The sequence below is a fragment of the Ochlerotatus camptorhynchus genome, unplaced genomic scaffold (genome assembly GCF_037179485.1).
Source record: "Ochlerotatus camptorhynchus isolate MF236.1 unplaced genomic scaffold, CSIRO-AGI_Acam_v1.1 ptg000135l, whole genome shotgun sequence".
Lineage (NCBI taxonomy): Eukaryota > Metazoa > Arthropoda > Insecta > Diptera > Culicidae > Ochlerotatus > Ochlerotatus camptorhynchus.
In genome coordinates this window covers 1,667,991-1,939,640 of record NW_027040625.1, presented here as the reverse complement: position 1 = coordinate 1,939,640, position 271,650 = coordinate 1,667,991, and the positions used below count along the sequence as shown (strand labels likewise).

Sequence of the window (271,650 nt, the reverse complement as noted above, 5' to 3'; positions counted from 1 at the left end):
ATGGTAATTATTGTTACGTAACTTTAAAAAGTAAGAGGTTGTATCCAAGACACGACCATAGATTTGACGCAGGATTACGAAAGGTAGTTATTGGACTGCCAATGAATGTATGGGAAAAATTTGACCATCCAATTTCGCTAACAAACCATATACAAAATGTTTATTGCCTCGAAAAATGACCCTATGCAAAATTTGAGCTCAATCGGACATGATTTAGGGGTGGCGCAAACGCGTCAAAGTTTGACTTTTTTCACTCTCGAAAATCTCCCAATGGGGGGGGGGGGTACATGACATTTCGGAAATCGATTTTTTTTTTTATGCCAAATGTCTTAAAAATGCATGAAACGTCGAGATTTGGTGTTATCTCGAATTTTTTTTTTTTTCAAAAATCGACTTTCTGGGACTTAGAATTTTTTCATGAGTTCTATATGCAATATAGAAGATTGATGAGTCGGCTTCTAAAACTGTTCACAATTGTCTCCAACCTGCTTATATAACAAATTAAACCACCATTTAGGATCTAATACGAAATAATTCACTAGGGTGGTCCAATTATTCTTCATTAGGGTGGTCCAAAAAATCAAAAATATATGAAAAACTACAACTTTTCGCCAGAAATTCCTAAAATCAATTGTAAAAATATCTTGAATTGCGTTAATCTATTTTTTTTTTTTTTGGAATAATGAGTTTTACACAAGAGGAACATTTGCCTGAAAAGATGAAAAAATACTTGTTTTATACTTTGCCATAGTAGTTATAATGTCATAGCAAAAGTATAGTAAATATTAAATTGATTTCTTAACTCGTTATCAGTGAAAAATTTCGATAGGTTGAAATTCGGAAGCCATTCAAGTGTTCTGTTTGTGAGGTATATAGCAATCGACCAAATTTTCATTGGCGACCAAAATATCCATTAGTACCGTGTCCCAATGACGCGTTCATCTAGATAAAATTGAAAATAGCAGATTTTTATCGATGGGCCCAATCTGAGATCCATAGGTCAACATTAGAGCCATTTCCAACCTACCGAAAACGTGCGTTTTTTTTTTTATTTTGGGTATGTAAACGTCATTTTGGAAAGGTAATGTCTTCAACTTTAGTTCTTTTGAAATTTCAACTATTATTAATTACAGTTTCTAGTCCTATCAGACCTACACACTTAAAAATAACTATTTTTACACGAGACGTAATCCATCTTTGACGTAAATTTTAGAACGTAAACAAATATGTCATGTAAAATTAAGTGTTCCCAAACCGAAACATGCATAACTCGACGAAAACTACGATTAATTGAATTTATTTTCTCGTTTCTTTCAACTGATTCTTATGTCATTTGGGCCGCTTGCATGTGTCGGTCTCAGGGCACGGAAATTTACATGACTTTTTGGTAGTGTGTATTTTAAAGTATGACCACCTTGGTGAGATTGGTTTGATTTTAATTGGAAAAAGGAAACTACTTATAACTACTATTTACAGCTACAACTAACCTACAACTACTATATACACTAAAGTGTTTCAATATAGGTCAAATCTGGGATTTCAAACGCTACCCTCTGGAATGGTAGTTTTGGGGGTCAAAATCACCCTGCCAAAATTTGAAGTCATTTGGTTCACGGGAACCCCTCGCTCAAACTGCTTGAAGTTTGTATGGGGAAAATCGACAAAATGTATGGGGGAGCGAGCCACTTTCACATTCGCGGCTCTAGGTGGCGCTGTAGTGGGTCGATTTTCTTCGTGTACAAAATGTAGCACCTTTGGAGTATTGGAAACATCTTGGCTCAAGACCGGATGTGAATCCGAGTTGCCCCCGAAAAGTTATTCGCGTTTCAAATGAACACCACCTGCTTTAGTTCTGGAAAGGGCCTAACGCGGTTGTGCAGTTTTTATTTTTACGAACAGGTATACGAATAGCAATGTTTGCATAGGTATAACTTTTTTGTTTAACCATGAAATTGGTTGAAATTTTCACAGTGAGTAGAAAAATGTTCGAAATTATGGTCTACTAAAAATTGGAACAGATTGGCCAAGTGGTTCCGGTTTTATTCCGGGTTTCCGAGAGGCCATCGGGGGGGGGGGGGAGAAAAGGTACCAGTCGTCTAGAACAAGGTGGTGCTGAAAATCCACAGCAACAGGCATCTATGGGTAGTGCTGATTAATATTTTAACAAAATCAACCCATAACCTGGTTCTAAATACTGAGCGTCCACCGGAAGGCCTTCCGATGACCCGGATCAACCTTAATCTGGATTATTATGTATTTTTGATCAAAGTAGGCCTTGATTATTCTCTGCAACTACATGAAATGTAGTAAATTAATGATTTTAGATATATAAGCGTTTCAATGGCTTCAAGTGGTCACCAGATGACCCACCGGAAGATCCGGAACATCCGTAAAATTTATTGCTGCGCAAATTTGATCAAAGTAGGCCTTGATTTTGCTCTGCAACAATGTGAAATGTAGTAGAATGCTGATTTTCGATATGTTAGCTGTTCAATGGCTCCAAGTTATCACAATATGGTCCGCTGGTAGATACGGAACATCCGTAAAATTGATTGCTGTGTAAATCTGATCAAAGTAGGCCTTGATTTTCCTCCGCAATTATATGGAATACAGTAAAATGGTGATTTCTGAAATATTAGCTGGTCATTGGCTCCAAATGGTCACCAGATGACCCACCGAAAGATCTGGAACATCCGTAAAATTGGTTGCTAAGTTAATTTCATCAAAGTATGCCTTGATTTTTCAATGCAACTGTATATATTGTATTAAAATTATGATTTTTTTTATATATTAGCTGTTCACTGGCTCCAAGTGGCTCGCCGAAAGATCCGGAACATCCGTAAAATGTATTGCTGCGTAAATTTGATTAAAGTAGGCCTTGATTTTGCTCTGCAACTACGTGAAATATAGTAAAATGGTGATTTTTGTTATATTAGCTGTTCAATTGTTCCGAGTGGTCACGACATAACCCGCTGGAAGATCCGGAAAATCTGATAAATTTATTGCTGTGTAAATTTGATCAAAGTAGGCCTTGATTTTACTCTGCAACTATGTGGAGTGTAGTAAAATTGTGATTTTAGATACATTAGCTGTTCAATGGCTCTGAGTAGTCACCAGATGGTCCGTGAGAAGATCTGGAACATTTGTTAAATTGATTTCTGTGTAAATTTGAACGAAGTAGGCCTTGCTTTTTCTCTGCAACTATATGGAATGTGGTAAAATGGTGATTTTTTATATATTAGCTGTTCATTGTACCATCAGTAAAATTAATTGCTTCGTATGAGGACAGCTTCAGCGTAGTCGTTAGTAAGTGTGTAGGTGTGTAAGTCACACAAACATCGCATGTATTTAAATCGATTGGCAAACAGGTTGACACACATTTTCATCATTAAATAAAATATTTCAGGATAATAAAAAAAAATCAGTATCTCTGAGCCACACATCTAACGAAGCCTTAAGTTATCCCCTTTCATTTCAGGGTAGTGTTCAAATGTAATTTCGGGGGAACATTTTGACACTACCCTTAAACTAAATGGGATAGTCTAAGATTTTGTTTGGTAAGTGTTTCAGTGATACTGTAAGTGGAGGTGACATTTAGTCAAAAAATCAATAAAAATCGTTCCCTACCTAACAACGTTCACATTTTAGCAAGGAAAACAATGTTAAGCATGTTAATATATTCATCAATAATATATTTACGACTGCCATGGAAATGGTTGATTGAAATTGACAGCTCATTTTACTAAAATTAATTAAAAAATAGACCAATGTAAAACCTTATGGCGGCTGACATTGGGCCAACACATAAATTTAATTAAAATATCTTAACATATCTTAAAATATGTAAATGTATCGTAGCTATTAGGAGTAGACTTGGTTATGATCACAATGTACTTCGTATGTATGGTTAAAGATCGCTTGTAGCCTTCGTCTATTTTCATAAAAGTGTGTTCAAACATTTGTTTGCCTGTGGACATTTAAAAAAAATCTACTACTATTTATGACATTTTAATAAAACAACTAGTTACTGTTATCTACACTTTACCCAACAAACAATTGCCTATTGAAGAAACAACTTCTTGACGATTTTATTCCACTTCATGCTTAATAATACTTGTACTATTTTCAATAATAACTTCTGTTCAGGCTTTGTTCACGCAAATCTGAAGAATTTATTCAACCACAACATCGAAATATTTGGTGTTGAATAAGGTATGTCTAGAAGCTTTTATTCGACATACAAAAGTTGTAACAGAGCTTATTTCGATCAAAGTTTTGATTATTCAGCGTTTATTAGACATCTGTACTTCCTTAAACAGCGATGGTATAAAGGTGTATGTAGACGCTTGATTCTCATGTGAAACAATGTTTAATTATTACATCATTATACATTTATTAAACGATTATTCAACTACGGGATAATTAATCCGAAAATAAGAACGCCACGAGCAGGGTTGTTCGCGTTTGTGATTGTTGTGTCACATTTTTTCTGTCGAATTTATTACATACATACATACACACACATGTCGTTAAATGGGATTCGAACCATGACCTTCCGATCACCAACCGCTTGCCTTGCCATCTGAGCTATCCTAGAATACATCATATGAGCAGCTATATAAGCAATAAAAGCTTGAATCTGAAAACCTATCAGCACTTCCAGCCGTAACTCTAGCTAATTCAAGGAGATGTGAGAATGATTAATTCATTCATAGTTGTTTAACATTAGACCAACGTTACCTCTCCATCCCTCTAATTTCGATGGAAAGGACGCTATTCTTTTCTATAGATCTATGAGTTGGTTGTCGTGAGTGATACGATTTATGATTACGATTTAAATTAATTAGGAGTAGAACATAAATAAAAAAAGGGTTGAGGCTGGGATTGAACTCGCGACCTTCTACTTGGAAAGCGGAAACGGTAACCACTATGCTACCAATTTCGTTTTGTTATTAGTCTGAAGCACTATTGTGGAATAATGAATGAATACGCCGTTTGTAAAGCATGCAATTAAAACATGGACGCATAGTGGTATAAGAGCTATTATGCTGACTGTATTCACCTTTATTCAGCAATATTGTTAAGCAATGCAATGGAATCTAGTAATGGAGCTAGAAAACAATTATTAGACGTATAATAAAGCATGTTATTAAATCAATTGAAACAGTCGGATTAAAGCGTCAATGTATGTGCAAATTACACTTATTCAGTATGTTATTAGATCAAACTTCTGGTGTTGAATCAGGAAGACAGTCATCGTTTGTATAGAATTAATAAGTATATTAATCAAACCAGAGCAATCAGCGGAATAAAGGCGCAACATCGATCTCAATGAGGTTTTCAGAGCACATAATTTGACAACCCGTTTTATTCAGCATTGTACACTGTTATAAAGCATTTATTCAATCTATATGCTTATTTGTGACTCTGAATTGTTTTGGGCAGTGTTGTGGAATAATGAATCTAATACGTCGTTTATAAAGCATTTACAAAGCATTCAACTAAAACATGGACGCATAGTAGTATAAGAGCTATTTTGCTGACTGTATTCACCTTTATACAGCAATATTGTAAAGTAATGCAATGAAATCTAATAATGGAGCTAGAAAACATTTATAAGACGTCTAATAAAGCATTTTATTAAACCAATTGAAAACAGTCGAATTAAAGCGACAATGTATGTGAAAATTACACTTATTCAGTTTGTTATTAGATCAAACTTCTGGTTCTGAATCAGAAAGACAGTCAACGTTTATAAAGCTTTTAATAAGTAAATTAATCATATCAGAGCAAACGGCGGAATAAAGGCGCATCTATCGATCTCAATGAGCTTTTTTCAGAACATAATTCGACAACTTGTTTTATTCAGCATTGTACACTGTTATACAGCATTTATTCAATGTGTATGCTTATTTGTGACTGTGAATTGTTTGTTGGGTACTCCAGAAGCTCAAGAAACATATACTAGACATCATTTTCTGTATATTCAAGATATTTGCATCAATAAACATTTTTCAATTTTGGCCCAATGTGACTTCCTAGTTTCAATGTCACCCCGTCTTACGGTACTATTTATTTAATCAGTCAGAAGACCAAGGGAGCAAAATGCATGACGATGCTGCAACACTGCATGACTGTCCCGTTATTGAGAACCATGCTTGTTCACAGCATCGTCACGCGCTTTGCATGCTTAGTACTCTGACTGTTAATTATGTTTCGAACAGAGATACCGTGTCCAAAACAAGTCACAAAATTGAGTTTTACAATCAGGTTGTAATGTGTATTAGTCCCACTAAGCATAATTTCCCAAGCAATACACTTCCGTCACTAAAGGTTGAGGCAACTTGATTGTAACCGGAGTAAATCACATAGGAGTTGCCGTTTGCGACAAGTGTGCTGCTAGGGTTACGTTTATTCAGGTAAATACAGAAATGAGGGTAAGAGCTTCGCTAGTACATACGAGGAGGAGGGAATAAATGATCAAACTTATACCTAAGATGATGGATATTTCGTAGTCTGAATCGTGGGTACTGGGCTCACGGTTATTGTGTGTGACTTAGCTTCTTTGGCTCATCCTACATAGGGTCGCGGATGGTTTGTTGGGTGTCGTCCTTCAAGGAATGAAGACTTCAAGGGTTCCGTGTATGGGGTACCGGCTCGATGAGTTTTAGAGAGTGCCCGCCGACGAAAACTAAACTCATCGGTTAGGGTTCCAATAAACGGTGGCAATCCCCCTGGACCTAACTGGGCCTTGACCTCAAAAACTTACTGACTAATAACTTCTGAACCAGTTAATCAGGATACTGGTTACACACTACACCAGTTTAGCAGGTACCTCGCATTGTGTTGATGCTGCTGCTTCGAACCTTCGTGTTCTTACGACAACAGTACTTGAAAGCATAGTGAACTTACTGTTTACTTTCGCCGTTTTCCGTCCACCGTATTTTTACCACTGCTTGAGCTTCATGGTGTTTCTGCCCGAGCAGTGTATTTCGACGCTACTGCTGTGGATTATTACTCTGGCTGCGGGAAGGATGCTGCCCGTGATGACAATGCTACTTAACCACTACCACTGCTTAATGGCGAATACTCCCATGTATGATTACTTTGACTCTGTCACTCCAGATTTGTAGTCCGTTCACCGAGAGAAATGCGTGACGACGAAAGAAATGGCCCTGTATAAGCATGGCGATTAGCTTCCAGCTATGACTAAATTAAATCTAACTGGAATGCATCTAGGTGTCTGTCAGATTCACCCCCGATGGGAGCTACAAGACAAATTATAATTAGAACATTTTCTCCCAGCAAAATTATTCATATTTCTACCTTCGAAAATGTTTGTAGGACTCGTTGTGGAATTGTTCTCCAATTCGGCGAGGTAAGGGATGGTTTAGAACTGTGCTGAAAACAACACTCAATTAGTCAGGTTTCCGTTAAGTGTGCTGGTGACATTACCTCTCCAGGCTTTGATTCTGGGGGCGGAGATCATTATCACTTCTCCGATGAGCGGTAGCGCTGTTTTGAAATGTTGAATTCAATTTGAAGAAAGCTAAGATGAATATTTACTCATGAATGAATTTTGACAGGAGGCAGTTAACTAACGACTGTAAGAAGCAACATCAATAGCATCGTTTTACTACATTTTACAAGGCCTACTTTGATCAAATTTACGCAGCAATAAATTTTACGGATATTCCGTATTTCCTGGACCACCTGCTGATAACTCGAAGCCAATGACCAGAGAATATATATAAAAAAATCAAAATTTTACTACATTCCATTAAGTTGCAGGGAACAAGCAAGGCCTGCTTTGATAAAATTTACACATAAATAAATTTTACGGATGTTCCGGATCTTCTCACGGACCATCTGGTGACTACTCAGAGCCATTGAACAGCTAATGTATCTAAAATCACCATTTTACTACACTCCCCATAGTTGCAGAGTAAAATCAAGGCCTACTTTGATCAAATTTACACAGCAATAAATTTATCAGATTTTCCGGATCTTCCAGCGGGTTATGTCGTGACCACTCGGAACAATTGAACAGCTAATATAACAAAAATCACCATTTTACTATATTTCACGTAGTTGCAGAGCAAAATCAAGGCCTACTTTAATCAAATTTACGCAGCAATACATTTTACGGATGTTCCGGATCTTTCGGCGAGCCACTTGGAGCCAGTGAACAGCTAATATATAAAAAATTATAATTTTACTACATTATATACAGTTGCAATGAAAAATCAAGGCATACTTTGATGAAATTAACTTAGCAACCAATTTTACGGATGTTCCAGATCTTTCGGTGGGTCATCTGGTGACCATTTGGAGCCAATGACCAGCTAATATTTCAGAAATCACCATTTTACTGTATTCCATATAATTGCGGAGGAAAATCAAGGCCTACTTTGATCAGATTTACACAGCAATCAATTTTACGGATGTTCCGTATCTACCAGCGGACCATATTGTGATAACTTGGAGCCATTGAACAGCTAACATATCGAAAATCAGCATTCTACTACATTTCACATTGTTGAAGAGCAAAATCAAGGCCTACTTTGATCAAATTTGCGCAGCAATAAATTTTACGGATGTTCCGGATCTTCCGGTGGGTCATCTGGTGACCACTTGGAGCCATTGAAACGCTTATATATCTAAAATCATTAATTTACTACATTTCATGTAGTTACAGAGAATAATCAAGGCCTACTTTGATCAAAAATACATAATAATCCAGATTAAGGTTGATCCGGGTCATCGGAAGGCCTTCCGGTGGACGCTCAGTATTTAGAACCAGGTTATGGGTTGATTTTGTTAAAATATTAATCAGCACTACCCATAGATGCCTGTTGCTGTGGATTTTCAGCACCACCTTGTTCTAGACGACTGGTACCTTTTCTCCCCCCCGATGGCCTCTCGGAAACCCGGAATAAAACCGGAACCACTTGGCCAATCTGTTCCAATTTTTAGTAGACCATAATTTCGAACATTTTTCTACTCACTGTGAAAATTTCAACCAATTTCATGGTTAAACAAAAAATTTATACCTATGCAAACATTGCTATTCGTATACCTGTTCGTAAAAATAAAAACTGCACAACCGCGTTAGGCCCTTTCCAGAAGTAAAGCAGGTGGTGTTCATTTGAAACGCGAATAACTTTTCGGGGGCAACTCGGATTCACATCCGGTTTTCAGCCAAGATGTTCCCAATACTCCAAAGGTGCTACATTTGGTACACGAAGAAAATCGACCCACTACAGCGCCACCTAGAGCCGCGAATGTGAAAGTGGCTCGCTCCCCCATACATTTTGTCGATTTTCGCCATACAAACTTCAAGCAGTTTGAGCGAGGGGTTCCCGTGAACCAAATGACTTCAAATTTTGGCAGGGTGATTTTGACCCCCCAAACTACCATTCCAGAGGGTAGCGTTTGAAATTCCAGACTTTGACTTTTTTCCATATAACGCTGAAACACTCTAATATACACTTAATCTACTATAGACGGATTTCACGCCAACTCATCCAGTGGTTGGCAGCACCCTCTCAGAACCTTATGGAACTTTGTGGGTGTGGAGACTTAGCAATTTTAAGCAACTTTGAGTACTTATTTTTTTCAAAATTTATCTCGCCTAACATTTGATAAGGGTCAAAGTTTTTTGTCGATTTTTTTTTCAAATCGATATAGCTTCAAAATGACAAGCCCTACAAAAAAGGTATGTATGGCGAACTTTTAGCAAATAATCTGAAATTTTATAAAATTATTAAATAAAATAAAAAATCGGTTTCTACACTCTAAAAAAATATATTTAAAAATTAAAAGTCATTTTTCCAAAAATGGTACCCCTCAGATTTGCTTGATATTTTTTCTCATGAAAGGCAATATAATTACCTAACTTTTCTTCATACATCGCAAAGTGGGCGCTTTTAAGGAAAAAAAGTTGTTCGAACAACAACTTTTTCATGTGAATTTTTTTTTAGCGTGTTTCACTCAAAGTCGAATAGTAATACGCGCACAACCTTATTAAAATTCGATTAAACTTTATGGGTATACTTTTCGATAATCTGGGCGAAATCTAGCCTAACATTTGAAAAGGGTACAGAGAAGTTACCTGCAAATCGTCCAATAAGAGTTCAGAACAAAACGTTCTAATGAGGAACAGCCATCTCAGCATGGTTTGCACTTTCCTGTGATGGATTGTATTATAATATATGCATACACTCTATCCAACTTCTATAAAACCACCCTCAAATTGTTCCAAATCAACAGGTAAACTAAGTAAAAATCACTTAGTATGTTTTATTCATGAAAAGATTTCAATTCATGTATTTGTGATTAATTTAATTAGAAAAATAATCATTCATTTATTTTTATGTATTAGGTGTGTCCATTAGTAAGCAATATGCATATATATGTTTATACCTCATCTCTCAAGTGAATACATATAATAGCGCAGGTAACTTAACGATTATTTAAGGCATGCCTAAAATAATCGTTAAGTTACCTGCTCTATAGCAGTTATATAACAACGCAGGTAGTCACATGAGAGATATAAGGTATAAACTTAAAGCACCGCAGTCTGTTTCTACCGACATAATCTAATATTTAAGTTTGGTGATATCACAACAATGCTCATAGTTGCTGTAGTGCATAGTTGTTGAAAGTGTAGTGCTGCATAGTTGTTGAAACGAAAAAGTGTTTATATATACAACAATGGAAAAATCTGCTGAATTGATTATTAAAAGGGTGCAATGTAGTGCCAACATAAACAATCCCAATTGCAGCCGCAATAATTTACGTAATTTATCATCAAGTCTCATAGAGAAAATACATTCATGGGGCTTTGATAATCAATTGGATGTAACAATGCGTATTTGTGAATCGTGTCGTGGAATTTTAGTGCACAATAGGACACCTCTCCCGAAAAAGAGGCGATCGGATGGAAAAGAATCAAGCCATGCTCGGAAGTTTGAAGAGCCGCAACCATCAACAAGTCATCAGCAATCAGAACATCAGGAATTTGATGATACACTAGGTAAATAATAATAACTTTAACTGTTTCAACTGTGTGGTTTAAGGATTGTACATCGAAGATACAACTTCATTTTCAACATTTTTTTAGAGCACGAGCTGGATGAACCGCTTATCGTACAAATTTGATCGATTGGTAGGCCAACCTCGGTGAACAATCTATCAAATTTTCACGACTGTACGATATGCGGTTTATGCAGCTCGTGCTCCACAAACATGGGGAAAATTCAGATGCGGCTTCGATGTACCGTAAACGGGGATGTCTTTGATAATGGAGGTAACTTTGATAATGCAGCTAATCCAAAAAGTTATGACTTAATGCTCTTCGTATTCATTATTTTGGAAAATATTGCGTACGATGTGCCTTAAGTCATAAATTTTTGGCTTAGCTGCATTACCAAAGTTACCCCTATTATCAAAACCACCCCCGTTCATGGTACTATAACCTTAACAGCGTTATATATTAATGTGTGGTAATATTTTTTTTTCTTTTCTTTAATTTTACAGATACAGATCCATCGCTAGAATCAATCCCATCAGCGGATCAGATCCAAGGTCCATATAATGTGGAACAATTCAATTGTATAGCTTCAACCTTTCCCTTTCAAATGTTAGGCTAGATTTTTGTTTTAAGCACGCCCAGATTATCAAAAGGTCAAAATCTTTATGCTCATTAAGTTTCAACGGATTTTAATAAGGTTGTGCGCGTATTACTATTCGACTTTGAGTGAAACACGCTAAAAAAAAATTAACATGAAAAAGTTGTTGTTCGAACAACTTTTTTTCCTTAAAAGCGCCCACTTTGCGATGTATGAAGAAAAGTTAGGTAATTATATTGCCTTTCATGAGAAAAAATATCAAGCAAATCTGAGGGGTACCATTTTTGGGAAAATGACTTCTAATTTTTAAATATATTTTTTTAGAGTGTAGAAACCAATTTTTTAATTTATTTAAATTTTTTTATAAAATTTCAGATTATTTGCTAAAAGTTCGCCATTCATCACTATTTTGTAGAGCTTGTCATTTTTAAGCTATATCGATTTGAAAAAAAAATCGACAAAAAACTTTGACCCTTATCAAATGTTAGGCGAGATAAATTTTGAAAAAAACAAAGTACTCAAAGTTGCTTAAAATTGCTAAGTCTCCACACCCACAAAGTTTCATAAGGTTCTGAGAGGGTGCTGCCAACTCCGAAGACGAATTGGCGTGAAATCCGTCTATATACAAATTGCTTATCAAAGCATGTTCTGATAAATTACATTTTTGTGCAAATTTAGTCTTGATTTCGTTAATTCTGTAATCTATTTTGGCAATGCCTGCCTCTTCGTGTAAATTTGTTATTCTAGTGTCGAAAGGACGATCAAGAACCATCCTCAGCACTCTATTCTAGGCGACCTAAATTTTGTTCCTGTGAGTCTGTGCACATGATTCCCACACCGGAGATGCGTAGAGGATCGCCGGTGCTATGATTTGTTTGTAGACAGCCAGTTTGTTCACCCTTGAGAGGCGGGATCTGCGGCAAATCAGCGGATACAGACACCTAACCAAGGCAGAACACTTGATTACGGTTTTCTCCACTTGCGAGCGCAAGAGGAGCTTTTCATCGAACAACATCCCGAGATAGGTTACTTCGGCGGACCACTCAACCCTTGTGCCATCCATGATTACAGTACAAGATGGAGCCGGTTTCAGTTTGGGCGATTGCCGATGGAGGAACATGATCACTTGAGTTTTGGAGGCATTGATTTTAATAATTAAAGTTACTTTTCACGTGGTGGCATAATCAGCAAAGACATTAAGGCATCGTTAAAGTTTGTTCGTTATTTCGCGAGGCATCCTTCCTTTGACGGCTATTGCGGTATCATCTGCGAACAGGAAAAACACGCAACCGTCTCCGAGGGGAAGAATGTCTGAAGTGTAGATGCTGTAAAGCAAGGGGCCCAGCAGACTGCCTTGCGGGACTCCTGCTGGGATGCAGAACGTGTTTGAAAGGCAGCCAACTCAAACGACCTTTGCTGAAGGTAGTTACGGGTGATTTTAATAAGATGCAAAGGAAAGTTGAAGTTATCAAACGCTTTCTCAACGTCTAACAAGGCCATGGCTGTGGACTTGGATACAGCTTTGTTACTTCGGATGTTATTCATCACCTGTACTAGCTGGTGATTGGTGGAGTGCCCCTTTCTAGCGTTAGCGTTAGCGTTGTTATGATATACTTCGTAGATTGGATACTAGCGACACTCACGTCTCTTCTGAAATTCTCAGCTAGACTACTTTCAGGAATAATGCTGGGGAGTAAACATTGATTCCAATCTAAACAAGAGTAACAGAAGCATGACTGTCGCTATTCCCGGCCACGCCCATCTTTACCTTAACTAGGGATATGGAAGGAAATGCTGATGGAGTACTTACTTAACGAGAGGCCACCGACTTAGCGACACCCTCATAAGTGCTACGGAGTTGGAGGGTTGGGTAGGGTATTCGGTTAGGATTCACCTCAAGTTGGCGATCCAACCAAAAGTATGTATTGTTTATTTGTTGTTTATTTAATCTCTCGATAGCCGACTATCGAAAGAAAATATTCATTTTGTTTAGTGATCATGAATTTTAAGAGTCATGACGGAGAGCTTGGGATTATGCCCATGATTTTCTGTTCAGTAAACAGAAACGATCCCTCCAGGGTCATCGAGCATCTCAGAACCATAACGCTTCGCGACAATACAGGACTACGTTTTCGCTTGATATGCAAATAGTTTCCGAGGTTAATGTTCCATATCAAATATACAAATGATGGTGGCGATTTATTGTGCTGTGGAAGAGCTTGGGGTTAAATCCATGATTTTCTGCTCAGTAAGCAAAATCGATCCCTCCAGGGTCATCCAGCATCTCATAATCCACAGCGCTTCGCGTCAAAGTACGATTAAGTTCTCTTTAGGTATGTAGCGAACGATTAAGATATGCAGAATTCATATGCCTGTTTCGACCGGTAATCAATTCAAAATATACAAATAGTACTGCCAACGACGACGACGATTATAGTGAATTTAGAGCTTACCCCTTGTCTAGGATAAAGACACCTTGGCACCTCCACAGGATCCTCATGTGCATCTATCACTGTCTGCAAACATATTAAAAGTTAACGCACATGATATTCTGAAATTAATGTTTTTATCTGACATTCACATAACTTTCATATTATTACATGTGTTCTATGTGATAAATCACACACATTTCACTGGACACATAAATTTCATGTTGTGTTTTGGAGCGATTTCCAATTATAAGACCACATGAAAGTTATGTGAAATGCTAATGGATATTTTCCATTTGAAATGTGATTTTTTTTTTCTTTTCTTTTTCCGTTTCCCCTCCCCCCCTTTCCTTATCCCCTTTTTATCCTTTTTATTTTTTTTTCCTTTCTTTTTTTTTGAGTGTATTATTGCCACGCACAACGCACCGCTCCTAATCTTAATCAATTGTAAATTATTCGGTGCGTGGTGTATACAGAACATTGAAGATATGTTTTCAAAGAAGAATTTCCAGTTAATGTGCTGTTGGATCGGCGAGTTTGAAGTTTGGTTACAACGCATCCCAGGTGACGGAAATTGTCTATTTGGTAGCCTCGTTCACCAAATACTGGGAATTCATTTTGCCGAGTCGGTTTTTCCAAATAAGGTGTCGCAGATGCGAGAATCAACCGTTGAACATCTTCGGTGAAATTTTGCCAGATACTGGGTCTATCTAGTCCCGTTTGCCGAAGATGTAATAAAACACGGATTCATCGACGTATTCGACCGTGTTTGGAAATATTTAGAGTTGCTTTCTCACGACGGCACTTGGGGGGGGTGAGGAATGTGTATCCATTGCGTGTGAACTCTACAACGCCAATATCACCATCTGGGAAGAACGCACCTGTCGGTTTAGAGAGTGTTCCGTAGGGACCGCTACCTCTAAAAAAGTCGCTATTTATTATACTGACTCTCACTACGACAGCGTTGTCTTTTGTGCTCATATTGACATCCAAGATTCTGCCGGGTCAGTTGATATTCCACCAGCTGGACATGTGCTTAATGTCCTGCCTTTTTGTGATCACCTGGCCGTTTGTCGATCTTTCCTTCATCAGGTGGCAATAACACCGGGTGAAAAAGAAGTGTCTGCGCTAAACTCGATGATCCTTAAATACGCCCACTTTAAATCGAACTCAGATTCAGGTAATCATATCATCTGTAGATTTTGCACCGTTGCTAATAACTTCTGCCTGATTTATTCTAGGCCAAAGTGTAATTAATCGATCCAATTTTGAAGACACGGCGCTCAAGATTCTGTCTGCTCTCTCTGAATTATTTGACACTAATATAACTGTTTATAGCGAAGATACAGATGAGCGGCACCTATTTACCGTCAACTCAGACACTTTATCACGTGTAAGGATTTATCTGGGAACAAGAGACCAGCCATGGTAAAAAACACTGAACCCTTTTGCACGGGTGGCAGTTTTGTCTACAAACACACCACCAAGAGCATTGGGTTTTACGCGTCGTACCAGCAGGCATGTCTAAAAGCAACACTACACTGCGTACTGCCTCTTTTACACACCACGAAGAGCATTGAGTTGTACGCTCCGTACCAGTGCTCGATAAAAAAAACACCAAACGCAGCGAACAAGGTGCCCGTGTATAATTGGCGTTGACGGCGACTCTGTAGCTCTTTACTCCTATGAGAAAATCCATAAGCAAACGTCAGACTGTGCGTGAAACATGGCGGACTTTGTACTATCCTTTCACTCCACTGAAAATTCCCATAAGAAAGTGTCTAAATTTGCTGGAAGAGCAAATTTTTCGACGGTGCCGTCAACGCCAATTGTTTGCACCGGTGTATGGATCTTCGGCAAGCACTAAAGCCGAGTGTTTCTGACTTCGGGAAACACCGCAGCCGAGTGTTTTCGATTTCCGAAAACACGCTTGCTGCTCGCAGCAACTTTCTTTGGGGCGACTTATGAAAGATTATTTTGTTACACAAGGTAATTCTTTAACGCGACTAGAGCTAATAGACGAGTGGTCAAAGCAATGGTCTCATTATGCCAATGTCCATGGTTCGATTCCAGTCTGCCACCTTTTTTAACTTTTTTGTCAACATTATTTTCATAAGGTAAATCTATGAAATTCATTTAGATTTCTTTTGGTTAAAAAGCATTACGCAATCTTATTAATCTTATGAGCTCAAAGAATCATCTACCAGGATTATTAAAAATACGCAAATCACCCACTTCGAAAAAGCGTGTTTCTGTTGCCGTCCACCCACTGGTATTTCTTGGCTTTATGTTAACAAATTGAGCTGATTGTTTTCACACGATTTGAGTATAATATATATATAGATATATAGATATATATAGATATATCTATATATATAGATATATAGATATTATCTAATAATGATAACTTATATCCAACAACAACATAACAGCTACCATGGCTGATACGGAGCTAGTAGAAGGTAGAATGCGATCCTTCTTGAGCGCGTTGTTTTTATTTAGGGGAAAACAGCCCAAAATGCTCCTCGCGCAAATCGCTCGATGCAATTTTTCATAGCATTTTCGTTTTTAATTCATAAATTTGACAAGTCACAATGCTAGTTTAGTTCTTGAACTAGCATTTCGGCAAAATTAAGAGTGGAATAGCTATGGAAAATCAAATCGCGCGTTTGGCCCGGGGTGCAATTCGGGCTGTTCTACCCTACATGAATGGTGAGTAGTTCTGTTCACCCACCGCTATTTGGGTGTTTACATCTGTGCTGGTGTGCTGATACTAGTGAACTAAAGCTGTACTTATAAATGGTCAGCATAATGTAAACAGGGCGTCAGCATCTACCAGCATGAAATTTTAGGAGCCTCTGAAATTCGTGTTAGTTAGTTGAGTTGGTTGAGCTAGTGAACCAGCATATAATATATTATTTATTATCTAATAGTGGACCAGCATATAATATATTACATATTATGTAAACCCCCCCCCCCCCCCCCCCCCTCTTCTATTATTCAATCAGTTGAGCTGTTTGTTTTTGTTGGAGATAACTTATGATTATTAGATTGACTCTAATCACATTAAATCAATCAGCTAAATTATTTAATATAAAGCCAAGAAATACCAGTGGGAGGACGGCAACAGCAACACGCTCTTCCGAAGTGGGTATTTGTGTATCCTGGTAGATGAGCTCTTAAGCTTTATAAGATTGCGTAATGCTTTTTCGCCAAAAGAAATCGAAATGAATTTCATAGATTCACCTTATGAAAAATATTGACAGAAAAAATTTAAAGGTGACAAGACTGGAATCGTACCATGGACATCGGCATTATGGAAGAATTGCTTTGACCACTTATCTATCAGCTTTAGTAGGAATGGAAGATGCTAAAGGCGTATAAAAGCTACGATAATCTTTCAGAAGTCACCCAAAGAAAATTCCTACGAGCACCAAGCGTGTTTTCCGAAATCGAAAACACTCGGCTGCGGTGTTTCCCGAAGTCAGAAACACTCGGCTTTGGTGCTTGCCGAAGATCCATACACCGGTGCAAACAATTATACACGGGCACCGGTACCGGTGCCTTGTTCGCTGCGTTTGGTGTTTTTTATTGGCGTTGACGGCGACTCTGTAGCTCTTTACTCCTATGAGAAAATCCATAAGCAAACGTCAGACTGTGCGTGAAACATGGCGGACTTTGTACTATCCTTTCACTCCACCGAAAATTCCCATAAGAAACTGTATATATTTGCTGAAAGAGCAAATTTTTCGACGGTGCCGTCAACGCCAATCGAGCACTGGTACGGAGCGTACAACTCAATGCTCTTCGTGGTGTGTAAAAGAGGCAGTACGCAGTGTAGTGTTGCGTTTAGACATGCCTGTAACAGTATTCTATGGCAACTTAACTGATAGTCAGTCACTAAATACCGATTGTCGGTATCATTTCTGTTCTTAATTGATATATAATTTTGCTTTACAAACCAGAGCAGTGAAGGCATAATCAGTAGCAAATTGATGTTTTTTCCGATCTCATACGCTCTCAATATCACGCGTGGTATTGGAGCAAAATATCATTGATTTTACAAGCCTCTTTTATATTGCGAGACTATTCACAACGTGTAAAGTTGAAGCTGAGGGTTGAATCGACGCAAAAATGATTCCATTGCACCTCGTTTCCTTAGAAAGAGAAGTTATAATAATGCTAGGGTAAACGCTCCTATAGTTGCGGTACGTTAGAAGCGTTAGGTTCCTATAGTTGTGTATGGAGACTCCATACACAACTATAGGAACCTAACGCTTCTAACGTATCGCAACTATAGGAGCGTTTCCCCTATATCTTTTTTCTCTTCACCGATGACATACACGACTGATGCCAGCGGTTATGGAAGCTTCGGTTGCATTCATGAAAATCTAAGAGAAAATGTGACAATACGGGGGCGAAAATGAACCACTTTTCTGTCAAACGTGAACCAGCTCCTGATTGGCCGATTTCATGTGCGTAAAGCGAACCCCACACGGTAAGAAATATTGTCAATACTTACAAGTATTGACAATAATATTGATGATGTGAATACAGAAATATTGTCAATACCGATGTATTGACGTCAATATAAAATGTATTGACATACGATTATTGTCAATACAAACTGTCGTGTAGGGTCCACTTAAGATAGACATAGAGATAAAGATAGAAATAAAAGAGGAAGAAGCCAATTGTCACCTCTTTCTCTTAGATGAAAATCAATCTCACCACAGTTTGGTAAGAATTGCAGCTGGTGAGTTTTGTTAGCTTGATATTCCGAGCTGCAATATTCACCGCAGTTGTTTGCTTGTTGATTTTTATCTACGATGATTTTCGTGATCTTGTGATCTTTGGTGATATTTGGTTTTTTGATATTTTTCCAGCACTGAACCAGAGTCAGCAAAAAAAAAACCGAACTCATAAATCCTGGTCAAATGTGCAGTTATTGATAGAATAGCTAATGAAATGGTGCTGCACTTTACGACAAATGAAACCTGAAATCCGATTTATCCTAGCATAAACTTAACTATACCTATATTCAAGTGATTTTATTACAAGCATATTTCATTTGTTCATTATTCTACCTCAGTGGAAAGATTCGGAGGATTTCGCTTCGTCAGCTGCACCAAATGTTGGAACGGTAGCTTCAGCGTCAGGTCATGTCTAAATGTCATATCTTCGTGCTTGATTTGCGAGCTAAAGTGAAAATTCCTCACCAGATGAATCATAATCAGCTTCATGCCGAAGATCGCGTAGCGCCAACCTGAAATAGATTGGAGGTCGTTAAAGTAAATTACCCCTTCCAAATAACTGAACTCAACCCACCCAAACAGTTCTTACTGCCGGCACTGTACGGTAGGAACGCCGCCGGGTGTCTGTTCTTGATCCTTTCCTCGGTGAAATTCTCCGGATCGAACTTTTCTGCATCCGGTCCCCAAATGTCCGGCCGCTTGTGCATCGCGAAGAGGCTCATGATGAAAATGTTGCCCGGCGGCACCTTGACGCCATCGATCTCGATTTCGGCGGTGTTTTCGCGAGCGACATAGGGCACCACCGTGCAGTGGCGTTGGACTTCGTTGATGAACATATCCAGGAAGATCAGCTTCTTGATGTTCTCCGGTGTGTAATCCTTGTAGTCGCTGGGGAAAACTTCGTCGATTTCAGCGTGCAGTCGATCTTGGATCTCCGGGTAGAACGTAAGGAACAGACAGGCGTGAGCCGTTGCCAAACTGGTCGTATCGGTTGCCTTGGATGAGAGATCGTTAGTCAATTGTTAAGAATTCGGAAAATGAGGATTGTCAACAAACTAACCCCCGTTATGACAGCATACACGTTGTCTCTGATTTGGATATCGTTGAACTGTTTTCCGTCGTGGCTGACTCCGAGCAGTTGATCAACCAGAATTTTCGGTTTGTTGTATTCCTCTTCGGCGTTAGTATCGTTGTTGTTGCTTTTGTTCAAGAGGTATTGTTTTCGCTCTATCAGTAACTAGAAAAAGAAGGGCGGGTTTAAATAAAGCCAACAAAATTCAGCAGTTTTTCATGATTCGGAATATACTCTGTATTCAAAACTCGACGGTCTTAGGTTTAAAAAAATTCGAAACTAGAGAGACATTTTGCATAAGAAAGTCCCGCAAAAATCTAAATAATCATATGAACCGTTGCGAGTTCAGAATTTGCTCACAAAGCGGCGCTAGGGTGCACTTGAACTTGAACCGTTTGATAGCTGAATCTCGGCACCGATCATTCCATGCCTTGGAAACCTGCTTAAGGCCGTATATGGACTTTTTCAAACGGCACATAAGATCTACACCGCTCTCAAGTCGCTCGGGCTGCGCCATGAAAATCTCTTCCGTGAGCGAACCATTCAAAAAGACCGTCCCAATCTGCTGGACAACCATTTTCTTTTTGTTGACCATCGCCAAAAGTGCACGCAATCTATCCAATCTGGCAACCGGGGAATAGGTCTCACTATAATCGAATCCAAACCGATCGCTGAAGTAAGTCACTCAGCACATTGTGCCGAAATTAGATTGGGCACAGCTTGGACACATCCATCGACACACATTCGGCATACATTCGGCACAATCTCGTAGGCATTGGATTGTTGTAAATAAAATGGGAGCACTGCTGGAAAACTGCCATTGAAGTTGTTCACTACATTACGTGCTGTTTGATTGTATATTCATGAACATCTTCACAGCTGATGCTCTACACTTAACCCGAAAACTCAGAAGTAGCAAGAGACTGGTCGAACTGGGTCTCAGAGTCGGCTTACTACTGGGTGATCAAGGCTACGATTTTCCTCCCTTCAGTATCCTTCGAGTGTTTTGTGGTGCAATTTTCAGGCCTCACCTCTTCAAAAAAATTTCAATGAAGCTTACATTCATCAGAACGATGCAAATGATGCACCAGAAAAATGAATAAACCTTGCTTCTACATTCACCACAGTGTTGCGAACTTTCCACCAGAAATTTTCAGTTAAATGTGCACCTCCAAATTTGTAGCATGATTCAATATGTCCACCAGAGTGATTCATTTTGATAAGTCCCTCCATGCACCATCTTGATGATATTTGTACACCATAAATATTCAATAAAAAGCTTTTTCTTCGATTTACCACCACGAAGGTGGATTTTATCAACCTTAAATTTACCCTCTTCTTGAAAAAAAAAAATTACTCCAGAATTTATTATATGCACCATTGTGGTGCAATTTTTTGACCAAAACATTTCATTGAAGTTTGCCCCTTCATGCACCTTTGTGGTGCAATTTTCAGGCACCATCTCAAAGGAATTGACGCAATAGAAGGTTTTCAGTGCCCTTATATTATGAAATGAAATTATTTTACCTTCCAATAAAGAAGAGATGAACCAGCCTCTGGCTGAAAGTCTCGCTAATAAAGATAACCTAACCTAACCTTCAAATCAAGGTATTAAGAAATCAAGTTATTTCATATCATAATTTTGTAAATGTGGAAATAAAAATCTTATTTATAAAAGGTGGGGCAATTTCCCCACCCTGTGCACGCCAGTGCACGAGCTTCTCCTTCAGTATGAACTTCGATATCACCTGCAACCTATCCGATTTCCGGCAGCTCAGCCCTCACATACCCATTAGAGTGATGCAAAATTTGAAATTTTCGCTCCACAATACTTAAACGATTCCAAATCAGATCCTGACTAACCTTTCAAAATTTAAACCCATTTGGTGAGAAACAAAGATGGCACAAACCATTTGAAGTTTGTATGGGAATTACTATGGTAAAACCAAGATTTTTGTTCATGTCTATCTAATAATTCACCATATCGGTTTGCTTCAAAAGCTTTCAACTGTACTTGTAGGAAATTTTCCCAACTACAACGTTGCTGAAGACCACTTTTTGATTAAATGCAAGGATCGAAAGTTATCAATGGTTCAATGCACTGATGTCTTATGATCATGCTCAATCAACTGCTCAGCAGGCAACAGGCAGGTTTCTGGGGCGTTGAATAGGACACAAAAATCATGGCTACTATGTCACACTGCAAAATACAGTGTTCATTCCTAGTTGAGCATTCAGTCGGTTAACAACGTCCCGGTTTCAGTTGCGCAGCATCTAGTTTTTTTCGATGTTTTTTTTCCGCCGGAGCGGTTTTTTTTTTCACCCCCAATTGGGTGCTCCAAGTGACCAGTGTCCAACAGAGGAAGTGGAGTTCCATCGGCCAAGCCCCTTGGAGTTACCATCCACCTTTAATTCATCCCGGTAATCCATCACCGGAGCTAACAATAATCCGTTCAATCTTCTCCCAGTTGACGAGGACGACACTGACTCAGAGGGCAATGACGGAAGTCCTTTTGTTTTCAAAGGTCCTTCAAGGAAGCGATCCAAGAATGACTCGCAGAAAACTAAAAAAAAACTGACTCCCAAGCCCCCTTGGATAAATCAAGAGGTCACGGAAATAAACCGAAACCCAATCCACCGGGTTTTAAGCCTGTCGATTATGACAAAGAATTTCCGGGGCTTCCGGGAACATCTAAAATCCCAGATGTCCCAGTTTCGCAACCAGAACAGCAGAACGCCATGTTCACGCTTTCTGGAATTATGTACAGCATTCTCGATCTGTTCAACATCACTGACCCTCTACGGAGCATCATTAACATGATGCTTCCAATCGTGAAACCTTTTCTGAAGCAATTTGCTTCCAAGTGGCCCCTCCTTGCTTCATTCGTATCCTTCGATGGATAATTTTCCAAAAAATGATACGATATCTCTCCTTCAATGGAATTGTACAAGTATTTTACCAAAACTAGACATATTCAAATTTTTACTGCATAACATACACTGTGATGCGTTTGCTCTCTGCGAAACATGGCTCTCTCCAGATGTTAACCTTTCTCTTCACGACTACAACATTATCCGTCTCGATCGTGCAGATTCGTACGGTGGGGTGCTCCTAGGGGTCAACAAACAACACTCATTCTACAGAATCGACCTTCCTCCAGTGTCAGGTATTGAAATTGTCGCATGTCAGGTGAATATTAGAGGAAAAACCTTCGCCTAACGCCTCGTTATACATCCCTCCGAGAACGGCTGTTTCTCGGCGAGCGCTATCTGACATCTGTTCAGTGCTACCTGAGCCGCTGTTGATCTTAGGGGATTTTAATTCCCACGGTACAGGCTGGGGAGAGCTGTACGATGACAACCGCTCAACCATCATCTATGAGCTATGCGACGATTTCAATATGACCATTCTAAACACCGGTGAAGTAACTCGAATAGCCAAACCTCCAGCAAGAGAGAGCAGACTAGACTTGTCACTCTGTTCAAACTCACTATCATTGGATTGCATGTGGGTGGTAATCCAAGACCCCTATGGTAGTGATCATTTGCCCATCAAAATTTCGATTTCCAACGGTTCATCTTCACAGTGTCCAATCAACATCGCGTACGATCTCACGAGAAACATCAATTGGGAAGAATACGCGAACGCGGTCCGTGACGGTTCAGAATCGGTCGACGTTCTCTCTCCGTTGGATGAGTACTCCTTCTTATCGCGGCTCATAGTGGATTGCGCGCTTCAAGCACAAACGAAGCCTGTTCCTGGCACTACCATTCGCAAACGTCCTCCCACTGTGTGGTGGGACCAGGAATGCACCGACGTGAATAACGAGAAGTCTACCGCGTTTAAACAGTTTCGTAAATACGGTTCCCGCGAATACTTTGAGCGGTATACGGAGCTAGAGGAAAAGTTTAAGAGCTTGGTCAGGGCCAAAAAACGCGGTTACTGGCGTCGGTTCGTCGAAGGGCTATCGCGAGAGACTTCCATGCAAACGCTCTGGAATGTCGGCAGGAGAATGCGTAACGCGGCATCGTCGGACAAGGAGTACTCTAACAAGTGGATTTTCGACTTCGCGCGTAAGGTTTGTCCCGATTCGGTTCCGGTTCGATGCAACACTCGCGATCCGCCGCTGGAAAACGATGACATGGACTCCCCGTTTTCGATGGTAGAATTCTCAATTGCTCTTCTTTCATGCAATAACTCGGCTCCGGGAATTGATCGAATCAAGTTCAACGTGCTCAAGAACCTCCCAGAAGTCACAAAAAGGCGATTGTTGAACTTGTTCAATCAATTCCTTGAGCTCAACGTTGTTCCGGATGATTGGAGACAAGTGAGAGTTATCGCTATCCAGAAGCCCGGTAAACCCGCGTCGGATCATAATTCGTACCGTCCCATCGCGATGCTGTCGTGTATTCGGAAGCTGTTAGAAAAAATGATTTTTCTTCGTCTGGACAAGTGGGTCGAGGCGAATGGCTTACTCTCAGATACGCAATTTGGATTCCGTAGGGGCAAAGGGACGAACGACTGCCTTGCGTTGCTTTCAACTGAAATCCAATTAGCCTATGCTGAAAAACAGCAGATGAGTTCAGTTTTCTTGGACATTAAAGGGGCCGTTTGATTCTGTTTGCATCGACATCCTTTCGGACAAACTCCATGCGAGTGGGCTTTCTCCGATTATCAACAATTTCCTGTTTAATTTGTTGTCCGAGAAACGGCAACACGGAAATTGCACGAATCAGCTACATGGGTCTTCCACAAGGCTCATGTTTAAGTCCCCTCCTGTACAATTTCTATGCCAAAGACATTGATGAATGTCTGGCCGAAAATTTCACGCTAAGGCAGCTTGCAGATGACGGCGTGGTTTCCGTGGTTGGACCAACAGCACCGGACCTGCAAGGACCTTTGCAAGATACCTTGGATAATTTGTCTACTTGGGCAATGAATCTGGGTATCGAATTCTCTCCGGAGAAAACAGAAATGGTTGTTTTTTCTAGGAAGCTTTAGCGTATCTGAGGCAGAGATGCCAACAGCGAATCAATTTCTTTCGTTCCATTACCGGCACTTCATGGAGAGCCCATTCGGAAGATCTGATAAGACTCTACAAGACCACCATTCTCTCGATTTTGGAGTACGGTAGCTTTTGCTTTCAATCGGCGGCGGGGACGCACATATTTAAGCTCCAAAGGATTCAATATCGTTGCATTCGAATCGCGCTAGGTTGTATGCAATCGACGCATACCATGAGTCTTGAAGTTCTTGCGTCCTCCCCTTAACAAATCGTTTTGCGGATTTATCGTTCCGGTTCCTCATCCGCTATGAAGTCATGAACCCGCTGGTGATCGAAAACTTTGAGAAGCTGCTAGAGCGGAATCCTCAAACACGATTCATGAGCTTGTACTACGAGTACATGACTCTGGACATCGGTCCCTCCTCGTTCAACCCCAATCGCGCTGTCTCTCATCATTTCAGTTGTTCTTCCGTGAGATTCGATCTCACAATGAGGCAGGAGATTCAAGGAATTCCAGAGCCTCACCGTTCCCTGATTGTCCCAACTATTTTTGCGAACAAATACCGCCACGTCCCCACCAAGAAGAGATTTTTCACAGATGGGTCGGTGATAAATGCTTCCACTGGTTTTGGAATAATTCACGATCTTCATAGCGCCTCATACAAGCTTCAAAAGCCGTGTTCGATATACGTTGCTGAACTAGCAGCTATATCGTACACGTTAGAGCGTATTGCCTCACTTCCACCTGACCATTATTTCATTTTTACGGATATGCGTTCAATGAGGCCGATGAAGCAGTCGGCGTATTTCCTGCAGGAAATACGATCGTCATTGAGTGCTTTATCAAACAGCTCGCATATCATCACCTTGGTATGGGTCCCTTCTCATTGCTCTATCCCGGGCAATGAGAAAGCGGACTCCCTGCCAAGGTGGGCGCTATGGAAGGCGATATTTACGAGCGACAAATCGCCAACCACGATTTTTTCACGATTTTTCGTCAGCAAGTCCTCGCCAACTGCCAACAAAAGTGGAATGATGGTGATCTGGGAAGATGGCTACATTCTATTGTCCCACAGGTGTCGATCAAACCCTGGTTCAAAGGGTTGGATATGAGTCGTGATTTTATTCGTGTAATGTCCAGGCTCATGTCCAATTACTGTTCGTTAAACGCCCACCTCTTCCGTATTACGCTCGCCGACAGCAACTTATGTACCTGTGGAAACGGTTATTAAACGACATCGAGCATGTTGTTTGGTCCAGCTCCTTGCATCATGAGGTGAGATCCGTTCTGTGTGATTCCCTTAGGGTCCGAGGAAAACAACCCTTTAAGCCAATTAGAGACGTCTTGGCTTGCCGTGATATCGACATTATAAAGCTTATTTACGACTTTCTTAAAGCTGTTGATGTATGTGTTTAATGTTTTGTGTTTTAGTCATCCTTTACGTTTAAGTTTTAAATTAGTTCAAAATGCTTTCCCTTGTCCTCCCTCCAAATGATCAATAAATGTAATCCCTAATCTCGAGTAAACCGCGAGTAATCGGCCCCCGTTTTACTAACATTAGTTGTAAGAAAATGATATTCACACACAATAATGTAAAACATATTCGGCTCCGCAAAGCTAACGCATTTGAGCCTTGACAAATAAATGGATTATTAAAAAAAAAATACAGTGTTGCCTACAGAGCAGCTGCTTGATCATGTCATAAGTTTACCAATCTCTTAAATAATTAATAACTTTTTCCTGTGTCGTTTAACATAGAAACGATCTTGAGCAAAGTTGTAGCTGAGAAAATTTTCTATAAGAATGGCTATCGAACTGTTTCGCAGCTCAATATGGAAAAAGACTAGAAGGCAATGCACAAAAAGTTAAGATTTCCAATAGTAAATTAAAAGGAAACTTCAAATGGCTTGTGTGAAGTCTGTTTCTAACCAAATGAGTTGTAACTTTGGGAGGTTAATCAGGACCCGATTTGAAACCATTTAAGCACTGTGGAGCGAAAAAGTCAAATTTTCCCTCAGTCTAATACCCATACGCGCCCTTCCCGATGTGCCTCGCCAGCGTGTAATTTTTTTTTGCTGTACTCTCCGTAGATCAAATCTTCATCGCATTGCGACATACGGGAGACGGAACTGGGCCGATCCGAGTGCTGCGCAGCGGCAGTATTCTTGATGGCCTGCCCAAGTGAATTATCCACCGTACTAGTCACTAGAACGTCAACGTCAGATTCTGATGCTTATCTTCATCAAGATTTAAATTTTTGATCGTTGACACCAAATCTATTAGTGGACAGCTCGCTCACATACAAAGTCACCCCAAGCGACGCTAAGATCGTGATTTTCGCTAATGTAATCGTAATTATTTAAAATAGTTCCAGTGTACCAAAATTGATGAAATTTTGGATTTCGGTTCCATTTTTAATGCAGATAACGAATATATATTTACCTCAATACCCCTAAACAACCCAATTGGATATTTGTTCATACATGAGCCCCTCGAAAATGAATCAGCACTGTCAGAAATGACGTTCGTTAGGCTACAGCCCACCTTACAGGAGCCCAACTAAAACGTAGCCCAACGAGCGAAATTCGACTATATTTCCATTAACTTCTGCTCGGATCCTTTCCGATAAAACCGGATTCTTAGTAACAGAATTGTTTCAAAATACTTTTCACAATCACAGTCGCTTCTCAATTGGGTTGTTTAGTTATTTATTATTCGTTATCTGCATTAAAAATGGAACCGAAATCCAAAATTTCATCAATTTTGGTATGCTGCAACTATTTTAAATGAGTACGATTACATTAGCAAAAATCACCATTTTAGCAACAATCAATACGAAACTAACGATTTTAAATTGGCTCACTACTTGACTAGCCTATTGGTCCCAAGCAAACGATTAACGTACCCCATTCTAGTCGAAATTCTAGTACTACGCAATGTTTGTTTTGATTCGCTATGAAAGTTTGACAGATGAAATGAGGGGTTATTGGTTTTTCTTATGTTTCGAGGGGTGAATCGATTAGTTAGGGATCGAAGAGAGTACCAGAGCTGAGCCAAAAAGTTGCGCACGTTTCTACGGGACCTTCTAGTCTTAGAGTTACCTCTATGATTTTAGTGCCCCTTGGTGGGACTTTGTATAGGAGCAAGCTGTCAACGAATAGATTTAGTGTCAACGATCAAAAATCAGATGATGTATAAAAATCGGTATATTTTTCGAAGTTAAACAACTCAATTTCCACAGCATTAATCGTACCTTTGTAAAGAAATCACAGATTATTCTTCGGCCTTCCTGCAGTTCCTTATAGTGGTAGGTCATTTGATAGATGAAATCCGGATACAAATGCACGGTTATCATTCTTCTGGAGGCTCCATTGAATGCTCTGTAACCGAAGAAAAAAAAAACCGGAAACGCACACATTTCAATCATCGAGTCCGTTTTTAAAAATTGTATAACAAATAATTGACAGCCAATCACTCACAAATCAAGTCCCCGCTTGAACTCATGCTTGCCCTCAGCCTGCTGGAGTACATCTCCGCCGAGTGTTGTTCCAGCAGCCATCTCCAGGGCGCAAACGGCCGTATACTTTTGGATGTTGACCGTTTCCCGATCAGTACATTCTAGCAAACTGTCCGTCATCTTTTCGCAACACTTGACAAAGTACGGAACGAACCCGTGCACAATCCGTTGGTTGAAGGTGGAATTCAGCCGCTTGCGGTTATCTTTCCAAACTGGCACTGCAAGAACAAGAATCAACGATCAACGATCAACGATGTCCTTTTTTTCTATCTCGCTCTCTCATAATCACATGGTGGTAAATGTCATCTCTGCAGTAAAAATGCACATTTACCATCAGAGGTAACATCACTACATACACTTGGCCGTGAAAATTCCCTGGGTAAATCCTGCAAATCGATACAGAAACGGTCTCTCCAGACAGTCCGGACTGGACAGGATCTGATGGATAATATCCGGATGGCTGGTCATCAAGAGCATTTTCGGTCCAGCCCAAGCCGTCGTGACTCGATCGGACTCTGAAAACAACCGCTTGATCACTTCGAACCGCTCCACATCGTTTTTCCCCAGCATAATCGTCGCATTGCCCAGTAAAGGATACCGCGGTTGAACCGAGGGCCATTTGTCCGCGAACCGGTACTGCTGCCGATAGGACCAGTACCAGATCACACCGAGGACAGCGATCGCTGTGGTGAAGATGATCAAGTACATATTGCGACACACACACACGATACGACCGCACTGAGACTTATGTTTTTCGAGGAAGTTCACGACTGATTCTACACCGTTCTACTCTAAGATCCGCGAAAGACTGGAAGGAAGCTGGGCCATGGCTTTCAGTTTTGTTTGGAATGGATGGATCTTAATTCGAGTAGTATTTACGGGCCTACCACAACAACGCACCGGTGCAGCATCATCACCATGGCCAACGATCATTATGGACCCGCGAGTGCGCGCGCTTGCTGAACATGATCTCAAGAGCATATTTTCATTATGTCGAAAGTAGCATTTGCATCGATCCGAGAAAAATAAAGTTTTGTTTTGATGACCGAAAAGTTATTCCTATTTCCAATTAAACACACTTTCATGCATAAAAATACTGGTTTTTGAGTCAACAGTTATTGTACGTCGTTTGGTGGCCCCCTAATGTTACTTAAGTCAAAGTGTATTTACCAGGATATTCGGGAGAATGATCAATCACATCTCCTTACGTGCAGCCTATTCATCGTTTTAGGACCACCGAAAACATCTTAGCAACACACTTTAATAATGAGAAAGCGAAACGACCAACGTACACTTTTCACGGATTTCTCAGCGCTGTTACTTAAGACAAACGGCATCTCCATAGAAATCGGGTGACTTGGATAACATTGAAAAATATTTTGATCGGAAGGTGATTATGTCAAAAAACAATTTGACTGGTAAATATATTTCAAAATGGGTTGTGATCCTATATTCGGCCAGTATATAGTGTAATAGCAGGAGCGTCGATTGACACTGATAGCTCGACTTTGTTTACCTTTGTTACTTTCGACGTTATGGAAATTTACTCTTGAATCTCAGGTTTAAGAACATCAAAACAAAAGCAGAAATGTACGCATTTCCGAACCCACAGAGGCCATCCATACATACGATTACCGTTAGAGTCCAAACATTACAAAGTAATTCCGCTCTCGTAAGCACAACTGACCTACAGTATAGTGTTTTCGAATGATGGATTAAAACCTCTCTGATGGAGCCGGTCGAAGGTGAGCGATGATGATGCGATGTTTGTTTAGGATAGAGTTGAAATTGATATCGATTCAACGATTATGCTCGGATGCGGTAGGGGTTCATAATGAGTGTTTGCTGGGTTTTAATTTTTAAAGATGCACCAACAGTGAACTTCAGTATCATGGTTTTTAATTGAGGATGGAAAAGCGGGGTTTGGATTTTGAGCTCGGATTACCCAAGACAAAGCTACTTGCGATTGTAGTAAAGTATCACTATGTGTAACTTTTTCTTAAAGCATTAGAAGGGTTAATCATTATCTGCTGGTAATCATACTTCTATATATTGTGCTATTAATAATGGAAAACTGGATAAAACTGGATGAATTCTCAAAAAAACTGGAAAATTTCGCTGAAATAATCGGTTCAACGCTTACAAACTGCATTTTGCGTTCAGCTCAATTGTGACTCTTTCATAGTTTGACTACGATCGTGAATTCATGAAAGAAAAGAAAGAAGCATAGGATAGAGCGCTACTTCGTCGTAATCGCCAATTTTCGTTCTATCGATCAGAAAAGATAAATTATATCACTGATTTCACCGTTAGTTCATTAGCTACAACATAAATCCAATTAGAGCGCATTGTATGAATATTTACGCTCATTGTAATCAAAACAAAAGAAGCGCTCCTAGCGACTCCCCTTACACGGTAAACAGCGTAAACACATAAATGAGTAAAAAAATACACATTTTTTATATTTATATGCAGCTGTCAAAAAATGTGTAAATTTGGAGATCTTAAAATGTGTAAAAAAAATACACATTTTAAGAATGTAGTACCAGTCAAAAAATGTGTATTTTTATACTCATTAATGAGTAAAAAAAACTTCAAACTTTGCTGTAGCCTGCCTTGTTTACGCACGTAATTTGTTTATATTTCAGTGAAGTACAACAGGAAAATGGAGGAACTACGGTCCAAGCTGGACACTAGATACTAGAAGGTAGGTGATTTATACTATTTTCATAGTTAAGTTTTGGAAAAACTTGCTTGCTTCATACTGATTTTTGTTTTTTCCTTAATTTGTTTTCCGTGCTGAGCACCAATGCTACTGACGCCAGGAAAGAAGCTCCCACACCTGGATCCTACCTATCGATCCATCAACTCATGAACCGGGAACCAATGGATTTACTTCCCTTCCGAAGGAAGGCGTGATTCTCGGCGTGATCAGAGATGTTATGCCTCAGAACATCCCAGCGGTGCCGACTGGGATTGAAATCAGGCCTGCTGGGGAAAGAGGCAATCACGCTTACAACACCGGCGCCGGTACTGATGTTTTGATGGCATTCCTTTTTTTAATAAAATATTATTGTATTCGAGCAATCTTTATTTTATAATTAACACAAATAAGAAAATTCCGAAGGCAATAAAAAACCATGCGCACCCATTATATTTAAGTTCTAGAAATGATTACTTTTTACACATTTTGCTGTAACAACCGTTCTTGAAAAATGTGTAAAAAATACACTTCTATTGACGTTTGCTGGGTTTACACATAAATGTGTAAACACAGTTTACACATTTTATGAGTAGACCCCTGTGTACCGTGTAGTCTACGTTTATCCGCAGGACGAAGAAAATCTAATGGCGTTTCAATGCATTTGGACGGAATTGAACCTCGTAGGACGATTTTAGAATCAAGAAGCAGTGTTTGAATTTTAACAATATCGCAATAATTTGTGACTCTTTGTCAAATCCAACGGTACGTATGGAAAGGTGAATAAATATTGGAAAAAATAACGTGGCTTACATGGTGATTACATCGCTTCATAAATAGAATGATTTGAGGTGAACTTGAATATTTTTGTATATTTGGCCGGCACAAATCTAGATAGAGCTGGAATTAGGGCATAACAGCTTTTGTAAACAATGACTTCTCTTGATGATTTCTAGAAGGTCAAGGCTCGCTCACGCAAATCAACATCACCATCGGGTAAGGGAAGACTTCAGCCATTCAAAATGTTTGATATTTTATAAATTGCTGTTATGGCTCGAGTGACACTTGCCTTTAATAAAGAAAACACGTCTACTGAGGATTCAAAATCATATATCAATGAAACAGTCATCGGTCGTCATTGAAAAGCAATGCACACTGGGCCAGGAACCGTAATTAGCAAGACAAAACCTCTAGCGCATTGGGTTTGAATTATATTGAAATGGTGTCTTTGGCAAAGTTTCTCGGTTTAACATGCGCCTTCATCTGGTAATGGAAATTAGTTCCAAATTTATCCGCATAGATGGTGCTGCGATACTAACTTTGTTATCTCACATGCTAGAGGTTTTGTGTCTTGCGCAAAGTTGTATAACATTAAAAAATATAAAAAAAATGCCGAAGAACTCAAAGCTCTAGGTCTTCAAACAACAAAAATATAGTGAAAATTGTAAAATTTAACTGAAATTTACGTTTTTTGTACTATTTTCCATACAAACGACAAATCCTTCATTTTTAACGCAGTGTATCGTTTAAGTCGAATAATTTGCAAGTTTCAAGGAAGAGTTCTCAATTTTTTGGGTCGATACAAGCGAAATATTAGCCAAAATAGTGAAAATTACCATGATTTTCATAATCTGGTTTCTCGAAAAGTAGCAAGTTTTAGCAAAAAGTAATTTACTTTCTGAAATGTACCATTTATCATCAATCAAAGGTGAAAGTTTGCCGGCCATATAATTTTATATATTTGAGATATCTGAATTCATAGACTACAATGTTTATTCAAGCAGCGTTCGCCAACGCACGCCTTGCTGGCTGCATGCGATGGAAACGATGGAATATGTCTCTCATGCTTCGCTAGCTGCACGTTGGCGAACGCTGTACTAATGTATGCACAAAGTTTCTTCATGTATATTCTCGAACATGTGTGCTTGTGTAATGAGATATCTAGATTCAAAGTATTTTTTTTAACTCTAACAACTACCTGTTATCTTGCATTGTCGATTATTGCAACAGCATTTGCACGGGTCCTGGAAATTGCTTTTTCTTGGTCTGAGGAAGCTGTTTCTGCACTGTCATCACCGGGTCAGAGGTCAGCAAAAGTCGATGGAATACGTCCTCGATTTTTGCAAGACGACTGAATTGTCGAGAATGGCAGTTCCGCGGTTGCCTTCGTCGGGTGCACATGTGTTTCGGTATCGGTCCATTTTCTTTTTCTGTTTAGTTAACTGTTCTTTATATATTTTTCGAAAAAAAAGTATTGTAAATGCAAGTGTAACGTTTTGAATGTATGCTGTCGCTTGTGGTTCCTCAGATAGAGGAAATGAGCGTTTATTTAAAGTTAAAAGTTAATGAAAAGTGCAATCGAAAAAATGTGCGACGAAAATCTTGGGCAGGCTTTTGTCTTCCCATACGCTCACGCATACATAAGAGTGAAGAAGAGAAGTGTCCCGAAGAATGCGATGATTTTCCCCTCTTTTTATGCCTCGCCGGCGTTTCACAAAAGTGAGAAATGTGGAAAGCTGCAAATGTGTTGGATTGCGCATGCTAAGTTGTGGTGGTAAAATTCTAAAACGTAGAATCACTATCACAAGAAAACGGAAGAACTGTGGTTAAAAATGTGCGGGTGATAGGCGTTTGTTTATGCACACATATAGAAATGGATGCATGGTTTTATATTGGTGGATTCAGTTGTTGCTATGGTTGCTATGCAATGCTGACTCGTTGGAGGAGTTCACCATGCAATGACAAAGTGGTTAGCAGAATGTGTGTTTAGTGCGACGGTGTTGATGCAACAATGATGGAACGGTGTGCGGAAGGCTGTCTGTAATGTTGCACTGTCAGTTGCGCGCGGCCGCGTGCGTGTGTGTGTATGTGTGTGGTCTTTCATGTACCTTGCAGGTAAAATCCGTAGTTGGTAAGGTAAGATTTGTCATTGAGGAACTACAAAAGGCATGAATAGCAGGTTGAGTACAATTAGAGGTTATTAAGATTGATCAACTCTAACAGTGAGGACAGCCCACAGCTACTGACAGGCGTCCTGCTACAATGAGTGATAGTTCCATTTCATCATCAGCAAAGGAATTCTCAGCATATTTTCTTCAATCATTGATTTGTTTTCAAGCTCTTCGTTGATGATACGTAAACCAAGGGATTTTAAATAATTTACTTTTTTTCAGTCTACGTCCGGCCTCTTAAAAATATTAAATTTGAATATTATTTTAATAATAGTACGCAAAATTGTTCATTTTTGGATTCAGGAATTCCTGTTATTGAGACAAAATTAATTCGGGAATCAGGATCTTGACTCCATATTATTATATTAAACTTCCTACGGTTACAATCAATCCTCCTTTACTATATATCTCCCTAACGCGATGATCATCATCATCATCATCCCAACCGATGATCCAATATAGAGTTATAGTTGAATGAATTTAATATACATTATTATATATTTCATTTATTAAATTGAATTCCCATATCTTTTTAGATTGTTATCATTGTTTATCATGTTATATGATTAAATTCTATTCATGCATTTCAAACTATTCAGTATTTTAACTAAAATGAGGTAAACTTACCCTCCTTCCACTTTTCGTGACGTTTGCGTTTTTAAAGTCATTGCTTGTCGTTGCTTGATATCTATGCTTTTACCGGTTGATCTAACGGAGGCACATATTGAATTTAATTATTTTCATTTCATTATTCACTTAAACAGCATACTCCTTCATGGACCAAACAATGTTGAATTTCAAATAAAACAAGGATAATCTATCCATTCAAAAGAAATTCAAATCATATCTGAAACACTGGATTCATCGATATCAATTATTCATGGTTATTTCAGCTTTTCGTTGATAGATCATAAAAAAAAATCAACATTAAAATAATTCACCTTCTACAGACTACTAAAAGTTCTACCTAATGACCAATATTAGCTGGAACAATTATATATTTATATTGTTTTGCATTACTTATCAAAATTAAAATTTAGCGGATGAAGCAGTGAAAGCAACAACAATGCAGAACATTATATGCAAAAAATGTATACAGGTTATTTCTCGTTGTGCATGGCATCATTTAGACGAGATTCCCATTTTATTGTTAGTCTTGTTAGTTATACTTCACACTTTACATTTACATCCTTACATTATTGTAAGGAGAGAATATCAAGTATAATTCAAGATCAAAATATATATTTGGTTAATATAACGTCGAAATTTCAGTGCTACATCCACTTGATATTGTGAGCTGAAGAAACATAGAGCTACATCTTATTATATGTAAAATATGTGAAGTAATGAAAATTTAATGTAAAATATGTATTTTTTCATTGCAGAATATCAAATATTTTATCTACATAAATTTATATTCATTATTCTAGTTATTCATCACAATTTTTAGCATTATTGTTAGTATCATTCGAGCAAAATTTATGTAATTGCTTAATATATCCTATACATTTCAGTGTTACATGCACCTGCCATTGTGAGCTCAGGAGGTATAGAGCTGCATCTAATTATATGTAAAATACTTCTTCATTGCACTAGCAACTATATTATCCATATAAATGTATTTCATTGTGTCATATTTTAATGTTCTGATATATTTCATTTCTCCATTGCATATATTTTCATTATATAAATAAATACTGGGTTGGGAGGGAGCATCAGGGTATCATTTGACCTGGAACTGGACGATTGGAGTGGTATGACAACCGGAGTCTAGGAGGGAATAAACACTATCATTTTCTTTATCCTACCGATTCGATTGTGATGGTGTGAATTCTACTCCAACAGTTTCATGAAGATTGACGCGCCCTTCTTAACAAACCATCCTGTAGGAAGCTTAATAAGTATTGCGAATTGCGTTATTCGATTTGTTGGATCGTATCGTTGGAAGGAGATTCTTAAATTCCCGTGGATTTCGCGTAAGTGCCTCTGCTTACGGGTCCACCCCACCGTTTTTGGCCCTTCATACAGCGATATTGTGAATTCAGATCGGTAGCTCAAATTGATCTTGCTATTAAGTGGAGCTGCATACAAGACAAGATCTTCGAAGGGATGGTGGCTACCTTACATACATACATACATACGACTGAATTGTCGAGAATGGTACTCCCGACCTCTGACCCGGTGAACCAAACCATGGACGTTGAGATTACGGGGACAGTATGTTGACCACTCGTCTTTCATCGCTCAGAAAAATAGAATGGTTAAAGGCGTATAAGAGCTACCTCATGCTACCAGGAAATCATTCATAAGTCACGCCTATGAAATTCATATCAGTGCCAACATTTCAAAGGGGCGTAATTGCTTTTGTAAACAATGACTTTAGCCGTCAATTTCTCGCGAATGAAATCTTACCTCTCCAAAATTACAATGCGAGCTGGTAGAGGAAACATTCCTCTACCTGCTGGTGTCATTATTTTTCATGGGTGAGCTTTTATTCGCGGGAAATCGACGGCTAAAGCCATTGTTTACAAATGCAATTACGCCCCTTTGAAATGTTGGCACTGATATGTAATTGTAATTGTAATTGTAATTGTTCAGTGTATAGGCTGTGCCAACCGCTAAGTTGGCTTATCTAGGGACTAACCCCCTAGTCTATACACCTACTGTCCTTCCCGTTGCACTCGTCAGCTCGTGCGATACTCTAGACACACATGGGTGGTCGTATCCGGGTCCTCCCCTGGGTAGGCTCGTGTCCGTCCAGGTTCTCGTACATTAACTTATATCTATGCATGGTAATTATACTTTGCAACTCACCTTTTGATTATAAATGTGGATAATGCTGAAACTATATGAATGTTAGTGATCATTATTAGGTGTGTGCTGCAATGGAGTAGTAATTGAAGGAAATGAGGTTCTCATGTGGCTTATAGGTAATTCTATAATATGTAATTCTATAATAGGTAAATTATGCAAGCACACACCTTTTACAATTCTTATCCTGCTTACCAGTTCCGTCCAGTATAAATTGGCTGTTTCCAAATGGCCTAATCCTTTCTGACTCTTACTCTCTTACGTTTTCTCGCTTTTTTCCTTCTTCCTATTGAAAATCTGGCCGTGTTCCCATTTGTTCTCAGGTAGGTAATATTGGTACATGAGGGAAAGAAAGAAATAGAACAAGTTAAGTGTGAGTTGCATGCGTTGGTTAGTCGTTTGGTGTTGTGTTCCCTATTTTATTTGCCTCTATTCAGCTCTCAGATCGCCCCCTCCCCCTAAACTATTGCGGATGAGAAAAAGAACCCATATTTGGTAACCTCTCACGAGCTGCAATGCATAAGATATGAATAACAAACTAATCTAGAACGGGGCTTAAACATATAACATTTTCTAAGACTGAACATGATTAGTATAGTATGAATAATAAGAATTGTATGAAGAAAAGACGATCTCAAAAGAAAGTTCCCTAGCAATAAAACTATTACTCTGTGCTAATATGAGTTATTTCAAAATGGGCATCCATACTCAGAAACTATACCCGACCTCAACAAACTGGACCGAAACCAGAACAGCTAAACTACTCGGTAAGATTTTGGCATTTTTATTTGATTGTAGGGGAAGCTCACCGGCCCAAAAATAAAAAAAATATTTTCGGTACGTTTTTATTTTTCTAAAATTATTGGGAAAAATTATCAAAAATCCAAGAAAATCAGTTTCTTCCTTAGATTTTTGTCAAAAATTACATGCAAAAAAAATTTTTCTATCCCATCATGAAAAAAAATTGGACTCTCAGAAAAACCGAAAAGTTGATGTTTTGTGGTTTTTTGAGTTCAACTTTATGCCATAATGACTTATAAAACATGTTTTTGCACGTGAATTTTCTTTAAAAAATTAGAAAAAATGTGATTTTTTTAGATTTTTGATACTTTTTTTCAATATTTTTAGAAATATCAAAACGTAATTATTTTTTTCGAAGCGGTGAACTTCCCCTTAAGCTATCTCACAGAGACCAGATGTCCAAGTTCGGTCAGAAACTTGTGTAAAGTTAAGTGGAAACGTTGCCATTACGTAGCGCTAGCATCTCCTGATTTTCTCTATACATTTATCACCTTCGACCAATTTGGCGCTAGTACCGATAAATTACCTGCTGAAAATTGCCACTTGGCGCTACCAGCACTTAGTGTCTAGTGTAAGTTTTGCAACGCCAGCGCCATCATGTTGTCAAAGAGTAAAACTCTGGGGGGGGGGGGGAGTCTCCGTTAGTGGCGCTTAAGTCGAATAGGAATCTTTACACAAGTTTTTAGAAAAATTTTGGAGCCTCAACGTCTGTGTTCTGTGGCTATCTTATATCGAGCTCTTTTTAATAATTGCAACATGTGAATAATGCAGAACAAGATTAAAATTGTTCTAGTGCCAAATTGGTTTTGAAGGAAGGTCAAACTACAAACGAACAGCTCACCCGCTTTGAACCCTATGAAAATTATGCTTTCCCAATATGATACATTCTCTCACTATAAACACAGAGAACAGACGTTCAAGTTCGGTCAGAAACTTGTGTAAAATAAGTGCGAACGTCGCCGTTACGTGGTGTTAGCATCTCCTGATTTTCGCTATAAATTTTCCACTTTCGACCAATTTGGCGCTAGTATCGATAAATTTCCTGTTGAAAATTGCAACTTGGCGCTACTAGCACTTAGTGTCTAGTGTAAGTTTTGCAACGCCAGCGCTATCATGTTGTCAAAGAGGGTTTTTAAGTGGGGAAGTCGCCGTTAGTGGCGCTTAAGTCGAATAGGAAGCTTTACACAAGTTTTTAGAGAAATTTTGTTCGAGCCTCCATGTCTGTTCTCTGTGCTATAAACCTGTCATTTCTAGCCTAGCTGAACTATTTAATAAATGGAAACCATAACATGGATTACGCTCCTCCTAAGCGGGTCCTCCGCATCCTACCTCTGTCTTATCTCAAATGCCAATGGTTTGAATGTATCAATATATACATTGGAAATGACGTTCAATCAACGTCGGTAGCATTGGTGCTCAGCACGGAAAACAAGATCGACGGAAAAAAACAAAAAAAAAATCAGCATTTTGAGTCTGCAAACAGGTGTTAATAAAAAAAAAAACAAATACACGTTTCTACCTTATAGGGTAGATAGGGGCAATATGGTCCCGCTAAGAAAAACACATCATCACACAGGAAAAACATTCATAAATGTATGATAGCTGCCTGAGTTGTTGTTATTCACATCGTCGTGATTGTGCGCTGCTAAATTTGTCGATTTTTTATCACACGGGCTATCGTTATTCGTTTTTTTCCGTTCGGTATACCTGTAATATTGTACTGGTTGTTAGTGGAAAGTGCAGTACGTAGCGATAATCGTCTAATTAGAGCATATTTTGTGTTGTGAAAACAGTGAAAAAGTTATCCAATCAGACATAAATAGTGTATACTGTCTAGCATTGGGCGCTCTTTAGAATCCAATTCCTCCTTGCGTATTAGAGCATCTCCACCGCTGTTTCTAAATCACTTTTGGAAACTGAGTCAGCATGACTTCCGCCTGTGACCAATGCGATAAACCAGTTAAAGGCGATGAAGAATCCGTCTCCTGCATGGCTTTTTTGCGACAGGATGATTCACCTAAAGTGCGGGTGCAGTTTCGAACGCATTTTTTTTTTTTTTTTTTTTAATTATTCGTTTATTTTTCCAGGTTCATTTGCTGTAGCTTTGCGGAGCCGATATTCATTGTTTAGATAACAAAATTACTTAAAACTAACGTTAGTAAAGCGGGGGCCGATTACTCGCGGCTATCTCGAGGTTAGGGGTAACAAATTGTAACAAATGGATGGCAGGGTAGGGATTGTGAACACAAGGTTTTCGAACGCATTTGGATACGGTTGTTTTAAGTTTGTTCTCTGTTTTGTGCGTGCGTTCGCTCTCATAGTTTTCGGCTGCAATTGCCGGATTATCGCTGGCGCTCTGCCTCCCGGACGTTTATACGTGTGTGATTGGTAGTTTTCTCGCTTTCCGGGAAGTTTTAGAATAGAGAAAGAAAACGTGATTCAACATGTTTGCAAGCATCAGAAGAGATGTCGCGATCTGCGTTGTTTGATTTTCTCCCGAACCAGAAATTAGTGACATCGCGAGTGATAATTTTTAATTTCAGATTATTTACGCGCTGCAAGGTGCGTGAAAGAGCTCGGCACAATCGGTGTTGATGTTGGCTCGCTTATAACTTTTTTTGTTGTTTTCGAAAGAAATTGATCGAAATTGTAACAAAAGTGCTTCTGAACGTGTTTTGCAGTTGGGTGTGATGAAATTCGTGAATTCGCGGTTTATGTTAAGTGAAAATTCCGTGTCACAAAATTGCTCACCGAGTTTCCTTTTTTGCCGTTCGACGACGACGGGTATGCGAGAGAAAAATAAGCATCGGGAATTTGCTCTCGGATGTATTGATTTGGTGAGTACGTTCCAGTTGAAGATTGTTCTTATACATAAAAGGTGATACGGTCAAAATTTGGTCAATATCAACTTGACGTATTTCTTTCAATTTTGCATTTAAAAAACCTGAACACCCCTCATTTTGAAGGCGTGTGTGTGTAGAATGTTGCTCCTATTTTGATTTTGAAATTCACTCTTCAGTTGTCAAAATGCCGTCCAAGCAAGAAGAGCAGCGTATCAAAATTTTGCTCGCGCATCGCGAAAATCCGAGCTACTCGCACGCAAAGTTGGCAAAATCGCTAAAAGTTGCCAAATCAACCGTTACAAATGTAATTAAAGTGTTTGGGGAACGTTTGTCGACAGCCAGGAAGTCTGGATCGGGGGGAAATCGAAAACCGGAAGCCGCTGAGACGACAAAGAGAGTTGCCGGTAGTTTTAAGCGAAACCCTAACCTCTCTCTCCGAGATGCCGCAAATAAGCTGGGTGTATCGTCTACAACCGTGCATCGAGCCAAAAAACGAGCCGGACTATCGACTTACAAGAAGGTAGTGACTCCAAATCGCGATGATAAACAAAATACGACGGCCAAAGCGCGATCCCGGAGACTGTACACGACGATGCTGACGAAGTTTGACTGCGTGGTAATGGACGACGAAACCTACGTCAAAGCCGACTACAAGCAGCTTCCGGGACAGGAGTTTTATACGGCAAAAGGAAGGGGAAAGGTAGCAGATGTTTTCAAGCACATGAAACTGTCAAAGTTCGCAAAGAAATACCTGGTTTGGCAAGCCATCTGTACCTGTGGCTTGAAAAGCAGCATTTTCATAGCTTCCGGGACTGTCAACCAAGAAATTTACGTGAAAGAGTGTTTGAATAAACGTCTGCTGCCTTTCCTGAAGAAACACGGTTGTTCCGTACTGTTTTGGCCGGATTTGGCATCTTGCCATTACGGTAAAAAGGCCATGGAGTGGTACGCCGCCAACAACGTGCAGGTGGTTCCCAAGGACAAGAACCCTCCCAACACGCCAGAGCTCCACCCAATTGAGAAATACTGGGCTATTGTCAAGCGGAACCTAAAGAAGACCAAAAAAACTGCTAAGGGCGAGCAGCAGTTCAAGGCAAACTGGCTTTCTGCGGCGAAGAAGGTGGACAAGGTGGCTGTACAAAATCTGATGGCAGGGGTCAAGCGTAAGGCCCGGCAATTCGGATTTGGAAAAGCGGAAGCCTAACTGAATATTTTTCCTGAATTTTATACTAATTGAACTTGAAAAAGAAATTTAATTTGATTTTTTAAATAAACGATTTCACCGATTTACACGCGTTTTCCCTTGACCAAATTTTGACCGTATCACCCTTTATCTCGATTGCATTTTCGAGGGGACGTTCGGAGAGCTTTGAGATTTAGGCGTTGTTGCATTTGCGGGCAGATGAGTTGGTCGCCGGTAAGGGCCAGTAAGTGCTGCCAGCAGATGAATCAAGAGGTATTCGAAACAAAATTGATAAGAAATGTCCATTCAAATCGATTTAATACAGTTGAACAAATTTCAAAACTATATACGTGACAGATTTAGAAATAATATTTTTTTAATCTGGAAGTGTGTTTATGATACCATTATCCATTTGATAAAGGTAGAGTGAACATGCGGGGCTTATTGTAAGTAAAAGTGACCTCGGAGTGGTCGTGAATTACCAGGCATTCTGAAATGGATCACTGGAGCTGCAATAGAGCTAACACCTTCTAACTCCCGGACTAAACCTGGTTTAATTTAAGGGTAATAAAAAGCAGTTTTCTTCCATAATAACACTGCCGGACAGTGGGGGTTTGATTGTACACACACACACACACACACATAAATGTATGATAGCTGCTCATGCTTTGGAATATGTTTGATCACGCGCGGGCGGGATCCCTACGTTGGGTTTTTGTGATACGGATTGATTAAATATAAAGAACACCGATTGCTTTGCCGTCCTGCCATGGCGGAGGCATACGAGACACTGTTGTATTGTTGATTTGTATTGCTCGTTACAGCAGGTAGGGTAGTTATACATATAAACGACCTTGCACAAACAATGTTTGATGTTCAAAATATGGATAAAATATAATAGACTCAATAAATTATTATGTTTGAAAAAATTCAGTTTTTGCTTCGATCCACAACCATATGGGGCAATATGAGCACCCTAGAAAAAATTAACGTTTTGACAGGTTTTCACTAGAAAATAACATTCAGGAATCATGTGAAATAGAAACATAAGTTCTTTTAGCAACAGTTACGTGTATTGCTCGCTGTAGAACCAACGGATCAGTAAAATGTAATATAGTGAATGCAGTGCTTGTTTTCTTGACTGCATATCTTGTAATATTCTAGAGATTTTGAGCTAATGTTACATTTTCTTTATTATCTTAGACATGTAATTGAATTTTGATACAGTTTACATGGAGATGCATATTAGAAGCATTTTCAACAAGTTTGAAAAAAAAATAGATTGAGTTAATAGGTACTATGCCCAAACGAACGGTGGCCCATCTCGCCCCGTATGGTCTTCTTGTCCCCATTCCCCCTAACAATCAATTAGTCAATATTTATAAGTAGATATAAGCATTAGTTTAAACACGTGAAATTTATATCTTCCCGATAAAATTGCATAATATTCACTGCTTCCACATATAAGTTCCATTATTCTCATTTAAAATTCACGTGCAAATTATGTAAATTATGTAAAATTTACCAGTTTTCCAGTAGTTTTCACCCCGATTCACGTAAGGAGTTAGTGATCGCGCACGGTAGGACCCGATTTTCTACGTTGTGTTATAAAGATTAAAATACGATGATGATTTGGGCCGTCCTGCCATGGCGGAGGCAGACAATACTGTGTGTGTTTATTGTAGAGAGGACATGATATCAATTAAATTGCACTCTGGACAAAATGACAGTAACATACATAATTGAAAGATGACATCTGTTGGTAAGAGTATTAACTATTCCACAGTTCAGGGTAAAGGCGGTAAATGTCGCTTGCGCGAACAGTTAGTATTATAGTAATCATGATAATGGGCTTCGGTATTTTTTAAAGAATGTGGCAAGATGTAAGTATAAAATTGTGAATTATTTGTTTCTCTTTGACAAAAACAAACGTACTGTTTCATCGTACTCAACAGAATGATGTCAAGCTGTCCAGCAGTTTCTTCATCAACGGAAAAAAAAACATCTAGGCCCATCTCCATGATCTTCCAGATTTGTGCTGCGTTTCGAATATTAAAAAAAATGCTGATGTGGTTTATTTAGTAAATTTTAATAAATTAAAGGAATATTATTATTACTATAACTATTGATACCGTAAAGATTTCATCTACACATTAAGGAAATATTTGTGTAAACAGTGTCAAATATTGATACTAGAATCCTCCAATCAGTGTCACCGATCAAATCACGTAACTTCTATGTGATAATCCTATGGCGGTCAAGTTTCATAAAATGAGTGCCCCTACATGAGAATCACATAGCTCTTATATGATAAGTACGATGGAAAAATTTACGTATGTTTTCACGTAGCATTGACGTGAAAATTATTCTGAGTGTACAACTCTTTTGTTTACATGTGGACATCTCATAAGTTTTACGTGAAACGCACATAGACTCAGTATTATGTGAAAATCACGTACATTTCATTGATTATGTAGGTGTGTAGGAAGGAATGTGTAGGAACTCCCTGTGAAATTCAAGGAACATCACGTAATTCAACGTGAGCTACGTAAAACTGAGAGGAGAGGAAAAAATGAGAACTTACGTGATTTTACACGTAGCTTCAACGTGTAGATTATTTTGAGTGTAACTATAGTCTTGTTTCAGTGTACACACGACATTCGATTTTACTCTCGTATGTTAAACATATCGACTGACAAAGTGCGCATCATTGTCCGAATACAGTGCGTTATGTCCGACACTATGTTTAACGATTGTCGCATGTGGGGTTTTCCACTTTTCAACTCTATCGATAATAACTATGCTCAGAGTCGATTTTCGGCGGTCATTTTGTTCATTACCGGTCAGCCATCAGCTAAATTGGGCGCTTTCGGTTTCCGTTTTGGGTTTCGATCAATTATATCCCATCATCACAAACACAATACTTCAAGTAGTGTAGATTCTGTAAATGCTAATGGCTACACACCAGCCAATAGTGTAGCAATGTAGAGCATGCTACGAGTAGATCGTTGATATTTTTTCAGTAGCATATTTTGGTTAGTCCACCTCTTAGCTTGATGAAGTATGATTTTCGCTTTTCTTCGTTCGCTGCTCGGCGCACTCGAGGGTAATTACTAATTATGTCCACCGATCAAGGTGAAACCATTTATCCGGTGGATGTGGCTGGCGGTTGCGATGTGAGCCACTAGAAATCAATCTATGGATGCGTTTGGTGAAAATCCTTTAACGAACGTTCAGCTATTGTGATTTCGATAAAAATTTATTATTGTATTTATGTTATGTAATGGTACGGTTTAAACAAAATTTAAACTGCATTAGCTTTACCTCCTGTTCATACAAGCGACCAGGCATGGAAAATCATTTACATTCATTTCATGCATTCATTCACATTCATTTGCCTCTAACTTTTTTCATTAACAGCATTCCACAAAATGTTATTTAAACCGGATTTGAGTTATTAATAAAAGTTGTAGGTAATAGCAAAACCTACAAATGTTCCATACATCATTGAGGAATTCTGTTGATGAAAAAAGTTAGGGGCAAATGAATGTAAATGAATGCACGAAATGAATGCAAATGATTTTCCATGCCTGCAAGCGACATTTACCGCCTGACCCTAAGTACATTATAACAACCTTAACAATACCACCACTTGTTCTTACTGTAATGTGCTGTCTCTGAATTACGAATACAATAAATATAACATAGTATCATCTGTCTCTGCCATGGCAGCACGGTCGGAATCATTATAGTTATTCATCAAATCACATTGTAGGAAAGGGTCCTGACCGTGCGCGATTACCTCCATTTGATGAAAAAAAAACTGAAATAAAAAATACGGACTATGTTTCAAAATTAACCAAATCGAAACGTACCTAACAGCGACGCCGGTGGTGTAGTGTTAAGCGTGATTGCCTCTCACCCCAACAGGCCTGGGTTCAATCCCAGACGGCGCCGCCAGGATTTTCTGAGGCATAAAATCTCTGATCACCATCCATGGACCTTACTGACTACCATAATCATTACCATTAAAGTTCTCAAACCATAAGTTAAAAGGTTCTAAAATTGTTCTGTGTGTGTGTGTGTGTGTGTGTGTGTGTGTGTGTGTGTGTGTGTGTGTGTGTGTGTGTGTGTGTGTGTGTGTGTGTGTGTGTGTGTGTGTGTGTGTGTGTGTGTGTGTGTGTGTGTGTGTGTGTGTGTGTGTGTGTGTATTCCCTCTAACCCCACTGGCCGGCAGTGTTATTATGGAAGAACTCTCTCTACAATGTCGCATTTATGGTCATTGTAGACAGCTTTAGTCCGGGAGTTAGAAGGTGATAGCTCTATTGCAGATCCAGCAACCCATTTCAGAATGTCTGGAGAGTCACGCCCATTCCGAGGTTACTTTCACTCACAATAAGCCCCGCATGTATGCATCACCGTTATCAAATGGATATTGGTGATACATACACACTTCCAGGTTCGAAAATATTCTTTTCAACCCTGGCATGTATTTAGTGTAATTTTGATATATATATATATATATTTTTTTTTTTTTTTAATAAATGGAAAGCTCTCACCATATTCTGCTCTTCCGCCGTCGTTATTTGCTTCTTTTGGAATCCCTTGGACTTTTTCTCTAACGCATCGTATTTCATTTCATGCTTCACCGGCAATTTCCTTCCGTAGACCGTCCTTGGTTGGTTGGTTCTAATATGATTCCGCATTTTTTGGTTGGTTTGATGTCCACCATATGTTATTGAATTGCCATGGTGATCTGGGACGAGGCTCACGTCCAAAGTCACTGGTCCATCGAGCGCTCCGTTTGCGAAAGGAGAATGAAAGAAATACGAAAGGGATCAGTTTCAAGAAGTGACAGTTTCATCAGATTCCCCAACTAACCATACTCAAGCAAAGTAAGAATATACAAGCTATATTGCGACTATATGGTTACTTGGGTACTCATATGGCCGTCAGAATGGTTCATCGGTTGCGAAGTGAAGTATTTCTGAAAGTGATGCGTAATATTTCTCAATGTTTTGAATTTATCCTAACGTTACCTCAATGTTATTTCACAGACAAGCATACACAACACATTGAAAATTTATAATGATAAACCCTACCGCCATCTGTCATATATACTTTAATGGGCAATACACTCAACAGATGGTTGTAGTGTGTAAACGTCAAACGCTAGGGAATTGATTAAGTGCACCACAAATGGCAGTACTACCAACTAAGAAACATTTAAATTGACCGTTAAAAACGATTTTTATGAACGTTTTAAGAGTATTATGTCTGCTTTTCTGTGATCATACCTTCACTATCGCAACTTCGGGTAATCTGCGGAAGTACTTGCATTTTTCTCAGGCACTTTTGAGCTAACTGCAATTCCTCTCTCATACTCGAAATGTGCCACGACCAAATTGGCACAACGACGCCCTATACGCTCTCTGATCGAAGCGCAGGGAAAAGGTTCTAAAATTGTTCTCTTTCCGAAAACGTATGGAGAAAACAACTGAATGATAATGGTAACCCATTATTTGTAAGGTTCACTTCCAAAAAACCATAATGCATAAGGTTAAAATTTTATCACACAAACGTTCATGTCAATTTCCAAAACCATTTCAGTTAATGCTTAGCAGGGATTATAAACAATTTTTAACCATTTCCGGTAAGGTCAAGTTATGGTTCACGTTTATGCGGTCATACTTGGTATTGGTCCCAAGTACATCTATAAGCGTCAGCGTAGCCAGAATGTTTTAAAGCTTATCGGTATCAAAGGTTTTAAAAAAGTAGAAGGGTCTGTGCCTAAAGGGTGATACGGTCAAAATTTGGTCAAGGGAAAACGCGTGTAAATCGGTGAAATCGTTTATTTAAAAAATCAAATTAAACTTCTTTTTCAAGTTCAATTAGTATAAAATTCAGGAAAAATATTCAGTTAGGCTTCCGCTTTTCCAAATCCGAATTGCCGGGCCTTACGCTTGACCCCTGCCATCAGATTTTGTACAGCCACCTTGTCCACCTTCTTCGCCGCAGAAAGCCAGTTTGCCTTGAACTGCTGCTCGCCCTTAGCAGTTTTTTTGGTCTTCTTTAGGTTCCGCTTGACAATAGCCCAGTATTTCTCAATTGGGCGGAGCTCTGGCGTGTTGGGAGGGTTCTTGTCCTTGGGAACCACCTGCACGTTGTTGGCGGCGTACCACTCCATGGCCTTTTTACCGTAATGGCAAGATGCCAAATCCGGCCAAAACAGTACGGAACAACCGTGTTTCTTCAGGAAAGGCAGCAGACGTTTATTCAAACACTCTTTCACGTAAATTTCTTGGTTGACAGTCCCGGAAGCTATGAAAATGCTGCTTTTCAAGCCACAGGTACAGATGGCTTGCCAAACCAGATATTTCTTTGCGAACTTTGACAGTTTCATGTGCTTGAAAACATCTGCTACCTTTCCCCTTCCTTTTGCCGTATAAAACTCCTGTCCCGGAAGCTGCTTGTAGTCGGCTTTGACGTAGGTTTCGTCGTCCATTACCACGCAGTCAAACTTCGTCAGCATCGTCGTGTACAGCCTCCGGGATCGCGCTTTGGCCGTCGTATTTTGTTTATCATCGCGATTTGGAGTCACTACCTTCTTGTAAGTCGATAGTCCGGTTCGTTTTTTGGCTCGATGCACGGTTGTAGACGATACACCCAGCTTATTTGCGGCATCTCGGAGAGAGAGGTTAGGGTTTCGCTTGAAACTACCGGCAACTCTCTTTGTCGTCTCAGCGGCTTCCGGTTTTCGATTTCCCCCCGATCCAGACTTCCTGGCTGTCGACAAACGTTCCCCAAACACTTTAATTACATTTGTAACGGTTGATTTGGCAACTTTTAGCGATTTTGCCAACTTTGCGTGCGAGTAGCTCGGATTTTCACGATGCGCGAGCAAAATTTTGATACGCTGCTCTTCTTGCTTGGACGGCATTTTGACAACTGAAGAGTGAATTCCAAAATCAAAATAGGAGCAACATTCTACACACACACACCTTCAAAATGAGGGGTGTTCAGGTTTTTAAAATGCAAAATTGAAAGAAATACGTCAAGTTGATATTGACCAAATTTTGACCGTATCACCCTTTAGGGGCACGAACGGATCTTGACGTATGACCGCTAGTGGACGGAAAAAATGTGAACATTTAGTTATTTTAATTGATCAATCATCAATTATCTTAACTCTTTCCGTTTTAATTTGTAAGCGTATCAAATTGTTTAGTATTTATTTCCAAGAGAAAGTTGATGAAGAAAATCCAAGAGACTGTCAACTTGAGTACTTTCGATTCATCTACCCGACTTTAAAAGGTGTATTTTGAATTTTTTGTTATTCATGAATTTTTAAGTTTTGCGCATTTTTGTATTAAAGTGTATTCAATTCACCCCTCACAGGATTTCCTTCCGAATTATATGAAAGTATCGTTTGTGCAGAATATGTAAAAAAGGAGGGACTTCGAGAGATTGAACTCGTGAGAGCTAATTTTCTCACAAATTTGATTTTATTTGCTTCCTGGGGACTGAATATACACTAGACTGATGCAAAATTTGACTTTTTCGCTCCACAGTGCTTAAATGGTTTCAAATCGGGTCCTGATTAGCCTTCCAAAGTTTCAACTCATTTGGTTAGAAACAGACTTCGCACAAGCCATTTGAAGTTTACATGTAAATACCTATGGGAAATCTCAACTTTTTGTTCATTGCCTTCCAATCTTTTTCCATATTGAGCTGCGAAACAGTTCGATAGCTATTCTTATAGAAAATTTTCTCAGCTACAACTTTGCCAAAGATCGTTTCTATGTAAAAGGAGACAGGAAAAAGTTATTAATTATTTAAGAGATTGGTAAACTTATGACAAGATCAAGCAGCTGCTCTGTACTAGGCAACACTGTATTTTGCAGTATTTACATGATTTTTGTGTCCTATTCAACACCCCAGAAACACCAATGTTGCCTGCTGAGCAGTTTGATTGAGCATGATCATAAGACATTAGCGCATTGAACCATTGATAACTTTCGATCCTTGCATTTAATCAAAAAGTGGTCTTCAGCAAAGTTGTAGCTGGAAAAATTTCCTACAACTATAGTTGAAAGCTTTTGAAGCAGACCGATATGGTGAATTATTAGATAGACATGAACAAAAATCTTGGTTGTCCCATAGTAATTCCCATACAAACTTCAAATGGTTTGTGCCATCTCAGTTTCTCACCAAATGGGTTCAAATTTTGAGAGGTTAGTCAGGATCCGATTTGGAATCGTTTAGGTATTGTGGAGCGAAAATTTCAAATTTTGCATCACTCTAATATACACCCAAAGCGAATTATTCCCACTTCTCTCAAATTCTATATGGATTTTTAACACTGCCTAAAAGCGTGTTCTGGAAAATGGTCGGACGATGATTAATCTCACCAATACATTCAGGCCTACAATTCCACACCTTCTATAGAGACCAGGTTGAGCCTTGATAGCTAGCTGCTTGCGGGAACTGATGACCTTGACAAATGTCCAAATAATAATCGTAACAAATTTATGGTGGTCCTGAAAAAGACCATTTTGTAGTGATGGTTGTGTAATGCTGAGCTGAACACGACGAGCTACTGATTCCGATTCTAGCCTAGCGGTGGGACTTCTTCCTCCTTCTCTATGGTTGCTCATAAGAACTCTGCAGCTCGCTGCTTGCATGCAGCCTTTCGTTGTTGTTGTTGTTGTTGTTGTTGAAAGCACTCCTGCTGCTGCTGCTGGACTGGACACCCACACTTACGGTGATTGAATGAGTACTGTTCAGTGGGACCGCATCGAAATCGATTTTTAAGTCTGTGTTAGAGAATGCGCTGTTTTCAGACATTCGGTGATAATTTTGATCACCATTGCAACAGTTGGACATTTGGTATTTTTCAATTGTGACCTATTGAAAATTAACTAAGTGTTCATTTTAGCAGATTGGTAGATAAATTTCCAATCGTTTGGCTTGTTTAGAATTAAAATCTATCTGCTATTGGTCGAAACCTGACCTCTTTTCGTAATGCTGTGCATTTTGGTTTTTTGAAATTGCGTGGATTCTGTAGATCCTGTGGAGATCTATCTAGCCCTGATGTATGTGTTGGTAGAGGGAAAAATGTAAACTTTGCGAGAGACGATGTCTTAACACTCGGAAGCAATTTTGTGAAATATGAAGTAAAACAAATCCTAGCTAGGTCTGCATGATGATTTTGTTTGATTTTATTTATTTGTAAAGTCGCCGGGAAATACCAGCTGGCGATTTGTTTTTTTATGATAACTCCTTACTTGAAAACAGGCAAAAACTCACAAACAGGCTGCTTTTTCATGGTATACAGTGTGATAATTCAATAATCAATAAATTATCTCAACATTTAGTGGCAAACCATTCATAAATTTTGGTAACATACAAAAAAATTCTACAATCCACATTAAATGTCATATGTAAGCGCCGATTGAATCAATCTTGTCGACGTCACTACAAGGGTTATTGATTAAACGAAAGAAACGAATCGTGCTGAATGAAAGCCGAGGAAAAACTAATTGCACCAATATATTCAGGCCTACAATTCCACACCTTCTATAGACAGGTTGAGCCTTGATAGCTAGCTGCTTGCGGGAACTGATGACCTTGACCAATGTCCAAATAATACTCTTTAACAAATTTTTGGTGGCCCTAAAAAGGACCGTTTTGTAGTGATGGTTGAGTAATTCTGAGCTGGGTGTTCAACACGCATAAGGCTGTCGAGCTGGATGTCGTTTGGAGCGAGGGTGACACGCATGGTATAGATGACCGACCCGCAGCGACTCACGAAGAGCTACTGATTCCGATCCATAGCATAGCGGTGCAGCTTCTTCCTCCTTTGATGGTTGCTTATGTGGGCTCTGCAGCTCGCTGCTTGCAGGCAGCCTTTCGTTGTTACTGGAGAACAATTTTCAACGCCACACGCCGAAAGCACTGCTACTGCTGGTACTAATTTCGACGACCGAACACCACCACATAATGGTGTGGTCGTTGGGAGCGTGTGGTTCTGAGTATGGCGATGAGTGTGCAAAATATTACGCAATTCCATCCTCCCTATTCGCACGCGCCTGAGGATCGGAGGCGAATGCCACTTCGACTTGTTTCATCAACATACTACTCTCTGACGACTGTGTTGGGTAAGCAGCATATGCATGTAGGTAATTGGTGGATTTGTTAGTTAATTCGACGCTTTTGGACAATGCTGGACATTTACCAGTTTTTCAATTGTTTCTTGTTGAAACTCAACTTTCGGAAGCCTTATTATCGATGCGTAGCCATATTTCTGATCGATTGGTGATAAAATTATTGAAATTGGACCAGGGGCAGCTGAGTTATTAACGTTCAAAATCTTTCTTAATTTGTTACATGTTCCATTTTCGGTTTTCACAAAGTGTACCCCCATATAGAAATCAAAGACGTAGTCCTACGTCAAAAAAATATTTTAAAATTTCCGAATTTTAACTTGAAAATTGTCGAGGAACAGCGCGGTGAAAGAATGTTGCTAGTGAACAATGCAGAAGTGTGGTTTACATCTCACTGCAGTCTGAAAAATAATCGAGAAAATCTACCCAAGAAAAAATCGACTAAGTTCACGTAAACAGTACCACTGAACTGTCATCAGATTGAGGTTAACCCCGACGGTTCAAAACCAAATTAGCGAAGCAGCTTGCCAACAATTTGCTCGTTTCCTTCTACCGCCCCGAGTGAGCTGTGTCGCATGGGCTGCTTGTGCACGGCGCGCAGATTTGGGGTTCAAATTAAAAAGTGCTCAGATTTAGGCTCTGAACCATTTGGTGGATTATTTTAACTTTTGGTTAAAATTTGACAGATGAAAAGTTATCGATTAACCCTGCTATCCGAGCATGGTTATTTCTGACAGACAAGAAGTTAAATTTTGACAACCGTGGCTCGAAAACCGGTCGATCGACAGCACGGGGATTTTCGAACATAGAAAATAACTTTCGAAATGTCACTTTTAACCACGAGTTAAATTTAACTTGGCAAATGGTTCACAGCCTTAAAACGTTCAGATTACCGGATGTCCACGGAACGGTGTGGTAGTCTATTCGAATTCGGTCCACTTCAAAGGAATAGGGTTTTTCATTAAGTATGTTACTTCAAGTAACAGCAACACATCGCTGCAATGACCTAGCCACACCGCATGGACAGCAGCAAGCACTTACCACAGCTGCAACCTGCAGTCTGCAAAATATTTGTATGAATTACCGAAAAAGCGGGTTATCTATAAGTTGGGTGGATGATTTTGCGCTCATTAAGTGAACTTATAAATAAGGCAGCAGTGCATAACTGCAACAGACGAAGCTGGATTTTAGTTTTGAAAGCGAGCTTAACCTCAAAAATAATGGGATGCGCTTAATAACACATGCACTTGCATTTTGTTACGCGCAAAGTGCACAACCGAAAAGTTCAACGCAGTTGTGATTTAACAACCAAGGAGATTTCTTTCACAATCATTTGCGACGAGCAGTTATTTCTTCAAGTGAAACTTAACCTTCTTCAGGCCGTATTTCCTTTACTATCAGTGTAATTTTAACAACAGTAAAATGAAAGGTACTTAATAGTTAATCAGTTTCTGTGTTCGTTCACTGCCACGCAACCGGGGGCCGGTTTCGCTTAAGTAGATAAATGTATAAAACTACATTCACGGTTCTGTATTATCTGCCCGCGCAGCAATTCAGTTTTCTCACTTGTTCTTGTTATGGTTTATGATAGGATCGTTTTGTAATTAGAAGATAAAATAAGAGATTAAAATCGATACAATTTCACTTTTTTTTTGCTTCATTAAAAGAAATTGAACAAAATACAATACTTGACGCAGAGTAATAATACTAATTAGCAACTTAATTTCAAGTTGCTCTCTAACTACTAAATCTTAACCAAAAATGCATGATAATTGTACGTTTTCTGCGTACGATGGATATTTCAGTTCAAACTAAAATTTGCCCCAAAAGAAGGCAGTATCGAGCAAACTTTGATCGAACACAATTCAAATTTTTCCTTTGCCAACAATGAATTCAAATCTTTCTTCTTCAAACTGTTTTGTTTTTTTTTGAGCAATCATGTTTCTCCAATCGAAAATCTTCTAAAATGTTACTGCGAAACTGTACGTCTCTGAAAATAAGTAGATGATATTTGTCCTAAATGCTAGAATTCAATAAATATGAATATATTTCGATATAATCTTTCTCCTATTCGTTTCGGTATGTTTCAATTCCGTTCAGAGAGCGTTGAAAGAAATGCAAAACTGAAACAAACCTCCCAGTAAGGTTAAAGAACATATTATGTGAACCCGTTCTTGGTGATAGGATTTCTTCGGCTAGATGCTACCTATTTTTCCTCCAAACTTCCTCCACTATCTACATACAACAAAACTGATCGACCGCCAGCCACATCGTCACGCATCACACCGACGAAAAAATAGAGAGCAAAAAACCATTCTGGAATGATGAATCGGTAGCTTCGGTGTTTCGTGTAAAAGATCGTATCCTAATTCGCGCACGCACTAACTTATTCTTGAATTCGAAGTCATACAATCAAGGCAACTGCGGACGCTTTCCGTGTCAAACTTCTCAACCTGCTGCTCCAACTACAGCGAACTGACCATCGGAGGCGAGCTGGAACCTTGCTGTTGCAGCTCCGGTTCCTCTTCCAGGTCTTCTTCCACAATCGCTCCGCGTTCTACGTTTACCATCGAGCTAACAATGCTACTGCTGCTAGTGCCAATACCACCTTCGAGCAGCATCTCGGCAGCGACGGCAATCTTCACTGTGGATACGGAAGCCGGCGAAGCTGTGGTAACCATCTTCCGCACCACTTCACCCTTCTCGCTATTGCTAATCTTATTGCTAGTGGTCTTAACATTACTAATACTGCTGCTGCTGCTGCTGCTCGTGCTGGTACTTCCTTCACCGCTGCCACCCGAACTGGACACGGTACCATCGCTCGGACCCACCACGCTATTGACCCGGCTGATGCTGGCGCCGAGACCACTGTTGACGCTCACGTACTGGTAGATGAAGTTGCGATCGTAGCTGTGGACCATTTTGTACGACTTGCTCAGCAGGAAGCGGGTGATGTTCTGCACATATTCGTCCACGTCGATGATCATTTCGTCCTCCTCGTAGTAGTGCACCAGATGGATGGAGATGACCTTGACGTGGACCCGGTCGAACGGAATGGTTTGGAGGATCTGTAACGAAGAGAGGTGGAATGTATGACGTAAAATTGTAGAAAACATGGCACACTACAGTCGGCTGCTTCTGTCATATGAATCTCGTTGGAAAGAAAAAGACAAGTGACATTCTATTAAAACGTGTTGGTTAGAGTCGGTGTATAATGAGTCACGCCAAGAGAAAAACAGTTGAACTCGCATCACGGTTTTTGAACGATTCCCTTTCTTTTAACTTGGCAACAGAGGACTTCTGCATCAACTTCAAATGACTTCTAGCGAGGAAAATATTAACGGCTGTAGTAAATCATTATATTATCAGGGATTTTGACGAATTATCTTAAAGAAAAATAGTAGAAATTGTCATTACTGATCATTACAAAACGTATCGCATGACAATGTAATGCTCACTGCGTGTATATGATCATTTCTTCGATTATATTTTATATTAAATTGCAATACTTTTCGTGGACCTTTCATTGCATCGTAATGCTTGTTTACTTTGCACGATAGGTAGCCGGTTTGACAGTTCAATAGGTAGACTTGGCTTCACTCTTGGCGTGACTCATTATAAACCGACTCTAGTGTTGGTCAGGGAATCAGAAGTATTATATGACATACGATAAACAGGGTGGCCACTAGAATAAAAAAAAAAAATTCCCGGTTCTTTCCCGTTTGCCCGTCATAGTTTTCCCGGTTTTATATTATTAGCTACATATAGTTAAAAGGAATAGTCCAAAAGGCTCCAAGACTGCTTCAAATTGACATGTTTTTTTTTGCAAAACATATATGGCGTCTTTGGATGCTTTCGTTTACCAGGTAAAGGGTGTATTCGATAAAAATGACACACACATATTTACTCACCAAAATTAAACCGATTATCGGATTTTCTTGAAATTTTCAGTGAATGAAAAACAACTAATGAATGATGATTTACAAAATTTGTTTTATTCAATTTCGTCTCCCATCCCGAATGCCCGCCCCTTCCTTTTCACTCCACCCATCAAATTTTCAACAACAAATTTCACCCAAATTTTCTTCAACTCCAGCTCTGATTTAATAGTTTTGGGATGCTTGCAAAGTTCCGTGTTCATAATTGCCCAGAGTTTTTCAATTGAGCGAAGTTCCGGTGAGTTTAGTGGGTTCATATCTTTTGGCACAACACGTTTCGAGCGTAGTGGCAGGATTCTGGATCAGGCCAAAACAAAGTTGATCCTTTGTGCTTCCTTATGAATGGCAAGAACCGCTTCTCAATGCACTTTTCCGTGTAAATCGCACCGTTGATTGTTCCGGAAATGATGAAGGGAGTGCTTATTTCATCACATCCGCAAATCGCCTGCCAAATCAGGAACTTCTTTGCAAATTTCAATGATCCCTGAAATTTAACGAAGTTTTTAAAAACCTCCAAGAAGTTCATGAAGCTTTTTTGAAGTAAGATCTGTGACAAACTTCAAAGAAGCTAGATAAACTGAAGCGATGATCCCTGAAGTTCTTAGAAGTTTATTGAATTATTTTCAGATCTTCTACAATTCCCTGAACTTTTTCAAAATTCCTTACACTTATATGAAGTTTTACGCAGCTCCTCAAAATGCTACGAAATTCGAAAAACATCTACAAAATTTGCTGCACTTCTACGTTTCTCGTTAATTTTCTGCGAAGCTCTATGAATGAAATTTCTTGAATTTGTACGTAATTTCCATAACTAGACCAAATCCATGAGGCTTCAAAAAAGTGCCCTGAAATTATATAGAGGTTCCCGATCAATAATGCTCTTCCCCGAAATAAAATAATGATCCCTTAACTTCTACGAAGCTCCTCAAACTTAAATAGAATTTTCACATCTACGTAGTTTTCAGAACTTTTCCAAGTTCCTTGTTTCTACGATTTTTTTTTTCTGAAGGTCTATGAAGTTCCTAGAATTTCTACAATTTTTACGATGTTCAATGAACTGCTTAGAAGTGCTTGAAGTTTTACGGAGGTCCCAGACGTTGAAGAAAATACCCTGAACTCAAGGCCAATTGGTAGAGCCTGAAGACGCCAGCGATTAAATATCGATATACTATAATTTCTCAAAACTGTATGTTTTAGTCCAGAACATAAGACAAGTAGCGTTAGCGTTAGCGTTGTAATGATATACTTCGTAGATTGGATACTAGCGACACTCACGTCTCTTCTGAAATTCTCAGTTAGACTACTTTCAGGAATAATGCTGGGGAGTAAACATTTGTTCCAATCTAAACAAGAGTAACAGAAGCATGACTGTCGCTATTCCCGGCCACGCCCATCTTTACCATAACTAGGGATAGGGAAGGAAATGTTGATGTAGTACTTACTTAACGAGAGGCCACCGACTTAGCGACACCCTCATAAGTGCTACGGAGTTGGAGGGTTGGGTAGGGTATTCGGTTAGGATTAACCTCAAGTTGGCGATGCAACCAAAAGTATGTAGGGGAAACGGTCCTATAGTTGCGGTACGTTAGAAGCGTTAGGTTCCTATAGTTGTGTACGGAGTCTCCATACACATTTATAGGAACCTAACGCTTCTAACGTACCGCAACTATAGGAGCGTATACCCTATTGTTTATTTGTTGTTGATTTAATCTCTCGATAGCCGGCTACAAAATGGTGAGTGACAATCTGGAAGGAGCGATATACCTAGCTATACCCGGAAGCTATACCTAAGATGGCAGCCCCATCACGGCGGATAGGAGACCTTAGGCCAACCACCTACTGTCTCTGAAACCTTTACAATTGTTACAGAAACCAACAGAGAAAGACATCGAACTGATTTAACGGCAACGACTTTTAGCGCAAAACAACGGACACGAATTGGATCATGGAATGTAATGACGTTAGCCCAGCAGGGTAGACTGGCACAACTCGCCAACGAGGCGCGACGCATGAAGCTAGAAATCCTGGGACTGAGTGAAGTTCGTTGGCCAAAGTTTGGAGAACACAAACTGCCGTCGGGACAGGTACTACTATACTCTGGTATTCGAGTTGAAAACGCTCCCCGCCATCGTGGAGTTGGTCTCCTACTTAGCGTCCAGGCAAGTGCTGCGCTCATCAAGTGGGAGCCTGTTAATGTGAGGATAATCGTTGCCAGATTTAGAACACGGGTTCGTAACCTTACCATAATCCAATGTTATGCGCCAACCGATGCTGCCGAGCAAGGAGATTTTTTACAGTCAACTGAATGCCGTCGTGGGTGACATCAAAATCTACACTGGCGACTTCTATGCGAAGATCTGCTCCGACAACATGGACTATGAGCGTGTCATGGGACGCCATGGTCTCGGCAAAATGAGCGAGAACGGTGAGCTGTTTGCAGAATTTTGTGGCAATAACGACATGGTGATCGGGGGCTCGCTCTTCCCCAATCGGCCAGTGCACCAAGTCACGTGGGTTTCCCGTGATGGACATACCGAAAATCAGATCGACCACATCTGCATCAGCCGAAAGTGGAGACAGAGCCTTCTTGATGTCCGGAATAAACGCAGCGCCGACATCGCGTCTGACCATCACTCGCCGACTTGAAGATCCAGCGGTAAAAAGGTCTTTTGTTGAAGAACTTGAGACTCGATCTGCGGACGTTCCAGAAGGTGGCAGCGTAGAAGAACAATGGACGGCCATCGAGAATGCCTTTATAGAAACAAGCGAGAACAACTTGGGTGAGCTGAGCACCCTGAGGAAAGAGTGGATCACAGATGAAACCTGGCGGAAGATTGAGGAGCGTAGAGAAGCAAAAGCCGCGATAGAGCAGGCGAGAACCAGAGGAGCCAAGAACGAAGCCCGTCAACGGTACTCGGCTCTAGAGAAGGAAGTCAAGCGCTCTTGAAGACGCGACAAGTGAGCGTGGATGAACTCCCTAGCCGACGAAGAGGAGAAAGCCGCAAACACTGGCGATATATCTCACGACGCCTGAGTGGAGCAAGGATGAACGCGAGGATGCCAGTGAAGGACACGACTGGACAATTGCTTACCGACCCCACTGACCAGCAGAAACGCTGGTTTGAGCACTTCGAACAACTTCTTCAAGCTTCGACGGCCAACCAGCCATCAACATCTCGGCATGATCCGCGTAGGGTGCGGCGCATCATTCGCGTCAATTCCGAGTCCCCATCACTGCAGGAGATTGAAGCAGCTATCCGAAGCATGGAATCCAACAAGGTCGATCGCATATCAGCAGAGATGCTCAAAGCTGACCCCATGCTATCCGCACAAATGTTGCATCAACTATTCTGTAATATCTGGGACACCGCGACTTTTCCGGTCGACTGGATGCAGGGCATCTTAGTGAAGGTCCCAAGGTCTCAAGGTTCTGTGCAAAGTTATCCTAAATCGGATACAGGAGAAGATCGACGCGACTCTCCGACGGCAGCAGGCAGGCAGAAAAAGCTTTCAACCGTCTCAATCACGAGAATCTGTGGGGCGCCCTGAGACGTAAGGGAGTCCCGGATAAAATCGTCAACCTCATCGAAGCGCACGTGCAGAGTTGCGCATAACGGAGCCTTGTCCGACCCTATCCGGGTAGTCGATCGTGTGAGACAAGGATGTATGCTATCACCGCTACTGTTTCTCATCGTAATCGACGAGATCATGGTAGGTGCAATTGACCGTGTACCGAACCGTGGGCTGCTTTGGCAGCCTATCACCATGGAGCATCTCAACGACTTCGATTTAGCTGATGATGTTGCTCTACTAGCACAACGGCGCTCTGATATGCAGAGTAAGCTCAATGACCTAGCCGAACGCTCCTCTGCGGCGGGTCTCACCATCAACGTCAACAAGGCCAAATCGTTGGATATCAACACGGGCAACCCTTCCAACTTTACGGTAGCGGGGCAAGCAGTGTAGAAGGTCGAATGTTTCCAATATCTTGGCAGCCAAATAGCATCGGACAGCGGGACCAAGAGCGACATAGATGCACGAGATCCAACCAGATAAGTCAACGCACCAAAATCCGAATTTTCAACTCGTACACGAAATCTGTGTTGTTATACGCCAGCGAGACGTGGTGTGTATCAGCGGAGAACACTCAAAAGCTGCAGGTCTTCATCAACCGATGCCTGCGATATATAATTCGTGCCTGGTGGCCTCACAACTGGATTTCGAATGCCGAGCTCCATCGTCGATGTCATCAGAAGCCGATAGCAACAGAAATTCGAGAGCGAAAGTGGAGGTGGATCGGCCACACACTTCGACGGAGCGGAAACGAAATCTGGAAAAATCTCCCAGATATCGCTAAAAAAAGGCTTGCTAGACTTATTCAATTCCTTACTAGAAAACAACATTATACCGCCTGAATGGAGACAGGTCAAAGTAATAGCCATTCAAAAACCAGGCAAACCAGCGTCTGACCATAACTTATACCGTCTTATTGCTATGCTTTCGTGCATTAGGAAATTGTTGAAGAAATTGATCCTTCGGAGACTCGATCAGTGGGTCGAAGCAAATAACTTGCTATCAAATACACAGTTTGGGTTCCGCAAGAACAAAGGAACAAACGATTATCTAGAGCTGCTTTCCACAGATATTCAACTGGCCTTTGCGCACAAGGAGCAATTGTCTTCAGTATTCTTGGACATTAAGGGGGCTTTTGATTCAGTTTCTCTTGAAATTCTGTCAGACAATCTGCACAGATGTGGACTTTCTGGAATTCAAAATAACTTGTTTTTTTCCGTCGATATTGTTTTCCTTACTGAGTACCAATGCTTCCGACGCCAGGATGGCAGCTCCCACACCTGGACCCTACCTATCGACTCATCAACTCATAGACCGGGGACCGACGGGTTTACTTCCCTTCCGAAGGAATGCCTCAGAAAATCCCGACGGCGCCGGCTGGAATTGAACCCAGGCCTTTTGGGGTGAGAGGCAATCACGCTTAGCACTACACCACCGGCGCCGCTAGTGACATCATTTGTAATTTATTAACAATCATCAAAAAGTCTGTCGTATAGCTTAATTGCACGTTTTATTCTGGTTTCATTATCTACACACTAAGAAATAACTAACATACACGTGACGGAATCCATCTCTGACATAAATGATGAGACGAAATGTCATGGAAAATTAAGTGGTCATGGAAAATTAAGTGGTTCGAGAGTGAAAAGTTCGTTACTCGACGAAAAGTAGGTTTGATTCATTTTCAGAGTTGGTTGCAAATGCTATCTAATAGTGCTGGGACTCGGATTATCCGGTTATTTTTATTATTCAATTTTATTAAATTTTGGCAATTAACTGATCTGCCATTCCACATCAGGTCACATGAGCACCTAAAAATCAACTTTTTGACAAATATTTAGAACAGCAAAAAATAAAACTGTCATAGGGAGAATAAATTTGAAATTTCACTATCCGTATATCCGGATAGTTACTGTCCGCCTGATAACCATCTCAACGTTTTCTCAATTTATTAAATTTAAATATTGGGCACTAGAAAGCCTGATATTCTGTATACTGAATATCAATTCAACACTATTTCATTTGTCTGAAAGTAAGTTTATTGAAAAAAAAAACTGAAGTATCCGGATAGAGGAAGTCCCAGTTCTACTATCTAACATGAAGCTATAGTGTGATAATTTATTGACTAGAGAAAGGTCTGAAGAGGATATAGTTATATAGTTCCGCTAGAGTACGGCAGTATGAAAATTGAATAGAAGTTGAAAATGAGCGAAGGGCCAATAATTAGTTAGGTAAAGAAGTGTGCGTTTGACTAGTACTGTCGTATTAATGGCCCTCCGTTCATTTTCAACTTCTATTCAATTATCATACTGCCGTACTCTAGCAGAACTATCTACCTACCCTCTTCAGACCTTACTCTAGCTAATAAATAAATGATTTTTTTTAAGGGTAAGCCGAAAGAACTTCTGGGAAATAGAAGGACAGGTCTAGGTAGAACGAAACAAGTTCAAAAATATATTGAACATATTTGAATCTAAGCTTCTTGGGAATTGTTCTCTGACCAAGTCCATGCATAAATGGAATCATGCATAGGGGACGAATAATACTTTTAGTTCAAAACGAACGATCATGATGGGTTGCATTTGTAAACCTAATTTGGGGGGGGGGGGGGGGGGTTAACGTCTGGCTTGCGAAATAAATAAACAATTGTATCGCTGCGCCATCTTTGTGGACAAAAAATTAACTATTTTTACCACAAAATTGTAGTCCTTACTAAGCCAAGAAACTTTGCTCAAAACGTAATCGCAATTGAATGCAATCCCAGAGCGTTATATTGAATTTATAGGTAAGCTTGTTATCGGAAAGGTCTATTAGCTTCTTCTGAAGTTCACAATTCATATTGCTTTATCAGCATGTCGCATCACCATTTTATGAAGCGACCAGATATTACATTTCGAATGAATTGCATTACTTGGATGGGAACTGAATTCCAAATATCAAAGGGTTCTGTCATCAGTCCGCATCGTGCTCTCTTGCCGTGCGGATCTATTTGCTTTTTGCTGAAGGAAGTGTTACTACTACCTAAAGCTACAACAAATTTAAACAGCACTTTTCAGTGCTCAACCTGTAAAAATTTTCTACCTTGTTCAACTCTTATTCCTCTTCGATCCTTGTTTGGACCCTACCCGAGGTAATCCTTCTTGGATATCGATTTGGAAAATTCCTCTTCGATCCTTCAGATTCTTATAGTAATCTGCTTGGAAGTCGATCTGGATAAAAAATTACTGCCGCCATGACGCCTAAACGCAAAAGAAAGGGGCAAACTCTTGACCTCCCTTCTGATGAAATTAATTTGAGTAATCAATTTGATTTGCTCACGGATGATGAGAATGATCCATCATCCAAGAAAAATTCTAGTAAACTTTCCCGGCTTAATGCCAAGAAGGAAAAGATTCCCTCTATTGTGATAACCACTTCCGATTTCCATGCTCTTCGCATGGAACTTTTGAATTTCGTGAAAGTTAAGTTTTCACTACAAATTGGACGTCGGGGTGAATGCCGTGTATTGGCTGAAACCTTGGACGGATTTAAATGTCTTCTCAAGTATCTTACTGAGAAGAAGCACAAATTTTTTACTTACGACACCAAAACTGAACGTGTGTTCAAGGTTGTCATGAAAGGACTGCCCAGTGGTGAATCCCTGGATCAGATCAAAGATGAACTGGCAAAATTACTTGGAGTTGTGCCACTCCAAGTAATCAAAATGAAAATGAAATCCCGTCCTGGCGATTCGCGCAACGGGATTTCTAATGATTTTTATTTAGTTCACTTCAAGTCTAGTGAACTAAACAACCTTAAGGCCTTAGAAAAAGCTAGCCTTATGCTCCATGTCCGAGTGAAGTGGGAACACTTCAGGAAGACTGGAGGAAATTTCCAAAACCTCACCCAGTGCCGTAAGTGCCAGGGATGGGGTCACGGAACTAAAAATTGCTACATGCCAGCTAAATGCATGAATTGTGGTGATTCCTCTCACGCAAAGGACGACTGTCCTGTGAAGGAAGATCCTAAGAAATTTAAATGTTCAAATTGTGGTGAAAACCACAAATCCAATTTTTGGGAATGTAAGACTCGCAAAGCGATCCTACAATCTCGTTCTAACCGTCAGGTAGGAAACGCTCCACGTTTCCGACCAGGTACAAATTCCTCTGCTGTTAACAACGGTCAGCGAGGAACAAATTCTACATTCGTACCCGTAGGTACAAATATCTCCCCTGCTTCAAATGTTTCATCTGTACCTACTCCCCTCGCTGCTAACAATGTTCAGCGAGTTAATGGAGCTACCTATGCTGCTATTGCAGCGGGTAGAAATCAAAATACTAACCAACGTTCTAATGGAAATTTTGACAATTTTGACTTAGGAAGCATTACTGCCCCCAAAATGGAATTTTTACAGAAATCATTAATTGACATGATTTCTGATATGCTTAAATCTAACTCCATGTTTGATGCTATTCAAACTGGAGTAAAATTTGCAAATAATATTGTCATGACTTTAAAATTCAGTAATGGATTTTAAAGCATTAAATATTGTAAATTGGAATGCTCGATCTCTTAAAGATAATGAAGACGAGCTATTTAACTTTTTAAGAGTTCATAACGTGCATATTGCCGTTATAACTGAAACGTTCCTTAAACCTGCCCATAAGGTTAAGAAGGACGCAAATTACTTGATTTATAGAAATGATCGTCTTGATGGACCCTGTGGTGGCGTTGCCATCATTATTCATAGACGAATCAAACATAAAATTCTTTCTTCAATTGAAACCAAAGTTTTTGAAACTTTGGGAGTTTCTGTTGAAACAAAATTTGGACAACTTACGTTTATAGCTGCCTATTTGCCATTCCAATGCGTAGGCCAGCAAAAGAATTTTCTCAAGGGTGACCTCCAGAAACTTACCCGTCATAGGTCTAAATTCTTCATTATTGGTGATTTTAATGCAAAACACCGCTCATGGAATAATGTTCAAAGCAATTCCAATGGTAATATTCTGTTTGATGATTGTTCTGCAGGTTATTACACTATTCAATATCCAAACAGCCCAACATGCTTTTCTTCTGCAAGAAATCCCTCCACTATTGATTTGGTCTTAACTGATTCATGTCAACTTTGTAGCCAATTGGTTACCCATGCTGACTTCGGTTCTGATCACCTTCCAGTAACTTTTGAAATATCCCAAGAAATAATTTCTAATCCCAACAGCTCTACTTTCAATTACCATAGAGCTAATTGGGAGCGGTATCGAACATTTATGGAATATAACTTCGATCCAAACATTCCTTTGCAAACCAAAGATGAAATTAATTATGCCCTTGAATCTCTGACTACTTCTATAGTTGAAGCAAGAGCTGCCTCAGTACCAAAATGCGAGGTTAAATTCGATTCAATTATAATAGACGATGATCTTCAGCTCTTGATCCGTCTTAAAAATGTCCGTAGGAGACAATATCAAAGAACACGCGATCCTGCCATGAAAGTTATCTGGCGGGATTTGCAAAAACAAATTAAAAAGCGATTCTCTGCCCTGAGGAACAAAACTTTTGAAAATAATATTTCTAAATTAGACCCGAGTTCCAAACCCTTTTGGAAACTCACAAAAATTTTGAAAAAACCTCAAAAGCCTATTCCAGCGCTTAAAGAAGGTGGTAAAATTTTGATCACAAATTTGGAAAAAGCTCAGAAACTTGCTAAGCAATTCGAGAGTTCCCATAATTTCAGTTTGGGTCTTACTAGTCCTATTGAGGATCAGGTTGCTCGGGATTTTCTGAATATTTTCTCTCGGGAAAATATTTTTGATGATTCCTGGGGGACTGATTTGGACGAAGTAAGGTCTATAACTAAAAATTTTCAAAATATGAAAGCTCCAGGTGATGATGGAATTTTCTATATCCTCATCAAAAAACTCCCAGAGAGTACCTTGTCTTTCTTGGTAAAATTATTTAACAGATGTTTCCATTTGGCATACTTTCCTGATAAATGGAAAAATGCAAAAGTTGTTCCAATTTTGAAGCCGGATAAAAATCCAGCTGAAGCTTCTAGCTACCGTCCAATAAGTTTGCTTTCTTCAATAAGTAAACTTTTTGAAAAGATAATTTTGAATAGAATGATGCTTCACATCAATACGAATTCAATTTTTGCAGATGAGCAGTTTGGATTTCGCCATGGGCATTCAACTACTCATCAACTCTTAAGAGTTAACAATTTAATTCGTTCAAACAAATCTGAAGGCCACTCAACTGGAGTTGCTCTTCTAGACATAGAAAAAGCATTCGACAGTGTTTGGCATGAAGGTTTGATTGCTAAATTGAAAAAGTTTAATTTTCCACTTTATATTATGAAATTAGTTCAAAATTATTTAACTGACAGAACTCTTCAAGTAAATTATCAAAATTCCAAATCTAATCGACTACCTGTTAGGGCAGGAGTTCCTCAGGGTAGCGTTCTTGGGCCTATATTGTATAACATTTTCACTTCGGACCTCCCTGATTTGCCTCAGGGTTGCCACAAATCTTTATTCGCTGATGACACAGGCATTTCCGCTAAAGGAAGAAGTCTTCGTGTTATTTGCAGCAGACTGCAGAAAAGTTTAGATATTTTCTCTTCTTATTTACAAAAATGGAAGATTTCTCCCAACGCTTCCAAAACTCAACTTATAATATTTCCACATAAGCCCAGGGCTTCCTTTTTGAAACCTAGTAGTAGTCACATAGTCACTATGAACGGAGTTCCAATTTCCTGGTCAAACCAAGTGAAATATCTTGGATTAATACTTGACCAAAAATTAACTTTTAAAGATCACATTGAGGGCATTCAAGCCAAATGTAACAAATATATTAAATGTTTGTATCCTCTTATAAACAGGAAATCCAAACTTTGCCTGACGAATAAACTTCTAATATTTAAACAAGTTTTTAGACCGGCCATGCTTTACGCTGTGCCAATATGGTCTAGTTGCTGCACTACCAGGAAAAAAGCACTTCAAAGGATTCAGAACAAAATTCTGAAAATGATTTTGAAGTTGCCTCCCTGGTACAGTACAACCGAAGTACATAGAATTTCGAATGTTGAGACTTTAGCACAAATGTCCAACAAAATAATTAATAATTTCAGGCAAAAATCGTTGCAATCCTCAATTGCAACGATTAATTCCCTTTATACTTAGATAAGATTTAGTTTTAGTTTTTAGTTTTAAGATATCAATTGTTATACTGACATGCAGGTTAAAAAACCTGTTTAAAATACTGAATTGCCAAGACATGAACAATGTAAAAACACTTAGATATATATCATAACAATTAAGGCTGGTACGTTACTGCAGTAACTGGAGCACCTAGGTTGAAATGAAATGTAATTTATTTTGAATTTGGAACAAATAAAGAGTGCAAAAAAAAAAAAAAAAAAAAAAAAAAAAAAAAAAAAAAAAAAAAAAAAAAAAAAAAAAAAAGGGTTCTGTCAGCCCCTTATCCAGAAAAAAAAAATACGCCTCTTATTGAAGATTGCTGTACAAGAGTATAGCAGGTGTTCAGAGTCTTCTTTTTCTATGCCACATAATCGACACATGTCCTCTTGAAGTTTTCCTATTAGCTTCAAGTGATATTTACATGGACAGTGGCCTGTTATTAAACCAGTGTACATACTGAGATCTTTCTTTGATAGTTCAAGAATTTGGCTAGTCATTGAAATGCTCGGATTAATAAACCGTTTCGACTGCCTAGCAATGTTCCAAATGGTCTCCACTTTCATTTTTTCCCATTTCTTGAACTCGATTCTAAGAGAGCAAGCGAAAACTCCACAGAATGGTTCTGGTCCTATAAGTTTTTGAGATGATCCAAGGCTAGCTAGTATGTCGGCTTTCCCATTCCTTTGAATTCCGCAGTAAGCAGGTACCCAAAATAGGTTCTCTTGGTTTTGGCAGGCCAATTTTTGGAGTGATGTTGCACATTCCCATACAAGTTTAGAATTACATGTTGCTGATTTCAAAGCATTTAGTGCTGCTTGGCTATCAGACACAATGCAGATATTCGAATGTATATAATTTCTACGCAAGCAAATGTAAGAACATTCAAGAATTACTTGGACTTCTGTTTGGAGCACGGTAGGCCAGTAGCCCATAGATATTGAGATATTTATCCAATCTAGAGCCGTCTGTATAAAAGTCAATTGATCCTGGACAAATCTTTGGTCCCCCATTGTCCCACAAATCGCGATCCGCATCTGCTACATTGTAAAGACGATCGAAGTGATATTTTTTCTTCATCCAATCTTCATCACTATTGAACATTATTAGGATGCTTATGTTTTTAGTTCCGTGACCCCATCCCTGGTATTTACGGTACTGGATGAGGTTTTGGAAGTTTCCTCCAGTCTTCCTGTTCACTCGGATATGGAGCATAAGGCTAGCTTTTTCTAAGGCCTTAAGGGGGATTTCCGGTTCAATTGACCTAAACTTTGGATTTTTTTTTTCCAGGGAACTGGTAAGAGTTAGAGACCTGAGTGTTTTGTCAAATCTTTATTCATTCTTGCTCTACAACTGGGAATTTTTTCAAGTCCAAAAGTCCAAAATGGCGTCCAATATGGCGGCTGCCCGGCGGGTACTTCCCAAAACTGCGAGCAGCCTAGAGGTCGCAAATCGTCACCTAGAAAGAAAGTCGGCTCAGTTTCTTGAAGAGTATAGTTCAGAGAATGGAATGAACTAGAATCTTTGAAAAATCTCAAAATTTGACAAAATGGCGGGCATTTGAAAAAAAGTCGTTTTTTTCGGTCGATTTTTTTTACTTTGACAGGCTGTGAAAAATCGAAAAATGCACATTTCTCCTTGAGTCTATAGTTCATTCCATGAAGAAAAGTGTTTTAAATAAGGGAAGCAAAGAACGAAGTCAATTGGTTGAACCGTTCAAAAGCTAGAGTGCTCGCAGTTTTGAAAAATGTAGTTTCGAGAAAAACGCGCTTAAAGTTTGCGAAACATTCCATACCGCTCGGGAGGTCGATGCAGTCAATGGCCTGTAGCGACGTAAATATTTGCCGGATCGAAATATTCTTTTACCCACATATTCTAGACATGTTTAGCTTAGATTTCATGCAAAAAAAAAATCGATTTTTTGAAAATATTGAACCGGAAATCCCCCTTAAGGTTGTTTAGTTCACTAGACTGGAAGTGAACTAAATCAGGGTGTCGACTCATTCACAATTTTGAAATTCCCTGATTTTTCCAGGTTACAAACATACACTTAAGACTATGATCTCCATTATATCGCAATTACTTGATACTAATAATCAGTTCCTGCAAGAATGATTAAGCCATTTAGAAGACTTTTTCAATTTTTATTAACGAGATTTTTAGAAGACACAGTTAAATATGGTAGACAATTTGAAATGGTTATGGTGAAAAATAGTTTCTCAAGCTTCCCCCAAATGGTGAGTTATTGTCCCGGTTACTGTAGCTCTTTACTATTATGATAAATGCCATTAAGTATCATTCCCAAGTGACATTACAAGTTTTATCGAGGTTTTAAAGCATTCTATAAGTCTAAATCATGGTCTACAGAACCCTCATAAAACCAAAATTGTTACTTGGGTTCTGTCGGGCACGAAAATACGTGGACTGTTCCTTTCTCTTTTGCTCCATTCAAGCCGTCAAATTGAATTGACGGACGAACTTCGAGTCGTGTGAAGTCAATTTCATTTATATAAGGTCCAGGCCAACAGGCTTAATTGTGTTAGTGAAATGTGCAAATGTTTAGAGGGGATCGTATTTCATTGCAATGTTCATCTTTTTACACGAAACAGCTATAGCGGCATTGACGTCAATCTCACTGTTGACAGCAGGGAATGTTGGTAGAGTGACGTCACCATTTGAGTGCGCAGTAATGTTTACAATAGTTTTGCTTCCAACACCAGCAGGCTGCCTGTTGGCACATACCTTATATGAATTCATTGGTGTGAAGTCACCAATATGAGGTGTTGGTGAAAAAAGCGATTTGCCTTGCGTTACAACTGTCATTGGACGGATGAACGCATGGTTGTTTGGATTGCACTTTTTCGGTACACAATCGATAAAAAATATTCAGAACAAAGTTACTTTTACTCTGATTACTGCGGACTCACTCAAGGCGCTTGTCACTTGGGAGCCAGTGTGAACTGTCAAGCAGGAGCCAAACATTCAGAAGCAGCAAATGCAGTTACTGTTCTTATCTACCGTCAAGCATTGAAATCTCTTAAAAATGCTCTATACTTTTTCATAAAACATTCTTAATTTCAAGCTCAAAGATAAAAACCAACAAGCTTAGTGGTGAAAGTATAAAAACCAGCATAGTTTTTATGAGGCAGCTGAGTTTTCAATTACAGTAAAACATACTTTGGCGAAACATGTATGTAAACAAACTTTGATAGAGTCATGGGGGCTCGAGCACTCCTGGCTCAGAGCTTTTGGCGGGAATCAACTGAGAAAGAGCAATTCAATTTTAAACTTGAGAAAATTTTCAAGCAGTTTTCCATTGGCTTGCAAAATAAAATTGGTCGACTCCGCAGTACCCAGCTTTTACTTAATTTGGAAGGAACGATGCATAAGCAAAAAAGTTCCCTGATTGTTTTGAGAATTCCCTGATAATTGGGTTCTTTAAGGGTATTGATGTAAATGCATGTTCGTAATCTGCATTAAAAATGGAACCCAAACCCAAAATTTCATCAATTTTGGCACACTGGAACTATTTTAAACAAGTACGATTACATTTGCCAAAATCACCTAATTAGCGCCCCTCGGTGTCACTTTGTATGGGAGCGAGCTGTCAGTTTGTCAGTTTAGTGTCAAACAGTGAAGTTATTATTTTGCTTTAAATCATGATTTAAAAATCGAGATGAAAGTGCGTGGGGTTGAAAAACATATCGCTGTGCTCTGAAAACGAAGCTCTTTCAGATGATATATAAAAACCGATATATTTTTCAAAATTAAAGAACCCAATTCCCTGAATTTAGAGTTCCCTGATAATTCCAGGTTTTCCAGGTTTTTTCAGGTAGTCGCCACCCTGTCTAAGATCACCTTTAAGAAAGTTCTATGACCGTCGGATCCTTAATGCACTCCTTTCGGCTTCTAATTGAAAAAATTGATGCAACGGAGGCAGATAAAGTAGAGCATCTAAAGGGCGAACACGAAATTATTGCGACACATTCAACAGGGCATAACTTTTTTACCATTGGGTAAAAATCAACCAAATTTTGCACACTTTCTCATTGATGTGTATTGTGTACATGCTGTCAAACTCGAAGTCGTGTTTTTCGGTGAACCAACGCGAGTTGAGAGAACAAATTCTTTCCAAACACCTGGAATTTCCTGACCTGTCGCACCGGCAGTTGGGAAAAATGTTGAACATTCACCATTCAACCGTCTCCAGAGTGTTGAAGCGGTTCCAGGAGCGGTTGACGTTGGACCACGGCAAAGGAGCTGGAAGAAAACCGGGACCGGAGAACAAAAAGACGGAGGGAAAGGTGAAGTGGATGATTAAATCAAATCCCAACGTCTCAAGCCGTGATTTGGCTAAAAAGATCGGCATGTCGCAGAGCTACGTCCAGAATGCAAAGAAGAGAGCTGGACTACATACATACAAGGTACAGAACTTCCCAAACCGCTTTGAGCGGCAACAATCGACGGCTAAAACTCGGGCACGGAAGCTCTACGAGAAGATGCTGACAAAATATGGCTGCTGTGTGATGGACGACGAAACGTATATAAAAGCCGATTTTAAGCAAATTCCGGGGTTGGAGTTTTTCACCGGCAAGAGCAAGTTCGATGTGGACGACAAATTTAAGAAGAAGAAAATGTCGAAGTTCGCCTCCAAATATCTCATTTGGTAGGCCAGCTGCTCTTGCGGACTGAGGAGTGAGCCTTTCGTGACAAAGGCACAGTAAATGGCGAGATCTACAAATCTGAGTGCCTCGAGAAGCGCCTTTTGCCGTTCTTGCAGCAGCACGACGAAGCTCCACTATTTTGGCCAGATTTGGCATCATGCCACTATTCTAAAAGTATCCTGGAGTGGTATGAGGCCAATTCTGTCCATTTTGTTCCAAAGGACATGAATCCGCCAAACTGTCCGGAGCTGCACCCGGTGGAGCAGTACTGGGCAATAATGAAGCGGGAATTTCGGAAGAGCAAGAAGACAGTCAAAGACGAGAAGGACATGTTAAGAAAATGGAAAAAAAAACTGAGAAACTGGTACCGGATGACACTGTAAAGACTTTGATGGAGGGCATCAAGCGAAAATGCGTTCAATTTTACACTCAAGGCTCCATCGATTAACTTTTCTTTTGATTTTTGAAGTAAATATATGTATAGAACTACCCTAAAATTTTGGTTTGATTCTAAACATTATAAGAAAATTGGCATGACATTTTCGGTGTCGCAATAATTTCGTGTTCGCTGCTCATTGCACCAGTTATTGAGAGTGTGGCTAGTCTTTGCAGCCTCCCCAGCTTCTTCTGAGCTGATTTTTCATTGGTTTTAGGCCTCCAAACCAATGATGCATAGGTTATTCTGGGTCTATGGATCAATCGTCAAATAAGGATCATTTTAGGTTTTAGGCCCCATTTCCTACCAAAAGTTTTTTTTACTTATCCAAAGAGCATTTGTTGCTTTACTGATGACTTGCTCTATATGCGAATTCAAATTTAGTTTGCTGTCAAGAGTAACTCCCAGATACTTCACTGTGTTTGAAAGTTCAAAAATTATTCCTTTCAGTTTAATATTATTAAGGACATTTTTTCTTCTTCGTATGAATGGTACAACAGTTGTTTAAGATGGATTAATATTCAATCCTTCGCTAGTGCACCACGATGAAACATAATTTAAAGCAATTTGCATTCTATTTGACATGACATAGTCAAATTTTCCACGCACTAATAAGACTATATCATCTGCGAAGCCAATAATCTCGAAGCCCTGTGCTTCTAAGTTTTTGAGAAGGTCATCAGCTATTAAAGACCACAGTAGAGGTGAAAGAACACCTTCTTGAGGACACCCTTTTACAGCTCTAACTGTTATGGATGAGCTTCCAAGGTTTGCTGAGATTTCTCTTTTGCTAAGCATTTCGTTAATCCAACTAACTATGCTTTTATCGAACTCGTGTTTCATCATAAAGTTTTTCATTGAGTGATAAGATGCATTATCAAATGCTCCTTCAATATCAATGAACGCTTCTTCTTCTTCTTCGCATTTCAAGCTTATTGCATATCGCATATTAGCTTATTACGTGCTCTCAACTTAGTGTTCTAGATGCACTTCCACAGTTATTAATTGAGAGCTTTCGATGCCTGTACCATTTTTGCATTGGTATAATTGTGTGGCAAGTCCAATAATACTTCTATGCCCAGGGAAGTCGAGAAATTTTCCAACCCGAAAAATTCCTAGACCGGACCGGGAACTGAACCCAGCCCTGGTCTTGCTTTGTAGCTGCCCCTTCACCGACTGAGTTAATGGAGGCCCCCATCAACGAACGCTGCTAGCGAAATTTCTTTTGATTCTAATGATTTTTTCTAGTTTTGTAACCAGCGTATGAAGAGCTGTTACTGTTGATTTACCAGTTTGATATGCAAACTGATATTTATTTAAAGGAATTGTAACCAAGTACTTTGACTTTTTATACTCATCTATTATTTTCTCCATTGTCTTCAACATAATAGAAGATAGCCTAACCGGCCTGAAGGATTTAGGAGACGTTTTATCATTTTTACTAGCCTTTTGAATAAATATAACCTTAACTTGAGGCCGGGTTATTGGAAAATAGCTTAATGTTAAGCTTGCTTTAAACATATCTGTGAGAATCCCGAGCAAAGTCCAGCATCAAAATGACAGCAAATTGAAATCAAGTTTTGATATGAACATCAAACTGAAATCATAATTTGATTTCAGTCTACGCAATTGACAAATTTCCCGAGCAAAGTCTGAGCTCAAATTGAAATCTAAATTTGATGTTGTGAGTTCGCTGATAATGATTACTCGGGTGGCTGTCGTTTTGGTCGTTTTAACAGTTAAAATATCAAAATTGAGAGCAAAAAAATCTTCCTGTGACATCACATTGAAAACTATTTCTGCTATCAGTGAGAGCAAACTGGAAACTCAATTTGATATCCATTTTTCCTGTTGATAACAAAACAAGTATTCAATTTGATGTTATGCTAAGGCAATGAAAACAAATCCGCAACAACATATTTTTGAAGAGCAAATGTACAGCAAAATGAAAACAAAATTTGTCAATTGCATTAACTGAAATCAAATTAGGATTTCAGTTTGATGTTGATATCAAAACTTGATTTCAATTTGCTGTCATTTTGATGCTGGATTGCTTGGGTTGATACCTAATTTTGTTTTCATTTTGCTGTACATTTGCTCTTCAAAAATATGTTGTTGCGGGTTTGTTTTCATTGCCTTAGCATAATATCAAATTGAATACTTGTTTTGTTATCAACAGGAAAAATGGATATCAAATTTAGTTTTCAGTTTGCTCTCACTGATAGCAGAAATAGTTTTAACCGTTAAAACGACCAAAACGACAGCAACCTGAGTAATCATTATTAGAGAAATCACAACATCAAATTTAGATTTCAATTTGATCTCTGACTTTGCTCGGGATAGGTGTCAATGTTTCTTTACGGATTTTTTTCCAATACTACTCCAGAAAGTCTGGATTTAAAGGGCGAACACGAAATTATTGCGACACCGAAAATGTCATGCCAATTTTCTTATAATGTTTAGAATCAAACCAAAATTTTAGGGTAGTTTTATACATATATTTACTTCAAAAATCAAAAGAAAAGTTAATCGATGGAGATAAAGATAGATTCCCAAGATTCTGCCCTAATAAACAAATACTATACACGAACTGTATGCCGGATGGGTAAACTATCCAAAAAAATGGTTTGGATGATACCCCGAAAACGTCGTTAAGCTCTCTTTTATGGTTATTTTTATTAGGGTGGGGCTTTGAAATTTGTGTGGGTTTGAAAATATAACTTTTCTTCAAAATTTGGGATTAATAACAATCTTCGTGATGCAAGATTTGGAGAAAAAAATGTGGGAGTTTAAAAATTTTCCAAGATCACTGATTTGAAAAAATTATATCATATATATTAAATAGTCGTGCAGTCATAATTGCTCTGAGACTTGGAAGTATTTTAAGAGTTAAAACAAATTACATTACATTCGATAGAATCTTGCGGACAAGCCCTGGATATTTCAGTAAAATTGAAAAGTATTCAAAGTGATGATTTAAAAAAAAACTATTGAGTAGGATCCAACATAGTTTTCAAAGGAGAAGTTCAGAGCAGAATTCCAGAATTATTCTGACATGAAGTCCTTAGAAAAAGTTAAAAGAATTTGTAGGGATTTCTGTTGAGAAGATTGCAAGTTCTAAATTAAATTATTAGGTAATTTTTGAAGAATCCCAAGAGAATTATGATGAGAATTCAACAAGAAACAGAGTTCTAAGAGTGTTCTGGCGAAATTTCAACCCTAGTGTAAATGATCAAAGACCTCCAACTAAATTTATTGCAAAAAAATTGCTAATAATTAGAAAGAAATTCTTTAACATCCTCCAAGGGGTTTCTAAATAATTCCAAAGTTCGAAAGATTTATTCTAGAGTTAAAAGGAAATTTTGAAAAGGATTTCAATGAAATCAAAGTCTTCCAATAGGTTTAAGGGAATTCTAAGACGGATTCCAAACAATTTCTTAGAAAGGGTTTCAAGGAAATTCCAAAAAGAATTCAATGGTAATTATTACGCAGAGTGTTTTCTGGTTAATTTTAAAAGAATTCTATAATAATTAAGAACAGAATTCCAAGTTCATTTTGAAATTCATACCATGAGAATTTTTAATAAAATTAAAACCCGGGAAAAGAATAGTTCAGTTTCAGTTTTTACAAAATATTTGTTTCTTAAGTTCAGCATCTTCAATATTTTGTTTTAAGGCTCATGCACTTTACATCTGAAATTGAATCGCCAAAATCAATTTGAAATATTGCTGAGTGATTAAATTCTAAGAACATCTGAAGAAAATTTTGCAGCAAATAGAGAAAGACATTCATTTGGTAAAAAATCACTCTGTTTTAATGGTTTATTCTGAAATTCTGGTGTGAAAATGTATTCCTATGGTGTGATTAATTTATTTTTCCCGGTTCTCTCATCGAATTCCCGGGTTTTCCCCGGTTTTCAAGGTTACTTTTCAAATTCCCGGATATTTCCCGGTATTCCCGGTTCGCTGGCCACCCTGTTTCTGCAATCTAGCAGCAATTGGAGTATTTTCAATGTTTTCACATGTATCCCTCCAATCCTTTCTTTTTGATCTTCTAATTTCCCTATTATAAGCTGTAAGGGCTTCTCTATATTGATCCCATTGCTTTGTTATTTTTTGCCTGGTTAAATAGTTTCCGGGCTTTCTTTCGAAGTTTCTGTAAAGTTTTATTCCACCAAGGTACATCTCTATTGGTAGAACGTTCCTTTGCAGGACAGCTATCGTAATAAACCTGTTGAATTAAGTCAGAGAGTTGTTGAGAATGTTTATCGAGTTCAATGTATGTTTTTGAACATCCTCTCAAGCTGTTTACTCCAACTATAAGTTTTGATTTATACTGCTCCCAGTTAGTTTTTCCGGGATCTCTTTATTTTTTCAATGAGCTGTTGATTTACTTCATAATCTAATACGTTTTGCTTGTGACCAGACAAAGATTCTTCGCCCGATATATGCCAATTCTTGATTTTATAACATCATCATATTAAGAATTGGCCATAGCCAGAACCAAAATCCTACATAAAAACTTACATTGAAACTACATTGTAACAGGAAATGGTATTATACATTTATCAGTATTTCATTAGAACTCTCCGACGTTACCATCGTTCACACACAACATCACATCATGGGAAATTTGCGCTCAATTCAGCTTGGACACTTTGAAAACAAAAATCGATTTAACTATCCTCCCCCCTCCCTTCTGGAACCATTCTCATAGCCTTCGAATAAAGCTTAACTTGCATGATAACACCTTTTACCACCCTCAAAACCGACATCCGCTGCGACGGCGGAAATCGCCCTTTAGTGCGACGGTTGTATTCTATTATAGCAATTATCCTCCTACCTGTAGTTCCTGTCCCTGACAGCCGAGGCTGAGCAAATCAATCGAGGTCCTGTTCACAGCCAACATCAGCGTGTACACCGGGAAGCACTTGACACGTGGGTGGAACCACTCGGTTTCTTCGTCCAGCACGCTGTTGATTCGCACCTCGCTGTCGTCATCGTGGTGGAGCGTAACCTACGGTAAAGGGTAGAGGGCGTGAGGCCGATAGCTTAAAACCCAGACAAACAAATCGACCGTCAATCAATCATTCGATGTCATCGCGTACTAACCTCCTTGGGGTAAGTGTTCGGTGATAGACAGGCATGAATCACTTGCACGTTGGGACGGAACGCGTTCTGTTTGCGGAGGGAAAAGTACTTTCGCGGATCGGGTTCCACCAGGTAGCCTCCCCAGTTCATGGTTTCCGCTAACCACGGTGCCGTCATCATGGAATCGCTGATTCCGGTTAGCGATTGGAAGAACGTTCCGAAACGTTTCTTGCCCAACAGGTCGGAAATGAAGTGCGCCATCTCCGGCGTCAGTTCGTGTCGATTGGTAAAGTTCAGATGCTCCATTGGGACGTTGGCGTTGCGCATGAAGGTCATCGGGTACTTCTTCATGTGAATGTCCCGAACGTATTTCACCAGCGCGGGGTTATCCTGGGGAACGCCCATCAGGTCGTAGTCGCGGGACATGTTCAACCGGAACTGCTGGTGTCGAATTTCTGGAAAAAATATGAACGAAAGAAAAGAGAAACGCTTTAGAATATGAACGGATGAAAGCTCGTTGGAATTGACATTCTGGAAACCCCTACCCAAGAACTTCGCCACGCACTGTTATTGAAGTTATCGAAAGCAATTTCACCGCTAAATCCCATTCACCTTGAACTCATTAACCTGTCTGATCTGACACGCCGTTAAATAATCAGTTGGTACATGGCGTTGGCATCGATCCATTGTGTTGTTGTTGTTGTTGTTGTTGTTGTGTCTCGCGTGCCACCATGACCATGTATTTTCGAAATACATGTGCCATGTCATTTCACCTGGCCACCTGTTCCACTACTTGCTGATTGAATCTTGAAATGGAACGGTCAGATTTCGAACGACAGCGAGAGAGGTCATTTCACTGTCCATGCATGAGTTTTTTTTTTTTTGCTGCCCTAATAGCATCCGTTGCGGACAGCGTGGAATAAAAAAATCAATCAGTTCTGGTGCATTTTCCAATGTGTCAGATTTGCCCCGTCTTTTCTCTTTCAATAACACCATGCCCGTTCTCGTTCGAGTCTCGGCCCGGGGATTTCCATCGGCGCACCCGACTCACTCTGCAGACTCATTCCGGACTAATCAGAGGGCTCGCGACGGGTGTCTAATTAACCAAAGGGCAGAACTAACACTTGTTGTTCTTCTGACGCCCGTCTACACCATCGTACTCCAAATAATCAGTTCTAACCACCTACGTCCGGAACGAACCATTCGTACACATTCGAGGTACGTTCGTACAACGATCCGTAATCCATAGGGCCCAATCCGACGCCCCGGCCCGCATTATGTGCTGCAGCCCTCAAAATGGAAAGCGATACCATCTACCGAGTAGGAACGCAATGACTGGGGAGCAGCGGCGAAAATTACACCCAGAATTTGACCCGGATAACCACAAGGTGGAAAGCATAACAACACCAAAAACAACCTCTCCGAGGGCTCCGAAACAGACGCCCGCCGACCGACGACGTAGGTACGGGGGAAATTCGAAAAACCACAGAACATATAATTTTATAACTGGAGGATGCGGTATTTAAATTAATTTATTGGGCTTCTTTCCTACCTCTCTCTCTCTCTGTATCCCTCTTTCGCTCGGTCTTACGATATCGATCTGGCGTGTACTGGGACCGACGACGGACGTCGGACGATATCGTCCAACAGGCGTCGCTCTAGTTTATCCAGCACGCTCATTGGTGGTCAAAGCGTTGTTGGTTGGTGTCCGAAGTAAGAACATAATTTCAAAGGAAATTGCAGTAGACAGAAGTATTTAGTTCGATTGTGGTGAATGCAGTGAATGCACAGCGCACTAACCATAAGTATGATTGGTGTCCCCAAATCTGAGCCCATACACACAACGTAATCGAAACGTTGAAGCTACGTAAAAAATCACATAAGTTCTCACGTTTTCCTTTTCCCTCAGTTTTACGTGGGAATCCAAGGGAATCCCGACGAAATACACTTACATTGTTAATTACATTTACGTGAAGTTCACATACAATGTTTCTATGTGCGTTTCACGTAAATCTTATGTGATTTCCACGACTGAAAGAAGTGTGGTGCAAAGTATAGCAACATTATGATGTGCTTGTATCCGTTATTCTTGTAAAAAATGTAAGATATAGGGAAAAGTGGGGCAATGTGGCCACCCGCTTGAAAATCAACTTATTGGACATATTTTACAAAAAGTCTATTGCAGGCTTAACACGGGCGTAGCCAGGTTTCAAGCTAGGGAGGCGCGAAAAAAATAGTATGGAAAATTTGACCGAATGCCATTTTACCGAAAGCCTTTGTGTTGCTGAGTTTTTGAAAACACAGTTAGACCCAAAAACACACAACATCAGTAATTTTAGGAATGGTAAAGATGACTCTATTATTGTTGAGTGTGCAACAGCAGCTAATCTAAATGATGTAAAAACTGGTATTGAAAGCAATCTGTGTGAAAATATAGTGCTGTTGTTCCCACTTCGGTGCCAAGATTGAAAATAGTGGGCATGAGCGATCAGTATTCCTCCGATGTCTTCATTGACTCCTTAACAAGTCAAAACGAAGACATCACTATAAATTATGTAAAAGTAGTGAACATGTTTGAAAATCCACGCTTCACTTATAACAAGTTTAGTGTTGTAATAGAAGTCGATGTCGATACGTACAAATGTTTGTTATATATGTATGTAAAGGAAACCACTCATTGTTGCAGGCACAACCATTAGACAGTGGACTGTCCACCTCGTACGACTTGATCAAGTACAACACCTGATTGTATTCAATTTACCATTGTATGAAAGGGCCAAAAACGGAGGGCGAACCTGTAAGCAGAGACACTTACGCTTAGTCCGCGGGATTAAAGAGAATCTCCTGCCAACAATAAAATCCTACAACCCGGTAATGTACAAGCCATCGCACTAGGGGATGTCCCAATGAGTGGGAAAGAAGAGCCCGCCTTCAATTCCCGAACTGTTAACGACAGGAAGTTGGCAATTCCACTCTCCCCATCTAAATCGCTTCAATCGGGTGCCCTGGTTGGACCGTCTCATACCCAGCATATAATGTGTCATATAATAATGGAATGAATGTTAAGAGAATAATAAAGGAAAGTTCTCACCCGACATGTTGCAAAGGAATCCATTACTTAACGGCGATTTCGAAGAGCTCCCATAGATTAGAGGACGATTTATATCCTTCTACAGTTAAACAAAAACTATCACTTCTGAAAGACTCTCGATAGAACTACACGATGAAAGCGTGACATCCGAACACGTTGAACCGGCCACCCAGGCAGCGTTGCCAGGTCATTTTCTGAAAAACCTGAACCAGTCTAAATATAAAATCTGGACGAATCTGGAAAGCTCATATACAATCCTGTTTTTAACATAATGCTACTGATATCAAAGTGATGCGTCAATCTCCGTAAAAATCCAGAATGTTTATGAAATCCATGTTTTAAAAAATATATAAAGCCAACTTGTTAGCATTGCTAAAATCATCCAAAAGTTAAGAAAAGTATTGACACAGTGTTCCCAAAAAGTTTAAATATCCATTACGCAGCATTTCAAAATTGATTTAAATTTTTGGTAAAATACTGCAGAAAATATTTTTAAGATTATAAGGCAGCAAAGAGTCAAGCAACTTTGATAGTATGATTTTTTTTAACTAATAGACGATTTAGTCCTTAATATTTGATACAGTACCAGAATATGTCTTGTTATTAGTTTTAAGTAATTGTAATATTACTCTGCGATTGATCAGACTTCCAATTTCATTCTTGACATCATACAGCTCACAACACTCGGTAGACCAGTAGGCAATTTTATTTCAAACTAAAATTCTCCTGGCTAAAGTGAGAATCAAAACCTAACATCGTGGTACTCACACACAGTTTACTTGAACTACGGATAACTGCACATGACCATTACAAATAATTGTATGCCAAAGAATAATATTATTTTATAACTAAAATGAAAGTCTGAAAGCGTCATTTTTGCAGTCTCAGAATCTTGAAAGGATCCTAAATTCTGGAATTTATATTTTTCCTGGCTCCCAGATCATGAAATTGTTTGTTAGTCTGAATATACTTCATTTACAGAGTTCAATTTTAATCATCCTAGAATTTCATCATACTTTTATTCTGGATTCCCCTAAACTAATCTTGATAATATCCAAACTTATAACATTCTAAGAGTTCTTAGCATTATCTCTTGTAATCTCTTATAAATTGCTCTCTGATTCCACAATTCCCTCAAGCTGGAAATAATTTCCAAGAATTGAAATAATTTTGTCTCAATTTTTACTCTGTGAAATTCCCGGAGAATATTCTTAATAATGTCCTTGGTACGCTCTTCAGAATGACCGTCACATTCTTCTCAGACATATCCTTTGAACTGCTTTGTAGGTAATATCAGAATTGTTTTAAAATCCTCTTCAGTATTTCCTAAGTATTCAAGTACTTTGCCAAAAAGGCCTTGAAAGTTTCCCATAATTGCCAGATTTCTTAAAAATTAATCTCCATAGAAACATTGGACAGAATCCAATTGAAATTATTTTCACGATTCGTATCAGCATTCTCCTTAAGTTTCATCTTAAGAATTTTCTATGATTTCTCTTCCGAATTCTAACTATTTCCTTTCTTCACAAAATCTCCATGCAATTGTCATTAGAGTTTGCAAAAGTCAATTTATACCGTCTTCACTTCAATCAAAGGTTGCACAGACTGCATACTTACACTTCACTGTAAACTATTTTCAGAGTTCCCTTAAAATTGTGTAATCTAGGGCAATTCAGAATTCTAAAGTATTTCAGACTGCTAAGGTAACTCAATATTCACAGGTACTTTAAAACTCTATTAAGAAATCTAATTAATTATCCTCAAAATCACGAACATACTTCAAAGTCCTGGTGGTTGTCTAGATTCAAAAGCCTTGCTAATTTTCCAAAGCTCAATTTATTGTTTTCAAACCTGAACAGTTTTCGATTTCTCTAAATTCCAAAAGTAAGGAACTTCCTTCATATTGAAATATTGATTTTTATAAATCCAGGATTCAAAAAATAAATAATTACAGTCAAAATCTAAACAAAAACTCAAAATCAAACAAAAACTGGCTCGATATTTTTAAAAATTTGAAGACAGTTTTCAGCCAACAATGTAAAGAAAATGTTTCAATTTTCATGATTCTGCAACCCATTGCAACCATGTTGTAACAATTCCATGTATGATGTTGCAATAATGTCCAACGTTGATGGCCTTTAGTAATTAAAGTAGTAAGTTTGGCTTTTCTTTATAAGAGGGTCCATTCCAGTGATATTTATAAAGCAGCACATTTTAAAAATCTGGAACATATTTAAAAAATCTGGAAATAAACGTGATCTGTCTGTGTATCTGGCAAGACAACTGAAAATCTGTAAAATGCAGATAAATCTGGAATACTGGCAACGCTGCTCCCAGGAGGCAATGCAATTCGCAGGCACACTTACAACCGCTGGTTATAAAAAAAAACACAGTTGAACGGCATCAAATAAACGTCACTCTCGCGAAAGCACACCCGTCGTAGTCGAACGGCAAAAAAAAAGGAATCGGTGGGCAATTTTGTGATACGGAATTTACACTGAAAATCAACCGGGAATGCACGAATTTCCCCACACCCAACTGCGGAACACGTTCAAAAGCACTTTTGGTACACTTTCGATCGAAAACACTTAATTTTTTCAAAAATAATTGCGAACGAACTAACATCATAAACTGAAATTAAAATTATCACTCGCGATGCCACAAATTCTTGTCCGGGAGAAAACAAAATTAAACAACTCAGATAGCGCTAAATCTTATGATGCTTGCACACATGATGAATCATGTTTTCTTTCTCGATTCTAAAACTTCTCGGAAAGCGAGAAAACACACGTATAACTGTCCGGGAGGTGCCAGCGCTAATCCGGCAAATGCAGCCAAAAACTATGAAAGCGAACACACGCACAAAACAGAGAGCAAACTTTAAACACAACCGTATCCGAAGGGGTTCGAAACTGCACTCCGATACGTATAAATGTTTATTATGTGCGAAAAAAGTAAATGTAGGGTTTGATCGGTGCTCGATAGCTGCCGCGATTAATGTGTTGAGATGCTTCAAATGTGGGAGATGCTCTAGGTGCAGCCAACAACACAAAACGTTGGAGTGTACATCAACTGTATTGAAATGTATTAATTGTATGAAAATGAATAAAGAACGAAAAATGAACTTGGACGTCAACCATGCCGCATTTAGCTCGGAATGTTTGCTCTATAAAAGACTTTTTGATCAGAAGAAAAGCAGCTTGCGTTTCAATAAATGGCAGCCAAGTTCCAGGAATGTGAATTAATTCGATTTTTTGTATTTGAATATTACAGGGTTGTCAACGAACTACGTAGCATTGCGTCAGATTGTTGAAGAAAAACATCATAATGTAGAAACTGAAGCTTTTGATCAGTATAGTATTCCGGGATATATTGTTGCTGCTTTTTTATCACATTCTAGACACACTGGCGGTGTTGCTATTTATGTCAAATAATCAGTTCAATTCGACCTTCGTATCAATGAAGTTAACGATGGTAACTGATTCTTGGGCATTACAGTTGTACGTGGCATGAAGATGGGTAATTAGGGTGTTTTGTATCATTCTCCCAGTTCTAGTGACCAGCGTTTTGTTGAAGTTTTAGAGCACTGACTCGAGGCATTCCTTGATTCTAGTAAATTGAATATTTTAGCTGGTGATTTTAATATTAATTGGCTTGATAACCTTAATTCAAATCATTTGAAGCGTTTAGCTGAGTTTTTCAATTTAAAGCAAACGGTAAATGAGTATACGCGTATTTCCAGGCACAGTAAAACTTTAATTGACCACGTTTATTCTAATTTTGATTCCATTTGTTCAGTTGCGGATACTGATTTGAAAATAACCGATCATGAGGCCTTAGTGATTAATGTCTTAGACCATGTTAACGATAACGATAATTTTGTAAAATTGAAGTGCTGGAGGAAATATTCGAAGCAAGCTGTTTCGAATCTTGTTGAGAGGAGCGTGGATTTTCTATTCGCGGCCAGTAACTTAGATGAATCCACACCTGTTCTTAATAACACTTTGAAAACGTGTACCAATCAACTAGTTGAGCAAAAGTTTGTTTCTTTGAAAAACTCGAACAGCTGGTCCAATTTGGATATTTTGCGTCTTAAACGGAAAAGGGACAAATGGTACAAAAAGTTTTGTAGATCAAATAATGACAATCATTGGAATAGGTGCACAATCGCGCGTAATAAGTATTCACAATCGATAAAGAAAACTCGTTGTGAATATGCACAAAGGAAGATTGATCAGCATCAAAACAACAGCAAAGAGTTATGGAAAATTTTGAAATCTTTATTAAAACCTAGTAATTGCAAACCGCGGTCCATAACTTTTAATGGCACAATAGAACAGTCAGAACAAGTAATTGCATCTAAATTTAATGATTATTTGGTCGACAGTGTTTCATTGATTAATCAATCCATTGTATTGGTCGATGAACCTGACGAAATAAAACAGCCAGTAAATAGTAGTTGTAGCTTTGAAGGTTTTCACCCAATTACATTAGATGAACTTAGGGTTAACATTAGGAAAATCGGCTGGAGTAGATAAAGTTAATGCTAGAGTTATTCAAGATTGCTTTTATGTCATTGGCCACATCTTGTTGGACCTTATTAATGAATCATTGCAAACTGGACATGTGCCGCACATTTTGAAGGAATCCTATTCATAAAGTTGCTGGAACGATTAAAGTCGATGAGTTTCGTCCCATCAACAGGTTGCACACATTAGAAAAAAATTTAGAACTTTTTGTTGAAGGCCAGCTGTTGGAGTATTTAAATAGTAATAGTTTGTTGTGAAACCGCGTTGAATTTGGTATTAGCGAAGTGAAAAAATAACTTTTTTTTTATTTTAAACGCGCTTTTGAAACAATTTCTAGGCCATTATTGTTAAGATCAATCAAGCGCTTTGGAATGACGACTGCTGCATATAAATGGTTTGAAAGTTATTTGTCTGGCAGATCTTAACGGACTGTTTTTTAATGATTCTGTTTCCAGTCCCGTGGGGAATAACCTTGGAGTGCCCCAGGGTAGTGTATTAGGGCCCCTGTTATTTATTATGTATATTAATGACTTGCGACGTGTTTTACGATTTTGCGACACTAATCTTTTTGCAGATGATACTGTGTTATTCATTGCAGCTAATGATTAAGATGCCGCCGTTTTACACTTGAATGAAGATTTGCGTTCTCTAAGTAGATGGTTGAAGTTGAATACAAGTAAAACTACATTTGCGGTAATTTCGTGGAATCTATTAAATGATAACGTCTCTGTTGTAATTGATTATGAGACTATTGATATCGCTGTGAAGCAACTGTAAACTCTAGAGGGAAGTTATATCTGTAACTGTAACCAGTTCGATTATGTTTGCAAACCTGGTTAAATTGTCATATTTAATTACCTTAAAGATACATCGTTCAGCTCAAACCTTTGTAGGGGTAAGAGGTGGGACCATCATCATCAACATAATCATAATAAATTTACATGGATTTATTTGCGTAGATATATGATAAAATCTTCTAACTTTGCATCAAAATAAATTTGGAAAATATTAATTAAATTGAAAATTAAGATACAGGCAATTAGAAGACTACTAGGACCAAAAACTGTCTCACTTACCCTATTGAGTATCGAAAGAGGAAAAAAAAAATCTCCTTTTGTTTAGATACCTGGGATATATTTAAAAAAAAAAATAGCTAAGTGCGTCATAGGTGCACTTATTGCGCATTCCGGTTCCTGTATCACAACGTAAGTGCCAATCACTAACGCCATGGAAGGCGACTCCACACATGACCCTTACGTAACATATCGAACCCACTAACCAGGGTGGCAAGTGAATTTCCATTTTGAAATTCCTGGTTTTTTCCTGGTTTCCCTGGTCAATGATTTAAAAATTTCCTGGTTTTAAAAAACATGTATTTAAAAAAAAATTAATAAAAAAATAAAGTTTTTTGAAATTCATAGGAATTTCTTAAATATCGTAGAAGTACCACGGAGTTCGTAGAAATTCTCAGAAGTTCGTAAGACTTCCTTCAAGTTCAAAGAACTTTCTCGAAGATCTGAGGATGTCCCTGAAGTTTGAAGGACTTAACTGAATATATGAGAAGAGCTTCCCTGAGGTTCATACGGCTTTAAATATCGAAGGGTTTTCCAAAAGTTTGTGGGTCTTTCCTTAATTTCTTGGAAATTTCCTGAAGTTTGGAGAGCTCCCATGAATTTCGTAGGACTACCTGTAGTTCAATCGTAGTATTGAAGACTTCTTTGAAGCTAGGAAAAAATCCATAAGTGTCATAGGATTATCCTTAAGTTTTAAGCAATGCCTAAATGTCGTGGAAGTTACATTAAATCTGTAGAAAATTCTGTCAAATTCGTAGTTATTCCCCAAAGATTAAAGGACTTCTCTGAAGATTCGGAGAAGGATTCTCTGAAATTTGTAGAACTTCTCTGAAGGTTCGGAGAGATTTCCTGACCGTCGTAGGTCATCACAGTAGTTCACAGGATTTTCCTGAAATTTGTAAGACTTTCCCGAATTTTGTAGAACTTGCATGAAGTTCGAAGGCCTTATCTGAAGTATTTAGAAATAGAACTTTTTTATTGAACATGTTGAAAAGGTACTTCAAAGTAGTTACGCGTCGGCACTGCTTAAGTCTGCTATCAATTAAGCACAAATCATACATGCAATTGATTCGAGAACAAAATTAAATTAAAAATAAATACAAAATATATTTACTAAATTCTCAAAGTAAATTTTGTTCATCAATGTTTAGTTGTGTGAAAGAATTAGCTTGAACAAAATGGTTAAGCTGGGATTAAACCCAGATTATCTGGGGTGAGAAAGCAAAGCATTCACGCTTAACACTCAACCACCGACGCCGTCTGATGTGTATTGTTGTACGACTTCTGATCGTCACCTCCATCTTTGTAGATTTGAGAGACAATATGTCATGCCAAAAGAGGGATAACTGTATAGGGGAGCTAATTTCTGTCATACTAAGCACAACCCGCATTTTAATTTTCTTTGCCGAACGGGTTTGAACAAAAAATGGAATGTTTCTATCAAAGATGACTTTCAAATTTATTTACCTTTTCGGTACGTATGATTAGATTTGATTCCAATTCCATCATACGAATTACAATTCCGTCCAAACACATTGAAACGTCATTGGATCCACTTCGGCATACGGGTGAAGGCAGAAACAATGGATTCGCTAGCAGCGCTTCTTTTGTTTTCGAAAAGAATGGATGTAAATATTTATACTATGCGTTCATATAGCCGTTGTTTTGTAGCTTTTGAACTTAAATATATCGTACCAAACGTATGACTAATTCGTTCACACCGAAATCATTTAAAAGTTTGATGATTCGGCTCGATATGACGGAAACAGGCGCTTATGCCGAAGTAGTGCTCTACCCTATTCGAAAGAAAAAAAAAATACACATGCCCACAGCTCCTGGACGAAAACAACAACGGATACAACGTTGGTGGTGGTGATGACGATGGAGACGACGACGACGACGGCGACGGGAGAGTTGTAAAATAATCCACTACCGGTGTTAACCATTTTATCTTTCCCTTCATCAGGTTGTCGACGTTTTTTTTTTCATTTTTGATGATGCTTCTTTTCCTCTTTTTTACGTTGTTGTTTTTTTTTCGTCATACGAACCTGCCACAATTTGCCGCAGGGCTTTCCCATTCGAGCCGGAGTTTGGTGGAGACCTCGAAAATTCGACCTCCTCTCCTACTAAATGCTTCTTGAGTGCTCATACAACTTAACGGTTACCTTTTTTTGTTTGGAGTGGCAGGGGGTGGTGGTCTGGGGGTTGGCGAAGGGTCAGAGGCCCAAACCACAAACCACATTATGCGAGCGAGCGAGCGAGCGAGGGCTTTTTGATACTTTGGGTTTTTCCTTGGCCCTAGAGCTGATGCGGTTTTGTTTTATTCGTTGCTCATCCACAGTATGGTTTACTTCGTTCCTACGAGATCGTCAAACCGGGGTGGGGGGGAGTCACAGTAGAGTAGAGCAACCTGTCGGAATATAGTTAGTGCTTGCTGGAAAGCGACGATGGCCTTCGAAAATTGGGGACGACCTGTAACGCACCGCCCACCACCGTTCCCGCAATGGTTCGTATTTGTGGCAGGGCCAGATGGAGGAAATCATAGTGGGACAATTTTAGAGAAGGTAGTAGGGCATGGAGATTTCATTTCGACAGTTTGTAGTACCCACAGAAAACAGCGTGGACAGTTTAACGAAAGCTACTTAGGTAGCTTGGTATGTATTTTTAACCGTAAGACTTTTGATTAAGTTGAGAGTGATTAACGTCATGCCATGAAGGTTAAACAGGAAAATTGTCGAAACTAGGATTCTACAAATAATTCCGAGAAAGTAGTTGTCATGTGACTACAAAATAATCGTAAACTGTGTGCCTAAGGTAAAAGCGAGTAGTTGCAAATCTCGATTAGCAATTTTCCGGATATTTCCCGTTTTTCTCCCGGAATTTTGAAAATTTTCCCGGTTTAGTCATATACGTTTGAATTAAGCATAAAACTGAATGCGATTGAGCCGAAAGTTAAATGGGTCATTTCTAAGACATCAGGCACCTTTGCTGGACCTTGAATTTGGTTCTGCGACACGTTCGAAGCCTTCGCTCAAAACTTTACAGGATCTTATTTGATCGAAAGTTCTTGTCAAAATTCTTCTAAAATAAATTTGAAATTCTCTCTGGAAGTCCCTTGAAAATATCTTTATGACAGTCTAGAAATTAACTGTAGAAGACTAAAAAAAATCCTAAAATTCGTCCTAAGATTTTCTTTGAATTTTAAATTTCTTCTAAGAATTCACTGGAGCTTCCATTTCTTAAATTTGCTAGCAATTCTCCGTAAATTTATGGAATTCTCATTAAAATTCTTTAGAAATTCCATTCGAAATGCGCTTGGAATTATCCTCAGAATTTCCTTATACGTAGAATTATTTTGAAACTGTAACCTTAAAAATTCGCTTCCCTTGGTATTTTGCACGAATCCTGGAATCCTCTTCACTTTTAAAAGTTGTAGTAAAAACTCTCTTAGAGATTTTCCTGAAGCTCTTTAGAAAATATTCTCTGAAAAACATTGGTGTCATCTCTAGAACTCATTCCAAAATATGCTCAAATTTGTTTTGGAAAAAAAACCTAAAATCTAGTTTTTCAAAGTGTCTTCCTAAAAATCTAGACCAGTCCAAGGGTCTTGAAATCTTATTGTTTTCGAAGAGAGGACGAAGTTTTCTAGATTTATCATCTTTCGGGTTTTTCCAGTTTTCCCGGTTCACTGGTAACTCTGCATTTAACATATGAAACACTTGTTTTTAATCCCATTATGTTTGTTTTGGCTTGAGCACATTTTGAGACCCAGCTCCGCAAGAAAATTCCTCCGGTGGGAAATCATAAAAAGAGCGCTTTCACCTCCAACATTCTGTAAGTTAATTCCATCTAAATTGCAATAGCAGCAACATTACTAAGTCAGTGCCGCCAGAATTTTCTGAGGCATAAAATCTCTAATCACGCCTTCCTTCGGAAGGGAAGTAAAGGCATTGGTCCCCGGTCCATGATTACAATACTAAAACTTTACTGAGAACCTAATTTTACGTGCTAACCAGGTTTTCAATGTAGACCTAGAATACTCAATAAAACCACTCTATGCTGTCAAGGCAATGCTTGTCTACACAGCCAAAAAATAATTTTGATATCACATCAAAGTGGATGCACAAAAATATGGTGTAATATTACTTGCCAAAAAAGACAAAATTATCATTAATACAGTGCATGAACTGAAATTACTGCATTTGTTTATTTTTATGGCCATAAAAATTACATGAAATTTTCGACATGATTGTAGTGCATCCTCTTGGATGTAAACATTTATTTTTTGCTGTGTAGTTATTATTCCTCATTGTGTTCTTAACAGGTTGATTAGCTCATAGAACTAATAAAATGAGAATTTAGGATAATGATCGTGGTTGCTTTTCTCGATATTGAAGGTGCATTCGACAATGCATCTTACTACTCAATGCGTTCAGCTATAGAAGCAAAGGGCTTGGATAACTGCCTCATTAATTGGATAATAGCAATGCTCACAGATCGAGAAATATCTGCTTATCTTGGAGATGCCTAACTAACTATAAGATCGGTGAAGGGTTGTCCTATACTATCACCCGTATTGTGGTCTTTAGTAGTGGACGAACTCCTTAAAAATTTGGCGGAACAATGTTTTGAGGTGATTGGTTACGCTCAAGATGTGGCCATTGGCCATGGCTTGGAAAATATGAAATTACGATTTCTAATCAGTTACAAACTGCGCTCAATTGAAGCTCATGGTGTAGAAGAGAGGGCTTAAATGTAAATGTAAATGTCGCAGAGAAGGCGGAACAGAAGGAGCCGAAGTCTACCCAGACGGACGCCTTCAACTTCGCGGGCAACAACACGATGTCCAGCGAGGCCCTCCACTTTGCCGTTACGCAGAAGCGCGATCAGCCCTCACCCTCGCCAGTAAAGGGCGCGGTACACCCTAAGAGACGGAAAGTCTCTGCACAGGTGGAGTGCGTGGCGGTGGCCCATCAGTCCACTGCATCAGTGGACGTACCGCAAAAGAGAGCTGGAATAGCCAATAGAAACTCAGTTGAGAAAAGTAGCGGCTCCAAGCAGGGTGGGAAGCAGGGCGGTAAGAAGGGCGCCCCCCGAAACCTTCGGACAAAACTGCCCCCAAGAGCAGTGCTGCCCGGAACAGGAACAAGATGAAGGGCGAAGCTCTCATCTTCAAGACGGAAGCGTCGAAATACGCGGAAGTCTTGAAGAAAATGAGAACGGACGAGCATCTTGCGGAGATGGGCAGCAACGTGAGGAGCATCAGGTGCACTCGTACAGGCGAGATGCTCCTGGTGCTCAAGCGTGGTGCTAAAGACCAGGGACCAACCTACCAGAAACTGGTAAAGGAGGTCGTTGGTACTGGGGTGCAGGTGAAGTCGCTAGGCTCGACGATCACCATCCAGGTCAAGGACCTGGACGAAGTGACGGAGGCGACCGAGATAGTCACGGAACAGTGTCAAGTTGAGGTACCGCAAACAGCGATTACTTTGAGGAAGGGACTGTTTTCCACCCAAGTGGCTACCGTCAGGCTCTCGGCAGCTGATGCCAGAAAGGCGGTAGCCGCAGAGAGGGTGCGAGTGGGCTGGTCGGTTTGCCCCGTTAGTATTCCCCGACCGGTTACGGCTTGCTTTAGGTGCTTCGGTCAGGGCCATGTGGTCCGTGACTGTAAGAACACCGACAGGAGCAAGCTTTGCAGATGGTGCGACTCGGAGGGCCATAAGGCGCGAGGTTGCCAAAAGCCGCCGAGGTGCACTATATGCGCGGAGAAGGGGAATACCCCTACCAACCACATGGCAGGTGGCCCACGCTGCCCGGGGGCCAAGAGCAATGCTGCTAAGGCAAAGAGCAATGCTCAGCCATGTTCGAGGTAGCGCAGTTGAACCTGAACCACTGTTCGGCTGCCCAGCAACTGCTGTGGAAATCGGCAGCGGAATGGGGAGCGGATGTCGCAATCATCTCCGATCCGTACCGCGTCCCAACCGGCAACGGTAATTGGGTCACGGATGCGTCGGGGATGGCGGCCATATGCACGATGGGGAGCTTCCCCATTCAGGAGGTAGTCGTGTCCAACTCGAGCGAGGGATTCGTGATCGCCAGGGTTAATGAAGTATATTTATGTAGCGAGCAATTCTCGCAGATGGTGGACAGACTCACTGCGGTACTTGTCGGCCTAAGACCGGTGGTCATTGCGGGCGACTTTAACGCATCGGCGGTGGAGTGGGGCAGCCACCACACCAACCAGAGAGGATGCATCCTACTGGAAGCAATGGCCAAGCTGGACGTTGTACTATCCAACACCGGCTTGGTTAGTACCTACAGAAGGAACGGTGCAGAATCCGTCATCGACGTGACATACTGCAGCCCAAGTTTGGAGGGCAACCTACACTGGAGGGTCGATGAGGGTTACACCCATAGTGACCATCAGGCGATTCGGTACAGTGTGGGGCCAGGTGAGAGGCGAGTGGCAGGAGGAAATCCTTCCTGTGCTCGAGGCTGGCGGACGTCGTTCTTCGAGGAAGAGGTCTTCGGAGAAGCACTGAGGCGGGAGCGAATAACCCCGGATCTGACGGGGGAAGAATTGGTAGCAGCACTGACAAGGGCGTGCGATACAACCATGCCTAGGAGAGCCTATCCCAGGCATGGCCATAGACCGGTGTACTGGTGGAGCGAGTCGATTGCTATCCTCAGGGCGTCTTGCCTCCAGGCGAGAAGGAGGATGCAACGAGCTCGTAGGACTGAATCGCGGGAGGAACGCCGTGTCGCTCTTCGAGCGGCTAAGGCGGCCCTCAATAAAGAGATCGCCAGACGCAAGCGCGCGTGCTTTGACAACTTATGCCAAAGCGCCAACACGAACCCATGGGGGGATGCCTACAAAGTGGTCATGGAAAAGACCCCTGCGTGACGGCACCCCCGGAGAGATCACCAGCGGTACTGGCTCCGATCGTTGGGTTCCTGTTCCCGCGTAGCGACATAGACTCCTGACCGCGGATACCAGGCGCGGATCAGGGAGAAGTGTCTAGAGTGACGAACAGTGAACTTGGCGGTATTGCCAAGTCGCTGGTGGTGGGCAAGGCCCCGGGCCCAGATGGGATCGCAGTTGTGGCTCTGAGGGCGGCCGTTGCGAAAAATCCAGACATGTTCCGTTCTGTTTTTCAGACTTGTCTGGACGTAGGCATCTTCCCAGATGCGTGGAAGCGGCAGAAGCTGGTGCTGCTCCCGAAGCCAGGAAAACCCCCTGGGGACCCGTCAGCATACAGACCCATCTGTTTGCTGGACACCACTGGGAAACTGCTTGAGAGGGTCATCCTCAACAGGCTGTCGGCCTACATCGAAGGTGTAGACGGCCTGTCAAGCAGCTAGTATGGGTTCCGTAAGGGCAGATCCACGGTGGATGCCATCCGCGACGTCATCCAGACGGCAGAGGTGGTCCATCGGAAACGAAGGGGCATTCGTTACTGCGCGGTGCTAACCTTGGATGTGAAGAACGCGTTCAACAGTGCGTGCTGGGGGGCGATAGCCCGCTCGCTACACCAGCTCCAAATTCCCGGAGGGCTGTATAAGATTCTGGAAAGCTACTTCCAGAATCGTGTGTTGACGTACGACACAAAAGATGGCGAAAAATGCGTTAGAGTCACCGCAGGAGTGCCACAAGGCTCCATCCTGGGCTCGGTGTTATGGAACGTCATGTACGATGGACTGTTGAGGATAAAATTCCCGGTAGGCGTGAAAATTGTAGGTTTTACCGACGATGTCACGCTGGTAGTCTGCGGGGAATCCCTCGAGGAGGTAGAGCTGACAGCGGCTCACTGCGTCAGGCTTGTGGAGGAATGGATGAGAACCAGGAAACTGGAGCTCGCCCATCACAAGACGGAAGTGGTCGTAGTCAACAATTGCATGTCAGTACAGCATGCGACGTTGACAGTCGGCGGAAGCACAATTAGATCTGTGCGCTCTCTGAAACTCTTGGGGGTTATGCTCGATGATAAGCTCAGCTTCGGCTGCAAGAGACCCGAGCAAAGCTGAACATCAAATTGAAATCAAAATTTGCTGTTATGATGTAAATTATTTTGAATACTCCAGTTGATCTCATTTTGGTTGACTTAACGGTTAACACAGCAAAAATGAGAGCAAAATTTTACACTGTTGAAGCAAACGGAAAACTAATCCTGCTTTCAATGAAATCAATTTGATTACTGATTTTGCATTCATAATGTTTAACTTAATACGGGCCTAGAGTAAATGGTTACCATTCATGTTTCTCAAGCTGAAAGACTTAGGCTCCAATCTCACCGCGGGCAAGTCACGAATGACCTAAAATGTGTTAAACAAATCAGATAAAAGATAATCATTAGTTCAACGACAGATGAATTTCAATTAAATTTTAAACAAGACGTAAACAGCAGAACTTCAAGTTAAGTTGCTTTCATTTAAAACGTCTTGACTGCATAATGAAAGCACAATATGATATCAGACTTATGTCGCAACATTTGAAATCAAAATGAGTTTTCATTATGATAGGAACTGCACACTTTAATATCGATTTGCTTTCATTTTGTTAACCGACTTTGCTCGGGGAGCGTCTATGGCTGTGGGGGCATTATCCCGTATGATGTCAAACAGCTCGGCAGTGAATGCCAGTAAGCGCAGGCTCCTCGCTGGGGTCGTAGTATCTATCCTCAGATACGGCGGCCCTGCGTGGGCTGCGGTACTGGATATTGACTGCCACAGGCAGAAATTAGAGAGTACACACAGGCTAATGTGCTTGAGGGTGGCCAGTGCATACCGCACTATCTCGAGAGAGGCCGTCTGTGTCATAGCAGGGATGATGCCAATCAGCCTTATCATTAAGGAGGATGTGGTGCGAGGACCGTTCGAGGGGTGCGCAACAACGCGCGAGATGGCAATCGGAGTTGGAAAACTCCACAAAGGGGAGGTGGACTTACCGCTTGATACCTTCCGTATCAAGCTGGGTCAACAGGCGCCATGGGGAAGTAAACTTCCACCTGACACAGTTCCTGTGAGGCCATGGCTGCTTCAGGAGCTACCTGCATAGGTTCGGACATGCAAGTACTCCCATCTGCCCCACATGTGCTGGTGTCGAGGAGACCGCCGAACACGTTGTGTTCACCTGTCCACGTTTCGAGCCAGTATCGAGCGCTATGCTAGCGATATGCGGAGCGGATACCAGTCCGGATAACATCGTTCCTAGGATGTGTGGTACCACCGAGAACTGGAGCGCGGTGGTGACTGCGGCCACCCACATAGTTTCGGTATTACAACGATAGTGGCGTGCCGAGCAGCAGTTGCCTACTGCCCGACTAGATCGATAGAGTATTGCTATAGAAGCGCCATAGCGCTACAGCGGCCTCTCCCACGAAGTAATGCCTTGGGGCGGTTCCGGGGAGGTCAAGGGCCAAGCGCACAGGGTAAGGTTAAGTGGGTCGGGAGTGAAATTCTCCCATCCCCACACCCTGAGTTCCTTCTCAGGTGTCTGTAAGCAGATTCCCCCTGCATAAAAAAAAACACCTTAATTGTGACAAGATATGCGACTAGCACCATATTAAATATGGGTCAAACAACAATATTCCAAAGTAATGAACGTAGTTGTAAAATGGCTCTACAGACCAGAAAAAAAGAAAAAAGCATCAGCTTCGCTTAAAGCTGGGTTTAGACAAAACAAGTCAATTGATCAACTCAGTTGAAACCATGCCATTCAACTGAATAGATCAAGTCACTCGAATTAAAAAAAAATTGAGTAAGACTCAACTCTTCAAGCCAACTGAATTCAACTGAGTTGATCAATGACTTGCCTCGTCTAAACCCAGCTTAACTCTTTACAATTCTTGCATTAACTCTAAGGCGCTCCTATGCGCTCAAGGGATTTATTTTTGTTGGACACAGCTGGATTGAGCAGACGCACCAATCTACTCGAAGATCTATTAAGAGACGCACATACTCATTAGCAGCTTAAATGTTTCAACAACTAACAGCGTCTAGAGTCTACGAAAATGAATTTTTATCTCAGTTCAACTCAGGTTTGTGACAACACCCAGTGCGAGCTGAATTTATAATAGGCTGAAAATCGTCGAAATACAATTTTATTTGAGTAACTTTTGCTCAACTTGCAAAAATGCAACATTGAACAACCACAAGTTCGCAACTCTATTTAAAATTTGAAATGAAAAACCATCCTCAAACTACACCGAGTAATTAAGTTGTTTGAAAATAACGAAGTCAGTCATACTTCTTAATAATTTTCTGTTATAAAGAAATATTTTCCTGAATTTGAATGAAAGTCTCTGATTTTCCAAGTCCAAAAATGAATTCCCCGATTTTCCAGGTTTTTTTTTCAGGTAGTTCCAATATTCTGGAGGGGTCTTCCCCCCTAAGCATCCCCATAAGCTACGCCACCAATGTCAATCAGGACTGTGAATTGATTTTAAATTAATTATTTTAACAGCACTCTTGCCAAGCAGAAGAACGAGGGAAGCTCATTTCGAATCATCTTGTTCTCAATGCGGATCACGTTCCGGGCATGGGGCTGACTAATTAAACTACTTTTGGATGGCGTTAGGTGCTGATGATGGTGATGATGGCGATCGTTTGATTACTCGTCATAATCGTAAAATGGCTAATGTGTCAGAACCTGTTGCCATTACCATCTTGAAATGGGTGAACTTCAACAGCCAGGGTGTACCAATTCAGAACTAACTTCTACTTTGATACAATATTCCAACATCAGTGAACTTAAATCCGTTTACTAATGTTCTGATTAGCCAATATAAGTCACCCGTCATTCATCAAATTTTCGTCAGCAAAACAAAAACCACTCGCTGACGAGTCTCTGTGTACATTCAACATCAAGCAAAGTGCACTGCCCTCAGTTCCGCACGTTAGCCAGCAACGCATAACAAAATTGTAAACTCGTGAAACAAAATAGAAGAAAAAAAATCGAAAAACTCTAGCGCAAAAACACACAAAGAACTTTCGTAAGCACAATATCATGAGTGAGTAACTTTAAACTGAACCGGAAGGAGGTACAAAAACCGACAACCGCCGCCACCACCAAGCCAAGGGAGCCACCACGACACAAATGAAGTCGCCGGTCGCTTTGTCGTAAGTAGGTAGGAATGTGAGCGAAGACAAACACCAGAAGAAGAAAACCCAAAACAAAAAATAAGCGAATCTATACGTAATACGCTCTGTCGGTTTAAGTTTTTTTTTTGTTGTTGTTGTGGGAATGTTTCGAGCCACGGCTGTGGACGCCCGGTATGGTCGAACGGAAGAGTTCATTTCACACACCTAGAACATTTGCATAAGCATAAAGAAGTCTTTCCGTCCGGTTGGATATTAGAGGGGAAAATGCCGTGAGCTTTCTGTGTACCGTTCAGTCCCCCCCCCAAACAAAGATCCTAATGGAAGAAAAAGTGCTGTCTTCAACAATCGAAATTGAAAGGGTGTTTTATTTTACTTAGCCGACTGGAATTGCTCAAAATCCCCTTCGCTTTGAACGAGACGATTTTTCTCAGTGTTAAGAAAAGTGAAACGTCTTCGTTTATAGGACCAATTGTCTCCGATTTGCATTTTGAATCTTGTAATTTTCTTATAATTTATATAGAGAAAATTTTGGCTCTAAATGCCCCTAATTTGGGTGACTAAATTTTCAATAGCGACCAAAAAAATCCATTAGTTCCGTCCCATTGACGCGTTCATCTAGATAAAACTGATAAACAGCAGATTTTTAGCGATGGGCCCAATCTTAGATCCATAGGCCAACATTTCCCATAATTTTATTAATTGAAAAATAAAGGTAACTACGGAAAGGTCACTTCAAATCGAAATGACATCGGAGACAAATACAGATTAAAATTGCATTTGTAATTTTGAGTAAAAAAAACTCACATACTAAAAAATTATTCAACTTAAAATTTGATCTAAAGTTGATTTTATACGATTTTTGTCAATTTTTAAGTGACCCTGGTTTTCATCAGTGGCTCACAGCGGAACGAAATCAAAAAAAAATGGAACATGGCCATTTGCAACGAAACTATTGAGTGTAGTATTTTGATGTCTTCTATAATATTGCTTCGTTTTTCGAGTACTTTATTTGAGTGGTGGCATTTTTTGCTTATGGTTGATGTACAATAAGGTAAAAAATAACTTTTTTATGTCTTGCTCAAATCGATGAACATCTATTGAAACATTGTAGATGAAGTTTTGATAAACTTATTCGAACACGAAAACTTTCTATCTCTCAAGTGGACGAAGTTATAGGGTGAAAATGGAGTACAAACGGTAGTACCCCCTAAGCCCGTTTTTTACCTTAACTTTTTTGTTTGAATTTTTTCAATGTTCTAGAAAGTTGTAAGTGCTCTAAAAATGCACATTTTTGCTGAAGGGAGCAAATCGCTATCTCTTCGTTTAAAGAATTTGCATCCGTAGTTATATATTTTTAACACTATATTTAAGGGGGTATATCTTGCAGGTTAGCAGTTATTAGCAGCTAAGCTCAACGTAATTTCGTTCAACAACTTATACCCTACTGTTACATATATAATTCAAAGGGGGATCCAAGAGGATGCCTAATGCATTTTCAAATAACCCATCCTCTTGGATCCCCATATGAAGTGTATTTGTAACAGTAGGGTATAAGTTGTTGAACGAAATTACGTTGAGTTTAGCTGCTAATAACTGCTAACCTGCAAGATGTACGGATATACCTCCTTAAATATAGTGTTAAAAATACGGATGCAAATTCTTTAAACGAAGAGATAGCGATTTGCTGTTTAGCTGTTAATACCTGCTAACCTACAGGATACACCCCGTTAAAGATAGTGTTAAAAATATATAAAAACGGATGTAAATCCTTAACACGAAGAGATAGCGATTTGTTTTCTTCAGCAAAAATGTGAATTTTCAGAGCACTTACAACTTTGTAGAACGTTGAAAAAAAAAATGAAAAATCAAACAAAACAATTATGCTAAAAAACGGTTTTTAAGGGAATAGGGTAGAGAACTACTTCGGCCTAATCGCCCATTTTGGGCCTATCGAGCAGAAAACTTCAAATAAATCCATGATTTCTCGCGTAACATTTGAAAAGGGCCTATGTCCAAAATGTTAACAATCCAAATTGAAGTATTTTAGGCACTTATATTGTTCACAATAACAATAGTAACTATATCTCAGTACACAACATCCAAAACATGCGAAACGTTTTCAAAAATACATGAAAATCGATAAAAATTTAATATCACAGTAATAAGTCTTTTTGTGAATCTTTAAATGGTTAGGCCCTTTTTGTTAAGCCGTTGTGCTTGTCATCATAAATCCCTTTGTAGGCCCTTTGCTAAGCCTTTTCTTAACGTCAAATAAATCATCGGCCCTGCCTCAAGCAGTAGGGCCTAGCTTTGATTTGAAATTTTTCAATCATCGGCCCTTCTACGTCGCTAGGCTTATGAATGGAACCTCATCGAACGAAAAAAAAATATATGTTAGGCCCGAGGTTAGGCCGTTTTAGCATGAATGATTGGAAAAATTTCGTGGATCGGCCGTTTTTAAAATCAAGTTATTTTTAATGATTTTTATCGATAATGCGGAACATTCCTATACGACTGGTAGCTAATTACCAGTGCTACAGAATGGTATCAAAAATCGGTTTGTTTACATTTTGATCATAGGCCCTATTCAAATGTTACGCGAGATTTCAGAGTTAACAAGTCAATTATACATTTGGTACGATACTTTAGTTAATAAGCTACGGAACGAACTCAATGATATCGCGTGATATGAAGGTTTGCATCCATTATTCCCAAAAACAAAAGAAGCGCTCCGACCGAATCAATTTTTATCTTCATGCGATAGGCCGAAGTGAATTCATTGGCGTTTCAATGGCGTTTCAATGCGTTAGGCCGAGTTTAGAATCCGTAGGCCGAGTTTGGCGTCAAGAAGCAGTGTTAGACTTTTAACAATATCTCAGCGATTGGTTTCTCTTTATCAAATATTACTGTACATACGGAAAGGTAAATAAATTTGGAAGCCATCAGTAGTAATAACATTCCGTTTGGTGCTAAGTTGCGCTAGATTAAGAAAGATAAAGTGTGGGTTGTTCTTAATAGGCCGGAAATGGGGTATTTAACCTTACTACCGTTTGTACTCCATTTTCACCCTTGAACTTTGTGCAGTTGAGAGATAGAAAATTGTCGGCTTGGACAAAGTTTCTTAAAATTACTTCATCTACAGTGTTTCAATGGGGCTGTGTCATTTCACCAAAGGACGTTTCGCCGAAGAACTTTACGCCGAATACGGCGAATGGCATGGAATTCATGGAAACATTGCATGGAACATTACGCCGAATTGGTCATTTCGCCGAATTTTAATCATGAATCAAACTGAAAGAACAGGTCATGTTTAAAAGAAGCAGGGCTGGTAGCGAGCAATGCTGTCAAAAATAGTGATTTTAGTGACTATTTTGAAGAAATAAGTGACCAAATAGTGACTTATAGTTGTAAAAAAGTGATCAAAAAGTTACCTTAGGGAATAAAATTAGTGGCATACCAAATAAATGATGTTTTATACTTATTCAATTAGAATTTCATTAACACTTAAATATGTACGATAGGAACCTTTAAAGCAATAGATTCAATAGAAAGTTTATGACTAAACATCTAAGCTTCTACTACCTGAAAAAAACTGAAAAACCGGGAATTCTCAGGGAATTTTATTTGACCTGAAAATACCTGGAAGTCTCAGGGAATCTTATCATTACTCAGGAAATTTAATAATTTTCTTGCTAAGAATTTAATATTCCTACACACTAAGATTTTTTTACAGGAGTCATTATTTTTTAATGGGTTTTTTAATTGCTGACAAAGTCGGTAAAAATTCAAATGACCGTTATCCGTAAGGAATCAATGAAATCGACCAATTTTATTTTCTATCATTTAAAAGGGTTAACAGAACTAAGTATGTACTAGTTCAGAACAAATATTCTCATTAATAAATTTTCCACAGATTTTTAAACTTTTACCGAACAGTTCCGCAATAATTCCGTACGGTAAAACCGTACTGAATCGATTAGTGTGTAGTTATTTTCATTCACACATTAAACTTTATAGATCAATTTTTTCAGATTTTTTTTTTTTTTTTTTTGTTGGTTCTAAAATATGCATATTTCCCACAAATTTTATAAATTCTGAACTGAAAAGTTATAATACTTTAAGAAATTTGCAAGAATCTGGAGTTAAATTCCTTCCACAGTTTTAAGGGTCATGGAATTTTATAATAATTTCTAAGGACTTCATTCCACGGGCGTTCTGGGAAAACATCTATGAAAAAAAAAACACTTCAACTGCGTTTCTGGAGGCGAACCAGCCCCAGGCTGAAAGCCTCCCTAATAAAGATAAATCAATCAATCAATCAACTTCAACTGCAATCTGTTCAACAGTTCTGAAGAATTTTAGGCTTCATGTGAAGCATAAGTTTGAGATAGTAAACTCCAAGCGAATAATCATGACATCATGAGAAATCCCCGTTGAATATGGAATGGACTATTCTGAGGTCTTCGGAACTACTTGAAAGTTCCCAAAATGTTTCTGAAGTTAACTAAACTGCCTTGAAGTTCTTTTGTAGTTCGAGAAACTAGCCTGATGATCGCAATACCTCATCATATGTTTTATCTCCTCTAAACTTTTTCGGACTTTCTAAAGTTTTCACAATTTTCCTATCGATCATGAATCTTCTCTAAAATGTTAACAAATTACTGAATTTCTCGAAACTTTTTTAAAATTTATGTTATTTCCCTGCTCTGAAGTTTTCTTGAAGTTTTTTTTTTTGACGTAGGACTACATCTTTGATTTCTATATGGGGGTACACTTTGTGAAAACCGAAAATGGAACATGTAACAAATTAAGAAAGATTTTGAACGTTAATAACTCAGCTGCCCCTCGTTCAATTTCAATAATTTTATCACCTATCGATCAGAGATATGGCTACGCATCGATAACAATGCTTCCGAATGTTGATTTTCAACAAGTAACTATTGAAACACTGGTAAATGTCCAGCATTGTCCAAAAGCGTCGAATTAACTAACAAATCCACCATTTACCTAAATGCATATGCTGCTTCCCCAACACAGTCGTCATAGAGTAGTAAGTAGACGAAACAAGTCGAAGTGGCATTCGCCTCCGATCCTCGGGCGCGTGCGAATAGGGAGGATGGAATTTCGTAATATTTTGCACACTCATCGCCATATTCAGAACCAAACGCAAATTCTTCGAGATAACCACCATCCGTCGTCTGACTCGCCGTGGCGGTGTCTGACTTATTTCCGGTCTAATTTACGAGGTGTGCTGAAGGTGTTCCTGAAAAATGGGATCCATGATGCTGTCACCTACACTAAACACGCCAAGCGTAAGCTGTCATGGATGTCATCTACGTTTTGAAGACGCACAGAGACGCACTCTGTTTGGTTTCGGAGGTTAAATCATCACCAACTTTGGCAACAAAACGGCTCTTTTCAGGGCCACCAAGCTTATTACAGTAAAGAGTAGGAATAGAATTCATCTGCCTGTTTGTCCATATTCAGAACCAACGATTACACAAAATGCTCATGTAATCAAACTGGAAGCAGGGGTACAAATTATTTTGATCAACCTTGATCAACTTTGAATCGCCACGGCCGGAAATTTTCGATGGAAGAAGCAACAATCAAGCTTCTAATTCGACGAAGACGGCAGGAAACATTTTTGAAGCCAAGTTATTAACGAAAGAGTGAGACTCGATGAAGAGAATGGATCAATGTAGATAGAACTTATTGAAAAGTGACGCGAGATTTGTTTTCCGTGCTGAGCACCAATGCTACCGACGCCAGGGAGGCAGCTAACACACCTGGACCCTACCAATCGACCCATCAACTCAACCGGGGACCAACGGCTTTACTTCCCGAAGGAAGGCGTGATCAGAGATGTTATGCCTTAGAACATGCCGGTGGCGCCGACTGAGATTGGACCCAGGCCTGCTGGGGTGAGAGGTAATCACACTAACCACCGGCGCCGATATCTTTCAATGTGATATCAGATTGACCCAAATTTGAGTTTAGGTATCTCAGAAATAAGAAATAAAGTGCAGGAACTCAGCGATGAGTAAATTTGCCTCATGTTTTCCCAGGTTTTTCCAGGATTTTCCAGGGAAAAATTCCCGAATTTCAGAAAAGTTAAGATTGGATTCACTCAGTCTATTGGTACCGTTCCGATTCAAATTTCGGACACTTTCATTTTTAATTAAATATTACATCCAGTTAGAAACAAAGTAATAATGTTAGATGATCGTGGAGGGCACTAGTCAAAAAAATTTAAAATTTACAAGACATGTGGATCATATTCGACCGAGATAATCAACTTTTAAAAGTGTCCGAAATTCGAGTTTAAGTGTCCGAAATTTGAATCGGCACGGTACTTCCCGAGACTGAATAAAATTTTCGTCAATTTCCCCATTTTCTGGCAGATTTTTTAGGTTTTCCACAGGAAACCATGAGACAAATGTACTCATCGCTGAATTCCTGCACTTTTGGCGATTATGAGTGAACTAAACTCAAATTTGGGTCGTTCTCATTTGCCGTGTATGCAAAAGGAAAAGAGCCAGTGTCGCTACTTGATAGCAAACTACTCATAATGGGAGGAGTCTTTGTAGCTTTTATACCACTTGGTTGCACATCATTCTGCTTTAACATGAAAAGATATAAAAGAGTGCTGCTGTATGGCATTAGCTCATTTTTGCTTCGGACGGCGTGGTGAACAGCAAAGTTCTTCGAGATAACCGCCATCGGTCGTCTGGCTCGCCGTGGTGGTGTCAAACGTATCTCCGGTCTGATCTACGAGATGTGCTGAAAGTGTTCCTGGAAAAAGAGGTCTGTGATGCTGTCACCTACACTAAACACGCCAAGTGTAAGTGGCCATTAGAGTGATGCAAAGTTTGAAATTATCGCTCCACAGTACTTAAACGATTCCAAATCGGATCCTGACTAACCTCTCAAAATTTGAACCCATTTGGTGAGAAACTGAGATGGCACAAACCATTTGAAGTTTGTATGGTAATTACTATGGTAAAACCAAGATTTTTGTTCATGTCTATCTAATAATTCACCATATCGGTCTGCTTCAAAAACTTTCAACTTTACTTGTAGGAAATTGTCCCAGCTACAACTTTGCTGAAGACCACTTCTTTTTGATTAAATGCAAGGATCGAAAGTTATCAATGGTTCAATGCACTGATGTCTTATGATCATGTTTAAATGTTTGTTATGTGCGAAAAAAGTAAATGTAGGGTTTGATCGGTGCTCGATAGTTCCCGCGATTAATGTTTTGCGATGCTTCAGATGTGGAGAATTTGGGCACAAAAGCACGGATTGCAAAAATTGCGAGCGATGCTCTAGATGCAGCAAACAACATAGCACCTCTAAGTGTACGTCAACTGTATTGAAATGCGTTAATTGTTTAAAAACTAATAAAGAGCGTAAATTAAATCTGGACGTCAACCACGCAGCATTTAGTTCTAATTGTTTTGTGTATAAAAAACTATATGATCAGAAAAAAAGCAGCTTACATTTCAATAAATAGCAACCAAGTTCCAGTAGTAATGTGAGTAAATTAGAGATTTTGTATTTGAATATTGCGGGGTTATCTACAAACTACGTAACATTACGTCAGATTGTAGAAGATAATCGTCCACTTTTGGTTTTGTTAGCAGAAACACATATTGTAGAAATTGAATCTTTTGATCAGTATAGCATTCCGGGATATAAAGCTGCTGCTTGTTTGTCACATTCAAGGCACACTGGCGGTGTTGCTATTTATGTCAAAGAATCAGTTCAATTCAATCTTCGCCAAAACGAAGTTATTGATGGCAATTGGTTCTTAGGCATTACAGTTGAACGTGGTATGAAGATGGGTAATTATGGTGTTTTGTATCATTCTCCCAGTTCAAGTAATCAGCGTTTTATTGAAATTTTAGAGAACTGGTTCGAGACATTTTTAGATTCTAGTAAATTAAATATACTTGCGGGTGATTTTAACATTAATTGGCATGATACTAGCAATTCGAACCATCTGAAGCAATTAGCTGATTTCTTTAATTTAAAACAATTAGTAAGTGAATGTACGCGTATTTCCCGGCACAGTAGAACTTTGATTGACCATGTTTATTCTAATTTTGATTCTGTCAGTTCAGTTACTCAAGCTGATTTGAAAATAACCGATCATGAAACTTTAGTAATTAATGTTTTAGACAGTGTTAACGATAACGATAATTTTGTAAAATTGAAGTGCTGGAGGAAATATTCGAAGCAAGCTGTTTCGAATCTTGTTGAGAGAAGCGTGGATTTTCCATTAGTTACCGGAACTTTAGATGAAGATGCAGCTGTTCTTACTAACGTTTTGAAAACTTGTACCAATAAATTAGTTGAACAAAAGTTTGTTTCTTTGAAAAACTCGAACAGCTGGTACAATTTGGATATTTTGCGTCTTAAACGTAAGAGGGACAAATGGTACAAAAAGTTTTGTAGATCTAATAGTGATAATCATTGGAATAGGTACACGGTCGCGCGTAATAAATATTCACAATCAATTAAGAAAACTCGATGTGAATATATTCAGAGGAAAATTGATCAGCATCAAAACAACAGCAAAGAGTTATGGAAAATTTTGAAATCTTTGATGAAGCCTAGTAATTGTAAATCGCGGACCATAACTTTTGATGGCATATTAGAACAGTCAGAACCAGTAATTGCTTCTAAGTTCAATGACTATTTCGTTGAGAGCGTTTCACTGATCAATCAATCTATTGAACTGATCAATGAACCGGACGAAATAAAACAGCCGATTAATAGTAATTGTAGATTTAATGGTTTTCACCCAATTACATTAGATGAACTTAAAAATATTTGCTTTTCATTAGGAAAAACGGCTGGAGTAGATAATGTTAATGCTAGAGTTATTCAAGATTGCTTTCATGTCATTCGACACACTCTGCGGGACCTTATTAATCAATCATTGCAATCTGGGCACGTGCCGCATATTTGGAAAGAATCTTTAGTTGTTCCTATACAAAAAGTTGCTGGGACGATTAAAGCCGAAGAGTTTCGTCCCATCAACATGTTGCACACATTAGAGAAAATTTTAGAACTTGTTGTAAAAGGCCAGCTGTTAGAATATTTAAATAGTAACTGTTTGTTGATACCGGAACAATCGGGATACCGGGAAGGCCATTCTTGTGAAACCGCGTTAAACTTAGTGTTAGCTAAATGGAAAGAAAATTTGGAGCATAAAGATACGATTGTTGCTGTGTTTTTGGATCTAAAACGCGCTTTTGAGACAATTTCTAGGCCCTTATTGTTGAGAACAATCAAGCGCTTTGGAATTTCGGGTTCTGCATACAAATGGTTTGAAAGCTATTTATCTGACAGAACACAAAGGACTGTTTTTAATGATTTTGTATCTTGTCCCGTTGACAATGACCTTGGAGTGCCTCAGGGAAGTGTATTAGGGCCCCTTTTATTTATTATGTATATTAATGACATGCGACGAGTTTTACGGTTTTGTGATATTAATCTTTTTGCTGACGATACTGTGTTATTCATTGCAGCTAAAGATTTAGAAGAAGCCGTTTCACGCTTGAATGAAGATTTGCGTTCTCTAAGTAGATGGTTGAAGTATAAACAATTGAAATTGAATATAAGTAAAACTAAATTCATGGTAATTTCGCGGAATCGTGTAGATGATGATGTCTCTGTTGTTATTGATGATGAGACACTTGATCGCGTTCAGGAAATTAAATATCTTGGCGTGATTATTGATGACAAACTCAAGTTCAATTCTCATATTGACAATGTCATCAAGAAAATTGCCAAGAAGTATGGAATCCTATGTCGCTTGAAAAACGATTTAACTATTGGTAGTAAAATACAGTTATACAAATCAATCATCTCCCCTCATCTAGACTTTTGCCCTTCCATTTTATTTTTGGCCAATGAAACACAAATATCGAGATTACAGCGCTTGCAGAATAAAGTAATGCGTTTGATTTTAAGATGTAATAGATTCACTTCCTCAACTTTTATGCTGGACGCTTTGCAATGGCTGTCAGTGAAGCAAAGAATTGTGTTTTTGACTATGGTGTTCATTTTTAAAGTAGTTAACGGTTTCCTGCCTCGATATTTGTGTGATCGGATTGAAAGAGGAAGTGATTTTCATAGATATAACACTAGAAACGCGGATGAAGTAAGAACACCACATCTTTTGAATAATGCTTCACAAAATTCATTATTTTTCAAAGGTATAAATGTTTTCAATTCGATGCCTAGACACATCAAGCGTGCAACTACACTTACAGAATTCAAGAGACGCTGCATTTCACATGTAAAAGCTGTTTATTGAGCAGTTAATTTTTTATGAATGGATAAATCATGTATCTTGACAAAGTTATCACTAACGGATTAGTTTGTATGGAGACTGTCATCAAGACATTTTAGTAATTTGTGTAGCATATACAAAAAACTACATTGTTTGCCTCGATGGTGATGATGGATTTTTAGTTTTTTTGATTTTGTAGTAGTAATAGTAAAAATAGCTTTGAGTAGTCTACAATGGTTTGAGCCTCGCGCGCGGAATACAGGTATAAATGACTAATACGTGGAAATTGTGGCAAAAGCCTTAAATTAGTAAAGGATTGGCTGGAAGTCGTTTCCTTGGATGTAGTCCTGGCACTGCGGAAGCTTAAACGTGTAAATCCCAGGTCACGTGTAAATGGAAGTATTGTCGAGGACTATACTTGGACTTTTGATATCTAGCTACACCTTTGAATGTTTTTGGTTGATGCCTATAGCATATTTAACAGGACATTTATATCTGTAATTGTAACCAGCTCGATTTTGTTTGCAAACCTGGTTAAAATGTTTATATTTAATTATCTTAAAGATAACTCGTCCAGCTCAAACCTTTGTAGGGGTAAGAGGTGGGACCATCATCATCATCATCATCATGTTCAATCAACTGCTCAGCAGGCAACATTGGTGTTCCTGGAGCGTAGAGTAGAGCACCAATATCATGGCTACTATGTCACACTGCAGAATACAGTGTTGCCTACAGAGCAGCTGCTTGATCATGTCATAAGTTTACCAATCTCTTAAATAATTAATAACTATTTCCTGTCTCGTTTTACATAGAAACGATCTTCAGCAAAGTTGTAGCTGAGAAAATTTTCTATAAGAATAGCTAACGAACTGTTTTGCAGCTCAAAATGGAAAAAGACTAGAAGGCAATGAACAAAAAGTTGAGATTTCCCATAGTAATTTACATGTAAACTTCAAATGGTTTGTGCGAAGTCTGTTTCTAACCAAATGAGTTGTAACTTTTGGAGGTTAATCACAACCCGATTTGAAACCATTTAAGCACTGTGGAGCGAAAAAGTCAAATTTTGCATCAGTCTAGTGGCCATGGATGTCCTCTGCAATAAAACGGCCCTTTTCAGGGCCATCAAGCTTATATCAGTAAAGAGTTGGAATAGAATTTATCGGTGCTTGTTTGTTCATATTCAGAACCACAAGCCCCCAACGACCACACAAAATGCTCTCCAGAGTTGTAATCTTGTAACCAAACTTGGAAGCAGGGGTGCAAGTGATTTTGATTGATTATCTTAATCAACTTTCTCTTAGGAAAAAAAATACTACAAATTTGGTACGCCTTCAATTAAAAAACGGAAAGAGTTGAGATAATAGATAATTGATCTATTAAAAGAACTAAATGCTCTTCACATTTATTCCGTCCACTAGCGGTCCTACGTCAAGCTTCCGTTCGTGCCCCTAGGCACAGACCCTTCTACTTTTTTTTTGTTAATTAGCGAGATCGATATCTTTCTCGGAGTTCTCGAAACTTCTCTTAAGTTTTTGCAGTTCTCATGAAGCTTGTTGTACTACCATGAATTGAAGTGAACTGTTCTAAAAATGTTTAAGCTTGCATGAACTTCATCTTTAAAGTTCTCTGAAAATCTGGGACATTCTTGAATGTTCCCGCTAATTTTGTGAAACTAATTGAACTGAACTCCCTTGAAATCCCCCTTGTTTTTGGAGCTTAACTAAACTTCTAGATAAACATTTCAAAGGGTCCTATGTGCATTGATCGATTCTCTTAATCGACTTTCTCTTTCGACAGTAACTCAGCTGCAATACCTTTCCTTGTTGTATTTGACATTTGAACGCTAGATAAGAACCTCCTTTATCAAACTATGTGGTAGAATTAGCGCGAAATCTGTTTGCATAGCAGTGGTTATGAAAAGAGAAAGTCGATGAAGAGAATCGATCAAAGCAGATAGGACCATTTGAAATAACGGCGCCGGTGGTGTAGTGGTAAGCGTGATTACCTCTCACCCCAGCAGGCCTGGGTTCAATCCCAGTCGGCGCCGCCGGGATGTTCTGAGTATTAACATCTCTGATCACGCCTTCCTTCGGATGGGAAGTAAAGCCGTTGGTCCCCGGTTCATGAGTTGATGGGTCGATAGGTAGGGTCCAGGTGTGGGAGCTGCCTTCCTGGCACGTCGGTTGCATTGGTGTTCAGCACGGAAAACAAGATCGACGGAAAGTAACTTTGCCTTAAGACACTAATTTTACAAGTTTTCTATGCTAACCTTAATTTCTCTAAATTGATCAAACGTACCGGTAAATTTTCTGATATATATTTATAATTCTCTGAAGCTTCAAAAGTTTTCGAATCAATCATAGAATTCTAAGAATATTAAATAATTCTAAGGAACTTACAAAGAGTCGCTGCAAATTTCCTTTAGTTAATGTGATTTTTCTGATGTTATCTGATAGTCCATGAATTACTCGGAACTTCACTGAATATAATGAAACAATCTAAAAATATCTAAATTTCTTAGAAGTTCTCTGGAATGTCTTGGAAATATCGATACTTCACGCCTTTTTTTTCTTATAATTGGAACTTCTTTGATTTTGTCTAATCATTAAATACTCTCACATTTTCCGGATGTTCATATAATTTTTATTGCGTTCCATACATTTTCTCTGAGCAAACCGAAGTTTCCAGAAATTCCGGTTTCTGCTATTTCCTTGAAATTTTTTTTGAACTGCCCCTTAATTATGTCTTGATGTTCTCGGAGCTTCCCTAAAACTCTCAATTCTAATAAAGATTTGCGGTTCTGGTAATTGGAATTCTCGTGAACACCTTGAAACTTCCCTGGAATTCTCTGGATTTCTGTGAAGTTCCTGCAATATTTCTGAAGTTTTCATTAATTTTCTGAAGGTCTCTGTACTGAATCTTTCGGAACATCTTATGGGTTCTCGATATTATTTCAGCACCTCATGGAACTATCCTGAATTTGTCTAAACTCACGCTTATAGATTTTTAAACCAATTCAATAGTCTGGGCCAAAGTTTCGGGGACTTCCCTCCCTTAAGGTGAAAGTGGATCGGTTTAGAATGACTCACTTCAATATTGATAACAAATGTACTAGCACATTTTATATAAATTTGTCATTAGAGTGGTCCTATGAAATCCTTCTTTTGCCAATAACTTTTTTATTTGAAAATTCTCATGAAAGTTATCTTCTAGAGACTTTTAAAACTTTTTAAGACAAATGTTTTATAGCTGAATTTGTTGCCTGTATCTCTTCTAATAAAAAAGATATACTCAAATATAGTAAAAAATATGAATAAATTCAAAGTGATTTTATACGAGTTTAAAAAATAACATACCTCCAATTTTTTTAATATTATTGAGAATAACATACGCCCTTTCAAATGCTGCAAAAAAACTTTTTTTTTGTTTGCCCCAACCAGAGATATTAACATTTGAAAAGTGCATATTTTTAGTATACAAACGTCAATAACTCTTGATCGGCGAAAGATATTGACAAACTTTGTGCAGCAAAAATTTGCGCCTTCTTAAGATCTAAAAGTTATCTGAAGACACCTTTGCTGAAAAATTTTAAATAAGAAAAATAGAGCAAAAAAACTGTTTTTTTTTAAGAGCCACCCTAACTCAATTCAAGAAAATAGCTCTAAATCGGCCAATTTAAAAGATACAAAAAAGTTATTTTCAACAAAGTTGCTTGAAATTAGCTCAGCTATAACTTTGCCGACGAATGTATACCTTAAATACCAGTTTTTGATTTAAACATTTTTAACTATTATGTACATTTGTTAATTGGGTGGAGATTGTTAGAATTTTGCGAAATGTAAAATTTAAAATCTCAAAATTTCCGGCAGGTGCTTCTAAAAATTTAGTGTTTTGTAATTGTAAAATTGAACATATGTGTAGTTCTGTTGCGAACGTTTCAGTTCAATTGATCATAAGAGAAGAAAGTTACAACTTGTCAAAGTTGACTATTTTGTATGGAAATCGGCATGCGCTGCTATTATATTTAACACAGGTGCATATGCTTCAGAAACATAGAAAACATTTTATGATATTGGACATTTTTTTTTTTCTAAAATCTGAGTTTGTATGTTTTTTTGATTCTGGATTACAAGTCCAAAAAAAACTACAATACACTGGAGTCGCTTTTTACGCGGGGGATACGTGCCGCGTAAAAAAAACCGCGTAAAAAGCTATCGGGCATCACAATTGTATCAAAATACTCGTCTTATCTTTAACTTGAAATTTTTCCTATACCTAGATGCCTTAAATTCTTTCAAGATCACGATGTAAAAAAAGGCGGATATTGGGATCAGGTTTTTTTTAAACATTATAAAATTTGTTATAAGTCTATGATAATTTTGAGCCTGTTATCAAGGGAAAAATCAAATTTTATAATCTGGACAAATTTTGAAGATAACGGGCTTCTATATCTAGATCACGGACTTAGTGAGTCCGTCAACATAAATTGGACAGTTAATGTTCCCGTCTGTTCGAAATTCGTCTTGTCAGACTTTCCACACTGATTTTTAATTAATCCTCCTAACACAAATTTGTTACCAAATCAAGCTGTGATTGGATGTGAGGGAACATTGGTCATAAAAAAATGACTTTAGTTACTAAATTTTAAGAAATAGTCACTATTTTCAAGTCAGTCACTAAAAAGTCACTTTTTTCACCAAAAATTAGTGGCAATTTGGTGAAAAAAAAGATCTCATAAATTTCCAGAATGTCGAGAAAAGCACAGGGTATTTAAACTCTACACACTTAGAAATTATCGCCGACTTCGCTGAACTGTTCGGTAAAATTTATGCAATTCAATTCAGTTGCCTATCAGCTACTTTGAAACTAAATCTCAACTAAAATGACAAGATTTGAATATTTAAACAAGGTTGAACATATTTTGAATTTATTTTCATGCTCAATAGCCTTTGAAATGAAGGTCAAAGTTCAGCTGTTCTGATTTCGGTAAAATTTACCGAACACGAAAACAAAATCTTAGTGTGTACTGCCTGAATTATGAATTTGTTCGTTCCGATGATTATTGATTAAGTGTATTTTCATAAGTTATTCTATTTGGGATCTTATGCGATGCTGTGGTAGAAGTAGTACTCTATCCTAACTGTGGAGAGTTTATCAAACGACTGAGATCTTCAAGCAAAGTACGATTTTCACCGTCAGCTTGGAGCGTTTTTTTCTTTTTCTAATCACCAGTAATGTCACTCGCGTTATCTCCACATTTCTGTTGAACGTTACCAACAGCTACCACCCGATCACAGTCCACCCGGTCTCCCGAGCGTGTACCCCATTTACAAGACCATTAATATGTTTTATCGTTCCGACGTGATCGATTTCGGTAAATCACGAAACGCGTGCAAACAGAAAAGCTAGTCTGCAGCACCAGCAGCAGCGATGCTATTTAGAAAACTCAAGGCACTGGACCCGAACGGAAAAGCGGGTCCATGGAGCTATAAATTGTTAATTTATGGAAATTGTTCCTCCGGTATCGGTCGAACCACGAAACTATTCCAACAGCCATCGCAAACCGTTTGTGGCAGTCGGAGGTTAACAAACTAACCATTCGTAAGATGGCTTCCAAATCACATCATATCCGAACGCCGCGCCGCCCTGGATTCATGGTCGACGACGACGGCCGGTGATGGGAGGGAGATTGTGTAACCTTGTCGGTCATTAGCGGATCAACCTCACCCCCCTCGTTCAGAGAGCCAGTAGAAAGAGGACTGGGAGATGGGAGGGGAGGGGAGGGGACTAATTAAAAGCTATCAAAAATTTGAATGCTCAACCTTGCTCGCAGCGCCGCGCTATCTGGAAATCATTTGTGGGGCTTTCTACAGCGAGCGTGATTTCGGACACTTGGAAAATACGGCAAATTGCCTTCGGCCACGACTGAGGCCCAGAGTTGTGAAAAGAAATTCCTGCGAATGGTTTTACAACTGATTAATAGACAACTATTCTATTTTATGGCTCTGTTTTGGAGGTTTGCTGCAATTTCTTTTACAATATGGGGTCACCTAGCTTATATGATTTTTGCACCAATCTGCACAGTATTGCTGTCAATATTACAATTCTTAGATTTCACCTACAACATGATTCATTATTAACGAATTTGTGTCTTAATTAAGGTAGGCATATCATCTTACATAACGCTATTTTATTTCAATTGATCCAGCAATGGAACAACCAAAACAGCAAACATCGCTTCTCAAAAAATCTATTAGTCACCCGAAAGTCTATTGTGATCGCGTGGGTACAACACGAACACCCAATAATTGAGTTCCACCATGTTCAACGACACCGGACGTACCGAGATTGCCGTGCACCGCTGTGTACTCCAATGGACCATTATTGCCGCATTGCATTTGCCAACGACAGGAGAGCTCGGCTCGCGCTTCGATCGATCGAATTTCACTGCTGCAAAGCACCACCTCGGTTGCCAGAAATAATAATGCAACTACCTGCTGATACATACTGGAGGCATAAGAAGTAACGGGCGAAGCGTGTGTACGGGGTCAGGGGAAAGGAGGTCAGTTTCTACATTTTATTGGACCGAGCGAGAACTGATTTGAATAATGACCACATCCGGTCGCGTCGCGGTCACACGACGACGACCACAACGATGCGCTATTGTTATATCGTCGTCGTCGTCGTCGCCGGTAAGGAGGGTAAATATGGCCTTCGCCGTCTTGTTCCATTGTGCTGGAAAGCGGGTCTTGCATTACTGTAAGAATGTCACCGATTGTAACGTTCAATCACATTAAGGACGCACCAAATTATCGAAATTATAGGGAAAAAGTTCCCACGGGTCAGGCTTGTAATCAGCGAATGAAACACGCAAGGCTGCGGAGTTATTGAGAGAATGATAACAGGACTACCATTTTGAAAAGCCGAAACTACGTTTGATGCGATGAGCATGCGGGCCTAGGCGAATTCAAAGCTGTGTTCAGCAGAATGCAGGATGAATAAGGAAAAAAAATGATGACAGGGTTGGCGAATTTAAGAGTGAATCCAGCAATCTTTGTAGATACTACACAGTGGTCCAGGAATGCAATTTAGTGAGACAACGTTAATAACTCAACACAAATAGTCATTTTATTGGCCTTGCATCTTGGCAAATGATTTTTGGAATAAAAAGCGCCATCTTTTAGTAATAAAAGAATTGTACTAAACTGCTATTCAAAATGTATATTTTTAATTATTAATTGTAGAGAGTAACTGCTTATTAGTTGTTATAATATAAAACTCTCATGAAGACTTCAAAATCGCAGCGACCGCGACCTTAGTTTTCAGGTTATGGATATTTTCAGATAAAAAGATAAAAAAAAAATCATAAATAACTATGTTTTAGTATATAGTAGTTTTTTATATAATGAGAGAGAGAAGGATTAGTATTTTCCATTCAATTCCACTACTTTATTTGCTTATCCTTGACAGATACGCGTATTTCGTCTACAATGTGCAGACTTCTTCAGTGTCTTGTACTAATACTCGACTGAAGAAAAACATCGCATTTACCGAATATATATTAACACAGGTACATTTTCACTTAGAAACGAGGTAAACTTAAATTAAATTTTCTATAGGAACAGGTACTCCGCTGCTTACTCGTTGATGTGTCCTAGGTAGTAACTTGAAAGCCATGTGTGTCCGTTTCCTTGATCCCTGTTGAGTAAAGTTGAATTACGTTGTTTGTTGATCTCGAGGCTTTTTGCAACATCCAATTTCCATGGTGTAGATACGGTTCTTAAAATCGTGATGTCCTCCGTCGATAGTTGGTGGTCCTCTGTGAAGATGTGTTCTGCAACCTTTGATTTGAAATCATATGCCTTTTTCCTCTTGCTTTTTGGCCTTATTAACCTCCGCTATATGTTCTTTAAATCTAGTTGCTAAAGTTCTCTTGGTTTGTCCTACATATACTTTGTTACAATGATTACAGCTTATTTTATATACACCTGCTTTACCTAAAACATTAACTGGGTCTTTAGTGGATCCTAACAATGATTTCAATTGGTTATGTCTACTGGTGAAAACTAAATCTAATCCGAATTGTTTTAACTGTGGTCTTAGCTTACAAGTAATATCTTGATCAAATGGAACGGACACTCGTTTCAATGGTTCAGGTGAGGGTTGTAATTAATCTCCTTTGTAGAATCCTCGCTTTTTATCGATGATTGCCTGGATTGTGGTCTCCTTGTATCCGTTAAGTCTTGCTGTTTCGAAGATGTACTGTAATTCCTTAACCTTTCCTGTATCGCTAAGTGGAAGAGTCTGCATTCGGTGAATCATGTGGTGAAAGGCGGTCATTTTCTGCTGGAACGAATGATTGGAAGAATAGGGGATAACTGTTTTGGTGCTTGTTGGTTTCCTGTAAATTTCGTATTCAAGCGAGGAAGATGATGACGATTCCCTGATTACTAGAAGATCGAGAAATGCGAGTTTCCCGTCTTTTTCTGCCTCGTGAGTGAATTTGATGTCCTTGTGAATCCTGTTGATCTCATCTAAAATTTGTGGAAGGGCTTCCCGTTTAACTACGCTGAAAATATCGTCAACAAACCTCCACCAACGGTTTGGTAATAGTCCTTTCTCCTTCAGGATTGTCTCCAAGTTGGTCATGAAAAGTTCACACAAGAAGGGGGATAGGGGGTTTCCCATTGGGGCTCCTTTCGCCTGCTTGTAGAAGTTACCTCGGAAAGAGAAGTAGTTCTCTTCCATACAAAGGCGGGTCAGCTTAAGGTACGTCCGAACCTTGTTTCTCCATGCTGCATCCTCTCGTTGTGTTAATAGCCAGTCCTCCAAATGGGTGATCGCTTCCTTGACAGGTACGCTGGGAAAAAGAGCTGTGACGTCGAAAGATACCATAATCTCGTCCTCGTTGATGTCTCCTGAAGATTGTAGTTGCTGGGTGAACTCCTGGGTGTTACTAACTGCTTTACTCTGGAACTGATTCGGCAAACTCTGGAACTCTTTGACTAGCCACTTCGCTAGTTTGTGGGTGGGGGAACCAACTGCAGACACGATCTCTCGCATTTCATTTCCTGGTTTGTGGACTTTGGGAAGACCTTTGATCCTGGGTAGAATGGGATTGGGTTCCCGTATACGACCTGCTCCATCTCCTAATATCGATTTGCACTCCTTTAGTGCTTTCTCCACGCGTTTCACTATGTTCTGGAAGGGGTCTACTCGAAGCTGTCTATACGGTCCGTTGTTAATCTTCGTTGTCATTTGATTATCGTAATCGTCCTTGTCCATGATAACGACCGCGTTTCCCTTGTCTGCCTGTACGTAGTATACTGCTTTACTTTTTAGCTCCTTAACAATTCGAATTTCTTTTTCGTTGGCGCGACTTTGTTCCTGTCCGTCTTTGATTATGTTCGATGTGATAGTCCTAACCGTATTCTGTGATGTTGTTGGAAGCGTCTTGGTAATCGCTGTTTCTACGTCAATGATGATCTGCTCCACGTCTGGCTTGGTTGTAACCACGTATCCTAGCCCCTTGTTGAGGTGTGTCAATTGCTCTTCCGTGAATGCGGTCGTCGATCGGTTGACAACCAACCCATCAATGGAGTGAACCCTCGGCGTCGTGGTGATGGTTGATGGGATCTGCTCACCTGTTCGGTGTGTCGTCCGTCTCCGTTGAGACTCCTGCCGTAGTCTGTTTAGCTTCCTATCCTGCAGCTTCCGCTTCCTATCCGATTCGCACTCCTCAAATGCAACCTGCTTTCGAGGTAGTTCTGAGGAATTTTAGATTTCATGTGAAGCCTTATTTTTGTGTAGAATTCCTAGAAACCCTTAAATGAATTAAAAGTAAATTTAATGAAAAATCTTAGGAATTTTTGAGAAGCACAACTTTTGTTAACTTCACCGGAAAATGCCAAGGGCGGAGGGACGATAATTTCATAAAGTTTGTGGGAAAAATGAATCCTGAGCACAAGTCCTTGGAAATTTTTTGAAGATACTAAAGGGAGGATTACAATTAAATGTGAGAATAACTCCAGAACATCTTCAAAGGAATTCGGAAAATAAATTCAGGAGAGTTTTCCAAACAAATTATGAGAAGGAATCTAAGGAATTTCGGAGGAGAAATGCCAATGAATTTTTAGGAGACTTTCAATGCGAGTAGAATTCCAAGGGAAGGAGTGAGATTCAAAAGGAAATCTGAAATGAATTCAATGAATACTCGAAGAATCTTTCCAATGGGTTTCTAATTGTGGAAAATTTCAAGATTATTCGGAGGAAAACTAAAAGAAAATTTAATTCTGAGGACAGCTTCATCGATATTTCGAGGAATATTTCAAAGGAAATCTCCGTTGAATATGGAATGGACTATTTTGAGGTCTTCAGAACCACTTCAAAGTTCTCAATTTGTTCCTGAAGTTAATGAAACTACCTTGAAGTTCTTTTGTAGTTTGAGAAACTAGTCTGATGCTCACAATGCTTCTCATCAAATTCTGAACTTTAAAGCACTTCCTAACGTTTCCTCACTTTTTCTAACGATCATGGATCTCCTTTAAAGGTTTAACAATTTATTGAAGTTTTCTAAACTTCTTTAAAATTTATGTGACTTCTCTAATGTTGATGGAACTGCTCTGAAATTTTCTGAAATTATCAAAACTTCTCTGCAGTTTTTGCAGGTCTCATGAAGCTTGTTGTACTGCACTGAATTTAATTAAATCTTCCTAAAAATATTTATGCTTCAGTGAACTTCTGAACTTATGCGAAGACCTCAAATATGAAGATATCGGAAAATCTGGAAACTGCTTTAAATTCCCCACTAATTTTCTGAAACTAGTGGAACTGACCTCCTCCTGAAATTGCTCCAATTTTCGGAGTTTACTAAACTTCTTTCAAATGCTCCCGCATTTTGCTAATGTTCATAAAATTTCCTGAAGTTGGCGGATCTCATCTTAAGCTTCATAGACCTCTTCTTTTCCCCTTCCTTTGTTAATGATATTATCTCCCAACGCGTAAATTCAGAAAAAATATTAGCAAGCTTAAATTTTTACGTACCATCACGCATGTTAAGAACTCGAAATGTATTTCAACTGTCACCTCACAGAACGAATTATGGTAAAAATGAACCAATCAATATAATGATGAGAGTGTATAATAATTATTGTGAGCGTATAGATCTAACGATGTCTAAAGATACAGTACCCGAGCAAAGTCGGTTAACAAAATGAAAGCAAAATGAAAACTCATTTTGATTTCAAATGTTGCGACATAAGTCTGATATCATATTGTGCTTTCATTATGCAGTCAAGACGTTTTAAATGAAAGCAACTTAGCTTGAAGTTCTGCTGTTTACGTCTTGTTTAAAATTTAATTGAAATTCATCTGACGTTGAACTAATGATTATCGTTTATCTGATTTGTTTAACACATTTAAGGTCATTCGTGACTTGCCCGCGTTGAGATTGGAGCCTAAGTCTTTCAGCTTGAGAAACATGAATGGTAACCATTTACTCTAGGCCCGTATTCAGTTAAACATTATGAATGCAAAATCAGTAATTAAATTGATTTCATTGAAAGCAGGATTAGTTTTCCGTTTGCTTCAACAGTGTAAAATTTTGCTCTCATTTTTGCTGTGTTAACCGTTAAGTCAACCAAAATGAGATCAACTGGAGTATTCAAAATAAGTTACATCATAACAGCAAATTTTGATTTCAATTTGATCTTCAGCTTTGCTCGGGTAAGGAGAACACTAACTGCTAGGATTTCATCTCGTTAAGTTTAAAACAATTTTTATTTCTTAGATATTTGTATATGCAGTCTACATTTATTGACTATTAAAAAAAAACGTATATTTTAAAATAGCATGTAAGGCAACAGCACTATTGTAAAACGGTCTACACTGATTAACGACATTTAAATAAATGTTTCTGAAGACCACTAAGGACAGAAGGACTGTGAAGTTTCCGAAGTTTTTCTAAACTTCTGGAACTTTTATTCTCGCGCAATTGTCATGGAATTAGAACAAAATAACTAATATAGTTCTATGATTTTCACTGAAGTTCTCAAGATTTTTCTGGTTCACGAAAATTCCCTTTAATTATCGACACTAATTTAAAACTTCTTCAATATTCTGAACTTTCCTGGTGCCTAAACGATTACTGAATTTCTTCAAAGTTCTCTATACTGCCCTGAATTTATCAGTATTTTTTAAGAACCCAAAACTTTACTGAAATTAATTAATTTGCCTTGAAGTTTTGATAATTTTCCTTAAGTATTATAACCATTATAATCACTCACTAATTTTCCCTGAACTTATCTATGCTTACCTGAAGTTCTCTAATTTTTTTTTAATAATCCAGCAAATTTTCATAATTCGTTGGCGCTTCTGACGTTGTCGGATCAATCATAGAATTCTATAATTCCACGGAACTCCTTGAAAGTCGCTACCAATTAAGTTAATGGTATTATTCTGAAGCTATGTGATCGTCCTCGAAGTACTCGGAAGTTCGCTGAATATCTAAATTTAGTTCTCTGGAATTGCTTGAAGATATCGCTGCTTATTTTTTAAGCTCTTGAAATCTCCATGATGTAACACCCTTAACATACTCTCACGTTTTCCGGATGTTCATATAATTTGTACGTTCCAGAAATTCACTCGGAGCTTTGCTGAAGTTTCCGGAAACTCACTAAGTTTCTCGAAACTTATTTAAGGTTTCTAATATTTCCTTGAAATTATTTGAAGTGCCCTTTGATTCTCTGACTTGTCTTGATGTTATCGAAGCTTCCATACAGCTTTTAGCTCTATTGAAGATCTCGGCTCTGCGCGGAAATAAATAGAATTCCCGTAAGGACCTTTAAATTTCCCTGAAATTCTGTGAAGTTTCTGACATATTTCTGAAGTTTTCATAAATTCTCTGAAGGTGTCTGTACTTCTCTGAAATTCGCGGAACATCTTAAGGGTTCTCGATTTGTTTTTCAGCACATCATGGACCAGTGGCGTCGCCCTAACCTCAATCTACCTGTTCAACAACTCTCAAAACGTAAACAAACAAAACAATATTGGTTCAAATGGATACAAATCAGTCAAACTAGAGGACCCTGTGTCCTTTGAAATTGATTTGAATGTAAACATGACCCTAAATAACGTTTTCAAAGTTGTTGAACAGGTAAAAAATGAGGTTACGCGACGCCACAGCATGGAACTGTCCTGAATTTATCTAAATTTACGATTATAGATCTTTAAACTGCTCCAAAAGTCTGGACTAAAGTTACGGGAACTGCTCTTAAGCTCTGAAATTCCCCAAAGATCTCTAGATCTAGCTTTTCTGAGGTGCTTAGAACGTATTACAAATTTGCACAATACCCCTGAAGTTTTCTATATTTCTCAAGCTCGCTTGACAACTGTGAAGTTCTCTGAAAAGTTCCTGGAAAGTCTCGGATGCTAAAAGAACCGCTTTGAGAATCTTACAGCTTCCAGTAAGTTTCCCATATTTTCAGTGTGTTAACTTCCCTTATGTTCCTGCAGTTTCTTTATGGAGCTTCACTGAAATTTTCAGCATTTTCTTTCATTCCTCAGAACTTCTCTAAAGTTCCTACAATTGTTGTAAAGTTAATGGGGCTCCATAGAAGATCTGTAATTATTTATAAAGTTAATTACGAACTTGAAATAAATCATTTATTTTTTTACTTAATTCTGGTACTTTGAATATTTTGAATATCTTGAATTTGGACATGGAATACGAAACTTCAAGGCATTGAATATTTTTAGATCTTGGACTTACTTACTTGGAAAACGCAAGTAATTTTATTTAGAAAAATGAGTAGACATCCTATATATATAGAATAATTAATCTTGAAATAAATTCACGCTAAAAAAAAGGTGAAAATAGTGACTTATTACTAGAAAAAGTGACTTTAGGAAGCTTTTTAGTGACTGACTTGAAAAAAAGAAAGTGACTCGCTACCAGTCCTGTAATTCAGTTAGATCATTGGTTTCAACAGACGTTTGAAAACATGCTCGATGTTAACCATTGCATACACAAACTTTTACATTAATTATTGATCGATTTTGATCAAAACAACCTTAAATCGAAAAAGGAATTGCTTTTTACTTTAGATTGTTCAACGGATTAGCATCATTTTTGATAAAATTCTAAAATATTAAAAAAGCGTTAGGTCAAACATTTTTAATTAAACCGTGCTGGCTTCATAAAATTGCCAAATAATTTTAGATAGTAAGTTTTCTTTATTAAAGAGGGGGGCATACAGCCAAATTATTTTATAATAAGTTCGCTCAATTATCGGTGGGTGTATACAATCCATCTCGCACAGACCGGATGGATCTCACAAGTTTGCTCAATTATCTTTCTTGGAATTCTCTTTTATTTTTTTTCAAAATTCCAGTCCCTTGAAACACTACTGTACGGACCATTTCCCCGAAACACCAGAAACATATTCTGATGAGGTTTATGGGTCCTTGGAACACAATATAACCATCAGTTATCATTTTTTAAAGTTCTTTTGATGTTAACATCAACATCACAGAATTTTGAAGCTCTACCTTTGACATATCGAATTATAGAACCAAAATAACACTGCATAGATAACCCTCCCCTTGGCTAGTTTTTGTACCTTGCTGTTGGTGGGCGGGCTAAATTTCATGCTAGTGGAGTGTTGGAGACGGTAGGTTTATGGTCGGCGTTGCTGGCTCATGCCGCGATAGAATGACGTCATGGGCAGGCAATGGGGATTACTAGGCTTCCCCTCTCTGATAAACCACTGCATGAGAGAACCAAAGATCTAGTCTAGCAGTGATAGTATCACACTTGTTACTCCTTTAATTGAGAGCCGCGTCGTAGTACGCTTACGTATAGGCACTGACGTTGGGTGTGATACTGGCGGGTTTTGCCGCAAATCACTCTTATTTTATTTATATTTACGCAGATAGATTTATTTGGGTTTGCAAGGGAATTATACTATTGAAATATTTCAGAAAACGCCCAACAGTGCTCCTTTTATTTGCGTGACAAGCTTTCATTGTTGTTTTCATTGAAGTAGGTATTACTCAGGGAACAATGTTAAACACCATTTTTGTACATGGTATTGTAACTAATCTTATATGTGCTTCGTTTTGATTTGGGATAAGTGTTTGAACTATGGCTCAGGATTTCCACTGTGGCGTGCTTCTATTGTGATATATCCATACGTAATTTTGTGGGACGACATAGTGGAAACGTGTGAGCGTAGTTGGATCATATACCCTAAATAATTTAAAATCAGCTAGGAAACTAAATTCAAAATGAAGCATTTTAGTCAATTGAAGGTGTCACCTGGGTCGAACTAAGTTATAATAAATAGGTATAGGTCAAAATCAAAAGTACTTGAAACACGATTAATTTTAGATTACAAGCACAAGTGCAGGTACTTAATAAAGCATGGGTTATGATTGATTAGGTGAATTAGAGATTTCAATAATTTATTAAATTAGACTAATGAGATATCATAATCATCAAATGAACTTCAATAAGAAACTTCAGAAAGTCTAATGACATTAGGTAGATTAAAAAAAGAATTAGGATGCGGGGGGTCCGCTTAGGGAGGCAACTAACCTTTAAAGTTGTAGAATAAATCTTCTTGTTTAGTCTTGAACTTTAAAAAGAATACGCAGGCAGACCAATAGAATTAAGCAGATTAACAAGAAGAGGAATAGTTTAGGAAATAAGTAAAAGTAGAGGTATGTGACAATTAATAACTTTTAAACTTTTGGAGGTATTGTATTCCCCTGAGTTTGTTGTACTCGATTACTATATTATTCTCTCAATACGCGAAATCTCTTATAAATGCGGTTGAAGCATTTGAGTTAACTTATTTCTTAGTGTTCAAGTACTTACATTTGTAAACAGCAGTCAATGTTAATCTATGAACTAAACTATACGTAAAATCGATCTTTCCTTATGTGGTATTGATGCATGTTTAACTTTTCGCGGCTGTCAGAATCAACGCGCCTACGTCTACGGAGCTTACGCAGAGATGATTCGCAATGCGGTAGAGCTCACCAAAAGTTTTTTTGAGCTTCTGTAGTATAGAATTTACGGTCGCGAAATCTTGAAATGATTGATACGTGCGGTAAAATAACTAAATTGAAACAAAGCTCAACAGTAAAATAAGTAGAATATTTAAGGAGGAAACCAAAATTAGTCAACTTGCCAACATAGGCTATCACATTTATTTTGGTGGCACTCTTTAAGTGATAATAAGTTTTTTTTTCTCTACGGTTGTTTCACGTGGCGTTCACAATTTGCGCGATTTTCGTATCCTACGTAATTTAGATGTTTAGCTCTAAACGGTTTTACTGACTCGAGGTCGTTCCTTAAGCGCTGTTGGTACAGGTTAAACCTTTGCCGACTGTCGGATTCAACGCGCCTACGTCTACGGAGCTTTCGCAGAAGTGATACGCAATTCAGTAGAGCTTGTCAAACGCTTTTGAGCTTATGTAGTATAGAATTTGTTCGGTGCGGTCGCGAAATCTTGAAATGATTGATACGTTCTTTAAATTAACTAATTTGATACAGAGCTCAGTAGTAAATAAGTAGAATATCTAGGGAGGAAACCAAAATTAGTCAACTTGCCAACATAGGCTATCACATTTATTTTGGTGGCACTCTTTAAATGATAATAAGCCTTTTTTCTCGCTTCGGTTATCTCGCACGGCTTTTGGTATTCGCGCGTTTTTCGTAACTTACATAATTTAGATATTTCGTTCGAAACGGATTTACTTATTCAATCGGTTTACTACGCGGATGTTTCTACGCGCACACGTCACAGCATTTTTTCTATAATTATCTTGAAACAATACATACGGAATCCAGTGTTCAAGCGGCCAACACAGGCTAGTCCTTCTGCTGTATTGTCAAAGATAGAAGCAAAATTTATTCCAGCTTGATACCCAATAAAAAAAAAAAAAAAAAAAAAAAAAAAAAAAAAAAAAAAAAAAAAAAAAAAAATAGTAACACTGCATAGATAATCGACCAAAAAAGGCATCGACTTATAGAGAGTACGATACATGGCAAAATGGAGGGACCGCAGAATCCATCGAGATATAGAATATTGAGTTATGGAGAATTGACTGTATATCCAAAGAAACTCTGCGTAATGTTCCTGGAGGTTCTGAAGAAATTGTCAAGAGAATTCTAAAGAGAGATTCAAGAGAATTTCAAAAGATCCTTCTCAAAAGCGTTTTGAGAAGCATTTCAAGCTAATTCTGAGGGTAAATCCATAGATATTTTGAGATAATCATTTTTCAATATCTAAATGGCAAGAGATTTCCAGCGGGAATTTAGAAATTTGTAAAGCTATCCTGAGATAAGCATTAAAAGAATAATTTAGGTATGATTTCGATTCCGTACACAGAAATTCAAGATCCAAAATTGATATAAATTGGATTCTGAGACTTCAGTTGACTACAAATTTCATTAACTTTTCAATATGATGGGGCTAGATTCATAATTCTAAGAGCAATATTCGAATTACCAGACTTTGAATATTTATTAACAAACATCAATCGGTTTTCCCGGTTCAATGTCCATCCTGTATCAAACTCCGACAAAATCTCATGACTTTGTCGTTATATGAAGATCTCAAAATTTCGTCGTTATAATATCTCCTAACTGAAAAATCTACTTCTTTCATTATAAAATAGATTCCTAAGCATTATCGAGAGAAGTCTTAAAAATAATGCGGAAGATCCTCGGACATCATTGGAATAATTGATACACAGCATCATTGAAAGAGTTTATCCTATCTTTAGAACTGTAGAATTGGATTGCAATTCTAAATTTTCTTCTCTAGAAAAACGGTTACCATGTTTAAATCAATTAAATCAATTATGAGTAAATGTGATCACCACTGATAAATTGTAAAATATCTCAATCATGTTGAAAAACCAAGACAGTTTGAAAATGTTTCGTAACTGAATAACTGCTTGACCCAAACTCTGGTCATCAACCCGAAAATCCAGAGCAAGGAAATGCATTATATTCCAACTGCATCCCTGCTTTTAAACTATACCCACCATAATTTACGGTGGGTTCATTCGACATCGACGACCCCCGTATTGTACACACATTGACCGATAATTCCAAATAGAATAGACGGTGGTGCAACGTGCGGAGAATATACCACAGAAACAATTGCTACAATTACGGTCCGACTCTCTGTTTTGTGGCATTATTCTTTCCTGGAGCCATGCTCTCCTTCTTCAGCTTAGTGCAAACACCTTCGGCATTCTACTTAACCAAATTAAATCCACCTCCTCCCTCTCTTCCAGATACCCTCGTGTCGTGATTCGAGAGAGAGAAAAAAAACTGACCAGCCCGGCCCTATACGGCCACGAGGAAAGCAATCGTGCAGAGGTAATTTCTCCGAGAAAATTGCTCCCAAGGAACTATATGCGGCATGGGCCAAAGGAATGTTCCCGAAAGAATTTGAAGAATGTTTTAATAGCACCTACCTGTCGTGTCCATGTAGATGATCAGTATGCTGAGCACGGTCGCGAACGAGATGATGCAGAGTGCCACCGGAAGCAGCTGCCGGAAGGGAGACGGTCCAATCGGGGACGTTTTGGCGGGTAGTTTGGCTCCACTGGTCAGCGTTGAAGGCGCCGAACCACCACCGTTGTTGGCCAACAGTCCCGTACTTCCGCCCGTTACCGACGACGAATACGGATGCAGCTGAGGTAGATGTGCATGCTGATGGAGGTGACCGTTGAGGTACTGTGTGTGTTGTTGCTGCTGCTGCTGATGATGATGAATATGATGATGGTGCTGATGTTGCTGCTTGTGGTTTGCGTCCGGGATCGTTCCGGCAATGTTCGGAATCTGCTGGTGGGCTGCGTCCTCCGGCGTTCCGCCGCTCTGTTGCTGGCCTCCTCCTTGTGTCATTGTGTCCTTTTCCTTCGGGACCTTTATCCTCATTCCATAACTGTAACGCGAGAAGAGAGAAGATCGAAAGATTAGAATTCGGCATATGGTCGGGAGATCAGATTACGAACTACTGTTACACACGTATGGATTCTCGAAATTTGACGGGAACCCTTTCGAGCTACTTGATACATGTGCGGAGAACTTTTCTTTTACAAAAACATTCCGTTTCGCATTCCTCTTCCTTCTTCAGCCAGCAGAGTGACAAAGGAGAAGCCCTTCATTATTCATGCAGATGTCCTCTTGTTCGCCGCTCGGTAAAGTACCCTCTTCATCTATTGGAGCATCACCAACGGCGATGGCGATGACGATCGATCTATACCTCCGACTCGTCGGGCTGACAAAAGCGAAAGACAGTGAGAGGAGGTGCATCAGCTGAACATATGATGCTTGCACAAGACAGATGACACTAATGAATGGTAACGGGACAAAAGGATGCTATTAGCAGAGTGTATTTGGCCTAATAAGTACCTTTGCTCACTGACAGAGGGTCCAAGGGATAAAAGAATACGGAAACTTGTCGTACCTAACCTATATGGGCTCTCAATGGCAAGATTGATGAACACGATGCGGATGGCATCATCGTCATGGTGTCATTTGATGTTACACAGTCAACTCTCCATGACTCGATCTTGTAATGAGCTGTCGAGTTATGGAGGAAGATTTAAAAAAAAATCATAGTCAAACTAGCCTGGATGTTCAGCGAGTAAGGTAGAAATTTGGGTTAGAGAATATCGTGTTAGGAAGAATTTACTGTACCTAGATAACCCACACACGAATGGAAGTTGGTGAAGATTGATGGCTGATAATGGTTAATGGCAATCGTCCGGTGTTTAGCCACGCTAATGGTACAATCTTCATGATTATGCTTATTTTTATAATACTGAAACTACATTCATCAAATTAATCTCTCTGAAATAAATGCACTCGGAAAAAAATCCGTTCCCGAAAACGGGAACGGAACGTGAACTAAAAATCACGGCCAACTATCCAGAACAAAATTTTCTCAAATACACACCGTGAACTATGGTTCACGGCTGTGGTTCACGAATATGGGAACTCTTTTTTTCCCGTGATAAGTGGAAGCCAAATACGTTCCTATCTTAAGCTGACATCAAACTGTTTGACAAAACGTCAAATATTTGGCAAATTTTGACAAATATATTTGACCTAATATTGCTATGGGAAATATTTGGTTTGTATTTATTATTCCTTTGTTTGCTGAAAACAGTCAAATAATTTATATGATACTCTTGAAATTCTTGAGTAGCAAACAACATCAAATAATCGTCGCTTGCTGTGATCGTAGTTGACCACAGGAATAGACGATTTATGTGATAATCACTTATGATACGCTTCAATTCAAATGCTTTTTTGATTGAAAAGCGAACGATGTCCTTCATAGATCCTTCGGGAGCACATATTGTTTTTTTTTTTTATCTCCCGGACAAGTTCCTTCAGAATCGGTTCTGGATCAAGACCAGTGGAGGAAACAAATGATGCGATACGGCATATTGTTTTACACGAATTTTATATGAGAACTCTAACTGTACCATTTAAGGTCCCTCCCGGATGCTCGGTTCAACGAAAATCTGTTTCGGAACAAATAAACTGGAGAAAAGGATTCATTCAAGGGGTACTCAACTCTGCGCACCTTTATCTGTGCCGAAAGCTCCCTTTTTATGGCACAGACCTGTTGGTCCATAATAGTGCCGAAAGCTGTGCCAAGCGCTATGCCGAACGTGCCGAAGTGAGCCAAAGTGTACCAAGCAAGGTGTCAATATCCCATGAGATTGGCAACCTTGTAGGTTATAATGACATTTGTGATTGTGATTAAATTTTCATTTTCGGAACGGGAGGTGGAAGAGAAACTGAAAGTTATCAAACCTATGTGGTTTTCAAACAAACTCGATCGTTCCACAAAATTCTCGACTCGATGTCTAATTGAATTACTGATTTCTTGCAGTTGTTCAGAATTAAACATCGATGGAGGAAGAAAATGTCACCAGCATCCTTTGAAATCCTCTCCAACTAAAGCAAACAAAGAACTCGAGCGAACGGAAAGATGAATGACATCCATGTAATCGACGTTTCTAGCACCTAGTGCGGACTCAGAGCCATCCCTGCTAGAAGATAACTCGTAATCTCTGGATTACTACTGCTTGCTTGTCCATAACTTGGTCAACAATCTAGTGTTGATGTTGCTAAAGGTTCAGATTTGCAAACATATTCATATATTTAAAGCGCGATTCAGATATGCTTCGCATGTGTAGGTTGACTGAAGTTGGTACATCTGTACACCCATAGGCTCTTGCGAGGATCTTGCTAAAGAGTAAATTACTTAGGGTCGTCAAGCGGGAACGTCTGAGCACACCGAAACTCACTCTACTGCGAGTCAAATTTTATAAATTCAGGCCGATTGGTAGGTCACCCATCGCACCGGGGCCTCTTGCGATGATCAACTTGAACTAGTGAGGTGACAAAAGTCATTTACACCTTGGAGTCACCTCACTAGTGACAGAGAGTCACACGACTCGCAGAATAGGCCTGGGAGAGTCGCGTCACATGACGTCACTTTTGTCACCTCCAAGGGACAAGACAACTGTACTCAGAGTAAATATATTTGCAACGAGTAAATTTGAGTTACTCATATTTACTGAAAAATAAACAAAGTAGTCTCAAAAAATGCAGTTCTGGAAACAACCGCCGTCCGACATAATGCTTAGTTTCATTAAGTAAAAAGTCCAAGTTAAATTGCTCTTGTCCATTCCAGAGGATACCACGGCCTAATTTCTATGGATCGATGGCTAAAATGAAATGTCTTCGATGTTTTTTTTTTGGAAATGTGGTGGTGTGATTTCAAGCCAATAATTTGGCTAAATGTTATGATAAGATTTTTTTTTAGTTCATGCAAATTAATACTCAATTTCACAAAATCGGTCAAAGAGGCTTCTGATATTGAAGAATTACATACCTGAAATGAGGAAACTCGACATAAATAATAATTATTAATAATTAAGGTGTACCGTGAACAGCAAAATTATATTTACAAGCTTCCATAATGGAAGAGGTATCAACATCCCTGAGAATATTTAGCTAGAAAAAGTCAGAGTAATGGTCAACTGTCACCAGAAACTTTCGTTGTTTTCCCTGATACTCCTGGAGACAGACATCCTTACACAGAAAAAATTTGAGCTATACTTGGCATAAACAGCGAAATCGTTTACAAGCTTGCATACAATATTGCTAATTTATGCGATATTGCGCTTAAAATTACACGAAATATTGCGTAAATTTATGCCAAATCTAGCGTTAATTTTATGTGCGCTATATCTGGCAGAAATTTACATGAACGGTGTAGACACGAGTTGAAATGGGTGAACAAGAATGGGTTGAATTTTTATTGTCAGGTGATGTTGTGCTGATCGATATTTAGCACAAACGGAACATTGTTGAATGCGGTCTTTTATTTAGATGTTCATTCCATGTCAAAATAAGTTAGCTCTGGCTATCTTCAAAGTTGATTCCACTCTGAAACTTGCATGAAGTTTGTTAATGAGCGATCGTTGAAGGCATCAGGAACACCCACATCTCGTTTTTTCATACTGCGATTATCCAGAATTCCCTTTGGATTGACTGGAATGATCCCTGTGATTGTCCAGAATACATCTCAGTTTGTCCGGAATCTCGTAGGGATTGTCTGTAATCTCCTGAACTGTCGTGAATCCCCCTCAATACGAACTGAAATCCTCCCTGGGGTTGTCCGGAATCTCTCCTTTTGATATTGCTGGAAAGCCGGAAATTCTGCTCAGATGAGTTCAGAGGACAGTGATACGTACTGTGAACGTGCCTAAACTAACGTTCAATGTCTACCGGTTTGTTTAACTTAAATTGTTCGCTAATTGCATTTCGAGCCGTACCATCGTATTGGACAACCAGATCTTCTAGGTGTTTGACTGTCGTATCGAAAAAAAAACCCTATCGACCAACTATGGTGTGGAAGAACTTGTAACAGAAGCTAGTCTCGACAAAACCACAAGCCGCAGGGGTTTTCACTGCTAATCAGATTAGATGGACTGAGTTTTGTTAGATTGCAAGGATTAATGGTAAAGAAAACACTTACAGTTTTTCGAAATGTGGATTGTCACAAACCTCCAACATATTGGGCTTTACATTGGGGTAAACAAAATATTCATCCTTATCAACGATTGGCAAAACGTCAACCCTCGACAGCGTAAAGTGCCGAACAGTGTGCCATGCTGTGTTTCGGCACACAGTGTGAAGAGTTGATTACCCCTTGGATTTATTTGATGCAACAAACGAGCTCGGAGGAGTTCATACGACTTCTCGGATAGTTTCTTTAAATTTACTGGGGTATCTTTTGGGGTTCCAGAGTTCCTTCACTTTGAACTGCATAACCCTCTGGTTAAGCATTTTCAGAATGCTCGAAGCAAAACTCTTGCATATCAAGCGTAACTATTCATATCGACGTATCTAATTTTGTAAACAATCACTTCAATCAACGATTTGTGGCAACTGCTAGCTTACTCGCAGAAGCTAACAACACCAGCTAGTAGGGGAAAGATTCCCCTACCTGATGATGGTGTTTGTTTGAGTGAGTGAGTGAGCATTTAAGACAAATCATCGATTGAAGTGATTGTTTACAAAAGAAGATTCATCGATTTAAATAGTTACGCTTGATATAACCTCTCTTTCGACCACTTGATAGCAGCATACGCATGATAGGTACTCGACTATTACGGAGCAAGCTCGCTGCTCTCTACTTATGGCTCATATCTACCTCGGAGGCAAGTCATCAGATATTCCATATCCTCCTATTAGGACAGGATCGTGGTTTGCGGCGGGGTGTTCGAGATCACACACAAACCCTAGTAACCAAAAACGGCAAAACCGGCGGAGTAGGAACTCAAGTTCAGTTGGAGAAACTTTATTTGACCTTTGTTGGCTCCTAGAGCCTCACGGTAGCCAGCTATCCACGTGACATATGCAGAGTGTCTATAGAAAAGCTAATTACTCATCGAATGGTGTATGAGCATCCAAAATCGGACAACTAGCCCCAGATCTATGGATCGTCGCGCAAGACCCTTTTTTCAAATCTGCCCTCTCAGAGGCACACTTCGCTCAAAGATATAAATTTTCAAACAATTTTATCACTTAAAATAAAAAAAAAATAAGTTTGAAAAAAATGGCTTTCAGCGTTTAATCAAATATCATATTTTGTTTTAATTTACATTTCTAGAAACATCAAAATATGAACTCAACATGATTTCAAAAACATAATTTGATATAATTTTAAAAATATTTAGATATCCGGCTTTGCTCGGGTTGCCATCATCCGGGAGATTTCAAGCGATCCGAAGGTAGAAGGAGAATACAAAAAATCAAGGTATATCATACTCAATACAATATCGACACATAGCGAGTTTGAAACATGTCCAAAAACTGTGACACAAAAAGAGACACATATCCAAAATAAACACATTGAGTCATCGACTCGTACAAAAAAAATCACCATACTTCCCATCTTGGTAGTTTACCTTCCCTTCCTTTTCGTCATTAATGCTAGCAAGTACACATACACCCTAGCAAACATCACTTCCTTCCGGTTTTCTTCCGATTGTTCCACTTTTTTTCAAACTCAGTCCGTGTCTTTTTCCCAAAAAAATAATTTCGTCGACCTTACTTCCTATCGTTATTTCTCCACCAACTTCCAGCAGAAGAGCCCACATTTACGACACGTCTGTTTTCTGCTGTTGTTGTTGTTATTCGCTAGTTCGGTCTTCCATCATTCCATTCGTCAGTCAGTCAGTCAGTTGTACCTACTTCCTCACCCCCTGTCCCCTGGTTAAGGTGCACTTCCTCACTAGCCGCCACACACACGTTTGACCTTTTTGTTCCGGTTTCTACACTTTCTTCCTTCCTCGCTCACATGGGCTTGAGTCATTCTTACCACACCGCACCGTGCCACGCCACGCGGGGCTCGGATTTCAATGTTTTTTTCGTAGCCGCCCGAGCCTTAGGAAGGCACTTAGTGCAACCGGACAAATTTGTTACGTTCCTTTCCGAACTGAAACTTCTTTTATATGTGTTTCTCCTCATGCATTGTGCGAGTTGTTTATCCTCCTATATGCTCTATCGGCAATGCACCGGGCGTCGGGCCAAATGCAGTGATTCCTGATAAATTGGTACCTTTCCAACTAAATTTACCACTGCTGCTTGACAGCAGCTGAAATCATTAAAAATGAATGAAATAGCAAACAGCTTTTTTTTAAGGAAACTGTTGGTAACCGGAGGTTTGAGTTCGAGAAATGTTATTGTACACTGTTTAGTCGATTATATAGTGTGTATTTCACTCCGAGCAGGAGAATATAACTAAAGAATACCTAATTCTGATCTGATACCAAAATTTGGTATTGACCAGCAGGACATAAAAAAGGTAAAATACCAAAGAATAATACCAAAAAATTACATGCAAAATACTTTGTAAATAACAAAAATTGATATTTGGATACCAAAAGAATATATTTTGGTATTTTACCTCTTATGTCAGGCTCATCCATACCAATTTAAGGTATCGAGATATGTGTTGAAAATACAGGATGGCCAGTGACTTTTAATTTTGAATTTCGCGGTTTTCCCGGTTCAAATCTTAAAAACTTTCCGGTTGTTGATATTCAACAAAAAACGAAATTGTTCGCATTTTTTAAAACGTGGCCAACTGTAAATTTTCAGCGATTATTTGTGGGAAAAATAAAAGCCATATTACAGGAAATGTTTTCTACAGCTATAGGAAAAATTCAACTCCATGCGTCACTTTATGTATTCAAATCAATCTATTGATCTTTCGAGATACTTTGATGAATCGAATTGTACCAATTTTTATGCTCGACACATCTTATGATTTCAAAGCCCTAGAAATTATTAAGTGACAGAGATTAAGGTCACTTGGCCAAATGCTATCTGGATGAATAGGTTTTAAAAAAGAATTGTTATTGAGATTTAATTAAAAAAAATGTTTCAGAAAAATGAACTTGATACAAATGAGAATAAGAGCAAATTGATAATGATACCGGAAAAAGAAAATGTGTATTCACTTCATTGTCTATACTAACATAAACATTAACCGTTCAGTACTCGCGCTGATGTACAAAGTTGAATACGAAAAAAATGTGAAACCTACTGACGTTTGAGCTCGCTCAACGTGAAACTAAACATGGTTCATGAAATTTAACACCGAAGACCAATAGATCAATAGGGTAAGTGATGATAATAATGAAAAATGCGTGATTAGTGGAAAGATCTACCTTTCTTGTTTCTAATAATAACATAAAAAGTTAAGTATTATGAACAAATGATTTTATAAAACGTTTTTATTCAGCAAAGAATTATGGCGTTGGTTGGACCTAAAAAATGATGATGGTTGGACCTATTTTTGCAAATGCTAGTTTAGCCCATATTTGTTCAAAAACTTTGTTTAGAGCTTATTGGTATCATGAAAAAACCCTTTTTATACAGTTTTTCTGAATTTGCTATTTAAAAAAAATAATAAATTTGAGTTTAACTTCGTTTTCAAAAAAGTTCACTTTCTACGCATTAGCTATTCATCATGGCTCATTTTCTCGGAAATCATTGACCCGATTTGGAACGTCGATTAACGTCAAACTATAGGTATTGTGGTCCCATTGAAAACTATTGAATATTCTTGGAATCGGTCAACTGGTTCCGGAGATATGGCCGGAACAAGTTCCAGGGTATATGGAACATGGACCTATATTTGACATGGAAGGAATAAAACCTATCATGCGACACTTCACATTACTTCGAAATTCGATAACAAGATCAAAAACAAAATTGAGTGCCTTGGACCACATTGGCCACTTCAGGGCATGTTCTGGGTGCCCCCGGGGAAGTTAGGGGCTTAAAATGACAGAATATCAGAACTTAATTCCGGTTTTATAGTTTTTTTTTCTCCTAGGGGTTTTTTTTTTCGGAAATAAGTTTCAGTTAGCAATTTTTAGTTTGTTTACATTTTATTTCAAGTTAATTCACACACAGAAGTTGTATGAGAAGTGCTTAATGTAAATTCATATTAACAGATTCTTTCGGCGCTTTCGTGGTAGTTCGGAAATCGGTGGTTACCCTTTCAGCCAACCTGACGATGGAATTCCTCCTTTAAATTTACGCCCAACTAGTGACGCAAGGTCTTTAGCAGCTTCCAAGATCTTTTTGGTCGTCTTGGGACTGCCAGAATCAGCGCACATACAAACCCAATCCCCTAGCTGGTTCTCCAAATCAACACTCAACACTATTTCCCTTCCATATTTCTTGCCGTGGCTTCCCTTAATTTTTGCGTGAAGTGTGGTTTTCGGAATATTGTACCTTTTCTTTGCCTGATACGCGGTAAGTGATTTATTTCTTACTAAAAGAACAGCCTCTTGAAAATTTTCGACCGTATAACTCTTTTCTTTAGCCATTTTTTTCAATCGAAGAAACTGATCACTCGGCCAAAACGAAATCGAATTTCAAATCAGCTGCGCATGAAGGATGTAGACAAACCGAAGCGCACCTAGCGGCCGTTTTAGGAAACACATAGGTCCAACCATCATCATGCGTAGGTCCAACCATGATCATATTTATCTATTCGAATTTCGTCAATTATTCAAACATTTTAGTGAAACCAATGGATAAATGGCGTACTAACGTGTTGTTTACACCTTAAAGCAGTATTTTACTGCATGAAAATAAAAATAAATGGATAAATTTTTCGTTTTTTGTATGTTTGAAAGTAAGGCATGATGGCGAGCTAATGCGTGGAAAGTGAATTGTTTTGAAAACACATTGAAACTCAATTGTTTTGAAGTTTTTTCAATAAAACACCCATGCAAATTGAAGAAAATGAGTTTTTCATATAGTAAAGTGATCTTTGAAAAAAAAAAAAAATAGCGAAGGTTGACTAAACTAGCGATTGAAAAAATAGGTCCAACCATCATCAGTTTTTGGATAGGTCCAACCAGAATCAATTACCCTACTTGAAAAAAAAATAACTGAAAGATTATTTACTAAAAAAAAAGATTCCCAAGATTCTGGGGCTTTGAATAACCAAATTTAGTCTGAAGACAGTATGAAAATAGAACTTTTCTTCAAATTTTGGGATTAATAACAATTTTTGTGATGCAAGATTTGAAGAAAAAATAGTTAAAATGTGAGAGTTTAAAAATTTTCCAAGATCACAGATTTGAAGAAAATAAATATCATAATTATTAAATAGTCGTGCAGCCATAATTGTCAAGGCTCGGAGACTTGGAAGCATGTTAAGGGTTAAACAGAACAATCGATAGAATCTTGCGGACAAACCCTGGAATTTTCAGTAAAATTGAAAAGTATTCAAAGTGTTGATTTCAGACAACTATTGAGGAGGATTCCCACATAGTTTTCAAAGGAGAAGATCTGAGCAAAATTCCAGAATTATTCTGACATGAAGTCCTTAGAAGTTGTTGGAATAATTTGGAGGGATTTCTGTGGAGAAGATTGCATGTTCTAAATTAAATTATTAGGTAATTTTTGAAGAATCCCAAGAGAATTATGATGAGAATTCAACAAGACACAGAGTTCTAAGAGTGTTCTGGTGATAATTTAAACCCTAGTGTGAAAGATTCAAAAAGAGTTCCAACAAAATTTATTGCAAAAAAATTGCTAATAAATAAAAAGAAATTCTTTCTCCAAGGGGTTTCTCAATACTAAAGTAATTTCAAATTCCGAAAGATTTATGCTGTTTTGAATAGAGTTGAAAGAAAATTTTGAAAAGGATTTCAGTGAAATCAAAGTCTCTGAATAGGTATAAGGGAGTTCTAAGACGGATTTCAAACAATTTAGAAGGGGTATTCAAGGAAATTCTAAAAAGAATTCAACGGTAATTATTACGCAGAGTGTTTCCTGGTTAATTTTAGAATTATATAATAATACAGAGTAGAATTTCAAGTTCATTCTGAAATTCATACCATGAGAATTTTGAATAAAATTAAAACTCGGAAAAGAATAGTTCAGTTTCAGTTTTTACAAATATTTGTTTCTTTAGTCCAGCATCTTCACTATATTATTTTAAGGCCCATGCACTTTACATCTGAAATTGAATCGCAAAAATCAATTTGAAATATTGCTGAGTGATTAAATTCACTCTGTTTTAATGGTTTATTCTTAAATTCTGGTGTGAAAATGTATTCCTATGGTGTGGTTAATTTATTTTTCCCGGTTCTCTCATCGAATTCCGGTTTTCCCGATTCACTGGCCATCCTGAAAATAGCTGAAAGCTATACTAGCAATGGGCGATCTTGGATCGAAACACAAAAGATCGATTATTTTGGTTCGATTAATCGATTTTTAACACGACAAAAATCGACTGGATCGATCCTTTTCATTCGATTTTTGTTTCGATCCAACACAATTCTTTTTAAATTTTGCGATTTAATATTGATTTTTTTTTTTTTTGTCTTCACCTTTGCACATCACTTGCCTTGAACATGGATTCTGCAAACAACCAGTGTGACAGTTCAGGAGAAACATTCAATTCATATGACATATTTCAGGTTCTTCAGTCCTCTGCTGTGTCAGAACTGGATCAGCAAAACTACAAAATTTCTTGCATCAGCCTGTTTTCCTACGGTCTGTCGATCCTTTGCAAGCAGAAAAGCAAGAGAAAATCCGTAGTGTAGGGGAAATGTAGGTAATGTAATGCAGGGAAATGTAAGTGTCCCTAATTTGGGCCCATACATAAATTCAGCAATCGACTAAATTTTCAATAGCAACCAAATATACCCATTAGTAACGTCCCAATAACGCGTTCATCTAGATAAAATTAATAAATAGCAGATTTTTAGCGATGGGCTCAATCTTAGATCCATAGGCCAACATTAGAGACATTTCCCCTATATCCCCATTGCTCGAGACTATTGATCAAGAATTGTAACAAGTGTTTCGTCATAGAGACTATTCTCTAAAACTGTTGAAACCACACAGAATCGATATCGGCCTCATACGAAACGCATGGCTCAATTAGCTTTCTTGGGATCCCTCTCGGATGAGTTTTGGGATATCTGAATTAAGTACTTTCCGTACTTACTTGCTTTTACACTCCAACAATCTAATCGTTTTGTTTCATATGTTAATCTTTCGTTTTTTAATTCGTTCATTTAATACCAATAAAACGAATATTATAACCTGTTAAATCACTCACCTAATCAAATATCCTGAGAAAAAACTTCCACACGTCAAATGGAATCAAAATAGTAATTTATTATAATCTCATCATGTATGCATGTTACACTCACAACTTTTACTGCTTACGTACTACACAATTTATATCTAAATGATATCAATCTTCACACTAAATGGCTATTATAAGTGAAATGTCATAACAAGATAGCTTATGTACCGTAATATCTATATAATATAGCTTGGACTGAACTTGGCGTTATTCTGCAACAACTTTCCTATGATCCATTATATTTGAAACATGTTTGTGCATTTTGAAAAATGTATCGATTCAAAAGATCGATTCATAATGATTGATTAAATCGGTGAATCATTTATTTTCCAAAAAAAACGATTCACTAAGATCGATTCTTGACTTAAGATCGCCCAATGCTAGTCTATACATGACCGTGGGGATGCAAAGAGAAAATCTACTAAGGCTGTGAACCATTTGCCGAGTTAAATTTAACTCTTTAACCACGAGTGGCATTTCGAAAGTTATTTCTTATGTTCGAAAATCCCCGTGCTGTCGATCGACCGGATTCGAGAAGAACTTAGCCAAGGTTGTCAAAATTTAACTTCTTGTCTGTCAGAAGTAACCACGCTCGTATAGCAGGGTTAATCGATAACTTTTCATCTATCAAATTTTAACCAAAAGTTAAAATAACCCACCAAATGGTTCAGAGTCTAAGAGAATCTGTCAATGTTACTTAGGAGCTAATGCATTGTTCGGCTTGCTATTACTTGACTTGACAGTTGTGTGTGGTCGTGAGATGATCTATTTGGCTTTTATTTTTATTGTAAAAGCGTTGTGATTTATGTTAGTTGAATCAACCCGAAAGAAAACTCTGCCTCTTTCTTCCTCATCAGTTCTTACGCGAGAAGAGAAAGTGACGTCTACAATGTGGTTACGTATGAATGATAAGGAGTGAAAAAGAAGCGCGATTTCACATGCCGATCCTTTGTAGATCGAGGACCATCTTCGATAGGACGAAGTTGCATCCATTTATAGACCCAATTTGAGTACAGTAGACCGACATTACATACAGCTACCTGCTAAGTTTTCATGTAATAATGGTGAGATTAAACAATTTTCAGTCGTGCCATCTAAGCTTATATGTTTACAGTGAAAATTTCGACTGCAGCTCAATTATTATAAAAGCATTCGTATTAGACCGAGGTTAGGGACATATACCTTATCAATCTTTTGCGAATTCCCCAGTGGAATCTGGAATTCACATTTTTGTTCATATCTTAGAAACCATAATCCCGATCGGGAAAAAAAATCAATAGCGATCTATTGGGATCTGAAACACATCTTCTGGAAATTGTTCCACTCAAATTGGGCCAGCCATCTCTGCGAAAATTGAGTGAGTTTCACATACATACATATGTACATACTAGGGTGGGCCATCGTTATTTGAAAAAAAAAGTATACTTGACCTCATCAACCGAGAACAACCTTTTTTTGGTTCCATTTGGGGTAACAAACAACTGTGCAAATTTTGGGGACGATTGGTTATAACCCGGCTTTCCGCATTGCGTTTAAAATATGTATGGGAAAACCTAGTTTTATTGCATTTGCATCCCTAGGGACTACCATTTCGCTTGAACAATGCAACTAATTATGTTCAAATATAGTCCTGGCAGTACCTAACAACTTTGCTGAAGGAAACACGGTGCTAGAATGTATCTAAAAAAAGTTATAGCCGTTCAAATATTTATGGTTTGAATAAAATGCCAAAAATCACTTTTTCCTGCCAACACTGCTGGTCAGATAATAATTTCGGAGTAAAGCCCGATTCAAAGTAAATTTGGACGCATTCAAGTGATCATAACTCACGAATTAAACAACATACACGGTTGATCAAAACGTCAAACAAAAGGATATTTATTCAGCTTTCAAACGATATATAACAAGTTATTACATTTCACCGTTTCGAACGAACTGTCGCACTTTACTTGTGATCAATACCATCATGATCTGCACAGTCGCTGGTGACACTGTACCGGCGAACTTATTCCACTTTAAACGCATTTGTTGTGCATTTGTCACTTCTTTACCGCATCCTCGAAGTTTTCGCTTGACAATTGCCCAATATTTTTCGATCGGTCTAAACTCAGGGCAATTCGGAGGATTAATCTCTTTGGCGACGATATTAACATTGTTTGCAGCATACCATTCTAGAACCTCCTTAGAGTAGTGGCAGCTGGCTAGATCCGGCCAAAACATAACCTTGGTCTTGTGTTGCCGAATGAAGGGTAAAATCCAGTTTTTTAGGTCACTCTTTAATGTAAACCTTCGACGTCATTGTGTGAGATGTGATGAAAACCTTGGTTTTAAGGCCACAACTGCAGATTCCTTGCCAAATCATTAGTTTCCGAGCAAACTTATCAGCAAAAACAAATTTATATCTGGAAGGGATATCCCCACGACCAGTTGCCAGGAAAAAAAAATTGTCCGGGGATTTGTTTATAATCCATTTTGACATATGTTTCGTCATCCATTAAAATACAGCCATCAAATTTCGTCAAAACTCGTTCGTAAGTAATCGTGTTCGCTTTTTGGCCACTAAATGTTGTTTCAGGGAGCGATTTGGATGTTAACTGCGCTGTGCTCTATTCACACTCAGAGTATCCTTGTAACGTTTGATTACAAGACTCACCGTTGACTTTGGGAATTTAAACACTTTTGCTATTTTTGAGGCAGACCACGAAGGGTTCTCTAGATGTTTGTGTACAATTAATTTTCTTTTCTCATGTTCCATGATCCGTAATTTCGGGATGCGTCGATCAATCGAGAAAAACTTTTCACCAATTTCTTCGTCAATGAAACATCAACAAATGCCTGTCAAACGTTTTTTGTTCCAACCACCAGGGGCGCGGTGGAGTATTAAACCGTGCGTCCAGATTTACTTTGAATCGAGCTTTAACTCATCTCATCGACCTATGTCAGATGAATTATTGAATTATTCAAAAACAATCGATCAATCTCATATGCGAAGTTGGAGAAGGGAGGGGGCTTAGGACCCCACCCATCCACCCCGCTCCTTTCACTCATATCAATCGAAGTAAAGATGTAAACTGATATAACGTCGGAATTTTTTATCTTATTAATTTGGTATGTTCAGAAGAATTATTCACTCTTGAAATACACTGACCTATTGGTAGTTTATCCACAAATTGCAAGTAAAAAGCAACTTGGAGAACTTCCTTCACAGACGAAATCACGTTTTGACGTAAAATCGGTTTCATTGGTCCAGTATATGGTACATCGAAATCAGATCGCAAAAACCTCAAATTGAGTCTCTTTTTCTTCTCAATTTTGAAAAATAAATCTTTACTGTGCAGATAATTTTTGCTCTTTGGGCTAAGGCCATAGCCTACTTAGGCTATGTTCCATTTGGCACATCGAAAATGAATTATAATGTTCGAAAATCGTTCTGTTGTTGATCATCCGATTTTCAAGGAGGTGTTTGTCAAAATTGATTCCCGGTCTGTCAGAAATAAGTCTGGTAGAATAGCAGGTTTATTTAGGTTCCATCTGTTAAACTCAAATGAAAATTCACCAAATGGAAGACCGCCTTAGTAAAAGACTTTCGTTAGTTTGGCTGAGCTGACAAAGCATAAAATTTGTTGAGGAATACACCGATTGTTTATTGTAATCAAAATCGTTTTAGAAACTATCCAAATTGTTCATCCATGATCCCTTCGAAAAGGAATCAGCACTGTCAGAAATGATTTTTTTTTTTGTTGCTAGGAGTTCAACCAATAAACGCAGTGGCTCAACTCCCCCAATAAAAAAAATAAGTTTTTCTTTGATTAAGGTGGGCTGCAGTCCAAATAAAACGTAGCCCACTTAAAGATTGCCGAACGAGCGAATCTCGAGTTACCTACTATAGGGATTGGAACCGTCAGGATAACCTCACCTCTGGAGGTGGTTTGTTTACATGGATTTAAAAAAGCAAACAAATCTAAAATCTAAAATAAAATCAAAATCTAAACAAGATTTTTTGAAGAACATAGCGGGATAAGATATCGTTGAGTAATTCTTCAAACGCTTAAATTAACTTGAAAAAAAGGTAAACATACTACCACTGGATGTCAAACTGATTAATGTGGGTTCATCGCGTTCCTTCGTGACGTCAGCGTTTGTTCTTTGTTAATTTATAATATAGCAGTTGAAGGAAATGCTCTTTCTTTTTAAACTACGCAACTACGCAAATGTTTTTCAATAACCCATCCGAACATTATACCTCGAGAAGTTGAGAAAATCCGAAGTTATTTCAATCTGTAGCTAGCCCTCCTCCTACGCATATTAGATTGAGCATTTTTGAATAACACATCTGAACATTCCAACTCGACACAAAGAGAAACATCGAAATTATTTCAGTTTGGAACTTTACTTTCATTGATATGATTGAGAGGGCAAGGGTAAAATTAAGTATTTTTAATTACCTTTCATTTGATATTTTGATCTTTGAAATCTGACTAGTGATTATGATTGTTTTAAGTCATTATTGAAAAAAAAAATGATTTTTTGGACCACCCTAACGTATAAATAAAATGTAAAAATACGGGTCTGATATTTTGCAATAAGGAGCAAAACTACAAAAAACTACGAAAACGCTTTGCTTTGGAATGGCTGTATATACCTATTACAATTGTTCGAAAAAATGAGCGGAGACTGTTTTATTGATGGTATATCGAAAGCTCTGACTTTGTTGCTTTCCAAAACTTTTTAAAAATCAAAAATTGGATAAAAATGATTGAATTACTCATGATAGAATGCGGTCACTTACCCTGAAATCGTTTTTTAAAAATAACATTAAATGTTGGGGGTGTTAAAACAATTTCAAATGTGATTTCATGGTGTACTTGACGAGACCGACCAACAACCTACAATAGGTATCTTTAAAAAAAAAATCTGTCGTGTACACGGTGTTACAACTGCGTCTGAATTTGCAAGGTTAGCACGTAAATCCGGAGCAAACGGAATGCATCCTGTCCAGAGAGATAGATTTCTCCCCAGCATCTGCATCCTGATTCGAAGTCGCTCTGAGCTGTGCGGTGGCAGTTCTGCTCTGGAGCTAAACAGGTGTATTCCGAATGCATTTTCACGCGCAGGAAAACTGCGATTAGTAGTGAACTACCTATATAATAGCTTTTAGTCACTTCTCCACTTTCCGTGCACGATTATATGCCTTTGGCAATTTCTCACCGCTGCGCGCTGCTGGACCTGATAAACCAGAGACGAGAGCGGAACAGCTGATTGCAGACAGTGAGATTATTAGCGCACTTTGGAGCCCCTTTCTCGCACCTTCCAAGCCGTGCCATGAACCCATGAAGCGATAGATGTTCATTCAGTCTCAGCTGCAGCTGCAGCAGTGCTTGATCTATCCTTTCCGGTATTCAGGGCAGATGCATGGTGCATTTTGAACCAGATTTCTACGCATTCTCACAGGTTCACGCACACACGGGACCTCTGTCGATGGGATAAAAAACGGGACCTCGGAGAGCGGAAGCGAACGGTTTGATTAATTGTCGCGCCGTTAGTAGAAAGTTGTCGCCATTGGAAACTATTTCCAAGATATTTGCTCAATCTGTAGTCAACAAGTGAAATCGAACGTCGGTTTCGCAAATTTCATTAACATCGATTTGTCCAATTATTTCAAATCTTCCAAACCAAAACCAACACCAACCCAAAATATTGTTATTCCTTTCAAAAGTCAGTTATTTTCCTATCCCGTCTTTCATGCATTGTTACTTTTTTTTCCATCTCCTAATTCTAATGAACCGTCATCGCGCGGCCAATCCAAAGCCAAAAAGCTCTATAGCACAGCAAATCCGAAACCTTGAGCTACTGTTTGGAGCGCGTAACACGGTTTGATCGTGTGGATCATGCGTACATCCGCGCGCGCCCTCGCACGATCATCTCTCGCCCATGTTTGGAGCAGTTCGTTTGTTGATCCGTTTCGAAATAACAACAGTTGAAAAAAGAAAACATACATTGTAGTCAGCGGAGCAGTAGAGAGGGTGCCCCGCACGATCTCAGCTGGTGGTGCTTCATTCATCTCCATCTAAACTACACTATACACGGTACTCAAATGCCAAACTTCCTTGTCTAATTATTTTTCTCGATTTTCTATGTGCCTTCCTTGGTCTTCTCCCTCGTCGCCCACCAACCAGACACGACCCACCATCAAGCTATGCTTTATCCGAGATGAAGTGGATCTGCTCGCATCTCGTACGAAACAGATCAGTTCTCGCAATTCAATTTTCCAGACGTGTTAAATAGATTTAAGATCAATCGCCGTTTCCCAAAACCATTTCACACACCAGCTTTGTTCTCGTGAGATCCGTGACGATGACTGTGATGATGAAGAGGGTTGGTTGGATGCTGGTAGGAAGAGATCTAGAATAAACAGTTGTTGTCGAGGGGGGGGGGGGTGTTCGGATGGTTGTTGCTATGAGGAATGTGGATCACACCATGCCTTGGCTGGGAAAGGGTTACACGATTGTATTATTTTTCTTTAATCGCTTAAGCATATGTACAGAATACTTAAATTCTAAGCAGTCTCAGACATTTGATTTATGTTTTTATTAGCAATGTTTAAAAGTTCAACATTTTGATCATTTCTGTTGATCATTCATCTTTGGGATATTCATATAAGGCCCAGTAAGGCCTGGTAGATTACCTTTTCGTGGTGCGTTAGTGGCATTAAAAACTACCCCCGAAGCCTAGTCTGAATTGCTTCAAATTAGTTGAACAGGATTGTTTTTGTAATCAAAGAAACACATCTTAGTATAATGCGAGTATAATGTTATAACCTTAAAAACTTTCCATGCAACAAATTTTAGAAAATTTCTCCATTTCTGGAATATTGAATGCACATTAGGGTGCTTCATTCTGAAAAAAGTGATGAATTTCTGATAGGCCACCCTCCAGTTCGATTCATAGCCCCAAAATATGAACCTGTGCAAAAATTGGTAAAGATTGATGAAGGTTTAGAGGTCGCGCCAATGATTTGAAATTTGTATGGGAATTACTATGGAAGAATTTAAAAAATCGCTTATATCGCTATAACTTTGCTTCTACTTGTCCAAATGTCGAAAAAATTTAGTATGTTATTGCTATGGCAATAAACAAAAAGCCTACAGTTGCTACGCTCAGTTTTGCAGCGTATCAAGAATTATAAAAATGTGAAAAAATGGCAAAATAGGGTAAATTGACAGATGAATATGTACAAGGCAACAACGCCAATTTCATCGCAACAACAACAGGCTTGTTGATCATTGTCATGACAACCACATATTTTTTTTTTCAACGTTTGGACAACTACAACCAAAGTTAGAGCAATGTAAACGAAAATCAATAATTTCCCATACTAATTCACCAAAATCTCCATACAAAATCCAAATCATTGGCGCGACCTCTAAACCTTCATCAATCTTTACCATTTTTTGCACAGGTTCATATTTTGGGGCTATGAATCGAACTGGAGGGTGGCCTATCAAAAATTCATCACTTTTTTCAAAATGAAACACCCTAATGCACATCTATAGACGATTTTTCTCACATACCTTTTTGTTACACTTTTCTGAAATTACTAGCTCCAAAATCATGAACAGTTTCCGAAGACCGGGATCTTTGAATTTGTTCTTAATCGAAGTCTCAGAATCATTAGATTTTAGTTAATAATTGAATATTGGTTTTTAGTTAATAATTGAATATTTAATTTCATTGCACGGAATTTTTTAATGTTTGAATTTACTAACTTGATTCTCATCCCTGTATACACAGAAACGTAAACCAGCAACTTGCATGAACTGTTGCTTACAAACATTCACGGTTGCATACAATTTATGGAATATCTCATTAGATGTCTCATAAATTTACGCGATCTATAACATAAACTTGAATGATATATGACGCTCCATTTATGTACATCATAGTAACGGAAATTTACACTACTTTTTCGACCTGTGTATATTTGTCCAGGATTTGCTTAGGATCATTCCATTTCTACAGATTTAATTATTCTTTCAGGATTTTCTTCAATAATCTTATAATTATGCCCGATATTCTTCAGAAATTGTCTCCATAACAGTATCAGAATTCTTTGCTGAACGCTTTTGGAATTCCTTCCAGAAAACTCTTAAAACAAACTCCTAATTTATCTTCGCATTCTCAATCATTCTCGAAATGTTGTTTAGAATTCGCTTTGAATGTTCCTCGAAAATCTCTTGATATGTCATTTAGAATTAAGAAATGAATTCTTCCAATATTTCCTTGGATCTCACCTCAGAATTCTCAAAATGCCCTTCTCGCAATTACATTGGAACTCTCTTTCAAGTATCCATAGGAAAACTTAGAGAACTGCTAAAAGATTCTTGCCAAACTCATTGAAATTCCCTCCAAATTCTTATAAATTATCGTGGGAACTGTCTTCAAACTATCATAAAATTCTGCAAATAATATTATGAGCAATTTTATGAACTAGATTACCATGGAATTATTACCCACATTTCCTTGCAGTTCTCCTCAAAATTTCTTTTCCAGCTGTAGGCGATCGTTAGGTGTAGTTTCAGGATTGTAGTCATGTAGTCAAGTTTTCCGTAGATTTAATTCACTTTGAAGGAAAGAGGCTCCGAAATTCCTTAGGAATTCCTTTCCATTTGCATTAGAGTTCCTTGGAATTATAATCATAATCCCCATAATAGTCTCTTCAGAACTACCGTAACACTAACCTTTACTTCCGCTTATAATTTTCATGATATACGTCTCAACATTACCTGAAATTGCTAGTTAAATTCTATCGGAATTCTCCCCTGATTTCCTTTACAATTATCCCTAGATTTCCTCTAAAACTATCCTCAAAACTCATTTAGCATTCTCATGATAATTATCTATCATAGTGTCAAAATCCTAAAATTATACAAGAGGCATGATTTTTTTTTAAATCTAAGGTCTTAAAAATCCGTAATAGGGGAAATGACGGCTTCGGCATGACAGACTTTTTTCGGCAACCCAAATTAAAACGCTAATTTCGCTGAATTTTCTTACGAAATCACTTTTCTGAATGCATTCAAACGTTTCTTTAGGCTTTCAGCTTCAATTTGATTACATTTTTTTTTCACTGAGAAAAAGTAATCTAGCAGGGTTTTCTTGAAATGAAACACACGCACTTCAAAATGCTCCTGATTTCAAGTTGCCGATGAAAGCACAGCTGTTTAACACGCAGCTCAAATGGAAAGGTTGCCGAATAAAAAGATGTTGCCCACAATAGTCGCTCTCACTAGAGAAGATTGGAGCTTTGTAAAAGCGTTTCAAAACAGTTTTTGATAATTCTTTCGACTGAAATTGTTAGAGCAGCTAGCAGCAAAAGATTGTAAACAAACCAATACTGCATATGTGTGCGTTCCTTAGAGAAAAAGACTATAGAAAGATGATCGCTGCTTAGGTTGCCGAGAATACGTAAACTCCCCTACCTAATTAGAGTAAAATTCTCATAAAGTTCAATAATGTGAAACACTGGCCTAGCCTCATAATCCTAATAATTTAATCATGCATTAATTAGTCCGATCATTTAAATGTTTGTTTTCATCAAGCTAAATCTATAATTTTGGGAAGGAGTAGGCTGTGCGTGTGATCGAACCTGACGTTTGTTTTTTCCGTGGAGTTTTTTTTTTAAACTATAATCGGTTGCTGATCTGGCCAAAACCAGGCCCATGTGATAATTTCTAGTTCCTCAGTCCCTATTATTTGCCGCTGAGAAGCTGTTCCGAAGCCAAGTAGAACCTCCACGAGGCGTCCCGTAATTCATCCCATCATTCGTTGAGCCGCAGCGTTGAACCTGAATATTGGCCACGAAAAGGCTTGCCAATGCATATCAAAAATCGACTACATACATCCGAACATTTTTTTTATCTCAAATCGACGGAAGACATTCCGCGCAACTACCATAAACCGGACTAGTTCCTGTTGATCTTCGTCAACCTTCGTCTACAATTTGGACTTCTACATCAACACATGTCAGGCAGCCTTCAGGTTCAATTGGCTAAACATGGTGAGTTCGTTCCATTTTGAAAAAATTTATCTTTTCAAACCAGTAACGTTTTGTGGTGCGTTACTGGTATAAGATCTACCACCGAACCCTAGTCGTGACAACTTCAAACTAGGGAATCAGAATTTTACAGTAATCAAAGGATCACATTTTAGTGCTTGTTACTTTTCATGACTTGATAATAGTGACAAGACTCGGGTAGTGACCACCGCCGTAATGCATTTCTATATAGTATATTTCAAATCAAAAATATTGTGTATGTTCATAGAGTTTACATAATCCTTTTCCCTTTGCCCTTCTCCTTTTCCTTTCCCTCTTCTCTTTTCAGAAAGCGAGTAATGACGCTATAGCCATAAGCCATGAAAGTATAGGACAAGATTTAGTGCTCATGTCCCAACCGTTAGTTTTTTTTTTTTTTTTTTTTTTTTTTTTATTATAGTCATTTTAACGCTCTTGGGTCATTCGTGACTTGTCCGGGGGTGAGATTTGAACTCGTGACTTTGGCGTTAGAGGTATGGATGTTAACCACTATGCCGGGGTCGCCCCCCCAACCGTTAGAAGAAAATGGAGCACCACTTAACCTTTCTAACTTTGATGCTTCCAACGACCAACCAATCATATAATTACCAAAATCGGATGTTTTCTGAATCATCTTGCCCCTTAATAGCATACAGTAGGCCCCTCTGTGCAGCATACAGTAGGCCTGACCGTTTTGATATGTGTGACGCATCTTCGATGTGAAACATATATCAAAAAGACAAGAAAAAATATGGAGGTAAATCCATCATTTTCCAGGATGCTTTCTAAAACTGGCTGTGTTGGTGTTAGATTAGATTAGATTAGATCATGCTCAATCTATAATTTGGGCCTAGTGTCCGTCCAACTTGTAACATAGATGCATTTAAAAATTCTGATACTTTGAAAAGTATTTATGATTTCGACTTCATAAAATTATTTGACAATTGTTTGCGATCTTAAAACCTAATAAATTTTTAAATTTCTTAAAATTTATTTTGTTTTGTGGGTGGGGGTTTTCTCAGTTACATCAATTGCTAAGGTCAATCATGCCGGTATTCCTTTTTTGCCATATTTAGCTATTTATATAAAACCGGGAAAAATATGTTCAGCACATGGGAAAAACCAGGAAAAAACCGGGAATTTCATTTCCTAAATTCAGTGGCCACCCTGGAGAGAGTTTACTCTCGAGTTTACTGTAATACATTGTCGTACATCGAACATTACCCGAGCAAAGTCGAACATCAAAATAATATCAAAATGATATCAAATTATGTTTTTGCAATCATATTGATAACAAATTTTGATATACATTTTTTTTTAATTTCAGTTGAATTCATATTTTGATATTTCTAAAAAATATAATTAAAAACAAAATATGATATTTTATGAAGCCAGTGCCACCCGAGCAAAGTCGGATATAAAAATACTATCAAAATGATATCTAATTTTGTTTTTGAAATCATGTTGACAACATATTTTGATATGCTATTTTTTAATTTCGGTTGAATTCATATTTTGATATTGTTTTGATATTTCTAAAAATATTATTTAAAACAAAATTTGATATTTTATAAAATAAAACACATCCACACTTATCATTGAAACCTACATTTATTTTTGATTTTTCCTCTTAGGAGTCAATCAGGTCATATTTTTTATTAATTATCAGTTCTCGCCCAATAAAACAAATATCGTCATTCTCTGTTAAAATATGTTCGATGCGAAGGAATTTATCATTCTTAATAATATAAGAGTCATCGTAGACTAATTTTTTACACAATTCGGGTGTCCTATTCCTATATTGAATATAATTCCACTAGAACTTGTAATGAAAACGAAACTTTAAAATTAAAAACTTCACATCGTCTATTTATATGCTATTGGATCTAATAAACTTCAATCGTTCGTCATATTTTAACTTTTGTTATTTGTCTATAATGACAAAAGCGATTCATTATATACTGTCTTGTAATGTGTACCACTGGATGATTATTTCCAGTTCTTTACTTAAATATGCACCATTCGCACTTTATTGACAACATTATTTGATTTTGGATCTTGATATCAACCAAAAGATTTCAAAACATTCAGATTACTAAATTTGATATCATGATATTAAAATAATAACTAATTTAGTTTTTTTATTTTTTTTCCTACCATAGTTATAATAACATATTGATTACTTATTTTGTTTATTATTAACGAAATTACTAATATCAAAACGCATACATGGATTTGTTATCAAGAAAATATAATTTGTTATCTTTTTAATATCCTTCATATACCATTTAGATCTCATTTTTGTTATGACTACACGGTAGGCAAAATATGTTATCACGAACGCTTATATCAAAATATCAAACTTAGTTTTCATTTTGTTTTCATTCTCTGCTCGGGCAGTGGTGTAGTGTTTTCTTACCCCAATGGGTCTAGAGGCATAAAAATCTCTGGTCACGTCTTTCTTCGCAAAGGGAAGTAAAGCCGTTGGTCCCGGCCCATGTGTGTTTGAATGGGTGTGATATCCTACGCAGGTGTGGAAGCTGCCTTCCTGCACATTCGATTGCCGTCAATGAATGGCAATCGATGTCCGTCGGTGATTGGCACTAGATTGCGGAACAGAGACCGACGTTAAATAAATGAAAGTAAAAGATATTTTATGAAAAGAGCATCCACATTTATCACTGAAATCTACATTTTTTTATACAAGTCAATCAGGATGCTTGCTGTTTTCTCTATAAACATTACAAAGACATTTATGACTTTTACAGTTCTATTTTACAACATGTATTGATATTAATCTACCAACGAATTTAATCTACTACTCGACATTAGATAGATATCAATAGAACTGATTGAAATATAGGTTTGTTTTTTATTTTGAATAAATGAAAACTCATTGATAACATTCTTTTATTTTTTATTTTGATATCAACCAATGGATTTCAAAACATTGAGATTACTAAATGTGATATCATGATATCAAAATAATAACTATTTTTTTTATTATTTTTTCGTTTTCCTACCATGGTTATAATAATATATTGATAAATTATTTTGTTTATTATCAACGAAATTACTGATATTAAAATGCATACATAGATTTGTTATCAAGAAAACTTGATTTTTTATCATTTTAATATCCTTCATATACCATTTAGATCTAATTTTTGTTATGATTACTCTTAACTCGACCACACGGTAGGCAAAATATGTTATCACGAACGCTTATATCAAAATATCAAATTTAGTTTTCATTTTGTTTTCATTCTCTGCTCGGATTTTTATTTTTTTATTTACGGGTATGTTGTCATGAATCCTGCCAATAATTAATTTCAACAGAATTATTAAAATAATAAAAAAAATTGAATTTTTTTTTTCTAAATCTAGTAACATCATCAAGTTGAACCTGAATTTGGTCTTAATTGTTTTGTGAAATAAGGAGCTCGGTGGCCTTGTGGCGATCAATTTTGCAAACTAAGCAGAAAATCATGGGCTCAATCCCGATCTAATCTTTCACGTTAGAGAGATATACTTTAAATCGGCTTTATTTCATAATGTGACAAACTACGTAATGAAATTGGGTTGGTGGGACGGGTACGTAAAATAAGTATTATTTGAGTTTCAGGGAAGACGTGTTGATTGGAAATCCATATCAAATCCTTCTCAAAATCAATTGTTGTCGTCGTCGGTGAGATCGCCGCCGGGACCAAAATCTAGTAACAGCCAGTTGAATGGAAATTGTTTTGTGATATAAGGAGCTAGGTGGCCTTGTGGCGATCGATTTTGCCTACTGAGCAGAAAATCATGGGTTCAATCTTAAGCTCCCTCACATTATAGAGTAATAGTGTAAATAGGTTTTTTTTTCTTAACGTGAGAAAGTGTAATGAAATTTGGTTGGAGGAACGAATACGTAAAAGAAATAATATTCGAGTTTTAGGAAAGACGTGTTGATCGGAAATCAGTTTCAATACCAGTTATTGTCGTCGTGGGTAAGGTCGCCGCCGGTATCGAATCCTAGTAAAAAAAAAAGTTGAACGGAAACTTGACCGGAATTGTGTCTAGTGGCGACCGATTTTACTTACTGAGCAGAAGACCGTGGGTTCAAATCCAAGCTCCTTCGCGCTATTGAAGCGTTAGGACACCCACCTAGCATATCGTTTAAAAAACCCTTTTATCCAACACCCCAGTGATTTCTCGTGGAAGTGCATAGGTGTTCTCGGCTTTCTTTAAAGCAGTATTATGTCAACAGATTCCTATCCATTCCTTTCTTGACCAGCATTTGGACGTGGTATTTCCTAGTTTTAGATCACCAATATTTACACATTGAGGATGATTGCTAGTCGTCGATTGGCTCTCTATATAATTTTAGCTGATCTGGCAATAACGGTGTTGCACCCTCGGACGGTCAATCATGCTCATGCTCATTAGACTGAAGCAAAATTTGAAATTTTCGCTCCAGTGCTCAAATGGTTCCAAATTGGGCCCTGATTAGCCTCCCAAGATTTGAACTCATTTAGTTAGAAACTGACTTGGCACAAACCATTTAAAGTTTATATGGGAATTACTATGGAGAAACCATAATTTCGATTCATATGTATCTCAAAATTCACCAGTTCACTCTACTTTAGAAAATTATAGTTGAGCTCGAACCCACTTTTCGATCAAATGTAAGGAACAAAAATGATTAATGATTCAAGTCACTGATGTCTTATGATTATGCTCAATCAACTGTTCAGCAGGCAACATTGGTGTTTAGGCGCGTAGAATAGAGGACGAAAATCATGGCTACTATGTCACACTGCAGAATACAGTGTTGCCCACGATACAGTTGCTTAATCTTGCCATAAGATTATCAATCTCTTAAACAATTAATAACTATTTAATTTGACGTATGGCAGAAAAACGATTTTCTGCAAAGTTGTAGCTGATAAAAATTCCCATAAGAATAGCAATAGAATTTGTTAACAGTACAATATGCAAAAAGGCTAAAAAACAATGAACAAAAAGTTTTGTTTTCCCATAGTAATTTCCATATAAACTTCAAATGGTTTGTGCCAAGTCAGTTTCTTATCAAATGAGTTTTCACTTTTGGAGGCTAATCAGGACCCGATTTGGCACCGTTTGAGCACTGTGGAGCGAAAATTTCAAATTTTGCCTCAGTCTAATGCTCATGCTTATCTTCGGGATATTCATATAAGATCTTATTTTTTATTTAATTATCCGAAGTCTCAGAATCTAAATTTTTGTTTTCCAAGTCGAAATTTATAATTTTTGTTTTTATGTGTGTGAAAACGTGTTAATGTTTGGTTAATCATGATCAAACATTTCTTTAAAATCCATATTTTGACTATGATTCTCCATGGTAATACTCACATAATATTCTTCCCTAAACACTTTATAAATGCTGCAATTCGCTTCGAATTTATAATAATATATTTGTATGGAATTCAATTCTCCTCAGCTCAAAATGTCAATGAAATTATTCCGTAAGTTAGTTTTGAATTCTGCTCAGGGATTCCTTAAAATATTCTTCAGAATGGATCGCATTGGAAAACTTTATAGAATTCCTTTCTAGCTCTCCTAAGATTTCCCTTAGAATTCTTATCCTCCTCTCCCACAAAACTTCAATCAAATTCTCCTCATAGTTTTCATGAAATTATGGAATTCTCTTTAGATTTTTTTTTAGCTTTTCCTCACAATTATATTCTTTGGCATAAGCTTTCTCATAAAGAACATGAGAAACATGCTTCGAACTCCCGATGAATATCTCCTCAGACTTTTCTTGGAATGCTCTAAGAATTCCCTTGGAATCATTTACACAGTTTCTAAATAATTATACTTAAATAATCTTTTTAATTTTCTTCAAGAAATTCTCACCTTGGAATTCTCCTTAGAATTGAATTAAAGCTCCTCTCGTTTGAATTCTCCTCGGAACTCCCTTGAATGTCTCCTGAACATTTATAAATCACAACTGAACCTACAGGGTGCGTGACGAATTTTTGCAGTAAATTTCAAATAGTAATTTCTCATGCTTGTGCATCATGATTTAGATATATTTGGCAGCACTGGATAGCTTATACTGTTAGGTGTAAAATTTAAACAAACAATGTTGAGTAAACGTAAAGATGTCGAAACAAGAGAGCAATCTGTCAGCCGTTGTCGCTTTGTTGCGCGCCGGAGTATGCATGATAGAAATAATTCGGTCGGTAAATGTGTCTGAAAGAACAGTGTATAATATTAAAAAAGGCTTGGGAAAGTGATAAGGCGGAGCACCTGCTCATACTGCTAATAAAGCACAGAAATGGCTTACGGAAAATATTTCGTAAATTTGGGAGGAAAAAATTTGGCCACCAAGCAGTCCCGATATCAATCCGTTGGATTATTTTGTATAGGGCGTCGTCCAACGGGATACCAATAGAACCCCTCACACCACAATTAAGTCGCTAAAAGCTAAAATCAAGGCAGTGATGACATCTATGGATCGAAACATTTTAAAACGTGCATACTGCAGTTTCCGGAAGCGTCTAACTACAGTCGTCGAAAGGGAAGGCAATTTTTTTGAATAAATTTACTTACAACTTCCATATGTTGCGAAAGAAAATAAATCGCACAAAATTCATTGCTAGAATAACTAACTGGTGTATTTTTTCTTAAATATGCCATTAACTGCAAAAATTCGTCACGCACCCTGTACTTTTAAAAAATGGGTAAACTAAGTTGGGAGTGACAAGTTGACAACTGGACAACATCGATCTGAATCCGATCGATATTGTTCATTTGTCAACACGTCTCTCCCAACATAGTTTCCCCATTTTCGAGTAGGTTCAGTTTTGACCGATCTGGGTGGTAAATTTGGGTAGTTTCAAAATAGCTTGTATGTCTCCTAGAAAGAAGACTTCCAACGAAAATGTATGCGGCTATTCTAGAGCCGTTCCCCAGAAGAAGAAAAAACAACACAGCGAATGATCGCGCAAATTCGTCACTAACTCTATGTTATACTCTGCTTCGTTTGCCGCCGGTGGCCAGCAGGTAAAAAAGTGCGTAAAGGAAATTGTTACGTTATAATTCGAAGCATTGAACTATAATGAAAATACGCGTACGGAGATCACGGCCTCACCCAACGAACGTCCGCTCAGTGCCTACATTGACTGGAGGAAGCGACGACCGGCGACGGACCCGATCCATGATGAGCTCCGAGCGGAAGGGCTTATGTTTGTAATTAGCGCTCGCGAACGTGTTCTTCTATAGGTGCCCAGTTCTTACGTCCATTTTTTTTTTTCCTCCGACGCCGTCGCCCCATTGGAATTGATCTCGTTGCGGCGGCAGACCCACACTCTCTCTCTCACTTGGATCCACTGTGGCGCGCGCGCGATGGGGACTCCCGCCAGTCCGGGGCCTTCAATAGCGCGGTACTATCTCACTACCTTTGCCGACAATGTAGAACACACTTCAGGAGGAGCGGATCGGGAGATCCGGAGAGGAGACGATGGCACCGCCGTTTCTTCCGGATGTAAGTGGTTGAAAATGAGAAGAACTCCAAACGAGAACCGGATTCCGGTCGATGTTGTTATGTCCAGCGCCGCCGATGGATGGAGACGGGGCGCGACAGTTATAATGGTTGTTTTCGTTGTCGTCGTCGTCGTCGTCGGTGATCTTGTACCCGGATCATGCAACAACGTTATGATTCTCTCTGATAAGTAGGTTTACTCCGGGAGCCGTCCATGTGCAATGGAATGGAGTAATGTTATTTTGTAATTATGCTCTTTCTTCGGGAGAAATGTAGCTTGATCATGATGACTGAGGTGATGCGATCCAGAAGCCGGAGTATGTAAGAATCGGTGTACGGCCATTAGGCCGAATGTTCTTCAGGTCAAATGATTTCCTTACACGGGAACAAATCAGATCTCCGAGCTACCTATTTAGTGCGTTTTATGAACACGGTTTTCCAGGTACGCGCAACGCTTTTAGCGGTCATGAATCCGCTGCATTATGAAATCATGCATTTCCCTCATGCAATTATGAATCATTGTCATGTTTTCATGGGATGGCAAGTTTTTTTTCATTTCATGATTTTTTAATCATAAAAATGGAATCGGGTTTTTTTCCCGTGTTCAATTATGTTTTTAACATAAATATTTTTTCAGACTACTGAGCAGTTCCAGGACAAATAGAATTTGAATTTGCATAATTGTTTGTTATGATCAATCATTCACAGTTTTTCTAAAATTCGACCAATTTTATTCTCGCAAAAACTTGAACTATTCAAGATTTTTCAACAAATCATAACTCGAAAACTTCACATCCAATCGAAATGTCCAACTTCCGTCAGATTTTCGTTCAATTATGTTGAAAGTTATGATTAATTAATTAGGCGGGTACTCAACATATTTTTGCCGGATTCATAAAAACAGCTAAGTATGGTTGAAAGGAATATAGACAAGATTATTTTAAGCTATTTATGTCACTGAAAATATATTACGGCATTCTATTTTAAAACTAGAGAAAACATTTTTTTTGAAAAGTTATCAAGATTCAATTATGAAGTCCGAAATATGCTATGTATATTCTTATAAGTATCAGAATTTTTAAATGTATCTGTTACGTGTAAATTATGGAAGGGCACTGAGGCCAAATTGATATATTGAGCTTGGCAATTTTTTTAGAAAACAATAAGCTCTAAAACATTTGAATACACTGACGTTTTCCTGCACCCAACCGGGGGATGTAAGATTCGCTTACAATTATGTGGGATTCATCATCAGAGGATGTTAGTGGAGACCGCATGAACCGAGGATGCGATATACCTAGCTGCGGTCCAATGCAAGAAAATTGGAAACCGAAAAATGTAGAGTGTATTAGTGAGGTAAATTAGTTATGTCGAAAAAAATAGGAAACAGACTTCCGACTGGACTCGAACCACGAACGTTGCGATTATCAGACCTGTGCTTTCTCCACTGTTCTCTCCATGCTTCTGACTATAGATAGCCTAAAAGCAAACATGAAGCGCTCATTTTCTCGCATACTCAACTTCGTATGCTTTTTCTGCTGGAGAGATTCGAGGCAAGTGTGTGCGTCGTTCTACAATGTTCTACAATGTGCGTCGTTCTACAAGCTTACTGGTCGAAAGCGTAGATGGAATACGAAATAAAAAAGACAAAAAACCATTACATCGCCTGCATGTTCAATTTCTAACATTCGTTGCGATGTTCATGAACAGAGGATGATAGGAAACGGAACTAACATTCATTGTAATAGATTTTTGGTTTGCGTGTGGAAGCTTTTCTGAAGTTCCGGGGAAGTTGAAAAATCTGACGGGAGGAGACGGATGAACCGAGCGAAGCCAGAATAAGCTTCCAAGTGAAGTCGAAATAGTTTTACGGATGGAATCGGAAAATAACTTACAGGTTAAGGTGGATGGAAATTCCTAGGGAAAGTTGTCAGAAACTTCGAAGGGAAGATTAAAGAAATATCAGGAAGTTCAAAAATTAACATTTTATGGTCCAATTTTTCCTCCGAATAAAAGTATTTCCCGATTCCAGAAATTACTGGGATGAGCCATCAGCTGTTTCTCGACTCCTTGGTAACCAAAAACGGAGAGCATTAGTCGAAAGAGTTCAAGCATAAGGCATTTTTGCAGAGCAGGCTCAAAAATTTTAATTTTTAAAAAGATAAAAGTCTCTCACAATAGTTTCCTCTGACAATTCAGTACGGGCAGGCAGTAATTATTTTGATTATAAATAAAAAAATAAAAGGGTTGTTTCCTAGACACGACCGCAGTATGACGTAGAACTACGCGAATTTGATGTATGTCATGCATTTTTGACAATTATACTTCAGGCTGGCAAGTGAATTTCCATTTTGAAATTCCTGATTTTTTCCTGGTTTTCCTGGTCATTGATTTAAAAATTTCCTGGTTTTAAAAACCATGTAGGGGAAATGACGGCTTCGGCATGCCAGACTATTTTCAACAACCCAAATTGAAACACTATTTTCACTGGATTTTCTTACGAAAACACTTCGCTGAATGCATGCAAACGATTCTTTATGCTTTCAGCTTCAATTTGACTATATTTTTACCACTGAGAAAAAGCAATCTAGCAAGGTTTTCTTGAAATGAAACACACACACTACAAATTGTAGCTAATTTCGAGTTGCCGATAATAGAACAGCAGATTTACATGCAGTTCAAATGGAACGGTTGCCGAAGAAAAACTGGTTGCCGACAATACTCGCTCTCATTAGAGAAGATTGGAGCTTTGTAAAAGCGTTTCAAAACAGTTTTTGACAATTCTTTCGATTGAAATTGTTAGAGCAGCTGGCAGCAAAAGATTGTAAACAAACCAATACTGCATATGTGTGCGTTCCTTAGAGAAAAAGGCTATAGAAAGAAGGTCGCTGCTTAGGTTGCCGAGAATACGTAAATTCCCCTATTTAAAAACAATTTTAAATAAAAAAAAAAGTGAATCCTTGTACCATCATTCTTTGCGCAATGCGGAATTTCACAAACCAAAATAGGTATTAAGGTTCTTGTGAATGCTCGTGAAATCTTTTTTCTGATTGTTTGCTGTAAAGAAGCTACTGTGTTACCTGACTTATAACGAATATACGTTGTATACGAGTACCCCGAATACAACGTATAGTTCGCCTAATTTTACATTGCAAATGCTATGCAAAATTAGACGCGTCATATGTTGTATTCGGGGCACTCGTATACAACGTATATTCGTTATAAGTCAGGTAACACAGGTAGGTATCTAATGTCTGAAATTTAGAGATCTATAAGCCCCTAAATCTTGAGATTTCTGATTTTGAAACTGCAATTTTTTTAACTTTATTATTGAGATTTTTAGCCAACTGGCTAGCTTATCTCAAGGTGAAATTGCGAAGTGTGTTATGAATGAGGACTCTTTAAACAAACCTTTGCTTTTAACAATTTTATGGATTTCCAGTTTGTTTTAAATTTTCCGCTAATTGTCAACGATTAAGGATCTTATTTAGCGGAATTTTGATTACAACATGATTTTAAAATCATATGATGATTTCATAAACAACGCTGGTTTAATAATTCTTATTATTAAAAAGACTGACTGCTGAAGTTCATAGAAACTCCCTGAAGCGTTAAGGTCTTTCCTGAAGGGTTCATTGAAGTTTGAATTGCCTGAATTTCATGGAACTTCCCCGAAGTTCGAAGGACTTTTTATAAGATCTTAGGACTTCCCCGAAGTTCAGAGTTTTTTTTTTTTAATTCATAGGAATTTCTTAAATATCCTAGAAGTACTACGAAGTTCGTAGAAAATCTCAGAAGTTCGTAAAAACTTCAATCAAATTTGAAAAACTTTCTCGAAGATCTGAGGACTGCCCTGAAGTTTGAAGGACTTAACTGAATATATGAGGTCCCTATATTTACAAGAGCTTCCCTGAAGTTCACAAAGCTTTAAATATCGAAGGGTTTTCCAAAAGTTTGTGGGTCTCTCCTTAATTCCCTGAAGTTTTCAGAGCTCCCATGAATTCCGTAGGACTACCTGTAGTTCAATCGACTTCTCGGAATTTCTAGGAACTTTTTTGAGATTGGAGAACTATGATAAGTTCAGAGGACTTCCCAAGAGTATTGAAGACTTCTCTGAAGCTCGGAAAAAAATCCATAAGTTTCATCCATAAAAAAATCCACAAGCAATGCCTAAATGTCGTAGAAGTTACATTAAATCTGTAGAAAAATCTGTAAAATTCGTAGTTATTCCCCAAAGATTAAAGGACTTCCCTGAAGTTCGTAAGACTTCTCTGAAATTTGTAGAACTTCTCTGAAGATTCGGAGCGATTTCCTGACCGTCGTAGGTCATCACAGTAGTTCACAGGTTTTTTCTGAAACTTGTAAGACTTTCCTGAATTTTGTAGAACTTGCATGAAGTTCGAAGGCCTTATCTGAAGTTTTTAGAAATAGAACTTTTTTATTGAATACCTGTTCAACGGTACTTCAAAGTAGTTACGCGTCGGCACTGCTTAAGTCTGCTATCAATTAAGCACAAATCATACATGCAATTGATTCGAGAAAAAAAAATGTAATAGAAAATAAATATAAAATATATTTACTAAATTCTCAGGGTAAATTTTGTTCATCAATGTTTAGTTGTGTGAAAGATTTAGCTTGAACAAAATGGTAAGTTTTGACCTGATTAGAAAAAGAAACTTTGACATACATAAAATTTAAAACCTATTTAAATTATACAAAGAAAATTATTTTCCTGGTGGACTTATGAAATTCCTGGTTTTTTCCCGGTTTTTGCTGGTGAAAATTAATTCCCGACTTTTTCCCGGTTTTCCTAGTTTTCCTAGTTCACTTGCCACCCTGATACTTTATCTTAAATTTTTTAAGTATTTCAATGTTTCGGTTATGGTTTAATGTTGGTTCAAGTATTTTTCGTGGAATGTAATAAATTATTAAAATTTTAATGTGGGGTCCTAAACAAACCGTTATATATATTGGAGTAGCAACCCTGTATAGTTCAAAATGACGCCATGCATGTTGTGAGATAAAACAATTGCCAAAAAATAGGTTATTTTTTTGTCAGTAGTCCCATCATTAGTTTTAAATTAGGTCTCTGTAGCAGAGAAGTTTGAAATCAATATTGAACAAAATGTTGGTTCATATGTCAGCGAAGTAGGGCGAGGAAGGGGTATAACCATAGAGGTAACTCTAAGACTAGAAGGTCCCGAAGAAACGTGCTCAACTTTTTGGCTCAGCTCTGGTACTTTCTTCGGTCCCAAGCTAATCGATGCACCCCTCGAAACATAGGAAAATCCACGAACCCCTCATTTTATCTTTCAACCTTTATAGCGAATCAAAACAAACCTAGTGTATTACTAGAATATCGACTAGAATGGGGTACGTTGATCGATTTGCTTGGGACCAATAGGCTAGTCAAGTAGTGAGCTAATTTAAAATTGTTAGTTTCCACCGGTTGGTATAACGATCATACGAGGCTTAAGCACCTCTTTGTTCTCCAAGTTGGAGGACAACCCTAACATAAAATTATCATGCATCATCATTATGTAGTTTACAGCGTGTTCGTAGAATGATGCAAAATAGAATACTGTGAATTTTATTCTCAAATCAAACATCTGGTTTACCAATTAGTAGGTGTTTAGTACAACATTAATTGAAATTAGGGGGAATCAGTTCTTGAATTTCAAAGTCAGAGCAAAAGCTTGTATACAGGTTCTCTACCTGTTCAATGTTTTGATAGTAAGCATCATAGTTAAGATACACCGGGGTAAGTTGAAACGTTACGTGTATCTCTTAGCGAACATGAATATTCACTGTAATTATTTTTGAGAGGCATTATGTGCTAGCGCAAACTACTATATTAGAAATAATTTCAGTGTTTATTCACTTCCGCTAAGAGATACATCTACCGTTTCAACTTCCCCACGCGTTTCAACTTGTCCTAGTGTAGGGTAATGCATTTTTCCTATGCATATATGGACATGAAAAATGTGTGTTTGGTGAAAAAGTCTACCATTCTAGTTGCTAATAATTAGCCATTGTGTTTTTATTCAGCAATGAATTTGAATCATGGTTGGACCAAAAAATGCATCATGGTTGGACCTATTATATAAAGTACCATTTGTATGCTTGAGAGCCCGCAGGACCGAGTATCATAAACCAATGTGTTTTGTTTTAATAATTTCCGCGTTTCGATCTAGTTAAAGTAAGTCCCCTTCGACCCCATCGCGGGTTGTCCACCTCTAGGGGTGTTTACATCTGTGCTTATTTGCGAGCCCTTGTTTTTCGTAAATTAAATGAATACTTTGTAAATTGAAGAATTGTCTTTGATATTAAACTAAATTCAAAAAAACACTGCATCAACTGACACATCTCGAAGATCCAACAACATCCACCACCACCGCACGACCGTATAGCAGCTTGGTAACACCTGTCAGGGCTTGGCATACAGACAGGAGGCACTGGGGCAGGCACAGACTACACAGCCTTCCATCCACTTGGGTCTACCTACTCTGTTATCGTTCAACGAAAATCTATGCCCGTTCTCTCATTCTCACTTTGGTGGAACCTTCTGGTTCTGGCTTTCCGTTTCTGATGTTCTGATGTGGATTCAGCTTGGAAATTCACTTACCCTCTTCTGTTCGACGCTAATGATCATCATCGCACGTATGGCGCGCAGAGCCTGGCTTTGTTATACTCTGTTGTAGAGGAGCGAAGAAAAATCGAGGACCATATGGTGCAACATCGCATCGTCCGCCGTGGTGCAAGCATCGAAGTTCTGGAAGATCCGAACAACAACAACGACAACGACGAAAAAGTAATCTTTGAAGAAGAATTACGTGAACGGCCAAAAGGGAATCGAGAAATAAACATTGTAGTACGCGCGGTTCCGAACGTAAAATGTGTTTCTCTTCCTATACGTTTGAGTGTAACAACAATAACAACAACAACAACAACAACAACATCAACCGAAAGAATCTGTAAAGAAGATGAAGAAATGAGAACACAATTCGAGACTGAAGCCGAGCTACTGCTGCTACGCTACTCCATATGCATAATGTCGTCAAGAGTCGAGGGCGCGGCGGGGACAACGAACCGATATTGGTCAAACCGAAAGGGGAAGCCTAATTTGTGTCGAAAGGTTGCTCGAGAAAGGAAATTCGATAAAAATAAATGGTATCATAAAATGCCATGAAAATGAGATGATGTTTTCGGAATAAACAACATCGTACGGGACGAAGTTGGTGGGAGAAAGTTGAACATCATTCAGCAGCGAGGACCGGGACTTACCGATTTTTATTGCGATGTGGATGGGTGGATACGAGAAAAACGGGATCTTGTATATATTCAAAGAAAATTTCGAGATATAGTTCTAAGAAATACTGAGATGAATTCCATTGTAAGTTTCTGGGGAGAGGAAAGGAAGTTCTGAATTGAATTATTATGTGAAGAGACTATCCTACTCAGGATTCCCTTGGAATTATACTAGCTTCACATTTAACCTTACGTTTCATTTGGATTTCAACAGAATTAACTTGAAAGGAATCCTTAGATTTCACTTCAAGTTTTGCTAATAATTCTCCTCTGAATTCCCATGAAATTATCTCTAGAATTCCTTGAAAATTCTATAAGTAAAATTAATAAAACTAACTTGAGCAAGTTGCACAAATTCGTAGTTGGTGCATGTTCTAGACTATTGTTTGAGAGTATTGCCACCTCCGTCCGTTACCGTATTGCCGAGATGTGGGATTGATGTCGGCCTCTTCCGGTCTGGTAGTGGGTATGTGATGTAATAGTAATGACTTTAGTGACTAAAATTACGAAAATAGTGACCAAATAGTGACCTTTAAACAATTAAAAAGTGACCAATAGGGACTTTTATTGATCGGAAAGATATTGTTACGCTATTCCGATATTTTTCAAGCTTTTTAAAATAAAACAAATGATTTAAAGATCACATCAATTTGTTATAAAAAAAAAATAAGTATGAATTGAATAAGCAACAGCACGGTTAAATTCTAAACTCCGTTACCTCACACGAATTTGTTATTAGGTCGCGAAATTGAAACAGAGAAAAATGTTCGAAGTACCGCTTTTAGAATTTTTTCTTACAATTTTAGGATAGCAATTTTTGAGGATCTAGGATATATATGAAGCGATGCATTTAACAACATGAAGAACTGCAGTCCAGAATTAAATGTATATAGATCTAAGTTAGCCATGAGTATATTAATAAAAGATTATTCCCTTCTTTGTAGCCGCTATAACGAACTGGTCGTATTTTTACTTTGCTCCATTCCTCCCAAGAATATAATCTTCTGTAACACCTCAAACATAGAAAAAGAATCATAACTCTGGCATCTAGACAGCTTTTCTAGATCGCAGTTTAAGAAAAAATCTCATGGAATCATCACGGACATAAAACAAAATTGAATGCGTCTAGAACTTAAAATTTCGATCGTGAAAAATTAGAGATTTAGGAATACATTTTAGAGTTCTTTAATTTTTTTTTTAAGACCTGGGCCTGGAATTTTTGCTTTTGTATTACCGGAATATAAGTATGAAAAAAAATACAATACAATTGGACTTAAAAAGGAACTCAAGAACCTGTGACATGGTTTATTTTTCTCGATGTTTGGAATACTAAAGCAACCGAGGGATTACAGATTATTCAAATTTCTGGGTTTTGAACAAACTTCAAGAGCTTGAAAATTTTCCTAGGCCATTTTTTTTTACATTTAATTAACGGGAAAGATAATTTTTACTTAAATATTCAGGTAACCTCTCCCTTATAGTAATTCAAGAAGGTTAACGTGCTGCGCATCATCATCATCATCATCATCATCGAAAGAAGTCATTGTATACAAAAGCTGTTACGCCTTAATTCCAGCTCTATCTTGAATTTCTTGTCGTATTCGTAATTCAAAAATAGCCAGAGAAGAAAGTGCGCTTTCGTCGTTGTTGGAAGAGTTGGAATTACCAGGATTCTTCATGTTTTCAAGTGTAAGTTTTATATTTTTTATAAATTAACACTCATTAAATAAATTAAAAATGAAATTGCAGAATACAGGAATTGATTTTTCGAGGTGCTAAGAATCAACAATTGACGAACTATAAGGGTGCTACTATACGATTAATGTACTTCAACTTCGAGATCATCAGTGCCAATTATTAAATAATGTAAATTAGTGCTTTTTCAATGCAATCATTAAATGACTCAAATAAATCGAAATATATATCTATAGTATATCACCAATTTACTTTATCATTACTACAAAATCCAGTAAAATTTACTTGCTAATTCCCTTATCTTTTAAGTGATGCCAATTTGAAGATCATCGGAAATTCCGATAAATTTTTCGTGAAAATCAATTGATTTCTATGTGAAAATATCTACGTGCCTTTTCAGGTGAATTTTACGTAACTTTTTTTTTTTTTGCAGTGTAGGCTTGGACAACTTTTAAGATCTCAATTTAAAATAGCCAGAATATTAAAAGTAATTTTTTTTTCGAAATCTCTGAAAATTTATGATAGGTCTATGCCATGCACGAGCACCTCAACGATGAAGCATCAGAAAACGAAGGTGGCACGGCAAAAGACCTTGGAGCACGCGCAGAAGACGACAGGCCCCTGATCTTCAAGAAGTTGAGAAGGAGATCGGTGGTCCCGCGCTACCACGGACCAAATTTTCGCGATTCGGCAGGTTCTGCAGAAATGCCGCGAATACAACGTGCCCACACATCATTTGTTCATCGATTTCAAATCCGCATACGACACAATCGATCGAGATCAGCTATGGCAGATTATGCACGAGTACGGATTTCCGGATAAACTGACGCGATTGGCCAAGGCGACGATGGATCGAGTGATGTGCGTTGTTCGAGTATCGGGGACACTCTCGAGTCCCTTTGAATCTCGAAGGGGGTTACGGCAGGGTGATGGACTTTCGTGTCTGCTGTTCAACATCGCGTTAGAAGGTGTGATCAGATTGAGTGACGAAATCGAGGTCGTCGATGAGTTCGTGTATTTGGGCTCACTGGTGACCGCCGAAAATGATACCAGCAGAGAAATTCATAGACGCATTATGGCAGGGAATCGTGCCTACTTTGGACTCCGGAGGACGCTCCGGTCGAATAAAATTCGCCGCCGCACGAAGTTGACTGTCTACAAGACGCTGATTAGACCGGTGGTCCTTTACGGCCACGAGACCTGGACTATGCTCGTAGAGGACCAACGCGCCCTTGGTGTTTTCGAACGGAAGGTGTTGCGTACCATCTACGGTGGAGTGCAGATGGATGACGGAACGTGGAGGAGGCGAATGAACCACGAATTGCACCTGCTGCTGGGAGAACCATCGATCGTCCACATTGCAAAAATTGGGCGACTACGGTGGGCTGGGCACGTCGTAAGAATGCCGCACGACGACCCAATGAAAATGGTTCTAGAAAGCGACCCAACAGGAACAAGAAGAAGAGGCGCGCAGCGGGCAAGGTGGATCGACCAAGTAGAAGGTGACCTGCGGATTCTTCGCAGACTACGAGGCAGGCGAACTGTGGCCATGGATCGAGTAGAGTGGAGACGACTTCTTCGGACAGCAGAGGACAACAAGGCCTTAGGCTGATTGGTAAGGTAAGTACTATGCCATGTTCAAGATAAAAAAAAAATCAAAATATTAGATTCCGTCAACAGTTAACGTTTCCATATGTTCGCAACTCTTTAAACAATTAAAAAGTGACCAATAGGGACTTTTATTGATCGGAAAGATATTGTTACGCTATTCCGATATTTTTCAAGCTTTTTAAAATAAAACAAATGATTTAAAGATCACATCAATTTGTTATAAAAAAAAAATAAGTATGAATTGAATAAGCAACAGCACGGTTAAATTCTAAACTCCATTACCTCACACGAATTTGTTATTAGGTCGCGAAATTGAAACAGAGAAAAATGTTCGAAGTACCGCTTTTAGAATTTTTTCTTACAATTTTAGGATAGCAATTTTTGAGGATCTAGGATATATATGAAGCGATGCATTTAACAACATGAAGAACTGCAGTCCAGAATTAAATGTATATAGATCTAAGTTAGCCATGAGTATATTAATAAAAGATTATTCCCTTCTTTGTAGCCGCTATAACGAACTGGTCGTATTTTTACTTTGCTCCATTCCTCCCAAGAATATAATCTTCTGTAACACCTCAAACATAGAAAAAGAATCATAACTCTGGCATCTAGACAGCTTTTCTAGATCGCAGTTTAAGAAAAAATCTCATGGAATCATCACGGACATAAAACAAAATTGAATGCGTCTAGAACTTAAAATTTCGATCGTGAAAAATTAGAGATTTAGGAATACATTTTAGAGTTCTTTAATTTTTTTTTTAAGACCTGGGCCTGGAATTTTTGCTTTTGTATTACCGGAATATAAGTATGAAAAAAAATACAATACAATTGGACTTAAAAAGGAACTCAAGAACCTGTGACATGGTTAATTTTTCTCGATGTTTGGAATACTAAAGCAACCGAGGGATTACAGATTATTCAAATTTCTGGGTTTTGAACAAACTTCAAGAGCTTGAAAATTTTCCTAGGCCATTTTTTTTTACATTTAATTAACGGGAAAGATAATTTTTACTTAAATATTCAGGTAACCTCTCCCTTATAGTAATTCAAGAAGGTTAACGTGCTGCGCATCATCATCATCATCATCATCATCGAAAGAAGTCATTGTATACAAAAGCTGTTACGCCTTAATTCCAGCTCTATCTTGAATTTCTTGTCGTATTCGTAATTCAAAAATAGCCAGAGAAGAAAGTGCGCTTTCGTCGTTGTTGGAAGAGTTGGAATTACCAGGATTCTTCATGTTTTCAAGTGTAAGTTTTATATTTTTTATAAATTAACACTCATTAAATAAATTAAAAATGAAATTGCAGAATACAGGAATTGATTTTTCGAGGTGCTAAGAATCAACAATTGACGAACTATAAGGGTGCTACTATACGATTAATGTACTTCAACTTCGAGATCATCAGTGCCAATTATTAAATAATGTAAATTAGTGCTTTTTCAATGCAATCATTAAATGACTCAAATAAATCGAAATATATATCTATAGTATATCACCAATTTACTTTATCATTACTACAAAATCCAGTAAAATTTACTTGCTAATTCCCTTATCTTTTAAGTGATGCCAATTTGAAGATCATCGGAAATTCCGATAAATTTTTCGTGAAAATCAATTGATTTCTATGTGAAAATATCTACGTGCCTTTTCAGGTGAATTTTACGTAACTTTTTTTTTTTTTTGCAGTGTAGGCTTGGACAACTTTTAAGATCTCAATTTAAAATAGCCAGAATATTAAAAGTAATTTTTTTTTTTCGAAATCTCTGAAAATTTATGATAGGTCTATGCCATGCACGAGCACCTCAACGATGAAGCATCAGAAAACGAAGGTGGCACGGCAAAAGACCTTGGAGCACGCGCAGAAGACGACAGGCCCCTGATCTTCAAGAAGTTGAGAAGGAGATCGGTGGTCCCGCGCTACCACGGACCAAATTTTCGCGATTCGGCAGGTTCTGCAGAAATGCCGCGAATACAACGTGCCCACACATCATTTGTTCATCGATTTCAAATCTGCATACGACACAATCGATCGAGATCAGCTATGGCAGATTATGCACGAGTACGGATTTCCGGATAAACTGACGCGATTGGCCAAGGCGACGATGGATCGAGTGATGTGCGTTGTTCGAGTATCGGGGACACTCTCGAGTCCCTTTGAATCTCGAAGGGGGTTACGGCAGGGTGATGGACTTTCGTGTCTGCTGTTCAACATCGCGTTAGAAGGTGTGATCAGATTGAGTGACGAAATCGAGGTCGTCGATGAGTTCGTGTATTTGGGCTCACTGGTGACCGCCGAAAATGATACCAGCAGAGAAATTCATAGACGCATTATGGCAGGGAATCGTGCCTACTTTGGACTCCGGAGGACGCTCCGGTCGAATAAAATTCGCCGCCGCACGAAGTTGACTGTCTACAAGACGCTGATTAGACCGGTGGTCCTTTACGGCCACGAGACCTGGACTATGCTCGTAGAGGACCAACGCGCCCTTGGTGTTTTCGAACGGAAGGTGTTGCGTACCATCTACGGTGGAGTGCAGATGGATGACGGAACGTGGAGGAGGCGAATGAACCACGAATTGCACCTGCTGCTGGGAGAACCATCGATCGTCCACATTGCAAAAATTGGGCGACTACGGTGGGCTGGGCACGTCGTAAGAATGCCGCACGACGACCCAATGAAAATGGTTCTAGAAAGCGACCCAACAGGAACAAGAAGAAGAGGCGCGCAGCGGGCAAGGTGGATCGACCAAGTAGAAGGTGACCTGCGGATTCTTCGCAGACTACGAGGCAGGCGAACTGTGGCCATGGATCGAGTAGAGTGGAGACGACTTCTTCGGACAGCAGAGGACAACAAGGCCTTAGGCTGATTGGTAAGGTAAGTACTATGCCATGTTCAAGATAAAAAAAAAATCAAAATATTAGATTCCGTCAACAGTTAACGTTTCCATATGTTCGCAACTCTTCTTGTCAGATTTTACTCTGGGTTTTTAAAGTCAAATTCTTGACTCTCAACATTGGTCGTAAAAAGTGACTTTAGTAACTAAATTTTAAGGAATAGTGACTTTAGTCACTAGATTGAACTTTCAACCTTCTGCTCAGTAAGCAGAAATGGTACCCACTAAGATACTGATCACGTCCCCCTAATAATAATCATAATAATATTCATAATAATAATATTCATAATATGAGACACTTTTGCAAGGCCATTATGTTTCTTTTTAATCTGGATTCTTGGAAAACATTCAATGTCCGACGTCTTTGATATCTAGTTTCATTTCAGATTCTAGAAAAAAAAAGTCTGATTTTATTAGGTCCAAGGTTTCTAAAATTTGTCTAAGTTTAAAATCTGTAAGAATTATTCATGATTCAGAACCCTTAAACAACAACTCAAATTTCAGAATTATTATTCTCAAACAGTAAATGGATAACCCAAGAGAGGATCACCTCGATGGAAATACTGGCTATCCTCCTTCAATATCTAGTAAGAGAGAGTTGACTGTAATTCGAAGTTTTTTTTAATAAAGTTGGTTGTATTTTAAAAGGTTTTGAAATTTTTGAGAAGATTATTTGGTGTACTTTAATATTTTTTTTATTTTCTAATTTTTGAGAATGGATTGATATGATAATTTCAACATTGTATCGTACATTTTGAACTAAAGTGTGATTGATGTACGTTGAAATCATTGATATAGAGTAAACATTAACTTTGGCCTAATTGCTCATTTTTGGCCTATCTAAGAAAATTTATTTTTTTATAATTAAATGAGATTAACTGAAAAAAGCCTGTTCAAGTTTGGAATAAATTTTCTAATTTTTGAATTTTTCACTGATTTTTAATTAATTAAAATTAAAAAAATTACCGAAGAGCGAAGGCCTGGATTAGTGTGTACATTTGCTGCAATACTTGAGCTCAAAAGCTAGAACACAAAGTCTTCAAGAGAACAAAGTATGAATATTTACATCCTTTGTTCTCAAAATCAAAAGAAGCACTCTATGCGAATCAATTTTTCTATTTTATTTTCTACATCATTCGTATAACGAAGTAAATGCAATGACGTTCCTGTGTGTTTGTACGAAATGGAAACCCGAAGGCCGAATTTGGAATCAAGAAGCAGTGTTGTGTTTTTAACAAAATATAAATGATAAATGGCTCTTTATCGAATCGAACGGTACATATGGAAAAGTTAATAAATTTAAAAGACATCTGTAGTAGAAGCAGAGCGTGTTGTGCTTATTAAGCCAAAAATTAGATCTAAACCCTATTTGATGTGTTCTGCTCGACATAACGGAAATATGTAGGCTCTTATTCTACACGCAAAATAATCTTCACGTTTACTACATGAAAACATACATAGATTTTTTTCCATAGCACTTTTCACGTAGACGTTACGTGATTCTCATATGGAAGCACTCATTTCAGTGAGCTTCAACGTCACTGGATTATCACATAGAAATTACGTGATCCTTTCAGTACAGTTCATGTTGGTTTCTAATGATGTTAATTCTGCTACGATATTAATAAAATTTATTCTTGATTTCGCATAAGGCAAAGATCTAGTATTTTTTTATTCATATGCCTTTATTTTGTCGTAAAATATGTACATCGGCTACAAAACATTTTGAAATTAGATTCGATCGGGCCAAGGATCGGGAACGGGAAAACGTACATGTAATACAAATCCCTATCCTGCACTTGATCTTACATTATTAATGATGCTGTCACACTAAAAGAGAAACAGACGGAATTATTCTCTATGTAAATGTTGAATTCATTAAACTTACCACATTAAATTGACCCACAAAAAAGTAACATCCAAAATATGCCCACTGAACTAGCGCCATATTGAGTGTCATGGGCTCATGGGATTATATTATAATTTCTAAGAACCTCATTCCACGGGAGTTCTGGGAAAAAAATCTATGAGAAAGCAAGTGCAATCTGCTTTCATGGTAGTTTTGAGGAATTTAAGATTTCATGTGAAGCCTGATATAGTTTTGAATAGTATTTCAAGAAAACCCGGAATTGAATTCAAGGTAAATTTTAACTAAAACTAAATGTCTCCTCCAGTGAACTTCAGATGAAAATTCCAACTATTCACATTCTAAGGATAATTACATGACATCTGTGAACGACAATGAAATCGGAGCATAAGTCCTAATAATTTTTTTGGTGAATAGTTAGGGGGCGAGAAGGAGATGCTAAAAGGAGGATTACAATTAAATCTGAGAATAACTCCAGATCTTCAAATAAATTCGGAAAATAATTCCAGGAGAGATTGTCGAACAAATTACGAGGAGAGAAGTCTAAAGAATTTGTGAGGAGAAATGAAAATGAATTATAAGGAGACTTTCAATGCGAGTAGAATTCAAAGGAAAGGAGTGAGATTAAAAAGGAAATTCTGAGAATTTTTCGATAGGATTTCTTACTGAGGAGAATTGCAAGGTAAATCATAGGAAAATTAAAAGAAAATTGCATTCCGAGGATAGTTTCAACGACATTTTGAAGTTTATTTCAATGGAATTTCGAGAAGTATTCTTACTATATTCTTGTGATATTGTTTAGAGAATTCAGCGAAGCGTTCCAAGTGAATTTCTGAAATAACTCCATGACAGTTTCGGGAGAATACGAGCGCATGATAACTCCAATCGAATTTTCATTAGAAATCTCCGTTGATTATGTGATGGACTATTCTGAGGTATTCAGAACAACTTAAAAGTTCCCAAAATATTCCTGAAGTTAATTAAACTGCCTTGAAGTTCTATTTCAGTTTGAGATACAAACCTGATGCTCGCAATTCTTCTCTCATTGCTACCTTGAATCTTCTAAAGTTATCAGATCAATCATAGAATTCTCTGAATATCCCAAAATTCCAATGAACTCCTTGTAAGTCGCAGCGAATTTCCTGAAGTTAATGAGATGTTTCTGATGTTATCTGATCGTCCTCCAAGTACTCGGAATTTCACTGAATATAAGAAAACAATCTAAAAATATCTGAATTTCTAAGAAGTTCTCTGAAATTTCTTGAAAATATCGGTGCATGCAATACTTGCTGGAACTTCGTTGATGTTCTCTAATCAACTTAGCTAAATTTTCGAAAATTTAAAGATCTTGAAATTTCCATGATATAAAACCCTTGAAATACTCTCACACTTTGCGGATGTTCATATAATTTTTATTGCGGTCCAGAAATTTTCTCTGAGCAAAACTGAAGTTTCCGGAAATTCCCAGAAATTTTCATGAAACTTCTTTAAGGTTTCTAAAATTTCCTTGAATTTTTTTTAATTGCCCTTTAATTATATGATCTGTTTGATGTTCTTGGAGTTTCCTTAAAGCTCTCAATTCTAATGAAGATCTCGGTTCTGCTTTAAAATAAATGGAATTCTCGTAAACACCTGGATTTTCGTGAAGTTCCTGAAATATTTATGAAGTTTTCATAAATTTTCTGAAGGTACTCTGTACTTATTTATTTCAGCACATCATGGAACTATCCTGAATTTGTCTAAACTCACGCTTATAGATTTCTAAGCCAATCAATTAGTCTGGACCAGGGTGGCCAGTGAATTTTCATTTTGAAATTCCCGGTTTTTTCCCGGTTTTCGCGGTTTAAATCTTAAAAAATTCTCGGTTGTTAGTATTCAAAAAAAAAACGAAATTGAACGCATTTTTAAGAACGTGCTGAAAAGAATTTACTGAAGGGATAAATGTGATTAAAGAAGATTCCCAAGATCGTGGGGCTTTAAATTTGCGTAGAGTTTGAAACTAGAACTTTTTTTCAAAATCTGTGATTAATAATAATCTTCGTGATACAAGATTTGGAGAAAAACAATTAAAATGTGAGATTTTGAAAAAAATTCAAGATCACAGATTTGAACGGGCATTTTAAGGGTTATAACAAATTCCAGAACAATCTTTGGAATCTAGTGGACAAACCCTGGAGTTTTTAGTAAAATTTAAAAGAATTCAAAGTGTTGATTTCAAACAAATATTGAGAAGGATTCCCACACAACTTTCGAATGAGAAGTTCTGAGCAGAATACCAGAATTATTCTGACATGAAATCCTTAGAAATTTTTAGTTGTATTTGGAGGGATTTCTGTGGAGAAGAATGCATGTTCTAAATTAAATTGTTAGGTAATTTTAGAAGATTTAAAAAGGAGTTGTGATAAATAAAACTTTGCGGAAAATTCCTACGTGATTCTGAGGAGATTTGAAAAGGGATCGTGAGGAAAATGACAGATGAATTTTAAGAAGAGAATTATGTTCAGAATTCAACCAGAAACAGAGTTCTAAGAGTGTTCTGGCAATAATTTCAACCCTAGTGCGAAAGATTCATCGCAGAACTTCAACAAAATTGATTGCAAAAAAATGCTGATAATTAGAAAGAAATTCTTTAAAATACTCCCAAGGGTTTCTAAATAAAAATTTCGAAAGAGTTCTGCTGTTTTGAATAGAGTTAAAAGTTTTTCAAAGGAATCGAAATCTCCAGATAGGCCTTTTTAATGCACTACCAATGTAGAGTGCGCCAAGCGAATTCGATATGAAACGTCAGCCAAACCATTTGTTTACATTAGAATGAGGATATTTCACAACGCAAATTAGAGCATTTTTCATTCAACATCTTGCCAATTTCCATCAGTAATTGCATATTTAACGATTTTTCACAGATCTGAACTGATTTGCACTTGAACTATTTATATACAAATCCAGAATATATTAACTACTAAAGCATTTTTATAATTTTCCATTTTTCTCACCAAAAAATTTCCTGGACACTAGCAGGATCCTTGCAAAAACGATACAGAATTAAATTTTTAAACTGTAAATCAAGTTTTGGAGTATCTCAGATGAATCAATTTATCAGGAAAAGTTAAAAGTTTTCCGCTTCCAATGTCTCACGACAAACATTTCTGCTCACAACACTCTTTTTAACGTCCTCCTATTTACCACCAGAGGTTGAATCGATCGTTTGGTTTCTATTAAAAAGAAATCCCAAAAAAAATTCACTGGTAATTATTACGCGGGGTGTTTTCTGGCTTATTTCAGAACAATTTCAAGATAACTCAGAGCAGAATTCCAAGTTAATTCTGGAATTCATATCGTGAGAATTTAGGACGAAAAATTAAACCCTGCAAAAGAATAATTCAGTTTCGTTTTTTACAAATGAGAGATTAGTTTCCAAAGTCCAGCATCTTCAATATTTTCTTTTAAGGACCAAGCACTTTACATCAGAAATTGAAACGACAAAAATCAATTTGCAATATTGCTGAGTGATTAAATTCTAAAACCAATTAGACGGGAAACTGAAGAAAATTATGCAGCAAATAGAGCAAGACATTCATTTGGTAAAGGATTACTCTGTTTTAATGGTTTATTCTGAAATTGTGTTGTTAAGATTTGTTCCTATGGTATGGTTAATTTATTTTTCCCGGTTGTCTCACCGAATTCCTGGGTTTTTCCCGGTATTCCCGGTTACTTTTCAAATTCCCGGATATTTCCCGGTATTCCCGGTTTTCCCGGTTTGCTGGCCACCATGGGACTAAAGTTTCGGGGACTTCTCCTTAAGATCTCTGGAATTCCCCAAAGATCTCTAGATCTAGTTTTTCTGAGATAAATAGAACTTCTTAAAAATTTGCTAGAACGAAACTTCAAGACATTAAAAGTGTTGTGATCTTAGACTTACTAAAATTAAGTAATGCTGTTTCTTTAAAACTGATTGTCTTTTCTTTTAAACGTTTGCGTTAATTTCTGTTGTTGTTTTGCAAAAAAAAGCATAAAAACATTTCATAAATAGCTTTCTTATTATAAACCTGGAAATTACCCGTCAAAGTTATGGAAAACCGTGAAAAACTCAGGGAACTTTATTTAGCCTAATGAGTGTACACCCTGTAGATAGAAAAAGACGATTAAACGTAAAAACGTCTATAAAGGGTCTTCAACTTCGAATTGTTCAAAAATTAGAACAAAATATAGGCCTATGCTATACACTGCAAGAAGAATGATCAATCTTGAAATAAATTTACGTTAAAAAAAAGTTTAAAATAGTGACTAATTACAAGAAGAAGTGACTTTAGTGACTTGACCTTAAAAAAAGAGACTTTTTAGTGACTGGCTTGAAAAAAGTGACTCGCTACCAGCCCTGTGTCGCATATTAGCTTATTGCGTGCTCTCAACTTAGTGTTCCAGATGCACTTCCACAGTTATTAATTGAGAGCTGTCTACCCAAGTAACCAACAAGCCCGTTAATCGCCCTTTTTGGTATATAAGGCTGATATTTTCGGAAACCCTATATTTACCTTATATCGCAAAAAGGGCGATTATTGTGTAGTTAGCGGGCTTGGTGGTTACTTGGGTATGCCTGTAGTATTTTTGTATAAGTATAATTGTGTGGCAAGTATAATCATACTTTATGCCCTGGGAAGTCGAGAAATCCTGAAAAAAATCCTAGATTGGATCGGAAATTGAACCCAGCCAACTCCAGCATGGTCTTGCTTGTAGCTGTGTCTTTACCGACTGAGCTAAAGGAGGCCCTATACCTTAAATATGTAGCCTATTTCGTAAATAGTAAATTGACACTATTAAAATCGAAATTGTTTGCCTAACGATGCGTTAAAACATTACAAGGTATGCTCATGTAAAAAATAACGCTCCAGGACTTCATTCACCCCCTGACGATAATGTAGGTGAATATATTTCCACGATAACTTTAATAATACATTCAACATTCAACATTTTTAGCCGAGCTCTCCCCAACTCGACGGAAATCCTGGCTAAAATCCGTAGTTTAATATCCTCGATGGTGCCTTCAGTAAGGGAGAGTTGACTGTAATTCAAAGTTTTGTTAACAAGTCACTATGCTGTATAGATTTTGATAGATTTGAAAAGGTCAACTGATATGTGATCGGCTAGAACCAATTAAAAAAAAACTGACTAACTTCCTAAGCTTGCAACGCAATAAGCTCAAATGTTCAGAGGATGATTAAGATCTGATTTGGAACAAAGTACGCCACTTGTGCCTGATCTAAGAGCTTTGTAATATACAATGAGAAACCATTTAATACAACGCTTATCCGATAAACAATTGTCTACCATCATAAGAATCAATAAATCAGTGAAAACAACAAACTCACAAGCTGAAGATTCCCATCTTGATCGGTGCTTTCAAGTAGCTTCGTCGAAAGTTCGTTGATTGATCTCTCTGCTCCTTTCCTTAGGCAGCTACAGTGTACAACTGCTACTGTTAGATTGCAGCAATCAAAATGCGTTGTTTACGATACGATACGTATTTGGAAATAATAAACAAATCACTCGCGAACGAACGAACGAACGAACAGTTTCACTCTCACTAGTCGTACTTCCCCGAGACGCGATGCTCAATAAGTAAACAGCCCTCTGCTGCTCCGTTCACACGTTGCTGCCTTGCTCTGCTGATGGTAATTCGTGTGATCTCTCAATAACAACCACTCAGCTGCACTCACCACCGTCGTCGTCCGTGTGCTCGTCACCGCGTGTCGTAGTACGTAGGTGTCTTTCGACCAACTTCTCAATGAATGAATCGATCAACGATCGTCGCGCACTTAGGTACCTATAGTACACGTAGAATTCTACAACCTACAACCATTCACTTTCCGACAACCACGGAGACCTTATGTAACGTTACGTGACTCACACCTAGACTGCTACTGCTGCACAAATGCATGGCACGTCTATCGATAAATCGAAAATTTCCATCAAATTTTAACTCCTTGGTTAAACCGACGAGACAACGGTGAGCCACCACCACTTCATACACGCCCGCCTACAAAGTGTTTCACTTTTCTTCAATGACCCAAAAAGGAAGAACGTTGCTGCAGCCACTGAGCCACTTTCCTACCGTTTTCCAATTATAAAATTTGGTGAGAAATCCGAATATAAAAAAAAAAATCACTTTCAATCATGCAAATCCAGCGAGCTAACCGACCGAGCCTCACGCAAACTCAATTCGAAGAAATCCAGACGAAATTTGAGTTTCCCCCCTGAACAGAAGAAACAGAAAAAAAAAAACAGCAGACCATCGAGTTCTACCAAGATGTGAAGGGGTCCCTTCAGAAACACCAACCGACCGGGACCAACGACAACAACGATGACGAAGGTTTCGAACGCGCGTCTTAACTCGACGGAAGTAGAAGTGCTACTAAAGTGTGTACGGTGGAGAAAATACGACCAGCAGAGAAGAGAACGATGCACGCGAGCTCCTTTTCCAGCGACACTCTTCGATCTCACTGAAAATTAAGGCAAACGTTCCGCGCGACAGCGGCGGGTGAGTCGGCGACGTCCAAGTTGCAAGAGACGACGACGCATCTAATATAGGTGTTTGTGTGGATGTTTGCTTGTGTTGTTTTTGTTCAGTGTAGTATAGAATGGAAGTGCCCGGTCGGTTGATGATGATGATGCGGCGGGTAGTGAATTAAGGAGAATCAAGAGACAGACGACTCACACTGAGTGGAGCGAGCGAATGGACGGCCAAAGGGAAAGCCGAAAACAGACGACGCGAGAAATAAGCGGACGGAAAGACACGACACGGAGGAGACCGCAATAAATTGAGTCCCAAGAAATCGAGGTGCCCGGACCGGGGGATCGATGGAGCATGCCGCGTCTAATGGATGGATGGATGGACGAAAATTACGCCACGAATGAGTGATTTTTGCTTTTGGACATCCATGTATACATTTTACACCTATGCTAACTCAGCGCTACACAATACATAAGGTTTCTTTGGGTTCCTAAATTGAACTGTGACAAAACTAAGGCGGATGTAACCGTTGTAAGAAAATATATCAGGTATCTTATTGATAATGTTAATCCTCTACTGCCTGCACATTTAGATTATTTAACAGGAGTCTGTATTTTTAACTGGGTTTTTTAATTAATCATTTTGTCAAGCTTCTACATTCATGTTCCATCAGATGTCACTGCAGTTGTTTGCGGTGACATCTATCGAAAACTACTCATAATCTGTTTTACGTTAATTGTTCACAGAGGACAGTGCAGTGCAAAATATGTCTGGTACCACTATATATGCGTTTAGATTAATATTCAAAGTCCCTCCTTTTTTACACATTCTGCACATAAAATAGCTCACCCCTCACTGAATTTCCCGCCGATTTTTATGTATCTTCTTCTTCTTCCTCGCATTTCAAGCTTATTGCGTATGGCATATTAGCTTTTTGCGTGCTCTCAACTTAGTGTTCTAGATGCACTTCCACAGTTATTAATTGAGTGCTTTCGATGCCTGTACCATTTTTGCATTAGTATAATTGTGTGGCAAGTACAATCATACTCTATTGCCCAGGGAAGTCGAGACATTTTCCAACCCGAAAAATTCCTAGACCGAACCGGGAATCGAACCCAGCCACCTCCAGCATGGTCTTGCTTTGTAGCTGCGCCTTTACCGACTGAGCTAAGGGAGGCCAATTTTATGAATGGGGCGGGGCAAAAAGGAAAGACTTCAAATGTTAAACTTAATGCATATATACACTGAACCAAATCACCCTCCATTTATAGAATGAAACATCATTCAGTTGCAACCAAATTCCAATGTTTCTGAAAACCGTATGACAAAATCAGTCGGATGATTTTTTATTCGGAAACATGTGATGCTCTTTTGAATGGTGAATGACTATTAACATGTTTTTGTATGTATTTCGTTGACAATAAATATGTTAGATATAATGAAAAACATTCAGTATGGAAACGAATGGAATATCATTTGAGATAGTCCCATAACTAAAATCATTTGATTTCAACTATTAAATCTTTTATAACCGAAGAAAAATGGCAACACACTTTATGTGAAAGCTTGAGTGCAAAGTTGTTATATATTTTCGAAGCTCTCATCGAAATTCAAATGCTCAGATGTAAGTATACGTATCATTTTACTAACCCACATGCATTTAATATTCAAGAATGTCAGCATTCGGAATGGTCAGCGCTACTGGAACGTCGTGGTCGACCAATTTACTAACGAGGCCAGAAGATTTGTTTCCTTCCAGACACACATGCACGATGAGACTATTGAAGTTTTCATATTATTTCCCAGGCCCCATAGCAAACGTACGGATACATTTCCCAAGAGCCAGAGCAATCGCTCCTGTAATGACATCGTTGACAACTCCTGTGAGGTCTACGAAGTCAACATAAAGCTGTTGTATAACAACATCTTTGCCCCTCAGTTGGCTCTACCTAGTAATCATCATTCGTCTCTCAAGGACCCAGTTTAAATCACAACTTGTAATCAGAGGCGTAACGTGCCTCATTTGTTTACCTGTAAACCAAGCTTTGTTCGTTATTAGTATACAACCACATATCCGGAGAACTTTGAGATTTGGGCGTAATTGCTTTTGTAAACAAACACGTCCATAACTGATTTCTCGCGAATAAAAACATAATCTCTCAAAAAAAAAACTATACCAAATGATAAAGGAATCATTCCTCTACCTGTTTGTGTTGTTAGTTCTATAGATTTAGCTTTGATTCGCGAGAAATCAGCAAATGACGTGTTTGTTTACAAATTACGCCCTAATTTCGAAGTTCTCCGGATATTAGTTTTTGTTTTATCTTTCAATGCTCCATGAATTCAAGGGACATATTCTCCATTACATTGTTACATTGACATTGACAGATTCTCTTAATCGACTTTCTCTTTGTATTCCCACGGCCATGTAAAGACATTCCTAGGTATTTTCAGCACACAAATCGATACAAGAAGCTTTTATCTAGCATCCGATACGACAAACACGACAAGAAACGGTTATGTGGTCAAGTTATTAACGAAAGAGAAAGTCGACGAAGAGAATCGATCAATGTTACTTAGGACCTAATGCAATGTTCAGCTTGAAATATTCTTCTAATTTAAACTCACACATTCAAACCGGTCTGCAAGTATGATAACGTCCAAAGCGTACCAGACTGCTGTGTCCGTGTTGCTCCCGTTTAACGCGTAACTGCTGAAAGCTTCAATTACAACCAGTGCACTATGGGCAAAAATGGGTCCAAAATTACCCAAAATTCAATATCTCAACAGCACGCTGAATTCCGGCCATGAAAAACGACTTTTCCCAAGGGAAATCGTCCGGGGAACCGATTGCACGTGGTCCCATAGACCGGAGAGCCTTGTAGGTATGTATTTTGGACTATTTTACCCCATTTTCCCCTACTTTTGGGAGGAAATGTTTTTTCACAGCTCTATTTTTCGTAAAACATAAGCACTTTATGCATGGTTTTTGAATACTATGTCTTTAAACAACAGTTCATGAGGTATTAGGGGAAAACTCTTTTAAAACAGATAGCAGTAAATTAAAACTTATTTAACTCCAATTAACCTTAAAATTTAGAGGATTCTTGCCACAAAGAATCAGTAAAATGCGCTTACTGTGGCGAGAATCCTCACCCCTTGCAGGAGTGCCCGATGTACAAACAGCACTCCGATAAAGTGCAGCGTTCAATCTCTGGACGCTCCAAGCAGACATATGCTCAAATGTTGAAGGCTGCATCAGCCGTCCAAGATGCAAACCAATTTTCGGTTTTGTCAGTTGAAGAATCGGACTCTGACTCATCCGATGAAGGTGATTCTACGGTGGTACACGCACCTTCAAAAATAAACGGTTCCTCAAAAAGAAAATGCCCCTCCCCGAAAGTGCGCCGTAAGAAAACTAAAGTCACCTCCAGACGATTGCCAAATTCCCAGGGTAATGGGGATGAAAAAACAAAACCGAAGGCTCCTGTTGATCCAATCCCTGGATGCAGCAAGAATTTTCCGCCATTGCCCAACAAAGATAAAAAAAATAAAAAAGCTGCTCCTCAAACTTCTCAAAAGAAATCCAAGTCCGAACGAGGTTTGCTAGCTTTTTCGGACATTGTGGAATTCATATTAAACATGTTCAACATACAAGACCCTCTAAGAAGCTTAGTTTCTGCCTTGCTTCCAACGTTAGAATCATATCTTAAGCAATTGACTGTTTCATGGCCCCTCCTTGCATCAATCATATCTTTCGATGGATAATTCGTCGAACGAGGTTGAAGATATGATCACGGTGCTACAGTGGAACTGCCGTAGTCTAGTGCCTAAACTAGACTCGTTCAAATTTTTACTTCACAATTCTGATTGTGATATATTTGCTCTCTGTGAAACATAGCTTTCTTCCGATAAAGAACTCAACTTCCACGATTTTAACATTATACGCCTGGATAGAGACGATTCTTATGGAGGAGTACTTTTAGGGATCAAAAAGTGCTACCCTTTCTACAAAATTTCCCTTCCTGCTCTATCCGGCGTCGAAATCGTTGCTTGCCAAATAAATGTGAAGAACAAAGATCTTTGCATAGCTTCAGTATACGTTCCACCAAGAACCTCCATTAGCAGTAGTCAACTCTGGAATCTAGTTTCGATTCTTCCATCCCCAGTATTAATTCTGGGTGATATGAACTCCCATGGTACTGGGTGGGGCGATCTATATGACGACAATAGAGCGGCTATTTTTTACGATTTATGTGACGATTTCAATTTGACTATTTTGAACACTGGTGAAGCGACACGTATAGCAAAACCTCCGGCTCGAGAAAGCCGACTCGACATATCTTTGTGTTCAAGATCGCTATCATTGGATTGTCAGTGGAAGGTTATCAATGATCCCCATGGTAGCGATCATTTGCCAATCATCATTTCAATACAGTGTGGCCCTCACTCTGCAGAACCATCTCGGGTTCCATTTGATCTTACAAGGAACATCGACTGGCAGAAATATGCAACGGCGGTGACAATCGGTGTCGAATCAATAGATGCGCTTCCACCATTGGAAGAATATCGATTCCTAGCCGATTTGATATACAAAAGCTCACTGGAAGCACAAAAAAGAAAAGTTCCAAGTGCACCCTTTAAAAGGAGACCAGCCACACCTGGTTGGGACGAAGAATGCACAAAATTGTATGTAGAAAAATCTGATGCTTTCAAAGCTTTTCGTAGACACAAAACCTCCACATACTTCGAGGAATATTCAAAGCTTGAGACAAAGCTGAAACAATTAATCAAAGCAAAAAAACGCGGTTATTGGCGCAATTTCGTCGAGGGACTCTCACGAGAAACCTCAATGAACACCATGTGGAGGGTGGCTCGCAACATGCGTAACCGATCTTCTTTCAATGAGAGTGAAGAATACTCCAACCGATGGATATTCGATTTCGCTAAAAAGGTCTGTCCGGACTCAGTTCAAGCACAAAATATTCTTCGAGAAGCGTCTCCTAGCGGCGGCTCTCTGGATAGACCATTCTCAATGCTGGATTTCTCTATGGCTCTTCTTTCATCGAACAACTCCTCACCGGGAAGCGATATGATTAAATTCAATCTTCTGAAAAATCTCCCAGATATCGCTAAAAGACGCTTGCTAGATTTATTCAATTCCTTGCTAGAAAACAACATTGTACCGCCTGAATGGAGACAGGTCAAAGTAATAGCCATTAAAAAACCTGGCCAATCAGCGTCTGACCATAATTCATACCGTCCGATTGCGATGCTTTCGTGCATTAGGAAATTGTTGGAGAAAATGATCCTTCGGAGACTCGATCATTGGTTCGAATCAAATAACTTGCTATCAAATACACAGCTTGGGTTCCGCAAGAGCAAAGGAACAAACGATTGTCTAGCGCTGCTTTCCACAGATATTCAACTGGCCTTTGCACACAAGGAGCAATTGGCTTCAGTATTCTTGGACATTAAGGGGGCTTTTGATTCAGTTTCCATTGAAATTCTGTCAGACAATCTGCACAGATGTGGACTTTCTGGAATTTTAAATAATTTCTTGTACAATTTGTTGTCAGAAAAGCAAATGAACTTTTCTCTTGGAAAACTGACAACTTCCAGAATTAGTTACATGGGTCTGCCCCAAGGCTCATGTCTCAGCCCTCTTCTTTATAACTTTTATGTCAAAGATATCGACAACTGTTTGGCAGAACAATGCACGCTTAGACAACTTGCAGATGACGGTGTGGTTTCCGTAAGAGGTTCACATGCCGTGGACTTGCAAGGACCATTGCAAAGTTCCTTAGATAACTTGTCTTCTTGGGCTAGGAATCTAGGGATCGAATTCTCGCCGCAGAAAACTGAACTGGTAGTGTTTACTCGAAAGCGGTACCCAGCCCAAATGCAACTTAATCTTTTGGGCAGAAACATTACTCAATCATTGTCTTTCAAGTACCTTGGGGTCTGGTTTGATTCAAAGTGCACTTGGAATGCCCATATTACGTATTTGAAGCAAAAATGTCAGCAGAGGATCAACTTTCTCCGTTCAATTTGCGGCACATGGTGGGGTGCTCATCCGAGAGACCTCATAACGCTTTATAAAACAACTATTCTCTCTGTTCTAGAGTACGGCTCTTTCTGCTTTCTCTCGGCAAGAAAAAGTCACCTAATAAAATTGGAACGAATTCAATATCGTTGTCTGCGTATTGCTCTAGGCTGTATGCACTCAACGCATAACATGAGTCTCGAGGTTCTGGCAGGAGTAACACCCCTCCAGAACCGTTTCCGGGAGCTCTCTCTCAGAATACTAATCAAATGCGGAGTGACGAACACACTTATAATTGCTAATTTTGAAGAAATTCTTGGGCTGAACACACAATCTCGATTTATGAGAATCTACCACCACTACATATCATCAGATATGTGTCTTCCTTGTTATACTCCAGACCGTGTTCACTTCACCAATCGCAGTTCCTCAATTGAATATGATCTGACCATGAAACAAGCAACTCATGGGATTCCCGATCAACTTCGACCTATTATTATTCCGCGTATTTTTACTGAAAAGTACCAACAAGTCAATTGCATGAAAAGATATTTTACAGACGGGTCCCGTCTCAATGGATCCACTGGCTTTGGTGTCTTCAATGAAAACTCTAGCGCCTTCCGCAAACTTCAGGAACCTTGTTCCGTTTTTGTTGCTGAGCTGGCAGCAATAAACTTCGCATTGGGGATGATTTCCAACATGCCCGCAGACCATTACTTCATCTTCACGGATAGTCTCAGTTCGATTGAGGCTATTCGGTCGATGAAACAAGGTAGGCACTCATCTTATTTCCTTTCAAAGGTAAGGGAGCAGATGTGTGTGCTGGTCGAAAGATCATATATGATTACCTTTGTATGGGTCCCCTCACATTGCTCAATCCCAGGCAATGAGAAGGCGGACTCTCTCGCAAAGGTGGGCGCGCAGGAAGGCGAATTGTATGACAGGCAAATTTCACACGATGAATTTTACCATTTAGTGCGTCAGAGTACCCTTTCGAGTTGGCAAACCGATTGGGACACTGGAAATCTTGGACGGTGATTACATTCAATTATTCCTAATGTTTCTTCGAGAGCGTGGTTTAAAGGCTTGGGCTTAAGTCGTGACTTCATTCGCGTGATGAGTAGACTTATGTCCAACCACTACTCGCTAGATGCTCATCTCAATAGAATAAACCTCGTGGACAGCAACATCTGTCGGTGTGGAAACGGTTACGATGACATCGAACACGCAGTTTGGCAATGTACGGATAATGACGCCGCCAGAGAGCGACTTTTGAATACCCTCGAGGCCCAAGGAAGACAACCCTATGTTCCTATCAGAGACGTGTTGGCAACCCGTGATCTCTGCTATATGCAGTCCGTTTATGTTTTTCTTCAAATGTCTAGTATAAGAATTTAATTCCTTTTGTCTTTTGTCTCTCTTTATTAGTTTTTGTTTGTCTTGTCCCCCCGTCTCGATGAGTCTCATCGTCGCCCACTGGTCACCCACCATAGCCGGTCGAACTCCGGACGAAGCTAGAACAGCACTACCGTTCATACTGGCGACAACGCTCTGATGAGACAACGAAACCCTACCCCAAGCTCCTCCCCTGATCCTATCCTTCGAAAATGTACCCTTCTAACCTCGAGTAAGCCGCGAGTAATCGGCCCAACTCCTACTAGACATAGAATTAAGTGAATTTTGTTACACACAGTGAACAATGAATTATCGGCTCCGTAAAGCTAACGCGATTGAGCCTTCCAAATAAACGAACTAGATAAAAAAAAAAAAAACCTTAAAATTTAAAAAAAAACTTTTCATTGCAGACAACCTTTGGGGTCATTCAAACAATCGCATCGTTCAACATTTTTATGAAATAAAATAAATTTAGCGAGATTTCACTTTTACCCCTAACTTCCCTATAAAGTGTACCCCGTAGTCTGCTAACATCTCATGAACTGTTGTTTAAAGACAAAGTATTCTAAAACCATGCATAAAGTGCTTGTCTTATGATTTCATGTCTGATTTATGTTCTATGATTTCATGTCTGATTTATGTCTACTTTGGTTTTCGCAAATCGATCTAAAATCATCCATTATATGGATGATTGTCATTTGATTTGTTCATATTCCAACGGACGATAAATCGAATGACGGTCATCTCAAAATCAACTGACAATAGTTGTGGTGATGCAATAATCCTTCGATGCCAGGATGATGTTTTTGTTCAGTGTAGATGTACCAGACATGTTTTGTAGTGTCAGGTACTCTATTTTGTAATCTGTGAAAGGGAAATCACAAATCGAGTGTCATCAAAATACATGGCATGTTGAGAAATTGAGGTCGTGAGAGCAAATTTTCTCTCTAAAATTTTAATTTTTTGGCTCTCTGGAGACTGGTAGTAAAGCAGGTAAAACTGTATGGTGAAAATCATTGTTATTTAATTGTAGCTAGTTTAACAATGATTTCCAGGAAAAAAAAACTAAACGACAACGCCCCGACTAATTTATTTAGGTTGTCGTTCACTTTGTTTGACCTGAATATGTACCGAAAGCGAATTGTTCCCACTTCTCTCAAATTCTACACAGGGATTTTTATCACTTCATACCAGCGGAACAGCGCCATCTCTGAAGAAAATGGCCGGACGATATGATTAATTGAGGTTAACAGAACTAAGTCTGTACCAGTTCGGAATAAATTTTCTCATTTTAAAATTTTCCACAGATTTTTAAACTTTTACCGAACAGTTCCGCAATTCAAAAACCAAATAAAACCTTACAGAATCGCGACGAGATCTCGCCTAGTATCATACAATGTTGTATATAAGTTCGATGGAACGTATAGAAACTTCAAAATGATCCGATGCCAGGGAGATTCATGAAACTAATAATAAAGGGTGATACGGTCAAAATTTGGTCAATATCAACTTGACGTATTTCTTTCAATTTTGTATTTTAAAAACCTGAACACCCCTCATTTTGAAGGTGTGTGTGTGTAGAATGTTGCTCCTATTTTGATTTTGGAATTCACTCTTCAGTTGTCAAAATGCCGTCCAAGCAAGAAGAGCAGCGTATCAAAATTTTGCTCGCGCATCGCGAAAATCCGAGCTACTCGCACGCAAAGTTGCCAAAATCGCTAAAAGTTGCCAAATCAACCAAATCAATGTTTGGGGAACGTTTGTCGACAGCCAGGAAGTCTGGATCGGGGGGAAATCGAAAACCGGAAGCCGCTGAGACGACAAAGAGAGTTGCCGGTAGTTTCAAGCGAAACCCTAACCTCTCTCTCCGAGATGCCGCAAATAAGCTTGGTGTATCGTCTACAACCGTGCATCGAGCCAAAAAACGAGCCGGACTATCGACTTACAGGAAGGTAGTGACTCCAAATCGCGATGATAAACAAAATACGACGGCCAAAGCGCGATCCCGGAGGCTGTACACGATGATGCTGACGAAGTTTGACTGCGTGGTAATGGACGACGAAACCTACGTCAAAGCCGACTACAAGCAGCTTCCGGGACAGGAGTTTTATACGGCAAAAGGAAGGGGAAAGGTAGCAGATGTTTTCAAGCACATGAAACTGTCAAAGTTCGCAAAGAAATATCTGGTTTGGCAAGCCATCTGTACCTGTGGCTTGAAAAGCAGCATTTTCATAGCTTCCGGGACTGTCAACCAAGAAATTTACGTGAAAGAGTGTTTGAATAAACGTCTGCTGCCTTTCCTGAAGAAACACGGTTGTTCCGTACTGTTTTGGCCGGATTTGGCATCTTGCCATTACGGTAAAAAGGCCATGGAGTGGTACGCCGCCAACAACGTGCAGGTGGTTCCCAAGGACAAGAACCCTCCCAACACGCCAGAGCTCCGCCCAATTGAGAAATACTGGGCTATTGTCAAGCGGAACCTAAAGAAGACCAAAAAACTGCTAAGGGCGAGCAGCAGTTCAAGGCAAACTGGCTTTCTGCGGCGAAGAAGGTGGACAAGGTGGCTGTACAAAATCTGATGGCAGGGGTCAAGCGTAAGGCCCGGCAATTCGGATTTGGAAAAGCGGAAGCCTAACTGAATATTTTTCCTGAATTTTATACTAATTGAACTTGAAAAAGAAATTTAATTTGATTTTTTAAATAAATGATTTCACCGATTTACACGCGTTTTCCCTTGACCAAATTTTGACCGTATCACCCTTTATCTAAATTGAACGTTAAATCCGTGTACGACGGTTGCGGAGAAAAAGTTACGTATATTTGTCTGTGCACAAACTTTAAGTGACACTAACGTGAAAAACGAATGTTTATGAGACCTTAGCTATATTTTCTTTTTTTTTTTAAACGTAGGATTACGTCTTTCGGCAACATGTTGGGGTGCAATTTAAAAAAACAAAATCGACCGTGTTACGAAAACTGTTCAGGTTTTGAACACTTATAACTCTGTCAATGGCGGATGAATTTTAATTCTAAACAAGCCAATAGGTTGAACATTTTTCTTCGAATCTACTACAATGAAGACTTTATCAATTTTTAATAGGTCATTATTGAAAACTACCCAAATGTCCAACTGTTGAGATTAAAATTATCACCGATTGCCTGCAAAATGCGCTTTCCCTAACACAGATTTCAAAATCGAATTTCATTTGGTCTCAACGATCGGTGCTTATTCAATAACCGTGTCTGATCGGTCGTCATCAACAGCAGCAGCAGTAGTGTTTTTGGCGCGTGTCGTTAAACATTGTTCTCCAGTACACAACGAAAGGCTGCCCGCAAGCAACTAGCTATCAAGGCTGCCCTCTATTCACCGAAGAAGAAGGAAGAAGCCGCACCGCTGCTGATCGGATTCAGTTGCTCGTCGTGAGCCGCTGTTGGCCATCTATGCCAAGCGCGTCACTATCGTTCCAAACAACATACAGCTCGCCAGCCTCCGTGTTGAACACCCTAATAGCTCAGCATTACTCCACCACCCCAAAAAATTGTTCTTTTAAGGACCACCATAAATTATTGTTGCTTAAGAGTTAATTTTTTATTGAACGTTCGCTCACCGCATCACCCCCAAAGCTCTTTGATAATATACCCAACAACCAAACGTTTGTGGTCAAATGCGTAAGAGTATGGAAGTGGTACATAAAAATTCTCGCAATGACCGTATACCTTGTCAATTAAACAAAAACACTTCGAATTAAGATAAGGTTTTCTCCAGGACGCTAGAAAAAAGCAAAAAAAGACTCGAATTGATATGATCAGGGTGGCCAGTGAATTCTCATTTGGAAATTCCCGGTTTTTCCCGGTTCAAATCTTTAAAAAATCCCGGTGTTAATGTTCAACAAAAAACGAAATTGTACGCATTTTTAAAAACATTGGAGGTTATTTTTTGTTGGGATATCGGATAAATAAAATGTGTCTTCACTCCGTTGTCTGTACTAACACAAATATTAACCTTTCAGTACTCGCGCTGATGTACAAACACGAAAAAATATGTGAAACCTACTGACGTTGGAACTCGCTCATCGTGAAACTAAACATGGTTCATGTAATTTAAAACCCACGTCCAAAAGACCAATACTTGCATAATATTACTGAAAGGTTATTCACTGAAAGGAATTTATTGAAACGATAAAACAAAATGTGATTTAACAAGATTCCCAAGATTCTTAATCTTTGACATTTGTGTAGAGTCTGAAACTAGAACTTTTTTTCAAAATTTGTAATAAATAAAAATCTTCGTGATGCAAGATTTGGAGAAAAAAAATACTAAAATGTGTGATTTTGAGAATTTTTCAAGATCACAGATTTGTAAAAAAAAAGAACATATTTATGGGTCGTAGAGTCATAATTGTCAAGGTTCTGAGACTTGGAAGGCTTATAACGAATTACAGAACAATTTATAGAATCTTGTGGACATCTGGAATTTTAAGTAAAATTTAAAATTTAAAATTGTTAGCAAACTCTTTAAGGGAAAGCGGACATCATACATTTTTGGAAATTCAAAAGCAGTTGTTTCGTTTAAAGCCGAAATTCTGTCAATGATAATGTGTCCACTATGGTAGGCAAGTAGAATGCAATGACCATATTTTCATGAACGGAATTTTAGTTTTGTACTAAAAAACTGCTGTTGAATTTTTGAAAATTAATTACTTCCCCTTCCCCCCAATATTGAACAGGTGTTACAAATGAATCCAAGATCTCTAACCAGAGTAAACTTTCTTTTAACTAGTTTCCTACCGACAAGCAGGCTTACTCATATCGGGCTTATCCGCTGCCACTGCCGTTCCACTTCCACTAGCATCAGTCGTAAAAGTGGCTTTAGTGATTAAATTTTAGAAAATAGTGACTTACGTGACTGTTTGGTGTAAAAGTGACTTTTTAGTAACTTGCAGACATCTGGAATTGCTAGTAAAATTAAAAATTATTCAAAATGTTAATTTCTAACTAATAGGAGAATTCCCACATAATTTTCAAAGGAGAAGTTCTGAGCAAAATTCCAGCATTATTTTGACATAAAGTCCATAGAAATTTTTAGAAGAATTTGGAGGGATTTCTTTGGAGAGGAATACAAGTTCTAAATTAAATTCTTATGCAATTTAGGAAGAAATAAAAAAGGAGTTTTGAAAAACAAAAACTTTAAGGAAAATTCCTACGTGATTCTGGCGAGATTTGTATGGGGATCGTGAGAAAAATGACAGATGAATTTGAAGAAGAATTCCAAGAGAATTATGATGAGAATTCAACAAGAAACAGATTTCTAATAGTGTTCTGGGGATAATTTCAACCCTAGTGCAAAGATTCAATACAGAGCTCCAACAAAATTGATTGCAAGAAAATTTGCTGATAATTAGAAAGAAATTATTTAAAATACTCCAAGGGATTTCTAAATAGAATTTCGAAAGATTCCAGCTGCTTTGAATAGAGTTAAAAGAAAATTTTTAAAGGAATTTCAAAGGAATCAAAATCTCCGAATAGGTTCAAGGGAATTCTAAGAAAGATTCCAATCAAACTCTGAGAAGAGGTTTCAAGGAAGTTCCAAAAAGAATTCAACGGTAATTACTACGCGGAGTGTTCAGCAGAATTCCATTTTAATTCAGAGCAGAAATCCAACTTAGTTCTGGAATTCGTATCATGAGAATTTTGAATAACGAAAAATTAAAACCCCCGAAAAGAATAGTTCAGATTCGGTTTTTACAAATATTTGTTTCCCAAGTCCAGCATCATCAATATTTTCTTTTAAGGTCCATTCACTTTAAATCTGAGATCTAAACGACAAAAATCAATTTGAAATATTGCTGAGTGATTAATTCTACAAGAATTTATTCAGCAAATAGAGCCAAGACATTTATTTAGTAAACAATCACTCTGTTTGAATGGATTATTCTGAAATTCTGGTGTTATAATTTGTTCTTATGGTAAGGTAAATTTATTTTTCCCGGTTCTTTCGTTGAATTCCCGGTTATGTTTCGAATTCCCCGATAATTCCCGGTATTCCCGGTTTACCCGTTTCGCTGGGCACCCTGTATGATTGATCGCGAGAAAAAGAAGTTCCTCCAATCAATTTTCGTTTTTTTGTTTTATCATCCATTGAATAAACCAAAAATGTTGTGCGTTTTGTGCGTTATTATTATTATTATTATTTAGCTTTATTAAGGAGGCTTTCAGCCTTGGGCTGGTTCGCCTCCAAATTTTGTGCGTTAAAATACGTAATTTTATCATCAGAAAACGAGGCGTTTCCGAAATGGGAAAAAGTGGTTTCCCTAATACAGTCACCGAATCTTGATACCGATCGCGTAATTCTACACGTAATAACAACATCAACAACCTTTAAATTTTCAGCATTCCAGACTTTGCAAAATCCTGGATATACAAAGATTTTTAAAATCGCACACATTTAGTCAAGATTGCAAGCAAAGAACAAAAAATTAGGATCCCAGATCCCAGTGTTGTCGGGTTCTTAAACTTAGACAAAAAAATCGCAAGATCGGATTAATTTTAATACCGTCCCTGTTTATATGATCTGCCAAATTTTTGTGTTTAGAGTCGTGTTTATTAACTCTGATGTCGACATTCAACCAGCCGGTCATTCTTGATCGGGATTTAATCCGAGGATAATATCGGTTGGAGCTTACCACCATAAGAGAATTGTTTGAGATTCCAGACATAGGAGTTTTACGGAATTTCGCATTCATAAAAATACAGTGAAGATCCTCACCCAAGAATGATTGAGTAACATTCTAGATTTTGGATGACGACATAGTTGATATTGGTATAAAATAGAAAAATTTACGAAAGCTACGAACAGACCAGAAATGCGACACGTTTACATTTTATTACTTTCGGACTGGAACTTCTTTCTGTGATTATGAACATATTTTTTTTTAATGTGATTCTTTATATTTTTTTATATTGCAAATTGTACAAACCTTTCAAATGAAATTCGCTGTTAAAATCAATACAGAACTCTGAACTCCTTAACGTAAATTAGTTACAACATTTTTCAGATTTTGAAGAAAAAAAAATAAATGCCCCTTACCCCCTGCCTCCTTTGTCCCATTCATTTATTTTGAAGGCTCAATCACGATGGCTCTACGGAGCCGATTTTTTTGTTCCAAATTAATAAAAAAAAAGATGGTCACAACTGAGTTCAATTCTTCCCGGGAACTTCAAGATGGTAATTGATCATTGCTAATATTGAAATCCTTTCAAGACTTTCTTTCAAGGCTCAAGAAACCACCGCTCAATTTATATTCTTTTTCTGTTTGAAATACTCTTCAATCATCATCATTAGTATTCACATCCTTTTAGTATCCTCAAAGAATTGTCGCCAATGAGTCTTTAGGAAGCTCCTTAGAGTTTAACAACATATCCTTTGATGTTCTGTTCACTTTATGTAGACTTTATATATGTTTGCTGCATAGGATTGCATTTTTCTAGAATAAATTATTGAAGAAGTTAGGATCTTTACAAAATGTACCCGGAAACGTCGATAACTTCCCTAGTAAAAGTACGTCGAAAAATATCTTATAAAATGCTGTCAATATTTTTGAACATTCTTATTCCACTTTTTCCGCAGTCCATTGCGTTCTGCAGCACACAGACAGCATCCAAAACAGCCATAGACGCCACTAATTCAAACTAATCAAGCTTAATTGCTAAGAAAAGCAGCGCATGAGCCGTTGTTGCAGCCATCATTCGTAACGATCCATATATCTCGAAGTCGTCGGAATCGCGATATATCCGTAGAATCTTCTTTCTCCCTTTTGAAAGCAATTGAGCGTGCCCTGAGAAGATAACACTTTAATTGTAGCAGCAACGGAATCCGAACTGCAACCGGGCCAGCCGGGAATTAATGGATCAATTTAACAACACCAGAGATGACTTTTTTTATAGTTGAGGGAACCGTTATTTGATAGTAGAACGGAGTAAACTTCGACGGCAACTATCAGTATAAGGTAAGTTGTGTCGATATCGGCAGGCGTGCCTTTGCAGATAAATTTTCAAAAATGATAAAGAAACGAGTTCGAATGATTTCTAATTTACGGGTGAAAATCCCAAAAAAGTGTGAATAATGCATGCAAAATAGTAATATGATTCCTATTTTATACAAAATTTAGCAACAAAATTATAAAAAAGTACCGCTAAATTGTCGTAAACAATATGAGCATTGATTTGTTTTCGGCAACCAAAATTTAAACGTTATATTCACTGTATTTTTCCATCAAAACACTCCGCTGAATGTATTTAAACGATTTCTTAGTCTTCAGCTTCAATATTGCTACAGTTTTAAGACTGAGCAATTCTATTATACCAGATTTTCCTTTAAATGAAATATACGAGCATGGGTATGAGCATGATTGACCGCCCACGGTTGCTACTCTTTTATTGCCAGATCAGCTGTACTTACGCAGAGAACCAATAGACGATGCTTGGGACTAGCAATCATCCTCAATGTGTAAAAACTGGTAAACTAGGCAATACCAGCGCCGGCCGCGCCCGAACGCAGGTCAAGAAAGGAATGGGTAGGAATGTGTTGACGTGACACTCGCTTTGATGGAAGTCGAGAAATCCTCTGCACTTCCACGAAGAATCACTGGGATGTTGGATAAGAGGGTAGGGTTTGCAGCAGGGTTCGTTTTGGTAAACGATAAGCTGAATTGACGTCCTAACGATAGGGAGGGGTACTGTATAAATAAATAAAAAGGAATGATTTCACTCAAATAACCAAGTGGATCTGCACCAACATCTACTGGCCTCCTCGTAGACTTTCTCCGACCCATCGCAGGTATCTCCTTAAAACACAAACGTCAACATTCCGGATCCATCTCGTCGATATATAATTAATACAGACAACCCCGATTTTAGTCACTCAATTTCTTTAAACTCAAGCTATATATGAATATTTTAATTGACCACTTTGTCAAGCAGTTTTGGCGTGACTTTCTACCAGCGATTTCACAAAACTGGACCAACTAATTTCTATTTTTAATTATAAAACGCACAAATGTTGGCTACTTTTCTCGAGGTTCTAGAAGAAAAAATCTCAAAATAATGTTTTATTTCAAAGTTTAAGCGGTAGTAAACGTCATTTTAAGTGCTCGAATAATGTGGTTAATTGCATGGTATGATTGAACTCAACTTTGCCTATTTAATGAATCCACACTTTAAGTAAAGAAACAATTTGCTAAATAATCGAGGTTAATTGAGCATACAAGAGCTTTCAAAACAAGTATCAATGAATTATTCTTGAAATAGCAAAACTCAGCAACGGTAAAACAATTTAAAAACATTGGCCTAATATATGAAGATATTCAATTTATTCTCTGGGTAATCCAAATTCATAATCATATAATAACCATATTATATTAATAATAAAATAAAATTTAAATAACAATGATTTGCTATTTGAAACACCTTCTGGTCCTTCAGGATCTGCAGGACAACTATTTTCTGTAAATGAAAATTTATAACTATAATAATGATATAATGAGATTTTGAATATGTGAAATAAAAATAATCAACTAGTCATGTAATATATAAAATATCAATGTAAAATAAACAAGTATTACCAAATACAAATAAGCTCGATTTTAATTAACCTCAGTACATTTAATTGATTTGAACTTTTGATATTTTATTGGAATTGAACCAAACACTTTATTATGCACCATGGAATGGTTTAACGCAATATGGAATGCTTTTAAAAATATTGGTCAACTTTAATAATGAATCAATAGTCAGACAAATCGAGGTTCCCTCCCCTTGGCTAGTTTTTGCACCTTGCTGTTGGTGGGCGGGCTTGATTTCATGCTTTATAGTGGAGTGTTGGAGACGGCAGGTTTATGGCCGGCGTTGCTGGCTCATGCCGCGATAGAATGGCGCCATAGGCAGGCAATGGGGATTACTAAGCTTCCCCTCTCTGATAAACCACTGCATGAGAGAACCAAAGATCTAGTCTAGCACTGATAGTATCACACTTGTTACTCCTTTAATTGAGAGCCGCGTCGTAGTACGCTTACGTATAGGCACTGACGTTGGGTGTGATAGTGGCGGGTTTTGCCGCAAATCACTCTTATTTTATTTATTTTTACGCAGATAGATTCATTTGGGTTTGCAAGGGAATTATACTATTGAAATATTTCAGAAAGTGCCCAACAGTGCTCCTTCTATTTGCGTGACAAGCTTTCATTGTTGTTTTCATTGAAGTATTACTCAGGAAACAATGTTAAACATCATTTTTGTACATGGTATTGCAACTAATCTTATATGTGCTTCATTTTGATTTGGGATAAGTGTTTGAACTATGGCTCGGGATTTCCACTGTGGCGTGCTTCTATTGTGACATACCCATACGTATTTTTGTGGTTCGACATAGTGGAAGCGTGTGAGCATAGTTGGAGCATATACCCTATATAATTTAAAAATCAGCTAGGAAACTAACTTCAAAATTAAGCATTTTAGTCACATGAAGGTGTTACCTGGGTCGAACTAAGATATAATAAATAGGTATAGGCCAAAATCAAAAGTACTTGAAACACGTTTAATTTTAGATTTCAAGCACAAGTGCAGGTACTTAATAAAGCTCGGGTTAAAATTGATTATGTGAATTAGAGCTTTTAATAATTTATTAAATTAGACTGATGAGATATCATAATCATCAAACCAACGTAAATAAGAAAATTCAAAAAGTCTAACATTAGGTAGATTAACAAAAGAATTAGGATGCGGGGGGGTCCGCTTAGGGAGACAACTCACCTTTAAAGTTGTAGAATAAATCTTCTTATTTAGTCTTGAACTTTAATAAGAAAACGCAAGCAGACCAATAGAATTAAGCAGATTAACAAGGAGAGGAATAGTTTAGGCTGTCGGAATCAACGCGCCTACGTCTACGGAGCTTACGCAGAGATGATTCGCAATGCGGTAGAGCTCACCAAAAGTTTTTTTGAGCTTCTGTAGTATATAATTTGTTCGGTACGGTCGCGAAATCTTGAAATGATTGATACGTGCGGTAAAATAACTAAATTGAAACAAAGCTCAACAGTAAAATAAGTAGAATATATAGGGAGGAAACCAAAATTAATCAACTTGTCAACATAGGTTATCACATTTATTTTGGTGGCACTCTTTAAGTGATAATAAGCTGTTTTTTCTCTACGGTTGTTTCGCGTGGCGTTCACAATTTGCGCGATTTTCGTATCTTACGTAATTTAGATGTTTAGCTCTAAACGGTTTTATTGACTCGAGGTCGTTCCTTAAGCGGTGTTGGTACAGGTTAAACCTTTGCCGACTGTCGGATCCAACGCGCCTACGTCTACGGAGCTCACGCAGAAGTGATACGCAATTCGGTAGAGCTTGTCAAACGCTTTTGAACTTATGTAGTATAGAATTTGTTCGGTATGGTTGCGAAATCTTGAAATGATTGATGAAGTCAATCAGGCTAAGGCCTTGTTGTCCTCTGCTGTCCGAAGAAGTCGTCTCCACTCTACTCGATCCATGGCCACAGTTCGCCAGCCTCGTAGTCTGCGAAGGGTCCGCAGGTCACCTTCTACTTGGTCGATCCACCTTGCCCGCTGCGCGCCTCTTCTTCTTGTTCCTGTTGGGTCGCTTTCTAGAACCATTTTCACTGGGTCGTCGTGCGGCATTCTTACGACGTGCCCAGCCCACCGTAGTCGCCCAATTTTTGCAATGTGGACGATGGATGGTTCTCCCAGCAGCTGGTGCAATTCGTGGTTCATTCGCCTCCTCCACGTTCCGTCATCCATCTGCACTCCACCGTAGATGGTACGCAACACCTTCCGTTCGAAAACACCAAGGGCGCGTTGGTCCTCCACGAGCATAGTCCAGGTCTCGTGGCCGTAAAGGACCACCGGTCTAATCAGCGTCTTGTAGACAGTCAACTTCGTGCGGCGGCGAATTTTATTCGACCGGAGCGTCCTCCGGAGTCCAAAGTAGGCACGATTCCCTGCCATAATGCGTCTTTGAATTTCTCTGCTGGTATCATTTTCGGCGGTCACCAGTGAGCCCAAATACACGAACTCATCGACCACCTCGATTTCGTCACCGTCAATCTGAACTCGGGGTGGGAGGCTAACATTGTCTTCCCTAGAACCTCTTGCTTTCATATATTTTGTCTTTGATGCGTTGATGGCAAGTCCAATCCGTCTAGCTTCAGCCTTCAGTCTGATGTACGTTTCCGCCATCATCTCAAAGTTCCGTGCCATAATGTCAATGTCATCGGCGAAACCAAGGAGCTGGATGGACTTCCTGAATATCGTGCCACTCGTGTCTATCCCAGCTCTTCTGATCACACCTTCTAACGCGATGTTGAACAGCAGACACGAAAGTCCATCACCCTGCCGTAACCCCCTTCGAGATTCAAAGGGACTCGAGAGTGTCCCCGATACTCGAACAACGCACGTCACTCGATCCATCGTCGCCTTGACCAATCGCGTCAGTTTATCCGGAAATCCGTACTCGTGCATAATCTGCCATAGCTGATCTCGATCGATTGTGTCGTATGCGGATTTGAAATCGATGAACAAATGATGTGTGGGCACGTTGTATTCGCGGCATTTCTGCAGAACCTGCCGAATCGCGAAAATTTGGTCCGTGGTAGCGCGGGCACCCATGAATCCCGCCTGGTATTGCCCCACGAACTCTCTTGCATATGGTGACAGACGGCGGCATAGAATTTGGGAGAGTACCTTGTAGGCGGCGCTCAGCAGTGTGATCGCGCGGTAGTTGCATTAATCCAACTTGTCGCCCTTTTTGTAGATTGGGCATACGACACCTTCCATCCACTCCTCCGGTAATATCTCCTCCTCCCAAATCTTGGCAATTACCCAGTGCAGCGCTCTAGACAGTGCTTCACCACCGTATTTCAATAGCTCACTTGGTAGTTGATCTACACCAGTTGCTTTGTTGTTCTTCAGCCGACCGATCTCCTCCTCAACTTCTAGAAGATCAGGGGCCGGTAGCCTGTCGTCTTCTGCGCGTGCTCCAAGGTCTGTTGCCGTGCCACCTTCGTTTTCTGCTGCTTCACCGTTGAGGTGCTCGTCATAGTACTGCTTCCACCTCTCAATCACCTCACACTCGTTCGTGAGAAGGTTACCGTCCAAGTCCTTGCACATATCGGCTTGCGGCACGTAGCCTTTGCACGAACTATTTAGCTTCTCGTAGAACTTCCGTGTGTCGTTTACGCGGTACAGATTTTCCATCGCCTCGCGATCTCGATCTTCCTGCTGACGCTTCTTCCTTCGGAAAACCGAGTTTTGTCTGTTCCGCGCTTGTCTGTATCGCTCCACATTCAATCTCGTGCGGTGTTGCAGCATTCTCGCCCGTGCTGCATTCTTCTCCTCTACTAACAGTTTGCATTCGCCGTCAAACCAGTCATTTCTTCGGTCCGGGATTGCAGTACCTAGTGCCGCTACAGCAGTACTACCTATGGCTGAACGGATGTCCCTCCAGCCATCTTCAAGAGAAGCTGCGCCAAGCTGCTCTTCCGTGGGTAGTGCAACTTCCAGCTGCTGCGCGTAGTCCTGGGCAACTCCGGTGTCCCGTAGTTGCTCAATGTTGGGTCGTGGCGTTCGACTTCGACGTGTGTTATGCACCGTCGAGAGTTTTGAGCGCATGCATACTGCAACTAGGTAGTGGTCCGAATCTATGTTCGCACTGCGGTACGTGCGGACGTTGATAATGTCGGAGAAGAATTTCCCGTCGATTAGAACGTGATCGATTTGGTTTTCTGTATGTTGGTCAGGTGATCTCCAGGTAGCTTTGTGGATATCCTTGCGGGGGAAAAAGATACTTCGAACTACCATACCCCGGGAGGCTGCAAAGTTCACGCATCGTTGGCCGTTGTCGTTCGATACGGCATGCAGACTGTTTGGCCCGATTGCCGGTCTATACATTGCCTCCCGTCCTACCTGAGCGTTCATGTCGCCGATGACGATTTTGACGTCCCGTTGCGAACAGCCGTCGTACACCTGCTCCAGCTGCGCATAGAACGCTTCTTTCTCGTCGTCGGGTCTCCCTTCGTGTGGGCAGTGCACGTTGATGATGCTGTAGTTGAAGAAACGGCCCTTAATCCTCAACTTGCACATCCTCGCGTTGATCGGCTGCCAACCAATCACGCGTTGGCGCATCTTACCCAGCACTACAAAGCCGGTTCCCAGCTCGTTGGTGGTGCCACAGCTCTGGTAGAAAGTAGCCGCTCGATGCCCGCTTTTCCATACCTTTTGTCCCGTCCAGCAAAGTTCCTGCAGTGCTACGACTTCGAAGTTGCGTGGTTGAAGTTCGTCATAGATTAACCTATCGCAACCCGGGAAGCCGAGCGATTTGCAGTTCCATGTTCCGAGTTTCCAATCGTAGTCCTTATTTCGTCGCGTAGGTCTGTGCCGATTGTTCCGATCCGTATTTCTTTCTTCGGTATTTGCAACTTTGTTTTTTTTTCCAGGGCGGCTTGTTGGGCCTGCCCCAACCCCCTGTCTCGCCGGGGGACCATCGTGCACAGCTCTGTTTAGAGTCCCACGCTGGCACTAGGACGGTGATCAGCCGCTCCTAACATGGAGAACAGACGCCGTTTTGAGTCGCACCTCCATGGTGAGCAGACGCTCAGGTTTGGTGAAGCATTTCCTCTATCACCGTACTATGGTTACCGCGCCAGTGTTCGCGTCGCACCTCTTCACTTTGCTATTGCCGGACTGGCAACATTGCCCAGGCTACGCCAACCAGCTGTGTCCATGTTTCAGCTGGTAGTCTTTTGTTATCATATGACTCGAGGAGGCGTGAAGTAGGAACTTGTGAGGACCAGGGCTAGGTATTCCGCTCCTTCCAGGTTGTCAACTCACCATTTTGTAGCCTTGAAATGATTGATACGTTCTTTAAATTAACTAATTTGATACAAAGCTCAGTAGTAAATAAGTAGAATATCTAGGGAGGAAACCAAAACTAATCAACTTGCCAACATAGGCTTTCACATTTATTTTGGTGGCACTCTTTAAATGATAATAAGCCTTTTTTTCTCGCTTCGGTTGTCTCGCACGGCTTTCGGAATTCGCGCGGTTTTCGGAACTTACATAATTTAGGTATTTCGTTCGAAACGGATTTACTTATTCAATCGGTTTACTACGCGGATGTATCTACGCGCACACGTCGCAGCATTTTTTCTATAACTATCTTGAAACAATACATACGGAATCCAGTGTTCAAGCGGCCAACATAGGCTATCCTTCTGCTGTATTGTCAAAGATAGAAGCGAAATTTATTCAAATGGGTCAAGTCTTGAAAACTAAGCTGTCACGCAACTCCAGCTTGAAACCCAATAAAAAAAATAGTTAGAAAATCGAGGTTATTTGGACAGTTAACAGTTTACATGCACTTGTTATCATGCATTACAATGTTTTTGTATTTTCCTGAACGAAGGCTGAAAAAAGTGAACCATTATTATTCCCATTATATTACTCTAAAAATATCGAAGAGCTGAAAATAAACTTAGATTTAAATCAGTAAATCCAGCCTAATACTCATACATAGGATTTCCAGTGAAAACTACGCTGAGTGCAGTGCGCGTGTGGTTAAGTACTTATTCTGCAACAAATTAATTCCGTAATGGATCCGGAAGTTAGTATAATAGTTAAAACTAGCCGTTTCATTCTAATTAATTACAAATTTTTCGGTTATAGATCTCAGTGGATTTCGATGTGATGTTTCCTAATGCTGGCGACTTCAATGAAACCTGGGAAATTTTGCAGCCAAAAATACTGGCTAAACACCACAGCTTGCATTCATATATCAAATCCCGTGAGAAAATTTGCTGTGAAAATGTATACATTTTTGATTATGTATTTGTGAATTACAGAATTTATTCGAACACTTGTTATCGTAAAGGACAAACATCCAACTCGTGGGACTAAGCGCGCAATTCAAGGACCACAAAAGATCACAAACTACTTGGATCATATTATCGAGTGGATCAATGTATGACTAATCAATAATTTAATAACTTATCCTAATTTGCAAATAATACTAATGACCTTTTTCAGCCCGAAGACGACGCCGAGCAATTCGCTTTTGGCTATTCTAAGACCAAGCTACCGATCTTAATCATAAAGGCAACACAGTATGAGGAAGCAGCAACATACATTCGTTTGAATAAACGTGTGTTTTCGGCAGGCTGTGATATTCGCCGAGCATTTTTGCTTTTGGTTAAAACATACTTTATTTTCAAATTCAATTTTGAACCGTCTCTTGCTAATTTTTACAATTTTTTGGAGTCGTTTTGACCGTGGATAATATGACGACAACTACAAATAACTTTATCTTTCAGCTCAACTAACAAAATGTTGATATGATATATGATACGGTATGGAAATTAAATTGAATTTGATTAAATTAATCAAAATGATTCAAATAAACCGAAGTTAATTTTGTTTTGAATAAACCAGTATGATTAAAACTAAAAAGCTGCTTTTCAGTACAATGATAAATATTGCTGAATTCTGTCAGCAAAGAGCTGTCAAATTATGCGATTGCCGAATTAGCTGAATTTTTAGCAAATCTATTAAATATGCTGATAATTCAGTAAACCTCTGTCAAGCAGAATGACATTTCACATTGCTGAAAATTTCAGTAATTTTATTTTGCTGAAATGATTGCTGAAATTTCAGTTCGGCAAAATTCAGCAAAACATTGCTGACTTCCAGTGATAAAAATTTGGTGTGTACACGGTTTTTTTTTTTCTTATTTTGACAGAGTGAAAACGAGACGATGAAAAATACTGAATTTTCATCAATCTTGTCAAGTTGCTGGTTTTCAGTTAAAACGAACCAAATTGCTGATTTTCAGTAAAATCGTAGATTGCTGATTGCTTTTCAGTAAACCATTACTGAAATCTTTTTTTTTTTTTTTTTTGCTTCAGGCTAAGACCATGGCTGGTCCATCTCTCCGCTGAAATCTTTGATCAATTGTTGTTGTCTAGGTAGGGCCCAGGTGAGGGAGCTGCCTCCCTGGCGTCGGTAGCATTGGTGCTCAGCACGGAAAATAAATCAAGGAAAAAAACAATAAAAAATATGTTTCCGCGATTTTCACGACTGAAAATTCAAATCCGCGAAAGTATCAAAATCCGCGCCTGTTGTAACAGCCCTGCCAATTTAAAAGTTTAAAGAGCAAGTATTTGAGTCATTTTGTACTGGTAATCAGGCTTCAAAATATTTTGCAACTAATAATGGAAAACTGGATAAAACTGATGAATTTAAAAAAAAACTGTTTGCAGACTGGATGCGTCAAAAAAAATGGAAGAATCCAGTTTAAGGTGTTTCGCTGTGAGATCCTTATTTTCGTAACCACTTCAAAACTTTAAGTGCACAAATATCAGCTTCTACGATACGTACCACAACGAAACTATTACTTCACGTTTGCTGTACTGCAGCATACTTAAAGTAGCAATTTCAGGTGAAATGGGGTATTGATTGCCGAATTGTGTGTAATTGAAAACTCTAAGTGGAAGTGCATGTATAGCCTACGTGGTGGCTATTTGTGGACTCTAAGAGGAATCACCTCAAACTGGAATGTTGGCATCACCTCGGGTATCACTGCCAGTGTTCGGAAAAACTCAAAAACTCAAATCTCACACGGTGAATGAGAACGACTCTAATTTGAGTTTAGTTCACTCATAATCGCCAAAAGTGCAGGAACTCAGCGATGAGTAAAATTTGTCTCATGGTTTCCTGTGGAAAACCTAAAAAATCTGCCGGAAAATGAGGAAATTGACGAAAATTTTATTCAGTCTCGGAGTAGTATCAATAGACTGAGTGAGTCCAATCTTTACTTTTCTCATATTCGGGAATTTTTCCCTGGAAAATCCTGGAAAAACCTGGGAAAACATGAGGCAAATTAACTCATCGCTGAGTTCGTGCACTTTTGGCGATTATGAGTGAACTAAACTCAAATTTGAGTCGTTCTCATTCGCCGTGCATGCATGAGTTTATGTGCCTGTGAGTTTTGCCTTGCAAAATTCAACGTCGCAAAAAACACCGATGAGTTTTCAGGTTCAAAAATGCATTACTTTATATTTTGGCGTTATTTGTTGTTATTACTATTGTTTGTGCATCAGGGGTTGAAAAACTAGCACAACATCCATAGGCATGATATCAATTGACGTTTGAGTGGTTTTTATGAGTTTAAAACTGGAATGATTTTTCGGCGTTGTAGTGTGAGTGCATGAATATGCATGAGAATCTCAAGCGTGAATTTTGTTTGCCAGATTCGTACGCGAGTTTATTCTCGCAGGGAGGCTCAATGAATGAGATTTGAGAATGATTTTCCGAACACTGATAAATGCACTGTACATCATAATACACGATCAATTGTAAATCGTGATAATTATTCTTGAAAATTATCATAAACAATTCACGCCATTACAATCAATTCTGCAATCTTTGTCATAGCACTTCAGTTTCTTCGCGATTTTTACGATTTTCGCAACTGAAAGTTCAAATCCGCTACAAATCCGCGAAATCCCTGCATTTGTAGCCGTATGCCATCAATGTGTGCCGATCCCGAAGTAAATAAACCCTCTATTTTTATGCTATGATTCGGCACGTTTCCATCGGTACTACTACTACTGTCATGATCAATATTATCATCTCATCATCATCATCATCATTATGATCAACATAAAAGCAAAAACAAATCACACGAACACCACCTCAGCCGTTGTTAACCAAGCTCCGGTGTGTGCGTCTCATAGCATGTTGAGCATAAAAATGCAATGCCTATAAATACTACTCCACCACTGCGAAAATTGTGTTCGTGTGACGGTGTACACATAGGAAAGTCAGTCTACTACGATCAGACTGTACTCCATATACAGAACAATGACAGCCCACGGAATTTTTTATTGACTCGTTATAAACAAGCGAAAATGTTGGGTTCAAGTGGCATTGTTTTTTTTTAATACCTTTACCTGTATTTCCCAGGACATTGTGCTAATTTACCGCCGAGAAGATTAAGACAATCGGACTTACCTCGAAAGCTGATGTAATTCTAATTATCCCTGCGGTGTCCTTCGGCAATTTCTTCTTTGCTAACTTTGGACTGGACGGCTTACTGCCAATGCCAACTGAGATCAATCCGTGACGTGAATTAATCTCCGGGCAGTTACCTCCTATGGGTAATTGAGTTGGATGCTCGAAAAAAAAATTGTACAACCACTAATGACAGCCAAATTCGGGAGATTCTCATACACTACAAGCAACGAACCTTGCCGTTTTCTTTCGGGATGTGCAACAAAATGATACAATTTTGCAAAGCCCGTTCTCCTTTCATGACACACTGCTCAACTTCGAACTTTATTCAACACTGAACACTGGATTTTTTCGGAAGATTTTTGCAACGACTGTCGGTCCGGAACGATAGGAACCTTGTTTTCACTGAAAGCACCGGAATAAAAATCACGATTTCGCGTTTCCTGCTGTTCCTTTATTTTGCGATAATTTCGCGGCGAGGCAAAACCGCAATAGCACCACCGAATATAGGAACTTTGTACGTGTGCTTCAAGTCTGCACGCGAATCAATTTCGTGGAAAGAACAGTCACTTCACTATCCCATAGAAATCCAAATCCATAGCCCAAAACCACCACCAAGTTGACCAAGACCTTCGCCAAACTACTGTTGAAAAGCGCTGCGCTGAGACGGCTGTGGCTGATGCATCTTCTCTTGGCTGTGGGTCGGGAGGATTGGGCATCTCGCTCTCGCTCACCCGCACTGTAATTTGGTATTCACGCTCGATGCCAACACGAGACGGATGGATAGGGATGAGACGAGCCCGTTTTGTTTGTTGTTCGATTCTCTGCTGCTGGTTGCTGCTTCTCATCGCAGTTGGCTACGCTAGTCATCAGCGATGACGATGATGATGACTGTTGATCGAACAAAATTCTCTTTCTCTCTGTCTTTTACCACTCTCAATCTCAACTACCGTAGTGTGATGACATTTTGGTAGCTATTAACAATTTTCTAGAATCAAGTGAAATTTAGTAGCGATCACACTACACTTATAAAATTCAACACATTTTTATTGGCGAATTTCCATGTAAAATTCCACATGATTTTCATGTGTCATGAAATTTATGAGTCAAATGAATAGTATGTGTGGTTCCACATAAATTTTATGTTTAGACATAAGAACTATGTGTCCGACACATACATATCATTTGTTTATCATATTGCAAATATTCATGTGTGGGACACATACAAAATAAGCATTAAATTTTTATTAGTGTACATAATTTTCTGTGTAATAAAAGAACACTTATTCAAGTTCATTAAATTCAAAAACGCATTTATTTTCGATTTCTGTTAAAAGACTTTGGCGATCCTGCTTAACCTATCATCCAGTTTAAGTCAACAACAGCGGTTCCTTACTCATGGTCGTCCTTTTCGTGCTACACAGCCACTTCCGCTTCACCGCTACAATTATCGATGATAGTACATATTGTGAATTCGCAAACTGCTAACCGTTAGAAAGGGCTTATTTCTGATTCTGCATCCGAATAGAAACACCACCGGTTGCCTACAACGATACTGTTGCCGCCGCCGCCTTCGGCATTACAAGAATCGACCACCAAACCAAAATGACGCTGTTTCAGGTGCTTTTTGAAAGCTTCAAATGATAGGAATCGGGTTTCGCAGTCGGAGGAAACACACTCGAAAGGACCTGTCGTCTTGTGGATTCAGATGTGACCGATAAAATGTTCGAGATCGTTGAAACTGCCTCGCAAAACTGACACTGAATGGTCCCGGACATTTTGGAAACGCCCGATTTAAATGTGCAGTGATCCGAACTGTCAAAACCATAGAATTTTTTGATCTAGATAAAAATAATTTGTCCAGAATAGATCAGATACGAACCAATTCATAACTTTTACATGCGGTTTCATGGCTTAGCTAAATATTTCCCGCGAATATGGAGCCAGATGTCAGTAGCAGTGTTGGAAAAGATCGCGATATTTCACGAAGTTCTCCAAGGGAAAAGTTCGCGAGTCATAGTGATTTTTCGCGAACTTTTCCATCACTGGTCAGTAGTGTGCTTTGGTCAGAAATTTTAATGTTTTTGCTATGGTAATTCATGTCGGCAAAAAGGGGTATTCTTCCATTTAATTCCACTTTATTAATTTTGGTATCCATCACACTTAAATTTTTTCGCCGAGATTCCAATAGCCGAGTAGTTCTGCAATTTATATTGCTGAGACTCAGTAAAACAATTGCCGAGACTCAGCTAATAAATAACATTTTGCTGAGATATCAGCTAACAAACAGATATTTTGCAGAGATATCAGTAAAGTAAATGCCGAGGTAATCGGCTGTTGGAGATTTTACCGAGCTAGATTAAGTGTGTGACAGATACGTATTTCGACTACAAATAGTACTTAACCCCCTTAAGTAGATTAGATTAGATTTTGATAAATTCTTTAGTGGGAATGATACTGATGAAGACTGCACATTGTAGTCGAAATACGTATCTGTCATGGATACCAAAATTAATTAAGTGGAATTAAATAGAAGATAACCTTTTTTGCTGTTTTATTTAAGCATTCCGCTAACAACCCAATTTCATTACTTCATTAATTCATGTCGGTTTGTCGGTGATTTGACCACCCGTTTTGTCGGGTTTTGCCAAATTTTACATGACTGATGATGTAAAATCACATAACCATGTATATTTAAGCTTTTCCCATTTTAAAGCTTCATTTGTTCATGATCGTTTCGTGCAAAGTAAGTGGAACATTTTAACTTAAAATTGGACCACATATAAAGATTTTTTTCAAAGTCCTTCATGTTGCCTACTTTTTTATGTTCGGGACTAGGAGTAACAATTTTGAGAAATTATATTATATCGATATTTAAACGATGGCATAATAAGACGTCTTTAGGCTTTACAAATTGGCCATGAGCCCAGAGATTTTTCTTTAACTTCCGGAAACTTCGTAAAACTTCAAGGACTTCTTAGAAGTTTAGGGACCATCTTAGAAATTGAGGAATCGTAGTAGAAATTCTGGGAACTTCATAGATCTTTAGAAAACTTCGTAGAAAGTTTGGTTGTGGAATTTCGCGGAATATCATCGAGAAACGTAGCAGTGCAGCAAAAATTATAGAGGTTTTGCGAATTTCATAGCATTTTGAGGAGCTACGTAAAACTTTATATATGAGTAAGGAATTTTGAAAAAAAAATCAGGGAATTTTGTAGAATATCAAAAAATAGTTCAATAAACTTTTAAGAACATCAGGAGTTCTCGCTTCATTTTAGGGAACATCGGTGCAATTTGTCAAAGATCATATTTAGAAAAGCTCCATAAACTTGGGAACTTTGTTAAATTGCAAGGAAATATCTAGAAAGGAAATTGCAAGGAAAGTCCCAGATTTATCAAAATTTTGTCAAAAATTACTCTTAAGTTTGATTTATTGACTTATAGTCGGAGAAATCAATTTTATCGGATTTATCCAATATAATCGTATAATCTCTATAAGTAGGGGAAATGTCTCTAATGTTGGCCTATGGATCTAAGATTGGGCCCATCGCTAAAAATCTGCTATTTATCAAGTTTATCTAGATGAACGCGTTATTGGGACGTTACTAATGGATATTTTTGGTTGCTATTGAAAATTTAGTCGATTGCTGAATTTATGTATGGGCCCAAATTAGGGACACTTAGGCCGACATTACCTGCATTTCCTCTATCATGACAGCACAGAACAGAAGGGGAAATGCAAACAAATCGGTGAATCAAAAGTGCTTCGTTTTTCTGCTCAACAAGCGATGTGTTCCACATGGGCTTTCTATGTGCACTCACACTATCATAGCATGCTACCTATCTTAACTACAGGCAGAATATGCCTTCTAACGCTAGGTGCGCTAGTGTTCGCAAATGACAAGTGGAGCCACTTTTTGTGATCCGAAGTTCCACTCCTCTGATGACAGGTAACGATGACAGCCGTTTTTTTATAAGAAAGGAACGTCGTGAAATCTCAACCAACAATTCAAAAAGGCGAATCAGCTTTTGTAATCAAATCTTGTAATGCACTTTTCTCGCAAATCGAAGCTTGCCTTGCCAAATCAACAACACCGTCGGCTGAGGGAAAATTCTTTCCTATCCGATGGTGGAATTGGTTTGTGTATGCGTGGTTCAGTTTGCAAGATAAGGTCATTACAAGTCTGCTGATCCACCCTTTAGTATTGTTGGAGGATAAATCTGTTCGAAAATCGTTTGTTCAAAAATCATTTATGGTGATTCCTTGAATGGACAAATTCCACAAATTGCCTGATGATGACTGAGATGCCCTATCACTTCAAGCACAGACAAACAGACATAACACATTGAATATTTCTCACTGGAAAACATCGTCGCTAAAACATTACCGCCATCTGTTGAATACACTGTGGTGGGCAGTACGGCGTAACAGACGGCGGTAGTGTGTAAACGTCAAACGCAAGGGAATTGACTATGCGCGCCACAGGTGGCGATACTACCAATTACGATACTTTTAAATTGACCGTTAAATGTTTGTTCGATGAACAACTTACGAGTGTTATGTCTGTTTGTCTGTGCTTCAAGTGTTCTAGAGGACAAATTTCGGACACGGTTCTCACGTCACTTTTCAAATAGACCAATGTAACATATCCACCATTTGGAGCAAATCGAAGTTGAAGTTCGACAGATTATTATTTAAACTGTTTAGAAACAATACATTCTGCAATACTATTTTTAATGGAATCAGTGAATAATAACGTTGAAAATTCAGTAGAATAAATCACAATTTAACACATTTTAGGAAGTGCGGAAACGCATGTCACGAATGGGAATTCTCGGATATCTCCAAGATCATTACTGATTTTCATCACTACCTCAACAGACTTCCCCAATCTCAGGCATCCGGTGGAGATCAACATCGATGGCACCTATCGTTTAGTCTTGGGTTTGATCACCATTGGCCATCAATTCTGTAGCCAAATCTCCGGGAAAATATCGTTGCTTCCAGTTTGAACATGTAACAATCACAAAAGCAGGTGCTCAAGAAATTGATAGTTCACACCAAAAAACACACTAAAAACAACATAAGCATAACGCTCGATAATTCTACCACATCTAAGAGTATCAATTAATAGTGTATGAAATCGGATAATATCGACAGGTGCTTGTTATTATTCATGACGACTCGAATTTATCTTAAAAAATCGAAATTTTGAAGCAAATTTTATAGAAATCCGTTGCATGGAATGTACACAGAAAAACAAAACTACCCACCGCTTGGGTTTTTTAAACTCAAATTTGAGTTATTTGACCTCTGCCCGTTTCATTTCCTCTCGCTATTGTTGTCAAAAATAGAACGAAAGATTCGACTCAACCGTCTAGTTCCGTACGAGAAGCCAAAATTGAGTAATATGCGATATACCTAAATTTGAGTTAATTGAACTTAATTTTGGGTAGAAAAAATTGAAAATAACTTAGCGATGGGTAATTTTTTTTGCCGTTTTTAAATGCAAACTACTTTGAGCCGGTTTACCCAAATTTGGCTTATCGTACGGAACATGGGAGATGAGTGAAAAGAACTTAATTTTGGGTTGTTTTGAATTTCTGTGTAAAGCGGATTACTTTCAACCTCCCCCCCCCCTCTCGGAACAAACCATCATTGCTTGTTAAAAATTAGTAAGCTTTTAAGGCTCCTCCAATCGAGATCCGAAGCGTTGTTTTGAAAAAATATAATCAAATTTATTGTTTCACTATTACAATAATAGCATAGAGAACAGACGTCCAACCGGTCAGAAACTTGTGTAAATATAAGTGATTTCCTGTATAAATTTTCCAGTTTCGACCAATTTGGCGCTAGTAGTAGTAGTAGTAGTAGTAGTAGCATAGAGGCACAGAGAACAGACGTTCAAGTTCGGTCAGAAACTTGTGTAAAATAAGTGGGAACGTCGCCGTTACGTGGTGTTAGCATCTCCTGATTTTCTCTATAAATTTTCCACTTTCGACCAATTTGACGCTAGTATTGATAAATTTTCTGTTGAAAATTCCCACTTGGCGCTACTAGATCTTCGAAGGGATGGTGGCTACCTTACATACATACAAATTTCCCACTTGGCGCTACTAGCACTTAGTGTCTAGTGTAATTTGTGCAACGCCAGCGCTATCATGTTGTCAAAGAGGGTTTTTAAGTGGGAAAGTCGCCGTTAGTGGCGCTTAAGTCGAATAGGAATCTTTACACAAGTTTTTAGAGAAATTTTGTTCGAGCCTCCATGTCTGTTCTCTGTGATAGAGGTAACTCTAAGACCAGAAGGTCCCGAAGAAACGTGCTCAACTTTTTGACTCAGCTCTGGTACTATCTTCGGTCCCAAGGTAATCGATGCACCCCTCGATACATAAGAAAATACACGAACCCCTACTTTAAACTGTTCAATTTTTATAGCGAATCAAAACAAACATAGTGTAATACTAAAATTTTGACAAGAATGGGGCACGCTTATAGATTTACTTGAGACCAGTAGTAACCGGTGGAAACTAACGATTTTAAATGGGCTCACCACTTGACTAGCCTATTGGTCCCAAGCAAACGATTAACGCACCCAATTCTAGTCGAAATATAGCCATAGAGGTAACTCTAAGACTAGAAGGTCCCGAAGAAACGAGCTCAACTTTTTGGCTCAGCTCTGGTACTATCTTCGGTCCCAAGCTAATCGATTCACCCCTTGAAACATAGGAAAATCCAATAACCCCTCATTTTATCTGTCAAACTTTCGTAGCGAATCAAAACAAACATTGTGTAGTACTAGAATTTCTACTAGAATGGGGTACGTTAATCATTTGCTTGGGACCAATAGGCTAGTCAAGTAGTGAGCCAATTTAAAATCGTTAGTTTCGTATTGATTGTTGGTATCACCAACAGGTGGCAACTAACGATTTTAATTTGGCTCACTACTTGACAACGCAATTCTCTATCACAACCGCTGGAAGAAAATGGAGCAACACTCAACCTTTCTAGACTAGATGCTCCCAACGACCAATTATTAATAAACTACATAAAAACGAAACGTACGAGATTTCCACGTTTCGTCCATTTATTGGATTCATCGTGTTTAAATTTTCGATTTAAGCAAGCCCGGGATCTTGTCCCTTATATGCCGCACAGTGCGTCTGACTGTTTTGATGTGTGTTGCACATCTCTGTTGTGTAACATAGGGGAAATGGCTCTAATGTTGGCCTATGGATCTAAGATTGGGCCCATCGCTAAAAATCTGCTATTTATCAATGTTATCTAGTTGAACGCGTCATTGGGACGGTACTAATGCATATTTTTGGGCGCTATTGAAAATTTAGTCGATTGCTGAATTTATGTATGGGCCCAAATTAGGGACATTTAGGTCGACATTACATCCATTTCCCATATATCAAATAATAGGTATATCATCCATGACGTAATGGAATTGGGTTGTTAGCCAAGATCACAGTTATACAAATGAAACTACAACGTGTAGAATCGGAACCTACCTAACTAATAATTACCAAAAATCTATTAAAATCTCTTCATATTTATACCTGTGATCTTGACATTTTTACCTAGAGGATGACCCGATTAGAAATTTACATTAGCCCAACGTTTGATTCTGATGTCTACATCAGCATCGTAATCAAATGTATGCCTGATGTCAAACATTAGAAAACATTATGATTTAGTTGTATTTAAGCAACGTAACATGGTGTATACATCAGAAATTTTGGAACAAAATTTTGCCATTCTAATGTCGGTCTGACGTCAAAAATTTCAATCTATTGACATTAGAACCAAACGTTTTAAGGATGTTTTCTGATGTACATTACGTTAGAACTAAACGTTGTTCGGATGTTTTTAAATGTAAACGTTTTCTGATGTTTTCTAATGTAGATGTTTCCTGATGTTAGAAACAAACGTTTTTGGATGTTTTTAGATGTTAAAAACGTTAGAACTAAACGTTTTTCGGATGTTTTTATATGTAAACGTTTTCTGATGTTTTCTGATGTTTTCTAATGTAGAGGTTTCCTGATGTTAGAATCAAAAGTTTTTCGGTTGTTTTCGGATGTAAAAAACATTAGAACTAAACGTTGTTCGGATGTTTTTATATGTAAATGTATTCTGATGTTTTCTAACGTAGATGTTTCCCGATGCTAGAACCAAACGTTTTTTGGATGTTTTTGGATGTACACAATGTTAGAACTAAACGTTGCTCGGATGTTTTCAATTGTACTTCGTGTTTGTTGTTCTCTGATGTTTTCAGATGTACAAAACGTATAAAGTAAACGTTGTTTGAATGTTTTCAAATGTAGATGTTTACTAATGTTTTTAGATATACAAAACACTAGAATCTTACTTTTCAAATGCTTTCAATTATATTTACAACACATTAGAATTAGAAACATGATCGTGTAAACACTACACACCATTATTGTTAGATAACATCATAAAATTGCGTACATAACAGTCAATGCTGAAGCTCCCGTTTCCCACCAGTCAGTTAACTGACCTTAGCTAACCTAATATCATTGCGGCAACTCTCTATGCGGCAGGGGAACTATGCCATTAGCGCGCTAAGAGTTATTAGACCACTGACATAGGCGCCAATTTGTAGGTGACGAGGCACTTGGTGACATTACAGCGAGCTTGACGATTGTTGCAGCATTTTTTTTAGCAAACTAACAGTTAAGGTGTGTAGTGTTTACAAGATCTTGTTCCTAGCTCTAGTGCTTTGTACAATTCAAGAGCAAATTTTAATTACGTCGAATGTAACAAAGGTAAACAAAGTCGAGCTATCAGTGTCAATCGATTCTCCTGCTATTACACTATATACTGTCCGAATATAGGATCAAATCCTATTTTTAAATTTATTTGCCAGTCAAATTGCTTTTTGACGTAATCACCTTCCGATCAAAATAGTTTTCGATGTTACTTAAGTCACCCAATTTCTATGGAGATGCCGTTTGACTTAAGTAACAGCGCTGAGAAACCCGTGAAAAGTGTACGTTCGTCGTTTCGCTTTCTCATTATTAAAGTGAATAAATCGAACTGTTTGTTGCTAAGATGATTTCGGTAGTCCTAAAATGATGAATGGGCTGCACGTAAGGAGATGTAATTGATAATTCTCCCGAATATCCTGGTAAATACACTTTGACTTAAGTAACAATAGGGGCCACCAAACGACGTATAATAACTTTTGACTCAAAAACCAGTATTTTTTAGCATGAAAGCTAGCGATTTGCATTTGTATGATTAAAACCCTGCTAAATATGTTAAACATTGCTATCACTATGAGATTATATGTGTTTACTTGGAAATAGGAATAACTTTTCGGTCATCAAAACAAAACTTTATTTTTCTCGGATTGGTGCGAATGTTACTTACGACATAATGAAAATTTGCTCTTGAATTGAAAGCATTGTAAAAGTTAATTCTCATGTTCTGCACAACCGAAATCATCAGAAAACATAAAATTGTACAAAAAAAAATCATCCATTCTGGTAGACTATCTCTTAAATGCATAAAGAATAGCCATTGCTTAAGCTCCCGTTTCCCACCAGTCAGTTAACTGACCTTAGCTAACCTAATATCATTGTGGCAACTCTCTATGCGGCAGGGGAACTATGCCATTAGCGCGCTAAGAGTTGTTAGACCACTGACATAGGCGCCTATTCGTGGGTGACGAGGCACTTGGTGACATTACAGCGAGCTTGGCGATTGTTATAGCATTTTTGAGTGAACTACCAGACAATCATGACAATGTGATCGCTGCACCTCCAGATCTCCCTTTAAATCGACCCGCTGTGCCAATTTGTCAATAATGCATGACACTTTGGACGGGGTTGCTGGCTTGTTTGGTCCACTGTTCGGATATACAAGTGGCAAGCTTTCCCCTTCACGGATCGCTCCAAAAATTGCTGCAAACGAACTGCAAATATAGGTATAATAAACAAAATTACTGTGCATGAAAAATATGACAATGGACAATGCTCGAGGACCATCTTTGGCAGGGTATATGAAAATGGTGTATGGAGGAGAAGAATCTAGATAGAGCTGGAATTAGGGCGTAACAGCCTTTGTAAACAATGACTTCTCTTGTTGATTTCTCGGAATTCAAGGCACGCCTACACAAACCAACATATCCATCGGATAGTAGAAGTCTTCCTCTAATCGATGGTGATGTCGATTCGCCTCGAAGAGCCATGACATCCGAGAAATCATCGAGAGAAGTAATTGATTACAAAAGCTGTTATGCCCTAGTTCCAGCTCTATTTAGGAATGAACCACGAACTGGCGTAACTTTATGGCGAACCCAATATCCAGAAAGTCGCTAAAGGTGGAAGGGTACAATGGGCGGGACACGTTGTAAGAATGCCGGACAACAATCCCGCAAAAATGGTGTTTTCCTCAAATCCGGCCTGTACAAGACGCAGAAAAGCACAGCGTGCTAGGTGGTTAGACCAAGTGGAGCAAGATGTAGAAAGTGTGGGACGCTCGAGAAATAGGAGACAAGCAGCCAGGGACCGCGTTCAGTTGTCATTGGATGTATTCTGATGTCAAATTTTACATCGTCAAGACGTTTGATTCTGATGTAACGTTTGAGGCTAATGTATTTTTATGTACTTGGACGTCACACTGAAGTCTGAATACATTAAGGGTACAGCAATACACGTTAAAATTTAATGTATTGAAGATGTCTGCTGATGTTTCCTACATTACAATTTCTATTCGGGGAGTACTCAAGGGGGTTCTGTTTTAGATAAGTCTTAAGTGGGAATGACACTGATGAATACCGCACATTGTAGTCGAAATACGTATCTGTTATGAGAAAGTTTAAACATACTGAGAGGTAAGCACATATAATCGGTAAGAGACGTGTGTGAGAGAAAATTTGCGAAAAAATCTAAGGGCACCGGTGGGATTCAAACTCACAATTCCCATTCAGTACACGGGTGCATCAAAGATGAATACTAAGATGAAACTGTCGGAAAAAAAAACTTTCTAGTTTAGTGTCCTCTTTCACGGTCCTTTTCATCCATTGAATACCCCTCGTATTCAAGGTAATTTTGTGGTTTTGCTTCCCCCTCGGTAGAGATGAAATTTTGCGCTCATTTTTATCAAAACAAACACACCAAAATCAGAGGTGTCCCATTTTTAAATTACTCGATTAACAACTAATCGATTTTTTTTTTGTTCGCTGTGCTGCCATTTTTCCACCAATGAGAGTGTAGTACATGTTTGAAACGCTCGGTGATGATCGTCTGGAGAAGTTAATGCTTATATCGGCATGATATAACCGATTACAAATATTTTACTTTTCGGTTCGTTAATCGATTAATCAATTATTCGAATGAAAATCGGCCATCACTAGATGAATGTGAAACGTCATTTCAAATATATGGACCGTACATAAATAATGATACAATTTGAAAGGGACCGGGGCTCATCACAAATTACGTCCACACGGTAACTGAAATAAACACGAGTGTTCACCGGTTGGGTGCATTGCCAATTATACCACGGTGGACCTATATGGTCTACGGATGTATTTGCCTAATGACATTTGAGTTTCGAATCCGTTTCCCACCCTAGTCTTTTTACGTAAGCGTTCTTTAATACACAACAATCGTCTATTACCCGACGATATGTGCTTATACCTCATTTTTGTTGTGCATCCTTACATGCTGAAGTATTTCCAGTACAGTATGGAATGCAACACTTGAGCTGCCAGCCTTACCTCCGACCACCGGGCTGTAGTGTTGAATATCATCAATAGATCAATGAAAAAGCAGAGGTTCTAACAGAACTGTGCTGTGGCTACCACAGTATTTTACATTTGATCGTCCATATACAGTAGCGCTAAAAGCATGCTGTGGTGGGTTCAAAACATTTTTTTTTATCCATTAATTTATTTGTAAGGCTCAAACGCGTTAGCTTTACGGAGCCGATTCTTGCAGTTTTTCATTAATTTGAAATAAAAGAGTTTATAAAATTAGTTCATTTTTTCCTAGAAGCCGGTTGTTTGGTGTTAACTTTCTCTCGCGGCCGCAGTTTTCTTCTTTCTTCCGTTTTCTGTGTTTCAATAGCAGTTTTCAATTTCTTCGCGATCAAGAACAATGGATGGCTTTCGGTCTCGAGCTGACTCCCTCTTGCTGCTTCTTGTTCTTCTTCCATGTCCGGGGTCGTCTCATCGATTGCCATAACGTCTTCATCGAACGCCTCAATAGCATCCGCTGAAGCATCGCCGGCTAAAACACCCGCATATGATGTACAGGTATCCACGCTGCTAACACTTTGGGCTTCGTCCGGGTCTCGTTTTTCCGTATCCGTCGTTTGTTGTTTTTCGAGCTTCCTGCGAGGTTTCCGCTTTGGGCAAGAATTCATCTGGTGCCGCTCAATCTTGCAAACAAAGCACACATTCTTGTTCCCGGGATAGAACACGTTTCCTTTCACGGTTGAGGAAATGCAGTGATGTAGGAATTTCCTTCTTAACATCCATATATACACCGCGGATGCCAGTGTATATATCAAAGCCTAACTCGGGAGGAAATTTCTCCCTAACCACACGTTTTACCTTGCCGTATTTCCCCAGCACCAATGCTAGGTTTTTGTCAGGCACTTCAGGAGGCACTCTGACATACTGAATGTATTCATCCGCATTCAACATGTGTACCTCTATTGCCTTTCCATCGTCATAACGGAAAGTTAATTGTTCACTGTTATTCATCAATGTGTGACACATTGCCTCTTCGACCTTGAATTTAATAAACAAGGATTTCTCCTCCGCTACCCTGTATATAGCTTCCATCTGCATAGGATCCGCATCCAGAGTCTTCGCGAAATTAATAATTTCGCCCATCGACGGTTTTCTAGCTCCATCGCCAAAGCTAAATTTGACGGTGTTTTTAACTTCAACTCCATTCATTCTTGATTCTATCCACAGGATTCCACACACGGCTAGCTAACTGTGGATAAACAATGTGCGCAACACACAATAGCTTGGTCGAAAAACAGACTGCCGATAGCACTATCGATACCGAGAACAAATGTTGCTGTGTCCGTCCACAGCTGAAAGCGAACTGGGTTCAGAACTTGACCATCTAAAATGATCAATTACTTTTTGATTTACGGTTTAGCGACTTGCAGTCAATTTAATTGTTTATAAGAAAGTTTGAACATACTGAGAGGTAAGCACATATTATCGGTAGGAGACGTGTGTGTGAGAAAATTTGCGAAAAACTCAAAGTGGGATTCGAATCCACAATTCATGGATACCAAAATTAATTAAGTTGAATTATTTGGAATTTCTCTTTGCATTGCTACAGCTAAACCAGTTAAACGAAACAATTTTCTAGCATCAAGCTGAACATTGCATTAGGTCCTAAGTAACATTGACAGATTATCTTCGTCGACTTTTCCACGGCCATGTAAAGACATTCACAGATATTTTCAGTACACAGATCGATAAAAGAAGCTTTTATCTAGCATCTAATAGGACAAACACAACAAGAAACGGTTATGTGCTCAAGCTATTAACGAAAGAGAAAGTCGACGAAGAGAACCGATCAATGTTACTTGATTTTGATTTTGATTTTGCGAGACAGAAGGGGGTCTTATGAAGGCCAGATCTCAAGTCTCAAGGCCAAATTCCAGAACTTGAGTGGAACATGGTTCTCACGTCAGACTATAATGTCTAAAATGAACCACATGCCCCAACCAACCCCTAGAACGGCTCCCATACACTCTCCATGCTGAATCGTGAGTCCCCCCTTTTCCCATATCATTACATGCAAAATAATAACCCGATGCAGGTCAATTGAATATGCCTAATTGAATTAGTTGCAATGATAGTGTTAATAGTAATGACAGTATAATATAGTAATTTAATAAAATGAATATTTACCTCTAATAATGATCGAGGTTGGTGAAAAGTATGGGAAGTTGTTAGTAGATTTTACCATCACATAGTTAGTCGAATCCTTGGAAACCATCATCCTCGTCTTCAGAGAAACCTCTGAAATCCAGGATGTTCAGTTGCTCATCGCTAATTGAATCGCTGAGAGTAACTTCCGAGTCTTCGTATTCTGATTCCACCATTTCAGTGAACAATCTTGTCGTGGCTGATTTGAACTCACTTCTGTTATTAGCCACCTCTTGCCAATAATCCACCGATCGACCGCTTCTTTCTACATCCTGTCTTGTGCTGGTTTTCCAAGTGAAGCAGGGTCTTCCAACTTTTTTCTTCTCCGGGATCCTATACTCTAGGGCTTTCCTGATAATCCCCTGAGGTGCGCTTCTAACGACGTGTCCATAAAAGTTTAGACGAGAAACCCTGATTTTATTGTTTATGGTTCTTCCTTCCAACTCCCGTACAGCTATATACTGTGAATCAGACTGTTCATTGTTCGGTGAAGTCTCTTCATTGACTAATTGTTGTTCTTGTGGTTGTTGCTGCTGTGACTGTTCCATGTTTTCAGATTCTTCTCCTTCACGAGACCCTGCATTACTCCTGCTCAATCTTTTTAGTGTAGACAACATCGTGCTCGCCATTCTACGGAGGGAGTTCCTATTACTTTTGAGTACCGTTGCCACTTCCATTGAATACGTCACTACCGGCGTTATCAAAGCGTGATACAGTTTCTTTACCACAGGCCATCTTACTGGGTGTTGCCGCAAAAAACCGCATAGTGTATGGAAGGCTTTGTATGCTTTCTTTATTCGATCTGATGTTGTCTGTTTCCGGGTTAGACTGCTGGTAATCGTTGCTCCCAGGTATGTCAGTTTCGTTACTAGGGTTAGTTTTTATTTTCCAAAATCATATGTCTGGTCTGGGTTAACGTTCCTTATATTGTACGGGTCCCTAAACAGTACTTTGATTTTGGAGGTATTTATTTCCAAACCAATCGATGCTAATAATGGTTCCAATACAGATAGCAGATGTTCGACTTCGTCAATATTTTCACACAACAACAGGAGGTCATCAGCATATGCCAGAATGAGCGGTAGTACTATACTCTCTATATGCTCCATATTTAGTTCTGGGATAAATTCCTTCATCGTGACAAGTACGTGATGCAACATGATAACAAACAAGATTGGGCTGATGGGGCAACCTTGTTTGATTCCTCTTTTCTTTCGTGTTATTTGCGTGCGTTGGCCATACCACTGCAAGGATGTCTCTTCACTCAAACACGCCTTAAGAATCCTGTTAACCAATGATTCGGACACGCCCATTTCCCGCAATATTGGGGAAAGCTTTGACACATCGATTTTATCAAATGCTTGCCGAAGGTCCACAGATACTATAATGACGGGTTTGCCTTTACGCCATTTTTCATCCAGTATCCGTCGAAGAACAAAAATCTGGTCCGTAGCGCTTCTTTTTCGCATGAAGGCCATCTGGTAATCGGGAATCTGCGGAAGTTGCTGTTGTAGTCTGTTCAGCAATATTTTTGCATACAGTTTATATGCTACTGAGCGTAATGTAATTCGCCTGTAGTCATTTGTCGATTGTGGGCTGGGTATTTTTGGGATTGGTATCTATATTGTTGTTGCCCATGACACCGGGACTTCGTTGCTCCGAAAAACGTCGACTAGTAGTTCCACTAATTGATCCAGTAGGTTTTCAGATCCGTGTTTCAGCAATTCAGCTGCTTTTCCATCCAGGCCAGGTGCGGAATTGTTACGCATTTCTATTATTATTCTTATCACCTCGTCCTTTGTAGGGTCTGGTCCCGGAGAGCGCTCGTCACTTTCATCAGTTAGCTGAATATCTGTCCCCGCTCCTTGTTCTCGTAGCCTCATCTCCCAGTCTCTAATATGGATACATTTCCCACGCTTGCTTCCATTATTCCTTCTGTGTGCTTTGATAAACCTGAATGTTTTCACCATTTTATCTAATCCATTATCATGTTCTGTTTCTTCAAGAAACCTGTTGATTTTAGCTTCGAAATGTTGTTTAAAAGCATTTGCTTTATCGCGTCTGGCTAACGCGCAGCTTTTCTTCAAAACTGGGTTCGACCGATCCAAAATAAGTTTGTGATGAATTTGATCGTACCGTTTATAAGCTTTCTCACGCCTTGGAGTCATAGGAGATGTGGGACTACTCAAGTGAGATTGTGCTGCTGTAGTCATAGCCGTAGCTATCTTTTCCCATTTTTCACTTATGCTGGCATTACCAGGGATGCGAGCTAGGTTTCTATCTTATGTTACCTGGTATCTTTCCTTTATGGTTTCGTCATTATATAGTAGTCCTAGATCTAGTTTAGCCCGCTTCGTTGGATGAATGGCTGGACCTTCTTGTGAAATTGTTACACTTTCTGTATTTATTTTGCGTTTAATTATTCCTATCACCATTTTATGATCGCTGATTGATGCTGGATGCAGGAACGCTTTGATATCAGGATTGCATAAAAAGGACATTACGCTTAGTAGTATATGGTCGATTTGAGATTCACTCTTCCGGTTGCTCCATGTAACTCTGACGGATTTTGACTTGGCGAATGTGAGGTAATCCTTGAGTTTGAGGCAGTGAATTAGATTCTTCAATTCCAGTCCGTTTACATTTGACTGCCGATGTAGTAGGTTGTGTCCTATGTAGCGTTTATCGCTATCCGTTAGGTCTTCTACTCCTAGGTGGGCATTGAAATCGCCGAGCATTGCGATTCTGTTTTGTAGGTGGTTTGAAACACCTAAAACATATCTAATCAACACAGAAAATTCTCCATTATCCTCCTTGGTCACCGGTCTAGCATAAGTGGATATAAATATAATATTTTCTTGAGCGAAGTCACTAAGATACGAGCACGAGTTCGAACTTATCTTTTTGAATTTATTCGGCTTATGTATAGATTTATGAACGACAATAGCAGTCCCTCCTCCTTCTCGTTGGCGAATTCTATCGTCATCGTTAACATTGTACCACACATAATGTCGTGTCTCGAACGTGCATCCAGGCATACGCGACTCTTGTATAGCAGCTAATGTGATCTGTTGTTCGTTAAGAGCAATGTCTAATTCGTCACGTTTCCTGTCATTTGAGCATCCTCTGACGTTCTATGTTGCTATTCTGTATTTTTGGTTTGGGTTTCCTGTCATTGTCGTATTAATTGTCGTATGTTCGTATGGCCTGTTACTTATTTGTGATGCATCAATCCTTGGGTTCCGCTGCCATATTTCGATTTCGCTGTTCGGGGCCTGATAACCTCGTTCATTGGGTGTCTGTTCTGTTACCTCTTGGGATCTATTATTTCGTAATTGTAGATTTTGGATAATACTATCGTAGTGATTCCTGCTGCAACTTTCTCTAGTATGAGCAGTAATCCGGTATGCAAGGCGTATAACTCCATTGACTGTTCCATTCTCGTTAAATTTTATAATTGGTCCATTTTCGTTGTACACGTCGACTCTCCTTCCATAGATTATGGATACCGCTGAAATCGTTTCCTCACCGCCCCATTCTGCTGAGGTTTCAAGCTTTTGCAAGAACAGTTGGGTTTTCTCTTTCAATGTATTACCAGGACTGCGTATTTCAGGATCCATAAGATAGGATATCAGGTTGTCTGAATATGTATGAATGTGACTCCGGATGTGAGTCACAACTTCCCGTCTGAGCTGCCAAACCATCTCATAATGTTGCTCCGAATGCACCTCTGTATGATGAAGTTGGTTCACTATCGATGAAAATAAACAGTGTCCATCTCTTGCTATCAATCTCACTAGTACAGCTCCTCGATTATACCGCATCACTTCCATTTTGAATCTGATCGTGGATCCTTCGTGTTTTTATCTAACTATCTCCATTATATTCGTAGGCGTCGGATCAATTCTGCAAGATTATGTGATACTTACATTTAAGTATTATTTTATCTTCACCTTGTTCAGTGTATCTCATCATGCACCGATATAAAGAGAGAAAGACAATAGAACAAAAAAAAATAATTAATTAAGTATTATTAGTAACATTTATTATATTTGCTATCAGGGTGCCTTCCATTCAACTATGGACATAACTGTGGAATAACAAGATGTGCCAAACACAGACCCCACACTTCCCTCCGCCACTTACGCACAACATACATCATCATAATATCCCACCACTCCACCATCTCACAAAAAATTCCCTCAGCCAAAATGAATGGAAGGCACCCTGTTTACTGTTTACAATTAGGCTTATAGACATGCGTAAACTTTGAAACCTCTACCCAATCTGGCAAATCTAATAATCAAAAACTTAAAAGGCACCAAAGGTGGTACAAATAAAAGCAAAAACTCCACTGAATGCTAATAAATGAAACCGATGAATGACTGACTATTTTACGAGAAATCGAGGAAGTAATATTGAATAGTAGCAGTAAAGAGTGATTTGCGGTAGAACAGTCGTTTTGTTTGCGCTCTCGTCGTCTTCAAATTCGCTCATAAGGAAATCATCTTCGCTGTCTTCATCCGAGAAGGAATATAGTTGATATCGTTGTTTTCTTCAAAACTGCATCGTATTGATCTAAATAAAAGAAAAGAGAAAACAAAATTGCCACTCGATCAAGCCAAATTCAAAGTTAGTATCTGTGTGATGTAGCATTCCAAAAGTATTGAGCCAAATAATGAAAAAAAATTTTTTTTACATTTTTGTAACTATTAGACTCAATTATTTAAAAGAAACAATTCATATTTTATACTATAATTCTAAACTACATAATTATTTAATTTTGGCTAGTAGTTAAATCAAAACAAACTTTGGTCCACTACATCACAACTGGCATCACTAGTGTGCATCTTTCAAAATGTAAAGATACAGACAAGCCCTGGGACCTGGATGCAGTTAAGCAATCCTCAAGGTTATGCCAATGCCCAGGGAAGAGAACCGATCAATGTTACTTAGGACCTAATGCAATGTTGAGCTTGATTTGTTCAATGCAGAGTTCTAACAGATTGTATTGGGTATCAAAAGCAACAGCAAACGCGCCGAGAAACGTTAATTCTAGCGAGTTATCAACAAAAGAGAAACTCGACGAAGAGAATCGATCATCGCGTTTACGTCCTTAACAATGCTCACTGTCGAATTGAATGTATTGGTTTTAGATTACACTCAAAAAATATTGAAATCTAAATAGTATAAAAGTTACGCTAAATAGCAACTCTCCGTACCGACGCAAAGGTCGGTATAAAGGAAGAGAATGCAAACTTAGTATAAAAATGTTTTATGCGTGCCATAGTATAAAATCGAAACATACTCGCAATGCATAGATACGGTTTATTCAAGAGAATGTATTTTTCGCTTTTTTATTTCATTTATGGTAAATATTATTGTTTTCAAATGAAAATAAAAATTGTCTCAGGAAGCTTTTTTCATTAGTTTGTTTTTATTAATAATATTTAAAAAAATACTTACAATTTCGATGCTGCCCAGCAGATTACAGGCGCAGTAGAAATCCGCTCTGACAAAGCCCTTCACCAGCACGAAGCTCCGAAGGGAATCCAGATGTTCTTATTCCTGTCATTTTAGTAAACACTGATCGAATTCCACTCCGTTATTCGGACTTAGTATAATTTTGACGAAAATTTTAATCGAACCAATGTATACATTTTGAAAAACCATAAAATGCATAAAACTTAATCTATATTCGTTTTGTAATATTTTTGAGTGTAGATTAGCCGCTCATCGCCATGCGGGTTGGGACCAGACTCGTTGGAAGGAGTATGTGTGATTGTGCTGGTATGACCCCGATCGGTACCTATCACTTTGGCGGAAGACAACGAGTTCGCGACACGAAACAGCTCTCACTAGACACTTATCTGGTGGCCACAATGGTCATTTCGGATCCAAGAACACGTAAACGTCAATTCCTTTCTCGTTTTGATCTTGCTCTCATTGTAGTGTCGGTTTTATTTGACTTCACATCATCATCATCATCATAATCATAGCACATGGTTCACTTTTTTCTTCTACTACTCACTGTCACCTTCAAACCTCTCTAAACTATTGTGATGACTTTCTTATCCAGTTTTCTGTTATCTTAATTACATACTGTTTTTTTTTTAGTATTGTTTTTTTTATGTTTGCGGATGTTTTCATTGTAATAGTAGGTCAAAAATGTGTCGCTATTTTCTTTAACCTTTTTTTTTTGTGTGTATTTTTAGGTAATTGTGGAATAAATGATTGCGTTCAGCTATTACAGTTTATGTTCGTGTGTGTGTGTGAGAGTGTTTGTATCACACCTGCTTTTTTCTTTTGTTTTTAAGTGATTATTGCATGTGGCCGTCTTGTGGGCACTAATTTAACCAAACATCCAACGATTTCACCGTTTCGGTTGTATGTATTGCATTTATCCAACAATCAATTATTAGTTTTGTACCTTGAAACAAATATGTTAGCTTATTTCTTTTTATCTTGCTTTCTCTCACCGTTCGCTGTATTTCAGCACAAATGTCAACATCAATTTTCAACTATAGAGATAATTTTCTACTAATTTTCAATTGCCAACTAAGTTAAGAAACTCAATTGCAGGTAAAGTGAAAACAGGCTTCACAAGGTTTTATTTTTTGTATGTTTTCATGTAATTATTTTCAGCATAATTAAGTTTGCTTTCAGTTTACTAACAAAATAAACTTGTTATTCGCAAAGAGCTTTTGTTCTGTTTTCTTTACCACTTTTTTTGTTGTTGTTTGCTTTCTCATCTCTATATATAAATATATGAATAGTATCTCAAAAATATATAGAATTTCATATTGTGTATGCTTACATTTCTTTCATGTGTTGTCAAGGTGATTAATTACAATCAATGTTCACTAGTGTTTAGTTGATTTCATTTACAACATGTAAGTGTTTTGCTTTATATTTTTTTACTGTGTGCTATTCTTCCAAAAAGGTTACCCTTAAACCTACGGTTCTAGTTTGTAATCATGTTTTTTCATCGTTATTGTTTTTTTACTATTCATTTATTTTTCAGATACATTTTTTTACATACTGATCACAGTTAACTATAAGATATAATAGGTATAATAATTTTATCGATAACTTAGTGGAAATCGAGACCAGCAGAAAGATACAAAATGTTGTTTTCCTACGAATCTACTGATTTATTAGTGTGAGTGTGTTTGTGTGTGTATGCTTTTGATTCTGCAGTTTCCTGGGCTAAAAATGTGACAAATATTACAATAATTAAAACCTAAAGCTCGTTAAACAATAGTACTTGTGTTGTATTTTTCTTTATCTTTTGCGCAAATCACACTGGTCATACACAAACGTAACATTTACCTTCTTCCTTATCAAAGAACGTTGAAGCGTATTTTTGAGTGTAATCATTCTTTTCATAAAAGAAACGTTATTTTCTCGATAATAAAATTAAAAACAAGATCTTACATCGAAGGAATATCGTGAGCCGATTGCCCGGTCGTTAAACTGGAACAAAAACCCCGCTTCGCGGTATGCGAATTTCTGTTACAAAATACTATAGATAGCCTCTGGTAAGAGAGAGTGTGTTGATGGCTTATGTTTAATTTCAAACCTCAGAGCAACAGAGTGCACTGAACTGGCGGACAAAAATGTTTGGGAAACAAATTGACTGGTAAAATCTACGGATGTGATCTTGTACTATATTGATTTGTATGTGTGTGTGTGACTGTCACCCACTACCGTTATGTAAGCGCGATGAAACTCTGTTTCAGCTTTAAAATAATCCTATTGAATGTGTGTTTAAACAAGTATTGTAATCAGTTCGGTGTTGAAGACTAAAAACTAATTAGGAGAAATATTACTACTTTTGATTATTTGAATTCTGTACACCTTTTTTCTTTTCTTTTTGAAGGTAGTATTCGATTTCTGTGTGTTTGTGCTCTAAAATAATATTTAAGCTTCTAAACACATTACTCACATTCTCTCCATTCAAAGCGTCTTACGGTTGATTTAATGTTTAGCACTATTGGAAACTATAACTCTATTACAGAAGTAGATAAACAGTGTAGTAAATTTTTACTGTGTGTGTTGTAGGTGTAGGTATTATGCTTCGCTTGTCCGTTTTCGTGATCAGTAAAAAAGGTACAGTGCAATGAAAGGGTGTTTGGAAACGATAGTAAATAGTACTCTAGCGACTATTTCAAGCGGAAATAACAAATTTGTAACAATTTAGATATAAATAGACCGATAAATGTTATATCTTAATGCATATAAATATAGTAAAATTGCATAGTAAACAGTAAACAAGTTAACAGCACCGAAAGATAAAAAGTAGGTAGTTTATCAAATTTATAGAAGTTATGTTGATAGCTTGGAAGAACTGTGTAAAAACTAATAAGCGAGTTTGATGAAGAATTAGACGTCTTTGCGATACGATTGATTGCACTTATGGTAAAATTTTCAGAAATTACGACATTTTCAACTATAACCTCATTGGCTTTGCTGTTTGAGCACTTTCGAGCATCATTTTTAAACAATTTAAATAAATCACCGGCAGATAGATTGAGTCCTAATAAAATTCAGACAAGGTCTAGAATTTTCCTCAAATGCTCAAATATATAATACAGGTCGACACAATCGTTGTTGTTATTCACATCGTCGTGATTTTGCGCTGTTAAATTTGATGATTTTTTATCACACGGGCTATCGTTCTTCGTTTTTCCCGTTCTGCAGACTTGCACAATTTTACCGGTTGTTAGTGGAAAGGGGAGTTCGTTGCGATAATCGTCTATTTGGAGCATATTCCGTGTTGTGAAAACATCTTGTATAACTATAGTGTTTACTGTTGTGTTATTGTCGATATCAGACGCTCGACAGAATCCAACTCCTCCTTGCATATTAGAGCATCTCCACCGCTGTTTCTAAATTAGATTTGGAAACTGAGTCAGCATGACTTCCGCCTGTGACCAATACAAAGGCGATGAAGAATCCATCTCCTGCCTGGCTTTTTGCAACAAGATGATTCACCTGAAATGCGGCGGAACAAAGTTGAACAAGGCTTTTCTGAATATTGTCCACACTAGCCCGAACTTGTTTTGTGATGAAATGTGCAGATTGCTCAGCTGTCGAAACGAATCGCACTGACAACTCCTACACACTTGAGTTCCGGCGATCTTATGCGTCTCGCTCACCAGCAAACCACTTGTTGGTGGTACTAAAGCAGTAACGGATGACAATGTGTTTACCGAGGTCCTTACTGTCCCTGAACCCACCGAGCTGTTTTGGCTTTTTCACAACATCCGCTTTACTGTTCGAACAATTCTAATTCATCTCCGGGACGAACAATAGACCACTCTTTGGCAGCTCCTGGTTCCTCCAGCCCAGTCGTGCCAATTCCTGCCAGCGTTCAACATAGTCGCCCTGGACCTGTGGCTGGATAGAATCAGGAGTCTTCCACCTTGCTTCTACAGGCAAGTACAATCAATATATTAACGATTCACTGCCTGATGCCGATCAAATTTTCAGAAACTCCTAATCCTGGGAACCCGGAACGCGCTGTAGAAAGCCCCATGGAAGCCCCCAATCCCTCCGTCTCAGTCCTACCATCAGCAGCCTTCGTTCATAATAGTCGTTCCGGACCTGCTGTCGGATGTGGAGAGGGGGTCTTCCAGCCCACTCACTATGGCGAGTATCCAATCAAACTTGATGATGGTCAGTTATTGCCTGATGTTTCTGTGATTTCTAGGGAGAGCAGTCGTTCGATTTCTTGCCGCAAGCAGGACGTCGTGATCTTCTACCAAAACGCCCATGGAATGAATTCTAATGTTGAAGAGTACCGCCTAGCTGTATCGGATTGTTGTTACGATATAATTGTCCTGTGTGAAACGTGGCTCGATTTCGAACGCCTTCCAGTGAAGTCTTCGGTCCTGACTACGAGGTCTTTCGTTGCGATCGGAATCCTAACAACAGCCGTAAATCTACTGGTGGAGGTGTCACGTGAACGATTCATGGAACTATGTGGAGCAGGTTTGGACAGCCATCAATCTGGGTGATCGCACACTATTTTTATGCGCTCTGTAAATTCCACCTGATCGAGTTCGGGACAATCAACTCATCGATACTCACTGTCGGTCAGTTTTCACAGTTATCGAAAGTGCCACTCCAGTTGATGAGATATTCATTTTTGGTGACTTCAATCTGCCAGGCGTTTTGTGGAGTCCAACTCATAGCGGATTCCTGTATCTAGATCCTGGTATCTCTACATTTCACGCAGGAACTATTACCCTGTAGTTAACGAAAATGATCGTAGTTTTGACCTCTGCTTCGTGAGCACACAGGACAGGGCTCCATTAATTTCCTCGGCTCCTTGTGCACTAACTAAGCTAGTTCCACATCACCCTCCTCTAATTGTCACTGTTGAGGACAAACTCGTGCGTAATTTCGACGATTATCCTGCTACGGTTTCTTATGACTTCCGTAAAGCTGACCACCGTAGCATCATAGATGTTTTGTCTAGCATGGTATGGGAGAACATCCTTGATCCAGATGACGTTGAGGCTGCAGCGCAAACCTTTTCACATGTCTTGACATATGCCATTGACAGACACGTACCGAAAAGAACTCACCACAAAGTGTCTCACCCTCCCTGGCAGATGAGAGAGCTACATAGGTTGAAGTCAATCAAGAGAGCAGCATTGAGAAGATTTACGAAGTATCGCACGCTTCCTCTGAAACTACATTATGTGCGGCTGTATCAGCGTAAACTTAAAATACACCCGAAATCCCTTTGGAACTACGTGAACGAGCAACGCAGGGAATCCGGCCTCCCATCGTCTATGGAATTGAACGGAGAAGTGGCTGCCACCGTTCAGGATATATGCCGCCTTTTTCCGACAAGTTTGCCAGTGTATTCACTAATGAGATACTAACTGACGACCATGTTAACCTGGCTGCTGGCAGGAACGTTCCAGTAAATGATCAAACGCTGGGTGCAATTGATGTTAATGCTGAGATGATTTCTAAGGCCGCGACTCTGCTCAAGTCATCCTTCAATCCTAAACCTGATGGAGTTCCATCTGTATTTTTGAAGAGACATCTGAATCCATTCATCCTGTAGCACCAGTCTACTTCTTCTGCATATTAATAGCGATTTCGTTTACTATCGGGGTTGGAACCAGTGCGAAACCGAACTTTTTGTCAGTGCGAACCTCAACCTGAGCTAGGTTTTAAAAACAAACGAGCAAACTGACGTTTGTCAGAAAACAAGCAGACCCAATCTTGATACCCGATCCAGGTTGGAACTGAATAATAAACGAATTCGCTATAAGGTGATACTCTAAGGAAACCTTAGCGTGAAACTTCAAAGGCACAAATGTCAGCTTCCACAAAACATACAAATTTGAAATGGCTACTCTCTGTTTGTAGTAGCACAGCAAACAAGGAGTAGCAATTTCAAATTTGTATGTTTTGTGGAAGCTGACATTTGTGCCTTTAAAGTTTCACGCTAAGGCTTCCTTAGAGTAGTTTGAGTAGACCTCAAACTACTGATGAGATCAATACTTGGAACTAGTACGGGGAAATGAGAAGAGCAAATTGAGAGACCGTTATGTCCAGGTCCGTTATACCAGGTGGGAATAGCTGATGGCAACGGTAAAGCATCCGGAACCAGCGGATGGAGGAAGATGGAAAACTGGTTGATTGCATTGTACACCAGAAGTTTTAGATAGCTGCAAAGCTAACAGTGCACCACAAAGCTCTGAAAAGCTGTATAGGTAGGAATTGTCTTTTGAAGTTGATTCGGTGGATGTTGATCGCAGATGTAATCCTGGTGTACGAAACCTTTTTCAGGACATGCTGGTTCATTCGGGACAGAATTCGTACAAGTGTGAAAACTTGAAAAATACTTACGTTAGGACCCACTTGAACGAACGTCCCTTGCTTACACAATTTTCTAAAGCTTTTCAACGAGAAGAATAATTCAACAACCCACATGCGAACTAATTCACTCGTCTGCAAGGTTTATCGAACGTAGTTTCATCATCTAACAGGACTGGCCAAACACGTCCAGATTTACTGTGCAGATCAGAATTTCGACATCTGTACCGGCTGAATCAAAGTCTTCATGAATGAGGACGATATGGGAGATCACGTGAAGCAGCACAATAATAACAAGCCAGATCTGCCAGAAAACATTCACCAAATCGAATAACCTGAAAACCCACATGAAGACGCACATATTCGAGGATTTGTTTCAATATTTGAGTTCGCGTTCGTTTCCAAACGAGGAAGAAGTCAGCCGTCACTCGTTGGTAAATTCATCACCGAAGCCGTTTACCTGCTCATACTACGGAAAACAATTTATTTAACCTGAAGACTCACGTCCAGACCCACACGGGTGAAAAATCGTTTTAAGTAACATTCTCCGCTTGTGGCCACTATCTGGAGTTCAATTTGACGGCGTTTCGTGTCCTTGTGTGGGATCTGGATCATAACCATGATTGCTGTGTGGATATTCCGCATTGGTCCATACACTTTGCTGCTTCTTCTTCTTTTTCCTTTATTTAACGTCGGTCTCTGTTCCGCAATCTAGTGCCAATCACTGACGGACATCGATTGCCATCCATTAACGGCAGCCGAATGTGCACGAAGGCAGCTTCCACACCTGCGTAGGATATCGCACCCATTCACAACATACATGGGCCGGGACCAACGGCTTTACTTCCCTTCCGAAGGAAGTCGTGACCAGAGATTTTTATCCCTTAGAAAAATCCCACCGACCTCGGCTGGGATTGAGCCCAGACCCATTGGGGTGTTAGAAAGCAGTCAAGCTTACCACTACACCACCGGCGCCGGCATTACACTTTGCTATAAGACACTAATTCCACCTTCCACGGTGGACTGTAAAATCAACATCATTCTTTTGAATGAATCCTGCTCCTGCTGGTTGACCAGGAACATTCACAGGATGCACTTTGCTTGATTTTGTAGAGTTGTTTTTTCACCCTTTCAAATGTTCAAATCGCCTCCAGCAGCTTTTCAAAATTTGCCTTGTCTTTGTCGTTCTTATCGCGAACCCACAGGTTCACCGACGGAATGCCTTCCTCACCATCCTTTTCGATCTTCTTCTTGCTGGTCAGGAAAAAGGGGAAAAAGATGAACTCAGTGTCAACATTTCAAAGGGGCGTAATTGCTTTTGTAAACAATGGCTTCTCGCGAATGAAAGCTCACACATGAAAACAAGTAGAGGAATGTTTCCTCTACCAGCTAGCATTGTTAATTTGGAGGGGTGAACTTTAATTCGCGAGAAATCGACGGTTAAAGCACAAACGAAGTGACAGACGGAGCGGCTCGAAAACTTTGGTGACTAACCTGCTATTTCAATTTTTCAGTGTATCACATGGCAACACCACTACTACTGGATTGTACCACATGGCAACCCTACTACTGGATTGTACTAGCATTTTCACCAAATGTATTAGAATGTTTTGGTTCTATCTCTTTCACACTACTCAAGACTGAAATGCATAAAAAAAATGACAAAATGATACACTCTTTGCACACTGTCAAAGAATCATTGTACACAAAATCAACTTTGTTCAAATCAAAACAAAAAAAACTAACCCATCTGGTGGATGATGCCACAAGCTTCCAAGAAAATTCTATTACAGTGAACCACATTATTTAAATAGATTTCTTCGCCAGTTAGTCGTCTGTCACTTCGTTTGTGCTAAAACTAGTTGAATTTGAGAAGCACACGCAACATAAAGGTGATTGCATTTCTGTTCGATTGCAATAGCCTCACATTTAATCTAGTAAGAAGGATAAACCATCGGGAAACTTCCAATAGTAGAATCCAAGTGAAATTTATGCGTCACTAGTTGCGGAAAATAGTACTAGTCGATAGTGATACATTTTTGGCAGCCGATTTAAATCCAGAGTTTGAGTGATAAATTATTGAAAAAAGAGTTCAAAATAGTGAGATACGAGCATTACTATGGATGATACATGTAGGAAATTTGTCAAATAATGTAATGTTATATTAATTTTCATTGCAATGTCATTGAAAGATAATGAAAATGCGTTTTTTGATGCACCTATATTATTTAGGTTATGTTTTGTATGATTGAATTCGACGTTCAAGTCAGTCTGCTGGATATACTGGATGATGTTGGGGACTCCGTGCTAGCGGATTTAGAGACCTATCATATTGTGTGCCTGGGCTACACCAGTAGATCAGCAGCAAAGCAAGAATTGAGGGGAATGGATTTTTGCTGCAAAGGTCCCATCCCGGGGAGCGGCCACATGAAATTAATCTCAAATTACCCCCCCCCGACAACAAACTTTGGAACTTATATTCTTCTGATCCGTAAACAGTGGCAACCTTTCTCCACTGTACGAGTTTGTTGCTCCCCGAGTTCGGAACTCGAAAAAGTTGAAATTTGAACAACAATGAGAATGTTAAGTGGTGGAGCTTGTGTTTACGTAGTCTGAAAATTCATAGATTTTCCTGATTGCAAGCAATGATATCATTGAAGTCATTTGTCACTTTGAAGAAGGACACTTTTCCTACAATTCTACAAGCTCTTTGACCACCAAAAACGTATCAAGACAAGAAAAATTTTCAATTTAAAAAATGAAAATTCTGATGTGAGTCACGTTTGACAGATGTTCACATTTTTATCACCGCTACGATAATAGCGCCACAAATGGCCGGTAATTGGTTGGATTTTACTATTGGAGTGCTCGTTTGGCTCAGATTTTGACAGTTCATTTGGCTCAAAACATTCTCTCCGCCCATCTCTCCCTCTGAGTATTTCTAAAGCTGGGTTTAAACAGGACAAGTCAATTGATCAAGTCAGTTGAATTCAACTGACTTGAACGCGAATTGAACGTGTAAACCATGCCATTCAACTGACTTGATCAACTCACTTGAATTGAAAAAAGTTGAACCTGGCTCAACTTTGCAAGCCAATTGAATTCAACTGAGTTGATCATTTGACTTGCCTAGTCTAAACCCAGCATAATTCTCTCGATGATTTCTACACGCAGAGAAATGATTTTTAAATTCAAATGGATATACTTTTGACTCAGGGCCTAATATGTTTTTGGTATTGATTCAAATACATTATTCGATTAATTCAACGAAACATATTTCAAAATCAACAAACCGGTTGTAGAGCCGATAATCCGTTTGTTGATTCTAAAAACCATTTTATTGATTCAAAAGTATGTTTCGTTGGAATAGTGATACAATATTTTTGAATCAATAACAAAATACATTAGGTCCTGAAACAAAAATCCATTATGAGGTCACTTTCTTCGACGTCAGCTGAATGTATTCGCTAGTTGGTGCAGTTTAAACAGAACGGTAGTGAACCCTGGGGGGGACGTGCTGTCAAATCAGCCTACTGATCATCTTGTATGAAACTGATTCCAAACGTAAACAAACGCTGTAGGTTCCTTATGGCTTGTTTACGTTTGGAACCAGTTATGCGAGGTAGGCGACGATTGTTCGTATTTGACAGCCACCTCCCCCCTTGAGTGAACCCAGCCAAATGCTCCGCTACACGCTTACTTCCGCTTACTCACCGGGTGAGTCGATCGTACTCAATTTCGTCTGATGCATTAGGTTGTCAAAATCTGAGTAAACGAGAAATGTCAAACTGAGTAAAAGCCACTCAGTCAGCCAAATCCGGGACTTAGAAAAAAAATGCCAGCCGTGTCGGAGTAAACGTTCTAGCAAACGGCGAAATTATTGCATAACACAGGCCGAAATGCATTAAGTAGGAATTGCATGCTGAGACGGTTTTCAGTCGTCTTCAGCTCCAGTTAAATAAATCTGGAGCAGCTAATTTCAACTTTTTATTAGAACAAAAAAAAAACAAACTTCCCGGCTGAAAATATCTCAGAGTGGTGTTGGCTCACTTTGCGCGGGAACGTTGTTTACTCAAAATTGAGTAAAAGCGCGCCTACTCACTTTTGAGTAGCCATATTTCCCACTGAAATGAGCATGTTCGACTCAATTTTGAGTTGTTGCGAGTTACCGTGTATTACGTTCTCACGAAAACAACAACCTCGACAATCGAACGCGTGAATCAGCTGAAAGACTTGGGTGTGATCTTGGATTCGCAGGTTTCATTCAAGCAACACATTGCATATGTTGTCGATAAGGCGTCAAGAACTTTAGGGTTCATTTTTAGGATAGCTAAAAACTTCACTGATATCCACTGTTTAAAATCTCTTTATTGTTCGCTTGTTCGATCGACGCTTGAGTATTGTTCAACAGTTTGGTACCCAAACTACAACAACGGTGCCGAGAGAATTGAATCTGTTCAACGTCGCTTTCTTCGTTTTTCGTTGCGTAGATTGCCTTGGAATGATCCGTTTCGATTACCCAGTTACGAAAGCCGTTGTCAACTTATCGACCAAGAACTTCTCCGGACTAGAAGAGACACAAGCAGAGCCCTAACCGTGGCCAATATCCTGCAAGGAAGGACAGATTGATTGCGGATTGTGAGGCTATCCTGAGCAGTGGTGGCACGAGTCCTGGAGTTTAACATTTTTTCCATAACATTTGATACATTTTGCGATAACCATTGTGACGACACACAAAAACAAACTGGCAAGCGGCAAAAATGTCATGACATTTCTAAACTGTTTTCTACCAGCGACAGAACATTTTCGCACAAAGAAGCAGACAAGACCGGCGGCGCGCGCGACATAAATTTATGTCGTGTAGAATTTCGCTGATTTCTGGCTAATTACTGCATTTATTTGATGTTTATTGCATGGAATTAAAAGATAAGAATGAAGACTAACCACTCATAAGCATTGATGTTAAAATTATGCGTAAATAAGGGAGTTGGTAATTTACTGTCACACGCAAGCCTGCAGCTAAAATTTCATTACAATAAACTGTTTGGAAAAATCAGGCTGCGAGATTTTATTTATTCTCTATCTCCGCTGTTCGCTTGGAATGTAGTTATACACGGTCGCCCGTGTGCTGGCTGTTTTGTTTCGCTCTGGACGATGGTTTTTCAAAAAATGTACTGTTGCCACCTCTGATCCTGAGGCAAATTGACCTGCATGTTCAACCCCGACCGCTTCGTAATAACCTTATGCTAAAACTGTCTCTACGTCGCACAAATTATGGGGCATACGGTGCGATTTGCGGACTGCAGAGAATATTCAACAGAGCCGTCAACACCAAGTACTTGACACTGATGAAGTCTGCAAGTAGTAGACAAAATACGCGTTGTTACGTTTTATTTGATGCAAGCTTTTTGAGCAGAATCAGAGTAGTTTCGCTTGATCGCGCACATTAAAATTATGCTTCATGCACTCAAAAAATTCCACACGTCATCATCATGTGTCTCACACTTAATTTTGCGCATATAGTGAAACACATCCATTTCATGTGTGAATCTTATGCTATGAACCATGCCTGAACACTATGGATTTGAATTGTGACACACTTGGATTCTATGTGATATATGGTAATATCAATAGCTTTGCACACCATAGTTCAATATTCTACAATATTCTACTTTATCGAATTCTACTTTACCGACTCTAAAAATGAATCGACAAATATATAAACAAAACTGCCAGAGGCCAGAGCTTTCACATATATTTTTAATGGGTCTGATTTGGGATTCGATCATGGACTGTTGGGGTATGCTGCTGCCGAAGTCTTCGTTCGATCTCACTGTGCCACGGTTGTTCTCATATATGAGGCAGGTTGATAGGATAAAGTCACAACTCTTGTTATCGATGTTTACCTTTCTGAGCAAGCAATTCACATCGTATTGAAATGCAAAACACTTTAAATCCATCTGTTTTGAACAGTAGCGTGATTTAATGTGCAATACACTTGAATAGATAGTGAAAGATTTTCAATATTTCAAAGTTGGAAACACTATAAATTAACGTGTATAACACATTGAACCAAGGTGAAATACACTTAAAATAAATGTGATTGTGCATTTAGAAAATCAAGTGTTTAAACACTTCGATCAAACGTGTGAAATTTTTTGAGTGTGGGCAAACGTCACCAGTCAAATTGACGGATATCGCCGCACGGGCGAATGGAATAATAGCACTTCCGACAACAACACACGAACACAACTGCAGATGACGTCGCAACGAAGCCCGTCGCTCAAGCAGCAGCAAAGCAGCAGAAAGTGCAAAAGCGTGGTCTGATTCGGGCGGCCATCGCCGACGCGGTAGTGCAAATCGCGAAAACTTTCGCGATTCGATCGCAATAGCTCCAAAAGCAACTGCGGCTTTTCGAAGAGGCCATCGAGACAGTTTGTGGAGACTGTGAGCGCCGAGTACGGCACGAAAAGTCATTTGCAGTCACTGCCCATATTTGCCGTCGTCGCGAGTGGATTCTTTTGACGGGTGCGCGCAGTATCAGCGACAGTCCATTGTCGGCAGGTTGAAGCGACGTTCGATTCCGACACGATTGCCTTGGGGAAGTAGGCAGCTGGTGGCAACAACATCGGCATCGACCAGAACCGCCGAGAAACGGTAAGTCGAGTACGTCGCCTCACGGAAAGATTACCGCTATTATCGTGAATTATATTCACAGACGAGCGCTCACGCTATGACCTCGGACGCCATCTTGTACATCAGTCTGCGGGATTCATCGTGCACATCAGACACGTGAGGCAACTTGGGACACGTGAACCACTGCTGGATTCGGGACTCGATATTCACTGCGGCCACAAGTCGGACGGAGAAGAAAAGTCGTGATTCGATACTAAAAGCGGTAAGCCACTTCCATGTTCATGACTGTTATGGCATTGCTGACACGTTTTCCTTCCTCCAGCATCTGCTCCTACATACAGTCGATCGAGTGGGCCACGGCGGCTGGATACGGCCAGCCTCGGAAGACAAAAGATAAAAGCCTTCAATGCGAAGTAAGTTGCCCACTGCGTACACTGCCGACAGGTGGAGGCTAACGAGTTGTTGCCTCAGGGCTTTTTGTTTTCCAGCTCGAATCGACGAAAGAATCAGCGACATAATAGTTTGACCAGCTCAGGGTACAGCGGCAACGCTGAGTGAACTCGGTCCGAAATTGAGTCGCCCCCGTGGTCGGCGCTGCACCGTCAAATGAACTCGGCTTGGACCGTACGTGCCGATACGTTGTCGTGCAAGGTGTGCGAACTGAAAGCGGACCTACATCGCCAGTAAGCGGGTGACGATTTGAACCCGATCGTTTTGAGGTGGACGCCAACCGTCATCAGGCCCTCGAAGCCGGTCGCGGTGGAGCATGCACGGTGCCTCCACGTCGGCACAGTCCGAAGATCGACGGTGATGAGCTGTGAACGAGAGGATGTGCGGATGTTCCGGTAGCAGTGAGTACACCAGTGAAGAGATGAAGCATTGAAGAAGAAGAAAAAAGAACTAGCTAGGCGATTCTGAAGAACAGGAGCTCAGGAGTTAGGTGTACCTAACATGGGAGGGAAATAAAGCTTGCACTATGTTATCGTATGTTTTGTTGTGGTAGTCATTCATACTCTAGCCGGTACGACCAATGCTTTTGTCCCTGCAGAGGTCGTTTTGCAACAGCGTATCTGACAAAACATGTGAACATATTGCCAAATGGCTTTTATTGTAGTTTGAATAAGGATTCCAAATGGTTCTAAATGCTTTCGTCGTTTAACCTTTTTGCAGCAAATCAATCTTGAAGTGCCTCGAAAATATGCCCTGCAAAACCTTCTTCGGTGTGGGCCAACTAGACCGATTCTAGTCTTAAGGAGGTTTTGGTGGATGTAATAAAGGCAAAGCTGTCTTGACCGGAGTTTTATGAATGTTGTTTTATAGTAGCCTTGTAGTACTTCATAAACCGTAAACTGTTACTTGGGAATTGGCACTCTTGCCAGACCCTACATGTAAATACTTTTCTAACTCCTGTTTAGATTACCGAAAACATCAAACCTGAAAATGTCAACAACAACAAGGCCTGTGTGAGATAGGTAGAAGTTCTATCTCGGTTCTACAGATCAATTAGGTACACAACCAACAACCAGTGAAGTAACAACAGTGCAATCGACGTATCGCAAAACTAATCTAGATAAAACGAATAATAGTTCCTAATTCTAATCATCTATTACTGATGATCTCTTTCATCTGTTTTTTTTTACATACAACGCCCGGCTCTGACCCGAACCAGACTGTGCTTAGATTTCAGTTATCAAAGAATCGATTCAATATAAGTGTTCCACTTTAACAAACATCGAAAACAAAACATTCATTTTGATTATTCATACACCAGTAGTAATTGTGTGTTTAATATTCCTTTCTCTCACGCTTTCAAGTAGCTTCCAAACGTTTCCATTTCGTCCTATTACTCATTTCACCACCATAACAGAGTCCATTACTCATTTCAATTTAACAATTTTTGTTTTTGTTCTTTCGGTATTTTTAATAAGCCTCTCCTCAATCATCTCACGCGCGACTTTTCCAATTTCCTGTCCTTTTCCAATCCGCGGGCAAACGCAAAATCAAATACTGATGAGTGTATGTCTATTTGAATCATCGTGTTTACTATCCAATGTCAAGGTACCCAATTTTTATCTGCGATCAATGTTTCTTTCTTCTAGGTATTTATGTAAACGTTATCCTTTCCTGATTCGATTAAATTTTGAATTTTATTCTAACAAGTAGGGAAACCATCGAAAAGAGTGTTAGTTGGAGAAAAATTTAGCATTTTTTTTTTGTACTTTCAATTTCCGATTGTTCCATGATTGAGGTTCACTTCTGTTATGATTTAATTTTTTTGTTTTCTAAGATTAGTGATTTGCGTTTTTTCAAGTTCGTTCAAGGTCCACATTCACTTCGTATACTCCCAACTCATCTTCTCTCAGCTCTCAGCGCTCATTCAAAGGGTGGAAAAGTGTCCTCATTCATTCAAATTTCACGATTCTTGATCTCATATTCTTCTCTCACTTATTTTTTGTTAAGCATTAATAGTAGGGAAAATAGACGATATACTTTTTTTTTAAGTTTTGTTAAGAAGACTGACCTTTATCAAAGAGACTAGATTAGATCTGCGAAAGCGAGTCGAACGAATCGACGAATTTGACATAGCTCAATGAATATTGAAGGTTTGGCGGGCGAGGGTTTGGGCCTTCAGAAGGCGAACCACCGCCAATTAACAACGAACCGCTTCCGTTTTCATTAATAATAATAAATAGAACCACAATAGGAAAGAGTTTTAAAACAGAATAAATTAACAATTTAAAAAATATAAATAATTTTGCTTTCCTAAAACAAAATGGCATCACAATGCTCGCGCTCTAGAATAGTATGTCCTCTAATGGAGGAGAAAGCGTGTGCAAAATCTCAACCTTAATGGAATAGTAGAATGCCTCTTTTCAAGTGGCACACAAGAACATTGTAGAAGAATACCGGATAGGTAGGTACGAGGTTTAAAAAAAATATAAAATAATCACAAATAGATCCAGCTTAAAAGTTTAGGGGAATCAGGGAATGTTTCCGTTTCCGACTGAGGCGGAAGGCATTTACTCCCTCCGAGCGCGCTTGGAACGAGTGTTGGCCTCGTTCTCCGGGTGCACTCCACCCGACGATTGCGTTCCCGTTTGGGAGCGGGACTTTTTACCACCTACCTGCACCTGGCTTTGAGCCGTAATCTGCAGCGAGATGGCATTCGTGTTGAGCTTCTCTGCCAGCAGCAGATCCTTGAGGCCCTTCATCTTCTGACTGTACAGAGCGATCAAGGGCCTCTTGGGACCGCCGTCTTCCGAGTCCACCAGCTCGAGGGATTCTTTCTTCGGTTCGATTTTCACGATCTCCTTCTTGATGGGTATCTCTTTCTTCCCATCGGAGGATTTCTCCTTCTTCCCATTCTTGGTCGAGCCATTGCTCTGACCACCTCCGGACGCCATCTCGCTGTCTTCCGATGTAAACGGCTGGCCACCTCCCTGAAGTAAAAAGTCCGGATTCAGAAGCTTCTCACCGCACTTACCAACCAGAGCCTCCAGCGATTTCGGTAGACTCGTCTTTTCATCCGGTTTCCCATTCTCCAAATTGGCATCCGCCTTGTTGATGATGTTGTTATTATTATTATTGTTATTCACCACCTTTGCCTTGTCCCCGTCTGCCACGTGGTGATGCCCATTGAGGTGGAATGCCCGGGGTGAATCATCGCTGCACTTGATGATTACCTGCGAGCGGATGTCGTGATCGAATTTGGCAATCGTGGCCACCAACGGTTTGGCCCAGCCAATGTGCAGAATCGGAGTCAAACTGCCCTCCTCCCACATACAGATCCCGTCGTAGAACCGGAGCAAATTGGCAAAGCAGTGCGAATCCCGAAGGATGCTCCGCGCCGAATGTCCCGAACTTTCCAGCTTCATCACCTGCGGGATCAACTCGTTGGCAATATCCAGAAACTCCTTGTAGATTTCCTCATCGTCACGGGAGTAGTTGTAACTGCAAAATAAAAACCATTTCAAAACCTCACGCAACGTTCCCTCAAAATCAAAATTAAAACTCACAGCCTGATGACATCGCTGCTATCGGCCCACGACGCAAACGCCTCCCGATACCGGTTTCTCCTGTAGTAGAAACCGCCCTGGTACGTGTACGGATAGACATGATGATTCTTGTAGTACACTTGTGCCGATCGAACCGACTCATTGTACAACTCCTCGCAGCTCTTCCTGCCCGGGGTCGGAGAAACTTCCTCCAGCTCACCCAGGCACCCCAATGCCATTGGGTACTTCTTCAGATGACCCATCTCGTACAACTGCCACAACAACTGCTGCTGCAGATCGGCTACCTCCAAGCAGGCACTCGTCGCCGTCAACGAAGGATTAATAGCCGACACTATGGCTGCCACTTCCATGTACCGGCTGCAAACCACCGGATTCCCGGCCACGTACAACCACGTCTGCGACTCCACTCCCGGTGCCACCGACTGACCTCTCTTATCCTCCGCCCCCTTGCCGTGCCAAGTCACCTCAATCGTTTCCTCACCCGTCTTCCCGAAAACCACCCAAACGTGATCTTCCGAAATGGCCAAATGCACATCCCTATAGCCTAACATCTGGCAACCGGCCACCACCGCAAACGCTACTCCAAAACAATCCAACTTACTTCCACAGAGATAACTGTACAAACTCTGCAGGTGTGCCCGGTCCTTGTACGAACTCCGCATCAGCGAGTTCCAAATAATATCCGACACCTTCTTGATAATCTCCCGGCTGGCAAACTTCGAATCCATCGTATTCTTTACCAGCAGCTTTTCGATCGGGGCCAGCACGTTCTTGAACTTCTTGTACAGGGCCTCAACCACATCGTACCGAATAACCGGGAAGTTGCTGATTACCTCAATGTGCGGCTGCTGGACTCCGGTCGCGCCCGGAACCGACGACTCCAGCACCTTGGTCGTCAGTGAGTGCTCAATCAGCCCGGTCACGATCGACAGCAGTGTCAGATCCGGCTCCTCAACGCGATTGTTCAGCTGTTGCCGGAACAGCTTCATAACATCCGGAATCGTTCGCAGCGGGAACAGCTTGATTACATCGTCGCAAAATTCCGTCATCGCGGTGCGGTTTCTTCGGGCACGGGTCAAACCCTGCAACGACTCCGACGACCGAGCGGTACCGGCTAGCGATGCAATTGTGCAATTTTTCGGTCAAAATTCAACAAAATTTGCCACTTTTTCACTTACGTCGCCGCAAAATTTTCTTCATTTGACGTTTCTTGTGATTCACCTTTGTTTTCTTTTTCTCCGCGTCGGCTTTGCTGGCTTTTTTTCTGTTTGCTTTTTGCGCATTTTGCAAAACGATAAAGCCGGCAGGGGTGGGTGCGGAGACAAATTAGCTCTGTCGAGCACTTTAAGGTGCAAACGGATGGTGCTCGATTTTTGGCCCGGGAAACTTCGCCAGGAAAAGCCCAACTCTATGGGCATCCCACTCTAAGCTTTGTATTTCTCATGATGTACTCATAAAGTTCTAACTGATATCTTACACAGCAAAAAAAAATCGTAATTCAAGCTGAAGTATGAAATAATGATGTAATAGCAAAAAGCAAATAGAATATTACATCAATGGATGTAATTTTGTTCGCAAAATCGATGTACATCGTACAATGTGATATTACACAACCGATGGATTGACCTGGTTGCAGCAGTTTCGATGTAATATTCAACAACTTTTTTTTCTGTGTAGATACCTATAACTACATATAAATACTTAAGAAATACTTGTTACTAGATTTTTTCCCTGGTTGCTAGACAAATTTCTGTTGTTTGTTTACTCAATGTTGTCAGGGATTTTATGTGTTAGGTTGAATTTTGTGCACAACGAACGTCAATCATTATTCAACCAGCGCTTCTGGGAGCCGGATAAGGAAACGGAAAATCGGAAAACTGGAAACCAACACCGGCCGGACCACACGTCGGACTGATGAAGGGCCCGACCCGATTACCCGAAACGGACCAGCCAACTTCATTCAACCGGCACAGCAACAGGGCGCAGTGATGATGGTCTACGGACTCGGTACCACCATGGTCCAGATGGGAGACGCCATCGCAGCCGAACCAGTCAAACGCAGCATCCAGCACTTGAGCAAAAAGGCAGGAGAGTAAAAATAATTTGATGAACTATTTGAGATTTTGCCAAGACGGTCCTCCGACATTATATGTTGGACGATGGAATGGTTGGTGTAGCAGCCACCGCCATGGATGTATTCGAGCAGTTCGAATGGTCGGATGGTATAGCACCGTTTGTCGTGACCGGCCCAAGATTTCCAGCGTCTGCCAAGGCTACACGAATTAGCGATGCAGCTCCCATGGCTGTGGCTGCTTCAAATGCTGCTGCTGCTGCTGCTGTTCCTTCTGCTGGTCCGTCTCCTCTAAAATTCGTCATAAAAGACGGACCAGCAGTAGCATTGGACGCAGCCGTGGGACCTGCATCGCTTGTTCGTATAGCCATGGCTGGAAACCTTGGTCAGGTCAAGATACCGCTGTCAGCTGTTCTTCGTCTGGGAGGAAATGTGGACGCGACTGCCGTTACGGGTGTAACGATGGTGAGAATCCATGGCGGGACTTGGTTGAGATTCACGGTTGTGTTTTGAAAATAATTTGATTATATTGTGGCAACATCAATAACAAATTTTGACACATGCAAACTGTGCAGGTGCAGAAAAAGTTCAGTGTTGCCAGTAACTTTAAAGATCATAATAATTGTAACCATGGGTGCCAAATAGCACCAATGACTGCACCCGGGTGTGCCCAAGTTTGTTTTGGCACACTGTGTAGAGTGACCAACCCCTTGAGGAAAGGTCAATTATGGTATTTCGTTTATGAGAATGTGTCTTTTCTTCTGACATAAAAGACAATTTAAAAAAAAGTCTGCTTTCCAGCTGCACCGATTCTCAACCTGAAGTACCCGTCTCTCTTATTTAAGTAGCTATATTTGAGATAGCTACTTGAAACGAAATTCTCATACAAAAAGATTTTTTTTTGTATAGGAATTTCGTTTCGAACGAAATACAGAATAGGGGTGAGTATGTGAGCAAACACACTTTTTCTGAACAAGTTTCATTATAATTTTCACTCCTATTCCCTATTTGGATCGAAACGGATTTGTCATAAGTATTTTTGCAAATTTGTTTTGATCAACGACAATTTCAAGACGAAGAACAGCTGACAGTGGTATCTTGACCTGACCGAGGTTTCCGGCCATGGCTACAAGAACTAGCGATGCAGCTCCCACGGCTGCGGCTGCTTCCAATGCTGCTGCTGGTCCGTCTTTTTTTATGAATTTTAGAGGAGACGGACCAGCAGAAGGAACAGCAGCAGCGACAGCATTGGAAGCAGCTGCAGCCGTGGGAGCTGCATCACTAATTCGTGTAGCCGTGGCCGTCACTGGAAATCTCGGGCCAGTCACGACAAGCAGTGCTTGAGTTTTAATCGGAAAGTCAACAACCAAACAAAAACTATACCATTCGAACAGCTCGAATACATCCATGGCGGTTACTGCTACACCAACCGTTCCATCGTCCAACATATAATGTTGGAGGACCATCTTGGCAAAATCTCAAATAGTTCAACAAATTATTTGTACTCTCCTGCCTTTTTGCACTTCCAACTAAGACAATAAGAAATTATAATTACGAATCATAACATTAACTACACAGAAAAAAGAAAAATCCTTTCTTTTCTCAGAAAAAGAAAGCTAACGTGTTTTCGATGTTCTCGTTGCTCCACGCACCGGTCATCTTCTTGGAGGAGGAGAAGCACAGCTTCATAATAAACGGAAATTTTGTGCATTTGTGATCTATCGCGCTGTGGTTGCACTTCATGATGACGTTCACCGCCAGGGCTACGCTCGGGAACTCGACCAATCCGGAGGAGGAACTTTCCGATTTCAGCGGGAACATTCGCACTTGCGGGTTTTGCTTTGTTTTTGTTTTTATTTTCAATGTTTTCAAAAACATGCATCTTCGGCGAAAGGCCGACCCCGCACAACGAACGTCAATAATTAGTCAACCAGCCCTTCTGGGAGCCGGCGGAGGAAACGGATTTGCACCGAATTTGTCACCGCCCGAATATCATCCATCGGAAAACTGGAGACCAACATCGGCCGGAACACATGTCGGACTGATGAAGGACGCACTGCTGACCCGAAACGGACCAGCCAACTTCATTCAACCGGCACAGCAACAGGGCGCAGTGATGATGGTCTACGGACTCGATAACAACACAGCCAACACCGATAAGCTGTTCAATTTGTTCTGCCTGTATGGAAAAGTCAGAATAAAGTTCCTGAAGACCAAAGAGGGAACCGCCATGGTCTAGATGGGAGACGCCATCGCAGACGAACGTACACCCTGCCGGACAATTACTTCCCAGTCCAGCAAAAATCGCATTCTCCACTTCTTCAATACCCCTCCTGTATGCCGTCCGAGGATCTGCTGCTGACTGCATTCACCACCAAGGACTGCCACCCTCACCACCGGAAACTTCGGTCAGGTCAAGATACCGCTGTCAGCTGTTTTCGTCTGGGAATAAAAACCGATAATATTTTTCAAAATTAAAGAACCCAATTACTTTTTAGTTATCTTTAAAGCTACCGAATTATTTTCCAAGCAGTAGGAATTATTGAAATTACCCATCAATTACCCACAATTGGGTTCTTTAATTTTGAAAAATATATCGGTTTTTATATATCATCTGAAAAACCTTCGTTTTCTGAGCACAGCGATATTTTTTTCAAACCCACGCACTTTCATCTCGATTTTTAAATCAAGATTTAAAGCAAAATAATTACTTCACTGTTTGACACTAAACTGACAAACTGACAGCTCACTTCCATACAAAGCGACACCAAGGGGCGCTAATAAGGTGATTTTTGCAAATGTAATCGTACTTATTTAAAATAGTTCCAGTGTACCAAAATTGATTAAATTTTGGGTGTGGGTTCCATTTTTAATGCAGATTACGAATATGCATTTACCTCAATACCCTTAAAGAACCCAATTATTTATATTACATTGAAATTACTGTAATTATTTTAATAATTTGTGGTAATTTTCGATTACCGATCAACCTACAAGCTTGGTACACTGAACGAAAACACCCGCCGTTTACTGAATGATTTTTGCCTCACCCAAGCCCCATGCTTATTATCAGATGATTTTAAGAAGATCGTCATTCAATTCATCTTTCGACAGAATCAAGGCAAAATGTATGAATATAATTTAAAATTAGCTTTATAATCATATATACAATAATCAAAACAGAACACTGTGTGAATGATTTGCATACAAAAACTTTTCAACTCATCAGTCTTGTAATGAAAGAAAATGAGATAGAATTCAAATGATGTCCATATCTATGTAGTTATCAGAAATATTCTTGAAAAAAATAATTACACAACCATTTCAATCAGTTATTATCATTACTGTGTAAAAATAAGAAGACTACATGAGTCATCTCATATGAAATGGTCGTCTAACTATATTTTTCTAGAATATTTAAATAAACAATTAGACAATTATTTCTATTGACATAACTTTATTCCTAAAGAATGTATCTTAATTAAATCTTAAAATAATTAAATGTTTTCTCGTCAACGGATGTCATCCCGTAAAAAAAGAACGATAGAGGTACCGAGGGTACAAAATATCACTTTTTCCCGAACAAACTTGAGCCATTTACTATTCATTTTATTGTATTTAGTCAAACACTAAATTTCACTTTTTTCACAAATGAAAACAAACTCGCGCAGTCACGGTCTTCGCCGCCATTTGCTAACTGATAGAGAATAGCCAAAAGATGATGGCAAACCTGAAATAGAATGATTTTCATAAAGGGGCTATGATGATATATATTCATTTTGGTTCACAATGAAAAAAACAAATTTTTTTGTGCCTATTAATATGTAACTGATTATCGGACGACAAGAAGAAGAAAAACGTTTGAAAAGTAAACAAAAACCACTAATTGTTGATCATAAAATCATTCGACGTGTTTTTCATTCAATCTCAGGAATCATTAGTTATGCTTGACGCTGAATGAGATTTCATTCAACGATCGGTGGATGTTTTGGTTCAGTGTAGAAACCCCTCGGCATGCTCGAAACAAATTACCGGGTTTCGACAACCCTGTTGCAAACGTTCATTTTTTGTTGACAGTTCGGTCGTCAACCTTATCGACACGATAAAAAATATGTTGTTAGTAAACAACATAATGATCAGTTTTTTTTAATTAAAACCGGCGTTTGCTATGGAAAATTTTTCATTACTCAGCAGTTTTAATTTGTATTCAACAGTTTTATGGAACTGGTTCGCAAGAAAACTATAAATTGTGACCAAGGAGCTGTGCGGGCTGTTCGTTACAACGGTATGTAGCTATCCGTATCTAAAAAAAACCACGCATAATCGACACCTTCTTTCAGTGGACGGTTCGTACTGTTTGTCCTGCGGTTCAGACAAAAAGATAAAACTATGGAATCCCCATTCCGGTTTGCTGCTGAAAACCTACGGTGGCCACGCCGGTGAGGTAATGGATGCGGCCGGTAGCTGCGACAGCGGTTTCATAGTATCCGTATCGGCGGACAAAAGCGTCATCTATTGGGACGTAACAACGGGACTGCCGGTCCGGCGATTGCGTGGCCATGCTGGTACGGTGAAGTGCGTCAAGTTCAATGAGGATTCATCGGTGGCGGTTTCCGGTTCTACGGACAACACGGTCATGTGTTGGGACATACGGACGCGGAAGTTGGATCCGGTGCAGACCATGCGCGAGGCAAAGGATTGCATCAGCTCGTTGGTGGTGACGGAGCATAAGATCATTGCCGGATCGTTGGATGGATCCATTCGGCAGTATGATCTTAGGGCGGGTGAATTGACGTCCGACACGATAGGAGTTCCCATAACGCACATTGTGCAAACCAGCGATGGACAATGCTTGCTGGCAGCGTGCCTGGACAGTACCATTCGATTGATCGATACCGATACGGGGGAACTGCTGTCCGAGTACAAAGGTCACAGAACGGAAGACTATCACATCGAGTGTGGTGTGATCGGGAGTGATTCGCAGATCATTTCCGGATCGGCGGCAGGATGTGCTGTTATTTGGGATTTGCTGGAAGGCAGCGAAGTCCGGCGATTGCCGATGGAGTCCGGCGTGGTTCACTCGATGGCGCCGCACCCCACCGGGAGTGATATTATGTTTGCGAAAAGACGGCAGGTTGAATTGTGGGGCCTGCCTTCGGACGAGGTGGACGACGATGAGGAGGTGGTTGAAATATTCTAATAAATCGAAGTGTTTAGAAATGTTTGCTTTATTAGTCGCTGGAGTTTGCGTCCTAAATAATCTTGCGGAAGCATTCCACTCTCCTGATGGAACTTCTTTAGCACACGGCTGAATCGTTTTCAGCAATTTCGGAATTTGAGTTTGGTTTACTCATTAAGCACATAAATTGTAGGAACTCAGCGATGAGTAAATTTGCCTCATGTTTTTCCAGGTTTGTCCAGGTGGATTCACTCAGTCTATTGGTACTACTCCTAGACTGAGTAAAATTTTCGGTTTCTCCTCCTTGACCTGGTTTGCAAGTTTCTGCTTGCATGCCTCCGGAGTATTCTTACCGTTCTGCTTTTCATTCATTGAAGTGGCCAGATTTGATGCAGAGGAAGCAAACCCATCCGTTCTTCTGATAATGCAACTGGGACCAAAACCTGCTAAAGATTGTTGCTTGAATGAAGGCTTTTTACGGACTGAGATCGTTGAGATACATCTGCTTCAGTTATGAATTGTCTGGAGTAATCCGTATTGAACAACATTTTAATGCGTTTTAAAAATTTCTTCATAATAGTTTATTTTTTTTTTGTTCTGTTGAATGTTTGCATTATATTGCTCATTTCACACCAAACTTTTATAAGTATGATAATGAGTGTGATACACGTTTTCGTCTAATCGTCTTGGTGTCTTTGGTGCACTTATTTTTTTTTTTTTTGACAGTTAAATGATCTTTATTTCTTGTGTTTGTGTGGTTTACATGTATGAATTTTTCAAGTGACACAGATGCGTCTTTTCAACTTTAGTATAGTGAGATTTTAATTATTATTTACAGTTTCTAGTCCTATCAGGCCTATTTTAAAGTATGACCACCTTGGTGGGATTGGTATGATTTGAATTGGAAAAAGGAGTCTACTTATAACTACTATTTACAACTACAACTAACCTACAACTACTATATACACCTAACCTACTATATACAAATTGCTTATCAAAGCATGTTCTGATAAATTACATTTTTGTGCAAATTTAGTCTTAATTTCGTTAATTTTGGAATCTATTTTGGCAATGCCTGCTCTTCATGTAAATTTGTTATTCTAGTGTCGAAAGGACGATCAAGAACCATCCTCAGCACTCTATTCTGAGCGACCTGAATTTTGTTCCTGTGAGTCTGTGCACATGATTCCCACACCGGAGCTGCGTAGAGGATCGCAGGTGCTACGATTTGTTTGTAGACGGCCAGTTTGTTCACCCTTGAGAGGCGGGATCTGCGGCAAATCAGCGGATACAGACACCTAACCAAGGTAGAACACTTGACTACAGTTTTCTCTACATGCGAACGGAAGAGGAGCTTTTCATCGATCAACATCCCGAGATAGGTTACTTCGGTGGACCACTCAACCCTTGTGCCATCCATGATTACAGTACAAGATGGAGCCGGTTTCAGTTTGGGCGATTGCCGATGTAGGAACATGATCGCTTGTGTTTTGGAGGGATTGATTTTAATTTTCCACGTGGTGGCATAATCAGCAAAGGCGTTAAGGCATCGTTGAAGTTTGTTCGTTATTTCGCGAGGCATCCTTCCTTTGACGGCTATTGCGGTATCATCTGCGAACAGGAAGAACACGCAACCGTCTCCAAGGGGAGGAATGTCGGAAGTATAAATGCTGTAAAGCAAGGGGCCCAGCAGACTGCCTTGCGGCACTCCTGCTGGGATGGAAAACGTGTCGGAAAGACAACCATTCAACGATACCTTAAACGACCTTTGCTGAAGGTAGTTACGGGTGATTTTAACCAGATGTAATGGGAAGTTAAAGTTACAAAGCTTGTACACAAGTCCGTCATGCCAAACATTGTCAAACGCCTTTTCAACGTCTAACAAGGCCATGGCTGTGGACTTGGATACAGCTTTGTTACTTCGGATGTTATTCATCACCCGTACTAGCTGGTGATTGGTAGAGTGCCCCTTTCTGAATCCAAACTGTTCCGGAAGGAGAATGTTATTTTCCTCGACAAACTTGAGCAAACGATTGAGAATGAGTTTCTCGAACAATTTGCTCAGCGCTGAAAGGAGGCTGATTGGTCTGTAGCTTGAAGGCAATGTTGGATCCTTACCGGGTTTGCGGATTGGTATGATTTTTGCTACTTTCCAGATACTTGGAAAGTAGTGCAGTTCCAAACATCTGTTGAAGATAGCGGTTAGAAGAGACTGCACTTTCATGCTGAGTCTCTTCAAGATCAAGTTGAATATACCGTCAAACCCGGGAGCCTTCATGTTCTTGGTGCATTTCAGCGCTGAGCAAATTTGTTGTACTGTAATCATATCCGCCGGAGGCACGACACAAGGGGAGGCATCTAGGTTTTGAACGCATTGCGCAACCTGATCTTCGAGCGGACTTTGGATATTTGAGCCAAGCAAATGCGATGAAGCGACATGCTCGCCGATCGCATTTGCTTTCTCCTGTGGGGTGATTAAAAGCCGATCGTCATCATTTTCGACTCTGAGAGGTGGAATGGGTTTGGGATGAGTTTTCAGGACCTTGGCTACCTTCCAGAATGGTCTGGAGCGGTCGTCCAGATTCTGGACAACACGCCCGAAACTTTCATTTCGGAGTGAGTCCATTCTGGAAGCAATCTGTCTGTTCAGATCAGCCATTTCACGTTTTTTGCCCAGATCTCCAGTCCTCTGAAACTGGCGTCTACGAACATTTCTCAGGCGAATCAAAAGTTGGGTGTGGGAATCAATGGCAATAAACTTACCCCTCACAGGAACTCGTCGGACGCACGCCTCGTCAGCCACGGTTATGGCTTGGTGGAGTCCCTCCAACGCTCGGTCGATGTCCTCCACGGTGTCAAGCGGCGGGTTGTCGATGATGTGCCTGTCTACCACGCGTCCAAACTGGGCTCAGTTAACGCGATGGTAGTCCTTGCGCAGGCTTGAAGCAGGAGCCACGTTGCAGCCCAGTTCAGTCACCACCGGTTGGTGGTCGGAGCTGAGTTCGTTCAAGGCTACCGGCTTGGACAAGCCGATATTTGTCAGGAACAGGTCTAGCGTCGATGGGTTGCCCGCCGGTGAGATGAATGTTGGTTCATCCGAAAACCAAACGGAATACAGCCCATGCTGTGAGTGGTCGAACAGGAGACGACCGTTCTGGTTCTGCTGGTAGTTCCGCCAGGCCTCATGGCGAGCATTCAGATCTCCTCCAACTACGAAGCGGGAACCGGTACGGGTGATGGTGGACAGGTCCTTCTTGAATTTAGCCGCTAGTCCACTGCTGGCGGCACACTGTCGAGGGCAGTAGACGGCGATGAACTGGACGTATCCAGTCGACGACTCCACCTCCACACCAAGGGCCTCGATGATAGAGGTGCGGATATGGGACAGAGTGTGGTATTTTATTCCTTTCTTGACGACGACCGCAACACCACCCCCCCTGGAGCTGGTGCGATCAAGCCGGATAGTGTTGTGGTCAGGCAACCAGAAGCTGTCGCCGGACTTTAGATGGGTCTCGGTTAGAAGGCCCACGTCGATGCTGTGCTTGCGGAGGAAGTCGGCAAGCTCAATCTTTTTTGCTCTTACAGAGCAAGCATTCCAGGTGACGATAGTTAGCGGTTTAGACGCCATACTGGATAATGAACTTACCGAGCACTTGGATCTGTTCGGGCTTATTGCGGCACTTACGAAGAGCACCGGACATGTTGACGAAAATTTCCATCAGTTCATCCGCTGAGAACAGATCGGGGTTGTTGTTTTGCGCTGTTGGTTGTCTCCAGAATCCAGGGGGGGATGGAGAGCTTTGACCAGCAGAATCACCGGAAACTTCTTGAGGGGGGGCGGGTTGCACCCGCGAATTCGCTTGCCTTTGCTGGGGAGCACGAAGAGGCGGAAAATCCTCCGTCCTGAATGATGGGGTTTTGTCCTTCTTGCGTCCTGGTTGATTGTTGCTTGACGCCAGCTTTCGGATGCGTTTGAAGTCCTCGCGTTTGGAGCACTGTCTGTCAGAGCCTTGATGTGCACCACCACAGTTAGCGCATTTTATCGCCACGGCTCCATCCGCAGGACAGTTGGAAGTGGCGTGTTCTTGAGCGCAGTTGCTGCAGCGTGGCTTGATGTTGCAGTTGCGGGTACCGTGTCCAAAATTGAGGCACCTCTGACACTGCGTTACGTCACGATGACCGCCACGGTATGGCTCCCACCGTACGATGATGGAGTAGATCGATCGGATGGCTTGTAGCGCATTGAGCGTCACCGTCCCTTTCTGGAAGTGCACCAGGAAAAGACAATCCGGGTACGTCTTCACGTTTTCATCTCTCCTTGTCATTCGGAAGACAGCGATTGGGGCTAGCTTGTACCGGTTGATTTCGGCTTCGACCATCTTGGGGTCGAAGTTTGGTAGACCCCTGATGACTACCTTGAAGGGCTTCTCACCGGGGATGTCGTGCGTGAAGAATTCCGCCTTGGTATCCTTCAGATATTTCACGGCCACTTCGTACTCCGCTTTGGTTCGGAGCATCACCTTGGTGCCGATCCTGCCGAGCTTAAACTCAGCTGCAACGCCCAGCGATGAAAGATCGCCAATCAGCGTGTTGAGTGGGACTTGCTTCACCACCAGTGGAGGAAGCTTCATTTTTGCTGCACTCGGGCTGGCAGCAGTTTCGTTGTCGACGGCGTCGCCGAAATCACCAATGACGCTGACGTTCGTCGCGGTGGCATCGTCCCGTCCACTCGCACCATCGGACTGGCCTTGATTTTTCTTCCTCTTCTTAGACCGCTTCACCGTGGCTGAGGGGGGATTCCCTACATCGGTGGGAAGAGTAGCGTACCTATTCGAAATAGGTACACTCAAGCTACCCTCACCGCTGTTTTTCTTCTCCGTTTTCTCTCGGAGCCTGCTCCGGGAGCGCTGTCTTCCCATCACACGAAGCGACCGACACTACTGACGACGCGATTAAACTGCGAATGTTTGGAACAAACTAGAAACTTTAGAACAACTCGACAGAGCGAGCAAAGACCGAACTGTATTGCTTGACGTTCAAGCAGAGGTGGTGCACTTATTCTTTATGATGCAAGTAATAAGTGCTCCGAGAAGACAGATTTGATGGAACCGTGCACTTTTATCACACTTTTTGCCTTTTTGGGCAGTTCAGTTTCAGATGCAATCAGCAATAATAGTCTTCAAGCGAAGACAACATATCAAGAAGACTGGCAACTCTTCCATTTTCTCGTACGACCTAAAGCCCTCTAGTTAAAGTATGGACGACTGTCACCACAAAACTGAAAAAAGCTGTTCCAATCGAGCAAAGCGGTGCATTTTGACGGTTCGATTGGAACAGCTTTTGACAGACGTCCACACTTTTACTGTAGGGCTTTAGTACGACCGCTATGAGACAGGTATAATCCGTATAATCGCGTCATCTGCCGTTTCGAGAGAATTTGATAGCAAAGATTACATCCTCAGAAGAAAGGTTTGTGTATTTGCTCATTTTTCTATGCGTTGCTTCCACCTTCGCTCAAATGCAGTGCAGTGGTAGCACCGACAAACCGACATGAAACTGAAACTTAACTCTCGATCGAGAATCCATAACAGCCGATTCAAATGTGCAGCGATCCCATCTGTCAAAACCATAGAAATGTTATATCTAGATAAAAAATAATTTGTCCGAAATAGTTAGACACGAACCATACATTTTATACGCATGTTTGTGGCTATACACACTAAGATTTTGTTTCCGTTTTCGGTAAATTTTACCGAAATCAGAACAGCTGAACGTTCGGTAAAACGTTGACCTTCATTTTAAAGGCTATTGAATTTGAAAATAATATCAAAACATGTTCAACCTTGTTTAAATGATCATATCTTGTCATTTTAGTGAAGATTTAGTTTCAAAGTAGCTGAAAAGCAATTGAATTGAATTGGATAAATTTTACTGAAAAGTTCAGCTGTTCGGATTTCGGTAAAAATTACCGAAGTTGGCGATAATTTCTAAGTGTGTAGGATAAATATTTTCCGCGAACACGGCGGCAGATGTCAGTTTTGTGCTTTGATCAGAAATTTCTTTGTATTTAATTTGTATGATGATTCATGTCGGTTTGTCGGTGGTGGTAGTTGATATCACAGATAACAGACGTCCAACTTCCACCAGAAACTTGTGTAAAGATAAGTGGAAACGTCACCGTTACGTAGCGTTAGCATCTCCTGATTTCCTCTATAAATTTTCCACTTTCGACTAACTTGGCGCTAGTATCGAAGATTGCCACTGGGCGCTACCAGCACTTAGTGTCCAGTGTAAATTGTGCAACGACAGCGCCATCAGGTTGTCAAAGAGGTTTTTCAAGTGAGGAAGTCGCCGTTAGTGGCGCTTAAATCAAATATGAATCTTTACACTAGTTTTTAACGAAATTTTGTTTAAGCCTCAACGTCTGTTTTCTGTGTTTTTATAGAAATTTAGTTCGAGCCTCAACGTCTGTTCTCTGTGCTTCAAAGCTATTATATAATGCAAACATTAAACAGAACCAGGCGACCGGAATCTGAAAAGTAGTTTGGAAACATCTGTGAAACAACAGCTAAAAAATGTCAATGACTTTCGGCACAAATAACTACGATAATTCTAGTCCTAAACAGTTCCTCAACAGTATACTTACAATAAATCAATGAAACTCGTACCTTTGGTTTTTCCATCTGCTTTCACAGTTTTACCCTGGAAATCAGTCCTTCACCAGTATCCGGTCCGCTAGTATTCGTAGAAATAGTGCGCCAACGGATACCGAATGGTGAATGCAAACAAGGAACAAAACAGCTGAAACATGATCAACAAGCGATTCAGTCGGTCCTCCCTGATCGGTCCGGTCAACAGAATGGCAAAATTGATGATCGTAAAGTTGTTGCAAATCACAGTTCCGTCCTTGCTCTCCTCGCACCGAATCAGTCGGAGGAGCTTGAACACGGTGTAGCACAGTTTGCCCAGGATGTTCAGATCTTTGACGTGGAATTGGGTCTTACTATAGTTGAGCAGGTCGGTTTTCGGGTCGTGCTTTGGAAGACGATGCCGGGGACATGGAATGAAACGGAACAACTGCGGTACCGAGTAGATGAAGTTGATAATTTGCGGGATGAAGAACAGGAGAACCGTCTTGCTGAAGTGACCCAGGATGCCAACCACGGCAAAAGTCATCCCGGACAGGTAGTTGAAGGTGTCCCCGACGAAGACCTGCGACGGATAGCTGCGGAAGGTAGAGAAAACGGAAAGGTTTGCTATAATGAAGCACATGGTTTGAATTTTTATGGCTCATGAGTTCAGCAACAACATCGGCGCCGGAGACATGTCTCACGCACACTATCAAAAAACTGTTTATGTTTTGATCTCACACGCAAGTAAATAACACAGATGTTCTGACAGATGATTGTCAAAGGAAGCGAAAGAGAAAGGAGCTGTCTGTCGCCATCGCATATTCTTTCGTATGACTCATTCATTCACGAGCAGCACGCAGTTTCGGACGGTCGCAAAATTTAATCGCTCGGGAAGTGCATCCGAAAAGAAGAGAAAAAATGTCACCTGAAGTGTGTCGCTAAGTTTTTTTTTTTGTTTTGCCTATCCTGTAAAAGCTAATCCAGAAATGTAAAATCAAAGCAATTCAGCCGGCAGATTAATGTATCTAACGAGCAAACGGTTAGATGTCAAGCTGTTCCTATGGGGCCTGTTTTTGCTGCAGATTTTCCTGATATCGGTCTTCCTGGCGTTCGGTTCACTGTTGGCCAGCAGCACCCTCCAGCCGGATGACCCATCGGCCCAGGGTGGTCAGGCTGGGTCAGTGAACCGGGCACCATCATCATTATCATTATCGGTTGGCAATCGGCCAACGTTCTGGTTCAACGTGAAATTCGTCAACAATCAAAGCTCTTCCATCTCGCCCGAAGCCGTCAGACAGCGGCAGGAGGTGGGTGGTGGGCACGTCAGACACCCACGATTCCGGCCGCTACAGCTGAAGACTGTCCCCAAGCCGGATGATTACACCAAATATTATAGGTAATTGCCAAGATTGGATGGGGGAAAATTTGATTGCACCTGTTTCTCGACTTGAGACGTAGCTAAAACGCCCCGAAAAAATATCGATTGGCGACGATGAGCTCGGGGGGTGGCATGTGTTTTTAGCGATGAAAGGACTCGGCGGAGGTAGAAAGGAATACGCCTTCACATAGCAGAGCAGCCGGAACAGTTGGCTTGCACATGAGAACGTTTTCTGCTGTACACACACACATAAATATCGATAGTTATGTGTGAGCGAAAAATGCAGATTCTTCTTTTTCGCTGCGATGCTTTTTGTCCCGGAGGAATGTGCACTGGCTTATGTATGGCAATTTGCTGTCGCACAAGTGGAGCAGTAGGGTGTTTTATCGCAAATTGGATGATCTGAATCGGCGACGATGATAATGGATCGGTTGAGATGGCAGCTGGAGTGGCCTATTGATGAAGGTTGAAGTGATAATTTTGCAATTTCAAGAAAATTGTGCTGCATTATATTCAATGGCTTTTGTTCTAACACACCATAGCAGTGTAATGCTGTCGAGAAATTTGTTGCGAGCCGTAGCAAGGTAGAGCTGTTTGACAACTCCAAATTAGATCTTTTCGGTGAGTTTTCCCGGAAACGACATGAGGACATCTCGAAGCATGAAAAGGGAAGGATATTTAATTATTGCCCGAAAAAATGGCTCAAGGTCAACCAGTGATAAATAGGGTCTATGCTGCTGAATTGTGGTTGGCGTTGAATGGTTTGACAGCGAAAAAAGGGATTGAATAATCGGGTCAGCTAGTGAGAATTTTTCCGAGTAAATTACATGCCTTGCTACGGTGAAAGCACTTCTGATGGAAGAAAAACATCAAAGTAAGATATGCAATAATCTCTACAAGATATCTAAGCCAATTTAAAATTCTGTGATGGACCACTAAAGTATTTTGACAAAATGCGCAATAAAATCACCATCTGAACGGCGTGATCTGAAACTTAACTAATTATGTCAAAACATAGTCCTTATCCACCTGAACAACTTTGCCGAAGACACCAAACCTCTAGGATAAATGGGTGGAGCGCTACGATTGTTGTCCAACCAAAGTACCATTTTGCCCCAGTATGTGCGACGACCAAAGCCATTGTTTTCTAAAACAATTTGGCTCTTTTGAAATGTTGATAAAGAAATAGATAACTATCGCCATTGTGGAATAAATGACTTCCGGATTGCAAAATGTTCATAGTCTATGCAAAATATGGGCTCAATCGAACATGATTTATGGGGTGCCGCAATGCAGTCAAAGATTGAACTTGTTTCACATGAAAAATATCTTAATTAAAATTCTGAAAATCGATTTTTTTTTTTATATTAAACGTCGAGATTAACCCTTAAATGCATAGTGTTGCCATTTGGCAACATACCTATGTTGGTCTTTAAACATGGTGAAACAACATTTTAATAGTAAGAGCAATATACACCACAAGAAAAAAAAAATCACCACAAAATAAAAAATCATGCATTTAAGGGTTAAAGAGACTAGAATATACAAAGAGGCGCCATCTCATCCCTGTGAAAACAAGTAATCAGGCAGCCATGGTAGTCGATACGCGCAACACTGTCATTGCTTAAAACTTCGCCTGACTTTTATTTTGGTAAAGTTTGTTGTTATTCGAGGAAAATTATTCAATTGTTTTTGCGGTGAATCGATTTAGAGTTAGAAATCAATTTAAATCAAAAGATTTTTTTTGCGCTTGGGTTTCCAAATTACACTTGTGAATACCTGAACAGCTTGATGAAGCAGATAGCAATACTTCTCCAATCACCCCCAATAACGGTAACACAATTTTTGGTTTGACAGGTCTCGTGCTCGATTAGAATGACACCGACGGATACATTGGAATTCCAATCGGAGCATGGCGTCTCTTTGTATATTCTAGTCTCTTTAGTCGCAGGGCTGGTGGTGCTGGTGCGATATAATAGTAGTGACTTTAGAGACTAAAATTACGGAAATAGTGACCAAATAGTGACTTGTAAATACTAAATAACTAACCATTTATATGGTAACTTAGAAATTCAAATACGGTTTGATATTGAAATAAACTTCTTATGTCATGGAACTTAAAATCAAATTTCATAAATTCCTCTAATCTAATCGAATCTCACAACGGATTCTCCTGTGAAGAGCATTTGAAGTGATTTGAGTAATTTACTTTTGCTTACGTTATACATGATGACTAGCAAATAGTAATTCCCATTTTTTATGATCTTAAATTTGATTCTGCGTCTGAAATCTTTAAAATTTTGATATATCTAGGTAGATTAATTTGATAATTCGCTACGAACTTTTCACAGAATTTCTTCAGAATGATCTCAAGAACATTTTTAGAATAATTCCCCTTCTCTTAAGCTTAGAGGCAAATAAGCTTTTACAAAAATAATATTGAATTCTTGAAATTCTTTGCAGAACAATCAACAAAATTCTTGGAAATAGATTATTTTCGTAGTTGGAAATGCTTAACATCAAATCTCAGAATTAAAGTGGACATTTTATACGATATATGAGGAGATGAAAGCAAAGCGTTGATAGTTCCGTTATAGTACGGCAGTGTGAAATTTGTATATAGAAAGTAGAAAGTGAACAAAGGACAATTTTGAGGAAGGTACGAATCGGGTAGAGCATCTCCTTAACCAAGGTCATCCGCTAATGAGGGATGGTGAGGGGTGTTTCCCCCTTCCACCACTGGCAAAAGGGATGATCGCCGATTTGCTCAAGTACCTCCGATGTGCGGAACAGTTCTATCGATCGTTTCACCATCTGACGTAAACAACTACCCGATTCGTACCTTCCTCAAAATTGTCCTTTGCGCACATTCTACTTTGTATACGCCTAAACTAAACGATCGATTCAACCTCTGGTGATCAATAGGTAAACATCAAAAAGAGTGTTGTGAGTAGAAATTTCTACCGTGAGACAGGAAACGGAACACTTTTTTACTTTTCCTGATAAATTGATTTATCAGAGATGTTTCAAAACTTGATCTACAGTTGAAAAATTTAATTCTGTAACGTTTTTGCAAAGATCCTGCTGGTGTTCAGGAATATTTTTGTTGAGAAAAATGGAAAATTAGAAAAGTGCCTTAGTGGTTATGATCTTCCGGATTTCTTGTGTGTGAATAGTTAAGGTACAAATCAGTTCAGATCTGTGGAAAATAGTACAATAAGACAATGACCAATGGAAATTGGCAAGATATTGAATTAAAAAGCTTTAATTTGCGTTGTGAAAAATAGTTATTCTGATGTAAACAAACGGTTTGGTTGACGTTCCTTCTCGAACTCGCGTGGCGCACTCTACGTTGGTGGTGCATTAAAAAGGCCTAATTTTCACACTGCCGTACTATAACAGAACTATCAACTCTATAATTTAATCTCCTCATCTATCGTCTATCACTTTAAGTTTGATATTTGACGTTAAGCATCTCCGACTATGTGAATCGTTAAATTCACGCATGAAGTAATAACACATGATTAGTTAAAGTAGATCATTTTCGTTTTTTATTGATTCTTCTAGGAAGTCCCTGAAGGCTCCTTCCATAAATACATTTGAATTTTATTTGAAATCTCTTTAGAATTTCCATGCAATTGACCTCAGAATTTTCATAAATTTCTGCTTAGATTGATCTTGGACTTCTCCCCTGCATTCAATTGGAAATGCAATTCGTATTCTCCTTAGAATTCCCAAAGTATTTCCTCAGAATTCTCAAAACAATTCCATTTGAATTCCATTGGAATTCTTCTCAGAATTTATTTCGAACTCTCAAGAATTCTCTTGGAAGTATCTTCAGAAATCACCCCAGATTTCTTTAAGAACTATCCGCAGAGACCATCTTCGGAGTTCACGGGATTTTCATTGATTTTTTTCAGAGCTCCCTTAAGCGAAATTTCAGAACGAATTTTGAATACTTGTTAGAATTGGACCTAGAATCCTCATCCAATTATTCTTCTCAAAACTCTCGTTAAAATTCGCTCTCAATTATATTGAAATTATTTCCAAAATTGTTTCGGAGCTGAATTTTGCGTCTCCAATAATTTAAACAATACTCAAAAGCGACGCTCGGATGTGTTAAACCAGGTTTAACTATGTACATAAACCTGGCTTAAGATTTAAGCGAAGATGAAGAAATCGGCCCTCAGAGCACTTAATTTTACATGAGACTTTCGTAGTCTGTACTTTGGTATTCTTCTCTGATATATCTTGGTGTCAGCAAAAATTCTCCTAAATTTACTTTGGATTTTTTAAAGTTCTTAATCATCCTTGAAAGACTTTTAAAAATCTATCATAGACAAATACCGTTGAAACATTTCCAAGGTTAACAATTTATTTTCTGGGAAAGGAGGTACATTTCCCCGATTTTTAATTGAAATTGAAGACATTTCCCAACAGTTTTCCTGGTGTTATAAAGTTTTGCGGTTCACTCTGTTCACCCTGGTAAAAAAATTCAATTTTTTAACTTTGTTAAATCTAATTTGTTAAAACAACTGTAAACTTTCTTAGTGCCAAGTACCCAATTTAAACATTTTGTTGATATTATTTTTATTTCACTCTATTTTAGTATTGAAAAAGTGACTTTAGTGACTATTTATAGTGAAATAGTGACTTTTTGGTGTAAAAATTGACAGTCACTAAGGCTTTAAAATAGTGAACAAGTCACTAAAAAGTGAACTGCTACCAGCCCTGTAATCGAGATCTAGTGTTACTTCGAACAAATTTGTCCAAAATCGACTTTCTGAAACTTCCGCATTCAACGATTAAAATCACTTCCAAGTTCCGTAAAGTTCAAATAAAGTTCCGACAGAACTTTCAAGCCACATGAAGCAGTCCGCAAAATAGCAAACAAGGCTAACAAACATGCGTTTTGGATGCTCAAACGGTTACTAGAAGTGCAAATTAAAAATGAACCCCGTTAATATGTATAAAGTGCCGTTCAGATTAGCGGGGGTCTTCAGGATTCACTTCAACACTCTTGGGTCATTGATGGACTTGTCCGGGGATGAGAATTTAAGCTGAACAATGCATTAGGTCCTAAGTAGCAATGACAGATTCGTTTCGTCGACTTTCTCTTTGTATCCTCACGACAATATTAAGACATTTCCTGCTATTTTCAGCACACAGATCGATACAAGAAACTATTATCTAGCTTCTAATACGACAAACACGGCATGAAACGGATGGAAAATCGACGAAGACAATCGATAAATGTTACTTAGGACCTAATGCATTGTTCAGCTTGAATTGAGATCTTTTGACTGTGGTGAGTATGCCACGTCACGTAGTGCGTGTGTTCTGAACTAATTTGTCCGCCTTCGTGAGGACTTGCCCTAGTAAAAATAACCATAAAAGAGAGCTTAACAGGACTGGTAGCCATCACTGCTGTCAAAAATAGTGATTTTAATCCATGTTGAAGAAATAAGTGACTAAATAGTGACCCTGAATTGAATTAAAAATACATTTTATTGAAAACTCTTAGGAATTTCTGAGGAGCACAACTCCTGTGAACTTCAAAGGAAAATTCGAAGGGCTTCTTCTTCTTCTTCGCATTTCAAGCTTATTGTATATCGCATATTAGCTTATTGCGTGCTCTCAACTTAGTGTTCTACTAGATGCACTTCCACAGTTATTAATTGAGAGCTTTCGTTGCCTGTACAATTTTTGCATTGGTATAATTGTGTGGCAAAAGTACAATCATACTTCTATGCCCAGGGAAGTCGAGAAATTTTCCAACCCGAAAAATTACTAGACCGGACCGGGAATTGAACCCAGCCACCTCCAGCATGGTCTTGCTTTGTAGCTGCGCCTTTACCGACTGAGCTAGGGGAGGCCCCAAATTCGAAGGGCACTCTGAGGATAATTTCATAAAGTTTGTGGGAGAAAACAAATTCGGAGCATAAGTCATTGGATTTTTTTTTAAATACTAAAAGGATTACAATTAAATCTGAGAATAACTCCAGGACATATTCAAAGGAATTCGGAAAATAAATTCAGGAGAGTTTGCCAAAAAAAAAATTATGAGAAGAAATCTAAGGAATTTGTGAGTAGAAATGCCAATGATTTCTTAGGAGACCTTCAATGTGAGTAGAATTCCAAGGGAAGGAGTGAGATTCAAAAGGAAACCTGAAATGAATTCAATGAATATTCTGACAATCTTTCCAAAGGGTGTCTTATTGTGGAGAATTTGAAGGTAATTACGAGGAAAACTAAAAGAAAATAGAGTTCAAATGATATCTTCATCGAAATTTCCATTGAATATGGAATGGACTATTCTGAGAACTTCCCAAATTTTTCCTGAAGTTAATGAATTTGCCTTGAAGTTCTTTTGTAGTTTGAGAAACTAGCCTGATGCTCACAATACTACTCAACAAACTCTTAAACTTCCCTTAATTTTATAGGACTTCCTAAAGTTTCCTCTAACGATCATGAAGCTCTTCTAAAGGTTTAACAATTCGCTAAAGTTCTCTAAACTTCTTTAAACTTTATATGACTTCTCTAATGTTAACGGAACTGCTCTGAGGTTCTCTATTCTTTTCTTAAATCCTCAAAACTGTTCTAACGGTTTTACAGTTCTCACGAAATGTTTCTGAAAACCACTGCTCTTCTATGAAGTTTTCGAAGTTTTTCTAAATTTCTGGCACTTTTGTGCTCCCACAATTTTCATGGAATTAGAACGAAATAATTAATATAGTTTTTTGAATTTTCTGATATTCATTAAACTTCTATGAAATCATAGACACTAATTTAAAACTTCTTCAATAGTCTAGATTTCCCTGGTGTTATTAAAACTACCTAAACGATTATTGAATTTATTTAAAGTTCTCTAGACAGCCCTAAATTGATCAGTATATTTTAAGAACCCGCAACTTTACTGACATTAATTGATTTGCCTTGAAGTTCGACAATTTTCCTTAGGTATTCTAACCATCAAAAACGCTCACTTATTTTCCCTAAACTTACCTATGCTTACCTGAAGTTCTCTAAATTTGTTCAATAATCTAGCAAGTTTTCTGATATATATATATATATATATACATAATTCCACGGAATTCCTTGTAAGTCTCTGCAAATTTGCTTAAGTTAATGGGATTATTCTGAAGCTATCTAATCGTCCTGGAAGTACTCGGAACTTTGCTAAATATCATTAAACAATTCTAAGTTCTCTGGAATTTCTTGAAGATATTTATCGCTGCTTGCTAAAATTTCTCTCATTTTTTATTAATGGAAGTTCGTTGACATTCTCTAATCAACTTAGCTAAATTTTCACATTTTTTAAAGTTCTTGAAATTTCCATGATATAACACCCTTAAAAAACACTCCCGTTTTCCGATTGTTCATATAATTTTTATAACGTTCCAGAAGTTCTATCGGTCCTTTGCCGAAGTTTCCGGAACTTTTTTTTAAGGTTTCTACAATTTTCTTGAAATTATTTGAACTTCCCTTTGATTCTCTTATCTGTCTTGATGTTCTCAAAGCTTCCCTAAAACTCTCAAATCTTTGATGGTCTCTGTACTTCCCTAAAATTCTCGGAACATATTAAGGGTTCTCAATTTTTCTAAATTTACGGTTATAGATATTTAAACTGCTCCAAAAAGTCTGAACTAAAGTCATGGGAACTGCTCTTAAGATTTGAAATTCCCCAAAGATCTCTAGATGTAGCTTTTCTGAGGTGCTTAGAACTTCTTAAAAATTGCACAATACCCCTCAAGGTTTCTATATTTCTCAAATTCGCTTAACATCTGTGATGGGCTCTGAAATTCTAGGAACTTCATAAAAGTTCCTGAAAATTTTCGTATGTTAAAAGAACCGATTTGAGGATCTTAAAGCTTCCAGTAAGTTCCCCATAATTTCAGTGTGTTAACTTCCCTTATGTTACCGTAGATTGTTTATGGAGCTTCACTGAAATGCTCATCATTTCCTTTAATTCCTCAGAACTTCTTTAAAGTTCTTACAATTGTTGTGAAGTTAATGGGACTGCAATGAAGATCTCTAATCTTTCATTCAGTTTATTATGAACTTGAAATAAATCATTTAATGTTTTCCTTAATTCAGGAACTTTGAAAATTGTCCATATCTTAGACTTGTACATGGAATACGTACCTACAAGACATTGAATATTTTTAGATCTTGGACTTACTCAAATTAATAACGTTTTTTTAAACTTTAAGTGAGAAATTAAATAAGTGCTAAACTTCAACATTCAATGGATTTGATTATAAAGTTGTTTCTTTAAAACTGATTGCCATGGCTTAAAAACGATTGGGTTAATTACTGTTGTTAATCTTTCAGAAAAAGCATATTTGAACGCATTTTAAAAATAGCTTTCTTATTATAAGCCTGGAATTTATCCGAAGTTCTGGGAAAAACCTAGAAAACTCAAGAAATTTTATTTACAAAAATGAGTAGACACTCTGTAGATAGAGAAAGACGATTAAACGTCGCAAAGCAAAGAATGATCAATCTTGAAATAAATTCACGCTAAAAAAGACTGATTACAAGAAAAAGTGACTTTAGTGACTTTACCCTTAAAAACCCGAATTTATTCACCTATGGTGTGATCAGACCCTTCTTACTTATTCAAGTTTATTTATTTTATTGTCATTATCAGTGACCAAGCCCCCCACCCCCGTGTCATCCAGTGACGCTACGCCACTGCCTGAGGGTACCCGGAATATATCCGGGTGTAGTCTATTTGGTGAGGCTACCAATCACCTTATCATCGTATTTTAATGTGATTTAATGGGTTTTAATTCAATTCATATTCAAGCAACTTCCCCGGGGTACCCGGAACATGTCCAAGTGTGTCCAATGTGGTCTGGAACACTTAACACGACTTGCATTGATCTTATTTTTGAATTATGTAGTAATTTGATGTGTCGCATGATGGTTTTGATACGTTTTCCGTTAAATCCAGCGTGAAGGCCCATATTCACCGGATCTTATTTCGGCCATATCTCGGGAACCGGTTCACCGATTCCAAAACCGTTCAATAGCGTTCAATGGGACCCCAAGACCTATCATTTGGCGCCGAGTTTGTCCAAATCGGTTGAGCGGTTGCTGAGAAACGTGAGCGCATTCATTTCGTTACATACACACACACGTACACACATACACACACACACACACAGACATGTTCCGATCTTGTCGTGCTGAGTCGAATGGTATATGACACTCGGCCCTCCGGGCCTCGGATCGATAGTCGGTTTTTCAAGTGATATCTATACCCTTCTTTGTAAGAAGGGTAAAAAGAGACTTTTAGTGACTGGCTTGAAAAAAGTGACCAAGTCACTAAAAAGTGACTCACACCAGCCCTGGAGCTTAACGACGTGTTCGGGGGTATCATTCAAACCATTTGTGGGATAGTTTACCCATATGGGATACAGTTTGTTTATGGTACTTGTTTATTAGGGTGTTCACCTGAACAGCTTTTTCAAAGACAGCGACTTCCTACGGGGTCAGGATCTCGGACTATAACTTATACAGAAAATTCACAAACGTAATGAAAGTATTCTGAACTAATAAGAATTCAAACAAAATGTTGCACATCGATTTCTATCCTCATTAAATCCGAGCCCAAAATTTGCTTCGAAGCTGGCCCTCATGAGCATTCATCGAGTTGAAGAAAGATGCAAAACGCAACTGGTGAATGTCACCTTCGGTGGTGATCCATCACCGATCTGGTCATTTTCGACATTCATGGCACTCATCTGCGCTTGTTTTGAAGCAGTTCCTGCTTCGGTGGTTCTTGATCAACTCACTTGAATTGAAAAAAGTTGAACAAGGCTCAACTTTTCAAGCCAATTGAATTCATCTGAGTTGATCATTTGACTTGCCTAGTCTAAACCCAGCTTAAAAGTCATAACGCAAACTCCTCCTTCTCTTCCCAGGCCCATCTACTACCACGACGGATACCGAGAGCAGACCCGGTTGTGTTTCATCGAGGGAACCCACTTCCGGGTCGCGGCGGCGAATAAACCAAATAAGAAAACACCTCCCACAGGACCACACCGGCCTGCTGGGCACCACATCACCAATGAGACTGACTTTGAAGCAGGAGAGTTAGATGTAGTAGTAGTAGCAACAGTAGGGAAAACACAAAAGCAACCAGACGAAGAAGAAGAAGAAAAAGAAGAAGCAACAGCAGCAGAAGAAGAGGAAGAAAACGACCTAAGCAATGATATCCTACCGGATGGCCGTTGTCGGTGTCAGCCGGAATGGCACGGACCGGACTGCGGCCAACCGGAGGTGCTCTGGAGAGCGTTTGTTGCCTCGCGTATCCCACCTAGGAATCAAACTGCCGCACCCCGGAAGGTGCCGAAGAATGTGTTCTACATTATCGACGCCAACTTTATCAGCGTGCAGATGCTGGAAATCCAGCTCATGGAACTGCTGGACGTTGTGAGCTTGTTTATACTGTGCGATCGGCAGCTGCCCGTGGCCGATGGAATGAAGAGTGAGACCTATACGATAGGACCGCATGTGATGAGTACTGATTTTTTGAAAGCCAATTTGAACAAGATTCTCCTGTTGGAGGATCCTACCTGTAGCGGACGGAACATCTTCCGGAAATTGAAGAAGTTCGTCCGCAAAAGTGATATGCACGTGGAAGATGTTCTGCTATACAGCCGAACGGACGAGATACTGAATCGACGGGCGGTGAACTACTTCCGCTGGTACGACAACTGGCCTCAACCGGTTCGATTCCGGCTGAAGTACAACGTGTTCGGCTTCTTCTGGCAGCATCCGGAGAGCACCCTGATCGGAAGTGCCGCCTGTCAATTAAGTACTGTGGATGAAGCTTATCGATCCGACCCGGAAGCACTACTTCGGATCGACAAGCCGGTGATGCTTATTGGTGATCTGAATCATTATGGCGGTTGGTACTGCCGACACTGCTACCAACTGATAGATATAGTAAAATATTTAGAATTTATAACCTTAGTCAATACAACCACTAGCATTAGTAGCACTAACCAATCGTTGTCGTCGTATCTTCCCGACCCGAAGAAGGGAACCGTGATGAATGTGGAATACATTCAAAATCTGATTGCCAGCGGGAAGTACTTCGATGACAAAACGAATCTCAACAAACTGCAGCGCCACGTGGACAAATACTACGCGCCTGAATATGTCCGCAAAAATAGCTGGCGGTTCGACAACATCGTCATCAACCTGTTTGCCCGCTGGGAGGATAGCGTCATCGACGACGAGTACTTTAGCTAGACGAAGCCCAGCGCGCAATCCAATAAATCAACCATCATCATCATACAGCAACATAATCAAGTCAGCAATCGATAAACTTCCTATCATAATCAGCCAAAGTTCGGTCGTAGCCAATTTAGAAGTCTTAAACAAACAGGTCAAAATTACTCAACTATCATCTCATACTATCTCACCACACAAACCACAAAATCTCAGTTGACTCACAAAGAAGCGAGCTTGGAATGAATGTGCGAGGTAGGATCAGTCGTCGGTTGCGTTGGAAAAGGGAATCAACATGAAATATACTCAAACGGAAATTAGATAGCGAACAAAAACAAAATTTTGCCTGAACAGAAACGAATTTCACTAAATTATTCGCCGCTATTAGTTCCATCTTCGAAAATTGACGACAAACATTATTTTTAGGTGATTGGCACACAGAAACGAAATGAAAAAAAAAAAACATATTTTCAATTAGACGAAAAAATACACAAGAATATGATAGCATTTAAGGTGATAGCACCGGACTAAAGCAAATTCAAAATAAAAAGAAATATATACGATTAAGGAAAAGTAGCCTATTCGAAATTGTAATAAGAAACAACACCTAATTATGTATACCTGACAAATTGTAAAGTTACTAACAGAATTCGAGAGTAAATATCGATAGGACGAGTTAACTAAGTTGAGATACGATGATTATTTTACTTAAACCTGAAAAAAACGGAATGTGTACGCGTTTTGTGATTTACTTTGCTTCCTTTTAGTTTGTAATTCGTGAATAAAATTTATTTTCTGTCATGTTGATTCTTTCAGGAAAGCGTGGTATTTGTTACCTGGTTGTTTAACAATCCGAAAAAACGTCTTTGGAATCGAAAGCGGTCAGTCTACGAGGACTGACAAGTAATAATTCACATTCAGGGTGTCTGCTCATTTTGCTAAATAATGTTCCCAAGTTTTTCGAGAACCTCAACGAGAAATTTTCTGGTTCTTAAAGAAACTTTTGTTTAAAACCTACGTTATTTTGGGGAAATGAATCTAAGCTAATAAATAGACTTAGTCTGTTTTAAAAGAACAGCTTTATAATCATAACTATTAGAAGTTGAACTTTTATTTTAATTTAAAGACATGTACATTAAAGTATATGCTAAGCAGAATTATTAAATTGTTTCATTCTAGACCAAAAAAATAAAACTAGGAAACTAAACATTTATAAAAATCTATACACAGATAAAATTCAAAATGTATAGTTAGGATTATCATAATTGGAATCAAAAGTAATCAATATAGGGTTAATGTACCTAATAGTGCTAACACATACTCCTACATCTGACTGGTGCGGAGTCGATCACTTTCAATTTTCAAGTTATTTTGAATGAAAAATATCAATTTTCTTGCCTTTGTTTACATCTTCTCAACACCGCTCACATTCGAGGCGATGGAACCAACCACGGCACGGTGTTTCACTTAGAGCAGCATCTCCGTAAAACTTTCGGAGGTCTTGATGCGCTTCAGCTACTGTTTTCTTCGAATTAAATAAGAAAATCAACACTTTGCGCAAATGACGATTATTTGGCACAAAATCAGACATTTTCACACAACCAAGAGTATATGACGCAAAAAACAAAATCACTGTTGTGTCATGACGTTTTCGATATGTCACATGACCAGCACTACTGCTGGAGCCATCTATTGACAAACAGTGAGAACTTAGTTGCGCACCCAATCATTTTGAGATAAAAACAAATAAATCACCCTATTTAATATATTTTTAATATGTTTTCATTAAAAAGCTTACGAAAAATTCTATATTCTGAGAAAATTTCAAGATGTACACTTAAAAATTAACAAAAATCATAGAACAGCAACTTGTTGCTTAAACATGTCGTGAAATTTTGCTTCAAATTTCAATTTTATGAGCAAAAATTTCACAAAAAAAATATTAATGAAAAGTTTAAAAATTTACCAACAGTTATTGTTTTATGATTTTTGATGATTTTTAAGGGTCCATCAAGCATGCAATTTCCATAAAAGATAGCATTTTTCATAAGCTTTTTAATGAAAAATATTCAAAAAATATTGAAGAGGGTTTGTTTTGTTTTTAAAGTTTTAAAAACTTTTTTGGATATGTAACTCAAAATTACTAGAATTTTTTGACAGTGTATATGTTTCTGAAACGGAATGATTTTTTCTTAAAACTTTGTCTCAGACGTCATTTTGATTGTAAGTGATGTTTTCGAGTTGTGATTTGTTGAAAAATATTGAATAGAGTTCTCCAGATGCACAAAAGTGTGCGTGAGACCGCGCGCTACCTTTTTAAGTAGTTGTGATATCACGATACCTTTTTGTTTCTTCTTCTTCTTCGTTTTTACGTATGGATGTTGGATTATAGTGTTCGTGAGATTGCGCTTGGAGATCTCTATACGCCAATTTTAAGTTTTTTTTTCACGGCATTCAAAGTGGCTGCCGGCGCTGGTGGTGTAGTAGTGGTAAGCGTAACTGCTTTCTCACCCCAATGGGTCTGGGTTCAATCCCAGCCGAGGTCGGTGGGATTTTTCTGAGGCATAAAAATCTCTGGTCACGTCTTCCTTCGGAAGGGAAGTAAAACCGTTGGTCCCGCCTCATGTGTCATGCGTGTTGAATGGGTGCGATATCCTATGCAGGTGTGGAAACTGCCTTCCTACACATTCGATTGCCGTCAATGGATGGTAATCGATGTCTGTCGGTGATTGGAACTATTTTTTTTTTTTGCTTTATTATAGAGACTTTTAGTCTGTAGCTGGTTCGTCTCTTTGAAGGATTGGGGCTCCTGAGGGGGTCCCGGATAGAGAAAATAAATAAATTACATAGTGTTTGTTACAGAGTTTAAGTATCTCAGAGTTCTTGATTGGAACTAGATTGCGGAACAGAGACCGACGTTAAATAAAGGAAATGAAATTCAAAATGGCTGAATTTTAGCTCAAAGGTGAATGATTGCCATACCATAGAACTCCGTTAGTTTTATTAGCTAAAATCGTAATTAAGCAGAGCTCATTTTGAATTTGTTGAACAACCCCTATAGAGGTGTCCAACGGCGATACGCACCAGTGTAGGGGTACCAGTTCAACAAATTCTATATGAGCGCCGTTTAATTGCGATTTTAAATATTCAAACTACCGAGGTTCTACGGTAGCATATAATTTTGCAAAATTTCATGCACATCGGAAAAGGTCGAGTCTGAAGTTCAATTTTGTTTTGCTAATTGACCAGGAAATGCTCAGTTGTCAAAGTATTTTGATTTATTCTTAATACAAAATTTCTTGTAATTTTGCAACTTGGAATTGTCGAAGAAATCAAGTAAGTCTAAGGGAATTTGACCTGGGTTCAGTTTAAAGCAAAAGTAAACCGTAAAGTAGGATGGAAGTTTTTCACCGTTGGCCCTTTGCCTTCACTGAAGGTGCCCAGGGCCACGATACTTAAGTGAGTAAAGGTATCCTGGAATCCACAAAAGTGTTGTGTGTTGAATCTTGACATTGTTTTCATGATTATTGGATTAGGTATGTTTTTTTTTATATTGGAGTATTGACATATTAGCCTGGATCATGACAATTAGGCTAAGACGTGATGCATATATTATGTCACGCTCTAATGAAGGGGGGGGGGGGGGGTAGTAATGCATTAGGTATAGGAAAAACGTGACGAAAAAGAAGAGGGGCGGGGGGTTTCCTATATTTAGCGTGACATTAATAATACATCGCCCCCGTTTCGGAACATGATTTTTTGTATAGTGTCCATAGAACTTTTGCGACTTCCTTAGATTTTTAGAAACGTTTTGTTGCTACCTTAAGAGGCTATTTCTGACGTCATTTGAAATCTAAAAAGAATAAATTCATAAAGTGCTACTCACCGATTATACTTCCACAGCGCCAGCGTAGCTCCCACGTAAGGCAACATGATGTACAACGAAAACTCGTACGCTTCCTTGCAGTGCCCGGAGATGATTTCAATCACATTAAACATGATGATCGACCCCGCAATGACCAACGACTGACACACCTCCAGCCCATTGATACCGGCTAGAATATTGATCGCATTGGTACAAAACACCGCCAACATGCCCATATAGATGTAATACAGCACACCAATATCGACGGACGTCCCCAGGAATTGCGACACAAATTTAGGCAACACGACTGTCGTTGAATTGAAGTTGGTATAGTAGACCATCAACAACGGTAGGGAAGCGATAGTTGGCAGGTACAGCTTATCGCGCCACCGCAGATTGAGTACATCGTCGGCAAAGCCCAGGAGAATCATGCAGCAAATCGAAAGCATTGCTGCTATGAATTCTACAAACTGGAAATGGAAGCGTTCGGTTTACTAAAAATTTGATTTCAGTAGATGAATCATGTGCAAATGTACCTTATCGTGCGGAAACTCTTCCTGGTCTCCATTGGAAAAGCTACCGACGAACGGCACCGGAATGAACAGGAACAACGAGATCAGAAAGATGCAACCAGTCACCACTCCGAACGCCTCCGGACTGTATAATACAAATTTCTGACATTATCAAATTATCATTGAAAATAATAGTGCGACACTTACATTTTCGGTTTGGAGACCTTGTTCATATCGATGCCGGACAGGTTAGCAGCGATGAACATGGCCTTCATCTTCGGCATCAGTTTGTTCCCCACATAGTACGCTCCGATGGAGATGATTACGTTGACAATCAGCGGCAACGGGAGGTGGAAACTGCCACCGAACAGGACCACTTCGAACGATTTAAATAGGGCCATCTTCGCACTGCCGGGCAGCGATATCCGCGGTACCGAAAACTACTATCGCTTGTATCCAAAATTATTGTCGCAATGTTTTGATTCGGTGACTGCTGATCGTGTTATGTGCTGTTCTATGTACTCTGACCGCGACCCGAACTGCTGACTGATAATGAGACACATCGTCGCTTATGAGCTGTCACGTTTGTACATAAGGATGCTATAAACCGACTGTGTGTGCTATAATTGTTGGTTCTCGTCGTTCTCGTTCAGGGGCCATGGGAGCGCTGTGAACAGTTCAGAGGAATTCAAAAGGTGCATAGAGATTGCTAAACTATGATCACAGAGAACAGACATGGAGGCTCGAACAAAATTTCATTGAAAACTTGTGTAAAGATTCCTACTCGACTTAAGCACCACTAACGGCGACTTTTTTTTTTTTCATTTCGTTTATTTGGAAGGCTCAAATGTTATAAAAATAACTTAGCGGAGCCGAGTACATAAAATACCAATTTTGGTACTCAAAATACAAAAAAATATATATAAAAATGCATTTTATCATAGGATTTTTCTGGGTGGCGATCGAAGCGGCGACAAAGCGATCTTCTCCCGTGCACGCAACTTCTTTCTTTCCCGAATTTGTTCCTCATTTTCATTGAACCCGAATCGTGATCGCTGCTGCTGCTTCTGAACGTCGTTTCCCGTTGCATGCTCTCCGCTACTCTCGTCGGTCGTCGGGGCCGTCACGTCCATTTCGTTATTTTCATTCAGTATCTCCAACCTCGTGTCCGTTTCCTGGTCGCTAATGACTAGCGACGCACCTTCCACCACTACATCAGCATACGTACTGCTGCTGTTTTGTTTTCTTTCACTTTGCTG

At 39.1% G+C, this 271,650-nt stretch overlaps 6 protein-coding genes across 7 annotated transcripts; 2 read left to right on the top strand and 4 right to left on the bottom strand.

Annotated features, from left to right (window-relative positions):
* Positions 1-19,140: 19,140 nt before the first annotated feature.
* On the bottom strand, positions 19,141-29,120 carry LOC135700365 (cytochrome P450 4c21-like). The gene is made up of 6 exons (XM_065220855.1): positions 28,769-29,120; positions 28,375-28,630; positions 28,149-28,275; positions 19,877-20,053; positions 19,391-19,811; positions 19,141-19,328 (listed from the first exon to the last, which is right to left on the bottom strand). The coding sequence occupies exons 1-6, from the start codon at positions 29,118-29,120 to the stop codon at positions 19,141-19,143; spliced, it is 1,521 nt and encodes a 506-aa protein (XP_065076927.1).
* Positions 29,121-53,214: 24,094 nt separating this feature from the next.
* Positions 53,215-203,696, bottom strand: S (Star). Of its 2 annotated transcripts, none has more exons than XM_065220866.1 (5): positions 203,075-203,696; positions 125,339-125,808; positions 76,766-77,199; positions 76,497-76,670; positions 53,215-54,936 (listed from the first exon to the last, which is right to left on the bottom strand). In XM_065220866.1, exons 2-5 carry the CDS (start codon positions 125,799-125,801, stop codon positions 54,334-54,336), a joined length of 1,674 nt encoding a protein of 557 aa, XP_065076938.1. In that variant the 5' UTR covers positions 125,802-125,808; positions 203,075-203,696; the 3' UTR covers positions 53,215-54,333. The 2 variants fall into 2 exon arrangements, with proteins under 2 accessions (XP_065076938.1, XP_065076937.1); XM_065220865.1 differs by lacking the exon at positions 203,075-203,696 and adding an exon at positions 175,416-176,458.
* A 34,465-nt stretch (positions 203,697-238,161) lies between these two features.
* Mnn1 (menin 1) lies at positions 238,162-240,711 on the bottom strand. Its single transcript, XM_065220863.1, has 2 exons — positions 239,508-240,711; positions 238,162-239,442 (listed from the first exon to the last, which is right to left on the bottom strand). The coding sequence occupies exons 1-2, from the start codon at positions 240,554-240,556 to the stop codon at positions 238,512-238,514; spliced, it is 1,980 nt and encodes a 659-aa protein (XP_065076935.1). The 5' UTR covers positions 240,557-240,711; the 3' UTR covers positions 238,162-238,511.
* A 5,051-nt stretch (positions 240,712-245,762) lies between these two features.
* On the top strand, positions 245,763-246,782 carry LOC135700364 (WD repeat domain-containing protein 83). Its single transcript, XM_065220854.1, has 2 exons — positions 245,763-245,863; positions 245,919-246,782. The coding sequence occupies exons 1-2, from the start codon at positions 245,797-245,799 to the stop codon at positions 246,776-246,778; spliced, it is 927 nt and encodes a 308-aa protein (XP_065076926.1). The 5' UTR covers positions 245,763-245,796; the 3' UTR covers positions 246,779-246,782.
* A 6,610-nt stretch (positions 246,783-253,392) lies between these two features.
* Alg7 (Alg7 dolichyl-phosphate N-acetylglucosaminephosphotransferase) lies at positions 253,393-270,863 on the bottom strand. The gene is made up of 4 exons (XM_065220871.1): positions 270,599-270,863; positions 270,416-270,536; positions 269,901-270,349; positions 253,393-253,982 (listed from the first exon to the last, which is right to left on the bottom strand). Exons 1-4 carry the CDS (start codon positions 270,790-270,792, stop codon positions 253,493-253,495), a joined length of 1,254 nt encoding a protein of 417 aa, XP_065076943.1. The 5' UTR covers positions 270,793-270,863; the 3' UTR covers positions 253,393-253,492.
* Mgat3 (beta-1,4-mannosyl-glycoprotein 4-beta-N-acetylglucosaminyltransferase) lies at positions 254,244-266,846 on the top strand. Its single transcript, XM_065220864.1, has 2 exons — positions 254,244-254,785; positions 264,700-266,846. Exons 1-2 carry the CDS (start codon positions 254,409-254,411, stop codon positions 266,033-266,035), a joined length of 1,713 nt encoding a protein of 570 aa, XP_065076936.1. The 5' UTR covers positions 254,244-254,408; the 3' UTR covers positions 266,036-266,846.
* Positions 270,864-271,650: the final 787 nt, after the last annotated feature.

Bases quoted from the DNA above. Each gene is read 5' to 3' on its own strand.
- LOC135700365 (XM_065220855.1), bottom strand. From the start codon at position 29,120: ATGTACTTGATCATCTTCACCACAGCGATCGCTGTCCTCGGTGTGATC. The intron at 28,631-28,768 runs GTATGTAGTGAT...TTGTTCTTGCAG, and splicing joins GGGAATTTTCACGGCCAAGT to TGCCAGTTTGGAAAGATAAC. The intron at 20,054-28,148 runs GTACGATTAATG...TTCTTTTTCTAG, and splicing joins TCTGTGATTTCTTTACAAAG to TTACTGATAGAGCGAAAACA.
- S (XM_065220865.1), bottom strand. The intron at 77,200-125,338 runs GTAGGTGCTATT...TATTTTTTCCAG, and splicing joins CATCTACATGGACACGACAG to AAATTCGACACCAGCAGTTC. The intron at 76,671-76,765 runs GTTAGTACGCGA...CCTTTACCGTAG, and splicing joins CGAACACTTACCCCAAGGAG to GTTACGCTCCACCACGATGA.
- Mnn1 (XM_065220863.1), bottom strand. From the start codon at position 240,556: ATGACGGAATTTTGCGACGATGTAATCAAGCTGTTCCCGCTGCGAACG. The intron at 239,443-239,507 runs GTGAGTTTTAAT...TTTATTTTGCAG, and splicing joins AGCAGCGATGTCATCAGGCT to TTACAACTACTCCCGTGACG.
- LOC135700364 (XM_065220854.1), top strand. From the start codon at position 245,797: ATGGAACTGGTTCGCAAGAAAACTATAAATTGTGACCAAGGAGCTGTG. The intron at 245,864-245,918 runs GTATGTAGCTAT...ACCTTCTTTCAG, and splicing joins GCGGGCTGTTCGTTACAACG to TGGACGGTTCGTACTGTTTG.
- Mgat3 (XM_065220864.1), top strand. From the start codon at position 254,409: ATGTATCTAACGAGCAAACGGTTAGATGTCAAGCTGTTCCTATGGGGC. The intron at 254,786-264,699 runs GTAATTGCCAAG...TTCTCTTCCCAG, and splicing joins GATTACACCAAATATTATAG to GCCCATCTACTACCACGACG.
- Alg7 (XM_065220871.1), bottom strand. From the start codon at position 270,792: ATGGCCCTATTTAAATCGTTCGAAGTGGTCCTGTTCGGTGGCAGTTTC. The intron at 270,350-270,415 runs GTACATTTGCAC...TTCCATTTCCAG, and splicing joins AAGAGTTTCCGCACGATAAG to TTTGTAGAATTCATAGCAGC. The intron at 253,983-269,900 runs GTGAGTAGCACT...TACCTTCCGCAG, and splicing joins GCGCTGTGGAAGTATAATCG to CTATCCGTCGCAGGTCTTCG.